Genomic DNA, 288,358 nt, shown 5'->3' with positions numbered 1-288,358 from the left:
ATCTTAAAAAAATAATAAAAATATTAACAATTTGAAATATTTCATACAATAAGAAACTTTAAATTTCTAATAATCGAATAGTATTCGTTTTTTGTTTATTTAAAGTATATTAGAGTAATAAAGAAGTCAATGTCACAATTTTTTCACTTAATACTATTCGCATTTTAAAACATAATAAACAAGTAATCAATAAATTGATTTTTTTTTAGTTTTTATTAATTAAATACCTCAAATCTTACAATTAAATTTTAGTTTCTTTAAAAACTTTAATAAAGTAAGAGAACTACTCATATTTTGTGAACAAGTTAAAATACTAGTCTCATAATAAAATGGAGTATTTTAAATAAACTAATGTAAAAATTGTTTATGCTTTTTATTATCACTTTAACTAGTTGTATTCCATGGGTAACATGTGTAATTAATAATTGCTTTAAATTAATATTTTTTTTACTAATTAGCAATATGTAATTTTATTTATTGTTTGAATTAGTAGTTTATTCTAGCCTTAAAAGAAAAAAAAAATCCCATCTTACAAGTTATGATATGTGTTATAATTGTCAATTTATAAATTATTTAGAAAAATAAAAAATAGAAAGAAAAAAAAGAAAAAGAAAACCCCTAGGTTTCGCTAGAAAAGAAACGATGTAACTGCAAAACCCCAATCTTCACTCTTTGTTTCTTCCTCTTCCCCACAAACCCTCTTTTTTCAAATCTAGGGTTTCCTCTGCATCTAGGGTTTCCGCTCTGCAATCACCAATGGCGGCAATCACAGTTCCCCAACACCGATCCTCCAAGACGGAGTCCTACGTCGACAACAAGCGCAAGGAAGACATCCGGCACGCCAACATCGTGGCCGCACGCGCCGTCGCCAACGCCGTGCGCACCAGTCTCGGCCCCAAGGGCATGGACAAGATGATCTCCACCTCCTCCGAGGAGGTTATCATCACCAATGACGGAGCCACCATCCTCAACAAGATGCAGGTCCTCCAGCCCGCAGCCAAGATGCTCGTCGAGCTCTCCAAGTCTCAGGACTCAGCCGCTGGAGACGGTACCACCACGGTCGTCGTTATTGCCGGCGCCCTGCTCGAGCAGTGCCTCCTCCTACTCTCCCATGGCATCCACCCCACCGTCGTCTCCGACTCCCTCCACAAGGCCGCCGTCAAGGCTGTGGACGTCCTCACTGCCATGGCTGTGCCCGTGGAGCTCTCCGACCGCGACTCGCTTGTGAAGTCCGCCAGCACCTCTCTCAACAGCAAGGTCGTGAGCCAGTACTCCACGCTCCTCGCGCCCCTCGCCGTCGACGCTGTTCTCTCCGTCGTTGATAACGCAAAGCCCGACATGGTTGACCTCCGCGACGTCAAGATCGTGAAGAAGCTTGGCGGCACCGTGGACGACACCGAACTCGTGAAAGGGCTCGTCTTCGACAAGAAGGTTAGCCACGCGGCTGGGGGGCCCACCCGCATGGAGAACGCCAAGATCGCCGTCATCCAGTTCCAGATATCGCCGCCGAAAACCGACATCGAACAGAGCATCGTGGTGAGTGATTACTCTCAGATGGATAGGATTTTGAAGGAAGAGCGTAGTTATATCCTTGGCATGATTAAGAAGATCAAGGCCACTGGTTGTAATGTGTTGTTGATTCAGAAGAGTATTTTGAGGGATGCTGTTACTGATTTGTCCTTGCATTATCTTGCAAAAGCTAAGATTTTAGTGATTAAGGACGTGGAAAGGGATGAGATTGAGTTCATTACCAAGACCTTGAACTGTTTGCCCATTGCTAACATTGAACATTTCCGCGCTGAGAAGTTGGGTTATGCTGATCTTGTGGAAGAGGTTTCTCTTGGGGATGGGAAGATTGTGAAGATTAATGGTATTAAGGAGATGGGGAAGACCACTACTGTGCTCGTTCGTGGGTCTAATCAGCTTGTGCTTGATGAGGCGGAGCGGAGTTTGCACGATGCTTTGTGTGTTGTTAGGTGTTTGGTTGCCAAGAGGTTTCTAATTGCTGGCGGTGGAGCACCGGAAATCGAGCTTTCCCGGCAGTTGGGTGCCTGGGCTAAGGTGTTGCACGGGATGGAGGGTTACTGTGTGAGGGCATTTGCTGAGGCACTAGAAGTTATTCCCTATACTCTTGCAGAGAATGCTGGTTTGAACCCCATTGCCATTGTTACTGAGCTGAGGAATCGGCATGCGCAGGGTGAGATAAATGCTGGGATCAATGTGAGGAAGGGTCAGATTACGAATATCTTGGAGGAGAATGTGGTGCAGCCCCTGCTTGTGAGCACAAGTGCGATTACCTTGGCAACTGAGTGTGTGCGGATGATTTTGAAGATTGATGATATTGTAACAGTGCGGTAGAGTTGATTGAACTATAGACATTTGGTTGGAGAGAAACTGAATCATCCATTATCTATTTTGTCTTTCGTGCTTCAATTTTACGTTGTTAGTTTATGTTCTTTCTAGCGACTTTGGTTCAGGTATTTTTACTTACATTAGCTGCTGCTGCTGTTATTTTACAATTTTGATTGTCCTTATGGATACTTGCTCGAGTCATCCGATTCAGAAGCCCTTCTTAATGTGTGTGGGTGTTTAGTTGATATTTTTTGTCTGAATGCCACTATCGATTGTGTTCGTGCATTTTCCTTACCTTAGCCAGACTTGTATATCTTGCGTCTGTATGTGGCTTTGAGAGAATGATTGCCTATTGAAATACATCATTTTAATATCTTGTAATTTTGTGGATTACGTATACTTAGGCTGTTATAGGAAGCATGGCATCGCAAAACTTGACATTGTTATGAATTGAATTGATGGAATATCATTAAGTTATATTTGAAATTTTAGTTATCTGATGATGCGGTGGAATCTGAATGTCAATGCCCTGCAGAATCCGTTAGTTGCTGAACTTTCTCCGGGTGAGATTTTGAATTTTTGGTGTTGATCTCACTGGAAATATTGTATTTAGCATGTTAATTTAGATATACTTGCTAGTGTGTAATGTTATGCATCATACCAAATAGATTTGTATCTTTAAACCTGGATTTATAACTTGTTTTCAGTAGCATTCATGTCAATGAGTATCGCAAGTCTTGTCACTGAAACTTTTCTTCCCTTGAGCCTTCGAGTCTAAATGTGATTATATTTAAATGAAATACGAAGAAAATTACTTAACCCTACGCAAAAATGCATCTGTGATTGTGCTGACACTTCTCGCAAGAAGTTTATGAGTTTCAGGAGTGCATCAACTTCGTTATTAATGATTCCTTCTGTTTTACGGAACTTTTTCTTCTTTGGTTTCGCCCCATGAGATGAGACTATGAGACTATGCAAGGATAAAACAAATAAAATTTTAAAAAGAAACGAGACATCGTAATGGGAAATACGTGGTTTACACTTATAGTTCATCGATAGTAATTAATACTTAAATATTATAATATATATCAAATTAAGTTGAGTAGTTTAAATTAATATAGAAAAAATGTGTTCTATAAGATATCAATTAGTTTATAAACTATGTTTTTATATCTTAAAAATGCTGTTTGATTAAATAATAATGTAAGGCTTGAACATGTTTTTAGAGAAAAAAAAAAAGATACCAATTCAAGCCAATCTTCTGGAATCTTTTTGTATCAGTTTAGGAATGGTTTGGGATCTTCCATTTATGGTTAACAAATTGTCTACATAATACATATTTTTGGAGAGATATGACAATGCAGATAGCCAAAATCCCTGGAAAATGGGTCATTGAAGAATGAATGCATTGAATTGATTTTATAATTGCGTGCTATTAATCAGATTTTGCATACAGGCAGCAGATAACTTGTCTTGCGGCTACCTTTTTAAAATTCAAGATTGAAAGAAAATGTTCTTTGATGGTGGAAAGTGATAGACAACATCCTTTGACCTTAACCTTTGGTCTTGAGGCTGATAAGTTTGTATACCAAACCTTTATATCTTTATTAAGTTGGTGAATTAATTGCAGGTGTCAAGCTATGTAACACAAGAACATTGGTATCAAGCTATGTAACACAAGAACATTGGTATGGTATGATAAGGATATTTTAACACATAATCTTCACGAAGATAGAAATCTATATATAAATTAACAATAAAGGTTTATATGCTAAAATATGTTTAAGGTTTTTTTTTTATGTAATAGAAAGATATTTTTTATTACTGGTTCAAAATGATTTGTTCTTTATTTTTATAATCATAATAAAATCTTATATAATAAATTTGAGTTTTTAGAAAATTATTGTATGTATCCTTTTAAAAATTGTGTTTGAATCATACTAGAATTATCATATATCCCTATTTTTTTTAATTGGACACTTCACCAATAAATGACCTACACGTGTCAGTGTCCGATATGTGTGTTCGTGGACACACCATTTTATAGATTTGTCGAGACTCATAGGTGTTAAGTCAAAGCTTCAAAATGGGGTTAAAAAAATTAAGATTATCATAAACCCTGTCAGCTTCGTGGTGTTTAAAAATTGAGCTCAAAGAATATAAAATCTTGTAAAGCTTTGACAGCTAAAACCCTTGCATGCTAGAAACAATCTGAAGTTGGCGATAATGCAGAAGAAGAGACCGGGTACCCCTCAACAAAACATTTCAGTTTTTCTATTTCACCAACCGCATCAAACCATTCAGTAAGAATCTCCATGGTCACATAATCAGGACTGCATGCATCTTCAATCATTCTGTCCATGAGTTCAAATGCTTTTTGCAACATTTTCTTATCCCGAACCCCCTTGAAAATAGCATTATAAGTTGTTGTATTAGGTCGAACTCCCTTTATTTTCATGTCATCCATCAAAGAAACAGCCCTTTCTACATTGCTATTCTTGCACAGAGCATCTATTAAGATGCTGTAAATCACAGTGTTCGGAGGAACCTTGGAATTAGAACACATTTGCTCAAATATTTTCATGGCCTCATCAACATTCTTCTTTAAACAATATGCATGTATAACTGCTCCATACGTCACAACAGAAGGCTCGAGTCCCTCTTTAATCATCCTTTTCATCACGTTGCTGGCAGTTTCAAAATCTCCAATTTTACCTAAGTAGGAAACCAAAGTGTTGTAGGTTACAATATCAGGCTTAACCCCAGTTACTTCCATTTCATTAAGCATTTCATAAACTCTTTCCAGCTTCTTCTTCTTACAGAATCCACTGATGAGGACATTATAACAGGTTAAATCGAGACCAAACCCAGCCTGCTTCAACCTTGACACAACTACACTGGCATCATCCATCCTTCCAGCAGTGCTTAAACCAGATATCAAACTATAGTAAACAATTGCATCTGGAGAGCATCCAGAACTCAACATATCATCGAAATATTGCATGGCTTTATCGATATTATTCACACCACAGAAGGCAGATATCAGCGCAGTATAAGTAACAGCATTTCCCTTCAACCCCTTTCCTTTCATCTCATTGAAAAACTCAACTGCGTTGTGGACCTTTCCATGTTTGCACAAACCATTAACCATTGTATTGAGGGTGACCACACTTGGCTGAACTCCTTCCTCAATCATCTGACTATATAGCTCGCGAGCCTTACCAATGTTACCAGCTTTGCAGAACCCGTCAATCAAGCAATTATATGTAATGGTATTTGGTCTACTTTGCTTCTTTGTTTTCATCTCTTCTAACAAACTCAAACCATGCTCCTCCCTCCCAACTTTACAAAGCCCATCAATCAAAGTATTAAACAAGACCACATCAGGCTCAACACCAACCCTATTATTACCTTCTCCTTTGCCTCTCAACTTATCAAACACCTGCAGTGCCTCATCAATCCTCCTGGCTTTGCACAAATGATTAACAAGAATCCCAAAGGTCACAACACTGGGCTTTATTCCCATCTCTTCCATCTCTGCCATCAGTTTGTTCATCCTCTGAATGTCCCTCTCCCTTCCCAACCCAGCTAACAAAGCATTGCAGGAAGCAGCTTCAACCGCAACTGCACCACCCAATCTCATCACAACATGCAAAACCTCCCACGCCACACCATTCTTCCGGTGCCGACACAGCTTCGTTATCATTTGAGTAAGCTTAAACGTATCAGGGAAAACCCCATGCTCACACAGCTTGGTAACCAACCCCATAATTTCTTCATCAGCAAAGCTTCTTCCACGGCGCTCCTGCTCCCCCAACACCCTAAAAACAACTTCACCCGTGAAATTATTTGGAGGAAAATCAGAATCCCGTTCAAGCATTTCGTCAAGCACGTGGAGAGCACCATCAATGCCACCCGATCTAAACAACCCCCTCAGCAACTCGTTGCAAATTTCAGAACTTTTTGAAGAAGAGTCGAGCTCCTTGAACAGAATAAGCGAATCTTCCACCATTTGGGCCTTCCCTAGGCACTTCAAAAGGAGGAAACCGGATCTGGAAGTGAGAGCAATGCGACCACCAATGGATTTTCGGTAACTATGAAGCAAGAGAAGCTCTTTCTGCGAATTGGGGTGCTGTGTAGCGAGTTCAAGAGCACCTTCAAACACACAAGAGAGGGCTTGGTGGTGCTCTGTTCTGTCTCCGAGGTAATTGATAAAATCGAGGGCTTTGGGAATGGAGTTTAAGCGAATAGTGATATGGAGGAGATGATGTGAGGCTTCGAAGAGAAAGGGACGAAGCTTATCGTAGTCCCAATGATTGGACGGGTTTTGAAGAAGTTCCACGACTTGGGTCACCGTCAATTCGGCGTCGTTTCGCAAAGGAGGGGATGAATAGCTGCGGCAGCGCCGCACAGAGGGAAACGTGGACGGCAGCAGCCGCTGGATGCGGCGGAGACGGAGGAGCTTGGATTGCACCAACATTGTTTGGAAATATTCCGGCGGCGCCGGTGGCTGAATGCGGAGGAGCTAGTTTAGTTTGAAAGGGTTGGGTCAGTGATTTTCTTTTTTATGTAATTTCAGTAACTACCAACAAAGTGTTATTTTTAAGAGAAATTAAATATAAAAAAGTAATATAATTAGTGATTTATTTACTGATGAAAAAATAGTCACTAAATTCATCCTCACTAATTTTTTTGTATAAATTAGGTAACTAATTCTTGTAATGAATATTGTATGTTTTTGTAAACAATTATTGATAAAATAATAATTTTTTTAGATTATTTTTGTGAGAACACTTATTCCTCTTTTTAAGTTCTTAATTTGAATTTCTTATAATGGAGTTGGTATGTTCTCTTATGCTTTTCCTTTTTGTTTTTTATTAAAAAAAAAATAGTCTCTATTTTTTTTTTATTTGGTTGAAATCTACACTCTATTTGCTTTAATTTCCTTGAGCTCAAACTTAAAGCACCTACATCAAGATCTTGTTGTACATATAAAAATAAATTATAATTATAATTTGTTAGTTAGGTGTAATTATAAAAAAAATCTATATAAACTCTTTATATATAGTGAAAAATTAATCTTTATATAATTTAGAAAAAAATATGACATGTGGGTGCATTTGCATGCACATTTTGTTTAAAAATAAATAAATTTTAAAATTAAGTAAGGATAATTTGTAAGATGGAATCTTATATGTATTTATAATTGTAGGGAAAATATAGAATAATATCACTTAATTTTGTATTGATTCAAAAAGAAAATTATTTTAAAATTTGTACAAGCTTAATCATGATACTAAGATATAAAAAAAAAGTTATTATCTCCATGTTCACATTTTTTTTCAAATAAATTTATATTTTGGTTTTTCTATTCATAGTAACAACACTTCATTGAATTTATAAGTGATAGTAACTTTTTTTTTTCTTTAAATGATATGTTTGTGCATTTTCATAGTTTATGAAAAAACGAATTTATATTAAATAATCTTAATTTATCACATGGATTCAGTTTTAAATAAACTTTAAAAAACTTTTATTATCTTTCACTTACTCACTTTCACTACACTCTCTTTTATATATATATATATATATATATATTCAATTTTAAACAAATAAATGAAAAAAGAGTAATCAATAGTGAAGATTGTTAAAAGAAGAAAAATATCTCAAAGTAATTGGTTTCTTTCCGAAGGATAATCATGCGACTACGATCTTTGAAAAGGTATATCTTCATCTTCACACATATTTTCTTATAGAAAAAACTAATTGAAGTATCAAACTTTCCATTGAATTTAGAATTGAAAAACCTAATTTGAAGATTTGAAAACCCTAATTTGAAAAATCGAAAACCCTAATTTCATATTGAAATTTGTAATTCTAAATTCAACCTTCGTATTACAAGAAAATGCTAACTCTTTCATGTGCAGGACTAGAGACATGTTGCTTAATAATGATTTTATCGATCACAAAAAATCGCCAACAATCAAGAATGATGATAGTAATATCAAAGACAACACTACAATAGAAGACTCTAGCTCTAACAAAGTAAAAGGAAGGTTGATGCAAAATCCAAACAAGAATCACAAGTCAGAGTCATACGATGATTTGAAATTGGATTTCTCTGCTGAACTTTTTAGCTCATTGGAGAATTACCTTCCAAAAGACATACTCAACACCTCTCGTGACAACAAGGTTAAGTACATGTACACCATTTTGCACGATTACCTACCACCAGAAACACAATACAGGGTATTATACCATTTCTCTTATTTTTTTTGTGAATTTTGTTGCATAGTGTTTGATAAGAGGATGGAGAATTTTTAGTTGAATTTAATCTCGATATTTCACATTGATAGATATATTTGCATTGACAATACCAAATTGCTGCTAAATGCTTGTATTTGTTCTTCATTATATTATACGTGGATTCAGTATATCAAACAATTTCATCAAATTTTTTTAATATTATTTTTATATTTTATTTTTTTATACCTTTTAGTGTATTGTTATGAAATATAATTTTTGTTATTATTGCAACACACACTTTTATTATGATTATGATGTTATTTTGATAGGACCAAAAGCAAAGAGAATACAAGCATATGATACTATCAAATTATAAGGTATGTGATCCACAAATATTAATTGTTATCATGATTTGCTAATTAAGAAATTCATGTAGAGCTATAAAGAAAAAAAGACCACAATATTAAGTTATTAAATTAAATAAGTTTAAAAACTCTTAATAGCTTCATCTAAAATGAATTGCATTTCTTGATTTGACAAATTTTAGTTTGCCAAGTATGAAATCATAATTTCAGTAAGTATAAATAAATGCATGTGTTTATATGAGCAGGGTAGAGGGTGGGATGAATAGTAATGTATAGGATTTTAATTTGATGAATACTAAGGTATATGATAATTCTAAAGTCAATTATCATGTACAAATTGGAGTTTATGAGACAATTTTTTCTCTTTTACAAAGTGGCTATTGTGGATCCGCCTTTTGAACCCTCCACTTTCTCTTTGGTACTTTTCCCTTTTTATCTTGCTTTCAGGAAAATCGTTCTCCCTCTTTTTACTCACCCCTCTCTTCCACTATTGCTTTACCTAGTCTTCCTTCATTTCACTACTGGGGTCACTATACTCTTTCCCTAAAATGCCCATCTTTTCGGGGATTATCTACTTACCCTCAACATGACATACTTTGGTCTTTGTTCTGAGTTGAATAATTATTTTCGTTTGATAATAGGTCGATCAATTGACTGACCTAGCCGAACAGTACACAAAGTTAGTTTGCATACTTTTCCTTACTTTTAAAAAAAAATGAATATATTCTTTAACATTTTATCATCTATTTGTTGTTATAAAATAACCATATTCCATTTCCAACATTAAATTCATAATTCATCGTCATGATTTTTATTTAATTAGACTAATATGAAAGTGATAATTTTGCAGCCTCGGTATCGAGAGATATATGTTATTGATCCTACAACATTCTTTGTCCCAACATTTCTGAAAGCAATTAATGATAACACAAAAGAAAGCTTTAGAAGTATAATGTGTGAGCCTGCTCCAGGAATTTTTACATTTGAGATGTTTCAACCACTCTTTTGTGAGTTGTTGTTATCTGAGGTATTTATCATTTCAAATTCCAGAGAATAAACAAAATAATGTATAATTGTTTCTTGAGATATAATGTCATATTTTTTGTTTTATTAGGTTGAACATTTTGAGAAATGGGTCAACACAACAAACTTTCAAGTTATACGTCCCACTACAATGAATAAATTTGGTGTTGTACTTGATGACTTTGGCTTTCAAACCATGTTTGACAAGCTTATGGAAGGTTTTATTTGTCCCTTATCAAAAGGTTAATTAAATTTATACTTGCTCTTTATCACATGATTTGACCAATTATTATATATGTATTTTTTTTTGTAAAAGATAGTAGTTAGTTTCTATCCTCCTTTAAAATTTCCATTTTATCCATATGTATTTTAGTTAACTCATTCTTTGTCATACAGTCTTATTTGCAGAAGTTGGTGGCTCAACTTTGGATTTTCATCATGGATTTGTTGTTGAATATGGTATAGATAAAGATGTTGACTTGGGTAAGAGTTATACTTTCTTCTCATTTCCTTCTAATAGTTCTAAGGTTATTTTACTTTTAAAATGAAATTTTATTAGAATGTATGTATAGTTTGGGTTAATAATGGTTGTTTTAGGGATTTTCTTTTGTTTTGTGTTTGTTCTGGATGAGCTAGAAAGAAGTTAGGGTCTCTTGAGAAATGATGTTTTAGTGTTTTGTTGTGGTTCTTCATGTATTTTTCCTACATGTACTTCTGATGCTTGGTTTGGTGATTATAGAGTCTGACGGAATTTTTGTTGGTAGAGTATTGAGTAGTTTGACTTTTGGCCAATTTCTATATAAAGATTGGAACACTCCTAAAATGTCTTTTTTTTTTATTCTTTGCTTATTAAAAAAACTAGGCATTCATGCTACAAAATTTTAGTATCTTTTTTTGTGAATTTGTTAAGACCTATGTAATTGCTACTAAATAACCTTTTGATTGCTTATAATTTTGAAAACTTTATTCTATGCATATTGTGATTTCAACCTATGATTTAGTAAGCACCTTAAAACTTTATTTGGTAATTAATAATTTACATGATACAATGTTCTTTTATTATTCATTACACTTACCTTGATTTAGAATGTGACTATTCATTTCATTATCTGTAATAAATGAATTAACAAATGGTGTAACATTGGTAGGTTTCCATGTTGATGACTCAGAGGTAACCTTAAACGTTTGTTTGGGTAAGCAATTTTCTGGAGGTGAATTGTTTTTTCGAGGCATACGATGTGAAAAACACATTCATACAAAAAGTCATCCAGAGGTAAGTAATTAACATGTACAAAAATAAAATTGCAGAGTTCTTTAGATTATAGAGATATATGAAAGCCTAGTGTGTGACGTAGACAAAAACACATTACATGAGTTGTTAAATTGTATTTGCAAAATAGGCTTAATACTTGAAATTGGTTGTACAATTGTTGTCGTGTCGGTATAAATTATAGGTTGTTTCTCCTTGCACCAAACAAATGACTTCCTGCACCCCATCATTCTCAAAAAAATACTATTTTACTCCTTTTAAAAATGACTTTTGGATTACTGTTTTTGGAATATTTCCAGAACATACTTTCTAGAACACATTTTATGAATTCTGGATTTACCATTATGAAAATTAAAAAAAAATGTGTTATAGAAAGGATATTTTAGAATGATTTTTTGCCTTCGAGATTTCCTATTCTATAAACATATTTTGCTTATGAAATCCTATTTCAGAAATACATTTTGCTTACAGAATTCTTATTCTGGAATCATCCAAAATTGATATGACATAAAATTTAGGGGTGTAGGAAGAAAAATGTAGGGGTGCAGGAAGAAATATCCTAAATTATATATACTTTTATTTTTTATTTTTATATGGAGTTTATTATTTGAAAACAGGAGAATTTTGACTATTTCCATATTCCTGGACAAGCTGTGCTTCATCATGGTCGTCATCGCCATGGTGCTAGAGCTACAACATGGGGTCATCGAGTCAATCTAATTTTGTGGTGCAAAAGGTAATTTCATTTTTTTAATTACTATTAGTTGTTTAATTCTCACATCCATACACTGATGTGTAAAAAAGTTGCATTTGATTTTATGCTCATGTGAAGAAATATCAATTAAAGTGATAAACATGAAATAATAAGGTGTCCTAACCCTAATATTTTTTCTTCTTTATTTGTTAAATATTTTTTCTAAATAAATTTGTGTAAGAATAATAATAAAGTTTCATATTGGAACTACATAACCATACCTTTGATTTTATTGAGGGATGTAGTTTTGTGATAACTTTTGAGTGGTAGAGTATTTTTGCTAGTGTTGTTTTGTAGGTAGTTGATGGTAAAATTGTGAACTTTGTTGTGTTTAGAGTTTGACGTGTATGTTCCTATGTTCTGTATAAGGGTTGAACCACTTTTTAAGTGAATCACATTTGTTTATTTTTTTGTCGATTAAAAAAATGTCCTTTATATTTTACCATTTATTCTTTCTTTACCTCTTTAAGTTGATTAATTTGAATTAATCTTCCTATTTTTCATATAGTGATGATGAGAGTTACATTATTTTCTATACAGTTCAATTTTCAGAGAGATTATGAAGTATAAAAAAGACTTTTCTAGCTGGTGTAGAGAGTGTTATGAAGAGAAGAGAACAAAATTGTTATTGGATGAGACTCAACTGGTAAGTAACATACATTTTTTTCTTTTGCTTGCATTATATTCAAGAAATTTGGAATGAGTGTTTCATGTAATACAAGCATATGTTTATCATTTTCTTCTCATTTCTATTGTTCTAGTAATATTAGTCCATTGTTGTTACTCAAAATAGGTTTGGTTTAATAGGTAAAGTTGATTTTGTGTGAAAACCTTAATCTGACTAAAAGTAACACTAGCTTTTGAAAAATTTACCCAAAATTTGTTAAACTCTCACAAATTCTTTAGAAAATAAAAAAATAAAAATTTTCATAAACTAAAATTAGTTTATACACAAGTTAACCTTTTCATAACAAATTTGCTTTCATGATAAAAACACCAAACATAACTAAAGTGTCAAAAACACACATGTAAGCATCTGGAGGTTATTGTTGTTTTTAAGACAAATGAACTTTAAATATTTGTTGAAAAAAAATCAATTTCTATGAATTTTGTGGCAAGTAGATGGATAAAGACTTGATGGTAATATGGTATCTACTTATATGTAATTGGTAGAATAAAACTTGATTGTTATTTTTTCTCATATCTACATCAAACAATGAAAAAAAAACACATAATTATTAGGATACATGCAAATAAAAGAAAAACATGATTTAAAAAAGTAACATAGTCATATATTTTAGTCTTGTAAGAAGGAGCTTTGTAACACAATTATTCAAGTTCCTACTTTTTAGGAGTTATAAAAAAACAAATGTAAGGATAGAACATTCTTAGTAAGTGATATTGTTACCTAAATTATTATAAACCTTAAATCCTAAACTCGTTATAACATGTTTATTGCAAAATACATATATATGATTTGAATAGTCTCTTAATTTAAGATTTAGTTTTTTTTAATAATTTATATTATTTATTATAAATATAATGAATTTATGCTTTACAGGAACTGTCCATGGAGGAAGAAGAAACAATGGTACAACCTACTCTTAACAAGTGGAAGTGGGGGCTTAAAAAGTAATGTAACTTTAACTATTTAGTTCAAAAGAATGTGTGTATGATTCTATCTCTAGTGTATGTAAAACTTAGAAAATTCAAGTAGGATAAATTTATTACTTGAAAATTACCTTGAAATTTTCACCAACAAATTATTACTTCTTGTATTGTATAATTTATGTGATGGAATCATGAATAGTAAAGAAATTCTTCTAGTTATGAATGAAAGTAAAAAAGAAAAAGTAAGCAAACAAAATTATGAAACTTTTAAAGAAAAGAAATAATAATTTTTATGTAATGAACCTTTTGTTTGAGTATAACATTAGTTAAGAAAAATTAAATAAAATTTGACATCATTCTCTCATACAAATACAATAATTTGAAATCACTTCTCTCAAGTTTGTAATAAGTAGAAAACTTCTTTAGTTAGGACTCTTATGTTGAGGTCTTAAGTGATGAATTATTATATTTTTTTTTTTATTTTCTTGAATTCGAGTGGTTTAATGTTTTTTTAGTTTCTAACATTTTTTTAATCATAATCTTGATTATCTTTCTTAAAAAAATTATCTTCATTAAAACTAATTTTTATTTCTTAATATTTTATTTGAATTTCATTTTTTCTTTACTTTATTTTTTTCTATAAACTTTAAAAAACTTTGAACCCTCAACCCAAATCCTAAACCTGAATCTAAACCCTAAATCAAACCAATTAGAATAAAAAATATTTCAAAAAACTTTTAATAATTACTTCTAACCATCAATTTTAATTCAATAATTATCTAATAATTGTGGTTAAGCATGTGTAAGTCATTACTCATGAATTTTCTTTCAAAGTTTGAAATAGACACATAAATCAACACATTAACAATAGTTGGTGAAATGCTTCTTCAATATCACAAAGCATTGATGAATTGGGTAAATGTCTATAAAGTATTATACACACTCTAGAATGGAGACAGTGATGTATTTGGCAATGTCTTAAGAAATAGCTGGCATGATCAAATAAAAGTCAAAATTATAACAATTTAAAAGAAAATAGTCAAATTTAATTTTTGTATGTCCATTAATTTAATATGGAGCATTAAAAATTATAGCGTAAAATTGATTCAAAATTCATTAAACTTAAATAATTATAATAATACTTAGAAAGATTAAAAATTATAAAATTTACCTGGTTTACAAATTTTTTTAAAAGTTGTATCGTGTTAAAATGAATATTTAAATTCAAATGAATGAACTTATTTATTCCAGATTTTGATGACTATTATTTTAATTTTTTTAAAAAAACTTACAAATTGCAAGTAGATGATGGAACAATATTATTTTCAAACAATGCATTGTGAAATAGAATATGATTATTTTTATACACATCTAGTGATACATTTATTTAAAAAAATAATGATTCATACTATTTTATCAGCTCCTTATCATATAAATATTTTTTTATAATTTAAATAAAAATAGAAAATAATTTCATTTTTAAACAATTAAAATTTGTTTTCACTCAAATAGATGTCAATTAATATTTGTATAAAATAATAATTAGTTACATGTGCAATTCCTCTTTTATATATCGATATTAGATTCATGGATTAAATCCAAAACAATTTTAAAGTAAATAATAATATTGCACTTAAATAATTTATTATAACACTTGTATTAGGCCTTTTTACTAATAAAAATAATAACAAATAGTATAGCTTATGATAACAAATTTCTCGTGTAATAATTTAATTAATATTAAATAATTTAGTAAAATAGTATATCTGAGGCATGGTCGATGCGGGCCCTACAAGCGCACGCGAATCATATGATCAGTGGAATTAACCTATTTTTTTAAACCAGATTATGTGATTAAATGATAAACAAATTCATAATTAATTTATCTTATTATTACATTAATTTATATAAGAGAAATCGATTCATAAATTTAAATGTTTATTAATCATGAAATTCAAATTTAATATTTTATTTAAGAGACTTGACTTTAATTGTTCTCACCAACCCCATATTGGAATAAGTTTAATTTAGAGTATAGCGGCGTGTTGAATTTAAAGTGCACCGACACACCAACAAAATAATAATAATAATAAATAATGTAAAATATTGTATTATATAATTATTTACTTATCTTTTTATATAGCTTTTTTTTATGTGGTTGTGTAATGAATATTATATAAAAACAATTCGTGAAAAAGGAAAAGAAAAAGTGAAGGTGTTGTGTGCAAGAGGCTTAAACACAGTTTTTAAATGTGTCGAATATGTATCAACACTGTCATAGTACAATACTTGTAAAATACGTATTAGTATTAGTAAAATGTTCAATTCAAAAAATATATTTCTGATAATTAGGATAATATTGACTAAAAGACGAAAACTGAAGATAGAAGCCGATTTGTTAGTCATGAATCTAATACAATTTAAAACTGAGAAATATATTAATTCTTTAAAAACTCAAAATTATTATATAAAATTTTATTAAAATTATAAAAATAAATAATAAATCATTTTAAATCAGTTATATTAAAAATATATTGTTGGAGATCGGTTTTATGGGGTTGACTTAGGCTTAAAGCTCACTTTGTAATATGGTATCAGAGCCATTGTCGAGTATATTCTAACGAGTATTTGTTGGGTTTATCATGTCACCACCCATAATATGTTATCCCATACACGAACTGTTGTCACTCTCGGTGTGAGGAGTGTATGGTATGAACCGATTTTATGAGGTTGAGTTATGCTTAAAGTTCACTTCTTAATATATATAATTCAAAATTACTATCTTATATATTTTAGAGATTATTCATATTATACAATTTTTTTTTTAATTATATTGGTGGAAGCTCTGATTTGCATGTGCATGCTATGTGAATTAATTTCAATCATCCTCTTGGAACCTACATAAGTACGTTCGTATTATATGTTGTTCGGTGACAACTGTAACCCAGCTGTCAAAACCCTAACACCCAAACAAACAAAACCTAACAATTAATAAAGCAGCGTTCTCATTTTCACTTTTCCTTTTAATCCAAACGTGCTTTTCCTTAGCGTTAAGCACATTTTGTTTTTCTTTATTTTCTTTAACAGACGCAACAATTATAAATAATAATAACGTAATTCAACAATCACTATCCCATTAATTCATATATGATTGTTGGGGCCTTTCATCACAAAAAACAGAGACACAGACAGAAAGACATCAACAAGAAACGTTGGTGAAGATGCATCATGCGAAGACAGACTCCGAGGTCACCAGCCTCGACGCCTCCTCCACCACGAGGTCTCCCCGTCGACCAGTCTACTACGTTCAGAGCCCTTCCCACGATGGAGAAAAAACCACCACGTCGCTGCATTCAACGCCGGTGCTCAGCCCAATGGGTTCTCCTCCTCACTCTCACTCCTCCTCCAGCCGTTTCTCCGGCTCCCGCAAGATCAACAACCACCCCCGCAGCCACAAGCTCCCGTGGAACAAGGACATCGACGTCATCGAAGAAGAGGGTCTTCTCCAAAACGAAGATCGCCACCGCGCGCTCTCTCGCCGGTACTATTTCCTCGCCTTCGTTCTCGGCTTCTTCCTCCTCTTCTCCCTCTTCTCTCTCATCCTCTGGGGCGCCAGCAGACCCATGAAGCCCAATGTCCTCATCAAGGTTCGCTTCCTTCGCAATTCTTGATCTTTTTTCCTCCCCTGAAATGGGTTTTCGTCAGTTCTCGATTTCACCTTCTGGGTCGTCGTTTCGCAGAGCATCAAATTCGACCATCTCAGAGTTCAAGCGGGTTCCGATTCCACCGGCGTCGCCACCGACATGATCACCATGAATTCCACCGTGAAATTCACCTACCGCAACACCGGAACATTCTTCGGGGTCCATGTGACATCCACTCCTCTGGATCTGTCCTATTCAGAAATTGTAATTGCCACCGGAAACGTAAGACCCACATGAATGAATCAACCCTTTAACTTTGTTACGCACATTAATTTCTTGAAAAATGAATTTGATCTGAATTGGTTGGTTGATGCAGTTGAAGAAGTTTTATCAGTCAAGGAAGAGTCAGAGATTGGTGAGTGTGGCAGTGATGGGGAACAAGATCCCTCTGTATGGAAGCGGTGCTAGCTTGAGCAGCTCAACGGGTGTGCCTACGGTGGCTGTGCCATTGAGATTGGGATTTGTGATTCGATCTAGAGCATACGTTCTTGGGAGATTGGTGAAGCCAAAGTACTACAGAAGGGTCGAATGTTCCATCAATTTGGATCCCAAGAAGATAAATGTTTCACTTTCCCTGAAGCATTCTTGCGTCTATGATTGATTGAGTGCGAAATGAGGAAGGAAGAAGCAGCACATGGCAAAGAGAGTACTTGTTTATGATTCGTTGGTTATTTTTGGTGAGGAAAGTAATGTGGATACAGCTCACAGGGCAGTATCAGAGAGACGTGTTCTTTTGGACTTTTTTTGGATGCTCCCAACACTGTACACTCCATGGATTCAAACACAAGATAATTAAAGACATGTTTTGGATTTGTTTTGTCCGGTTATGTTATATAGGAATATGTTGAAACAAATCTACTTATTATATAATCAAATAAATATTTATGTGCATGTTATTTTAAGTAGAAAAATGTTTTTTTTATGAATAATTCAAAAAAATTTGTTTCTCATATTAAAAATTCATATAATAAAAGAATTTTTAAAAAGTTATTTTTTTAAAAATTATGTTACAATCGTGTTAAAATTATTAATAAATATTTTTTAAATTAAATACTTTACTAATATATGTCATATAAATTTTATATAAATATAGGGTGTAGGTGTCCAAGAGTGTAGGAATTAGTTAATAATGTTTTACTTTCAATTTTTGGCAATTGCTTCTGCACCAAATTATAGGGGAAAAATCGAAAATACCCTTAAAAAGTGGGTACATATAAAATTACATTCAAGACTTTTTTTCGGAACACAATAATCTCTTCCCAATAAATTTTTCTAAAATGTATTGTTTTCAGTTCTTGATTATTTTATCTGGAATGGAATTTTGTTTTTTTTTTCTGGATTTTTATATCCGAAACACAAAAAAACCTCTTTTGAATTTATTTTTTCAGAATGTATTATTTTTAGTTCTAGATTTTTATTTCCAGAATAAATGATATTTTTGAAATTTTTGAAATTATGTTGGTGCAGGTTCAAAAGTGTTGGGTGAAAAAAAACATTTCCCTCAATTTTTTTAAGGTAATTATAGCGTAATTATAGCCGCCTATAATTTTGAACATTTTTTTACACATGATTAGTTTGAGATCTATTGGGTAAGCTCCACGTCATCAAAGTAAATTCCAAACATCTAGCGCCAATTATTAAACCAAACTTTGCTGATTCATTCAATAAAAACACATAAAATATTCTATAAATTATAATTTAGTAAAAAAAATCTTACAAAGCAAAAATTTGGATTTTATTACATATGTGTAGTGTACTAAAATTATACTCTGTACTTGACATCACACGTGTTAAATGTTTTTACTTAGTACTATGTAGCAAAAGTATTAATTAATAAATTTATTAGCAGTGATTTTGCATTCTACTTTTATGAACTGCTTTCACGTAGAGTAAAATTAGTAACAAAATTAATTTTAAAAACATTATTGAGTTTTTTAAAATGTAAAAAATTAAATTAAATTCTTTGAAAGACATGAAATCTATTGTAAATTAAAAAAATACATAATAATTTTGGCCATTTTGGAGTTTCATTTTTGAAATATGGTGGAGGGTGAAAACCTATGAAGTTCGAATAGTGCCTTAAATGGTGAATTTGTGTCGGATACATGTATTTTGAACACCGACACTTTGTAAGACACATCAGTGAAATGTCTAATTCAAAAAATATTTATTGAATTTCTAATAATTCTACACACAAAAAATACATTAATTTTTTAAAACTAAAATTTATTTTTTAAATTTTTATTATGATTATAAAAATAAAGAATAAATTCTTTTAAACCAGTTATCAGAAACATATTTTTACTAAAAAAAAACTGAAACATTCTTACACATAAATCTTTATTATCAATTCATAATTATACGATATAGATTCGCGTTCCAATATTCTAATTTTTAAAATTATATGTATTTTCGTGGTTAGTGTTCATGTCACAAGTGTCTATGCTGCATATGCATCTTGGAGACCAAAAGTCTCATTTCTATTTCTCACCACACTTTCTCTCTTAATATCTGAGTTGTGTTGACTTGTAATTGTGGTGGGAGTGGAAGATTTGACTGGTGCAACAATCAACCACGACTCTTCTCTGCTTCTAATTTCATCTTCATCATACCTTCTTCTGATTTTGTTGCTTAGGTTCTTGCTTCCAATTTCAATTTCAGAACCCCGCAGCAGCTTCTACTCCATTTTTCTACTGGTTTTTGTCTTTAATTATAGCTTTAAATTCCTCACCCCTATTTCTGCACAATCAACTACTGTCTGCACAATATGATATATTTTTTGCTTTTGCTTTTGTTATGCTTCTCGTTTTGTTGGGCAAAGAAACACTGTAAAATATTATTGAATAACTCTAAACTGTCACAGTTTCACCATCATTGAAAGAAAGTACTGTTATTGTGATCTTTATAAATAGAAAAAAATTGTATAGAAGCCTTGATGGGAAGCCACGGATTCAGCAATCACAATAATGGGCAGCAGCAACGGTTAGGCATAACAGAGCCTATCTCATTGGGTGGACCTACTGAATATGATGTGATCAAGACTCGTGAACTTGAGAAGGTTCCAATTTTCTTTAAATTTTTGAGCTTTTAAGTTGTTGTTACTGTGCTGAACATGGATTTCTGGATGTTCAGCACTTGCAAGATGCTGGCTTGTATGAGAATCAGGATGAGGCAGTTAGTAGGGAGGAAGTACTTGGAAGACTAGACCAGGTTGAATTTATTTTTGAATAGCACTTTTCAATCTGTGCTGTGTGATCCTATTAGATGATAAAAATCATCATAATATTTGATAAAATAGTTATAATTGATATGAAACAGTTCCTACCGAAAAGGTATTTATAACTGAAATCTAAAATATTATCTGAGATTATTTTTATATTTTTCATCATCTAATACCTATCAAGGAAACTGAACTGAGGATGTGCTGTTATAACGAGTTAGATTGTGAAAATTTGGGTCAAAACCATTAGTCGTGGGAAGGGACTAAATGAAGAACTGGTGCAAGAAGCAAATGCCAAGATTTTCACTTTTGGCTCATATCGACTTGGGGTATGAGGCTGCTTTATCTTTCAAATCTTTCCTTTTTTGCATGCACACTCATGCAGTGTACTTTAGGCATCTTTACACTCATCTTTGCACTATGTATCTATGTAACACACAAATACGAATACAAACATTAATACGACATGGATACAGATACGGACATTAATACGACATGGATACGGATATGCACTTCATGTAATATTTGAACATCTATAAACCAGGATTGTACTGTCATATATGACAAGAAGTTCCTGTAGATGAATTATGTTGTAATTATATCTTGTTTTATGTCGTTTTCAAAGAAAAATAATACTTTTACACTCTTTAAGAAATCTCACACACTTTACAGTCCACTTTCATAATATAGTAATACATATTAGATTTTAGTCAAAAAAGAAAGTAAATATTATTATTTTAAGCTTTCAATTCAAATGGGTGTTTTTTGGTGTATGTCAAAATATTGTTGAAAATTGTGAAAAAAAATGCAAATTTTAGTTACAGCTCTCAGTATATTTTACAGTTTTCATTCAACTTTTGTAGGTACATGGCCCTGGAGCAGATATAGACATTCTTTGTGTGGGGCCAAGATATGCATCCAGAGATGTATGATAATTTGTACCATTTTTTGGTTTAAGTATAGGTTTTTGAGGCTATATATTCCATCAGATAAACTGTTATTTGAGTTGGCCTTAGGAAGATTTCTTCGGCGAGCTGCATAAGATGCTATCTGAGATGACAGAAGTAACAGAGTTGCACCCTGTGCCTGATGCTCATGTACCAGTGATGAGGCTCAAGCTCAATGGCGTTTCAATAGATCTTCTATATGCAAAATTATCTTTGTGGGTCATTCCTGAAGTAAGTGATTTAAGCAAGATTAATAGGTTGAAGCTGTTTTTACATATTCTTTGGTTCTTAGTAATACTGGCTGCTGTTTGTGGGACAGAACTTGGATATATCACAGGAGTCAATATTACAAAATGCAGATGAGCAAACTGTCCGTAGTCTTAATGGTTGTAGAGTCACTGATCAGGTCTTGCGTTTGGTTCCAAATATTCAGGTGGTGCCTATAAATTTTAAAGAGTTTTTATGTTCAGCCTTTTTTGTCTTCCGTACTATGAGGTTCAAACACGTCTTTCATAGTCCGTGTTATAGATATGTATCGGACACCGACACTCGTAAGACACATATAAAACCAGTGAAGTGTCTAATTCAAAAAATATTTGTAAGATTTCTGATAATTCTAGCATGGTTCTAACACAATTTTAAAAATGAGAAATACATTAATTTTTTAAAAATTCAAATTTATTGTATAAACTTTTATTATGAATGTAAAAATAAGAACAAAGTCTTTTGAACCAGTCATGAAAAACATCTTTATGCTAAAAAAAACTAAAATATATTTGTACATATAAATCTTTATTATCAATTTATATAATTCATAATTTTATAATATATAGATCCGTGTTTCCGTATTCTATATTTTAGAGATTACATGTATCTTCGTGTTTGTACATATATCAGTGTCATGTTAGTATCTCTGATACATATTCCTTATCATTGTTTTTTTTTTTGAAGTGCAGAATTTTCGTACAACATTGAAGTGCATGAAGTTTTGGGCAAAGCATCGTGGTGTTTATTCGAATGTGTGACAGAGATCTTACTCTAGATTACTTGTTTGGTGTTCTTTCTCTGTTTTGGCTCCAACTTCTTCACTGTTATTTCAAAGACTCAATCAATACACTAATTGGTCTACTCTTGTTGGGTTGGTTTCAATTTGGTCCCATCTTTTGAGATCAACCCCATAACAATGGAAAGAATTAGTATATTATGCCTATTTCTAATGTTCTAATTACTCAGTTACTTAATGTGCAGGTTACAGGTTTTCTTGGTGGTATAAACTGGGCATTGCTTGTTGCACTAATATGTCAGCTATTTCCTAATGCAGTTCCCAATATGTTAGTGTCTCGATTCTTCAGAGTATATACCAAGTGGCGTTGGCCAAATCCAGTAATGCTTTGTGGCATTGAAGAGGGATCACTTGGCCTTCAAGTTTGGGATCCTAGAAGATATCCCAAGGATAGATCCCATCTAATGCCAATAATTACTCCTGCTTATCCTTGCATGAACTCTAGCTACAATGTGTCCTCAAGCACATTGCGTATTATCATGAAGGAATTTCATAGGGGAAATGAAATATGTGAGGTATGGTGCTATGAGTTGGCTTTATGTTCTTTTTGTTAAAAATCTGATGTCGATTAGAGATTATGAGATTTCATAGTATATAAATGTAGACAAACCTTATTTTATAAATTGGTTTTATGAGATTGAGTTAGACTTAAAGTTCACTTCTTAATATGGTATCAAAATCATTAAAATTGTTTGTTGGGATTATCAGGTCACCCGTTATCGTACCACCCATAATATATAATCACACATACGAGTTATTAGATTTTATGAGGTTGAGTTAAGCTTAATGGTGTAATCTTCATTAAGCTGTTCATTTTCTTGCATTTTGACAATCTCACCACTACTTTTTCTTAACAATGATTTTTCTTACTGTGATATTTGAGTGGCTTAATGCTATGCCTCTCATATTTGTAGGCTATGGAGGCTAACAAGGCTGATTTGGGACACTCTTTTTGAGCCTCATCCCTTTTTTGAAGCTTATAAGAATTATTTGCAGATAGACATATCAGCAGAGAATGCTCACGATCTCAGAAAATGGAAAGGGTGGGTTGAGTCTCGTCTGCGCCACTTGACATTGAAAGTATGCCATTGTTCATTGTTTTTTGTTTCACATATTTTTTCCGAAAAATGTTACTTTTGACATCTATAAATGGAAAGATACCCGTTTATAACTATGATTTGTTCAAGATACCAGTTGTACAACTGTGATTTGTCCGAGATACTCAGTTTAAAATTGTGATTTATCGAGTACAATTCTAAAATTGGTTCATTTCAGCAAAAGAATATTTCTTCATCCAGTTGTAATATGTTACAGGATTTTCAATGTATCAACACTCATTTAACTTAACTGTTGTCTAAACATTTAGATTGAGAGGCACACCTATGACATGCTTCAGTGTCATCCACATCCTGGTGACTTTCCTGACAAATCCAGACCTTACCACTGCTCCTACTTCATGGGACTGCAACGTAAGCAAGGTGTTCCTCTGAGTGGTGCTCAGAAGTTTGATATAAGAACAACTGTTGAAGAATTTAAGCATTCTGTGAACATGTACACTCTATGGAAACCTGGAATGGATGTGCATGTCTCCCATGTGAAACGTGATAGTATACCCTCCTTCGTTTTTCCTGGTGCTGTTAGACCTTCACACCCATCTAAAGTAACTTGGCACAGTAAGAGGAGTTCAGAATTAAGTACTTTTGGCCATGCTCATGCAGAAGAGTCTGAAGAAGGTAAAGTTTTTGTATTGGGAGGAAATGGTGATAGGAAGAGAAAAGTAGGTGAAGATAGTGTGGATAGCTTGAGAAGTTCGAAGTCCCTTGCATCTTTGTCTCCCTGCAGCAGGGAAGTTGATGAAGATGGAAATCCTGATAGCATTGGTAGTTGTTGGTATGAGAAATGTGATGACTCAGAAATGAATGGTAGTGGTGAAGAACAGGGTGAGAAACCTGATTTGGAAGATGGTGAAAAGGTAGCCATTGAGAAGATTAAGTGTGGTTCATGTGATTCACTTGCACAGCATGTCTTTTCAGAGGAACCTGATGAGCTCACACCACCATTATTAACTGGGATGCCTGCACCTGTGCCACAGAAGAAGCCCCTTATCAGGTAAACTGTAGCTTGATCAAATTATATATATATATATATATATATATATATATATATATATCATTAAAAAATCATTTAATAAAAACTAATTTTAGAGATAATAATAATTAGTCATTATATTAACTAGATTAAATATCATTTTATAAACTAAAAACATTATTGATATCTAAAATAGTTTCTATTATTAATAAAAATTGATAAAATAGTTTTTAAATTGGTTTCTAACTATTTGCTATCAAAGTTTTAGTTATTAACTACTTATATTCTAAAATAGATTTTTAGTGATTAATTTAAAATTTAAAATATTAGTAGAAAAAACTTTGATAACTAATTTAGATATCAATTTATAAGCCATTTTATAATATTTTATTAATAATAGAAATCATCAATAATTTTTTAATCTTTAAATTAATATGTAATTTAGTTAACATAGTGATTAATTATTTTAATATCTATATTTGATTATTATTTAATGATTTTTTTTAAGTATATATATATAATTTTAGTTTTAAATCTTTTAAAAGTAATAAATTATGTCTCTTTTTTAACTTTGATCTTGTAATGTGATTACAATTTTAAAAGTTAAATTAATTATTAATTAAATCTTGATAAAAATAATTAAATATTAATTAAATTAGATGATATTTTGATTTTATTGGTATAATTGATTAATTGAATTGGTTAGTTATGATAAGAATTCTTAAAAAGTTATGATAAAGATGAATTGTGTTATTATTGAATATTTAAATTGACATTTTCATTCTCATCTTCTTAAGTTTTCTTTTTCAATTATGTAGTGCTTTACATTTCCAATCGCTTAAACCCTCAAATGTAGAGTTTCTACATGAAAAGTATTAAAGATGAAATAATATGCATGTATAGTATAAGAATCGACTAATAAATTTTAGAGAAAACTTATAAGTTTTGGTTTCAAGAAAAATATTGAAAAATCATAATGTATAGATAGAGCTTCATTAACACTTCTTAGGGAGAAAAATAAAAATGAAAAGTAAAATTATTTCTGTATTAGTTAAAATGAATTTATGAAACTTATTTTATATTAACTTCTCCAAAAGTATAATTTTAAATTGTGTAAAAGCTAATTTTAATTACTTTATTTATTTATTTTTCTAAACCTAGGTTTTTCAAAAGAGTGCTTATTTTTCTTTGTGTGATCTGCGTGAAATTTAGGTGGTTAACTATTATTTTTTCTTATTTACAGGTTGAAGTTCACCTCTTTAGGGAAAGCTGGTGATTGAAGTCTACCTTCTTATAAAAAGTTGGTGATTGAAGTTCATTATACTACATAGAACAAACGGTTGGAGATCCCATATCGACTAGAGATTAAAGTCTTTCATTGTATATAAGTGAGTGCAAACCTCAACCCTATGAGTCGGTTTTATGGGGGTATCACACCGATACCAAAATAATTAGTTGCAATAGTAATGTTTAACTACCAATTATTTAGTTTCTAAATTTAGTAGCAAAAACTTTGGTTGCTAATTAAATACCAATTTATAAACTATTTAACAATTATAAAAATTAATTTAGAAACCATTTTTTTTTAAAATTATGATTTTCTTGTAGTGAAAGATTTATGTGCACAAGTATGTTTTAGTTTTTTTAACAGAAAATATTTCTCATGATTGATTCAAAAGGATTTATTCCTTATTTTCATAATCATATTATAAATTTATACAATAAATTTAATTTTTTAGAAAATTAATGTATTTTTTTAAAATTATGTTAGAACTAGAATTTTCAGAAATCCAACAAATATTTTTTGAATTTGACATTTCACTAATCCATGTCCTACGAAGTGTCATATGAGTGTCGATGTCTGATACGTGTGCTCGACACTCCAAGTCTCATAGGTTGTGACACGCTTCAAGACTTTTCTACTCTTGATAATACATATAGATATTAGTAAATAAATTGGTATAAAAAATAAAAAATTGTTTTTGTTCTTACAAGGTTGAGATCCTAATAGAGTGACTCCTTTTGTCTTCGTCTTTCAGGTGTGGTGGTCTCATGTTGGTTCTTCCTTTCTCCAAACCGAATGGGATACATGCTAAGACACTTCGATGATCAAGTCAGTCTGAGTACAATATGCAAGTGAGTTGAGAGTGAAAAATTACCTTTGGTATAGGAGTCTCCTCTAATATTTATTCTTTTTAAATGGGTGACTTGCATATGAGCCCAACTGTGCCTTCATCATAATTTACTATTAAGTATAATTTAATTACTATTAATTATAAATTTATAGGTTATGTTCGAATTAGAAAATTATTCGACCTTCTCAACTTAGAAGAGAGATTTGATTTCTGGACAATCCAATAGTCCAGTTTCTATTGTGACGGATATAATCACACTAAAATCAAATGTCTCATTAATTATTAGACGATAACTTCTAACATTAAACAAATTCTAAACTAAATTTAATATTTTGATGAATCATGATTTAATTATTCAATCAATAAAATTTATATTTTCTCCCATTTTATTTTATATGCTGTATTGTTAATATTTTTCACACTGTTTATTAACCCTGGTATTATTTAAATAGGCCCATTTCATAAAGTAATTTATTATAATTTATAAAAAATCTTTTAAAATTTTCTATTAAAACTACAGTTAGTTAATAATAAATAATTATTTAAATTAAGAATCATTTATCAAACTTTCCTAATAAATCTATTTTTTAATTATTCCTACTCATAGATAAATTTCACATTAATTTTTTATAGTAACAATTTTAAATTAAATAATAATAACAATTATTAATTAATTCATTTAATATTAATTCTTATTAAATATTTTTATTAGTTAACAACTTTGAATATGACTTTTATTTATTATTAAAAGTTAATTATTTATGAAGAACTTAATAATTTATACCAATAATACACTGTCAGGGTGTCCATTAGATCATGCATAGAGATAAAATTAATTTATTCCCTATGTCACTCACCACATTCATGTACTATTTAATTCAACATTAAAGTCAATGATGTGTTTGTTATATTGGTATAATTACCTAATTTTTTTAATTTTTATTAAATAGTTTTCTTAATAAAAAAATTATTATATTTAATTAATTTTTATAAAGACCATTCTTCTACAACTCAAAAAAGAAATAAAGACACTACAAGAAAATCATGAAATAGAAACTAATTTTTAGAGACCAAAATAATTAGTTACAATGGGAACTAAAATAGAGACCATTTTAGAAACTAAAAAGAAAATTGGTTTCTAAATTAGTTTCTATTATTTTCTATTATTGTTAAATAGTTTCTAAATTGGTATCTAATTAGCAACCAATGTTTTTGCTACCAAATTTAGAAACTAAATAATTGGTAGTTAAAATCTTAGTTGCTAATTAGATACTAATTTAGAAACTATTTAACAATAATATAAAATAATAGAAACTAATATAGAAACCAAATTTCTTTTTAGTTTCTAAAATGGTCTATAATTTAGTTACTATTACAACTAATTATTTTGGTTTCTACAAATTGGTTTCTATTTCATGATTTTCTTGTAGTGATAGGATGAATATTGGAATAACATCCACTTGCAAACAAAGGCACTAGAAGGTGTAGGATTCTCAAGATTTTGAATAACATTTTTGTATTAAAAATGTTTTAATTAAAAATAATAAAAAATCATCTAATTAATTGTACACATAAATAATTATTTTCTCCAAGTAATTTTTTTTAATTATATACTAGAAATAAAAGTCAAGAATGCTTATTTTATGTAAAATATATAATAAATAACAGACTGATTAAAAACTATAATTTTTTGTTATTATTGTTCAGTACTAATATAGTTTATATATTTCTTTTTTTCTCCAATCCACTAAAATTGTAACAAAACATCAACTCTTAAAACAGATAATATCTTAAATAACACAATTGATTTTATCAATGATTTCCCTAACAGTGATTGAGTTAGCGATATTATATTTCCAACTTGAGGTCGAAACATATATTATATATTTCACCCTAAATAATTTTAGTTTGCAACTTCTAACAAATTTTCTCCATTGGTGGATGCACCTATCAAGTGTGAAGCGTGAAGAGGTGTGAGTGGACACAGGTGTGTGAGGACAACAGCATCATGATTCATGTGGCCACACACTTTCTCACATTTGATCTCTTATGTTAGATTCAGACCCATCTGTGGCCATTCAATGAATCACTGTTACTTTTTTACTTCCATCCTTTTTGCTTGGTGAAAATTAATGAGTTTTGTAATGAGATGATCATGTGCACTTTCTTTCACCCTTTTGATTTCTGTTTAAGACCAGACATTTAGATATACTCACGATTCCTTCATTATCAGAAGCCTTTTCTGTTCCAAAAACCTCGTACCAAAGCAAGTGTTTGTCGGCGGCATGGAGAAGGAGCAGTTTGAGCTTGTGCTGGTGCCGTTGGGTCTGTTGGTGTTCCTCATGTACCATATATGGCTTGTCTATTCCATCGTACACAACCCTCTTCGAACTGTTATTGGCCTTAATGCTGAGTCTCGCCATCAGTGGGTTTTTGCCATGATGAGTGTGAGTGTTTTACATCATCACTTTTTCTCTCTCTCTTTCAATTCATAGCTGCTACTATAAGTTTATGCTTTGAATATGTGGTTGCAAAGTTTTGATTGCAAAGGATGACCACACCACACAGTTGGGTCATTGATGGTTTTTGGAAAAGTTGTTTCTTTTGGATAAAATCAGTGTTGTCCTTACTGTTCATTGATTACAAAGTACTTGTTTCTATCCATTTCATAACTGTGTGGTGTCTCTTTCAATTCATAACTGCTACTATAAGTTTATGCTTTGAACATGTGGTTACAGAGTTTTGATTACAAAGGATGACCACACCACACAGTTGGGTCAATCATAGTTTTTGGAAAAGATGTTTCTTTTGGATAAAATCAGTTTTTCCTTACTGTTCATCAACCATCCCTACTATGGAGAACTAAAGTTCAGATATTTACTGGAAAATATGTAAACAATTAAATGCTTGTCAACATTTAGGACAGGATTGTTTTTGAAGATGATGCGTTTAGAACAGAAAATCATCCAGTTATGTGCTTCAGAACTGATCATTTAAGTTGTGACTTACTCACTTGATTCTGTGATTTTCTTGTTTTATGAAATGTTGGGTGTTCAATTCTGAATAGAAGCCCAGGTGTTTGAATTAATGTCCTCCTTTGTGGTGAGGCTTTTGTCGTTTGATATGAAATTGGCAATCCAACTTGAAGTTTACTGTTTCATTGTTATTACTGAGGAATTCAAACTATTTTCTGGCCCATTGTGTAGTTTGTGTGAGTTGTTTGGTTTGGTGATTGAAAGGTATTGTGTTGGAGTATTTGTTTTTGGCTCTTGACTTATTAGAGGTTTTGAGCATTATGTAATTATATATAAGGGTTGGAATATTACTCGAGTATTACATTTTATTTTATTTATTTATTGATGAGAAAAAAAAAGAAAAACTGAGGAATCCAAACTAGTTATTTTTATGATGATTCTAGCAGGGGATTTTTCCTCTTTCTTGTTGAGTCAAGTGCAGCAGCATATTTCTTATTTCTCCTTCCACACTATTTTTCACTCCAACCAAGCATATCCTATGTTTCTTCCCATTTGGCTCTTTTTGTTCTTGTTTTTCTCTCAATTCTCTCTTGTTATCTTCAAGGTTAGAAAGCTTTCTTGTTTGACTCCACTACTGTTAATTTGAAATGGTCAAAGCATCAAGTTGTGAAACTGAAAGAGATGGCAGAAAGTTAATAATAATAAAATCATGAAACAACTGCTACCATTTGTTTTTATACACTTCCCTTACACGAGGCCATGCTTTTGGCATACATTTAATTGCATTGATAGTGTAAAAAAATCAGAAGAAGACTCAACTTAAGAATTCAACAGAGTTAAGCAATCCCTTGTTGTTGTGTTATTGTCCTTTCCTTACAACATAGTAAAGGGTTTGTCTTTGACAAAATATCCTTACTGCTTGTGCTGACAGATGATTGTTGTTATTTAAGATGTCAGTCTATCTGAAATGTCAAGTTGCATAGTGATGTCTAACATGAAAGTTTTTATAAAAAAATTACCTGCTAATGTATATTTGGTTGAGATAGCCTTTTGAGGCTCTAATTTCCTGAGACATTCACTGTCTTCTACTTCCATTCCTTTTCCCATAAAATATCAGTCTTAGAAGCTATGAAAATGAGTTATGGAATTGATTGTGTTGGTATATTTTCAGGAACCGATGAAGAATGGGGTTTTGGCAGTGCAAACTATTCGCAACAATATCATGGCATCTACTCTTCTATCTACAACAGCCATCACACTCAGTTCACTGATTGGTATTTTTGCTAGCAGTACCTGGACTGATGACACCTCTTCCACACCTTTCGGTCATAGTTCAATCAAACACATTTCTGTCACCATTTGCTTCCTCATTGCATTCTTATGCAATGTGCAGTCCATAAGATACTATTGCCATGTGAGTTTCTTGATCACTGCACCAACACTCAGAGACAAAAGGGAGTATATGGAATACATTGCTGTGACTTTGAATCGTGGGAGCCATGCTTGGTCTATTGGACTTCGAGCATTTTACCTGTCATTTGCATTCTTCCTCTGGATCTATGGGCCCATAGCCATGTTTGCATGCTGCTGCTTGACGTGTCTTGTTCTGTTCTTCTTGGATACAACAGCTAAAATCACAAGGAATATTATTCATAGTAACTCATTCAGGAAAGAGAGGGGAACCCATGATGTAGAGTCTTCTGTGGAACCTGATTATCATCCTTTACCTGCTAACAATTTGTATCAAAACTCAGATGTCAATCATGTATGATATGAGTACTTATAGATGTAACAAATTTGTATGTTCCAATTGAGATATATGAACATGTGCCAGAGTTGTGAGAATGATTGAATGAGTACTAGGTAGTCATTTTTGTTTACTGGTAGTAGAGTTCATTTTCGTGGTCTTTGTGTTAGTTACATTTCACTTCCTTGGGATGAACTTACACTCATGTACCTACTTACAATTGTCCCAATCATTTTTTTCTGTACAATTCAATCTCTCACTCGCCTACAACAAAATGTATAATGAAAAAGTATAGACAATTTGATTAGTTATTGTACCGGTTCGTACGGGAAATCCAGCGGTTGGTCAAGAACGACTAACACAACTAAATTCATTATGTCAAAGCATAAGATTAACAAAACTAATCAGTGGTCAAACATTAGATAATACACTCTTAATCATGATCCAAAATCCTAATCCGGCCCACTAATAAAGGGTATATGATAATCATATAAATAGGCACAAATTCCAAGTATTAGGCACGTCGTCATTCAGTACTAATAGCACTGATTGTCAAATACCGAAATCTCACTTGAACGTCAGAGTGCTTTTTACAGGTATCATCCGAGCTTGGTTTTCATGAAAACAAGGAGTAAAGAAGTGAAAGGAGAGCACAAAGACGGTTTTAAGAAGAGGTAAAGATAAAGCGACCGAGAAAGAAGACAATCGTTTTCTTGGTTCTAACTTTCTAGAATAGAATAGTTATGATTCATAAAAGGACCTTAGATAACTAGACTGTATTTTGTCAAGTTGTCGCCACATGGACCATATGACAGCAAACCAAAAGCTGCCATAAATTCTTGAGTTTCCTTTCTCATCAAACCATATGCTGCTAATAGAAAGAAGACCAAAAAAGAAGTAAAAGAACAATTGATGAAAAGATGTTAAAGTGTTTGTTTTAAAAGAGAAACAACAAGAACAGTCCATCTGCTTGTGTTGGAAACTTTGTTCAAACTAAGATGACCTACAGAGGACAGCTGTTAATACTTAATTGTAATTTGTAATATTATATTTATGATGATTCATGCATCACTGAGCACACTAAGACGTATTTTGGATAAATTAAAACACTACATGGACAGGAATGAATTAAACTAAAAGTTGAAATCAAAATTGATGGTAATCAATATTTTATATAAAATTTTATTTAAATTAATTTTTTTATATATTATTTAATTTATTAAACTATATTTGATATTTACTTTATTTTGTTGAATGTTAAAATTTTATTTCAATTTTATTATTTTTTATTATCCAAAAAGTGATATAATGACTATAATCAAATAAATAGATTTAAAATAAAAATTTATAAAAATTAAATTAAATTAAAAAATGATAAATTAGTATCAATCTATTCTATGATTAAAAGTTATCAATTTTAGCTCGTATAACTTTAACCAGTCAACCTGATCCGTCTTGATTTTTACGAACCAATAACATATCGAACTAAATCAACCCGTTTGACATCACTAATGATTGTTAGAAAAAGTTAATTTTTGAAATTATAAAAAACAAAGTGAAATAGAAGATGTCAAGTAGTTATATAAGGTGGTTGAATATTTCGTATATTATTATTCTACATTGGTAAATAAATTGACCTAATAGAATAGAACCATTAGACCAATATAAAAATATAGGTCAACATCACATAAGCTAAATTAAGTTTTAATGCAAGCTTAGACCAATATAAAAATATAGGTTAACATCATATAAAAATAAGTTATCTCAGAGAAAATGAATTTAATTTTGATGACGCACGCAGAGCTTTGATTTGCAGAATTAACAAAAAAATTGGTCGTCTCTTGACTCTTCATCTTCTTGTGGAAGCGAGGATTAGCTCATAGTTCATCCGAAGGCACTACAGAGAGTTGTGAAGAAGTTGATTTCTGGAATCGTTCTTGAAACTGTTTGATGAAATGTTTATTCGGAATTGGCACTTTAACGAAGCTCGAGTCTTTGAAACATCTTGATGTTGGAAACAATTAACTCATTTTTCTCTTCCTAGGCATTAGATAGCTTGAACTTTATTATATGAGTTTGAGTTTATTTTCGGCTACTGGACGTGGATCAACTTTCGATTTTTGGATATAAGATCACTCTCAGATGGATGTGTATATCTATAAGAGATACTGATTATAAAGTCAGAATCAATTTATTCAATTATCAGATAAAATTACTCTACTATTAAATCACTTATTTATAATGATTGTCGTTGAACTTTAACTTTATTAGACTTTTATTTTTCATACAACTATAATTGTAGTGTTTTGTACTTATTTATTAAACTTTGATATAGTGTTATTTTATTTTATTATTTATTTATATTCTTATAACTTTCAGTATTTTAACTGTCTTTTGATGTGGGGGTGGTGGTTATAGACAAAACCACTTCGTTTTCCTCTGTTTCAACTTTCTTGGAACCCATCTAAGATTACCTACACATGGCAACTTTCAATTACTTAATTGTAAGTAATTTGTAATGTTATGTTTACGATGATTCATGCATCACTGAGGGATTAGTGCCTTTGGCTACGTGTAATCCACACACTTTAAACTTTTTAGACAACTTAAAATACTACAAGGAAGTTATCTAAACCACCACATCATTCACTATGCTCATCAAATAAGTTATTTCTCTGGTTGTTCTATTTTTTTTTCTTATTATTACTATGGTTTTTTAATTTTAATCCATTATTAAGTCTCATTCTCATTAGTTTATGGAATAAAAATATGAATAACGGTATAATAAGTGTCTTTTAGGGTTGTTATAATAAATAAGAAAATAATCAAATTGTTAAACTATGTATTTTAATTATTACCAACTAATCTTATTTAAAGATGAGAAACTAATTTTGACAGACGGTGTTCTTCCTAAAAAGCACATAGAAACAGTTTTGAACAGTTTCCAGTGATAACAAAAGCAACAAAAGAGGATTTCTCCAATTGGACCTGACACCATGGAATGAATAGCATATTATCTCTATCTCAATTTCAGTTCTTTTTTAGTTTCTTTAGCTAAATTAGTCAAATCAAATCATTACAGATTTTACATCAAGATTAGTAATTTTATAGTATATATATAAATGGGTGCAAAATCTCATCTTCTAAACTGATTTTATGAGATTGAATTAAGTTTAAAATTTACTTCTAAATATGATATCAAAATTATTTTAAATCTATCTTAACGATCTCATCTTCTAAACTGATTTTATGAGATTGAATTAAGTTTAAAATTTACTTCTAAATATGATATCAAAATTATTTTAAATCTATCTTAACGATTATTTATTAATTTTATCAGATCACCAGCTATCGAACACAGCAGTCTCGTAATTAATCTTATAATCACCAGCTCACAACACCCTCATAATATATAGTGGGAAAACCTCACCGGTTGTATAAGGTATCACGAGTTGGTAACATCCGTAAGGGGGTTGAGTTACACTTGGTGGAGAGGTTATAACACTTTTTAGGTGGTTTGATTGAGAAAGAATTAATTATACAAATAGTGTTCTTTCCCAACTTTTATTCAGTCGAAATAAATGGATTTTATTTTAATTTTTGCAAACTTTATGAGTTAAAAGTGCAATGGGGATCTTTCTTTTTCTTGTAATGGAGGAAAAGAAGAGAAGGTTTTGTGGGTGGAAAGGTCAAGGTGGACCAATTTGAGTTCACTAAGCTTACAACTTTTGATTGGTTATGTTATGAGCTAAATTGGTGATTTGTGAAAAGGTAAAGTTTGCAGTTTGAAGAGGCAGCATGGAAGAACGTGAGGTAGACTACCTGTTGGTGCCTCTGGGTGTGTTGGTGTTGGGAATCTATCACGTTTGGCTTCTCTTCACTATAATCCGCCACCCATCTCACACTGTCATTGGCTTGAATGCTCAGTCTCGTTACCAATGGGTTCTTTCTATCATGGCAGTCAGTATTCTGTTTCTCTCATTTTCTCTATTTATCACTTCCCACATACTGAGATTTTCCATGGACTACTGATATTACTGAATAGTTTATATAAGTGGTGGATAACCTTGAGTTCTTCAACTAGTTTTAGGATTGAGTTAGACTTAAACTTAGATTCTAGTATGTAATCAGAAAACCTATCTTAATAGTTGTTATTATCAGAAAACCTATCTTAATAGTTGTTGTTAGACTTGTCTAGATACCTGCTATATCAGAGAGAGTATATCAGAGAGAGTGTATCTCATATTGATTAATATCATTTTGTGTTAAGATTTCAACCCAGAATCAGATAGAAAGCATATTGATTAGTAATATGACAAAAATAGTGTATATAAGTTAGGGGTAACTATTACCTCTTGAGTTAACATTTGGATTGAATTAGAGTCAAATCCAAATGCTAATATGTTGTCTCTCACTTTGATATGCAACTGGGCATGTGTTATTCTTTTTCATGAAGACCATTTTTTTTGTACAATGACCTTTTTGAATATTTGTCTCAGGGTAACTATCTGTTAATAGAATTTTTTACTAGCTTATGGTGTTGAATTAGACCCAAACACAAATATGAAGAGGTTGTTTCTCACTCTGAGTTGTGAAACTGTGCATTTGTTGTTCTTATTCATAAAGATAGTTTATCTTGTAAAAGAACAGTTTTGAATGTCTTTAGGAACTACCTGTTAATAGAGCTTTATGCTAACTTTTGGAATTGAGTTAGGTCCAAGCCTAAATGCTAAGCTGTTGTCTCTCTTACTGAGATGTGCTACTGCACATGTGTTGTTTCACAAAGAGTGTTTATTATCTTGAACAATAACAGTTTTGAACATTTGTCTTTAGGAAACTACCTGTTAATAGAACTTTAGCTAACTTTTGGAATCGAGTTAGGTCCAAGCCTAAATTCTGAGATGTTTCTTACTGAGATGTGCAACTGCACGTGTTGTTCTTACTCATATAGACTGTTTATCTTCTACAATAACAATTTTAAGTATTTGTCTTTAGGAAACTACCTGATAATAGAATTTGGGGTATCTACCTCTTGAGCTAACCTTCAGAGTAATGTTAAAATCCAACTACTAAGATGTTGTCTCTCACTCTGGTATGTGCAATTGTGCATGTGTTGTTCTTATTCATAAAGACAGTTTATCTTGTCGAAAATTACTGTGCAAATCCAGTAATAACACTTGTTTTCTAGATTTTGTGTGTTCTTGTGTCCTATGTAGCACAAACACTGATACGACACAGACACAGATATGAAAATACGTATAATGTAGGACACGTCATTTAAGAGGCGTGTCTGATCCTCATAGCTTGTGTCTACTCAGTTGTTTGCATTTTAGCAAGTATAGTATAATTTTACTTACTGAGACAGTAGTTTCCTGAACAAACTCCCTTTGCATTGTTTTCAGGATCCTTTGAAAAATGGGGTTTTGGGTGTTCAAACAATCCGCAACAATATCATGGCATCAACCCTTCTTGCTACAACAGCAATCACACTCAGTTCACTCATTGGTGTTTTTGCAAACTATGAATCAGATACCAAGTTAGTTTATGGCAACAAAAGTTCCCTCAATTCTTCAATCAAACGCCTCTGCATCTCACTATGCTTCCTTGTTGCTTTTCTATGTAATGTGCAATCTATCAGATACTATGCACAAGTGAGCTTCTTGATCACCACACATGCACTGAAAGGCCAAAGGGATTTCATTGAATATGCTGCAAGATCCTTAAACAGGGGGAGTTATGCTTGGTCTCTAGGCTTGCGTGCCTTCTACTTTTCATTTCCTCTTGTTCTTTGGATTTATGGGCCAATACCTATGTTTGCTTGTTCCTGCTTGACATCATTTATTTTGTACTTCTTGGACACAACCACTCAAATCACACGAGATCTTCACACCAAGTCATTCAATAAGAGGGAAACTGGGTGCACAGAAGGAGCCTAGTTTCATCATTCTAACTGTCCTTGAACTTAATAATCTTTTAGCTCATAGTAAAGTTCAATTGTAGGTTTTCTATGTTCATGTAATGATACTATTATTGGTTAACTATTGTACAGTGTTCATTGGAAAGTATTTGTAGCATATTGAAGTATTCTTTTCCCTGTTTTTGAAGGGAAACATTGTTTTTTGAGTGCTGGGGAAATTTACTACAAAGAGTGATATATGTATGATTGGAGGAAATGATAATAATTGGTTAGCAGGATCAAAGCCCATATATTTTATCCTGTTAGGTTGGCTTCTATATGAGGGCAAATTCTCTCTGCAACATATCAGTTCAATATCCAATCTGTCATTAAAAATGACGAAAATGTTCATGCGAAATGAAGAAAATAACCTTTTAAAATTCAAAATAAAAAGGTTGCATGTTGGAAATACTACATCGACTAGATATTAGAGTCTTTCATAGTATATAAATGGGTGCAAACCTCATCTCATTGAGCCGGTTTTATGGGGTTGAGTTAGGCTTAAAGCCCACTTCTTAACATTGCAGAAATTGAAATAGGGCAGGAAGAACTTGGCTTATATGAATCACTGAATTTGTCTGTAAGATGGGACATTCATAACAGAACAATGTTACATGATGAGGGCAACATGATGGCAAAAGATATCAGCTACCAATAGGCTAGCTAACCTATCAGATACTCTTATCAATTCTATAGTCTGCCATATCTTTCTTAACATAGTAATCCAAAATAAATTTGTGCATCCAAAGCTTTTACCTGTCCTTGGCAAATGCCTGCTTTCAGAATGACACTGTAAAGTTTGTTTGTGAATAAAATAACTACATAATAGCTACCATTTTATATATTAAGAAGGAAGATTGAGTAAATAGCTTCACTTTACAAGAATTATGAAACAGTAAATGCTTTTTAATTTTATTACACTAATATATCCACTAGTGTTAAATGATACTGTACTCGATATAGGTCGAAAGGTTGAAGGCCAATAATAAGACAAAAAAAATTAAACAAAAATGAATAAATAATTAAATAATAAAACAATGTAGCAAAGTCCATTAAATAGGTCTAAATATGTACAGTATATTTAATAAATGTAAGGTACGAAGAGTAAAAGTGTAATTGGATTTTAAGCCCAACAAGTGAATACTAATACTATAAATAGGTGATTAACTTAAGAGGTAAATAGAGTAAATTTTAGATTTCTTCTTCCTGCACCCCTACATTTTTCTTCCTGCACCCCCACAATTTTTTATATCCCGAAATTGTTCTTGACCTTTTATTTGAAAAAGGGCACCGTGGTTACCGGAAATCGGGATCTGGAAGTGTGCTATGGATTCATCAATCCAGAACTGAATCATTTTTTTTTTCGGATGAGGGGATGTTTTGGAAGCAAATTTTGCATAAATTATTGATTTCTGGATTGCTGAATCCGAAAGCCTAATTTTGTTACGGATTGGTGGATCCGAAATGTTTTTTTTTTTAATTATGGATTTTTGAATCCGGAATGCATATTTTTGTTACGGATTGATAGATTCAGAATGCTTTTTTTGAATGATGGATTTTTGAATGTGAAATGCATATTTTGAATTACGAATTGGTAGATCCGAAATTTTACCAGAAGTGCCAATCCAAAAATTTTCCGGATTCCATAATCCAGAATGCAAAAAAATAAATACAGCATTTTAGGGTTTTTAAAAAACAATAGGGATAATTTGGTCTTTGCATAACATTGTGAGGGTGTAAGAAGAAAAATGTAGGGGTGTAGGAAGAAACTGCCTAAATTTTATCTGATAATTAACTAAAAAATCGATTCAGACTTTCTCATCGGAACTTCTTACAGGTACACACTGTCCAAGACCTGACATTGAGCCCAACAATCGAGAGTTCAAGTTGATCGAGTCCAACCAGTGCGAATTCATAACCTACATCTAAACCTAAGCCCAAATCAAAAGGCCCGATCCCAAATTTAAAGACTGTGAAGCCGAGAAGTTTAGAGGAAGAGAAGTTAATTGCTTTTCTTGGCCTTGTAAGAACATATACCAACATCAATTTTTCAATGTACCCCTTATTTGGAAAAGTGATATTTTGAGAACTTAAATCTGGAAGAATGTGTTTTGCCTTAAAAGCACAAAGAGAAACAGTTCTCAAGGGTTTCCACATAGTGATAACAAAAGCAACAAACTGGACCTTAAAAGTATGAAGAGAACGACCCAATGGAATTGTAACTTTATCTCTAACTCCATTTCTTTTTTTGGTTCTTGAGCCAAATTCAGACACAATCAGATCATAATTGGGAACCTCTCTAGACAGGTGAAAAGGGAAACAGCTATTCTCTGGGACTCTGAGAATTAATTATACAATGAATAAATATCACTTATGAATCACAAACCATGATCTACAAAAAAGGCTAGAACTCAATTGGTTGAACACATATGTGAGAGTTGTTGTAAATCCCATTATAGTTGAATTTCTATTTGTATGACTATATATTAAGAAATGAACATTAAACTTAACTCAACCAAAATCAACTTATATGAGATAAGGTTTGCACCTACTTATATTATGAAATGTTACTTAACATTTCTAACTAGCCTATTTTATCTTTACTTTACAAGGTTTTTTGTGAATGGAAAAGTGGGTTGTAAAAGACCATTGTAGGATAACTAATTTGAATTCTAGACTATAATTTTGGAGGGGATTTGTTGGTTATGTTATGAAGTAGTGAATGGTGAAAGGTAAAGTTTGCAGATTGAAGAGGCAGCATGCAAGTACAGGAATTAGACTATGTAATGGTGCCACTGGGTTTGTTGGTGTTGGGAATGTATCATGTTTGGCTTCTGTACACTATAATCTGTTACCCTTCTCGCACTGTCATTGGCTTGAATGCCAACTCTCGTTACCAATGGGTTCTTTCCATCATGGCTGTCAGTATTCTCTCTCTACATTTATCTATTTTATCTTGTACAATATTTGTCTTGGCATCATATTCTGGTTATATCACTGGTCAACATGAGACATCTAACTTTTTGCTATTTGATTGGAAATAGATTGATGGGTTTTGTTTCCCAGGTTTTTCGAATTTGACAAGTGTTTAATTAGTACTTTAAGAACAACTATGGATTGCTTCTTAGTTGGTGTTCTAGAGTAGAAATTTGGAATCCAATGCACTTGTTATGTTAATTAGTTACACTTTGATAAGCTCATTATCAACTGCTTAAGTCCCTGCATATGGTGTTATACCTACTTGAAAGTTTTTGACAGGTATTTTACCTAGACTGTTTAAAATAACATTTTTTTATAGATATTGTAGTATATTTTGAAGTTACTTGTTAAAGTAGACAATGAACCATACACTTGTACATGTTGGAGTTAAAGTGTGGGTTGGACTGTTTCTTCCTGCACCTCCATATCTTTTTCTAGTACCTCCATACACAACATAAAATACATTTTTATCTTTCTTGTGTCACCCCATAGAATAACTTTTGGATTATGTAATCCGGAAACGCATTTGAAAAAAGACTTTCAGATTACATAATTCGGAAGTTAAAAAAGACTTCCGGATTATGTAATCCGTAAAGTAATCATGCATATAAAAAAAATTCCAGATTATATAATCTGGAAGCTAATTACAAATTTGAAAAATGACTTCCGGATTATGTAATCCAAAATATTACATAGAGGCATTTTTGGAAATACGAAAATCTATGGAGGTGAGAGAAGAAGGTATGGAGGTGCAGGAAGAAGCAGCCTGTGGGTTGATGTCCCATAGAAATGGAAAGTTGAGCAACATAGAAATGAAAAAGACCTACAAATCTTTGATCTTAAGGTTTTGGGTTGAGCTATGTTTTCTTATGTGATTAGCTTGTGGTCCATTGGTGAATATGTCCCTGATTTGTCTCCCTGCATAAAGTCATCAACAACCCAAATCTCATTCGTAAGTATTCAAATAGAATATGAATCAGACACGAGCTATGAAAAATTCTCCATAAATGTGGGGTTAATAATAGATTAATGAGTTGCTAGAAAAGTAGTGAAAGAAATATTGGTGAATTTCAGGTTGCAGTCATTTTGTAATTCACTTTATAGATGCTAATGTTTTGATTTTATTTACTAAGACAATTGTTTCTATTACAAAGTCCCTTGCATTGTTTTCAGGATCCATTGAAAACAATGTGAGCTTCCTCGTTGCTTTTCTGTGTAATATGCAGTCTATCAGATACTATGCACATGTGAGCTTCTTGATCACCACACATGCACTGAAAGGCAAAAAGGATTTCACTGAGTATGTTGCAAAAACCTTAAACCGAGGGAGTTATTCTTGGTCTCTTGGCTTGCGGATCTTCTACTTGTCATTTCCCCTTGTCCTTTGGATTTATGAGGCCATACCCATGTTTGTTTGTTGCTGCTTGACATCATTTACTTTGTACTTCTTTGGACACCACCACCCAAATCACACGAGATCTTCACACCAAGTCCTTCAATAAGAGGGAAACTGAGGACATGGAAGCACCATAGTTCCCTCATTCTTCAACTTGATAACTACTATCATGTACTAAAGTTCAATTGTATATGTTCTAAAACCATCTCTGTTTTCTTATTATTATTATTGGTGAATTATTTACAATATTGACCGGAAAGTATGTGTTGTATCTTGAAGTAATTTTCCCCTGTTCATTTTGTTTCAATCTAATGGTTTTTACAATGATTTAGTTCGGTTATGAACATATTATGAAATGGACTTTAAGCCTAACTCAATCTTATAAAATCGAATTATAAGATGAGGTTTGCACTTACCTATCTACAATAAAATATTCTAATTTTTAATCGATATGAGATCTCCAACACAACTTTCTCACGTTGAGAATGACAACTCGTGCGTGGGATAACATATTTATAGATGGTCTGATAATGATAATAACTCGATAGCGAGTGACCCGATAAGCTCACCAAACACTCACTAAAATAGGTTTGAAATGGCTCTGATACCATGTTAAGAAGTGAACTTTAAGCCTAACTCAACCTAGCCGATTTTATGAGGTCGAGTTAGGTTTAAAGTTCATTTCTTAACAAACCACATAATATCAATCTTATGCTTGGTGAGTCTGAAGATGAACTTTATTAGTGGCACTAGCATGTAATGGACGGTGCTGGTTTACCTTGGTATCTCTTGAATAATTCCAAACTTGTCCTTTCATTGCATGACCAAACATATATGAATGGATGGCATAGCTTTGAAAAACCAAATCAGATTTGATTGGAGTATGCAATTGGCTGTTTGCATAAGATGAAGGCATGGTATGTCATGTGAGGACAGTGGAATGAACATAACATGTTCTCAATAGCTTAATTGATTGTCCAAATGTGAAAAGAGTGATGATATATGTATACAAGGGATGTCAAAGATTGGAGAAATTGATAATAATTGAAGAAACAGGATCAAAACCATATATTTTATCTTGTTTGATTGACTTCTACAGAATCAGTTCATTTGTCAGTAGGATGGTACATGCATAACAGAAGCAGCAGCACCAAAAATATCTGCTATCAGTGTTGGTAGTGGGAATTTCAACATATCAGATACCCTTATCAGCACTATGGTATGCCAAATCTTTCTTACCATTCTAAGTCTGACCTGCTTTTGAAAGGTACTTTTTTTCATTCACTCTTAAAAAATCAACTCACTTTTCTTCATTCCCAAAAAGCTACTCCAATATACAACCTGTATATATAATATAAAGAAATGGTATTTTCATCATTTCATTCAAAAAATAAACATTTTAGACAAAAAATAAGGTTATAGATTGGTAGAAATTGTTAATATATCACTTCTCTTTCCAAAATTTGAAAATGTAAAAAGTTTCGAATTATTTTTTGGATGAAAGAAGAGTGTGAGTTAATTTTTTTAGCAGAAACTGCTACCTGAAACTTAATATACACAGCTGTTGCATGCCCACCAAAAAGTGAATGCTTTCAAAGTATTAAAAAAAGATGACTGTTTTCACAATGACCCGTCAAGTTGTTCGCCAATTGAATAACGACACAACGATTATACTTAAAATCGAATAACTTTAAGAATTTAATTAGAATGTGTGTTTCAACACGTATATGTTTTTTAGCATTTATCAAATAATATGTTATATATATATATATATATATATACTTATAAGATAAAATTAGATGATTTGATGTGATATACTTGAGTAGCTGGTAGAATATTATAGAAAAGGTAAAAATTTTAGAGCTGTATATTGAAAAATATCATATTATAATTGTGATTTCTTCATACAATTTTAAAATTGTTCTATTTCAATAATTTTTTTAATTATAATTTAGGGTAGAGTTCTCAACGTATCAACACTTTATAGCAAAATTACGAGTGATGAATGCATAAAAAAAAAGGACATATTCATTTATGGATATTTAAAACTTTGAGAATGATCGAATAGGTTGTTGATGTGAATGATCATAGTTAGCTCAACATCATATATCAATTAATATCATCTTCATTTGGCACCATTCAATGCATGCACATGACAATATGGACTAGCCAATCCATAGTCGAAAGCTTACAAATTCCACTATAAGATGCATGTATGTTTGTTTGTTTTGTACTTTTTAGTGACTTTCTACTCATAGCTTGCACATAGAAACGAATAAATCATGTTTTGTTCTTGTATAATTTTGCAAACGAATTTTCAAAATGATGCTTCACTATATGATTCTCTTTGCGAACGATAGTTGTTTTTCTTTTCTGCTCTTTTTCTTAACGATGGTTTATTCACATTAAATGACTGATTTTAATTGTTTTCATAAAAGTTATATGAAATTCATAAAATTAAGAAAAATTTGCATGTCAGTACTAAGGTTTTTACATTTTTTTAGTAATTTATTCTCATTGATGGACTATTACTTTTGTTCCTAAAATAGTTCTACATTTGTTCTTGTACAGATGTAGAAAGAGATGCCATTGAATTTGAATGTCACACATAACTAATATAGAATCCATATATCATTTTGTAAAGTTGAATTAAGCTAAAGTTCACTTCTTAATAGTCATTAATGTTGCATAATGTAGAAGAATTTATATTTCTTGTCTACTCCAAACTTCTTTACATTCTAATAAACTTGATAAGTCTATGTAAAGTTGTGCACTAATACATAACAACTCAAATATGTGATTTCTATAGTTCATCATCTATTGAACTATCTTGACCTGACCATGTGTGACTATTTTAATTTTCTATTTAAGATTTTAAACATGTTATAGATTATTAATATATTTTTTTCAAAAATAAATAAATTAAATAAATTTGAACAATTCAAGGGTATATCAAACCTTATACAAAAATGTTCAAGCTACTATACTTCACCTATTTAGCCAAAGTCAAACTGAATGGAACTATTAATATTATCATAGAAATTAATATCAAATCAAATTAAATTGTGATTAAAAAATATTATGAATGAATCTTATTAGATGTCTAGGCCAAACAAATCAGAAGGTCTAAGAATTATACAATTCAGAAATGAAAAAAAAAAACAAATCCTACCCCTTTTGTGCAAGGATAATTTTTTGAATTAAAATATTATGGAGATGTAAGAAGAAAATATGGAGGTAGAGGAAGAAACTGCCCTAACTTCTCCAATGAACACAGGGACTTGAACATTAATATCTTGAACCTCTTTTATCTACCATTCTAACTAAATTAATATGGTTGAACCCTTTTATGAATTATACAAATGGCCAACAAATGTATGCAACCCACACTAATCTAGCTAAGAAATGTGAAGGATCAACACTAGGATGAAGATAACACATGATAGTAAATTTTTCATTGATATTAGGTCAATTTTGTTGGAAAATTTAAAAATTAACTTCATCATGGTACTATTCAAACACAAGACCTGCATTTATCAAACTTCAGTCAAAAGGAATCTTCCTCTCTGTGTTATATTTTTTTGTTCCAAAGAAAAAGCATTGATCAGCCATTAGAAACTAAATATTCTTTAGACCATCACCATATTATAACATTTTATTTCTAGCTGATTACTTGCATGCAACAAAGTGAAAACGGTGTGATTTGATCTGAATAATAATAATTTATTTATTTTTTAATCGGCATAATAATAATAATAATAATATTGTTAATTTTCACCCTTTCCTTTTGAATTGTTGGTTTTATATTATATGATATGAAAGTGGTATTAAAATAGTAATGAGCATGTAAGTGACATCTAAATGAGTGTGCATCTACATATCTGGAAAGGGTCTTTCTCATCTCAAAATAACAAATTTATTCCTATTCAGCTATAGCTTTAAATTGGTAGCTCAAGAAAATGGGAGAATATATATTTTCATTAATTTCATGTTTCTTGCATTGCAGGCAAGAAGACAACAACTCATATTTCACTTTATCTTCTTCACATTGTTTACTAACAGTCATAATGGACTTCATCTTCATCACTCAAACCACATCAATGGCAAAAAAGCTGTTGTTAATATCACTCAAAACCACCCTTTTGTCTCCTCTAACTCAAAGTTCCTTAAATTTGCCTTTTTTTCATTCCCCATAATCAAATTAATTACACTATATAAAGTTATTATACATTTTTAAGGTTTAGGGTTTAAGGTTTTTTCATGTGATGATAGATAATTGTTGTTATTTAAAGTGTCAGTCTAGCTGAAATGTCAAATTACATATATAGATATGTCTAACATGAAAACTTTATAAAAAAAAAAGTTAGCTTACAAATTAGTGTAAATTCACATAAAAATCTGCTATGAAAAGCTTGGCCCTTTATTATTGGGAGCATTGGATAGAGATGAGCATGAAAATCATGGAACAAGAGTGTGGGGGTAGTGAGTTTGGAAGAATCGTGAGCAATTAAGTATATATGTTCCCTACAATATGTGATGGTGAGTTTGGAATTTGGACCCCATATATTTTCTTCGCAATCCCTTGCCACAAATTCCTATTGCATGTGGTCCTTCTTCAATAAAGCAAGATGAGTACATTCTTGTTAAAACCAAGCCATATGAAGAAGATCAAGCACAAAACACAGAATCAAAAGAAGCCATACTTTCTCATTCTTACTCTCCCTCATGTGCCATCAACAAACAGATAATAATCTTAGTGTCCAACACCCATACCAGTCTAACTGCAAAATATAAAGGTTAACACCAATCATATATTCTCCTAATTTACATATATATTATAATTTCATTTCATCATTTTATGATCTTGCCATTAATCATAGCCATAGACTGTTTTTTAAAACCCATGTATTGTATAATTGTAACAGCTGCAATTAGTAGAGAAAAGTAGCTAGGTAAATTCCAAGCTGAACATCCATTAAGAAGTTGATCTTAATTCAACATCATATAACTGGTTTATGAGGTAAGTTTTGCACCAACTTATATATTATGAAATTTCTTAACATATGTAGTGGATGTAGGATTTCCAACAACAGTAAATTATACATGATTTTTTGGTGAGTAAAATTCTAGTTCTTGTAGAGATAAATGAGGTATATATAGAGAGAGTGAGGGGGGAAATGAGAAATGGAGGGTGAAGGTGATGACAGAAATATAGAGAGCACAAAGGAGTAGGATGCACCATTGATCAATTCCTCCTCTCTATATATAGTAATATGCATACCATCATCTGTGCTCTCTATCTTCTGTCAACAACCTTACAAAAAACTAGTGCCTCCCTCTCACCTTTTCCACCCCCATAAACCTCCCCCTAAAAGAAAAAAGAGAGTAATAAAATCACATATGTAATAGTGAGAGAGAGTGAGAGAAAGAAAAGAGAAGAGAAGAAGAGAATCGTGTTTGGAACTTTGAGATGTTAGATTTCTTTGGAGCAAGGAGCAACTATTTATAGGAAAATTTCTAAAAGAATGGGTAAAAAGGCATCAAAATATTCCACTAGATTAGCTAGGTAGCAATACCAAAGCAATGACACTTTCTATGTACTCTCCCTTTTCTAACTTCTTCTCACGAGATAATTAAAACATCCTCAAAAGGAAACTGTAAAATCCTAACAACCATTCAAGTACTTCTTATAAAATCATGCATGCTAATATAATCCACTTTCTCAAAAAACACACACACAGATTTTAGTCTCACTACTTAATTTATAAACATAGATTTTAGTCTTAGTACTTAAGTTATAAACATGAGTGTTATATCACAAAATCGGAAGACCGACCACCTAGACGGCCTAACGGCCTTTCAGCAAAGACCAACATCCACGTCATATAAAGGGTTAAGGATGTTAATCCAATTAAAGACTATAAAGCAACGTTATGTTCATTAGACCTGGTTTAAGCCATTCTGACATAACAAGGTCTACTAGAATAATATAAAGAAGAAGAGACTCTCATGGTGAAAGGTAATGTGATTCTGAATTTTGAACTAGAAGATTTAAGTAACACCCAACTAAGTTGAGAGTCAGAGTGCCTTTACACTACAAGAAAATCATGAAATAGAAACCAATTTTTAGAGACCAAAATAATTAGTTACAATAGGAACTAAAATAGAGACCATTTTAGAAACTAAAAAAAAATTGGTTTCTAAATTATTTTCTATTATTGTTAAATAGTTTATAAATTGGTATCTAATTAGCAATTAAGGTTTTAACTACCAATTATTTAGTTTCTAAATTTGGTAGCAAAAACCTTGGTTGCTAATTAGATACCAATTTAGAAACTATTTAACAATTATAGAAAATAATAGAAACTAATTTAGAAACCAAATTTCTTTTTAGTTTCTAAAATGGTCTCTAATTTAGTTACTATTGCAACTAATTATTTTGGTTTCTACAAATTGGTTTCTATTTCATGATTTTCTTGTAGTGTTATAAGTACCCCCTTTCGTACACTCAGAAAAACATCCAGAATCGAAGAAAGACAGAAGGAATTCGATAAGGGATATTCTATTTCGGATAACTTGTAAGAACAATGGGATTTGAGACACTAACGGTGTGAATTAATTGATAACATGTAGTGCAGCTAGCATGCACTACAAGATCCCTCTCCTTGAAAGATTTATGCAACAGTTACTCAGTGATATGGTATTGCTTTGCTTGCACCCATGTGCAATGGGATTTGAGTAAATCGTGTGTGAGATCATCATATTATTTTCAAATGTTAATAGTCTTGTGATGCTACTACACATAGTTGTTGTGATTCTCATCTATCTTCTTCCATCACTTACCGTGAGTGTGAGTGGTATGTGAGGTCCATCACTCAAATACTAGCTCCATTGGAGTAGGGACCTTTAGTTTCATGGGTCCAATGTTAGTCAAGTGGTTCAAAAATTGTTAATACACCTTCTAATTTAGCAATATATACTCACACCAATTCATGTTAAGTCTATTTTCTGTTTCTTGAATTTAGAAGTTCAAGGCTACCAATTGTAGTGTGTGAGGATATGGTAGATATATATTGTTTTTCACGATGGTTTTGCGAAATTATTCGTGTTTGGATACACATGTTTGCACTAATATCACTAAACAAAATTAATAAATAATAACTAAATTTAAAGACAAAAAAAATTAGTTAATATATTAATTAAATTAGATATTAATTTAAAAACTAAAAAATGATTGATATTTAAAGTGATTTTTATTATTAATAAAAAATTATAAAATAGTTTATAAATTAGCTACCTAGATTTTAGTTATTAACATTTTATATTCTAAATTAGTTTTTAAAAGACTAATTTAAAATATAAAGTAGTAAGTAGCTAAAACCTAGGTAGTTAAGGATTAGATATCAATTTAAAAATTATTTTATAAATTTTTATTAATAATAAAAATTAATTTAGATACTAATAATTTTTTTCAATTTATAAAATGATCTCTAATTTATTTAAATAATAACTAATTATTTTAATATCTAAAATTAATTTAATTTAATATATTTTTTTTAGTGTATGAGAATGTGAAAAGACATAGAAGATGAAAAACTTGTCTTCTCGTCTACTTAAAAAAAATAAGGTGAAAGTAATGTAAATAGTATTATTTTTCAATTTTGCTCCAAAAATAATTTGTAAATAAGAGAGTTTTGGTACCTCTAATTAACACACATAATTGATTTTTATAAAATAAATAATCAATTTTAAAAATAAAAATAATTGATTAAATTGATAACATAATTAATTATAAATATATTTATTTTAAAATAATGGACTATATGGTGAGAGATGTGTGATCCGTATGTACACGAATGAATGGTTGGGAAGTCAGCATCAAAGAGACAGTGGAATCTGACGTCACTGTTTTTCTCTCTCTTCTGTTTATTTTTTCATTACTAAATTTATTTTAGTTAAGAACTGATATAGCTTCCTTGAAAAATAAAACATCAAAATCATCATATTCCTAACAATAAAACATAATTGTACTTTTCTTTAACCATATATATATATGATCAATTTAAAATTTTTATAATATTCTATTAATAATAAAAATTATATTAAATATCTATAATTTTGTAGTTTTTAAATTAGTATTTAATTTAGTTAATATAATAATTAATTATTTTTTTATTTTTAAATTTAATTACTGTTTAATAATTTTTTTGTAAAATTAACCATGCATTTTTTTAGTCTTTTAATGTGTATTTTGAGAAAAAGTTTTATATGGGAACCATTATCAATATGAGATATTTATTGAAGATTCATCAACAAAAGATTGAATTATTTTCAACTTGAATCTCTTAGGCACTTTTTGATTGAAATAATGAAATTTAAGGTTGTAAAATAATAAGATGTTTTAATTTTTTGTTTTCATAATAAATACTTTTTAAAATACAACTCTTAAAGATTGAAGTTTGAATTGAAATGTATGGTACATGCATCATATCAATCATATAATATAATTTTTGAAGTATAATTGGAAATAAATTTAAAAATAATTAATTTTAAATTATTATTAAAATAATATAATATATATCGTTCGTTATTAAGTTACCATTTTTTACAATATATATTAATTTTTATTTATCTCTCTTTTAATTAATTAATTAATTATTTGATTAAATACTTTTTTTCTTTCTCTTCAACTTTATTTGATACAAAACTATACAAACTTAAATTACACATATAAATTCTTATTCTGCTATGTAGAAGATTGTAAGAGATATGCAGAAAAAGTGTGAATAGGAAACAAACTTCAATTTTGGGTCCCTTTTCATTGCAATCACAAGACAACAAGTCAAATCAAATTAGTTATCTCTGCACACAAATCAGATTTACTGGTGACAATAGATTAAGAATTACATTAGTTGATAAAAAATAATTGAAAAAAAAAAAATTAGACAATATTGAGGCTACATTTAATTTTGTTGTATGTAATTTTTAATTGATTGTTATATGTTATATACTTTTACATTTCTTTGAAATCTTTTATATTTTAAATGAATTAAAAATATTTGTGGTAATATCTTTAGTTATACATAAACATTCTATTTTACTTTCTAAACTCTTATTTTGAGTTTTAATTATACATCACTCCCTCTTTCTTTTATAAGTAATAAAAAATTAAAATTAGTATTAGTCTTAATTATATATGCATATAATTTGGATTTCTAAAATATTATTTTTTTCCCTAATTAAAACAATATAATAAAAAGTGAGATATAGCTATGAGAGAGTGGACGAAAAGGATTTCACTTCGTATGAATTTTCATTATAAATTTAAAGTCAACTTTGGTTTCTAAACTTTAAAAAATGTCATTTTCTAAACAATTTTAGGATATTCTTCTTTTTAAAAAGTTAAACTTTCGAAATATACCCAACACTCCACCACATATACTAATTTAAATTTTTGCAATAGAAATATGTATAGTTTTGAGTTTCATGAATGATTTTCCTTTAAGTCGCATTTGTTTTATATATAATTTGAATTTGAAGTTATAGTTGTGCGGTTGTGGCAACGAGTCAAAAATAACAACATCTTGCCCCAAAGCATGAAAATTAGAGAACATCCCTAAACGACACACATTTCTTATCTAAATACCTTTTTGTCTTTCTTCTATTTCTTTCTCCTTTCCATAAAGAGTTTTTATTTTTATATAATTTATTTTTCTATTTGTCTTTCTAAAATTAAAAATTAGTGCTTTTTAAAAGTGAATTTTGCATAGAGTTCTTATATGTTGATAACCAGGTAATAAATGTTTTTATCTTTAGTTGGTGTATGATCTCTCTCACATACGAGATTTGTGTGTGAGACTATATATTTATAAATGGTCTGATAGTGACTCGAACGACCTAACAAACTGTCATTAGGATAGACTTTAAATGATTCTAACATTATGTTAAAGAGTGAATTTTAAGTTTAACTCAACTTTATAAAACAATGTTTATACCCACTTATATACTATAAAATGTCTTTATTTCTAGTTGATGTGAAATCTTTAACACAATGTTCCATCTTACAACTCCTGAAAATAAGAAGGTGAAATAACCTTTTACGGAAAGGTGAACTCATATAAGAAGATAAAGAAATCATAAAAGGTTGTAAAGCGGTGATTTTGACTATGTATTTTGACTATGTAGTTGCCGACAACCCAAGAGTGAATTATTTCATATTACAACTCCTAAAAGTAAAAAGAGAAACCATCTCTTACTTAAATGTGGTCCAAGTAATAAGATATGTGGATCCATGTAATGAGATGGAGAATTTTGAAAAGATTGTAAATTGATGAATTTCAAACAGTTGTCAAAATAACATTTTATATGGGTCGTGATATATTCACAAACAAATATTAAATTGTTTTATATTACAACTTGATAGAGATGAGAGAAATAATGTTATATGGGCCATGGAAGGGGAAGGAGAACCAAATATATGTTTGTGGAAAGAAGTAGAAAGGAATTGAGTGGTGATTAAAGGAAGAAGCAAAGGTAGGTTATGTTGAACACCTGTCAACACCCCATACCTTCTTTCCTCATTTGGCCTCAATAGGTTCAGATCACACATCCTACACTACCATAGAACATAGACACCTGCTCTCTGCCATTCCAACCTTTTTCACTTTCCCCTTTTGGGTTTAGAACCATTCTTCATGCCTTTGTGCTCACTGCTAAGTGGCTCATGGATTCTTACTTTCCATCTTCATTGACCGGTACTAATAAATTTGGAATACTTTGAAAGAAGCAGCAAAATGAATCCTAATCATATTCACAGTTATCTTGTTCCAGATTATGGTTGCTATAATGGTATCTTTTGAAAAGAATTCAAAAGGGTTAGCGTTTAGACCACGAAGACCCTTTGTTAGAGGGCATGGCATGCATGTCAGATTTCAATGATAGCAAGTATCAAAGTAGCAGATAACAGAACATATGCATATGCACTTGTAGAGTGTAGGGAAGGACAGAGAAAATGAGAAGATGGAGAGTGGGAACTGAATAAGTATAGTATTTATACATGTGGGATCAATTAATTCAAAAACAAAGCTAGCTAGCCACACTCTTATAGTATTGGACAACACAGATAAGGGAATCAATTCCAACTTGCTCTCAATATGAAACTTTCTGAACTAACTCGTAATGTTTGAATCGCGTTGTTTAACGAGATTTAGAACTATAAGAATAATTGTTTATTTAAATATTAGTGGTTGATATTGAAGTTTTTTTCTTGTTCCAGGTTAAGGTTTGGTCATAGATCTCTTCAAAGGTATCGTTACTGATTTTCTCGTTTTCTGACAGGTGCTTAAAACTTCTAGTATGTATGCATTTGATTTAATGTTACTATAAAGGTGATGAGATTGGTCATTGATCTTTCTGTTTCTTTTTAGTTGATAGTGTTGGATAGGAAGCAGGATGTTTCATGTTGGTTTTTGTTGTATATGCGAAAAGGTGTTCTTTGTCTATATTACTTTGAATAAGGATTGGACCACCCTTTAAGTATATTGTTTCTTGCTGATAAAAAAAAAACTCATAAGAAGTGAACTTTAAATCTGATTTAACCTTACAAAATCAGTTCATAAGGTTATAAGTTTAGTTTTGCACCTACTTATATACTATGAAATGTTTTTATCTTTACTCGATGGGAAATCTACAAAACTGATAGAAGAAGCAGAATGATGACGAGTTAGATGAAGTGGGTCACCCCACTTGCAAAATCCCACCACTGTCATGGCAAATCATAATGTAATGTAACTGAATCGCATCAGCAATTTGGGCCATGGGATTAGTTTCCATTCTGATTGCACATTACAGTGTGTGCATTGAATGGCAGGTAGAATATGGTTCCATTTATAAAACAACATGCAATGAATGAACCTTCTGCAAACATCTACTTCTGACTTTCAGCATGTTACCCTCACCACACAACACTAAATGAGGAAGAAAGAGATATGATTTTAGATTAGTTTAGCAGATTCTTCAATGGAATTTCCTTTCAACTGTTACTCTTCAGACAACTTTCACTGCTCATTCCTTCACAAAATTCTCCTTCGGATCTTGGTTTATATGGCTAACATTCAGCTACGTGGATTAAGACTATGCTGTTAACAAACTCTTTTTTTAATAGTTTCAAAACTAAATAAGCATTATTTATCTTTTCTTCATTTTCCAGATGTAATCTATAACTTTTTAATCTATAAATTTCGAAGAACTAAAAGTTTAAACCCATATAAAATAAAATAAGGACTAAAAAGTTAATTAATGGTTGTATTTGTGTATATGACTTTAAACCAAATATATTTATGATTTATAATACTATATGTTTGAATTAAAAACCAGAAAAGTTGATATGTGATGGTTAGAGTGGAGCAATAAGTGGTGGAGGACCCTCCAATGGTTGAGCTGATAGTAATGGAAATTCGAGGAGGAATTGTGGTAGTAGAACCAAGTAACCATCATAAAGAACAAACAAACATATTAAGGAATACCAGTATTTCATATTTTATTCTAAATTTTCTATGCTAATAACCAGACTAATTGTTTCAATGCTAATTTATGAAGCATCTAACATGAGATTGGTGCTTTTTGTTTGTGCAGATCAACATAACTTTTTAGTAACAGGTTCCTCAAACACCACAATGCTGAGTTTCTATATATAAAGCTCTTTTGGAGGGTCATGATGCTGATTCTTTTGGGGGTACCCTGTAAAAAATTTGAGTCTAACCTGCATCTCATCTCATGGCAATTGTCAGCAGCTTGAACCAGTGTTTTTTTTCTTCTGATTTTGAGATTCCTTTATTGTAAGTACAAGGGAGAAAATCCTCTGCTTTTTTGCAATATTTTTGGTAAATTTTCTGTTTCATTATGCACTTAAAAATAGACAGAGATTAGAAGGAAATTAACAGGATCATGATTATAGAGTCTTGTTTTCCAGAGGATGGACACACTAATCTCAACATTCTTTTATAAAGTTTTGGACATCCTTAAAATCCTTAAAATGTTCATTTTATTATATTCATTCTTTGCCAATTACACCAAACCAAACCTATTTGTAAAGCCAACTTAAAACTAACAACAACAACACTCAATTCCCTTGAACTTTTACCATTAAAATAGATAATGCAGTATATATAACCAATTTCAGTTATTACAGATGCAGATATACATCAATACCAGAAATCTTTTACTCATGATAGAGTAGGGAAAGTAAATGCAAGAAATAAGAAACAATGGACTCTAAATCTAATTCTATCTCATAAAATCAAATCAAGGTCAGATATAAAATGTTCTAATCTTTAATCAATGTAAATCCCCAACAAAATTAAAGAAAGAATTTGATGATATTCTCCATGCAAGCTAGTCAGCAAAAGGACAAGCATGAAGGATTTTTTCATATTGGTTTAGGTAACCAAATGCAAAATGGGTTAGGTTGCCAAGAACATTATTTTTGTGTTTCAACCAGTTTAAAAGGAAAACAGATGTAGCAGCCATTTGAGCTCATCACAAGAAGGAGCAGATAATGTCAGGAAGAATGATATTCTGTGTTGGAGTTTCCATAGCAACAATAGCAGTAATTGTTTTGGCTGTGCTATCACCTGTGTCCCACAACAAAAGCCATGCAAGGCCATGGTTGGATCTATCCTTGTACGTCCAACACCCTCAGACATCAACCTTAAACACTCACCTCGTACCTAGGGAACATGCTGGGGCTTTGATCTTTCCGCGTGTGCTGACAGAGGGGCCAGAGAAGAGTTCTCGTGTGGTTGGAAAAGCACAGAGCTTTGTGATCCTTGCTGACATGTTTGAGCAATCGGCATTGAATGTTATGTATCTGAGCTTTGACAGCCCAGATCATAAGGGTAGCCTCAGCGTGCAGACTGATGAAGACAAAGAAGAATTGAAGATCGTTGGAGGTACTGGTTCCTTTGCCTTTGCTCGTGGTGTTGCACTTTTTACCAAAACTCAAACTCAAGTTGCTGCAACTTACCATCTAAAACTTCAGCTTCAATTCCCAAACCATTCCCCCAACTTATTACGACCATGATTGTTGGAGATCCTACAAAAGATTAGAACATCCTTAACTTCACTTCTTAATAATGATCATTACAAATCTTCAGTAGGGTTCTTCTAATTTTGTTCTTTCTCATATTTTTAAGAATTTTTAAAATATTTATGAAATTTAAATAATATTTAATATCCTTGTACAAATTATCTCTCGTTACAAGAAAATCATTAAATAACAATTAAATTTAAAGACAAAAAATAATTAGTTATTCTATTGACTAAATTAGAAATATAACAAGGTTGCAATCTCAAACGCTTCATTAATCATAGTCATAGACTTTTTTTAAAACCTTGTGTTGTATAATTGTAACAGCTGCAATTAGTAGAGAAAAGTGGCTAGGTAAATTTTAGGGTGAATATCTATTAAGAAGTGGACTTTAAGTCTAACTCAACCTCATATAACCAGCTTATGAGGTGAGGTTTACACTCACTTATATATTATGAAATTTTCTAATATATCAAGTCGATGTGGTATCTCTAACAACATCAAATTATACATGAGTTTTTCATCAGTGAAACTCTAGTTCTTGTGATAAAGGAGGTATATATATATATAGAGAGAGAGAGGGGAAATGAGAAATGGAGGGTGAAGGTGATGACAGAAGTATAGAGAGCACAAAGGAGTAAGATGCACCATTGATCAGTTCCTGCTTTCTATATATAGTAATATGCATATCATCATCTGTGCTCTCTATCTTCTGTCAACAACCTTACCAAAATTAGTGCCTCCCTCTCACCTTTTCCACCCCCATAAACCTCCCCCTAAAAGAAAAAAGAAAGTAATAAAATCACATATGTAACACTGAGAAAGAGAGAGAGAAAGAAAAGAGAAGAAGAGAATCATGTTTGGAACTTTGGGATGTTAGATTTCTATGGAGCAAGGAGCACTTATATATAGGAAAATTTCTAAAAGAATGGGTAAAATGGCCTAAAAATATTCCACTAGATTAGCTAGATAGTAGTACCAAAGCAATGACACTTTTTGTGTACTCTCCATTTTCTAACTGCTTCTCACGAGATAATTAAAACATCCTCAAAAGGACACTATAACATCCTAACAACCATTCATGTACTTCCTATAAAACCATGCATGCTAATATAATCCACTTTCTCAAAGTATCACACACACAGATTTTAGACTCACTACTTAATTTATAAACATGGGTATTACACCACAAAACTGTAAGTCCAGATGACCGGCCACTTGGGCGGCCTTTCGGCAATGACCAGCATCCACGTCATATCGTGAGTTAAGGATGTTAATCCCAATTAGAGACTATAAAGCAAGGTTAACGTCCATTGGGTCAAGTTTAAGTCATTCTAACATAACAAGACCTACTAGAGCAGTATAAAAAAGAAATTATCATCATGATGAAAGGTAATGTGATACTGAATTTTGAACTAGACGATTTAAGTAACACCCAACTAAGTTGAGCATCGGAGTACTTTTATAAGTACCCTTCTCGGACACCCAGAAAAACAATTGGAATCGAAGGAAGACAATAGGGGATATTCGATTTCGGATAACTTGTAAAAACAATGGGATTTATCACTAGTGTGTGATATTTGAGACACTAACAATGTGAATTAATTGATAACATGTAGTGCAGCTAGCATGCACTACAAGATCCCTCTCCTTGAAAGATTTATGCAACAACCACCCAGTGATACGGTATTGCTTTGCTTGAACCCATGTGCAATGGGATTTGAGTAAATTGTGTGTGAGATCATCATATTATTTCCAAATGTTAATAGTCATGTGATGCTACTTCACATAGTTGTTGTGATTCTCATCTATCTTCTTCCATCACTTACATGAGTGTGAGTGGTACGTGGGGTCCATCACTCAAATACTATCTCCATTGGAGTAGGGACCTTTAGTTTCATGGGTCCAAGATTAGTTAAGTGGTTCAGAAATTTTTAATACACCTTTTAATTTACCAATATACACTCAAACCAATTCATGTTAAGTCTCTTTTTGTTTCTTGAATTTAGAAGTTCAAAGCTACCAATGAGAATTAGTTTACCATATTTATCGTTTGTTTGTTTCAATGATGGATATATATTGTTTTTCACGACAGTTTTGTGAAATTATTTACGTTTGGATACACATGTTTGTAAGGATGTGAGGGTGCATTATAAGAAAATTATTAAATATTATTATTATTATTAAGTTGAGAACATAATTAATAATTATTATTATTTTTTATTTTTATTTTTTATTTTTTTTAGATAATCCATGGTCACATGAGTATGTACACGCATACATGGTTGGGAAGTCACCATCAAGAGACAGTGTAGCAGTGGAAACTGACGACACTGTTTTTCTATCTCTTCTGTTTATCTCTTCATTTAGTTAAGAACTGATATAGCTTCCTTAAAAAATAAAACATCAAAATCATGATATTCCTAAGAATAAAACATAATTTTGCTTTGGATTTGTGTTAAGGTAAAGTTTTTATGACTGTTCTGAACTAATTTATAAAGGTCTAAATTGATTGATGAGGAAGAAGGCACAATAACAAATGAAGAAAGGGATTTCATATCTTTTTCTGCAAAACTTACTTGCCCACCAAACTTATTGCTGTAGTACTTTTAGGCACATCACAATTTACAATATAAACTCTTTTTTTTTAAATGATTAACGTTGTACTTTTCTTTAACCATACATATATATATATTAAAAAAAATATTAAATAAAAAATAATTTTAGAAACTATTTATGAATAAAAGAAACTAATTTAGAAATCGATAGTTTTTTTAGTATCTAAAATAATATCCAATTTAATCAATACAACAACTAATTATTTTTTGTCTCTAAAATTAATTTTTATTTAATAATTTTTTTTAGTGGTGATAATATTTTTAGTTATACATATACATTCTATTTTACTTTCAAAACTCTTATTTTGAGTTTTAATTATACATCAGCTCCGTCTTTCTTTTACAAGTATTTTAAATTAATAAAAAATTAAAATTAGTATTAGTCTTAATTATATATGTATATAATTTGGATTTCTAAATTATTTTTTTTTCTGATTAAAAAATATAATAAAAAGTGAGATATAGTTATGAGAGTGGACTGTAAGAATTTCACTAAATTTCATTATAAATTTAAAGTCAACTTTGGTTTCTAAACTTTAAAAAATGTCATTTTCTCAACAATTTTAAGATATTATTCTTTTAAAAAAGTTAAACTTTTGAAATATTCCCAACACTCCACCACATATATACTAATTTAAATTTTTGCAATAGAAATATGTATAGTTTTGAGTTTCATGAATGATTTTAGGATATAATTTGAAGTTATAGTTGTGCGGTTGTGGTCTATGAAAAAGACGCAAGTGCATGACAATGAGTAAAAAATGACAACATCTTGCCCCCAAAGCATGGAAACTAGAGAACATTTCTCAACGACACACATTTTTTATCTAAATACCTTTTTGTTTTTCTTCTATTTCTTTCTCTTTTCTATAAAGACTTATTATTTTTATATAATTTATTTTCCTATTTGTGTTTCTAAAATTAAAAATTAGTACTTTTCAAAAGTAAATTTTGAATAGAGTCATTATAGGTTGATAACAAAACAGTAAATGTCTTTATCTTTAATCTGTATAGAATTCTCTCACGTAAGATCTACAAACTCGTAGGTGGGAGTATATTTATGGATGGTTCAATATCGAGTGATCCGATAAGGTCAACAAACTCTCGTTAAAATAGACTTTAAATTATTTTAATTCTAGCTTATAAGGTTTGCACTCACACAGAAATGTCCTTATCTACAATCGATGTAGGATCTTTAACATACTGAATTGCTTCATATTACAACTCCTAAAAATAGAAAGTGAAATAATCTTTAATTGATTGTAAACCGTCACTATGTAGTTGTCAAAGTAACATTTGTCTGAGTCTGTGTATGTTGACACTCCTAAAAGTAGGAGGAAAAATCATCTTTTACTTTAGAGAATTTTGATGAAAGTAACATATATGGATTGTGATATATTCACAAACAAATATTAAATTGTTTTATATTACAACTTGATAGAGATGAGAGAAATAATGTTATATGGGCCATGGAAGGGGAAGGAGAACCAAATATATGTTTGTGGAAAGAAGTAGAAAGGAATTGAGTGGTGATTAAAGGAAGAAGCAAAGGTAGGTTATGTTGAACACCTGTCAACACCCCATACCTTCTTTCCTCATTTGGCCTCAATAGGTTCAGATCACACATCCTACACTACCATAGAACATAGACACCTGCTCTCTGCCATTCCAACCTTTTTCACTTTCCCCTTTTGGGTTTAGAACCATTCTTCATGCCTTTGTGCTCACTGCTAAGTGGCTCATGGATTCTTACTTTCCATCTTCATTGACCGGTACTAATAAATTTGGAATACTTTGAAAGAAGCAGCAAAATGAATCCTAATCATATTCACAGTTATCTTGTTCCAGATTATGGTTGCTATAATGGTATCTTTTGAAAAGAATTCAAAAGGGTTAGCGTTTAGACCACGAAGACCCTTTGTTAGAGGGCATGGCATGCATGTCAGATTTCAATGATAGCAAGTATCAAAGTAGCAGATAACAGAACATATGCATATGCACTTGTAGAGTGTAGGGAAGGACAGAGAAAATGAGAAGATGGAGAGTGGGAACTGAATAAGTATAGTATTTATACATGTGGGATCAATTAATTCACAAACAAAGCTAGCTAGCCACACTCTTATAGTATTGGACAACAAAGATAAGGGAATCAATTCCATCTTGCTCTCAATATGAAACTTTTTGAACTAATTTGGATCGAGTTGGTTAAAGAATATTTGGACTCATAGGAATATTTGTTTGTTTAAAAAATGAGTAGTTGATCATACTAAAGTTTTTTTTCTAGCACAGGTTAAGGTTTGGTGTTGGATCTCTTCAAAGATATTTTCAGTGAGTTTCTCGCTCTTTGACTAGTGCCTAAAATCTTTAATATGTATGCATTAGATTTAATGTTACTATAAAGGTGATGGGGTTGGTCTTTGACCTTTCTGTTTCTTTTTAGTTGGTAGTGTTGGAATAGGCAGTAAGAGGTTTCATTTTGGTTTTTGTTGTGTATGTGGAAAGGTGTTCTTTGTCTCTTTTGAGGGTTGGACAACCCCTTAAATGAACCTATTTAGTTTGATTGTTTTTTGTTGATAAAAAATAATTCATAAGAAGTGACATTTAAGTATAACTCCACCTTACAAAATCAGTTCTTAAGGTTATAAGTTGAGTTTTGCACCTAGTTATATACTATGAAATATTTTTATCGATGTGAAATCTACAACACTGAGAGAAGAACAAAAGAAGCATAATGATGAAGAGTTAGAAGAAGTGGGTCACCCCACTTGCAAAATCCCACCACTGTCATGGCAAATCATAATGTAATGTAACTGAATCGCATCAGCAATTTGGGCCATGGGATTAGTTTCCATTCTGATTGCAGATTGCAGTGTGTTGAATGAATGGCAGGTAGAATATGGTTCCATTTTTAAAACAACATGCAATGAATGAACCTTCTGCAAACATCTACTTCTGACTTTGAGCATGTTACCCTCACCACACAACACTAAATGAGGAAGAAAGAGATATGGTTTTAGATTAGTTTAGCAGATTCTTCAATGGAATTTCCTTTCTACTGTTACTTCAGATCAACTTTCACAGTTCATTCCTTCACAAAATTCTCCTTCGGATCTTAGTTTATATGGCTAAAATGGTTCGTGAAGTAATGGCTAACATTCAGCTACGTGGATTATTACTATGCTGTTATACAAACTCTTTTTTTTTTAATAGTTTCAAAACTAAATAAGCATTATTTATCTTTTCTTCATTTTCCAAATGTAATCTATAGCTTTTTACAATAAATCGTCTTGAAAGAAAAAGATACATAGTGGAATTAATTAGACTTTCAAACATCCTAACAATTTGAATTAAGTTGTATTTAAGAAGAAAAAAAATCATGAATATATGAGTGTAAGTTAATAATAATATAAATTATGTTAAAAAATCAATAATTAACTAGTTTTTTAAAATGATATAAGTTAATGAGAGAGAGTAAAAAACTACGAAGTCTAACTGTTTTGGTGTGACGTGTCACTAGTCCACCAAAACGGGTCGTCGGATTGAGCTGACTATTTAAGGTTATACAAGTTAAAATTAGTAATATGTTTTTCGTAAGCTGAGTTGACGAGTTGGTCGGTCACTTTTAAAAAAAATCAATTTTTTTCTTTTTTTTAATGTTTTTTTTTCTTTTGGATCTATTGACTTGATTGTAGTCATTCATATTACTTTCTAGACAATAAAAATGTAAGGAAAATCAATTAAAATGAATCAAACTTTAATATTTTAATAAAAAAATATTTAATATTTTACAAAATAAAGTAAAATATCAACAATACTTCAATTACTTATGGAATCTGGAAAAATTTCGGATAGACACTTCTGGTAAAATTTCGGATCAACCAATCCGTAATTCAAAATATGCATTTCACATTCAAAAATCCATCATTCAAAAAAAGCATTCCGGATCCACCAATCCGTAACAGAAATATGCATTCCGGATTCAGAAATCTGTAATTCAAAAAATAGTATTCTGGATCCACGAATCCGTAACAGAATTAGGCTTCCGGATTCAGCAATCTGGAAATCAATAATTTATGCAAAAATTGCTTCCAGAACACCCCTCATCCAGAAAAAAAAAATCAGTTCCGGATTGATGAATCCGTAGCACACTCCGAGATCCCTATTTCCAGTAACCACGGTGTCCTTTTCCAAATAAAATATTAAGGCCAGTGTCAGGATTTAGAAAATTGTGGGGGTGTAGGAAGAAAAATGTAGGGGTGCAGGAAGAAGAAGCCCCCACCTAAATAATTATAGGCTAGCAAGTCGGCTCATCAGGCCCAACCCACTTTGTCACCCCCTAACTAAAACAACAGAAAAAAAAATATTGAGAAACTAATATCAATAAAAAAAGTAAGAACTAAATTTATTAAAAAAATGAATATTTTATTTTTTAATTTATACCAAAACGGACAAATGTATTAAAAAAATTAAAAAAAATACAAAACTATTACATGGTTTTTTACAAATAAAGAATATATAAGTAAAAGAATGGGACTCCACTGTAAAAAAACATTAAAAAAAAAAAAAGGAGAGAGAGAGTGGATTTAAGTAACATAGTCTTGTAAATCTAGATCCCCTTTCCAAAAAAGCAAAGCTTGAAAACAAAGATATCGACCCTCCTAATAGAAAAAATATATGGTGCTAATAATAGTACTTTACATTACAAGTTATGTAAATATCATGTCATTATATATTGTGTGTGTGAGGAGGAATTGTGGTAGTAGAACGAAGTAACCAGCATAAAGAACAAAATTGTCTATTTTGCACACATGATGTGTCTGAGTTGCATAAGAAAATAACTTTTGTTAGTTCTCTTACATTCTACAACTTTGATGTTCCCACGCTGCTGGAAGAATGCTGGTTTTTTTGTTTCTGCAGGTACAGGGATCCTCACAGTGGAATGCTTGATCAAGATTTCTCTCTTTTGGAAGCTAATTGCTTTCAAAATTTTACCATTTTTGCCGCTGTAATGCAAAGGGCCAACAGAACTTTTTAGTGGTGGAAGTTTTTTTTTCAGATGGTGTAACAGGGTTACTCAATCACGACAATGCTGAGTTTCTATATAAAAAGCTTTTTTTGGGGTTCACGATTCTTTTGGAGTACTCTGTAAAAATTGACAGCAGTTTGATTTTGAGATTTCTTTATTATAAGTACAATGAGAATCCTCTGCTTTTTTTGCATTATCTTTCTGGGTAATATTTGGATTGTTCTATAGGAAAAATAGTAAAGTTTTTTTAAATCCTCTGATTTGGTAAATAGGGAGTGAGATGTACCAAACCAAACCTATTTGTAACGCCAACTTAAAAAGCTAACAACAACAACACTCACTTCCCTTGAACTTTTACAATTAAAATAGATAGTATAGTATATATAACCAATTTCAGGACAAGCATGAAGAATTTTTCATATTGGTTTAGGTAACAAAATGCAAAAATGGGTTAGGTTGCCAAGAACACTATTTTTTGTTTTTCAACCAGTTTAAAAGGAAAACAGATGTAGCAGCCATTTGAGCTCATCACAAGAAGGAGCACATAATGTCAGGAAGAATGATATTCTGTGTTGGAGTTTCCATAGCAACAATAGCAGTAATTGTTTTGGCTGTGCTATCACCTGTGTCCCACAACAAGAGCCATGCAAGGCCATGGTTGGATCTATCCTTGTACATCCAACAGCCTCAGACATCAACCTTAAACACTCACCTCGTACCTAGGGAAGATGCTGGGGCTTTGATCTTTCCGCGTGTGCTGACAGAGGGGCCAGAGAAGAGTTCTCGTGTGGTTGGAAGAGCACAGAGCTTTGTGATCCTCGCAGACATGTTTCAGCAATCGGCATTGAATGTTATGTATCTGAGCTTTGACAGCCCAGATCATAAGGGTAGCCTCAGCGTGCAGACTGAAGAAGACAAAGAAGAATTGAAGATCGTTGGAGGTACTGGTTCCTTTGCCTTTGCTCGTGGTGTTGCACTTTTTACCAAAACTCAAACTCAAGTTGCTGCTGCAACTTACCATCTAAAACTTCAGCTTCAATTTCCCAACCATTCCCCTAACTTATTATGACCATGATGGTTGAAAATCCTAAAATTAAAACATTTTATAATATATAAACGGTGTAAATTTTATTTTTATAAGTTGTTGAGATTGAATTAGATTTAAAGTTCACTTTTTAATATGGTATCATGGTTATTTCGAGTTTATCCTAACGATTATTTGTTGGATTTATCAAGTCACTGTTATCGGACTACCCATAATATATAATCTCACGTACGAGTTGGTACTCTTAACAGGTGTGTTGAAGACCTTATCTTATAAACTGGTTTTATAATATTTAGTTAAACTTAAAGTCAATTTGTTTCTTGTTCTTCTCTTCTTCGTAATTACAAATCTTCAACCACGCACCCTTCTTCTAATTTTGTTCTGTTCTCATATTTTTAAGAATTTTGAAAGGATTTATGAAATTTAAATAATATACAATATCCTTGTGAAAAATTGAAATTGTCTTCTTACCACTCTTTATCCCAACACATATATTTTTTTTCAATTCCACACAAAGTGTCACCCAATATCTTGTTTCATAAATTCACATTGATTTTTTAAAATAATATAGTTAAAGTAATAAATCCACATTGGAAACAACATAACTTGGCATAAAAATACTTTGTTTAAGTTAATAAATAATACTGAATTATATAAGTTTTTTTTTCTAACACGGGATGTGCCCTACATTTGGACAAGGTGGAGGAGGAGGTGTGGGTAGTTCCCCAAGCTTCCTTGAAATCTCTGCAGTTAAAAACAAACAATGAAAATTTAAATCATTACAAGAATTTCAACTAATTTTAAACATTAAAATAATTATTTATTATTGGATTAAATTATAAATTATTTTAGAGATTAAAAAAAAAATTATACTTAAATTAGTTTTAATTATTACAAAAATTTATAAAATAATTTTTAGATTGGTATTTAACCAGTATTTACTAAGATTTTATCTACTAATAGATTAATTTAGATCAATTTAAAATCTAAATATTAGTAGATAAAACCCTGATAGATAATTTAGATACCAATTTTAAAATTATTTTATAAATTTTTATTAATAATATAAATTACTTTAGATGCAAATATTTTTTTAGTATCTAAAATAACATCTAATTTAGTTAATATAGTTATTAATTATTTTTTATCTTTAATTTTTGTTGTTATTTAATAATAAATTGTAGTGAATATTGAGAATTAATTTGCATGATACATTACAAGAAAATCATGAAATAGAAACCAATTTTTAGAAACCAAAATAATTAGTTACAATAGAAACTAAAATAGATACCATTTTAGAAACTAAAAAAAAAAATTGGTTTCTAAATTAGTTTTTATTATTGTTAAATAATTTCTAAATTGGTATCTAATTAGCAACTAAGGTTTTAACTACCAATTATTTAGTTTCTAAATTTGGTAGCAAAAACCTTGGTTGCTAATTAGATACCAATTTAGAAACTATTTAACAATAATAGAAAATAATAGAAACTAATTTAGAAGCCAAATTTCTTTTTAGTTTCTAAAATGGTTTCTAACTTAGTTACTATTGTAACTAATTATTTTGATTTCTATAAATTGGTTTCTATTTCATGATTTTCTTGTAGTGATATATGAAAGAAATAGAAATGAAGACAAACCTGCACTAACTTGAGTGGAGAACATGAGTGAAAATAATAAAAGTAATAGAACCAGAATTAGGGTATGGAATAAGAAGAAGAACCTCATCTCCCAAGTCTCAAGTTTAAAGGCAATGTAAATGCAAATGCTGGGATCATTCATATTTATAGTCCCATTTTGGATCAAGGATTCAAAGTTAGAAAAAATTTCATCACACCCTTAAAATAAACAAATAATTGTTGAGTAGAAAAAATCTTCATCCTTTGAATATATATTTAAATTTGTTAATTTTCTTTAAAGTGTTGATAAAATATTAAATGAATTGAAATAATAAGTTAGTCAATGAAAGATGATGTAGGAAGTATTGTTTAATGTTTGTGAATTTGACTTGTGAGCACATGGAATGGGTCAGACACTCAAAACAAAACTATGTTTGTTTATTTAGTTAAATAATTTAAACTCTTTGAACTACTCAAGAAATATTTACTTGCTAAAGAATAACCATAGTTTTTTAAAATAACTATAAACATATTATTTATAAAATTATTGTACTGAAAATTTAATAAAAAATCTCTTGAACCCATATGTTATTTGAAAGCATGAAAATATCTAAATTACATAAGTATTTGAATTATCAAATAGGAATATGAGGTTTATAATGATGTAAAGTGAATGCAAAGATATTATCAACAAACCTAACCACACCAATAATTGAGCAATTAAAAAATGAACATGAAACACAAGTTCATAAATAATAAACGCAAAGCAGAAGAAGTAAACATGCACCTAACATTAATTACAGAAACATGAGTAGAATATAGACGAAAGCAAATGAATTATTTAGTATTAATTTGAGTTTTAGCCACAAATTTTGGAATGATACTTCAATAACTGTAAGAATAAATATGCATTGCAAATTAGTGGGAGGAATATCATCACTTCAAAAGAGAAATTGCTATCTTACAAGAAAAGTTCATAGAGTTTAATCATATTGTTATATGATGATAACTCTTTAAATTTAAAGGAAAATTTGATAAATGATTATCGATACTTAAATTTGAAGGAATGAAATTGTTAGGAAATATTACATATTTTATAGTACGATGATTAATTAAGAAAAAAAAATTAAATTTTATAAAATTAGTTTATAAGGTGAGGTTTGTATTATATATTATGAAATGTCTTAATCTCGAATTGAGGATCTTCAACACACTCCACGAAAGTTGTTAATTTGTGTGTGAGATTATACATTATGGATGATTTGATAGCGGGTAACATCATAAGTTTAATAAACTTTCGTTAAAATAAACTCAAAATAAATTTGATATATATTAGAAGTAGACTTTAAGCCTAACTCAGTCTTATAAAATCGATTTATAAAAATTTATACCAACTCTTATATTATAATCTCTAGTTAATATTATATTAAAGATTAGATTTATGTTTAACCTTGCATTACACCCTCATTACGTATTATTATTTGATTATATTTTGGCTTGATGTAAGATTTTTTATAATAACTTTAATAAAAATATTAAAATGAATATATATAATTATAAGAAAGAAATAAAATTTTAAAAAAATGTATATATAATGTTAATGTAGTACCAATTAAGATAATAATAATAAATTAGTTAATATTATATATATTATATATATTACATGTTCTATTGTAAAAAACTTTAAAAAATATTGATATGTATTTCTTTGCAATGCAATCATTACAGTCTTTATTTCAATATTTGTTTAAATAAATATTTACACTAATATATTTTTTATTAACCATAAAAGTGGTCAGGATATTAAAATTTATTAAATATTAATTTGAGTTCACATAATTTATTTCAAATAAACGTGTTTACACTCTTTCACGTATATAATAAAAAAAGTTTATTTACTTTGATGATGTTTTCGTTACAGTATCCCACCGTGCATCACGCACGCCGATTAATGAATTGACTAATGAAACCAATTATAAATAAACACGTGACCAAAAGAGTAAAGTATTAGAAATATAAAATGAATATTTTTATTCAATATGCATCATTTTCAACACCATATTAAAGAAATAATTATTTGACAATTATATTAATATTTTAATTTTTTAATTTTAAATTAAATTATTGTTATATTCTTAAAACAAAGTTTTCAAGATACTTATTTGATAGCGGTATAAAATAATCTTTTATAATAAATATGTGTTGTCCATATATATAAACATGTAACTAACTGTAAGTGTAACTACCACATCTTCCTAACATAAACACATGTAAGGTTTTTAAAGAATTGAATTAACAAAAATAACTTTTTCCTAATTATAAACATGTAATATTATATGAATTCAGACACGTCATTCACGTCATTTAAAAGAGATATCGAATATCGAACACATATTGAAACATCAACACTCATAGAATATATATATATGAATTGTCCAATTCAAAAAATATCTCTTGAATTATGATAATTCTATATTTTATCTTCATGTCCGTGTTAGTGTATTCTTTAAATAAGATTTGTATGTATTATAAAATAGAATAGAGATGAAAAAAAAAAGAACAGTGATGAACAAAAGAGTAAACTGAAAACAAAGGATATGAGAATGTATATATCTTTTTTCTTACTCTGATATAGTATTCTTTAATAGTGTGTATGATATAATAGTCTAATTAAAGTCCTAAACGAGTTAACATCCTTGATTATAAGTCTTAATTACACTATTCTAATCTTCACTCCACAACCATGAAAATAATGACTAGGTAGTTGAAACTTTTTCTTAAAAAAAAAGGTAGTTGAAACTTTCCTAGTACAAAGAGTTGAAACATGGTGGAATGGAGGTAGTGTCATCTTCAACTTGATCAAGCACATGCGTCAATGGCTGCCACCACCACCCTTTCCTTCTCCTTCTTCTTCTCCACACCCTTTCGCACCTTCCACTTCCAAACTCCACCATCGCCCCACCCCACAAGCCTTTCCATCTCATGTGCCACTCTTCCTCACCACCCTCTCCGCCTGGCCTTCGCCGGCGGCGGCACCGGCAGCAACGTCTACCCGGCGGTGGCCATCGCGGAGGAGCTCAAAGCCATGAACCCCACGTGCCAGTTCCTCTTCCTCGGCGCCCCCAACAGCGTGGAAAGTGCAGCAATCTCCTCCGCAGGCTACGACTTCGCCTCTGTCCCCGCACCACCCGACACCAACCCTCTGTTCTTCCCTCACCGTTTCCTCAACTCTCTCCTCCAATGCCTCCGCCACCTCCGCCACTTCCAACCCCACGTCCTCGTCAGCACCGGCGGCTACGTCTCTTTCCCCGCCTGCCTCGCCGCCAAGCTCAGCGGCACCAACGTTGTCATCCACGAGCCCAACTCCGTCCCCTGCTTCTCCAACACCCTTCTCGCCCCCCTAGCCGACGCCATCTTCGTTGCTTTCAACTCCACCCTCGAAAGTTTTCCCAGGAACAAGTGCTTCGTGTGTGGCAACCCCGTGAGGTTCTCTGTTAGGAACCTTGTCTCCAAGGAAACTGCAATCAGTAATTTTTTTCCTGGTTTGGATAGTGGGGGCAGGGTTTTGCTGGTGCTTGCTGGCTCCTATGGCGCCAATTCAGTGAACATTGCGATGCTGAATTTGTACTATCAGATGCTGAGAAGGGACAGTGGTTTGCGTATCATATGGCAAACTGGGTTTGAAGCCTTTGATGAAATGGATAGCCTTGTCAAGAGTCATCCACGCTTGTATATGACACCGTGAGTGCTTCTCAAAACTTGTAACTGCGTTTGCTTTTTCTGCAAGACTGCATGGAACTGTGCACATATATTTCCAAGAGAAAGATTTGATTGCATTGGATAGTTTTATTTTTCTGATACAGCATAGTAGCATTGTTTGATCGTGCAACAGATCCTGTTTGGTTGCAATAGGGGTGGATTTTATCAAATTACTAACTTGCTCCTTTCACTTTGGCGACATACTCGCCAATCTTTGAGTATGATCAACTTGTTTTTCCAAGTTCAGAACTCATTTCTTTTTCTTCTAGTCTTCACGGCCTCCACACACAATGGTCTCCCATTGGTTCTTACTTTTGCGAGATGAGTGAGGGTGAACCTGCAAAGTACTTCGACGATCAAGTTAGTCCGAGTATAATGTGCAGGTGAGTTGTCCGGCATTGGATCTCTTTTGGTATTTATACCTTTTGAATGGACTTCAGCGGTCATGGACATGCTCGAGGATCCAATTTAGTATTTATACCTTTTGGATGGACCTCAGTGATCATAGACATGCTTGTGGGTTCAAAAGAAGGTTCAATCATACCTTAATCACGATTTATCACTTAACAAACTAATTACCATTTAAGAGAATCATTCGACATTTTCAACCATTCAGTTATGTTGGCCTTCTCGACTATCCGATAGTACATTTCTTAGTGAGTTCCACTGAATTTCATGAATCTAACACAGTGCCAATTGATTCAATAAAAGATAACTCTTTAAAGATATTATTTATGATGAAATCTTACAACTTTCCCAATTATCCCTTTTGGTTTCTCTTCCCCTTTTCATAGGACTAACAACCATGTTGCAATTTACTTTGTTAACCAAATTTATGTCATCTTTGTCTCAATCACTACTTCACCTACATCTTCTCATATAGTACATTTGTTTCATACCTTATCCTTTCTTTTGTGACTACACATCTATTTTAGCCTTCTCAATTATATTGCTTCCTCCTTTTTCTCTTGTGTATGGACTTTTTAAAGCCCAACAAATTCAATAAAACTGTCATTAGACTTGGCAATTACTTTACTGTCCTAAGTAACCTTCATAAACAAACTCGGAATCAATCAACATTGTATTAGTACAAGAGCAATGAAAGGAGAGTCAACTGTAACAGTTGCAGCTAACTAATAATTGAATACAAAGAAAAGTAAAACCATCTTTCCTACAATCAAACTGATCATGATTACTTCCAATATAATCTCACATTACTTAGTATTGATATTGATGTGAAAGAGTTTATATATATTTTTCTCCTTTAGTCTTCTAAAAGACTAAAAAAATCGTAATAAAGTTTAGAACTGAAATCAAACAATAACTTAGGTTTAGGAAGAAAGGATTTTTTTGGACTTAAATGGTGTGAACATCGTTTCTTTACTTGAATGCTTGACAAAACTCAAACCCACTTGATGATCCAAAAGTCTAATCAACTATCTTTAGTGCGCTTCCTGGTGTGAGACCACTCTGCCCACTGCATAGTGCTTTTGGAAATTGGCGTGAATGGGATTCCTGTTTTAACGGGTTTGTGTAGGACCAGTTTAAAATTCCTTGATTCAATATAATGGATACTTTATCTAGGATTTCTTTTTCTTTAGAGTCTTTCATCCATAATCTATGTTATTTGCATCCACATATTTCTAAGTACCAATGAAAATCACTTAAAAGTAATCACTATTTTTTTCTGCATCCTTGTATATCTCACTTGCAATCTGAGGTTTAGTGATAACTCATCTGACACATCCCCTTTTATGAAGGTTCATGCATTGTATGGATTTGGCATATGCAGCCGCAGACTTGATTGTTTCTAGAGCAGGTGCAATGACTTGCTATGAAATATTGGCAACTGGGAAACCATCAATCCTGGTACTTCAATTTTGTTTTCCTCATTCCTTCTATTCATTCCAATTCTCAATTCAGCTCCTTTATGTGCTATGAAGCACGGACACGCCTCTTCAATTATGTGCTTATGTCTTAGTTCATGTCAGATATACGTATCAAACACCAACACGTGTCCAGTTTGATTTCTGATGATTATAACACGTTCTAACACAATTTTAAAAATAAGAAATACATTAATTTTTTAAAAATTCAAAGTTATTGTATAAATTTTTATTTTTATTATAAAAATAAGAAACAAATCATTTGAGAAATATCTTTCTGCTAAAAAAAAGTGAAACATATACACAAATCTTTATTGTCAATTTCACAATTATATAATATATAGATACGTGTCATACATTTTAAAGATTATACATGTATATGTAACGTATTAGTTTCAGTGTCTGTGTTACATAGGCTAAACATTTTTTTTTCTAACCTTTAAGCAGAATTTGTAATACCAGTCTGTGGATCATTCACCACTACATGAACTAAATGCTTAATCTATGGTACCATAATTTCTTTACGCCATGAACTAGAAAGGTTATATGATTGTGTGTAAAAGCATCTACTTACGTGCATGCTTGTTACAAAACTACATTCCCAGAGTAACAGCTTACCATAATGCTTTCTCATTACAATTCAAAGACAAAACATAAGATCCAACGTGTACATAATTCAATTACGTAGTTAACAACAATCGCTGCATTTTTGTTCAATTATTATTTGTAGATACCTTCGCCAAATTTCTCTGAGGGGAATCAGTTCAGAAATGCGTCTTTGATGGCAGACTTAGCTGGTGTGACGGTTATAACTGAGGATGAGCTAGACTCGAGTACACTAGCCATTGCAATTGAAAAGATTTTAAGTATGTGATCTTCATCTTCAAAATGTTTCTTGAAATTTTTCAGGTTTGAAAATTATTGCTTTAATAAAAAAGATCTAAATCACGAATTCACTTATTAAATCCTTTTGATGGGAAATCAGAATGATAAAGATGCATTGACATTACTTTTGGAGTACAAACAGAAGACTATTAAAGCTTGAACTGTTAGTATTTGTTGGTATCTTCAATAATGGCCTGTTATATTGCTCAGTGTTGAGCATATTCAAGGATAAACAAGCTGGTGTTTAATACTATTCCTTAAGACTTGTACTAATGTCCAAAAACAAACAATACTAATGGTAATAATTTTGTGAAACTTGTGCATAAGCTTCTAAATTGCAGACTCTGGCATAGTGCAGTAACTGGCTACCAGAATTGAAACTTGAAGTTTGGGAAAGGGTTAAAGTTTTAAAAGAGTAAATAATAATTTACTTTCAGAACAAGTTCAAGCATTCTTTGCCCCCAAGTCCCAACCTTCTTTCTCACCGTTTCTACCTGTAAAGTGAAACCTAACAATCTTCTGACATTCCTTGTTTCTTACTCAAAACCTAAAAAAGCTGCAATAGTATTTTCTTTTCTTATTGTCTTTATTTTTTACTCCACTTTCAGATCCCATCAGTAGTTAGCAATGACTACTACTGTACACCCTTAATTTTGAAATTATAAATTCTGTCACTGATTAACATTTTGACTGCTTTTGTTGTTGTATTTCCAAAATTCAGGACTAACCTGTTTGAGTTAAGCAACATGTATCTCTTTTTCTTTCTTTGTTTGTTTTCTCTTGCCTTATTTCTTGATTTGGATTTTGGACATTGAAAATATGCATGATAGGGGACCAGAAGAAGATGGAAGACATGTCTGAGAGGGCTCTGAAAGCTGCAAACCCCAATGCCTCAGCTGAGATTGCAAAGCGCATTCTCTCCATTGTAAATGAATCTACCAAAAAGAAAAGAGATGGCTACAAAGTAGAATCTTAGCATGGCGGTTGAAATTGAAATTGAAATGAATTCATCATGCTTACAATACAAGTGTAAGTTTTTCTTGTGGGCCAATAACACTGATAGACACTCCAACTCCAAGAAGAAGAATTCCACTGTTCTTGCAACTTGACAGCATAATGTTAGGAATGTGATATATGATAATGCTAACAAGTTTGTGTTTATATATCACTGGCACTTTGATGAGTAAGAGACCAAGCATGGAGGCTTTAATTGCTCATGCAGGTCTGTGATGTGACGTGGGAGTGGTCCAATTTTTGTTGTTTTATTTATTTGATTTTGTGAAGGGTGATTCATGGAGTGGTCTATTTTCTGTGGTTCACATGGAGACATCCCTATCACTAAGAAAAGAGTGAGTTTTCATTATGCTCTTGTCCTTGATGGTGAATAATGTAAAAGCAACTTAACATTCAATTCTCCAAGCATCTGAAAACTCTGAGATGAAAATGAAATAAATCTTTTCATAACATTTGTGGCTCACCTCCACACATTTTCTTTTTCATATTAAACAACTGCCATATTCCCATCATTAGATATAAAATGTCTATGGAGATTGAACACTATTTAAATTTTATAGAGATTAAAGATATAGCCACTACCAACAAAATCTATCATCAAGCAATGAAAATAGAAACACACTAATTTGTAACAGACACAACTCCATTGAAACCAAAAGAAAAGTGCATTCAGGCAATGCCACTCTTGCCTCTGATATGCAAAGGTCTTAACTCTCAATCCAATTAAAAACCCTTTACTCAATAACATATAATTGCCGCCTCCCCATAGAGGATAGGATATGCTTAGTTTTGAAAGATGAAATGATAAATGACAGCAAAGAATGAAAATTCTTGCTTGTATTGGATATGAAAAACTATACACAAATCTATAGATGGAAGCTGTCCAAAAAAACAGTAGGATTGTGTCACTCAGTGTCGTGCTGCAACTTGCTGCTTACATACTGGGCAGAAATTTTTCTGTGAAAGCCATTGTTTTATACACTGAAAGTGATAACTGTGTTCACAATTTAGCCTCCCCAGCTCATCACCAGCTTCATACTCCTCCTGAACAAGAATGCACACTTAGTGTAAAATATCTTATTTATCAACTAATCAGAAATCATTGTTGGTATGATTAATAAAATAATTGTTATAAAGATCAACAACTTTATCATACATGACAATTTGTTGTGATTGGACAATAGTAAAATATTCAATCCATTAGTCAGACTACAAAAAAAAGATATCTATCTTGCATACAATACCTGGATGAAAAGCAATGTAAGAAACTCCTATAATCATAAATTTAATTCAATTTTGAAAAGTTACCTGGCAAATGCTGCACTCTTTATCTATTTGATGCTTTGATGTATCATCCCAAATTTGAAGTCTAGCCTTCCTTATGTTCCGTCCCATCTCATCTTCCTTGAGTCCGGTGTTCACGTGACCAATTCTCTCACCAAGCTCAAGCAATTGCTATCAAAACACAAACCACATGTATTGACCAACATCAAACAATGTCCATGGATAATATACTAATAGCTTGAAAATAAATTATTGCAGAAGTAAGTACATAGCTATGCTTGAGAAATAACTAACCTCATATGACATGTTATCAACATCAAGTCTCCAGTCTCTAAATTGATCATGTGAATTAAGTTGTCCACCCATTAGTAGACTCCCTTGAAGCATCATTATCTTCACATTGCCAGCAAAAATCAAGATATGAAAGATTAGCTCGACTGCAGAAAATTCTATGCAAAAACGTTAACACAAGGCTCGTATACACATGAATTATTTATAAAATAATAACTTCTACTAAATAGATTATATCTGATAATCCAAACATAAAAGAGTGATAGACATTAAAACACTTGTTAACATATGCAAATATAATCATTTATCTTTCAATTTGAGTGAAATGTGCTGTCTTAACATAAGCCCAATACAAAGCAGTCACAATGCACATGGCATTGAACAAAACAGTCATGGCAGAATTATATCAAACTATGTGCTTCATAATACATTTATTAAAATCAAGATTTGTGAGGTGCCTATTCTACACAACTTGTGTAGACCACATAGACATCCACACAAGAGAATGTCAACCCAAGTTGATGACTAAATCTGTCCCCCAAACAAAGAAACATATCACGAAATTCCAGAATATAACTGCTAATCTGCTATTAATCTTAAGGAAATAAGGGATATGGAAAGAAATGTAAAAGACTCAAACACCGAAAGAAACTCTAAGACCCGACAGATGGAAAACACAAGTTCTTGAATCTAAAAGACACATCCATAGGAACAATACTATGAATCTAAAAATGCATGAACTAAATAACTAATTATGTTTAATTAAATGCTCCACTAAACTCCATTTAACAAAATTGTTCCACTAAAGTTCCCTATTTTTTTTTATTCACGTGATGGTGTAAATGAACTATAAATTCAACTTCATTTTCCTGATACAACAGGCAGACACCAGTGCAGCTATTGCAGTTCTAAAGTTCCAACTTTGCTGGGAAACCACAAAACTGAATGACTAACAAAGCACCATTTACAATACACAAAACACCAATTTTCATCATCTCACAGTGCTAGAAATAATCATGCAGCCTAAGACCAAAAATGCGATCAGATTCTGTGTTCCGGGATTAAATACCGAAAACCTTTCATTCTTGTCAACAAGAACAACAAGTTTATTTATTTACAATTAAAAACATGATACATTCACTTCAAGGTAAGTCAAAATTCAGTTTTGTAACTTTGCAGCGAGCCAGCACATGCAAGTCCTATAGACAGTAAACAATTTGAATTAATAATTCTACATTTAAACACATTCAACCGTACTAAACATGCACTTATGATTAGTCACGAGAAAGATAGGGAAAAGGGTATATGTATATTAGAGGCAACCTCAGCAAAACCATCAGAGGAAGGATCTCTAACATGACGATAGTATGTTGCAGTGCCATAAGAATCAGAGGCAGAGCGTGGCGTGAAAATGTCAGAATCAGTGTCCAGAAAAGTGAAGGTTTCTGTGCGCCTTCCCGCATAGGATGATCGCTGCAAATATATATTTAATGATGTTTGAAATCACGTTAAGGCATTGTGAAACAAAAATTATGATGAAACAGAACTCAAACGAAGATCCCAACTAATCATTCACGTGCCTATCTAAAAGCATAAATAACGGATCACTGTTTCCCACTTAACACCAATCCAATAATCAACGACTCCTCCTTCTTCCATCTGTAACTTAACTAACACGCGTTCTCAAAGGGTACTAACACCTATTAATAACCAAAATAATTCTTTGTAAAATCAACAAGCCATTTTGTTGGTTACGAATAATCATTATTTCTTGCTATATCCGCATGAAAAATGAAACGTAAGAAACATTAATGGACTAATAATAAAAGCATTAAATGAGTTAGTTTGTACTATAAAGAATTGTTTTAGTATTGAAGGAATAAAAGTGTAGATAAGATGATCAGAGATCACATGCACTGCAAAAAAGAAAGCAAAAAACAGCGGCACATGAAAACGATCAAAGACTTAAGGCCCATACAGAAAATAATTTTCTATACTTTGTCTTGTGTATATTTCATGGGAATTTAAACATGACCAAAAAAAGTGGCACGGGGTTTTGAAGTGCTGATAGAAAGATGTTCATCAATGAACAAACCAGTCATATTTTTCTACTTTCTTGCTATTATTTGATTGATAAACAGAACCTAAGAAATTACCAATCAAGAAAGGAATTGTTAATGCTTGCAAAAGATTATTTTGTTGGGGTTAAAAACGGAAAAATAGACATTAATGCAGCTTGTCCATAGAAAGCAAGCATTGTTCTGAGATGAAAAACAACACCAAGAAGGGGTAGATGAAAGAAAAGGCTAAAGTTTTTCAACAGATTTAGAGACCAAAAAAATGAAAAAAGATAAAACATTGCAGAAATGAGAATACCTCCCTGTGAGTGATCTTATCCACATCAATTTTCCCTCTTGCAGATACATTCTTTCTGGCCACAACACAATCAACAGAGGCAGCAGTGTCTGCTGAGAACCCAATTCCAGGGCCACACCAAACATCTTGAAAATCCACACACCCAGGATTGGAACCCTCTAGAATCCCACCATGGAAAGTCTTGTTCTTGCCACCGCTGGTGGCCCTCTTGTGCTTCTTCTTTCTTGTTTTCTTCCCTTGCCAATCGGCGGAGGAGCGAATCACCGCCGGCACCGACACCTGCTGCGACGCGCCGGCGGTGCACCCCAACCCTCTTAAGGTTGCTGCAGAAAAGTTGCTTTTTTTCTTGCTTTGGGCGGTGCCATTGATGGTGGGGGTGTCATTACTGGAGGAGGAAGTGTTGTTGGAGAAAGTGGAGAGGAGCAAGGAGGATATGGTGGACTTTCCCCTAGCTGATTGGATTATGGAAGGGATTTGAGGGTTTGGATCTGATTCTAGAATGGGGTGGTGGTGGTGGTGGTGGCTGAATTGGTTTCTGGGTCTTCTCCATTTGATGTGTTCTGCCACTGTAGGTGTTGTTGTGTTTGTCACAACAGGCATGGTTCAGAGAGAGAGAGAGAAAGAATAGAATGTGACTTTGGGGGGTTTGTGTGAGGATTGTGTTTTGAATGATTATTATTTATTGGTTTGAAATAATGAATTTTAATTTGTGGGGTGCCCTTTTCTTCTTGGGTTGTTAGGTGGGGCTCTGCCTTGTCTTGCTGCAAGTGTGGGCATATGCTATATTGTTCAATCACTAGCCTCAGCCCTCATGCCACACACTGGAATCTGTGACTTGCTTTTGTTTCTTTTTGTGCTTTTCAAGCTAAACTGATGCTACTTATCAAAACAAAAGTTCAAAATCCTTTCCTCTCTCTCACTCTATTTGGAGTCTAGTGGAGGTGCTTTGGCCCTCAATGGAAAAAGGAAAATATCAATTTGACAACTGCAAAAACAAATGCATCAGTTTATACTTTGATTTGTTCAATATAATCTTAAAATTCATCCATTTCAATGAAAAGTTGTATTTTTTAAGTTATAATCTGTTACATAGTTATCTGCATTAATGGGAAAATGAGAAAATGTTGATTACTAGATTAGCATGCTTTAGTTTGATCTATGAAATATCTTCTTCCATGCTCAGAAAGTCAGACTAGTCTACAGTGCTGACACAAAAGTTAAACTTGTTTTATTAATAAATTGAAAATTCAAAAACTGTTTCTGTCTAATAATATGCCCTCCATTAAAGACTGGACAGCATTAAAAAGGTTCACACTCCCCCACACAAAAGCCACCAGGTCCAAAACCATAGGTGCATTGGGATTATAGCATGCATATATATTGGCCTTGCATATAAATGTAGGTACAGTGATGATCATGTGAGGAGCCTTGAATTTTGACTCAAGGAATGTCTTCCTTGTAAAGGATCTTAGCTGTAAGCCTAATGCAGATCCCTACTGCATTCTTTGTTTGTATAGTTTCAATTCTCAAAAAAGTCAAATACATGGTCAGAGAAATTGTTTGTTTGTATCAAGAAAAACTTCTGGAAGAAAAATTAGTATCAATAATTTTAGTTAAATATCTTTCTTATTTTCTATTATGCAGAATTAGTAAAATGACAGCAAATGAGTCTGTCTATAGTATGTTTGAAGGAAACTAAAACTTGGTATCTATGATAGATTTCATTTGTGGTGCAAACAACAAGATATTACAACCATCTTTTCTTTGGTATTTTTTTCCCTTTCATGAGTGTATTAGACTAAACCTCTTTGTCTTACAATAAAATGACCCATGTTAGTTCCAAAAAAATGACCCTTGACCCATATGATGGTGTGTTCTCCTTCAAAATAAAGAATTTGTCACCAAAATTTTATTACTTTATAACCATATATCTGTGAAAAGTTTCCAAAAGGCCACTTATAGAGTAAGAATGACCTTGAAATATGCAAAATACATGAGAAAATGGGATTTGAAAGAGGTAATGAACAAAAGCTAGGAGACAGATTAAAATGATTCTTAAACTTTTCTTTCACTCTCTGCCTGTTTTGGACCACATCTTGGTACAAAACAAAAGAATAAATTTTCCTGAATAAGTAATTTTTGTTATTAATGCTTAATCTCAGCTTGCTATTTCTATGTGGTTGATTGGCTTATGAAAGCAATAAAAACACATTTTCACATGACCATTAATTGTCAGCACTGCACATTAAGCATTTTTTCACCAACAACATTCAACCTCTCTCTTACATAATACTACAGTGTCTTGTTTCTCATCAACCAAATAGTTTCAGAATCAATTCAATCTACCTCTAAGAATATCATTTCAGAATCAATTTCCATTTTGGACGAATCAGAAAGAGATACCACACAAAAATCAAGGGCTTAGAACAGAAATAATTAGCTTTTATGTCATGCTGTAGCTTGGTTAGAGGTTTCTAATCAGTATTTATTTGACAAAGAATTTGTACTATCCTTCATCATGTCTAAGAATCACGTGATGGTTCCTGTTAATGCTGAACTGTACTCACTAATCAACTCATTAAATTATTAAACTATGATAAATTGTCTTCACCTTGAAAACTAAGATCAGAAAATGTTCTGTCATATCAGATAAAACACTGTGTCTTATACTCTCTGTGCTTACTATTTTAGGTCCCTGTTATATCACAAGTTTACTGAAATTTTAAGGTTTTTATATGTTTTTACCCTTTTAAATTTCAAATGCAAGATCAAATCTAGGTGATGATTATTGATAAGGTGGAATAAGATTATGGTGGGTTTGTGCCGAAAGTTAAAGAATGATGTTCATATCTTTTATGATGGAAACTATTAAGGACACAACAATATCATTAGGTTACAAATAATTCACTGTAGCTGTAAACCATAATACTTACATATAGCCCCAAATTGAATACAGATATCAATGCACTTTTTTCCTTTTTTTTTCCTTTATCAACATGTCATCATCTACTATTACATTATTTTTTTAATGAAAATTTTCATGTTAGGCATCACTATGCAACTTGACATCTCAGCTAGGCTGACATCTCAAGTAACAACAATCATCTGCCATCACATGAAAAAAGTATTATTAAAAAAAGGAAAAAGAAAGAAAATACAAAAATATGGGGGGACTAGACCAAAACTCACATGTTAACAAAAACGATACATAGGTAGACTATACCTATTCATAAAGAATTCTAAGAACAGACTAGATGGAAGTCTATTATACCAATGAAATGATTGTCTATGAATGAACCCTAAATTAGCCAACTTATCAGCACATGCATTTCCCTCACGAAAAATATGAGTAACCCTAAACCTGATTGTCCTACAGAAATTAAGACAAGTATTCCATCGATTACGAAGCATCCACGGAACAGTAGTCCTAGCAGTAAACGCAGCACAAACCAAGACAGAATCACATTCAAGCCAAACATTAGTAAGTCCCATCTTTTGAGCTTCCTCCATAGCATGTATAACTCCATAAAACTCAGCAACCAAAGCAGTTTGAACTTCAAGAAACCCTGAAAAAGCACCAATAAATTCTCCCATACTCCCACGAAAAATACCTCCACAAGTAGCAAGACCAGGATACCCCCTAGCAGCCCCATCAGTGTTAATTTTAACCCAGCCTGGTGAAGGAAATTCCCATCTAACTGGAAGAGGATGAAGAACTTTCCCACTACGAGTCTTAATACCAAAAAACTTAATCACGTTGAAATCCAACATATCATTCTTCATTGAAGCTTTAGACGAATTTCCCACTAGACGAGTTAAATCTTTAATTACCGAAATAGCCTTAGAAACCTCAATCTTATCCTGAAATCTAGCATACATTATTACCACTAACAAAATTATCAAATTTTAACTAATTTTAAAAATATAAATAATTAATTATAATTGAACTAAATTAAAAACTATTTTAAAAATTAAAATAAATTATTAAAGTCTAAAATAATTTTTATTATTAATAAAAATTTACAAAGTAGTTTTTAAATTGGAATCTACCAGGTTTAACTACTAATATTTTATATTCTAAATCAATCTTTAAAATATTAATTGAGATCAATTTAAGATTAAAAATATTAGTAGATAAATATTAATAAATAAAATATTAGTAGTTAATTTATATATTAATTTAAAAATTATTTTATAAATTTTTGTTAATAATAAAAATCACTTTAGGTACAAAATAATTTTCTAGTTTCTAAAATAATATAGTAATTAATTATTTTTATCTTTAAATTTAGTTTTTAGTTTTTATTTAATAAATTTCGTAGTGTATGTATGTTATACCACATAATTATTATAAAAATATAGAATTTATAGAGATTTCTTTTACAGAAAATTTAAAATATTTTATTTAGATGGAATTTTTTAAAATAGATTAACATTCTATAAATTTATAAAATGTTACATTTCACTTAAGAAATTTTGAAATATGACATTTTTAAAAATTATTATCTTTTTTTTATATTTTGTTCTCAACTATGTTTTGATTTAGAAGTTGATTTGACTTAGTACTATGTGGATCTAACATTATTTAATTAATGTTGGCAATAAAGTCTTTTTTATATATAGAGTAGTATTACTTTTAATTCACGTTTTTTAAGATGTCTTCTAGTAACATCAGCAACACTTTTTGATTTATGTAAAACACGATTTTTTATTGACATTAACTTAAATGTTTCTTACTTTGTGTTAGTTTATATTATTTTTTAACCTATGTTAATTAAGGTTTTCTCAACTAATATAGAGAAAGATATTACTTTCTCAACTCATGTAAGTTAAGATTTGTTTATTAATATAAATAAGATTATGTTTATACTGATATAAGTCATGCTTTTTAGTCAATATTTGTAGAAGTTATTTTTTATATTTATTCACAAAAATAGGTAAGGATTGTTTTTTAATTATCTGAATTTTCTTGACCAATAACGATAACTATCTTTTTTTTTTAAGTTTGTAGTGGTTATTTTTCAATTAATGATGCTACTATTATCTTTTGGTCTTTTGTACTGTGACTGATTATCCAAAATAAATTCTATAAATTTGGATTCTCTTATATAAACAAAACATTATGAACTAAAGTAATTAAAATAGAATGAATTGGAAATTGTCAAATTTTTTATTGAAACGATGGGACCTAAATAACTATTGAAGTCTTCTTCTCCTTTTTTCGGTCGGTCAGGTTACTGGGTGATGAGATTCTTCTCGTCCTCTTACTTCTCATTCGGCACTCGGTCTCGGGTGAACACCGGATGGTGGAGGTACCTGCGAAGGCACTCCGACGCTTAAGTCAGTAAAGCGGATGGTCAACTCTCAAGTAGGTGAACACTAATAAATGACATACCTTACTCCTTGGGATGCGTGCTATTTATATTATTCTAATGAGCTTACCTTGTTGGGCCCGCTTATCGGAGTGAATACCGCTTATGGTTGTATTACCTAATTCTTAATGATGGATTAACTTCACTGATCTTGGTTTGAGCGTTAACGGTAATAGGGGTTGGCCGTCGGCCAAGTTCCCTTGGTATGGGTCGATCAGATTTCTCTGGTCTCAGTCGTCTCGACCAGGTCTTCTAAGGTCTCGCCCAGGTAGGTCGTCGGCCTCATCGTCTCGGCCAAGTCTCTCAGGTCTCGGACAGCCTTCCTTTGGTCTTGGTCAAGTTGACCAGGTGTCGGGCAGGGAGATCGAGGAGTCGGCCTCGCCCATACCGGTACAAAACACAAGTTAATAGTCTATTTAGATATACACATTTTAGAAGATAATATATTTTATAAAAAAAAAATGTTCTATAACAAAATAAATTGTTTGGATGACAAATTTTTAAAGAAAAAAAAGTTATGTAAACTTAAAAGATAAATTTGATCACTTAAAATTATATAGAATTTCAAATTTCATATTAAAGAAATAAGATTACAATGTTATCAACTTTTTTTAGAAAAAATAGAATTTCAAATTTTATTAATGTTATCAACTTTTTTACTTATGCGATACGAGTTATTACGATGTACATTTATCAAAATAATTTACTTGATATTTGATAAGATTTTTTTTCCAATCCATGTCAGTAATGTTTGTTTTTATTTTTCAAATTTAGTTAAGATTTTATTTCTAATGCTGACTAAAACAACTTTCATCAATGGTGACTAGAAGTTTGTTTTTATTGTTAGCTTAGCTCACCAAAATTTTCAATCAATATCAATAAAAAAAAAACCATGAATAATAACGTTAAAAATAATATATTTTTTTAAATATTACAATCTTGTTTTTACAAAATTTGATAAAAAAAACTCAAAAAACTGATATTGACTTTAAAATATGTCTCTATTGTTTAATATTATATTTTATTTTGATGTAACTAAATATTTTATGGTGGATAATAGAGAAAATGGTTGTTAACAATATATTATCTTTTAGTTACATGGAGATAGAAAAAAACTAATAAAATATTAATTTATAAAAAAATTATTCAATTTTGTTTTTATTTTTTATAAACTTATAAAATATAAAAAAATATAATTGTTATTATTTAATCCATTGTGATATTATTTTAAAGATAAAATATATACAAACTAACATTACAATTCAGAAAATTTTAGAGAACTAACCATATTAAAACTAAATAGTTGTTAAATAGGATTTGTCTCAAACTTTAGAAAAAATAATGTTTTCTTTTTTATTTTTATGGAGAAATTTCTTATATTTGGTATAGCTCCTTAAATAATATCCTCTCTATCCATATCTATAATTAGTTTTTCAAAAGATTTGTCATTTATTTTTACAAGATGCAGTTGAATAATGCATTAATAATTTTTTGTAAAACATTTTTAATTAATTGACACAATTTTGTTAACAAATATAATAATTATGTGAAAAAAGAACAAATAAAATAAGAATGTATCTCCCTTAATCTTATTTAAGAATATTAAAAATCTCACTTGAATATTTTAACTCAACAAATATTACAGTGACAATACAATTTAATGCTATATTTATTATTTTCAATTAATTTAGTTAACTTTCTTAAATTGTTTTTTATCAACAAAATAAAATAAAATATATAAAGCAAAAGAGTGACAATCCAAATAAGTTTATAATTATGTAAATGATATTATTTTAGCTAATATTTAAAAATACTATAATATATTTAATATTATTTTATCTGAATTGTTCATTGTTTTCAATTTATTTTAAACAGTTGTCTCTCATATTATACTTGTCTTATATTTTAATATGTATTATTAAATAAACTTGGAAGTTATTGGGCCTTAGTTTAGGAGGTGAGGAAGAAACCGCCATCAATGAATTCACCAACATTAATTGGGTATTTTCTCCAGCACCTTTTCATTTTTCTTCCTGCACCCCTACATACTTTTGAAATACCAGAATTATCCTAATAATTTTGGGTGTTTCTTGAATAGGGGTTCTATAAGAAAATATGTTTCCAGAATAGGGTTAAGTAAGTAAATGTGTGTTTCCAGAATAGGAAATCCAAAGAAAAAAACCATTATGAAATATTATTTACAGAATTTTTTTTTTAATTTCCATAATGATGAATTTGAAATGGAAAAGTTTTTCCGAAAATATTCTGAAATGTGTAATTCAGAAGTCATTTTTAGAAGGGGTAAAATAGTCTTTTCATAGAATGATGGGTGCAGGAAGCCATTTGTTGGAGGTGTAGGGAGAAACACCCACATTAATTTTGGACTACCTTGCCCTTGGGCCTATGCAACACAGACACCATTGATTTGTACTGTTTCTTACGTGAGTACTTGATTCAATTTCATCACAAACCTTAAATATTGGTCTTTCTTCAAATTGGGCTTGCGATTGAATCTGCAAGCTTCTGAATCCGTGCCCTAGCTTCTTCTTCCTCTTCCTCTGCTATTGCAGGGCACAGACCTCAGACTCCAACCTTCGCCACAGACCCAATTCTCGAGTGATCATGGGGAAGAAGAAGAAGAGGGTTTCCTCCAAGGTGTGGTGTTACTACTGCGATCGTGAATTCGACGACGAGAAGATCTTGGTGCAGCATCAGAAAGCGAAGCACTTCAAATGCCACGTCTGCCACAAGAAGCTCTCAACCGCCAGCGGCATGGCCATCCACGTCCTCCAGGTCCACAAGGAATCCGTCACCAAGTACAACCCTGTTTTCCTCTCTTTTTTTTTTTTGTTCCTTGTTTAGGGTTTTGTTTCCCGTTTTGCATTTTTTGTTATAATTGGGTAAATCACATTTAAAGGAAGCAAAAGAGTTCATGTAATTTGTGCCCCTAAGAATCGCCTTATTATTGTTGTTATTATTAACACATCGTATGCGGTGCTAGAAATCTAGTAGATGTTATGGTTGTGATTACTTTAAGGAATGTGAGGGATTGATAGGCTGTGTGATTTGATTTCGACTGAATGCTGATGATCTATCCCTGAATAGCTTTTTGGTGGTGTGAGGGGGTACTTAGCCAAGTGAATTTGCTTCTTGAAATCTGGTTCTTGGTAAATTTTATGCGTTTTCACAACAAATTGCTATTCTGCTTACTTTTATTTGTTGTTGAGGTTTTTCCTTTTCTATTTTATCTCAGGGTGCCCAATGCAAAACCTGGCAGAGAGAGTACGGATATTGAAATATATGGAATGCAAGGGATTCCACCAGATATCTTGGCTGCACATTATGGTGAAGAAGGTAATATTGTCTGATGGCTTCTGACATAACTTCATAAGCATAAGATTGTTTTTGCTTTTTGTTTTTCATTCATAACTGGCTTACGATACAACTTGTTAGCTACTAATTATCTCAAGTCCTTGTGTGTTTGCGGGAGGAGTTGGGTGTTATTTTTCCACTTTAATCCTTTTTGTATGATAGGACGCTTTGCTTAGTTTGCTGTATGATCACACTAGATATGTATTGTGACTGCTGTATGTATCTCTGTTTCTTGATGGTGTTTGCTGTCATAAGAGTATTTTTCCGAGACTCAAGCCACAACATTCTATGAATACTGTTAGTGTTGGCAAGATGAAACATTAAAGTTTAGTTTCCTTTCTCACCATTGTGTGTATTTTGTTTTTATTGCAGATGATGATGTTCCATCAAAGGCAGCCAAGGTTGATATTTCACAAAGTCAGCTTGTAGGTGGAATGAGGCCACCTCCTTTGGGTACAGGATATCCTCCGCGATCAGTCTTACCTACACTTCCACCCGTGTATGTTACTACTTTATGTTAATGCCTCTATTTGTTTTCAGCCTCTTTAATGCAAGGAGGAAGTTGTAAATCTTACATATTTTACTTCAAATTTTGAGTGGCTCAAAAATTGCTGACATGCTTTACTTCTTGCTATAGTTATAATCCAGCTGTACCCTTGCCACCGAATGCTTGGGTGGTTCCACCTCGACAGCCATGGTTTTCACAACCTCCAGCTGTTTCAGTTCCTCCTCCTGCCCCATACACTCAGCAGCCATTATTTCCTTTGCAGAATGTCAGGCCTCCAATGCCAGCAACTGCTCCGGCAGCAATGCAAACACAGATTGCTCCTCCTGGATTGCTTACATCTGCACCTGTCCCAGTTTCACAACCTTTATTCCCTGTTGTTGGAAACAACCATACAACGACTCAAAGTTCATATTCTGCCCCACCTCTTCCCTCAAGTGTTCCATCAGTTACTCCAGTGATGTCTGCCAATGTCCCTGTTGATACACATTTGAGTACCCACTCTTCAGTAACAAACAGTTACCAGGCTATAGGAGTTCCAGGTAACCTTTATATTTTCTCTCCTTTGAACAGTTATGACGGATACCATGATTCAGAACTGCAGGAGTGTTTTTTATAAGATCGGCACACCAATCACTGAATTTTAGTTTTTCTCTCTTGAGATTAATCCATTCTAGTGATTTTCATTTCCTTCTCACTCTTTGTTCTTATATGTGTAGCAGCAAGTAATTCACACTCTTATGCTTCTGGTCCAAATACTGGTGGTCCTTCAATTGGGCCTCCCCCAGTAATTGCAAACAAAGCTCCTGCTTCTCAACCTGCCACCAACGAAGTCTACTTAGTTTGGGATGACGAGGCAATGTCCATGGTGAGCTTTGTACTTGATAAAATCTGTTGTGTTTTATTTTCATATTGTGTCTTGGTTGGTAATTTTGTGATGTTGGGTTACTGTAGGAGGAAAGAAGAATGTCTTTGCCAAAATATCAGGTGCATGATGAAAGTAGCCAGGTAAGTCATACTACCTCTGTAATAGATGGAGTTGCTTTCGCATCTAACCAGATGAGTAGGCTTTATGCTTCCTGTTTTCAGATTCAGTTGTTTACACATTGTTTCCTATTTAAAAAGGTACATTCTGAATAAATTTATAAATCCTTTTTAAAAGTAAAATAAATGGCAAAGTAAATAGGATCATTTTAACACTCCTTGCTTGTTTCCAAACTAAATGGGTAGTGCATGCTATTTTATTTTGAATGGCCTCTATGGCTGCAATGCAAGCTATGCTCCAATTTTTGTGGGCATCTAAAGATTCAAATAGGTACTGTATTATTTTCTTTTGGTAGTCAATTATAATTACCACAACATAATTTGTGAAGCTTGCTGCAAACAACCAACTTCGTGATCTTTCATCCCAGCATTTGTACACCATAAAAGAGTATGTATATATGATTTATTGGGTTTGGTTTCGCCAATGTTATTCTTTCTCCTCCCTGCTTGATTCTTAAGTTTGGGGTTTTGGGTGGAAAATGGTCTTACCCATCAGATTTTTGCCCATTCGTAGCATCATTACAATTTATTTTATGGAACAAGTGAATTCAGACTTGGCACAGGTCAGCTTCTTTCGCAGAGTTTGGATCTCTTGCATAGGACCATGCTATAGAATATTCGGTTTATTGTTGTATTTGGGGTCTATGATTACATGCTGATCATCATTATCATTTTTTTTTCAGATGAGCTCCATTGACGCAGCCATAGATAAGAGGATACTTGAAAGCAGGCTGGCTGGTCGGATGGCATTTTAGGTCAATCCTGATGCGTAAATTCTTGTCAAATTTCTTCAGTGATATGGGCTCAAAACGACATTTTAACAAGCTCGAAAGCGTGTGTTCAAGATTCCTTTACTTAAGGTCCAGCAACTTATACTGTTATTGGTGCGATTCTTTTGCCAAAAAGGGGAATGGGCCCTACTGCATGGTGGAATCAAAGGAAAAAAGATTGAAATTGTTGTGATTTCCAACTTCTTAGGAAGTTGCTAAACTTTTGTTTGTTTCTTATTTCACACCCTTTTCTCCCTTTGATATTTGTAGTCAACCTTTAGGACGTGATACTTAAAAGAGTACTACATATTTGGTGTAATCTAGATTACATGTATGTGTCGGGTGGAAAATTGACGGTAATTATTGGTTATTGGTTATATGCTTCGAAATTAGTTTTTCTCTCTGCATTTGTGTTTAAAAGAAACAATCACGAAGTAGAGAAAAACCCATTTCTTATACAAATCATATGAATTCAACAAAACGCGTTCTTTAGTGGAAAAAAAAAGACAGATTTCCATGTATTTGACTTCATTTGGTGCTCAAACAAGGTAGACCATGTTCCTGATATTTTAGCATACGGTATTTTCATATCCAAATTTACTCTTATAAAACTATCTAGCTCAGTATTTTATTCTTGTAATCAATTCTCGAAACCACTGGCTATTGTTGAACTCTTGTTAATCTATAAAATCTTGTTGTATGAAGTGACTCTGTTCTTAGTTGAGAATAGTTTTGATCAGCATGGAACGATTTAAAAATAGTTGTATTGAAATCAATGTCACTGACTTAAAAAAGAGGTCTTGCAAAAACTGTGCCTACTATTCTCTTTCCATCTAAATTAAATTAAAGTTACATAGCATGGCCAGTAGTCTCAACTTCCCTGGTTCAGAGTAGATGGAATTGATTTCTGAAATGGTCCCATAGGTGGGGGCTCTTCCTCTGCACAAAATAGCCATAGGAAAGACAAATAAAATTAAAAAGTCAAATTTGAGAATTTTGGATGCTACTGAAACATAAGCTGCCGAGTCACGATTTTCCGTTGTGTGCCTGTTGGTGCAGGTCAATGCACCCATAAGGAGGAGACTTGTTTGGGTTTCTTTTAAATGGTGTATCCATATCCGACACATGTATCAGATATACATTTGTAGGATATTATCAGTAAAGTGTTCAATTCAAAAAATATTTATTGAATTTTTGACAATTCTAACATAATTTTAAAAAAGAAAAATACATTAATTTTCTAAAAATTCAAATTTATTGTATAAATTTTGATTATGATTACAAACATAAGAAACAAATTATTTTAAACCAGCCATGAGAAATATCTTTCTGCTAAAAAAAATTGAAATATACTTATGCACATAAATCTTTATTCTCAATTTATATAATTTATAATATATAGATTTGTGTCCACATGCCCTACATTTTAAAAATTATACATATCTCTATGTCCGTGTCTTATCACTATCAGAGTTGTATCCGTTTCAATATCTGGTACAATAATTCAAACTTTACTATAGTACACTTTTCAATGTATAATGTTTGAAATTCTGAAGATGCTGTCATGAATCATGATGCATCAAATACCACTAATATTGTGACTCAGTGTATCATAAGTCTAATACAAGGAAAAGGAAAAAGACTGCTGATAATGACGATTCTTAAACCATCTTACACATCATTGGAGAAAAATATGCAAAAAAGGAATGTCGGTTTTTGTCTTTGCCACAGATTTCTTTGACGAAAGTTTTCAGGGTTTCACAACAATCAAAAGAAAGTCCTTAATCAAGATTTCAGAATGTGGGGAGTTTTGTGGTGAGGCAAACAAACTAACCAATGGGAAAACAAACCATGGTTTACTTTCAAACAATGTTGTATATGACATAAAATAGAAAATTGTACTGTGCATATCAGAAAGCTAGAGCAACTGGTCCATTTTTTGCCTAATAGCCAAAGCTAAAATGAAAGGATACAACTTTGTATAGATATTTAGAACAAATACAGCTGTGTAAAAGCTGATTGAGTATAAAATATAAAAATCCAAAAAAAAAGTGAGGGGTTAGATTTGATTACATAGAATTTGAAGTAGTCCCAATGGGCATAACAATTGGTGGTGATAAGGGGTCACGACAGAATCTATTGCTTTCATGCACAGTTGTCTATCCTCTTGTAAAAACGACACACCGAAGTCACAGTTATGAACTTAATGCCACTTTTCTTTGGTTTTTATTACCTTTTTTTTCAGTTGAAAGTAGCTTTTGTGAACCTATGAACCTATAATATGCCTTAACTTTGGAATTTCCCCTTCACTCTATCACATCCAAATAAAATACTTTATATATATTACCACCACAAGGGGAAAAGTCTTATATGTTCACAACTTCAACAAGTTTCTCTTTTAGTATCTACACATTACTCCTAAATCCTAACCATCACTTTCATCCTCATCCTTAATAGTAGGGTAATTATTCAATTAGGAATATATATGCAGTGAGTGATTCATCACGAATACCTAGCTAGATGTTGCTTACAATATATCTCAGTAATGTAGATTAGCTACATAGAGTCCTTGCAAAGCTTTTCCTGATAAAACTTTTATCAGAATGTACAAGTAAGATCCCATTTACAGTAGCAATGGCTCTGACTTTCATAATTGAGTTTAGTATGATTACACTCAAATTTTCTTTTTCATTATGGGCAAGTAATTATCTGATTAATTAAATAAAAAAGCTCAAACTTTCTATGTAAAAATTATAAGGGACGTGACTGTGCTTGTGATGTTAGTTTTTGTCAGAAGAGAAATTCATATTCACAACTCATGTGATGAATGGTTACCAAAAAAACAAGTGTTGTAAAAGTACAAAAAATTCTCCCATGATATGGCAATGGCATCCAATCTTGGTGCTCTGCCACACTGTTACCATTTTTTATTGAAGCTGTTTGGGATGGTTTGCAAGCACTGTTGAAACCAAAAGGGTGAAGTCTTGGGATTTGAAATTGGTTGGGTTTTGGCTACAGTGCTTAGTCTCTACCCTTGCCTTCTAATGGTGCTTGTCACTTGTCTCTATTGGGACAGACATGTTTTTCTCCTTTCTGTGAGAGAAGGCAGAAATACAATAAATAGATATAAAAAACTGTGTACAAAAAAAAAAATAGAAGGGAATCGAAAGTGAAAATATCTGTACACAATTCACCACCAACAATCTTAACTATCCCATCTTTTATGTGCTGTTGTTTCGTACCAAAGGGGAAGTACAAAAGAATGAGAAAAATAAAAAAGTAGAAGCACGATTTGCTCGACTCAAAATAAGAGAAAAAAATTAATATTTCACAACCTTCTCCAATATACAATAATACAGTATGAAGAAAGATTATTTTTGTTATGAAATTTCATAAATTGGTGTGAGTTTTAGGTAAAAAAAATAAGGTAGAAAGAAATAGAAAGCAAGTTGCAGCTGAATAGAACATGGTTATGTTGTGTTTTTGTAATTGTTCTACATTTCATGGTACACTGTTACTGAGGTTGTTTTTTGTATTTAGTGATATCACATGAATTATGAGAAGTGAATGAGAATTTGAGAAGTAAATGAAGAGTGCATTATATAAGAGAGATATAGAGAAGAGAAAGAGGAAGAAGCATGAGCAGTGGAAAGAGAAGAGTCCCTGAAGTGAAGGTCATAAATATGTTCACATGCAGTGATCCTATCTCTCTCAAGCAGACAGAGACGTGGTTGGTGCTTTCGTGATCCACCGCACTCTCAATAAATACCAGTAGTTGAATCCCTTCACTCCATTCATTACCCCTTATTTATTGTTTTCTTACCTTCTTCTCATGGACCACCACACCACACCCTCTTCACCTTAGCATCCCCACACTCACTCACTTCCCTCACATCTCTCACCAACTCTCATGGCTTCCTCCTCCAAATCCCCTCAATTCACTCCTGTTTGTGCCTTCTTCTTCTTCTCTCTTCTTCATCATTCTTCTTCATTCTTCTCATTTTTCTGAACTCCTTTTTCTTGTTGCAGATTCAAGAGGAGCGTGAATTGGACGACTATAGTGAAGAAAACACCATAAGGCACACCAGAAGCACCCCCTCTCACCACCACCACCACCCTCCCACACCTATTCTCATCAAGCACAACACTAAATCCAACAACACCCACAAGAAAAAAAGATCCGAATCCGAGGAAGATGCCTCTGTCTCCTGCAACAAGTGCAGGCCACACTCCAGAGACAAAATCTTCATCCTTCCCTTCGATCACACTGCCAACCACAATGCCTCACACACCAAGCAATCCTCCTCTCTCCTCGCTAGCCCCAATGGCATTTTCAGGTCCCTCGTCTCCAAACTCACCCGCAAGAGCCCCATGTCCTCGTCCCACGACCCTCTTCCGGGTTCAAGAGAGGAGCAGTGGAAAATGGCAGTGGCGGAACTCTCTCACAAGCTGCTCCACGCCACGAGGAAACGAGACGAAGCCCTTCTCGAAGCTTCCAGACTCATGCACTCCATGGGGGAGCTCGAGAAGAAGCTCAACAAGCTCGAACTCTATTGCCACAGCCTGAAATCGGGCCTCGAAGAATGCACCAACGCCAACACCAACACCGTCTCTTCTCCGACACCCTTCAAACAGAGTCAAACCCTCCACCAAGACGCGGTGATTCAGCACTTCTTGGTGTCGGTGTCCGAAGCAAGATCCTCCGTTAAGCTTCTCTCCCGTTCCTTGACAATGCAATTGAGGCACATGGGTAGCAAAGTATACGAGAAAGTTTCGTTTTTGCTCCAACCTTACGACGTCAAAATCTCCTTCTCCAAGAGCCCCAGAAGCCTGCTCTTCTACCTGGAGGCCCTCTTGAACAGAACGTTCTTCGAGGACTTCGAAACCATCGGGTTCCAGAAGAACGCGTGCAACGCGGTGCTGAACCCGGTGGAACGGTGCGAGGGGAGTTTCCGGTGCTTCAACATGCTTCAGGGGTTGACATGGGAGGAGGTGCTGAGCAAGGGAACGAGGCACTTCAGCGAAGAGTTCAGCAGGTTCTGCGACAGGAAAATGAGTGAGATTGTTGCGATGTTGGGGTGGAACCGGGCCTGGCCCGAACCCCTCTTGCAAGCCTTCTTTGGAGCCTCGAAGAGCGTGTGGATGGTGCACTTGCTGGCAAACTCTGTGCACCCTAGTTTGCCACTCTTCAGAGTGGACAAAGGTATTAACTTTGATTCGGTTTACATGGAGGATATGGGTGGGGACAAGGCCTCAAAGTTGGTCCCTAGTGTAGTGAGGATAATGGTTGCGCCAGGGTTTTATGTCTATGGCAGTGCAGTGAAATGTAAGGTACTCTGCAGGTACTTGAGTAGTAGTAACAACAACAACACCAACCACAGTAACAATAACAAGGAAGACAAACCTTTAACCCCAACCTCTTCACTCTGAGACACACAACAGAGTCAATGGTTTGTTCTGTTTTGTAACTCTGCAATTTGGATGAAATCAGTTTTCCTTTTTTTTGTGTTAGCAGCCAATACTGTTAAAGATTATGTATATTATCATCATTATCATTGAATTAGTATTATTAGTGAGTTTTTGGTGTTTGGTGTTTGGGTTTGATGATGGAGATTTTTGGGTCAAAGTGAAGAATTTGGCAGTTTCTGGTTTCCCTTTGTTTTATGTTGTGTCTGGTCCATTCGGAGTTTTTTATCAGTTTGTGTTTGTTTTGGTAACACATGTGTCTGAAAAATTAACCTTTTGGGAACTTTATAGTTTGATGGGATTGGGATAGAGAAGTGTGTTGATTTTCACAGTGTAATGGGTCCTGGCCATGTGGATTCTGCTCACAGATAATTATCAACTTCTTCAAAAGAAGTGATCCATTTTCACAATCATCGGATCCATTCAATCACGTGTGCTTCTGTCATCACACATCAATACTCCTAACAAATGCACACGATTACTTCTTTTTTCTTTCATTCAAGCTTTTTATAGGGAGAACATGATGCATTCCTCACTTTCAAGGACCCTGCTTTTGGATCAACTCAAAACCCTAATAGGTATGTCATTATTTGAATTCAAAAACCAATTCACAATACTTTTTCTAAATAGATGGAACTCTTGTTGGTGCTGAAATGTTAGGCTTTGAAAGAATATTTTGTTAAAAAAGAAAGTGTGTTCTATATGGGTTAAATGCATCCATCAAAACCATAATGTTTTAATGATTTGAATGACTAAAACTCTCATGTTTCACCTGTTTATTTGGTCTTGGTCGGAAATTTTGAAATTCTATTTATGCATGTTAATTGCTTTTAATTTTGACTTTTCCAATGATATATTTACGCATTAATTAAAAACATCAATGCCAACAATAGCACTGTTAATTGTTTAAGGCATCCTTTGCAGTCACAAACAAAACGAATGGCATTTGAACAAACACACGAAAGTGAATAAAATTAATTCCTAACAAAAGTTATTGTTAATGATAACTCATAAGAAAACCACTGTCTTGATACTACCAAATTTACCTCAATTCTCCCTCCACCTCCATTGCTATTTCTTGCACCTTCATCTAATTTTGAAAAGTTAAATATACCCTTAATATTATATTGGATTAATCCAAAACATTTTTATTTTATTTTAAATATCAACTTGTACAATTCAGTAGTTTATACAATCCATTATACAACCTAAATCCGGTTTCAACTACCGAATTGTACAAATTGGTATTTAATAAAAAAAAAATTGAATTCCGGAATGGTATGAAGGAATGACTTTTTTTAAATTATATGGAGGTGGAGAAAGCATGAATGGAGGTGCAGGAAGCATGAATGGAGGTACAGGGAGAATTTTCCCAAATTTACTCCATATTAGACTAAGATTGATAGAATTTGTACTTTTACTTCATGCACCCCCATTTGTTAACCTACACCCTCATAATTGGGTGAAATAACTGAACTGTTTCGTGCTTCTCCTTCGCTACACCCTACCACCACTGTCGCTGCAGCTGCACCATCATCACTGCAGAAGAAGAGTAGAAGAAGAGCAAAAAAATCTCATTCCAGAAAGCTTGTTCTGGAAAATTCATTCCTGTTTTAGAAAACTTATTCCAGTTTTTTTTAATCAACAATAAATAATAATATAATGGGAATACTTGGGTACTCCAATACGTCTAGTTCTTAGTCAAAATTTGTACATATCCAGCTTACTATAATACAAAAAATAAGACAACAACATAACCAGGTCAAGGATAGAAGGTATGACATCTCCACAAAGTTATGTTGGTTCCTTGCTCCTTCCCAGCATCTGAGGTTGAATCACACTCAGCAACATGTGGTCTCATCCAAAATAGAACCCACCATAAAAGAGGAGGAAAATCGTTAACCATCAATGCAGTGATTTCAAATATTCATATACATCAAAGCACCAATCAGTTTCATGTGTTCCAAAAAATCTATTTTGAAAATTTTGTTCAGATCTTATCTAGTTCTGAAAACGTGTTCCAAAATATATTTCATAAATTTCAAAAAGTGTGTTAAAAAAATTAGTTAATAAATAATTCAAAAGTCACTTTAAAGAAGAGTAAAATAATCATTTTAAAAATTATGGGATACACCTAGAATTTGGTATTGAATAACTATGAATGGGTTTTCTCATAGGAAAGGGTATTGGGCCCAATGCATGTACCAAAAGGAATCCATAAGTGCTTCTTGTAACCAATTGGACTCTATAATTTAGTTCTCATTCTTTTTTCTATTTCTTTCTTCCTCCACCCCTATACTTTTTCTTTCTTTACCTCCGTATTTTTTAATTTCAATTTTACCTTTTCTTTTTTTAATATACAGGATTTCATATTCCAAAACTCATTATTTTCCTGCTATCCAAAATCACACAGATTGTGCTTATTTTATAATTTATATTTCAAAATACTGTTACCATTATTCTAAAATGGTCGTTTAAAAAATGTTTTATCTTTTTTAAAAATATAAAATTTAAGTATAATTCAATCTTATAAAATAAGTTTTAATATTTTATAAATATAATTATTGGTGTAAAAAGGAAAGAGTAGAAAGTATGGGGTGCAGATTAAAATTGAGATGTTGCAAGAAGAAATTGCCAATAAAAAAATCGAAGCACTTTTTGTGAGGATAAGCCTTTTGAGTATGGTTCACTTCTCATCTTTCAAATTTCGTTTTCATCAATCATCTTCTTCATTTCTCAGTCAATTTTTGTTCCACGCATGCTTCACCTTCACTCACTTGTAAATATTAAAAAAAATGTTTAATAAAGTTTTAGGTTAAACCTTTTCCCTCCTAATAGCACCAGTTTGGTTAATTTTGTGAGATTGGAATAATTAAATATAATCAGTTGCAATTACTTTTAAAATGTAATTAATAATTATAACTAATTACTTATTTATTAACTTGTAAAGACAGTTAAAGCTCATAACTTTGGGTGCCGAACTCTGTCTTTAATTATGAAACAAAAAGTGTTTGTTTAAGGAGTTAAAAAAGTTAGGGGCATAACTTAATTTTCCTGAGGATCTTTTCAAGATCAACCATTGAGTTTTGTTTGTTTCTCACTAATCTAAAGTGATTTTATTTTTGTTGTTGTTAGGGAATATAAGTAACTTTTGGTGTGAGATTGATCTATTAAACACAACACTGTAGTTAAATCATTATTCCAAACAACACCACTTTAAACTTTTGTCATCTCTTCCAAGTAAAGATTATTTAATGTCATGGTTCAACCTATACTTTAAGTATAATGTACTTTTTATTTATATCGTTCTTTACTTTGACTCTTTTTTTAAAATTGATGATAGGGATTTCACGTCGACTAAAGATCATAACATTTTATAATATATAAGTGGGTGTAAATTTCATCTTATAAGTCGGTTTTATAAAGTTGAGTATAGTATTAAAGTCATTTCGAATTTATTCTAACGAAAATTTGTTGACCTTATCAAGTCACCCGCTATCGAGTTGTTATCAGATCATCCATTATATGTTGTCCCACGCACGAGTTGTCACTCTCGGCGTGAGGAGAATGTGTTGGAGATCTCATATCGACTAGAGATTATAACATTTCATAATATATAAATTGGTAGAAACTTAACTCAACTATGTGTTGGAGATCTCATATCGACTAGAGATTATAGCATTTCATAATATATATAACTGATACAAACTTAACTCAACTTTATAAAATTGATTTATAAAGAAAGTTTATATCTATTTATATACTATGAAACGATTTTATCTCTAATCGAATGTGAGATCTCCAATATTATCTCTATAAAAATATTCTCATTGTTGACAAAAAAAAAATTACAATGCTTTTTATGAAGTATTCATGAAAAAAGATTATGCCTAGAATGGTTTTGTTTGGCGACAAATTTGGTATGTTATGGAATCTTTCAATCTATCTTGGTACCTTGTTGGAATTAAGAATAATTTGTTGGCATATAATCTCTATTGCAAAGTCTCAAACCATAATTCGGATTCTCACACTTTATCTTTTTGTTCTCTACGACTCTCTATTCTTTTCATCTCACTTCTGTCTTACATATATTATGCCAAAACGCTACTTATAAAAGCTCAAAGTTAAAGCCGCGTTTGGATGATAGTCTTCAATAAAGTTATTACATGAATTTCTTATTCTATCTTGGTTACATATTTTTCCTAATCTATTAATCACCAAAATTTCATTCACTCCTTTTCGTTTTATATTTACAATGGTAAATTAAATTGATCAAATTTAATTACGATAAAATTATTTTAAAAACTAATAAAATTTTATTTTAAAAATGAAAAATATTATATATGGGAAGAAATAAACAGCTAAGTGTTTCTTTTGTTCTGACCTTAAATCCGAGAGATACTCGAGAGATAGCATCGTTAGAGTCAATCATTGCATCTAAGATATTGTCAGCTTTGAAGGTCGTGCTCCATCACGGTTTATCTTTAAAAGACGTATCGATGAATTAGAAAATAAATGTGTATTTAAATTGTCTTAACCTCGAAGCAATGTAAGATTATATTGACCGTATCGAAACATGTTCAATATCAATAGGTTTATTTATCTATAAGGATATGAATTATCTTTAAAAACGTGTATTAAATTAAGTACAATTATTGTAATAATATGTTTGTGTTTCACATAATTCCTATTTTGTAATCAAAATTTATTTATGTCCATTTTTCTTTGATTCTGTTATGCCGACACTTTTTACTGTTTAAACACTATATAATTAACATCATACCTAATAACATTAACTAAAATTATCTTTAATTTCTTTTTAGTAAGTAGGGTCGTGTAAATATATATATATATACTCTATAATTAAATTTTTTATTTATTTACAAGTGATTTTTTTTTATATTTGGATTGAACGTTGAAAAGTGAAAAGTAGAAGAGTGGTCTCAAAACTTGTCAATTGCAAGAATGGGCCCACTGCCTTTTAGCTCAAAGAGTCATTTTGATACCATCTTCACAACTCACAAAACCTCTATCAATATTTATATCTTAATATTAAATATATATTTTTGCTTCTTAATTTTTTTTAATATTTAATATTATTATTTAATTAAATATATTTTTCTTCAATAACATGGAATTAATTTTTTTTTTTAAAAAAATAGATCTCTTGAATGCTTATAATAAAAAATTATTGAAATTATCATTATTAGTTTTTTTTTATATAAAAAAAAAGTTCAGTGTAAACTGTATTATATACTATAACATTTATATGAGTGATAAGTTAATATATAGTATGAGATATTTTAATTATAACTAAAAATTTAACAAATACCCATTTTAATAATTTTTCAGTAAATATAAAGTTTGGATTAAGTACCAAAATTAAATTCAAAATAAATCCGTGTGATTCACAGAAGTTTGTATTTTGGAGGAAAAAAAAATATGTAATGAGGTATTTTACTATATGAATACAAAACAGAAGTGGGTCTATATTTATAATGATATAATAATATAGATGAACTTACTTACAATCATTTTGAAACATGATTTATCATATAATTACATTTATAGTATTAGATTAATTTTGATGTCTTGTGCTATTTTAATTAGAGTTTTGTATTTATTTTTAACTATCATGAACTCTAAATCCTAAATTTTAATTTTATTTTATAGTATTTTTTTTCTCTAATAATTTTTCCAACCTCGATAACATTGTATACACTTTTTCGTTGTCAAAACATATATTTATATCTTTGTTGTAGTTGAGAGAAAAAAAATTATAATATATAAAATAATAAAATCAATCATGGAAGTCTTATTATATATATTTTTTAAGAGTTATTCTTGTTGTCTTTTTTATCCTTAGAAGTAACAATTTTGAATACTCAAAGTGTTTATTCTCCTTTACAAAATAACTTAAAAAGTGAGATTAAGACAAAATAATTAGGAGTAATTTTGTATATTCATTTTAATCCAAAGTGATAATGAGAATAAGAATTATGAATATTGTGAAATGTGAATATTTAGGAGAAATTTAATATCTGCACATGCTAGAATGTTCCTTTAATAATATAAAATGAAGATAGACAATTATCCATAATTTTTTTATAAAAAATTGTTGATAAAAATAGTATATTTTATTTGGACATGTTGACAAAGTTACAAGATATATTGTGAATATTAAGATGAACTAAAAATATAATATATTTGTTTAAAGTTATAAACATTTGGTGTATTGAAAGAAATAAGAAGTAAAGTGGGTGGCATGGGTATGAGTAGTCGACATAATGTAAATGTCCTTTTACATAAGCATCACCATTTAGACTTTTGCTTTTTTTTATGATAACATATTCTAAACAACTCTCCTTTTTTCTAAACAACTCTACTTTTTCATCGTAATTATTACTCTTATAAACTCCTCTAATTCAAATTCATTATTTTTTTTTAAATTATCGCTTCGTATATTTCTTACATCTTCATCTTAATTGTGAAGGTTCGAACCCTAAATAATTTAAGTTGCACCTCGCATCTCATATCTCTCTTCTAGTCGCAACACTTTCATATTTTTTCAGTCTCAACATTTAAGACAACAACTTCATCATTTGAGTGTGTGAGAGGGTTGGTGAAAAAATTCATTGTATTTGACGTTTCCAGTGCAATTTTTTTATTTTTTAGTTTTATATTTCATATTTGTACCTCGTTGATTTCTTTTTCTGCATTGTGTGGCTTCCAGGAAAAAAAAAAAACAAACAAACAAAAACACACCACAAAATTTATCTCAATCATCAACATTCACCATTAACTATCACAAGAAAATACAACACTCTCCATCGATGTATAAATGTGTAGGGAGATTTTTTTTTCTTAATTTTTAAACATTTATAAACTCCTCTAATTCAAACCCATTATTTTTTAAGCATTAAGCCTCTCTAACTCCAATGGAAGGTCCACTATTCTCAAAATTTGAGTTTCAAGCTTCTAATCACTTTTTTAATTTGATAATTACATGAATAAAAGTGGTGTTGAAAGTTAATTTGAGAGATTTAGGCATGATTAATCTGAGGAAATAAAGTGAAAAAGAGGGAAGATGTTTGTTTGGAAAATAATATATTAAAATGTAAGTATGTGATTGCTTTTTGGTGAGTGTGAGAAGATATGTTGGAAGAGATAGAGTTGGAATGAATCTTGACTAAGCCATTACAGAATATGACCCAATTCGAACTTGGAAGGTCACATTTTTCTCTTTCATCTAATCATTACCACTCCAATTATTTCTTTCTCAACGTTATATACGTATATTTATACTTTCTAAATCTCACCAATACAATATTAGGGTTTTCTCTCAATACTAAATTATTCGTGAAAACTTTTAATTAATGTATTTCTTTTATTTTCATTCATTAAAAAAAATTATTAAGTAATAACTAATTTTAGAGATTAAAATAATTAATTATTATTTAATTAAATTAGAAAACAAAATTATCAGTATCTAAAGTAATTTACATTATTGTTAAAAATTTATAAAATATTATTTAACCACTAGTTACCTAAATTTTAGCTATTTACTACTTTATATTATAAATAAATTAGTTTTTATTAGTCTTTTAAAGACTAATTTAAAATCTAAAATATTGATAATTAAGATCTTTGTAGTTAATTTATATATCAATTTAAAAATTCTTTTATAAATTTTTGTTAATATTAGAGATCATTTTAGATATTAATAATTGTTTTAGATTAAAAATTTAGTTTTTATTTAATTATTCTTAATGTTTTTTTTAAAAGGACAATTTTATCTTTTATATGTAATAGATATTTCATCTCCTTAAAATTAAGATAATTGTTTTGTTTTAAAGTGTAAGAAGTGTGACATATGTCACACGTACGTTAAACAAGGGAAATTATACAGGCAAATTTTGACGAAGGAAAAACAAATAATCAAATTAGGTATTAAAATGATTAATTAAATTAAAAATATATTATATAATTTTAGGTATATATAGTGTAATTCGTTGAGTAATTGAGCTCACTCTTTTTTTTAAAGGTTGAAGGGTCCAACTTTATTAAATACACTTATAGTCAAAGCAAACCTAATTTAGGATAAAATACATGTTTGGAAAAAATTAGAAGCGTTTAAAGGAAAAGAAAATTAAATAATATAAAGATGTTTTTTCTATAATTTAAAATTTTCTCATTCGTAAATTAAAAATAATCTATTGAAAAAATAATGAAAAGTTGAATTAATTTTAGTTTTAGAATTTCTTTCATTTTTTTCTTCTCCTAATAAATACTTATATACAGAAATTTTTATCTAAGTAAACTCTAATTTACCTTTTCAAAATAGTTTTTTTTTTAATAAGAGATACAAGAGGGGAAAACAACAGAAGAAGGTGAAAAACAATTAAGAAACTACTGCTAATGGAATGAAACACTGTATATTACTTTTATACAATTGAGACATGTATTTAAGGAAATAAGATGTACTCCTAAATAAACCAAGAGTTATAAAACTAAATATATATAACAAGATAAAACCAACTATAATTTTTTTTGTTAAATATATTATTCGTATTTGTATTGTGAAATTAATTTTTTTTATAGTTGAAATTTTAAACCTTTAAATACTTGTAATAAGAAAACTATTAATTATTAAAATATGTCTTCATTAGTATTTTTTATTTACGTGTTGTTGGGTAATAACAGTTGTTTATTTTCTCTATAATTTAAATATAATTTAAATAGACGGTGATTCTTCTTATCTGTTTAAACAATATTTGATAGTGAAACATTATATATTAATTGTGGTAAATAAATATTTTTACACCAACGTAACAAATAAAATTCTAATGTGAACATATTATAATATTCATATCCTAATTCACCTTAAAAATCTATTCGTCACTTAATTTTTTATTTTTTTTACAATGACCAATTTTATTGGTTTCTTTTTTACAAGTACATATAAAATATAAAGTTTGAATTGGGAGCGAATTTTTTTTATTGTAAAAATAAATGGAAAAAAACATATTTAATCCAATTTTATTATTAATAATTCATTCATTTATCTCGTTTTTTTAAAAAAAGTTATTAATCTTTGATGGTAAAAATTCCCATAAAATTATTTCTGATACTATCTAAATCCTAAACTCAAAACACATAAAAACAGATACTCCTGCAAATTTGGTGTGGATAAAGGCCATTGAATGGAAGTGAAGATCTTCTTGCAGACAAATGGAATACATCAGAACCTGATTCCTATATATAAATTCAGTGCATCAATCATTGGAATAATTATTTTACATAATTAAAATTGCAATATTAAAACACTGGATTTAGATTACATTGAAGATATGATTAGGACTTAATTAGTTGAAACTTCTATATGAACCCTAAAAAATCCTTCTTCTATACCATGTAATCCATAACCATCGTCACGGATTTTATAAAAATTAAAATAAAATAAAATTGTTAGCTACATGATTTGCCTACCTTCTCTTTCAAACACTTTAAAAATAAACATTTTGCATGTCTCTCTAATTATATATATACAAATTCAAAATGAAATATCCACTTGAGTTACGATACGTGTACTATGTTTTAATCTCTTGCAAATTATTTGATTTCCCAGAAGAATGTTTTGCCCCATATGATGGTCTTGATGATTATGTTTTATTTTTTTATACAATTAAAATAATTTCAAAATAATTTTTTTACTATTTTTAAAAATATGAAATTGTTATCGAACGAGCATGTTGGAATCAAGAGAATGATTGTCTTCCTTCTCGGTCGGTCAGTCAACCTTCTCCTCTTTCCTCTTTTCTCTTGAGACTATCTTTGTACTCTCCTTTCACTTATTTACTTATCGTTTTCGTGAACTCCAAGTTAGGATGATACTTGCATAAAAAACACGACGCTCAAGTGAAATTCGGTGTTTGACACTTGGTGCTATTAGTACTGAATGATGACATACTTGATTCATGAAATCTGTACCTATATATATGATTACCATGAACTATTTGTTATTGGACTGAATTAGAGTTTTTGATCACAATTAAAAGTGTATTATTTAATGTTAGACTACTTATTAGTCTTATTAATCTTCTATTTAAGTATATTGATTTTAGTCGTGTCAGTCAATCTTAACCAAGTACTCAACCTCCAAGTATCGTAAAGACTCGACCGCGGCTACCGAAATAAAATTATATTATTTAGGAAAAAATGATAAAAGGATGAGATGGGTGAAGGAGAGAGGAGGGTTATGGGACCACAGGGTTAGGAGGGCATCACGCATGCAAATGCAAGGGCAGTGCCCTTTTTACGGAGGGAACCTAATCTAGGAGCTAGAAAGAAGTCCTAAGTGATGAATAATAAGGTCATAGAAATAAACATGAACAGAGTGTGGGGAAGCATAGGAAGAGAGACACCTGCCCCACAAAACATGATCATTTTTCATTTATTAAGTCACAAAACATAGACTTTTGTTTGGGAAAGTGTCCCTAAGTTTTCCTATTTTAATAGCACACCACATGGCCGACAGCCCCACAATAGACACACTTTGAGTGGCACCATTTTTACTACAGGACAACAATCCAAATACACTTCTCTTCTACCTTCCTTTTCCTTTTCAGATACCTTATGCTCTCTTTTTCATTACACAATGCAAAACTAAACCACTTCAGTTTTTAAGCAATGGTGGACATGTCTATGCACCCAACAAACAAAATATAAAAAGACAATACTCTGTACCTCAAGAACTCACCTTCTTTTCAATCAATCAAACATAACATCAATAATTTTCCCTTCTTTCTTTCTTAGACACACAATTTTTTCTAAGGCTCGATCTCACCACTATATTTGTCCTTTTCAAGGCCATACAATAATTTACGTAAGATTACCCTAATCTCATTATTATATATCAGATGAATATCAGATGGTCAGTCGGTTTGCCATTCCTTCTTCTTGAATATATATTTCTTTACTTCTCACCTATACGATCTTTGGATTCGGATGATGTCTACAAAAGACATTTCGACGCTTAAGTAAGACTTCAACACTCGTGTAATTAGTACTAGATGATAACGTACATTATTATTGAAATATGTACTTATTTATATAATTATTATAGATAATTTGTTATTGAATCAGATTAAAGATTTAACTCATGATTACGAATGTACTACTTAGTACTTGATTTTTTATTAATCTTATTAATTTTTTATTTAGATGTAATTGTTTCAGTCGGACTTAATTGAATGCTGAATTTTGAATCGATCCTATGGATTCGACCGATATAATCTCCAACCTCTCTATCATTTATTCTGATACTTTTGCATGTCAATCTAGGTATAGTCGTCAATAATGTTGTACCTTTTTTTCATAATTTATTATGAAATATAAAAATTAAGATTGTTATCATGCAAAACATTAAAATCCAATTTATTTGCATGCAATGTAATAAATGGTGGTGTTTGAAGAAGGAAATGTGACAGAGAAAGTACAGTGAATTGAAGAAGATGAAGAGATCAGAGTCTGTATATGTATGATAAATAAACAGGATCTGTTTGGTAACAAATATTGGCTGTATGTACTACTTCTGCTGTATGTACTACTTATTATGACTTGTTTTAAAGAGTGCAATAGATATAACTATATCTAAAACTAAGTTTGGAAAAAAAAAATTGTGTGCCCAATTAATCTATAATTATAATTGATCGTTGACTTCAAAATATCTATTTTTTTTAATACCAATGAAGAAATATTTTTACGTGGATCTCATCACAAATTATTATTATTTTATTTAATTAAGGGTTATCAAACAAAAAAAATTATTAAATAAAAATTAATTTTAAAAATAATAAATAATTATTTATTATATTAATTAAATTAAATATTATCTCAAAGTCTAAAATATAATTATTAATATCTAAAATAATATTTATTATTAACAAAATTTATAAAATAGTTTTTAAATTTACACAAGTTATAAGCGTTCGTTGTTAACATTTTTTTCTTTCATATTAAAATTAATTTTACATTTTTATATACCATCGGTAATTTCTGTTATGCATTATTTTCTCATGTTTCTTTCTACAATGGTGTTATAGTTAACATGTTTTTATACTTATATTTATTTATGCATGTGAGTGGTCAATTTTAAAACTTATATCATGATTCGTATATATAATTTTAATGTTAATTAGCGCTTAAATTTATATTTTAATCAAATCTTAATAATTAATCTTTTAATCTTTTTTTTACATACAAATTATCTTAATCTTTTAAATTATTGAAAGGTGTAAAGTGGGTTTTTTTTAGAACTGGTTTTAAATGTAACGTACATATGATTACTGAATTTTAAATTTATGATACTGGGATTTTTTATTTTTTTTCAAAAAGGAAAACTAAAGCTAGGTTTTCTGTGTGTTTACGCCACAATGCATCTAAACATTTAAACATAAGCGATTATAACATACACAAATATTAAATTTTAAACTATAAATTTATTAAAAAAATCGTAATTAAACTACATTGTCAAAATTGATCGTAAATTTGTCTAATAAAACCAATCAATGTAAGAATAATGATATTTATTATTATTATTATTATTATTATTATTATGTCAAATCAGTTTGTTGCCAGCTAGTGTCTTAATTTAGAAAGGGATTTAACATGTTAATTGGGTCCTATTAGAGCCACATGCAAGAGGAGACTTGAACAATAAAAAAACTACAAACTTATGTAAAGTAATATGTAACCAAGCTTCTATTAAGGAGATGACAACATAAAAAAAACCTAATTAACAACGTTATAATTATCATTATTAGTCATATGAATCATTTGTTTTGGTGTGAGACATGATTTGTTTGAGTCACTTAAGTTTGTTGAAATTTTATATCTTTGGAATACTTATAAAAAGAAAACTATTAAAATGAGTTATTGGAAAAAAATAAAAATTACATGACAAACAATTTTTAATATAAATTATATTATAATATTATAACACTGTAAATTTGTTTTTTACTCAAGGAAAAGACTGGTAAGTATTTTCTATAATTATTTTAATATATATATATATATATATATATATATATATATATATACTCATTCTTAAATAATATATGCAATTTTAGAAAAACCATATACCTTAAAAAGTTAATTTTAAAAGGAGACAATATATATATATATATATATATATATATAACATATAAATCATGACGAATAAGCTTATATGTTATAATGTTTTCTTTTATCAAAATTAATCAATAATAACCAACATTATAAGGTAATTTAATACCCTAAATTCTTATATCATGTACTTTTATTTTATAAAATAATTTGAAGGAATCTCCATAGTTTTTTACCATATAATACATTTATTTACTTGATTAAGGTGATCAACAAAAAATAAATATACTATTTTCAATGACAATTACATAACTTAATTTCACAATGTATATCTCTTGATAACCACCAATTTATTACATAATAAGAACTAATCTACTCAGTAAATTCAATATAACCTACCTATCAAACACAAATTTTTTTACAGACTAGATTATACGATTTTCTTTCGACTATCACCACCTAATATTTTTTCAATATGAGTCCAATATTAGTATGATTAGGATAATCTCTTTCAGGTTCCAAAATTAATACACAACTTAAACATCTCAATTCATTATTCTCTCATGATAAAATAATTATGCCTACAACATACAAGATATTATATCACAACCAAACCATCATATACTTACACATACATCTAACTCAATTTAAATGTTAATAAATTTAAATTTAGTAACCATTACATCATAATAATGTTCAAATATAATATATTAGTCAAATAATATAAGATATCCCAATTTTAACATTTAAAAATATTTAAAAAACATATTACTTCAAAGTTAATAAAATACCGCACAAAACTATCGAATTTTTAATTAAATGAAATTTACCCGATAAACATACTCATCTGCATAAAAATTATGTTTTCCACACATAAATCTAATATAGTCAATATGTGATTTTTAATTCATTTTCTACTTGTCATTTAATAAAGCACCTTCAACTAAACAGAACTTAAACTTGTTGTTCCTGTTATTTCAAACTCAATGGTAATTTTGAAATAAAGTTTAAATAACAAATATTTCCGGTTGATAAGTTTTTATATTAATATTAAAATATTCATGCTTCATTTCCCTTATACCATTTTGATTCATAAACAATTTTTTGGGTCCTTACATTCAACATAATTAAATATATAATAATATTTACATTTTTATTATAATATAAATAAATAAAATAAGAAATAAAAATATTAATAATTAATATATATATATATATTTAACTTGTTATTTTCTTAATACAAATACTTTATTTTTTACTTTCTACTTTTTTTAATTTCCGTCCTCTCATCCAAATAAAAAAACTTGAGTATTTCATAATTTTATTAAAGAATGAATTTAAGTAAAAGTGATTGTTTATATTCCAGCCCAATTGAGACTCAAATAACAACAACAATATTAGTTGACTTTGACAAAGTTGATAGTGGAGCACATAGTGGAAAAAGTACATATTGTACCAACCAATTAAGCCTATGTTCACGGGTAAAGACTCTTTTATTTTGATCATTAGTTTTACAAAATTCAAAATAATATTTAAATCAAAATAATATTTAAATCAAAATAAATACATTTTTCAAATATTACTCTTATTTATTTATTTTTTCAAGAATGACACTCTATTTTAACATAGACAATCACCATCCAGACACTAATATAACACGAACATAAATACAGAAGTACGTATAATTTTTAAAATGTTAGACACGAAGACACAAATTTATATATAATATAATTATAAATTATATAAATTGACAATAAAGATTTATTTGTATAAATATGTTTCAATTATTTTAGCAGAAAAATGTTTTTCATAACTGATTCAAAAGACTTGTTCCTTATTTTTATAATCACAATAAAATTTTATAAAATAAATTTAAATTTTATAAAATATAATATTCTTTTTTAAATTGTGTTAAAATTGTCATAAATCTAACAAATATTTTTTGAATTAAACATTCAACCGATACATGTGTTACAAAGTGTCGATCGGACATGACGCGTCTTAGACAAAAATAAACGTGTTTGAAGCTAATAGATGACATTTAAGAAAAAAAAAGTACAACAAGTCTTGCACAAAGTGTGAATTTAGCATCAACATTTCTATAATGATAGGTTATTTTATAATTAAACATTAACTAATGTCTTGTTAGTTTGACAAAGAAAAGCTAAAAAAATAACTAAAATAACTGCTTGTACTGTGTGAAGGTAACATTGGGTTATTGGTGTTGAAAGTCACAAGAAGAGCAAAGACAAACCAACTAATTAATTAATTAAGTAATTAATATTATGAGGGCATTTCCGGTAATTCAGTTGGGAATAAGATCCGCGCCTTGTCGCCATGTCATTATCGCTCAGATTTGTGATTGCGATTTCCAGTTTCTGGTTTTTCTCTCTCCTTCTTTTTCTTTTCTCTCTCTTCGCCCTTTCAATTCCTAACGTTGGAACGCAACAAAAGTACAAGAAAATGGTGAACTGAGAAAGACCCAGGTGAGTGAAACAATAAAAATGATTCGGGTTGCATGAAAGTGTCGTGCTTGAAGTGAATAGAGTGGAAAGTTTCAATCTTTTCAGACATACAGATCCCGAAGTTGGAAAAACACCAAAAAGGTAATTAGTTAACACTTCATTCACTCACTCACTGGTCCATGATGCATGCTAGTCCATACCAAACCAACCAAAAGCTTCTTCATGCTTTCGCAGTTCTTTGAATTGGGAGATTGAGTTTCTTCTGAAGCTGTTGAAAAAGATTACCAACTTGGGGAGGAGACAGTGAGACACAGTTGGCGTGAAAGGAAATTCATTAGCATTGTTGCAAAGAATGAGTGAGTGTGTGTGTGTGTGAGAGAGAGAGAGGTATTGACTTGACTGTGTACTATATTTTTGTGTTGTGTGTGTGTGAACTGTGAAGTGGAAGGGGGACAACAGCGTATCTGGGAAAATCGGGAAAATTCGATTTAGTTTTGTTAGGTGCTTAAATTAAGTCAAGAAAAAAAGTAAATAAGAGAGAAGAATAATAAAGGGTATAAGAAATAAACAAGTACATGGTGTGAGAGAGAGAAGGGGGGCACACTCAGATCAAGACCAAACCAAATTGGTTCCAATTGTTCATTGTACAGCCACCTTCTTCTCTTTCCTGTACAGACAGGTAAACATGGTTTTTTGTTTTCTTTCTTGCTCTCAAGTCTCAACAACCCTCTTTTCCATCTCTATCCCTTTCTCATTGGGTTGTGTGCTTCGCTGTGTGTGTATGGTGTTTTTGGGGTCAATCTCTGGCTTTGATTATTATATGGAGGAAAGAGGGCGAACGTGCTCTTCTTTGTCCTTAAGCAAACACTAGTTTCACGCCTACTCAGCATGATTGTTGATTAGAGTTCTCTTTCATTTTTTTATTCTGATCCTTAAATTCCAAAACTCTGTTGAAACACACAAATATTGGCTGTTGGGGGAGGGGAAGGTGGTACTTTGGAATATGAGCTTTTTTTTTTTCTTTTTAACATCTTTTGAAAGTTGTGCTTGTTTCTCAAATTTTTTCCCTTTAAATTCTGGGTCTGTGTGAGTGAGATGTTTTTCTTTTCTTTTTCTTTTTCCTTTTTTGGGTGGTGGATTTTGAAATAGACTTGGTTTCTTTTAATAGGAGATCAAATAAAAAAAAATAATTTGTTTGTCCAATTGGTCAATCATTCATTGTGCTTAGTTTGCTTTTGCTTCTTCTTTCTGAGTTTTGAATCGCGCAAAACAATGCTGCAGTGATGTCCGTACATGGAGTTTTGATCTGTGACTTTTTCTTCCAACCATCAGAGAAAAGTGTCTTAGTTTTTGCGAGTACTTTCAGCTTTAATCAAAGTGAAGTCCTCCTATATAAAGCACTAACCACAGTTATTTTTGGGCTTCTTCCAACTTTTATAGATAATGAATAGGGAAGAGAGATAGGCGCAGAGAGAAATTGTTGGTGGTAGGTCTTGGTTTGAAGATGAAGAGTGAGCAAGCAGGCAGCAATGGAAAGAACACTTTCATTCAGGCACATAGGGCATGGCTTCCCAAGCTTTTGATGCTGTGGATCCTTCTCATGGCTCTAATTGGTTGGTGCATCTATACTCAAATGGATGCTGACACTAAAGTCAGAAGAAAAGAGGTGCTGGGTAGCCTCTGTGATCAAAGGGCAAGAATGCTGCAAGATCAATTCAGTGTCAGTGTCAACCATGTCCATGCCCTTGCCATCCTTGTTTCAACCTTCCATTACTACAGAACCCCCTCTGCAATTGACCAGGTCTGTGCTTGATCTTCCATTGTGCTTTGTATTTGGAACTAGTTATGACATGTTGGATTTATTTTTTTCTCATTTCTAATTTCTTCATCATGTTCTTCTGATATAATCTTTGTGGTTTTTCTACTCAGATTTTTGTATATCTTGACTATTGTTTGTTGCTCACCAGGAAACGTTTGCAGAGTATACAGCCAGGACAGCATTTGAACGGCCATTGCTCAGTGGGGTGGCCTATGCACAAAGAGTGGTTAACTTGGAGAGAGAAGCATTTGAGAAGCAACATGGATGGGTTATAAAGACAATGGAAAGAAAGTCTTCTCTGGTTAGAGATGAGTATGCCCCGGTGATATTTGCGCAAGAAACTGTTTCTTACCTTGAATCTATTGATATGATGTCCGGGGAGGTAAATTACAAACCTTTTCAACTTTGTTTCTGCCTGTGTTATCAGTCCATAGCTTTTTAACTTTAATTTATCTCTGTGTGATTCAGGAGGACCGAGAGAATATTTTGAGGGCTAGGGCCACTGGGAATGCTGTTCTTACTAGCCCTTTCAAGCTGTTGGGTTCTCATCATCTTGGTGTGGTTTTGACATTTCCTGTTTATAAATCTAAGCTCCCTCAAAAGCCAACAATGGAAGAGCGCATTAAAGCAACAGCTGGGTATGTCCTTGTGAATTCTTTTTGGCTTGTGGCAAGTTTGCTTTCACAACATTTTGGTGTTTGTCTTGTGGCTCATATGGGTTGTAAGAGGATGAGGAGGGATGGTTAAAATCTTAGTTGCATTAATGCAAAAATGATGCATTTTAAAGAGCGTTAGTGGGTAAGTGCAATATTCTTTTTATTTAATCCAAAATAATGATGATAGTAATAATAATAATTATAATTCTACTGAAGACTTCACCTCTTCTGAAGTTCAAGACTCAGTTTGTAACCCTGATAATTCCTCTAAATGCCATAACTACTTCTGTTTCATATCCATTGTAACAGTTACTTTTGTTCTACCAGTCGTTTTTTTTCTTTTCCTTTCTGGCTTGTTGTTGGATTTCCGGAATTCCTCTCTATAGAAAACCTGTAGGATAAGTTTGTTAATTTTGGTTCAATGTGATGCCTTTATGTTATCCCTGAGCTTCTAAATTCCATGGTGTCAACGAACTTTTTAATTGGATGCAGATATGTTGGAGGATCCTTTGATGTAGAGTCCCTTGTGGAGAATCTACTTGGTCAACTTGCTGGTAACCAAGCAATTTTGGTGAACGTATATGACATCACAAACTTTACTGATCCCTTAATCATGTATGGCAAGCAAGATGAAGAAGGTGATATGTCTCTTGTCCATGAAAGTAAGCTTGATTTTGGAGATCCATACAGGAAACATAAAATGATATGTAGGTAGGTGTCTCTGGCTGCTCTACATTTTGTAAAGAAGTTTCAATGTTTGGTGTGCAGATGCTTACCATCAAGTTGTTAAACAGGTATCATCAGAAGGCACCAACAAATTGGATAGCACTTACCACAGCATTCTTATTTTTTGTGATTCTTTTGTTAGTGGGTTATATTTTGTATAGTGCTGGAAATCGTATAGTCAAAGTAGAGGATGATTTTCATAAAATGGCGGAATTAAAAGTCCGTGCAGAATCAGCTGATATTGCCAAGTCACAGGTACTTTTCCTGGCTTATTGTCATCACAGTTCATTAGTTCCTTTTATCACTTCCTTTTATCACTTCCTGACCACTAAAACTGTTTCTTTTATAATATCAGTTTCTAGCTACTGTCTCTCATGAAATTAGAACACCAATGAATGGCATTTTAGGTAACATCAGATATTTCTCTACCTTAAAAAGTAACATTCTTTCATACCTACTTTCTCATTACTAATAATGATGCTATCTTGAAACTCCATGTTACTGTAGGAATGCTTGGTCTGCTTCTAGGCACAGAATTGAGTTCGACTCAACTAGATTATGCTCAGACTGCTCAGGCATGTGGGATGGCTCTGATAGCATTGATAAATGAGGTGCTTGACCGAGCCAAAATTGAAGCTGGCAAGTTAGACCTGGAAACAGTTCCATTTGACATTCGATCCATACTTGATGATGTCCTTTCTCTTTCTTCTGAGAAGTCTCGGCACAAAGGTTTAGAGGTATGTCTAGCTGCTAAATTGGTTGTGAAGGTTTGAAGATCATTAGCTTTATGATTTGCAGAATTTCATAATTCTATTTTGTATTTCTTGAACTAATGATCTTTTTCCTTTTTCATCTCTGTTTCACCTTTCTGGATTCGTATGTCTTTTGGTGACAATGTCCTTACTGGGCTTCCTATTCACAATTCTTCTGGCGTGGACTCAATATGGTTTTGGGAACTACAGCTGGCAGTATTTGTTTCCGATAAAGTTCCGGATATTGTCATGGGAGATCCTGGAAGATTCAGACAAATAGTAACAAACCTTGTTGGCAATTCTGTTAAAGTATGTGAAAATTTCAAGTTAACTTGTCTAATGTTGTGTGCATATTCATTCATGTGTGTGTGTTTGAAATGTCTTTCTAATCTAACTTTGTTCATTTTCTTAACTATTGAAAGCATGTTTGAATCCTTATCAGTAATTTATCAGCAAAATAGTAACATTACTGATTATAATCTTGCAGTTCACTGAGCGAGGACATATATTTGTGAAAGTCCATCTAGCTGAAAATAGGGTGCCCACAGTGAATGGAAAAATTGACACTTTTCTGAATGGAAGATCAGAAGAAGTTGTGCATATGTCTAGTGGTGGTTATAATTTCAAAACTTTAAGTGGGTATGAAGCAGCTGATGAGAGGAACAGCTGGGACAATTTTAAGCATCTGATCGCGGATGAAGAATTTTTCTTCGATGATTCGGTTAAAAAGGTGGCCTGTGAATCTTATGAGCAAGTCACCTTGATGGTGAGTGTGGAGGACACAGGAAATGGAATTCCTTTCTTAGCTCAAGATAAGATTTTCATGCCTTTTGTTCAGGCAGACAGCTCAACCTCAAGACATTATGGTGGTACTGGGATTGGTTTGAGTATAAGCAAGTGCTTGGTTGAACTGATGGGTGGTGAGATAAGTTTTATAAGCAGACCCCAGGTTGGGAGCACCTTTTCATTCAGTGCAGATTTTGGAACTACTAAGAAAAATTCAATAATTGACATGAAGAAACATAACTTGGAAGACCTGCGTTCCAGTTTTAGAGGGTTTAAAGCCATTGTGGTTGATGCAAAACCTGTTAGAGCAGCTGTTACTAGATACCATCTGAAGAGACTTGGGATTCAGGCCAAAGTTGCAAATAGCATCAATAAGGCTATTTCTTTATGTGGGAAAAATTGGTCTTTGACTTCAGGGTAAGATTTTAGTTTCTCTTGTTGTAGTTTTCAATCATGAAGAAACTGAATGTGATAACAAACAGCAGTGTCAACATTTTAGTAATTGTCATTAGCATATGCTTATGAATTATGTTATAATTCTTAAGCTCTTTAAATTGAATTTGAAATATTCATCAAGATGCATTTTCTGCAGATTTCCATGATTTTCCTTATATAAACTGGCATAGTCTTGTATTATTAAAATTCTAAGCACTACAAGAAAATCATTAAATAGAAATCAATTTTAGAGACAAAAAATAATTAGTTGCTATATTGATAAAATTAGATACTATTTTAGAGACTAAAAATATTATTGGTATCTAAATTGGTTTCTATTATTGATAAATAATTTCTAAACCGGTATCTAATTAGATATCAAAGTTTTAGATATCAACTTTAAAATCTAAGTAATTGATAGCTAAAACTTAGGTAGTTAATTAGATATCAATTTAGAAATTATTTATCAATAATAGAAACTAATTTAGATACCAATAATTATTTTAATAGTATTTAATTTAGTCACTATAAAAACTAATAATTTGTTGTCTTAATTTAGTCACTATAAAAACTAATAATTTGTTGTCTCTAGAATTGGTTTTTATTTAATGATGTTCTAGTAATAGTGAAGCTGACAAATGTTCCCCGTGAGTTTTCATATGTTGTTTCTGGTTGTTATGGATGGATTTTAGAATTTCAAACATTCTATTTCAAGTTTCATATGGACCTGTTATGTATTGTTTAAGCTCAAATTTCATAAAGGAAATAAGATAGTGAAGTTGTTTTCTCTGGTTAATAAATATTGTTCTAGTGTTGTATAGTGATGCCGAACATGAAAGTTTTATATAAAAAAAAAACTAGGATACCATTTTTGTTTGAGATATTAATGTGGTTCAGTTCATTCACCGTGTAAGCTTGTTGGATATGGCAGAATATTTCAGCCTGACATGATCTTTGTTGAGAAAGACTCGTGGATTTGCGGAGAGGATGGGATCTTCAATGTGTGGCAACTGGACTGGAAACAGAACGGGCATGTGTTTAAGATACCTCAAATGATCCTTCTTGCAACCAACATTACTAATACTGAGTTTGATAAAGCTAAAGCAGCAGGGTTCAGTGATACTGTGATCATGAAGCCTCTGAGAGCCAGCATGGTGGCTGCATGTCTTCAACAAGTTATGGGAACGGGGAAGAAGAGGCAGCTAGGAAAAGACACAGGTTCCACTTTTGCACGAAGCCTTCTTTGTGGGAAAAAGATATTAGTGGTGGATGACAATAGGGTAAATAGGAGGGTTGCTGCAGGTGCATTACAAAATTTTGGAGCCAATGTGACTTGTGCAGAAAGTGGTAAAATTGCTCTTGAAATGCTTCAATTGCCCCACAATTTTGATGCTTGCTTCATGGATATTCAAATGCCAGAAATGGACGGGTACGTTTTTATTATATCTCTTGTTCTTATCCATGATCTCTTGTTATTATCTATGAGGTTCAACCTTTTGTCTTAAAGGGCGTGTACATGTCGGATACACGGAGGACATATATCGAACACCAACACTTATAGGACACGTATCGATAAAGTGTCTAATTCAAAAATATTTGTTGGATTTCTGACAATTTTAACACAATTTTAAAATAGAGAAATACATTAATTTTCTAAATCTCAAATTATAAATTTTTATTATAACTATAAAAATAAGAAACAAATCATTTGAATTAACTATGAGAAATATTTTTCTGCTAAAAAAAATTGAAACTTGTATACATAAATCTTTATTGTCTATTTTATATAATTTACAATTATATAATATATAGATCCGTGTCTTCGTGTGTGTTTTACATTTTAGAGATTATACGTATATCAAAAATACACATTTTAGATATTATACGTATCTCATGTCGGTGACCTGTCAGTTTCCATATCACTACCATTGTCTATGCTACATAGCTTGTTATTGACTCTTCCATCACCACCTCTTCATATTGAGATGAGATGGATTCTAAATAAATATATCATCAAACTATTTGTAGGTTTCAAGCAACTGGAAAAATTCGGGATATGGAGAGAAAGGCAAATGAGCGTCTGATGAATGGTGAATGTGGTGAAGGAAATGGCTGGAAAAATGAGTACCATTTACCTATATTGGCCATGACAGCAGATGTAATTCAAGCAACATACGAGAAGTGCGTGGAATGTGGAATGGATGGTTATGTAACAAAGCCTTTTGAGGAAGAGAATCTGTATCAAGCAGTTGCAAAGTTTTTCAACCCCAAGCCTACCTCAGACAACTCATTACAGAATGGCAACAGAACTGGGAAAACACCTTAATTGAATTCAACACTCTCATTACTGGCATTTTTCATGGTTTGCTAGTGATCTGAATGTGCTTCAACATACAGAAGAAGAGCATCACTTTCAAGATATCTGAGGTTATGCATGCATGCGACACTATACACGCATATGCAGTGATCAGTTCTAATGATCAGCTGAACATGGTTTGAATCCAAGTAAAATGTATACCACTACCACCCCAACCAGTGTACAGATCTCCCAAGGGATGAGGAAAATCATGTAAATTCAACATTTTTCTCTGGCATCTCGATACTCCTATCAGAAGGGGTTCTATAGTCTCTATTTTTTAGTTTTGAAATCCATTTTCTGTAAAATTGTCTTGTATAAGATTTGGTTAGTTACTACTATTATTGTTCAGAAGAAAAAAGGTTGGTTGGTGCTAACAGTGCCATGACCATACTTGTACCATGGTTGATCTCAACATGCATTTGCCATATGCTTTTGGCTACATCCACCCAATTCCTTCCCATGGCCTTTTAAAAAATCACTTCACAAAATGAAATATTACTGTCAAATGAAAGTATTCATCTCCTATTTTATGTCATCAATATTACTGTCAAATGAAAGTATTCATAGGATAATAGATGATTATTATTGTTACTTGATATTATTACTTAATATATCAGCTTTGATATCTCAAATTTATAGTGATTTCTAACATATAAAAAAAAGTATTTATCTCATACCAGACTAGAAACTTTGAGAAGAAAACTCAAGAAAAAGTTATATGAATTATTTTTGAGGAAAGAAGGAAAAATGCACACGTACAGCATGGTGGTGGATCCACGTGGCAAACACAAGCAATGTGAAGCAACATTTGTCAAGAGATGGTAGCAAGCATAGTGAGGTGGCAGCCTCTCTACATAGCATGACTTGTATATAGTATGAATGAATAAATGTGTATTAAGTGCATACATATATAAAGTGGTAGAAGAAGTTTGAAGAAAAACATAAAAAAAATAAGAATTATGGCACAATATCAGAACCAGTATGGTGCTGTTCCTATCAGTAAGGATCCTGTTCAGAAGGAAATGGAGACCACCGGAGACACCACTGGTGTTGGGGTTGCTGCTGGTGGTGGTGGTGGCAGTACACAAGTGATAGCAGAAGATTATGATAGCAGCAAAAGCAACAGCAGTGGAGAGAAGCAGAAGAAAGGAATAATAGAGAAAATAAAGGAGAAGCTTCCTGGGACAGGAACACATCAAGACAAGTAGCTCTCTTCAATCATCAACACAGTGTAAAGTCATGTCATGTTATGTGATAAATGCTACCATGTTGCTTCCTGCATAATACTAAATATGTCTATGTTCTTCCTTCTGTCACCAAATTAATAAAACTACTTCTGTTTTATGTTATGTTCTGTTATGGTTCCTTATTAATTTTGTTTGATGACTTTTTATAATATCTGAATTAAGAAAGTATACGTCAAAGTTTAAGGTATTTTGTTCAGATGTAATAACAAATGCAAGGGAGAACTCTCATATAACATTTCCTTATCCTTATTTTCCAATTTGAGAAAACTGAAAAAAAAAGTGCAAAAGAAATTTAAATTGTAGATGATTGTAGAATATTATTCACTAAATAATATATAAAATAGATAAATAATATATTTTATTATATAAATGAATAAAATTATTTAAATTAAAATTTATTAAAATTATATTATTCTTATATTGTTGAAAAAATACATCTGCATAAATATCTCTTTATTTTAGCATAACAACAAAGCAAATTGAGAGGAAGGTTTGTTTATTCCTTTTTATCCTTGCAGAGGATTGAAAATACTAAACTTCCAAAATAGATTATTTTCTATTATTGAAGTATCTCGATTAGACTTTATTGAATTAACATGAATTCTGTATATTTTTTTATAATTTTAATTTGCCTGAAATATTAATTTTAATTTTAACAATGAATAAAGAATGTGAGACTTGTTATGAATCTTCCATCACATGCTAGGATAAGATTGTCTCGTGTGTTGTTCAAATCATAACACGTGTTATTTCATACTCAGAAATTCTGTTGTTCAATAACGCTGTAACAAAACAGTGAAGTGAGATATAGAATTGTTGTGGCAATTCTAAGTTGCATTTACAAGGTCATATTTGTCAATTCACATTAATGAATACCATAGATTAATTAGTGGTATTTCTTCATGCACCCTCATATTTTTAAATACACCCCTATATTTTTAGATTCAGCCCTATATTTTTCGAAATATCTCTATTACATTGAAATTTTTGGATAATTTTAAAATAAAGTGTTGTAGTTATAGAAAGTTTTGAATAATTCTAGAATAAAGTATTGTAATATAGAAAGTTTTGGATGATTTTAGAATAAAGTGTTTTACAGAGTTTATGAAATAGAAAACCAGATTTCAAAAAAACATTTTATATTTCAAAATAGTTATAAACTATCCATTAATTTTGTAATTAGAGGTGCGGGAAAAAAATGTAAAAGCGCAGGAAGAAATATCCCTTATTTGGGCCTTTTATATAGTAGTCCACCACCATCTAAATCAAGATTGTTTCTTCATGCACCTTAACAAATGTCTTCGTGCATTATCCTTTTTAAAAATAACTTTTGGATTGTTCTTTTCAAAATATTTTCTGAACATATTTTTTAGAATACATTTTATTAATTCCAGATTTACTAATCCGAAAATTAAAAAAAAAATGTATTTTCCGAAATGAATTTTTTGTCTTTCAGATTTCAGATTTTCTATTTCGGAAACAACCATTGCTTATGGAACTCCTATTTGGAAAACATTTTTGCTTATGCAACCCCTTTTTCAAAAAAACCCAAAACTGTGAAAAGATAATTTTGGTATTTCAAAGAATATAGGGGGTGCAGGAAGAAAAATGTAGGGGTGTATGAAGAAAACCTAATTCCTTGTGTATTCTCACATCTATGGAGTACAGTTAAGAAGCGATAAGAGAACTTAAACCCATTTTCAGAAATTCACAATGTGGTGTTCTTAATAATAGTGAAACAGAAAGAGTGTTACTAGTCTAAAAATAGAAAGCTTGGCCACCCCATTTGGTTACCAGAAATTGGAGTTCTTAGAAAACAAATCGGAAACGATAGAAAACAAATTAACACATCAGGTTGCTTCTGCGCCCCACTTTAGTATGAATTGGTTCACATATTAATATATTGGAGCAAATAACACAGTATAGTGCATTCAGGAAAAATGAAATTCGAAGCCCCAGAACTTAAAATAGGCAACAGAGCAGTTGAGCTGAACCATTCAGGTAGCTCCTCTCCTCGGAAGAACCAATTTATCATAGGCACCATGATGAATATTTGAACTTGGCGAATCAGGACCAAACTCATGAGCTGTATTCAAATGGTTGAGGAGGTTGGGGTTCCTCATCCACAGCCATGGCTGATGAAGAACTCTGCAATCCAGTTGCTGACCCACCAGCAGCTGAAGTGGTGGTTGATGAGGGCGTATCAGTAAGAGCAAGCACTTCTGGCTCAGTAGGACGCAAGTCTTTGAGAAGCACAAATCCAGAAGGTGCCAACTTAACTGGAACATATCTGCTATCCTGCAAAAATTTAATAACCTTCTCCTGCGCAGGAACCACCCTTGCAGGATTAGTCAGAATCTCAAAAGATGACTCAGGTTCTGATTTCTTCTCCGTTGTTGGGCTGTCGACCTACAGAGAAAAGTGAAATTTTAAAAGGTCATCAAGAAACAAATACATGTGATATGATAAGTCATGGATCTAACATTTTCAAATCAACATTTCAACAACACTTTCGAGTATTTTAAAATATAGATTTAAGTTTAGCTAAATCTCACAAAAAAACTTCTAAGACTTAAGGTCATATTTGTATATTATAATTTAGTAATATCTTTAGTCTGACAAGTATAATATCACCTTAGCAATGAAAAAAAATTTAGTGCAAAACTCTGCCTACACACAAAAAAAAGACTCCAGCCAAGAGATTCTAGGGACCATTGGATCTCCAGACCAATCACAGTCCAACCATTCTCTGCTAGCAATTTAGCTACATTCCCCCTCCTTACTTCATAACCACCAAATAAATAAATAAAGGCAGTTTTAGAACTACAATCCCTATTCCCTTTACTCAAAAGTGTTAACTTGCTAGTTAAGAAAATTTCTACTCATCCCGAACACAACAAAAAATAAGTAACAAATAGTCAAATAATGCTTTGAATTCAGAAACATGAAAGGAATGCCTTCAATAATTAACTAAAAAATTAATTACCTGCATTGAATCTCCATCCTTTTCACCAGATGACTTTCCTTTTCCACCACTCGGTGCAGATGAAGAGTCAGGAGCAGATGAAATTTCAGCATTAGCCTTCTGCTCTTCAGCTTTCTTAGCCCTAGCTTTAGCCTTAGCTGATGTTGACAGAACAGCAGTGGGAAGCTTCACAGTTGAAGTAGTGGTAGGAACGGTAGTAGGCTTAGGATATTCAAAAAGTGAAGGCTTTGCATGTGACAAGAACTCAAACTTTGGAGATTTGAGGTCATAGTTCAGACCAATAAAAGCTGTCGGGGAAAAGGCCAAGCTTACAAAATAGATAAGAGGGTACCAATACCAAAACTGGCTGAAAACTGCAAGACCAACCACTGCAGTAATTTTATCATGTTTTGTCTTAGAAAGTAGTCTTATGGTCACATTTCTGCCACCAGCATCAAGGATTCCTGAGGCCAAAATTGCTCCCATCTTGCTCATGGTATCCTCATGCTTGTCCAGTATAATTTTCTCCAACTGTCGCCTACAGTGCAGGGTATGTCAGAAAAGAACAAAAGTATTGTCTTGCAGTCCAAAATAAATAGGATGGACTTACCTAAAAGTTCCAACACGTGAGTCACTAGCTTCACTGATCTGAACCATGACCATAGCCATTGCTATAAGGGCACCTTGACGAACAAAATCAACAACATCCGAAGTCAAAGGCTCCAATAAAGAGATAGCCTCACTGAGACCTGTACCAGCACAGGAAATACCCACAGCAAGTGCTGCCCCATATCGAACATGTGGATTGTAAGACTCTGATAGGAGGGAAACAATTCGTGGAGTCTGAAGTAGATAAACATTGCAAATATCAAACGAATATCCAAACAACAATAAAACCACAAAAAGGCAATTCAGAACAAGGGAAAATCCAAAGATATAGAACAAACCTGCTCTGGATCGGAGTACAACACAAAACCTAAGGCTAAAACTGCAGTCCTCCTAACATCATCACTCACATCAGATACAGCAAAGTGCAGTAACTGGCGAATTGCCTTGTTGTTTGCCGTTCCCCTGTACGCCAAGGCCAATGCATACATGCCACCATAACGCAATATTGGATCTTGATCACGAGTCATCTGCTCAATCAAAGTGTCTGCTTCCTCTTCTCTCCCATAAACAGTAAGAGCTATTCCCAAAGCTAGCCCCCTGAAATTATTGAACAGTCATAAGCAAGAGAAGCCACAGTTTCACACCTTGTCAAGCAAAACACATTTACCTAATAATTTTTTCATGTTGTGTCTCATGTGCATAAGTGAGCATCTCATTTGCCTTGTCACTACCAGTTCCAACCATGAGTAAACCCATACTGATACCAGCAGCCTCACCAGCAACAGCACTATCAGTGTAGAGAACGTTCTTTATTTCCTCATAAATATCCTCATCAGCAGTTCCTAGGGATGCCAATCCAAGACCTAAACATGCACCATGTTGTATAACCTGCCCATGAAGCTTGTGTTAAATATAACCACGGGTTATTTCTTGTTCTACCAAAAAGAATATCATAAGCATTATTTATGAGCACCTCAACAGTGGTACTGTGAAGGCTATCACGAAGAAATTGTTTTATGCCCTCTCCATGGTTAGCATGAATAAGACCAAGGGCATAGAGAGCACCGCCTTCTGAATATGGACTACCACCACCTCCAGTCCCACCCTGAGGTAAGTAGGGTGCCATCAGTGACCTTCCCTGCTGCAAATGGCCTCTATGGATAACACCGAGACCAGCAGTTGCACTAAATTTGGCCCAGTTCGTAGCTCTGCTCAACCAATCCTAAGAATTTCAAGGGGACAATATTCTTAAGGATGGGAAGCAATCAAAATGTAAGGGAAAACACAAGGAGAGGAGATAAGGAGAAAATTAGCTATAATAACCAACCAAATTTTCCCTGAGGAAAGTATCCACAGTTGTTCCAGCATGCATAATTGCATTGGCATAAATTGTAGCACTGTGACAGACACTATTCCTCATCTCCACAGACTGCTTTATTGTCTTTAGAATAAGCAGGTCAGATCTGAATACGGGTTTAGAGAAAAAAACGGAATAAGAACAAACAACAATAATTCAGTGAGACTAAAACCAACCACAAAATGAAGATATACTATAATGTGACCACAGAAATTGCCTCACTTGTTATGACTGTAAAGGAACTGCAGAGTCAACTGTATTGAAGTTTCCCCAGACAAAATTCCCTTTATTTTGGTTAACCTCTCAGCATACATGGTTTCAATTGGATCCTCCGGCACATCAACAGTAGGAGCAGAATCACCATCTGTCATTTGAACATCATCCTGTCCATCCGCACTAGCATTTTGAGTAGAATCTGCTTCACTGGGTTTTGGCTGTGCAGATTCTGAAGGCTGAGACTTAGGTGGTGATAGGCGATCTCTAACATTTAGAAGAAAAGCTTGGTGCTCATTCTCTACCAAATCAAAAGCAATTTGAAATGCCAAAAGAGCATCATCTTTGTTTTCAGAACGTAAAAGCTTCTCTAATATGCTTGCAACACCCTCTGGCTCATCCAAGAACATAAGACATTGACAAATGCTCAGATAATCTGGTGATGGAAGCTTTTGAAACACTTTAACAAGGAGACGAAGAACCTGAACAACAAGAACAAGGATCAATGTCACCCTTCTGTCAGAAAAACTATGGTTAAAAGTTATTATTCAAATTTTTATAAGTTGCAAGTCATGCCACAAACCAACTAGTTATCAAAGAACAAATTTGATCCACTCAACAATTTTTTCAGTTCAGTTTCATGTACTATTCATCAGATCTTCCTCTTACTTGACCATATAAATTCATGCAGCAGCGAAATATTTATCCCATTTGATTACAAAATTCATAAAGATGTAAAATTCCAATTAAGAATCAAAGCACATAGATATTTCAAACATAACTAAAACCATAACCCATCTCAATGAAAGACAACCCTCCAACTTCCCAGATACAGACAGTGCATAGGACTTAACACAAGCAGAAAATTTTCAATTCCCTTACCTCCTGTCTGTATTCCCTGAGGTTAACAAAGGAATGAGAGACATAAATGCAATATGATAGAGTTCCTTGAACGTTGTCACTCCTTGTAATTGCCTCCTCTAGTTTATCTAATCTCCTGCATTCAATAGCAGTTCCCATAGCTTGCTGGTATTTTCCATCCACGATACACCTAAATTAGATAAAGCAGCAAAAAGTGAGGGATTCCCAAGAGTAAAGATACATTTGGTTACAGAAACCAGAAGAATGATTATGGCTCACATACTTATCCAATAATCTCTCCACAATGGCTTCCAACCTTGGGTCCATATTGATAGATTCATCACTTGACTCTGCTGCCTTCGACTTTAGACTAGCATATTCATCTATGGCCTTAGCTGAAGATAGACAACATCCATTGGAACTTAGCATGGCATGATTAATTGTTAGTTATATTCACAGACGACAATTCATATGTTGCCTGCCGAGGGCCATACAGTTGTCTTATAGAAACAAAACAGATAATAACTCTCACCAAGAAGCGTGTGAACGTAGTCAGAATCCTCTGAAACATCAAAAAGAGGACCAGCTCCAAGGGCATAAGATAGCGAGTCATTAAGTTCACCCAAGTAATAAAAGACCTGAATATTAGGGAGTGATGCATACTTAGATCATTAAAATAGGTCATGAAACTGCTTCAGTATCTAGGAATGAAATTTTCAAGAACAGAGAAAGCATGTCCTTTGGCGACTGCTTTAAAAATCGAGTAAGATAAAAAGAGATGAAAGGCAATACTTATTATTTACATCTCAAATATTTTGAAAAATTAACCGTTTCCATGAAAACGATTATGCAAGAAAAAATGGTATGCCAGTAATTTTCAATAAGAAGCTGGTTCAAATTGTTAACGGATCACAAATACCTTTGACACCAGAAGAGCAGCAAGTTGCCTCTGATGTTGGTCAAACTCCTCATCTTCATGCAAACTCTCTCTGTTCAGCACGCATAGCAAAACAAACAGTTAAATCCTCCACATTCCCACTTCTAACCAAGCACACCAAATATTTAATTCAAGCAAACAACAGCAAACCAGACAATCAGATCATCGAGCAAAACAAGGACCACAACCACCAATAACAAAGTCTACAAATTGCAGCACCAAGAAGATGCAGCTAAAACCATTCCACTTCATAGAGAAACCACGCTTTCAGGACCACATTGAATTATAGATTTTCTCACTAAATATGGAAAGTGTGACCAATAAAATTTACCCCTTTGGCTACTAAACCGCAATTAAAATGTAATACAACTGAATCACTACAATTAAACAGTTCTTTCTTCTTCTTTATTGGTCAATACACTCCGAGAAACTAAACCCGCACAGCAATTGAAACCATATTACTTTCGTGTAAACAAAAATCACACGCAAAACCCAAATCCAAATTCGCAAAAACGCAGAGATCGGAGGAGAAAAGGAGAATGCACACATCTTCGGGAGACTAGTGGAGATCTCTGGCCAGAAGGTGTCAACCAAGTTGTTGAGGTTGGAGAGCGCGTGAAGCTTGAGCGAGAGATGGGGCTCGTTGAGCATCGCCAGCATCCCACCTGCGGAACTCACCAAAGTCGTAGCCATGGTTGGGCGAAGAGAAACGGAATTGACCAAGAATTGAACCAGCTAGGGTTAGGGTTAGGGTTTGAATATGGTACTTGACGAAGGAGCGATCTGAGAGGGTTGCAGAAGCAATTGAGAAAGGGTTTGGGTTTTTTTGAGAGTGAAATTTAAAACATGTATATTAGGAGCATCTTCAATTCTTATTCAACACGAAAGGGATCAATTTCTCAATTTCTCAATTTCTTTAAAATTTCATTTCCTTTTTCTTTTTATCTTTTTATTCAAACACACCTAATTAGTTACAAATTTGAAAAGTGGGTACAAATAGTTTTATTCTAGATCGTAATATAAATATTTTAAAATTCATTGTTTACATATCTTATTATCTTAAAGCATAAAAATTTATGACAACAAAATTGAGAAATAAGATATGCTATAAAGTTTAAACTAGTATATAAAAATAGTGTATACCCAACACATATAATATCATTTAACAGACATTTTTATTATTTTTTTATAATATGGATATATATATTTATAAAACAAAAAACATAAATTTAGAAATATGTAATCAAAAGTAAAAATTATAATATAAAATATGTAAAGTATTTTTAAAACATTTTTTTTTTTCAAATATTCTATATAACCATCAAATATTTTTAATGAAAAAATAATACAATAAAACTAACTCCACTAAAAAAAATCATTAAATAAAAAATAATTAATTATTATATTATCTAAATTAAATATTATTTTAGAAATTAAAAAATTATTAATATTTAAATCATTTCAATTTAAACTGAAAAACTAATTTACTCGTCTATGAATTTCATATTCAAAGTTTAGAAAAAAAATATATTAACTTTAATTATAAATACCTGAAAAATTCAACTCAGGCATAAACAGTGCCTGTTATCACAACAGAAAATAGATTAAGCATAATTAATAATTATTTTCTTGTAATTGGTTAACAAAATTAAGCATTTAACACCTCAACTAATCAATTTAATAAAACAAATTAAGTTAAAACAAAATAATAAATTGAAATTATAAGAATAAAAATGTTTGAGAAAAAGATGAGTAGAAACACTGCATGCACATGCAGCGTGAATGCAAACCATTGAATTTGAGAGCTGCAAAGAATAAGGTCCACACATGCATTTGTCTTCCACCATTTTCTCCCTTACAACCCAAACAAAACATTCCTCTGAAATTTTCTTCTTCCTTCTTCATTTCGCTTCTTTCCTTGGAGGACTCCTCCTCCATGTCCTCCTGAATCCTGAATGCAATGCATGAACTCCCCCAAAAACCCTTTTGGGATTCTCCATTGCCATCCCCACCCAACTTTCTTTTTCTTCATATGATCTGAAAAAGAGATTCAACATGGGGAAACATGACTTGGGTGGTTTTGGAGCTCCTTTCTTTTATGATTTTCTATTTCTTCTCTCTTTTCTTGTTATCTCAACTAGGTGCCAAGATGCAGAGATTATAGGAATTCTGAAGAACACAATCAATGTTCCTGTTAGCTTCGAATGGACAGGTCAAGATATATGCAAATGGAAACACATTGTGTGTGATGTATCAAAACGTGTGAAAGCCATTCAAATTGGGAATCAAAACCTTCAGGGAACTCTCCCCAAAGAGCTTGTGATGTTGACAGCATTGACACGTTTTGAGTGTCAGGGCAATAGTCTCACAGGGTCATTCCCCTACCTCTCAAAATCCTTGCAGAAGTTCATCATCCATGACAACAACTTCAACTTGTTCCCCCAAGATTTCTTCAAGGGCATGAGCAGTTTGCAAGAGGTGAGAATTGATGACAACCCCTTCTCTCAATGGAACATTCCCAGCAGTCTCAAAGACTGTGTAGCACTCCAAATTTTCAGTGCTCAAAGTGCTGGTATTTCTGGGACAATCCCTGACTTTTTTGGTAGAGATGGTCCCTTTGCAGGTTTGGTTTTCTTAGCTTTATCTGATAATTTTCTAGAAGGTCCATTGCCTGCAAGCCTCTCAGATAGTTCAATAGAGAATCTTTTGGTGAATGGACAGAATAGCAACTCTAAACTCAATGGCACTCTTTGGGTGCTACGCAGAATGAGATCATTGAAACAAATTTGGGCTAATGGGAATGCCTTCACTGGTCCTATACCAAATTTGCAACAACATGATCAACTTTATGATGTGAACTTAAGGGATAACCAATTAACTGGTGTTGTTCCACCCTCCTTGGTTGCTCTACCAAATTTAAAGTTTGTGAATTTAACCAATAATCTTCTCCAAGGGTCCCCTCCTAGGTTCAAAATTGGGGTAGGAGTTGACAATAACATGGATAAAGGGAGGAACCAATACTGCACAAATGTGGCAGGACAACCATGTAGTCCCCTTGTAAATCTTTTACTATCTATTGTTGAACCTTTAGGGTATCCTCTGAAACTTGCTCAAAGTTGGCAGGGGAATGATCCATGTGCTAATAGGTGGACAGGTATAGTTTGCTCAGGGGGAAATGTTTCAGTTATCAACTTTCAAAACATGGGTTTGTCTGGCACTATTTGTCCATGTTTTGCAAGCCTTACTTCAGTAACAAAAATATTTCTTGCTAACAATGATATCACAGGTACTGTGCCAAATGAACTTGCTAGTTTGCCTAATTTGCAAGAGTTAGATGTTTCAAATAACCATTTATATGGCAAAGTGCCATCGTTTCCTAAAGATGTGGTTTTTAGATATGAAGGGAATCCAGATATTGGAAAGAAAGTGCAACAAACTCAGACAAGTTCTAAAGGCAATGGAAATAATAGCAGCATTGCAGTGATTATTGGAGTTATAGTGATTGTTGCTATTTTACTTGTTGTTGTTGTTGGGGTTCTATTACTTGTTAAGTTTAGGAGAAAGGGGAAGTATGCTGGTAAGCTTCAAAACTTGACCACAGCTTTGGTACCTCCTCATTATGGGGATGGAAATGCTGCAAAGATAAGTGGTGGAGGTCATGGAGAAGGAAATGTTAGCTCATTGTTAAGTCCTACACACAGTGTTTACCAAGGAGAAGCTAGTAACATGTTGATTTCAATTCAGATTTTGAGAGAAGTAACCAACAATTTTAGTGAGGAAAACATATTGGGAAAAGGGGGATTTGGCACTGTGTACAAAGGGGAATTGCATGATGGGACAAAGATTGCAGTGAAAAGGATGCAATCAGCAGGATTAGTGGATCAAAAAGGGTTGAGTGAGTTCACAGCTGAGATTGCTGTGCTCACCAAGGTTAGACACAAAAATTTGGTTGCTCTATTGGGGTTTTGCTTAGATGGTAATGAGAGACTTCTTGTGTATGAATGCATGCCCCAGGGTGCTCTTAGTAAGCATTTGGTTGATTGGAAAGAAGCAGGGTTGAAACCACTTGAATGGAAAACAAGACTTAGTATAGCCCTGGATGTTGCTAGAGGTGTTGAGTATCTTCATGGTTTGGCACAACAAATTTTTATTCATAGGGATCTCAAACCATCCAATATTTTGCTTGGAGATGATATGCATGCCAAGGTATCAGACTTTGGATTAGTTAGACTTGCTCCTGAAGGGAAAACCTCGTTTCAAACTAGATTGGCAGGAACTTTTGGGTACATGGCACCAGAGTATGCAGGTACATTGTCATCATTACAACTTTTTCTTAGAAAAATAGTCAATCAATTTGGATAATATTCTTTTATATGCTTGTTAAATCTAACTTTGTGTTATCTATATACTCGACACGCTTCTTAAATGGTGTGTCCGTGTAGAACATATGTATCGGACATTGACACTTCTACGATACTCATAAGACATGTATCGGTGAAGTGTACAATTAAAAAAAAAATATTGGAGTTCTGACAGTTCTATAACGATTTTAACACAATTTCAAAAAGGGAAAATACATTAATTTTTAAAAAACTTAAACTTATTGTACAAATTTTATTTATGATTAAAAAAATAAAAAACAAATCATTTTGAACCAGTCATAAAAAACATATTACATGTTTCTGCTAAAAAGTAAAACCGAAAGATACTTGTGCACATAAATCTTTACTGTCAATTTATATAATTCATACTGTCTCATACATTTTAGAGATTATACGTATCTCTGTATCCGTATCAGTGTTTGTGTTAGTGTTTATGCTACATAGATTCTCATGCATCAAAATACAATTAACAATACTTAAAAACAACCAAAATAGACTTTTTGTAATCATCTCTAGCTAATATGCTTTAAATGTAAAATATTTAGAACTTCTGAAGTTTTAGTTTACAATAAAACAATCATACTAAAAGCACCATTTGTCAATATGACTGCCATTGTTTAACTGCATTACTCACAGATGATTGTTGCATGAAAGAAAAAATCAACTGTTCTGAGAGTTTGTTTTTGTTCTTCATTGTGTAAACATTCAATGCATGCACTAACATGGGAGTATGATACACAATTGGGCAGCTACTGGGAGACTTACAACAAAGGTTGATGTGTATAGTTTTGGAGTGATTCTGATGGAGATGGTAACAGGAAGAAAAGCACTTGATGACAGCCTACCAGAAGAGAACATCCACCTTGTTACATGGTTCAGAAAGATGCTGACAAACAAAGATTCATTCCCAACAATCATTGACCCAACAATCAAACTTGATGAGGAAACATTAGTTAGTGTGAACACTGTTGCAGGGTTAGCAGGGCATTGTTGTGCAAGAGATCCTTACCAACGGCCTGATATGAGTCATGTAGTGAATGTGCTGTCACCTCTTGTGCAAGTGTGGAAGCCATTAGAACCAACTGTTGATGAAATTTATGGAATTGACTTTGATATGTCATTGCCTGAAGCACTCCAAATGTGGAGACATTTTGAGGGAAGTGACAACACCTTTGACTTAACTTCTTCATCAACACATGTTAATGGAAACAATGCAAAATCTTCTGTAAGTGCAACTCTTTCACATGCACAGTGATGACAGATAAACCTTAATATCAATTTTAACTTCAATATAATTAGTTACTCTCTCTAACTGTTGTTTCTCTTCCCACTCTCTCTTCTTGTTACATTCCTTAAATAACTTGGAAAAAGAGAACTCCAAATATTTTTTACAAAATTAGATGCAATGTAGAAATTATGGAAATAGAGTTTATTTTTTCACAACAACTTCATATGATCTAGGCCATTTCTTTTTAGACCATTTTTTGAAAATTTCAAAATTACCTTTATTTTGGATTTGAAAATCCGGAATAATAAATATAACTCAAAACTAAAAAAACACATTTTGGGAAAAAAATTCAGGAATACAAAATTGAAAATGCATTCTAGATAAAAAAATTCAGAATTCAAAATGTGTTATGAAAATTTAAATCTGTAATATTTTCAGATAAAAGGTTATGAAAGTGATTTTTATCTACACCCTAATTTTATTTATGGTTATTATTTTCTTTATTTTTTAGGACATTTTATCATTTTCAATAGAGACTTAGTGCATGTTCGAATTAAAAATATGATTATGATTTAATATGCCATTTTATAGTTTGTTTTTTAAAAAATGTTATAATAATAACAATGCTTATGAATTGTATCCCATATTACAATTACTCATAATTATTTGTTAATTAATTATACTTCATATTAGAATTATTTAGTAAACAAATATTCTGTGGTATGCTATCATGTTTATTTACTTTTCTACTTGTTAATATTTTGATTGTTCAATTTTTTTCTTAGTAAAAACACATTGAATTCATTGTATATAATTTAACTATATTTATATTACTAAAACTCTATAGTTTTAAGGAGTTAATAATTGCTAAGAATAAAATTCCACTGTTTGATAAATGCGTAATAAATGCAAAGGAAAAAGTAATGGGTGACACCTACTGCAACTAAAATAGCCTTTATTGGTTTAGGGTTTTTTAATTTTCAATAAAAAAACAACAATTTACTTATTACTCAACATTAAAAATACACGAAATAATTATTTAAACACAATTTAACAAAATTTTTATTTATTTTACTGTGTTTTTTCAATAAGTTAAAATTCAATGCCTATAATAAAAATATTTTATAATAATACAAGAAAATCATTAAATAAAAACTAAATTTAGATATCAAAATAATTAATTATTATTTAACTAAATTAAATATATTTTATAAATTAACAAAATTATTAATATTTAAACTAATTTTTATTATTAATATAAATTTATAAAAGTTTATAAATTGGTATTTAACCATTAACTACTAAAATAATTTAGATATCAATTTATAAAATATTTTATAAATTTTTATTAAAAATAAAAATTATTTTAAATACGAATAATTTTTTAGTCTTTAAATTAGTATTTAATTTAGTTAATATATTATGTTTTGTCTCTAAATTTGGTTTATATTTAATGAATTTTTTTAATAAATATAAAAAACTAATTATATTATTTACTTATTTGAGTAAAATTCTTTTGTTTTGGGTAATGAAAAAAGAGATCCATAGAATTATAAATATATAATTTTGGCATCTATTAATGGCAGATTTGGTCATCATTTGTTTCAAAATTAAGTAATTTTTGTCGAATATTAATAAGTGACTTAATTGCTTACAACATATAGTACATGTATGTAATGGTCAATAATTCATTTATTTTAATGCATGTTATTGTGACATATATGTTAGCATTTTTTTTTTATAACAATTGAATAATATATTAACTGTGAACAAAAATTGTGTGATTTTAATAAGTTAGATAATTAAATATACAACTAACATGTTACATAAATAAAATACATATTTGCAAAACCATAAAGACTAAAAGTGAATTCAAGCCTAACAAATATTATTATATTATTTTTTTAAATAAAAATATAATTAGAATTTGAGATTTTATGATAAATAAACATAATATAAAATAAACAAAAATATTTCTCAATTATTTAATGAAAACCCACTGAAATAAACAAAAATGGTAAATAATGAGAATAATCGTATTTTAAGGTGTAACAGATAAAAGGTTACGTGAAACGTGTTTTTTTTTATCATCAACTTGAAACGTTTATCTAACTTTGTCCTCATATGAGAATATAGGAGGGAATAAATTGAAACATGCTTACTTTATATATAAGTTAATTTTTTATTCTTTATTTATATTTTTTTTATTAAATAGTCTATCTAGGTAATTATTTCAAACCATTAAAAAAAAACAAGAAAACTACATAAAATAAATTATGCATATAACTATTTTTGTTATGAGTTGAAACAAACTTAATTGAAATATAACCAAATAAAAATAAATGTATCGGTTTCATATATCACTCCTAAAAATTATTAAATAAAATTTAATTGTTATATTGATTAAATTAAATGTTATTTTAAAATTTATTAAATAAAATATTGATATTTAAATTGGTACGTGTTTTACTATAAATTGAGAGATCGAATGATCGTTTATCTTATACGTCTAATGACCTTTCCGTAAAAGTGACGGTTACGTCAAATTACACGTTAAAAACATAAATTCTTCTTAAGAGTTACAAAGCGCAATTAAATTATCATCAGGTCTACAATAACTCTTCTAATAGCATAAGGCCTAATATAAAAATATAAATAAGAGGGGACCATCATGATAAGAGGTCATGATTCTTAAAACTATGAACTGAACTAGTTAAATTTATCATATCTGACTTTAGCGTTGAAGTATCTTTGCAGGTACCCAAAATCTGACAGTTAGAATTGAAGAGAAGACTCAAATAAATGGATAGGGGATATGCGGATAAGTTGACTCAAATAATATGTTTTTAGATTCAAACCAAAATAATTAACTTTAATTATGTGTTTTAAATACATCAATGAAATTATATTTTGAGTAACATTTATTAAGACATGTAATTATTAAAAACATATATTTAAGGACATCATTAATTAAAGTTGGAAGTCGATAAAAGATAATAAATTTTAAATATGTTAATAAATAAGATGTAATAAATATTAGAAAATGGATCACAAATTTAGATTCAATCAATGATACAAGTATTTAAATAAAAGAATTGAGTATCGTAAGAGGATACAATTCATAATATACTAATAATTTTCAATCTAAAATATTAAAATAATAAGTTTGTGAGTTTTATTTTATATGTTGATCAATTTTATTATTTTTATGTAACACGACTTAAACTCTTACTTTGATGAAACTCGTGTTAGGAAAACTTTTATTACAATCACACTAAGACCTCAAATTTGTAGGTAAGATTATATATTTATGAGTGATCCAACAACGAGTGACCTAATAAACCTAACAAACTATTGTTATAATAAACTCTAAATGACTTTGATACAATAGTAAGAATTCAACTTTAAGTATGACTCAACTTTATAAAATCAATATAGTATGAAATATTCTTATATTTAGTCGATGTGAAATATTAAACACTCGTATGAACAAATTACTAAAATTAATAATCGACTCTAATACCACATTTGAGTATTTCGATGGAATAACTAAGAAAATTTAGTACTAATAAATACGAGATAACCCATATTAAAAAAGAGTATGAAAATCACCTTCAACAAAAAATGTTAAGGTAGTGAGTTTATGATTTTTTTTTTTTTTACTTCAACAAAATTTCTTAAAGTAGTAAGTATATGAATTTTTTTTTACACGTTACTTGACTTTCTAGTTTATATTTAATGTAAGATTCAAGCTCTCATAGTAATGTTTTTTACCAATTAAGAGACTAATTATTATCATAAACAGATTCAAAATCCATACAAGTTATTTACTTATATAAATACCTATTTAAATAATATTTTATTTGATAAAAATAAACTTTAAATATTAATAATATTCCGGATAGACTAAAAATAGTGAAATAACATAATTTTATCACTATATAACTGAAAGATATTATATGTGTGAAATTTTATAAAAAACATAATCAAATTTTTGTTGTTATTGTTATTACACCAACATAACTACAAATCAAATTGTAAGCAATATTTTAAATTTCTCCAGCATTTTATTAATTAAAATTGAATATGGAATATCACATTAAACCATTATGAAACTAACAAGTAAGTTGTCATAAACAATTAAAGTAAAATAATAATTACTATAATAAAAAAATAATTAACATTCCTTGTAAGAAACAATAATTGTTTTTTATAACTTAACATAGGATATTCCAGTAATTTACAATTATATTCTCTCTACTTTTATTTGTCCTGTGCAACCATACATTGTTAATTAACATATTATACTTTTAGATTTTTTTTATTGCTTAAATTTTGAAAATTTGTTTTAATTTGATTTATAAGATTTGAGAATTTTGTTCTTCAAATATTTGGAAAGTTCCTCTAATCTTCAACAGCTTCTACATTATACTCATATCCACACTGCACCACTATCAAAGTAATAAAATAGATGATTAATGTAATGATTTCAACTTCAACTTCAAATATATATTTATTACATTGAAATAATAAATAATAGTACATTTTTGTTAATACTTATGCATCGAAATGAAATAATATTTTAATTTATTAGCATGGACACTGAAATTCAGAATAAGGAGGAGGGATGAGGAAGCTGTTGTTAGAATTTTCTGATATAAAAAAATTATTTAAAAAAAGAGAGTAAGTTTAACTAATTAAATATTTATCTTAATTATAAATCTTAATAAATAACACAACTAAGTTTATAGTTTTATAATTTTTTTTGTAGTTTTTGAATTTTATAGACAACTATTACAAAATATATTGTTAGAATTTTCTTATTTTCTGACATAAACTTTTTTTTAAAGTAAGTTCAACAACTTAAATATTTATCCTTAATTATAAATTTTAATAAGTAACAAAACTAAGTTTATAATTCCTATAACTTTTATTTTTTTATTTTTTAAACTTTATAGACAAATATTAAAAATTATATTTATATCAATTAATTATAATTTCATTTTATTTTTAGGAATATTTCACATTGTTAAGCTCATACACTATTCTTAAATGACATGTCTGTCTCAGACACACCGACACTCATAAATACGTATTAGTAAAGTGTCTAATTTAAAAAATATTTATTGAATTTCTGAAAATTCTAACATAATTTAAAAAAAAATATTTATTGTATAAACATTTATTAAAATTATAAAAATAAAGAAGAAATATTTTAAACCCGTAATAAAAAATATATTTTGACAAAAAAACTGAAAGATAATTAATTTTCTACGTAGTGTTCGAGGTACATATGCGCTAGGTAAAGTAGTTTAAATAATAACGGTTGAAAAAAAAAAAAAAAGGCGAAAGTTTAATCGGAATGAAATGATATAAAAGAGGGGTTTTTTGTTGTTCAGTAAAATTAAAATTCAATCACAATCCACATTGTTGTCCCAAACGCTAACCCCTTCTTTCTTCTTTCTTTCTCTCTTCTCTCTTCTCTGAAAACCCTAAATTTGTCTCAATTTGCATTTGGTCCATGGAAGCGTGATTCTCTCTTAAACCCTCCCTCGCGATTCATCACCGCACCTCGAATCTCACGCTTCCACCTTCCTCCAAATGTCTCTTCCACCCATAGAGTGTCTGTACGTAACAGAGGAGTGTGTTCGCGAATGGAGGACTGCCAACCCTGCCCTCAAGGTCTCCCAAGCTGTCCCCATGCTTCGCTTCCTCTACGAGCTCTGTTGGACTATGGTACTAATTAATCATAACTTTCGTTCTTTCTTTATTTTCTTGTTTTGGGTTTAAATTGAAAATCTCGGTGCCCACTTGGATGCTCCGATTGCTTCATTTTGGGATACTGGACTCATTTCTTGTTCTGGGTTGCTATCAGGTTAGGGGTGAACTGCCGTTTCCCAAGTGTAAAGTTGCGTTGGATTCTGTCATATTTTCAGAACAAGCTTCCAATGACCAAATAGCTTCGAATTTTGCTGATATAGTGACCCAGATGGCTCAAGATGTGAGTTCTGCTGCTGCTTTGCTCTTGTGTTATTGTTGATTGTTAGTCTTCATTTCTTTTATCTTTCCTTTTTTCCCCTTATAGCTTCTATTGTCTCTCTCTCTCACTCACACCCACCCACCCTTTTCTTTCCCGTATCAATCAACTAAGAGTATAGTACCAAAGAAACATGGGAACATCTGAATAGTAGCTGTGTCATGAGCAACAAGAAATCTGCAGGGGCACTTCCAATGTTTTATAATTATGTACGTTTACATTGTAAACTTTTATACTTATAAGATTGAATGCCGTAATAACTAAGAAACATAGACCCTTTTAAACAGTAGCAGTTTTCGTTCACAACTATGTTTCACACTTGTATTGCTTATATGTTGTTTGGATACGTCAAAAACTCGTCAGTTGCATTTTATAAGCGTTTTCTTAGTTACGAAGCATATATTTTTACTAAGAAAATATATTTTTACTTTTCTGTCAATAAGATGGAATGACATAATAGCTACGAAGCATGGACCCAAGGTTTCATTGTGATCCTTGATATTGTGGGATATTGTGGACAGATGTGACGGTAGTCTGCTGGTCACCAAGATCCCCAAAATGTGATTGAATTTTTTTAACTTCGGTAATAGACATCTCCAAAACCTTGATGTTTTGGCCACCGTTTTCAGTCACATACTTTTTTAAAACGAACCCTTTCAGATAGTAGCTGTGTTGTGTTGGACTTGTCAAATGCTTTAGTTGGATTTTTATATGTTTTTTTTCCTTTTATTTATATTTAAACTTTTGTGTCAGTAACACTAAATAAATGCTATATTAATTAGATAAATGTTAGCATTTTATTATGTTTACTATGTCTGTTTCTATTTTAAAATATAAATTCTCTCGTGATTAACGATATACTTTTTTTAACGTTAAATTTAATTGGTTAATAGACTGTATTATACTTGCACTGTACCCTATAGTTTTTAAATTTGCCCCATTATTTGGTCCATGTTGCATCTGTGTCATGTGTTGTATTTGTGCCTCCTGTAGAAGTTAGGTGGTTATAACAAAAAGAGTGTGTAAAGGGTTATTTGTAACGCCAAATTACCTATCAAATTCATAGTGAACTTTATAGTATTTCTATACAACCAATTAAATTGTGATAGTAAATGATCGACTTTAAAGGAACAATACGAGAAAGGTAAGAGTTGTAGAAATTAAAATGTTAAATGGATTTGTGGCTACTAAAAAAGGGGCATGATGTTGAATGACTCTATATAAAGAGATATTGGTATGACATGTATTTTTGGAAAGCTGATAGGAATTTGATTAAGATGGTTTGACCATATGCAAAGGAGGTCACTGGTTAGGAGTGTAGAGTGCTTGGTTTCTGGCTTTTTTGAAATGGCCTAGAAGGAGACTAGGAATAACAATGGAAGAATTATTGTTCTGGGGATCTCATGGTGAATACTATTTGTAGGAATTTGGTTTTCATCCGTGTCCAATGATGTAGTATGATTTGTGTAGCTGACTTCCCTTAATGAGATCAGTCTAATTGTTGTAGTCTTATGTTTACTATGGCTTATTTTCATTTTAAAACCTTAATTCACAACTCTATCCAGGAAGTAACAAACTTGCAATGAAAAAAATTCCTTGAAAATACCAATTCTGATTATGAAATCACTGTTGTCAAATGTCTAAGATAATTTGAGATTTTGAATGTTTAGTTGTGACAATGAAATTTCTTAATTTTGATTAATGCCTTTGATTTTGAATGTTTGCAAATATATGAGCTCTTTATATGTATTATTGGTGTGACATTTGTCACTGGGGGGAGACATTAAATACTGTTTCAATTCCTAGTGACGAAAGATTTATGACTGTATTGTTTGTAGTAAGCCCACTTACTGTAATTATATGCTCCTGTCTCCTTGGTTACAGCATACAATGCCTGGAGATTCCCGTTCTCGTCTCATCAAGCTGGTCAGTATTTGATCTTGCATACATACTTTATTTGATGGAAACCTTAATTTGTAAATCTTCATATTTTTCGGGTAATCATTATGGTTCTCTTTCCTTTATAATTTATTATTGATTTTAAAATTTTCATTTTTTCAGGCAAGATGGCTTGTGGAATCTGAAATGGTTCCAGTCAGGCTACTTCAAGAACGTTGTGAGGTTGGCTCCACCCATCATATGTTTTTCCTATTAAATTTAATTACTTCTGTTTAGTTTGTGAGAAAGCTGAGCATAGGCAGAATATTTAATGCATTAGTAACTTAAGTTTCTTGCATTTTGCAAAAATATTTTTTATATATTGTGTATTTGTAGGAAGAATTCTTGGGGGAGGCTGAATTGATCAAAATTAAGGCTCAGGAGTTGAAGGGTAAAGAGGTGAGCTATTAACTTCTTTATATGAATGCTATAATACCAGGGACTTCTGTTTCTTCTGTTTCCTTCTATTATTCCTATTTCTTCTGCTATCTTTTTATTCTTAGACACTCCTAGAAATTTAGTTTTAAAAGATGGGAAAAATTGATACTTTTTTTGGCCAAAGGAAAAGGTGTAAGCTGTTAATCATCACAAAAAGGAGAGGAGGTTAGCAATCTAATATGTATGTGATAGAAAAAAGTGTTAAAACTAATGAAGCATCCTTTAAAAAACATCAAAGAAAAAATTGATAGCAAAAAAGAAAGGACTAACTCTCTGCATGACAAAGCAGCTATATTTGTAGTCACACACTCTTGAACAATCATGGGCAGAAAGCATGAGAGATGCTAAAAATGTGATCCTACCTGAAAATAGATTTAAAATCATGGCAACAGTTCCAGATGTATTTTTTCAAATACTACCCATGATATACATGGAATATTATCAACGGTATGTTGTCTTGGAAATTTGCCATCTTTCTTTTCATTAAAGCAAATAACAACCCAACAAGAACTTCTATGTAGTAGGACTAACCCATTATTAAGAACCCCAAAAGATTATTCTAATCGAATTTAGTTGATTTGTATTTCATAAGTAAGTTTTTATGGAGTGCTATATGAAGTCCTCAGTCTGTATCAGTGTAACTAACATGTCAATTATCTGTACATCTATGAATTATCATAAAACAACTGAGTAGAGCATCTAGGAAAAGCCATAAACACAACTTATATATACAGGTGCAAGTAGGGCATCTAATTGCATAAAATGCACCGGCATAGTTGATCTCTCAAGTTTAGAAGGAATAATATTTTCTTCTATTTAAATTATGAGGTCATTAGACCTATATATACATGAGTTTGCTAGTTATTTTAGGAAATATGGACAACTAATTCTAGAGAAACAAATCCCTATGATTGTGGGATTGTTTCTAAATACATAATCCTAATATTAATAGTAAGATACAGCTGTGATACAAAATAAAAATATAATAAGGATAAAATATAAAACTTCCTAAACAGTTTTGACATGATCTTAAGCTTATTTGTATTTGGTACTTTATGTTGCTTGCATCAGACATCAGTAATATGTATCAGCTTGAATTTAAATACAATTCTTATATGTATTTGGTTCATTTGTGCTGTTTTTCAGGTCAGAGTTAATACCCGACTTCTCTATCAGCAAACCAAATTCAACCTTCTCAGAGAAGAGAGTGAGGGCTATGCAAAGCTGGTATAATCATAGTCACCTATGTCTGGAATTGTTAGGATATGCTCTATGAATTATTGATCACTTGTTACAGCCATAATGATTTGGACTGAAGATCATCCATCTTCAACAATTGTTTTTTATTTGTCGCATTGATCCAATTAGATGCTTTTGTATGTTTGATTGAATTTAGTTAATTTTGTAGGTGACTCTTCTTTGCCGGGACTCCGAAGCACCTACACAAAAATCATCCACAGCAACCATTGGCATTATTAAGGTTTTGATGATTTTAAGTACTATGACTACTCCAATATTGTTTTTTCTCCATAATGATGATCATGGTACTGATTTAGATTACTTCTGCAGTCATTAATTGGCCATTTTGATTTGGATCCAAATCGTGTTTTTGATATTGTAAGTTGGATGTTTTTAGTTGATTTCTTTTTATTAATTCACATTCCTATCTATGTTTCATTTCATGTTTTATCTAGGGACTGATGTATATTTTGCTCAGGTCCTAGAGTGTTTTGAACTGCAGCCTGATGATGATGTGTTTATAGAGTTGATTCCTATATTTCCAAAGGTGGACAATTTAAAATCCTATGTGATTCCTATGTTTAGTTTGTGAAATTTAAGGGACAATTTTTTGAATGACGGTCTTTTTCTCTTTTATGCAGTCTCATGCGTCACAGATTCTTGGGTTTAAATTTCAATATTATCAACGCATGGAAGTTGGCAGTTCTGTTCCATTTGGGCTATATAGACTCACAGCCTTGCTGGTGAAGCAAGATTTTATTGATCTTGATAGCATGTAAGATGTGTTACTGCACTGCTTAAAAATCACATATAGCATTCTTGTATAAAAGTAAACACTAACAGTAATTCAATACTGAATCAATTTTTAACTCCATGACTTTTAAGAAGTGGTGACTGCATTCAAGTTTGTATGCAGTTCCAGTCTTGTGATCTTGTAATTGATAAACGATCATTACTTCTGCTTAATGTGTGTTGTGCTATTAATTTTTCTTCAAAAATGGTGATTTATAGAATGGATGCACCATATAATCATGCCAAAGTCTAAGTAAGTGGTAAGTTGTAGTTGGTTCGTTGGAATGTCAAGGCTACCTCTCAAACTGCTAATATTGGTTGGTTGGGATCTTTTGGAGCATTAAGTTTTTTTTAGAGTTTTTAAGTTTATTTGGTTATTTTCTCTATCTCAAGAATGAAGAATACATTTGCTCACCTAGCTGTTGTGATTGTTTGATACTTTCTCTGTTCATGCATACTGTTACAGTTTATAATTCAGGTTCGTATTTCTTTTGTTTAGGAATGGAGATGTTAGTATTTGGATATTTAGGAATGGGAGAACTAAGCTTGTTGTTTTGGAACTAACTCATGCTTTAATTAAGCTTATTTGTTTGAATTACCTTTAATCTACTGTGATTATGCAACTGGCATCTGGAGCAGAGTTACATCATGCAATGTTGTAGAATTTTTCTAACTCTCATTTTGATTACAGTTACGCTCATCTACTTCCCAGAGATGATGAGGCATTTGAGCATTACAATACTTTCTCTTCCAAGCGACTTGATGAGGTATTCACGCCTTTATTGAATAGACGGTTACCTTTATTTACTTGAATTTTATTGGATGCAAAATGTTTCTTCTTAGGTAGGAAGAAAGAAAATAAAGTATATCTGGCTCAAGAGTAAGAAATTTGTTCTATAAGGAAAAATGGAAGGGAAATGAGCCAAAATGTCTCAAGATTTAAACAAGGCTGTCTAGTTTCCTATATGCTTCTGATTCAGAACACTATTTTTCTGTGTTGCTTCATCTTAATTAAACTACTTGGGTTGGTATGTGAAGAAAATTAGTTTCACAAGCATGTTTCAACCTCTAGCTCAAGTTTTAATTTCGTAGCTTGAATTGAAACATGTCAGTGTTAGTGTCGTTCTTGCATAATATCAAAATATACATGGGTTTTTTTCTTATCCTATCATCTGTTGTTTTCTTATTTAGTTTCAACTAGCTTGATTTTTATAAGGTTGTCAATGTTAACCACAGGCTAATAAGATTGGAAGAATAAACCTTGCTGCAACTGGAAAAGATCTAATGGATGATGAGAAACAGGGGGATGTCAGTATAGATCTCTTTGCTGCCTTAGACCTTGAAACAGAAGCAACTGAAGAGCGAACAACTGAGCTTCAAAGCAGTCAGACTCTGGGCTTGCTTACTGGCTTTCTTTCGGTGGATGACTGGTATGCTTGATTTATACATCTACTATAGCGTGTGATGGCAAAGACTCTTGTTATTACAAGTTATCTTGTTTTTTCTCCTTTAATTTGCTTTGTTTATTGGTGTCTTCATAATGGATCAACTTCCACATTCTATCATAGTGATTAATGATAAAACTGCTTTGTATGGAATGCAACAGCATGCTGAATATATTAGTCTATAGTTGGACAACGAAAACAATGGAATTTCTTATTGATGAAATTTGGTTCCATTGTGTGGTTGAGATATTTATCATTCTTCCATAGAATCACCTATTTATCAGTATGTTTTCTTACATGGTGACTTGGTCAACATCAGGTACAGTTATTGAGATATATGACAGCTCTCAGATTATATATGACAGCTCTCAGATTTTATGGCTTTTGCTGAATTTTTTATTCCTCTAGTCCAAATATATTGATTTATGGATCAATTACTTCATTATTTTTTGTACAGTATACTTGTGTTCACAGGATTGCTTTCTGACATATATGTTTTTGAAATTTTCTGCTTTTCCCCTCCCTAGGTATCATGCACATCTATTATTTGAACGTCTTTCAGCACTCAATGCTGTGGAACATATTCAAATATGTGACAGTTTGTTTAGGTAAAGCTGATACTATTTCTCTCTCCCTTTCACTTGACATTAGCACAAAAAACTTATATTTTGGTACATTTTTGGGTTTGTGTTTCCCATTTTCGTTGAAGATATTTCTTAGAAAGTAAACTTTAAGTCTAACTCAAAAACCTCACAAAAACGGCTTGTAAGGTGAGATTTGCACTCACTTATATATTACAATTGAACCTTATTTGTAGTTAATGTAAGATCTTTGCCATCCCCCATCATGCCTAGGACTGGACATCTTGAGCGTGAAACTAGCTATTTGTCGGTTATCTGATAGCTGTCCAACCTTTGATAGGATAGGTTTTGATACCATCTCATTAATGGATTTTAAGCCTAATTCAACCTCCAAAACCGGATTGTAAGGTCAGGTTTGCACCCATTATATACTATAATTTGGTCTTATGTCTAGTCAATATCGGATTTCCAACAATACTGGTAATAAAGTGTTCTTTTGGGATATTGCATTTTCTAAAACATGTGAACCCAGATTAGGATGTTATTTTTAATAGAGATTGGAAGTCTATAAGAGGGTCTGAAAGAACAAAGCTATATATCCCAAAAATCTCACCCTTGCTGTCTGCCTCTGTATATTAGAAACTTAAACTACATTGTCGAAATTGTGATCCTACTTAGGATCAGAAGTGTAGAAGAAACAAAATTATTGGGATGATAACATGAATAGTAATCTGATACTAAGTACAAAATTATACTTAGAACACACATGGATATAAAGTAACATACTACAAATTAATCATTAAATTTCAATCAACACTTAAAGCGTAAAAGATGATTGATTCAAACTCCAAGCGAATTGGGTACCAAGTGTCACAAACAACTTCCCATTTTTCGGATAGAAATTAATCAAGTTTCAATGGTAAGTGAGAGAGTACGGGATAATTACATGACTTTGGAGTAGGAAAAGAACCACAACTTAGGTATGGCCTTGTGTGAAGTCCACAATCTAAACCCAAGAAAGGACACAAAAATGTTAGGAGAGAAAAGATAGAAGTCTGGTACAAGTTGAGTGAGGGCAAATTAGAATTGTGTAATGTGCTGAAAGAGGAATTTTAGGGGAGACCTTTTTGTTTTTTTTTTCCTGCAGTGAGTCATGCGATCCAGATCTGACTTGCCAAACAGCATGAACCCAGTCAGAGAAGATTAGCAATCCTGTGTTTTAGCTAGTGAAATCAACAATCCTACTCTGATCTTGCTCCCACTTTATCCTGCTTAAACTTGTTGAACCGTTTGTATGATCCTATGAGTAAATGCTCAATCTTTACAACCTTGGCAAAACTTACTTGAACCTGCTATAAATACACTGCACCTAAGGGAAGCCACAAAATCTATCTTATCCTGGAGTGAGGTCAAATGGGATGGGATGCCCTTTCAGATGTTATATTGCACAAATTATACCATAGAGCTACATCGCACTGCCAACAAAATTTGTCATTACTTCCTTCCAAAGCTTTTTGAATCAGACCATGAGACAGCATGTTTGGAACTGTGTTTAAACCTATATCATTGAGTGTTGGATGTGAAATCTGTCAAGAGTAGCTTCAAGATGGATCCATGTTGAAAACTGACTGGACATTAACCCAAACAGTGTCAAACACACATGACCTGTTCCAAATTTATGTTCAATTTTCATGGGATGGCTAGGTGTTTATGGCATGTGTATGCATTTAGTATGCTGTATTATTAGGCCATACGGGTTTGAATTTTATTGTGGTTTACAATTTTTCTGAATGCTTGTATTTTCTCTTATTTATTATATTGGGATCTTCATCCAGGCTTATTGAGAAGTCCATTTCTTCAAGATGGATCCATGTTGAAAACTGACTGGACATTAACCCAAACAGTGTCAAACACACATGACCTGTTCCAAATTTATGTTCAATTTTCATGGGATGGCTAGGTGTTTATGGCATGTGTATGCATTTAGTATGCTGTATTATTAGGCCATACGGGTTTGAATTTTATTGTGGTTTACAATTTTTCTGAATGCTTGTATTTTCTCTTATTTATTATATTGGGATCTTCATCCAGGCTTATTGAGAAGTCCATTTCTTCAGCATATGATGTTGTCCGTCAGTCACATCTTCAAAATCCTGGATCATCATCAGGAGGCGCTGATGTTATGGATGTTGATAACTCTTCAGGATGCAATTCTTTCATAGATCTTCCTAAGGAACTTTTTCAGATGCTTTCTTGTACTGGACCTTATCTCTACCGTGATACTGTATTGTTGCAGAAGGTGTATTAAGTTGTTTTGTTAGTTTGTTAACTTAGTTCTCCTTGCTATGTTTTTAATGCTGAAATAACTTCTCCTTCTCCATTTTTTCTTGCAAATATGAGTAGGTTTGTAGGGTCTTGAGAGGTTATTACCTTTCTGCTCTTGAGCTTGTAAGTCGTGGCAATGGTGCCTTGAATCCTCAATTACATGTTCCTGGAAACCCTAACCTACATCTTAAGGAGGCAAAGCTAAGGGTAGAGGATGCTTTAGGGGCATGTGTACTACCTTCTCTGCAGTTAATTCCTGCCAATCCAGCTGTTGGCCAGGAAATATGGGAACTAATGAGTCTTCTTCCTTACGAGGTTCTTTTAATTAATGTTTACCCTTTTATGTGTTTTGGTGTTAGCTAAGTTCAGTTGATAAATGCTATGTATTTAGGTGCGATATCGATTGTATGGTGAATGGGAAAAAGATGAAGAGCGCATTCCTATGCTTTTAGCTGCAAGACAAACTGCCAAGGTGTGCAGATCTATACATGTTTGGTACCATCTGCACTAAATGTTGCAAGCTTGATTCTTCATTATTCCTGTTTTCCTTATTCTTTATTTTCAGTTGGACACTAGACGTATTTTGAAACGGCTGGCAAAGGAAAATTTGAAGCAGCTGGGTCGGATGGTTGCAAAATTAGCTCATGCCAGCCCTATGACTGTCCTTCGAACAATTGTTCATCAGGTGCTAATTTATTAGTGCTTTATACTTAGAGATACTAAAAATACCTGACTGCTTTTATTGATTTCCATTATCTCATTTTTAATTTTTTCAAATTATGTGATGTGCAGATTGAGGCTTACAGAGACATGATTACTCCTGTAGTGGATGCATTTAAGTACTTGACTCAGGTGTGCTCCGTCTGTTTTTCTTTTCTTTGTGTTTGCTGAATCCTTTAATTATGCCTTAATCTGTGACCTCATAATAAGCTGTTAGACATGAAACCTATATTCTATTTGTGGTAACTATGTTCCATTTGTGCGTATTTAGAATGTCATGGTGCCCGACTGATGAATTAAATCTTTGAAAATTGATTATGATTCAATTAATTGCATTGTGTTTTTGTACACTCTCATCCAATGTAGATTCAGATTTTTTTTACATGGTCTTACTATCATTTTAAGCCTAGATGCTAAGAAGGTTAGTAGTTTCTTAGGTCATGAAACGGTCTTTGGGAGCATGGTTAGTTGTAGTTTGTTCTTTTTAGAATGTTATTTTTCTAAATAAAATATTTTTTTATTAGGAAACAGGAAAAATTACAATGATCAAAACTGACTGACAGAAGTGACTAAAATGCTCAAAAAACCAACACTCTTATCCTTTTCTGTCACATTCGTTAGAAAATTTCTCAATAACTAGTCACTAGAGTGGCGTATCCATTCTGGTGCAAATTATATTTAGTGACACTTCGCTAGAGGGAATCAGTATCTTACTAGTGTGTTGGGATGGAGGAATCTGGAATCTAGAAGAATAAATTGAGGGATTAGCTTGTAATGTTTTTTATTCATCTTTATTAACATTTTATAAATCGTAATTCTTTCTATTTATAAATAGATGTTAACCCCTCACCTATAAACTGTTATTTCCAAATTTTCATAAGTTGGGACTTTTGTTGTTGTTTGGATGAGTGAAAAAGTGAGTGGAAATAAATAAGTTGAATATTTTTTTTATACAAATTTTAAAAAAATCTAACTGAAAATTTAAGCATTATACTTGTATTTTTTCCTTGACAAATTAAAAAATTATTTCTTGCAACCTCTCATCCATTAAAAAATTATATCTTCATTAACATTTTATAAATCGTAATTCTTTCTATTTATAAATAGATGTTAACCCCTCACCTATAAACTGTTATTTCCAAATTTTCATAAGTTGGGACTTTTGTTGTTGTTGTTTGGATGAGTGAAAAAGTGAGTGGAAATAAATAAGTTGAATATTTTTTTTATACAAATTTTAAAAAAATCTAACTGAAAATTTAAGCATTATACTTGTATTTTTTCCTTGACAAATTAAAAAAATTATTTCCTGCAACCTCTCATCCATGGTAGTCAAAATTGAGACCTCTCATGCATGGATTGTAAGCAGGGAGACCATAACACGAATTAGAATATCCATGAAATTCATATATATGCATGTACACATTATCATATATATGCATCTAAAGTAACATAAATCATTAGATCACTCGAAAGACATAATTGAACTTCGATTCAACATGATAAGAAAAAGGCAACATAATAAAGATATAAATTAGTAAGCCAATAGATGAAATTATATAGTAAGCAGCCCATATTGGTTACAAACACAATAAGCCGATAGCTCCATCCTTGGTACCAAATAGGAATTTCATTCTAGTTACAAAATAGGAAGCCATCTAAAGCAAATAATCGCTCATGAGATCTTCAGTCCCATCAATTTCGATTCAATTTCCTTCATTCAAATCAGTAATGTCCAAATCATCCAGATGTGTAGTTTCTTCCTCTTTAACTTGGATTTGAACCATGTTTTTATCTAAATCCAAGTTGTCTATATCCAACCCTATTCCTTCATTCTTTGCATGCTTACCTTCTGTAATCTACTCATCATCAGATGAATGATCATCAAGATTAATTTGAGCTGGTTTTCTTGTTTAAGCCTATTCCTTCTCTGTGTGGACCTAAACAAATGCAAAGGCAAACATGATAAACAAGTAGTAGACTAGTAATTCTATTCTGTAGATATATTTTAATTTATATTAGCTGACTATCTCAAAGGAACTCCAATTACATTCACATCTGGAGGAGCTACATGTTAAGCTGAATACATGAATGACACTATTTTGTAGTTTTGGATGATCATCATCATAAGACTCCCACCAATCTGCTGGAGTCTTTAAATTAACTGAAAATGGGACAATAAACTATTTATCTTGTTTTTTGAAATCTTGAATTTGAACATCAATCAAAGTTTGTTCATCTTGATCCTTCATCATCCTTGTTGGATTTTCCATTAGACCTCATTTCACTTCCACATCAGCTTTAAATCCAGGAGAGCATGCAAAAAGCCTATGTAGATGAGTTAGTTTTCTGTTTTAAGTTTCAAAACCATTAACTGAATAAATAAATATATAGATAGTTAGATGCCTTTTGTTGACAGCATTAACAACCTTTTGTATCTTCTGCTTAGCTTGGTCCATTGCTTCATAATTGAATCCCATGAATTTTTTTGATCTGAATCGACCAACCGAAGCACTTTACTTAAAGGCAATGAACCCTTAAAACAAATTATGATATTCCTCAAAAAATTATCCAAAACTGCATCCTCAACCATTTTTCCATCTTTTCTTTATGCAAACCTACTAGACTTCCATTCATTACTAGTAAACAGTGTAATTAAAGGCACCCTAATGTGTGAAGGCTTGTTGTAGAGAAATTAGAGAAGGTTTCAAATAGATATAGGTTGTAATTCTTCTATGTTTTGGAATTGTCTCGTCATGAATTGTGATCTTGTTGCATGCTAGTAAGTATTGTACGATTCATGATGCAAATCGTACGGTAGAATTCTTCTCCCTCGCGATATGAATTGCTGAAACACTTGTTTTTACTCTCGTATCGTATCGCTCTTGTGTAATGCAAAGCCTTCTCAGAATTGCATGAATCGCGATTCTGGTTTGTATCGCTCTCTGATTTGCAATAAATTTGCATTTGGGTTTTACTGTGAACCGGGTCTAGTCATGCAACCCAGTTTGGTAAAAATCCTAAATTTAGTTTCTTTTTGACCACAAACTGAACAAGAATAAGTTGTAGGAGCAGGACCTGCAGAACAGAGGGAAGAAAAACCAATAGCACAAACTGAGTGAAACCGCGAATAAAAAATACCATAAACCTCTGTGCTTCTCCAACCATTAGCACAAACTAATTGAAATGAAAGAGCAGACTTGCGAAACAGTGGACATATGTCCTGGAAACTTAAATGCCAAGACCAATATAAAAGGAAGTTCCATAGTATGAGATGAGGAAGAAGGTGAAGAACTTTTAAAAGAAGATGAAGATGTGGATCTTGGAGTGGAAGAGGATGAAATATAATTTTTGTTTTTGTTTTTGATGTTGTTTAGTATGTATTAGCAACTACCGTAGTCTGCAGTAATTATGCAGTAGCAGCAGCAACAACACATTTTTTCAATGGCTATAATGCAAAATTTGTTTAGTGGCATAAGACCATTGTTATAAGAATCTTATGCAGCAACCATGCTGTTTTTTTGAAGGTTGTGTTGCTGAAATTGTGTAGTAGATACACATAGATACAATACAACCACTCTTTTTGACTAGGTTGATTTGTTATTAATTGTATCTCTGCATGTTTTTATATCTTATAAATAAGTATATGCTACATTTTTTAATTTGTATCACAATTCAACTACTATGCTTGGTTAGATAAGGTTTTTGTGCATTCAGTATTTTCTACAGTCTGAAGTTGTTTTGACATTGGAAGATAGTTTTCAACATCGAACCTTATTTACTTTTTTCTTTTAACAGCTCGAGTATGATATATTGGAATATGTTGTGATTGAACGATTAGCACTTGGTGGACGTGATAAGTTAAAGGACGACGGCCTTAATTTGTCAGATTGGCTTCAATCTCTAGCCTCGTTTTGGGGCCATCTGTAAGTTATTTGTTTCCTGGCCACTTTGATTATAGAATATTGAAATTTGTGGTTTGGTTTATCGTTTTCTTCACATATTGTCCTGTGTATCTGGATAATTAAAGGAAATACATATGATCCTTCTCGAGTTGGCTATGTTGTTGCCTTGTGCATATTATTCTGCTGATTAGATCATCTTTTAATACCAACGTGTTGTCTTTGCAACAAATTTAGGCTGTCTACAATCTGTAGGTGATTGTTTCTTTCCCTTCCGGTTTATGCAAACTCTTATTTCATTAGAATTATGTATGTTGCTTAAGTAATAATGTTGATAATAACATTTATTAGTCATATTTATACATTTATGTCTTCCTATAGAATTTAGATATATGCGGGATGCCTTGTATCAAATTCCAGGTTGCAGATCAACCTTAGCAAATGCCGGATTACTGGACATAGCAGCATTTTTATGTCCCTGAGTGGTAATGTCAGATCAAATTCAAACCATTTGGCTTGCTAGTTGGTGGGCATGCACAGACAGCTGTATGGTTCAATTTCTGGTATCTGCTGACAGATTTTTTCAGAATTGTTATCTGTTGGTTGAAAGGGGTGGACATTCTGTGTTGTGGTTCATCTGTCACGTATAATTTTGTAAAGGAGATTGAAAAGATTAAGAAGGGTCATTTAGGATATAGAGGTGACATGTGAGCTGCTGTCACTGTACCATGATTGATGGAGAATTATTTCATTTGAATGAAGTAGTTCATTAAGTTGGATATCTTGGAATGGTCCGAACTGTTGCCATGTACAATTAGTTGATGGAGATGAAGCAATGGGTACTTACAAAATGCAAGGACATCAGTTGGAAGTGTTCGAGTTTTTATTATGTGAAGGATGGGGTGTGGTGTATGTATGATGTGTGGTGCTCAATGGTTTTTTTTATCACTTCTAATGTCAAATGACGGGATGATCAGTTTAGTTGCATTTAAGGGGTATTATGTGAAGGAGAGGGCTGGTGTTTGTAACTATACAAATTCATAAGTTGTTTGCCATGTATGTAACTGTTTACTGTGCGGTTGCTATGTGATGACTGGTCATTCTTGCTAACATCCTACTATTGGACATGAATGGTTGGTCTTGGGGCTGATAACATGTAGGTTTGGATCCTTCTGTTATGATGAGACTTCGGTTGTATTAGCATTCTTCTAAGTTGTCCTCTCTATTTGTTTACTTTCCTCTTGTGATGCAAATGGTGATGACAAGATATCAAGGAAACCATTTACTCTTGTGGAAACTGTTCACTGCATATCTACAAATGAACCTAATGGACGACTAATATTGATAGATAGTGTATTCTTTCTTCAAATAAGAGGATGACGGAAATACACCAGTAGTTTACTTGATTGGTCAACAATAGTCCATTACGTCATGGTTTCATTATTGTGTTGTCTGTATAGCACTGAGATGCCAATCTTCTGATGAACGGGTAGCATAACATTTCTAATATCTGGTGTCACTTTGCCATATACCTCAATAATGAAGAAAAATATGCTTGTGGCTGCACTTTTTTTGCTGAGCATACCTGTTAAATCCTGACGAACTTTGGGTGCCAATATTCTGCTAAGAATTTGTTTTTGCCTTGGAGGGATGGGTATTGAAATACCTGGAGCAGTTTGGTTTGGTTGTCTTCTTTCTCTCTCTACAGTGTTCTCTTTTGTTGTATATAATATTGAGTGTGTAATAACATAACAAAGAATTTGTGTGGTTATTTTCTGTATTCTTCTGTTTGGTAATATTAAAGTAAAAGAGAGAGTAGGGTAAATCTCTTGTGTATATTGAACACATAAGGTTATGTTTATATAGGAAAAGAAACATATGGGCAAAGCCCATTACATAAATATGAAATATGTAACAATATCTATAATATCTAATAATATCTAACAGGTAAATTTAAGTATTTATGTAATGGGCCTTTAAAAGGTGCCTTGATTATATAATTGGTTTGCCTCTGAGCTGTTTCTGTTACCTACTGAGAACGAACAACACTTGGAAATTGGAGGAGTGGTCTCCTAAGTAAATAACTTGGCAACATATGTTTCAATTTAAAATAATAATTAAATTATTTAATTAGTAGCATACAAAAAACAAGAAAACATATAAATCTATCGGTTGTTAAATAATGTGAACAAGTGTTGGATCTAATTATGATAATGTCTTGAGTGAATGTCATAGGTTATGTCGTTGAGTCCATTCCTTTTTTGTGGGTGATATGAAAACCTGATTTCCTTGCTACAGGGTTCAGCAATGTCATCGGATAATTTTGTGAATTGTCTGGACATGTGTGGAATTTAATATATACCGAGTTGCGAGGGTTTTCACTAAACATTCAAATTTATGAAATTGTGCATTCATTTTCTTGCCATTTTGCTTTAAATTATTTTCAGTTGATGTTCGTGTTAACTTTTAATAGTTAGTTTGGCTTTGATTGCTCTTGTTTTTATTATTGCCTGCTTATGTTCTATATTGAGTTGTATCTATGTGATTACTGCTTGAACAATTTTCTATGAATGCTTTCATATGCTCAATTCATCTGTTCCTTATAGGTGTAAGAAGTACCCATCAATGGAATTACGGGGCCTTTTCCAGTATCTTGTGAATCAGTTAAAAAAGGGGCAAGGAATTGAGCTTGTTCTACTGCAGGTGTTTCTTCTTTGTCTGTTTTTATAGTAATGATAATCTGTGTTATGGCTCTCACGAAAAATCAAATGTTGCTACTAGTAAATACTTTTGTTGGTTTTGATAGGAGCTTATTCAACAAATGGCAAATGTCCAGTACACAGAGAACTTGACCGAGGAACAGCTTGATGCAATGGCAGGGAGTGACACTCTCAGATATCAAGCAACTTCTTTTGGTGTAACTCGGAATAATAAGGTACAGAAAACTATGTCTTGGAAGATTAGCAAGACATTAATGATAGTGCTGTTTGGATGGATTGAAATTCTACTCCAGGTGTGATAAGTGTGGTAAATGTAAATTTCCTCTGTTGATTTGCATTGGCCTAGTTGTTTGCTGTACTGATCAGACTGGTTAATTAACCCTCATCAGATTTTGTTTTGGTTTTTGGAAAATTTTCACACATTTACTGAATGAAAATTATTTGATTTGTCCATGATAATTGGGATTATAGATTTAACTACCTGAAGTAGGTAAGTAGAACTAGTTGGAGGATCTCTTTTCATTATTTTGCTGTAAAGAAAGCAAAGTAGTGCACTATTTTATTTAAAAGCATGCTTATCATCTCTTTTCATTATTTTGCTGTAATGAAAGCTAAACCAGTGCAACTACTCTTGTTTGAATATTTTTTCTGTTGCATTGTTTTTGCTTTCATTGCAACAAAATATTGAAAAGTCAACTAATAAGTGCTTTATTTTGCTGCAAACTAAAGAAATTTCTATTGTTAATTAATTTTAGTTACTAATGATTTATAAGCTTCCACATCTGACTTGGGGTTGTCGTGGTAAGTTACTTGAGTTATCTGCTAATAAGTGCAGGCATTGATAAAGTCAACTAGCAGACTTAGGGACGCATTACTTCCAAAAGATGAACCAAAGTTGGCAATCCCCCTGTTACTTCTTCTTGCTCAGCATCGTTCTCTGTAAGCTTGTAAACTTAAAAATGTTATAATTGTCTTATGAAGATTCTATTCTCAAAATTTAATGTTTTTGCAGAGCTGTTGTAAATGCAGATGCACCCTACATTAAGATGGTTAGTGAGCAGTTCGATAGATGTCATGGAACTCTCCTTCAATATGTGGAATTTCTTGGCAGTGCAATCACACCATCATCAAATTATGGCATCCTTATTCCCTCGCTCAATGACCTGGTCCACCTTTACCACCTGGACCCTGAGGTTTTTGTTTCCCCTCTACCTCTATTTTATTATGAACTTCCTAAATGTTCTAATGATAGTTGCTACACTTTTATCTGTTGTTTTCTCCTGGTTTTCTCTTTATCTGCATCACTTATGCTACATCATTCTTCGCTTGAATTTGTATTTAATGCCATTCTTTCCCCCTGGACTAGGTTGCTTTCTTGATATATCGTCCTGTAATGAGGCTTTTCAAGTCTCAGAGAAATCCTGATGTTTGCTGGCCCTTGGATGATAAACATGCTGCAAGTGATGCATCTTCTAACTTTGAATCTGATCCTCTGGATGATTCTGGTAGTATGGTTCTAAATTTTGGCTCTGCTCAAAATCCTATAAGGTTATTATAACCCTAACCTTTTTCACCAGAACAGGTTTTAGATGCCATTCCAGTTGATAGACTTAAATATGAAAATGTAAATTATTCTCTGTTTCTGATATGCGATAACATGTGCAAAGTTTATTTCCTTTATGTTGTGGATTAATATTTACCATTTTATTACTGTATCCAGTTGGTCGTATCTTCTTGATACTGTTAAAACCATGTTGCCTCCAAAAGCATGGAATAGCTTATCTCCCGATCTTTATGCAACATTTTGGGGTCTTACATTATATGATCTGTATGTCCCAAAAAATCGATATGAGTCAGAAATAGCCAAGCTGCATGCAAATCTTAAATCTTTGGAGGAGCTTTCTGATAATTCAAGCTCAGCAATTACAAAGAGGAAGAAAGAAAAGGAAAGAATTCAAGAATCACTTGATCGTCTGATTAGTGAACTGCATAAACATGAGGAGAATGTTGCATCTGTTCATAGTCGTCTTTCTCGTGAAAAAGACAGATGGTTAAGTTCCTGTCCTGACACCTTGAAGATCAACATGGAGTTTCTTCAGCGCTGTATTTTTCCACGCTGTACTTTCAGTATGCCAGATGCTGTTTATTGTGCTATGTTTGTCCACACACTTCATTCCCTTGGAACCCCCTTTTTCAACACAGTCAATCACATAGATGTTTTGATTTGTAAGACCCTACAACCTATGATATGCTGCTGCACTGAATATGAGGCAGGCAGGCTTGGTAGGTTTCTGTATGAGACTTTGAAGATTGCTTACTATTGGAAGGTAATGTGTTTTTATTTGCAAATTTATTTTTATAATATATTTTTAAGGAGTTCATCTTTTTTAATGTTCACTATTTTTAATTCCTTCTTTTCCAGAGTGATGAATCTATTTATGAACGTGAGTGTGGAAACATGCCAGGCTTTGCCGTTTACTATAGATATCCAAATAGCCAACGAGTTACATACGGGCAGTTCATTAAGGTAGGTTCTAGTCTGTACCGGTTTTAACTGCTGGGAATCTCTTTGGCTATGTTAAGTACATCTAATTGCTTTTGCTATCAATTTCAACTTGCTTATCACCTGCTCATTACAAGGTAGAAATAATTAAAAATATAAAATATAATTAGAAAGTCATTTTAATTGTGACACTCTGAGCCCACTTTAGTTGCAACCTCGAGCAATGATTTAATCCTACCTCAATTACAGACATGACTTAAATGGAGCTTATTTATAAAGCTTGGACAGTCCTCACCTTGTGAGGTTGAGTAATGTCCTAAGACAATTTTTCTAAGAAATGTTAAATTATATAATTTTTAAAATTTAATGCTGTAGATGTTATAATAAAAAAAATGCAATATGAACCATTATATATAAGTAACAAACAAAAACTATGAAATTACCTTTAATACAACTAACAAACAAGACTATAAGTATTGATTACTCTGAAATGAATACTATATGAATATATAGCTTCATTACCTTTAATTATTCAAATTTTGATGTTTTTAGTTGTGTATTGAAATCATTTTCATCCTGTGAAAGAGTTCAGCCTCAATTAATTATATACAATCCAAAAATTACCTTGTCATTGATATGCTATATAATATTTCTGTTTAACGTATTACCTTGCTGATATTTATATAAGCTTTTGACATAAAAAATGTAATTATATTATTAATTAAACACCTTTATATAAAATTAAGTACTATCCAAATATTCTTTCATTTTAAAGTTGGAATAATGAAATTGACGATAATTAGAGTATTAATAACAGATCATATCATGTATTTGAAGAATGTTATGTCATGATATTTTTGTAAAACATTCATCATTTATGCATATAATATTTATTATTTTATTTAATTTTTTTTTTCTCAAAGCATTGCTAAAAGGACTCCAGAAAACGAATTCAGATAATTTATATTTATGTTTCACAAATGTAAAAATTGTATTAGTAATTTTTACAAGACATTCTTAAATTGTCTTTACACTTTTGCTATACAAATAAAACAATAAATTATGAATTCTCACTTCTCATGTTTTGAATTGTATTTTGTGAAAAAAAATAAAATAAATTCTGACAGGTAAGTATGTAGTAAAAGAATGAAAGAGATTAAATGTAACTACTATACTTGTCATGATAATACAAGAGGCATTAATGATATTCTAAGAAAACATTAATGATGCAATTCATTTATCAAAATAAGAGCCATTTTTATTATAATTCTATCAAAATTAAAAGTGAAATTGCAATAGAATATGTATAAAAAGCAATTAAAAAAAGGTTGTTTGTTTACGATGGGTTTAAGATCATGGGAATTAAAAGGTTGGTGAATGAAGGGTAAAAGAGGTAAAAAAAATGTGTACACGAAAAACAGTAACAAAATTCAATCCCCGATATTAATTGTTGTAGATCATATAGATTATTTTTTCTTTGGCTTTACTTTATTTATTCCTGATCTATTGTTAGTCTACGGAATGTTAAAGGATCCATTTTGTATTTGCTTTTTGGCTGATAGGTACACTGGAAGTGGAGTCAGAGAATCACACGTTTACTAATTCAGTGTCTGGAATCTAGCGAGTACATGGAAATTAGGAATGCTCTCATAATGTTGACAAAAATTTCTAGTGTTTTCCCTGTTACCCGGAAGAGTGGGATAAACCTTGAGAAGCGAGTAAGTTATCCTTATTGTAAGCTTTGCTTCTACTAGTAATTTAAAATATTACATTCAAGTCATTTCATCTTCCATGCAGGTAGCTAAGATTAAAAGTGATGAAAGAGAGGATCTTAAGGTGTTGGCAACTGGTGTTGCAGCAGCATTGGCTGCTAGGAAGGTATGTGTGTCACTAAAGGTTTACCTGTATTTTGTTTCAACATACTAATTCTAACTCATTTTTCAGCCTTCTTGGGTTACTGATGAAGAATTTGGTATGGGTTATCTTGAGTTGAAACCTGCACCATCTGGGACTAAATCTTCAGCTGGAAATCCCTCAACTGTACATAGTGGGATGAATCTCAATGTTTCACAAACTGAATCTGCCAGTGGAAAACATGTGGACTCTGGAAACACAGTCAAAGATCAGGTAATAAGAACAAAAACTACCGATGGCAAGTCTGAAAGAACGGAAAGCATGACTGCGACAAAATCTGATTCTGGCCATACAAAAGTCAAGACCGGCGCAATGGTAAATGGATTTGATGGCCAAACATCCTCGATCTCATCTTCTATACAATCTGGGATGTCAAAATCTATGGAAAACTCAAAGCAAGTGGAAGAATTGATAAATAGAGCATCAGATGATCATGGAACAAGAACTGCTGAGGTAGCATTTAATATTTCGGCTTTAATAGTTAGTGGCAAGGTTTCGTGAATGGATTTTGGGTATAAAAGTATAATACTGTTGGGTTGAAGAATAAGAATTAGAACCGAAGTTGAATGTTAGGATTGATTGGTTCTAGGGCAAAATCGTGCAATAGTCAATGAGAATATTGTTTTGCATGAAAATCAGGCCTGAAAGTGATAAGAAACCCTATGGTCATAAAGACTTGATCGATATAGCCCCATTTTTTATTATGATAAGAAATTAAGAACTGAAGATTATTGTTCAATAAAGTAGTCAATCATTTGCTGTGCCTAATTGTTTTAAAAAATCAGTTTCTGAAATTATATATGATAATACAGGATACCAATGTATCTTTTCTCTTAAATTATTAAGTTTACCATTTTTATATTTTATCCAGAATAATTTGGCTCTCATGTTTTCAGTCAAGAGCTTCAGCAAAGCGTTCAGTGCCTACTGGTTCACTTTCAAAACTATCAAAACAAGACCCTTTAAAAGAAGATAGTAGGTCTGGAAAACCTGTTGCTAGAACTTCAGGTTCCTTGAGTAGTGACAAGGATCTACACAGTGGAACTACCAATGTAACTTCTTCAGTCAGTGCTAATGGTAACACCATTACTGGTTCTACTAAAGGTTCAAATGCACCAGTAAGGATTTCATTGGATGGTCCTGGTAACGAGTCAAAGGCCGAGGTTGTAGTTTCCAAGTCTTCTGATATTAGGGCATCTGTGGTGAAGGATGATGGAAATGATACTGCTGATTTAACTAGAGGATCCTCTTCACGCGTAGTTCATTCCCCCAGGCATGAAAACACAGGAGTTACTTCAAAATCTAATGAAAAAGTTCAGAAGAGAGCCAGTTCTGCTGAAGAACCAGACAGACTAGGTAAACGACGGAAAGGAGATGTTGAGCTAAGAGATTTTGAAAGTGAAGTTCGATTCTCTGATAGAGATAAGTTGATGGATCCTCGCTTTGCTGATGACAAATTGGGACCAGAGGAACATGGTCTGTACAGAGCAGGTGATAAGTCACTGGAACGTCCAAAAGACAAGGGCAATGAAAGATATGAGAGGGACCACAGGGAAAGATTAGACCGCGTAGACAAGTCTCGGGGTGATGACTCTGTAGTTGAAAAACCTAGGGATAGGTCAATTGAAAGATATGGAAGAGAACGATCTGTTGAGAGAATGCAAGAGAGGGGTAGTGAGAGGAGTTTTAATAGACCCCCTGAGAAAGCTAAGGATGAAAGAAGCAAGGATGATAGGAACAAATTACGTTACAGTGATGCATCAGTAGAAAAATCTCATGCTGATGATCGCTTCCATGGTCAAAGCTTGCCTCCACCGCCCCCTTTACCTCCTAATATGGTTCCTCAATCCGTAGGAGCTGGTAGGCGTGATGAAGATGCTGATAGGAGGTATGGAGCAACGAGGCACTCTCAAAGACTTTCTCCAAGGCATGAAGAAAAGGAACGGAGACGATCGGAAGAGACTGTGGTTTCTCAGGATGATGCCAAACGCAGAAAAGAAGATGATTTTCGAGAACGAAAACGTGAAGAGATTAAGGTATGAATAAATATTGGGTATCAATTCTCACTCTACATTATCTGCTACTAAAGAAGTACGAATATGTACTTTGTGACTTATACATATTATAGCCCTATGGATTAGTGTAAACGTTATAATAGTTGTTAGTCAATTTGATAACAAATGACTAACTGCTGTATTTTTAACAATCGCGGGTTTCTATGAAGAACTTCCGATTTCTCTGTTGAAGACGGAATGGGTAATATATTAATTATCACTTGTAGCTGAAAATGAGTGAAACATATGAAAAAATTACTCATTTTGAAAGAAATTATGATGGTTTTATTGTTACAGTTTTAACAGGGCTAATTATTGCAGAAAAATAGAATATCAGAATGTAAGATTTCTTCCAATTGTTTGTTTTTCTTTTTATACTATTTCAGTATTCCACTTAAATTTCTTGCAATTGCAGGTTTTTGCCTTTTCCATTTGGCTTGATATTTTACTAGGTGGTACTAGATTGTGCTTTTCAACATCTATTAGCCTCTTTTGGTGTTTGGATAGACTGGATAAATGACACAGATGGTTAGCCGATTTATTTTCTTATGATGTTAAATAGTCTTTCTGATCTCTAATGCAGGTTGAAGAGAGGGAGAGAGAAAGAGAGAAAGCAAATGTTCTGAAGGAAGATTTGGATTTAAATGCCGCATCCAAGAGGCGGAAACTTAAGAGGGAGCATCTATCAACTGGTGAACCTGGGGAGTACTCACCTGTAGCTCCTCCACCTCCTCCCACTGGTATTGGTATGCCATTGGGGTATGATGGAAGGGACAGGGGAGACAGAAAGGGACCCGTCATCCAGCATCCAAACTACATAGATGAACCAAATATCAGGATTCACGGTAAAGAGGTGGCCAGCAAGTTGAATCGCCGTGATTCAGATCCGTATCCTTCACCTCACGATATACGCACTTATTATTTTAAGTCATGATTACTTGTCTATCAATATGTCTTTTGGTGGGGGGCAACACTAGACTGTTTACTTATGTGCGCTTCATTTGCATGTATTTTGTCCACTACGTTTTACATCCTTCACTTAAGGAATCGTTTTTAAACTTGCATGATATTTTATTATTTATGCATGTTTGAATTGCTTGATGTTCATTCACATTTTCTTAGAAAAGGAGAGCTAATTTGAAATCTTAGAAAAGGATGTCGTGTTTCCATTATATTTGTTCAGTGCTGTGACCTTAATTGAGTATTAGCTTGTATGATCGTGAATGGGATGATGAGAAGAGACAAAGAGCTGATCAAAAGCGAAGGCACCGGAAGTAGAAAATCAAAACTAAACTTTTTTGAGAGTTGTTTCATTTCATGCACGTGCTATAATGCTAACTTTGTGCGTCAGTTGAGGTGGTGGTTTACAACACTTTTAACTGTCAGCCCTCTAACTTTTATGGTAACTTTTGCCAGATTTCAGCAGAGTTGGAATTATTTAGTCTTTCAAAAGTGAGCATGAAGAAGTTATGAATTCTCTTATAGACTTGTATATAGTGTTTGTATATTCTGGATAGCCGGTGGTCAAATGTACTTCTGAAGATGTGATTATTTCTTTTGAACCTTCATTTACATCAATAGACAAACCTAGGAAACATAGATGTTGTAGACTTGGTGCAACTGTTTGGTGGTCGTTCATGAAGAGGGTTCGTCTGCATTTCAATTGTTGGACCCCAATACTGGAAGTTATACTTGCGGATGGGATCAAGCTCGTGTACTTGTTTGGTTATTAAAACCAACCTTCGGAAATTTAGCCTCTTAACATAATTATTCTGTGAGCAAGTTCTATTGATTTGTTAATATATATTATCTATATTTATGCATTCATATTTGTCAGTAAACCTTATTATCAAATTAAAACTCTCATCAACATTAACCCAACTTGTTTTAATCAATGCCTTAGGCATAATGAATTCATAAATACTACATCTCTACTCAAATTAAAGTTTCCTACGTCAAAGTTATTTTTCGCCCTAATTTCTATAAGTAAATACATGATTATTTCTAGTTATAGACTTTATTCTCTTTACACTTAAATACTACTTTATTTCTAGTTATATACTACAATTAAATACGTGATTTTAGTAGGTTTGCTTGTTGTTCTGACTTAAGGGTCAATCATCGTATCATATCAGAAGTATTATCTCTTTTGGAGTTTAGAATTACATTACAATCTTGTCAGTTTAGAACAATTTTGTCTTTAAAAGGTCTCGGATGATTTTTTAAAATGCTGCATGACAAATCTAAACAAAAGGCAAATCAAAAAATGTAACTGTTATTTTTAATTTCAATGAATACAGACACGAAATACATTGTGGACTTCATGTATTTCCAGGAACAATAATGGTCACTAGAGGGATCAATTATATGGGTCGGAGAATGGGTTGTGAGTAGCAGTAGCAGACTTGTAAACTGCGATATTCCATCTGTCATCTGCATTAAAGCTATGTTGCTCTGTACCAAATCCACCTTCCCATCCCAGCTGATAGATGAAGCTGTACAAATCCCTCTGATAACCATGGTTAAAACTAATAGAGGTTTCCAGAAGTGTCTCCCAGCTAACCTCCTCGTCATCTTCTATTTCTGGTTCAATCAAAGGCTTCTCTTCTTCTGCCTCCAACACTTTTTCTTTGATGTCAACAATATCTCTTCTTTTCTCTACTTGTCTTTCAGTGAAATCCGAAGCAGATTCCACAGATGACGAAGGGCTAGTAACTGAGGACGAAGACTCTGTTAACTGCCACATTCCACTCAGAAAACTCTCCAAAGCCTTGATTTGTATGTATGGAATTGGCTCCACCAAAGGGTACTCGTACAATCCACACACACCCTTTACCTTGCACCATTCATAGAACTCATAAAGCTCATGAGTTTGAACAGCTGCTTTCTTGTACACATTGAAAGCGGCTATGCAGTTCCTATACGGCATCTCAAGTAGATTGTCCAAAACCCCAACTATTTCTTTTCTGAACTTTCTGTAACAGACGAAGCTGTCACGAACTATGAGTTTCATGGCACACTGCACAATAAAACTTCGTGATGCCACCCCTACTGGATAACACTGCATAACCCTATCCATAATGCTCTGTAGCTGCGGTAGCACTTCAAGCACTTCACCCAGTTCCTTCATTTTCTCTTGAAAACTTTCAGTTTCAAACTTGAGTTCCTCTTTCTCATCTTCTTCCTCTCCTTCCATTTTGGTGTCATCCAAAGCAACACAGTTAAGGGCCTCATCCAGAAGGTGTGCATAGGATGCCACAAAGTTTGTGTAAGAAACAGGACAAGAGGAGGAATGATCCTTGAAATGGCAAGGGTGAAGAGAAATCAAGGCATTGGAACGTGTCCACAAGAGTTCACTCCAGAGGGTGCTTTTTCCAGGGACTGAACGAAGCAAACGGTGAAGAAGAATGAGACACTTGAGTGCAACACGCCAGCTGCGAGTGGTTCCAAATCTACGAGTGAAGCTAACTGCGAAGGAGTGGCACGTAGTTGGAGAAGTGGAGAAGAGTTTCAGAAGAAGCTGTATGTAGTTTTCATGCAGAGGCAAGTCATCTGGGGCTGTTGCTTTGATGATGATGATGTTCATGTCAGAGAAGCCACTCACTGCAGCAATCTTTGCATATCTTATGAAGCTGCGTTCTCTTAAAGAAGTGCAAACTTGCCGGAACCGCCTCTGCATTTTATTTTTCTTTATATGCTTTTTGGTGAATGAGATGATGAGAGGTGATGTGGGGTGGAAGAAGAGAAGAGTAAAAGATGATTATGGTGGGATTTGTCTGCAAGGGTGAACCTTAAAAATGGTGTCTCATATGTGCAAAATTAACCTTTTTTGAGTGGGGTTTTGTTCTTTGGTTCTGTCGGGGGCTACAACTACGAGGGAAGTTGTTGTAAACTAATACCTCTGGAAAGAGACAGAAAGCCTGCAAAAATTGCATTACAATTACAACATTTTAAATAAAAAAATGTTTTTTTCACACCCTCAACCTACCCCTAATAAATTTTAATATTTTAATTATTTATAATTTTAAAAATTATTTTAACATTTATATTTTGCTTATTAAAAAGATTTTTTTTTTAAATTATTATAAATATTAATATTTTGTTATGAGTATAATGTGGAGTTGAATGTCAAAATATCATCCCTCTTTTAAATAACATTTTAAGAAAATCAAAGACATTTAAATGTTTAAGTATTTGATATTGTGATTCAATAATATTTTTGATGATTAACACAATTTCCATTTATAATACCATGCAATGAAATTGAGGCTTCTATAATCTAATATGCTAATTGTTATTCCTAAACATTATGGACTTATGTTATTTGTAGATGGTATTTTTTTTATGGTTAAATGACTTTCTTAACATTGTTGAAGTGAAAAAAAAAAATTATAAGGACTTATGTTATTCTTAAACATAGTTTAGCCATTGTTTAGTTAGGATAATTATTTTTTTAGTTAGGATAATTATGTTGATGTGTTCTCGGTCTTGTTGAGTATCTTTCGACAAGATTAGTATTATCGATCTTATTTGATAAATGATACTTTTTAACTATTGGTACTTTTCGACTTGGTCTAGGACTTCTGAACAAGACTAATACTTTTGAATAAGATTCACACTTCTTAGCTTATTCAGTAATTATTGGCAAGATGAGTACTTATTGACAAAAATGATATGTTTCTAGTTATTAATTCTTTTACATTCAATCTAAACCTTCTTCGATTGTGAATTGTGTAGTGAATTGACCCTTGTTTTTTAGTGTATTGCGATGAGTCATGAAAGGAAATTTAATTTTTTTTGTTTAATGCCGTCAAAAACTGTACAATGTATTGGCCTCCAAACTTGAGTAAGTGAAATCTTATGAATAGTATAAAATGATATCAAAGCATCAATTTGCATAATAAATGTTGGTGACATTATGGATGAGAGGTGATGCATGACTGTAATTGTCATATTTATTGCAAAAGTTAAGGAACAAGTCGATAATGATTTTTCCTTGATGGATGGTTATGACTAGGTGGATCCTTAGGTTCATGAGTACTTTTTCAAGTATCACTAATCATTTATGCTTTGTTTGTTTAACAATGTTGGTGTTGTTTGCTTTTGTGACAAAGCACAAAATAGTCCGCTAAGATTTTTTAGGGGTGAGTTACGTCAAGTGGGTGTTCTCAAGCATAGTGGTAGAGTTCATAGTAATTATCATACTGATGTGCATAAATGCTAATGGCATCCTGGACCAAGATGTTGCTTCCTTATATTTTTTTATAAGGTTCACATAGAGTGAATTGTCCTAGACCGAGTTGTCGCATAGGGTGTTGCTTTGTGAAACTTCTTGATATGGTTCACCTAGAGTTAATCATCTTGCAACAAAGTATTAAAATAGTTAATTTGGTGAGGTAGGGGATAAACCAACTTAGTGCGTCTCCCTTCAAAGATGTTGGGAAGATTCGACCTAAAATAACATATCCAAAGGTGTATAAACAAATTTATTTATGTATATCGACGTGTTCATCCGGGTTATTGGTGTCATCATACCTCTCCAAAGTGGTGCTATGCGGATTTCTCAACTCTCAACACATCCATTTCTTCTCTGTTTTTTCTCTTAAAAGTTTATAATTCCTTTCAAAGTTTCAATAATAAAGTTGTTTTTGTCTGTGTGGTTTTCTTATAATTCTTCATGGGAAGGTCTTTCATTACTCATGATATTACACGTGGTAATCATGTGCACTTAAACAAAGCCATTTTCATCCCTATGGTAGGGGGGTCAAAATGTTTTTACAAGGTCGAGATGACCTTTACAAGACCACAAATTCTTTACTCATTAATCTTTGTCTCTATAAGTTTTTGGTTCAAGATTACTTATCGATCTTGGGATATTGATCTCAATCTCAAAGGTGGGGGTGCTTACAAAGATACTCTAATGTGTCAAGTCACTGTATGTAGATGTGGATAATAGTTAATGCAATCATATGATTAATATTAGTATCAATAGTAAATATGTTGAGGTAGTTGTTTATTTATATTATTCTAAGAGTCTTTATTTGAATGAATTTTAGAGACGAGTCAATGTCATTCTTAATATTGGTTAATCATGATAATTAATTTTAGATTGTTGTTATCGTTTAATTAGTCAAATAAATACTATGTATTATTGTGTTTAAGTGTTTTCGATTTTGTTAAGTACTTTTTGAAAAGACTAATACTTTTTAACTTTGTTTGGTACTTAATACTGAGCCACATTGGGTGATACTTTTCAACAAGACTATCACTTATAAACAATTCATTGTCTGGTAGTTTTTGGAAAAACAAGGACTCTTACACTTTTACTTATCATGAAAACTAATATTTCTCAATCTATGGGCAATAATAATATATTTATACTTTATTAATTGATTTAACATTTAGTCTAAATAGTATTAATTTACAAACTAGGTACTAAAATCTTCATTTACAAACTTAATCATCAAGCTATAATATTTGTAAGTTAATTACATTTTTTTTATGGTTTAAATATGCAAGTTGTGAATGTTTTATAAATATAATTAACCATCTTTTTGGTTTGTTAAAATGGATTATTGTTATGCTTACCATGACAAATTTTAAAGAGAAGTTTGGTAGACATTTAAGGAAAAGTTTACTTCAATAAAAAGAAACTATTGACAACCTATTATAATAATATAATAATATTTTAAATTAAATATAATCAAATTATTAATTATTTGAGATGTTAAGTGAATTTTTTTTACGGAAGTGAACCTATATATGTACACCGGAAATCTAATTAACATATAAAGTATAATAATAATAACATTTGTTAATTAGGGGAACAAGTGTTTCTGTATTCACATTTTTATTTTTATTATTATTATATTTATATTTTAAAAAAAAAATGATAAGAAGGATAACTAAATCAAAAAGATAAAAACTATAAAGACGAAAATATGTAAAAAATTGTCAATTCTAAGTTTAATAAACTATTCCACGTTTAAAATTTAAAATTGATAATTGTTTAAAAAAAATAACAATATATTAGTATTAAAAATAAAAAAATATTTTTTAATTAATCATAAGAATAATGAATTATAAGAATAATTAATTATTTAATAAATATTTAAAAAATAAAAAATATTAAAATATTTAAAATAAAATATTAATAAGGATAAAATAGAAATAAATTTCTGTAAAAAGGGGAATTTTTTTTATATATGGATATATATTACATTCTTAGTCTCTTTTTATCAATTTATTTTATAATAAAAAATATATATTTAATTTTTTTATCGAGGGTAAAGTTAAACCAATATGTAAAATATATTAATATCTTTGCACCATTAATGCATATACTATATGATCTATTAATATGTTTTTATTTTATTTTATACTGAGATAAAGCGGAGGGGGGTAATTAGGGTATTTCAACAGCCTCAAAAACCCTAATTGGTGGGTGAATATATAAAGCCCCAAACATTAGAGAATCGTAGTTAGGTTTGCAGAGTGAGGCGCAGTGAGAGAAACCCAAACCCTAATTGCAAACATGGCGCAGGCAGCACCCGCACTTGAGCAAGTCCAATGCTTCGGCCGTAAGAAGACGGCGGTGGCCGTCACCTACTGCAAGCGCGGCCGCGGCCTCATCAAGATCAACGGCTGTCCGATCGAGCTCGTCGAGCCGGAGATCCTCCGCTTCAAGGCCTTCGAGCCCATCCTCCTCCTCGGCCGCCACCGTTTTGCCGGCGTCGACATGCGCATCCGTGTCAAGGGCGGTGGACACACCTCCCAGATTTACGCCATCCGTCAGAGCATCGCCAAGGCCCTCGTCGCTTACTACCAGAAGTACGTCGACGAGCAGTCCAAGAAGGAGATCAAAGACATCCTCGTCAGGTACGACCGCACACTCCTCGTTGCCGATCCCCGTCGCTGCGAGCCCAAGAAGTTCGGTGGTCGCGGTGCTCGCGCAAGATTCCAGAAATCTTATCGTTGAGTTCAACCCCTTTTCCATTTTATTTTTATGTTATCGAAACGTCTTGATAGAACTATCTCTGTTTTATTTGTGTTTTGCTGAGTTTCTTAATCGGATTTTGGATACTCTTATTATATAATGTTTTAGTTAAGTTTAAGTTCTCTTGGTAATTTAAATGTCATTGTTTGAATGCTCTCCTTTATCTTATTATTTTTTCGGATTGAATATATCTTGTTTGCTTATATTTCTGTTTCTATTGCGATGAAGCTCTTCGCTATACGATTTTATTTGGTTCAATCGGTAACGAGGGATTGTGGCTTTGATTTAGGGTTTTGCGTTTTCTCTAATGTTGTTTTCTGTTTTGATTGTTTTGGATTGGGAACGATTTGCGTGCATCGTTGCTTCCGTTATGAACATGCATTATTGTGGTTTGTGATTAACATTTGATATAATTTGGAGCCAATACATAATGCTCCGGTTGGGGATTTTGACAGTGGCATGTTTGTGTTATTTTTTTTGTCATGTTATGGTTTATAAACGTGGGTACTACAAAATGAACGATGAGGTTTTTTTGCTCGAGTTTCTCAAGGAACATGTTTTTCAGTAGCAACATGTTCGCCTCATACCATACCATACCAATCCCACACTTTGTTCATGTGTTGGGAGCTATTTATGCTGTCAATTTTATCTTCTGCATTCAATGGTTTTGATTTTATTTTGGTTTGAAACAAATTGGGTTATAAATTATTTCGGTTTTATTGCAATTTTGGTTTTTAGAATTTGAATTATGGTCACACCATTTCACTTCAAATTTAAAGTTTCTCTACTCATTTTTATTAAACTTTAGTTATTTCATTTCTTTATAATGTGTTCCAAAATTAATTCGTGGGTTCATGTCTCCATTTGTTCCATTCAATTAGATTTAAATTAAATCTTTTGAGTTTGTACAGATGATTGTTTATCTCACCTTTTGGTATTATAATGCTGAAAGTGTTGACAATATTGATTCTAATAATTAATATGAAAATACTATTTTTTGTATTGGAATTCTTCCCTTAAATTAATGAGTTTCGAATTCTGATATCCAATAATGTCATTTTTCTGTAAACCTCTTGTTACTACCTATAAATCCGTTGTGCTGAATTTCAAATTTTTTAATCATCTGCTCCTACAAATTATTCAATATCAATAGTGCTTTAATAATTTAATTGATGGTAGAATTTTGGTATTTACTGTTAGAACCGAATGTAACAATGATTGTGATTTTTTATATTTTGTTAAAAAAACGTGAGCTTTAAAGTAATTGTGTGACCAATCTTGAGAAAAATCTATATTTGAATATAGTTACAAAATTTATGCAAGAGAAATTTAAAATTATAAAAATTCTAAATACAATTTTCAAAACAAAGGTGGTTAGTAAAAATTGAACCTAAAGATGATAGCATTGCAGTCAATTTTAACTATACTATTTTATCAAAAAAAAATTATGGTTGCATTTTAAGTTATTATTAATAATCTGCTTCTGAAAATAAGAAAAATAATGAAAAGAACAAAATGCGTGCATAGACATCATACCAAATGTTGGTACACAACAGTGAAATTACAGAAATTTGTGGACTTTGAATAAGAAATGGAACACCAACTTTTAGTAAAGAAGATTCAAAAGTCATATTTATCACACATAAAAAAATGTATATAATACAAAATATCAAAAGTCATAACGTTGAAAAGAGGAAGGAACTGTTATGAGATGATTAAGATTTATGAAACTGCTAATATGAATGATCTGATAAATTAGTATCGTCTAAGGAGTCATAAAAAAAAGACGAAAAAAACGTGAGAAACTAAAGAAGAACTTGATATACAGATAATGGAAGAACTTGTGGAATTTAAAGAAAAATGGCAAAAAACTAGAAAACGTGTGAAAGGTGAAAAGATGTTAGAATTGATAAAGATAAACTACTAGTTCTTTTATAATTTTAATTTTTTCTGTGATACACAGATCAATGCATTGGTGATATTGAAAAAAAAATACATTAACGATGAAATTATAATTTTTTTTAAAATTATTAAAGTTTATATAGAGAATTTAAATTATTATTATAATATTTCCATTACATCAACAAGGCAGAAATAATAATTTTATATTACCAAGTTAACTGAGTGTGTTAACTTACTGAAAAAATATAAAAATAAAAACTCTTTATTACAGGACGAAAGAGTTAATTAAGAAAAAGAAATTAGTTATTTGGTGGTAATTTGAAAATGGGTAGCGATTCGGGTCAACCGTGAATAGTGGTGCATTGGGAAGAAGGAAATTGGATAGGTATTACTTGAAAATGGGTCGGGTCGGATCGAATGGGTCGGGTCGGGTGGAGTGAAGTTTGTGATGGGTCATGATCTAGTGTGTGTATAAGCTTCTCTTACTCGGAAAGTGAATTAGGGTTTTAGCAGTGGTGGAAGGTTTGTTGAGGACTGAGGAGGGTTTTACAACAGATTCGTCTCTCTCTCTCTCTCTTTTCTGATCCCAATGGCGACCACCGTTCTTCCTCCTCCTCCTCCTCCTCCTGCCGCCGTCGAAACCGTCGTCGATTACTTCAACCTTCCATGTCCAATTCCCTTCGAGGAGCTCCATCGCGAAGCCATGAGTAAGTTCCTTTCTCCGTAATCTTCCGCCACAGTTTTATCTGTACCAGTTTGTAACGTTTTAATGTTTCTTCGTTTTCGACAGTGTCGTTGAAGCCAGATCTTTTTGAGGGCATGCGTTTTGATTTCACCAAGATGCTCAATCAGAAGTTCACTCTCAATCACAGGTTCCTTTACGTGTTTCTTTCTTTCTATTTTTATTTATCTTTTTATGAAATTTAGCTTTGTAAAGGCTATTTTGTTGTTGTGTGATCAGCGTGTTGATGGGACCTACTGAGATTCCCTCTCAGTCTACGGAAACCATTAAGATTCCAACTGCTCAATATGAGTTTGGCTCAACCTTCATTGATCATCCTAGGGTAATTTGGGTTTCTTTCAAATGATCTTTCGTTTTTTTTGTATGGTGCTTTTTCATCGATGATAGTGTTCTGCAGTTGTTGCTCTGGGGGAGGATTTTGACCGATGGGAGGCTTAATGCTAGAGTTAAGTGTGATTTGTCTGAGAATCTCACTTTTAAAGCCAATGCTCAGGTACGCATGTGATCGTTTCAGTTATGAGTAATGCAGCCTGTAATTTTCCTGTGTTTTGCGTCCTTTGTGTTTTGCTACTTCTTTGATTAGTTACCAAATATTCTTTTCAACTCTATTGTGAAAACAAGAGCTTGTACTATTTTCTGATTTCTACTTTCGAGCCGTGGCGCTTGTGACTTATTGGTGCCAGGAAAAGTAAGTAGAAGTGCCTTGGAATTTCCTTTCTATTTATTTGTGAAGTATTTGGTTTATGGGACCCCTTACTCCTCCCCATTCCCATATTTTTTTCTTTTCTTTTTGCCTTCCTTTGTCGCGTTTTCTCACCATAATCTTCTTTCTTGTTTCCATGTACAGCTTACGAATGAGCCACATATGTCTCATGGGATGTTCAACTTTGATTACAAGGTCAACTAGTTTACCATTTCTTGACTAAGTTATTCATTGCTTCCCTTCTCTCCTAGTCATGTTTTTGCATGTTCTTTTCGTTAAATTTTTTCTGTTGATAGACGTTCATTGTGACTGAGTTTCTCAGTAGATGTTCCATATTTTATAACTTCATTATATTACATTTTTCAGGGAAAAGACTATAGGTCACAGTTTCAACTCGGGAATGGAGCCTTACTAGGAGCAAGTTATATTCAGGTATGGGATCTCCATACATTTTGCAGTTTTTTTCAAACAAATAAATTGTGAAGGATTTATTTATACTGGGTAAATACACTGATATGGTTGTTGCTCTATTCTCTTGTTTAAATGAGTATGCAGGTGATATGCCTGCTGGGATAATAAAATTTCAAGTTGCTTAATGAGTTTATTTTTGGGCTTCTCAATTATGTCTTTGTTATCTGTTTCTCTGAATATTAACAACCTTTTGCAAGAAAAATGGCTGGTTCTTTTTTCTTGTGGGAGAGGGGTTGATGAGTGAATCAAGAAAGAGGCTAGGGATGCTTTACTTTATTGAGTGACCCAAGGGTCACTCTCTATCCTAAACAATCCTACAACGAGGAGGTTTATTTTATTAGAAATATTATCATATATTTTGTCATTAAAGTACTCTACAATAGTGAAGAAATATTGGAAATATACTAATGTGCAATTATTATATTATATAACAAGCCCAATATCACATAATACGTAAAAATTTATAAACACGATATTACAAATAAAAAAATTATTAAGTCAATTAATGTTTGTATGTGTATTAAAATTTATGATTAGTGACATCTTCATGCTTCCTTAGTTTTAAATTGCTATTAATATCATCTGAGTTTTAAATGGCACCACAATAGCAGCAGAGCAATCCCTGTCTCCTATTTGGTGTTGCTGTAGTGGGAATTGTGAGATGATAGCTCCACTCCCATGAGTGCTGTTCCTCTTCTCTTGTGCTATTTTATTTGCCATAATTTTGCTTTCTCTTTTTGTTTGTTTTTAGGTTAAATCTTAGTATAATAAAAAATTTCAGAGTAACTATTATCTTGCTAACTAGTTTTTTTGTCTGACGACTCCACACTGCTATTCCAGATTTAAAAACTGATCCCTATTTAATATTTGACAGTTGTGGAAGTTTTTTCCTCTATTTCTTTATTTTAATTGACACGATTGTTGTGTGAGATGCATTTGTTATTGTTATCAGTTTTCTTCCTTGTGGTTTGCATTTATGCAATATTATTGTGTTAGTTTGCTACACTAGGTCTGCTTTAGAGCACTATTCTTCTAACAAATTGCTGAGCCTTACTCTTGTAATTTCCTCAACTGCTTTCTACTTGATGACTGCTACAATTTACTGAAAATATCATCTTTGTGCAGAGTGTGACGCAGCACTTATCATTGGGAGGGGAGGTATTTTGGGCTGGTCAGCATAGGAAGTCTGGTATTGGTTATGCTGCTCGCTACAACACTGAAAAAATGGTATGCTGGTGTAAGACGTAGCCCTGTGTACATTATTGGCTGAGTGCCCCTTGATTTTCCTATTTAAAATTTTCATATTTGTTTACTGGTCCTTATATTTCTATATTGTTATTGGCAAAAATTTCTGCTTGGAACTTTACCCACCCACCACTTTAATTTTAATAGCTAAGCAGCCTGGGTAAAACACTTGTACACATGCACAAAATATTAAGAGTTTATGCTATGTTTTTATTTCTCTACTTGACAACCGTTGGTTATATTAAGTTGTATCTTATTCTATTTTCAGTGGTTCCTTTTCCCTTTTTTATTACTACTGATTCTTTCATTTGCTTACCTACATTTAGGTTGCTACGGGGCAAGTTGCTAGCACTGGAATGGTTCTTCTAAGCTATGTTCAGAAGGTATCTGAGAAGGTGAGTTGATAATCACATTGTATATTTGTGTTGTTTTCAATTCAAAATTCTTATTTTTTATACAAAAATGTTCCTCCCAGGTTTCTCTAGCATCTGAGTTTATGTGTAACTACTTGTCAAGAGATGTCACGGCTAGCTTTGGTTATGACTACATCCTTAGACAGGTAGTTTTCTCTTTCATGAATTCAATCATAAATAGCAATTTCAACGAAATACAGCATGAATGTGATTCCGTGAACATGTGAACCAGTTGGACATTATATTTCAAATTGTTTATAATAGAGTTTTCTTGTTCATCTGTATCCATGCATTGGGAGTAAAACTTGCAGGAATGGAAGGGGTGGAGGAAAAATTGACAATTGACAATTACATCACATCTAGCTACCTTTTTCAACTTTCACTCTCCCTTGCTGTTCACTTCAATTTAACTGCAGACATAATAACATCATCAAAACTTGCAATCTTTATATATGCCTCACATCATTCTCCAATGGTCAGGAGACAAAATTACCACTGGAACAAGTGGCCAGTAGCACTAGGTAGTGCACTAAATGTGAAACTTGGCATATTATAAGTTTACTTTTGATACTATCATTAGTCCATACAATTTTGCATCTTTAAATATTTACTATAGAGTCTAGGCCTAACATTTTTTACATTGTTTTATCATTCCTTGTATATTGTGTTGAGAATTAGTTTTCTGGCTTTGTACTTGTCAACAATTTTGCATCATGAATTTTTATCTGGCAAGACCTGCATACTTGGGCATCTGCTAATTTGACATGTAGCTTGTCTTGAATTATTAGTGTCTTGTACTAGTTCACTTATGGTATTCAGAACATGGCTAATGTTTCATGTTTTAATCACTACAACTATTTGGACTATGTGAAACGCCATTTTCTTTGGCACAAGCAAGGAGGAACGGCATGTTTGTCTTCCTTGGCCAATTTTAATGAGCCCAAAGTTTGTGTATTTTAAGAATTTTAATGGGAGTTTATTGCTATTCTATTTCAAGTTTCAAGAAAAGGAAAAAAGTTTGCAGATGCTTCCCCGCATGAAAGGTGATTAGGATTATACTGACAAAAAAAAGTGTTTCTTACAAGAAATTGTGTGGTTACTAGTGGTTGATTTTGGATTGGTGAGGTCATTACTAGGCTGTCAAGCCATTTAAAGTTCTACTTTTGAACTTCTATAAGGATGATGCATTGGTGAATGATATTATCCACTTTTAAGGTAATCGGGTTTCTTATCTACTTTGCGTTGGTTATTGTAGTGCCGCCTTAGGGGAAAGGTAGATTCGAATGGATGTGTTGCTGCTTTTTTGGAGGAGCGATTAAATATGGGTCTGAATTTTATTCTTTCTGCAGAGGTCAGGGCTTTTTCTGTACTCTTTATTCCACTGCTCTTTATTCATATTTCTGCTTAGGGATGTATGTAGTATGTATGTAATCTAGTTTGGAGGTGATGTTTTATTTAGTTAGTTTCAGATTTTGCATTTTGTCTTGACATGGTTTTCATATGTATTCATTTCAGCTTGACCACAGGAAAAAAGACTACAAATTTGGGTTTGGTTTGACCGTTGGAGAATGAATAAGCGGGACTAGAACTTTGTTTTCATTGTTTTAGCCAGCTTAGCAAGGTTCCTTGCATCTTTTTCCTTGTTGGAGATTTTTCTTTCCAAAAAAGAAAAGAGGAAATATCGTTTGTGTCGGGAAACACTGTTTACAATCCACAAGTAGCTGCAGAATTTTCAGTAGTCATCAATTTATTTGGAACTTGGGCTGAAACAACATTTATTTGGAACTATTGCCCTGTTTTCCCTTGAGGGGGGTTGTAGAGTGAATCAGATTAATGCATATTATGAGATTCAATTTCAATAATGATTCTAGTGCTCGTTTATTATTTATCCATTTCTTATACTTTAGTTTAAATGGCCCGTGCCTTTATGGGCCACTTTTAGGCTAAAGTCATTGCATAATTAAATGATGCATTAAAGATTTAGATCTCTACTACTCCCAAAAAATAGAGTCTTTTTGCTAGGATAAATTATTTGGATAACTGACCATTTTTTTAAGCAAGGTTGATCGACCAAAGTGGTTTGTAAGCAAGGTTGGCCTACAAAAAACATGCTATAATAAAAGTTTATTATTATCCTTTTCCAAAATTTGTTTTAGAAGATTAGAATCCTCATATTGTGTGTCATACCTTATAAGATGCTTAAATATGATACTATTTTAAAGATTTTAACAGTAGCCTATTCTTTAAACAATTTAGTAATAAAATATTATATTTAATTTAAGATAATAGAAATAAATAAAATTTTAAAATAAAATAATAAGGTACATGATTTTTGGACTTATCTTATTGTGTCTCACTATTTTTTATGTCATTCATCCTTGGTAAAGTTATTATACTTTTAAACAACTTTCACAGCTGTGATACTAATATCTTAATTAGGTAAAACGCTAAAAATGTTCTATCTAATTCGTCATTAGAAGTTATTTTTAAAATGGATAAAACAGATTTTTTTTTAAATTGATGGGGTGCAGGAAGAAACACTTTCACCCTCTTTCATTTGTTAATTTTTGACCACTACAAGTAAATTTGGTCATAGAAAGGCTTAATTTTTTATTGTTATGGAATAAAGTCTAATTTTTTCCTGTGATCAATTGTAATCTGCATCCAACAGCCGATTTAGGGTTTTAAAGAAAATGATAAATTTAGAATTTAGGGTTTAGGATGAGTTTGGAATAACATTATATATTTATTATATATTTATTAGTTGTTTGAAGATATGACTTTTAGATTTGAATGATTCTTTATATGAAAGTTGTTATGAATATGGTTGATATTTTTGTTTGTATTTCGGAGAAAAATCTTACAAGATATTTTATCTTACTTTTTAAAAAAAATAAATAAATAACGTGTGTTTATTGAACTATATTTTGAACAATTTTAAATGTTTTCTTTCACATTATACTTATTTGCAATTCATTCAGGGTTTTTGCACTTGTTTTATCCGAATTATTTTGAATGACTATAATAAATTTAGTTCATCCATTTCTATTATGTTTATTCTGTTTTGCATAGTTTCTATAACATACCATTTTTCCTTCCAATTCTTAACCAAATATGAGTTTCTAGAGCCATCATTTTTAGGCTAAATCTAAAAAACGATTTATTCACTTTTTAAATTCTTGTAATTTAGGTGATTGATTTTTATAGAGAAGAGTGGAAGAAGTAACTTTCATTGTCAGTTTAAAATATAACCTAAAGGAGAATTTAAAAATTTGTCAATAGTTTTGAAAAATAGTCAAAAAATAGAAATTAACAATAGATATTGTCGGTGTTTATATTTCAATTTAGTTAAATTCTATTAAAAATATTTAAATAAAATATAAAACTTAAATATAGTCCAATTTGGTTCAACTTTAATTTAATATAGAATTCAAATGTTTATGATTTGATTTGGATTAGCTTTTGAAGTTTTTTCACTATAAAACTGATAAGTATTTAAAATATTCTTATTATGATAATTACAAATATAATGTAATAAAATCTTTAATATTTTTAATTGTGACACTTAGTATGTTATTTATTAATTACTAATTAACTAGAATTATACAGTAAGCCTTTTAGTTGGGATTTGTTGTGATTTTTTATTCTCAATTCGAAATTCTAACTAAATAGGTTATTAAAAAAAAAAACTAACTTCATTTTATCCATTTTTGGTCATTGCTTTGTTGGTTCTAATTTGAAGTAGACTGTTTCTTCCTGCACCTCCATATCTTCTTTTGGCACCTCCATACAGAACATGAAAATACAATTTTATCCTTCTTCTTCCACCCCCATAGAATAGTTTTCGGATTATGTAATCCGGAAACGCATTTGAAAAAAGACTTCCGGATTACATAATCTGGAAGTTAAAAAAGACTTCCAGATTATGTAATCCGGAAAGTAATCATGCATATTAAAAAAGACTTTCGGATTATATAATCCGGAAGCTAATTATAAATTTGAAAAATGACTTCCAAATTATGTAATTCGCAATATTACAGAGGGGTACTTTTGGAAACATGAAAATCTATGGAGGTGAGAGAAGAAGGTATGGAGGTGCAGGAAGAAGCAGCCTTTGAAGTATAATAGATATAGAACAAATATAAGGTTACTTCATCATTTGAAGGTTGTTTCTTTCTACACCCGTCAAAGTTCTTCCTGCACCCCCATCAATATCTAAAAAGATAATTTCACCCTTTTTTAAATGACTTTTAGATTATTTTTTCTGAAATATTCTCGAACACCCCATTCCAAATTTATAAATGTATTATGGAAATCGCTTTCCAAAATTTCTGAAAAGCATTTTTGAAAGGATTTTCATAATAGATTTCCATAAGGTGTATAATAAGTTATGGAATTTGTTTTCTGAAATAACTTTTGAGAATGTATTCTAAAAAAACAAATTATATGGAGCATTTTTGTCATTTTATGATGGGTGCAGGAAGAAACACCTTATTTAAAAATATAAATAAAAACTTACTTTATTGTTTAAAAATAGAAATAAAAAAAATAGTTATAAGAAACACAAATAAAATATGATAGAATATGTGAGTAGTTTGAAATGCAAAGAACTTTAAGGTATAAACTAAAAACAAGTGTCTTAAAAGCATGGGTAGGTGGAGAGTGATGGTATTCTCCGACAAAGCTTTCAATTCATCATTCACAACCCATACCATTTTGACCCATCCATCGTGCAAAAAGTTGCTCAAAACTCTTCTTATTCAATTTTAATACAAAAACCATTCTCTCTGTTCTTCTCTTGTCTTCTTCACCATCTCTTCAATTTATCAATTAATTTAACTTTTTTTTCAATACCCTTTTTGTAAAGTTTTTTCCTTCTTTGGAGAGATCTCCATAGATCTAATTGCTCATAAAGGGTTGATTTCGAAAATAGAAAAAAGTCTGAGACCCATCTAACAAAACCAAAAGCAGAAACATAATGAATGTGTCACTGCTTCTGAGTATTTCAGATAGCACCCCATTCTCATCAAACATTTTTTCCTTTTCCCATCTACCCAATTTAAAGCTACATTCAAATTAATCAATGTGTGAAAACAACAGCTTTGTGTTCCAAATCTAGGTGTCCTCACACAATATGCAAAATGTATACTGTTAAACAAATATGCCAAACACTAACAAGACAAACTAAGCATTTCCCAACTCAACTTTTCAACTGTGTTAAATTTTCATTAATTGATGATTAGATATAGTTGTAAGATTTGATTGATTGTTTTTTATAAATTCTTCTCATCCAGATAATCTTTTTCTTCTGCAAAATTTGAATTTGAAAAGGAATCTTGATTATATGTTCTAAGAAGACTTTCATTCACTTCTCACCTTATGTGAATGTAATTTTTTTTTACAGTTCATCAAACTAGAATCTTTTGATTCGCTGAACTTTATTCCCATTTTTTTAAGATTTGAGTTTGCAATTCATTGTGTCGTGGGGACACCAAATCTTTGCCACCCTATTTGATTAACAACAACCTTCTTGCCTGCCACAATGTACAGGAAATAATATGAACACAAGTTTTTGCTTGTCCATTCTGGGGACATGCCTCATTATAAAGATATAAAGGGTCTAAAGCATATTTGCATGCCTATAATAATTTTTACTTTATTCTATTAAATTTATGTTAAATAAATTAATAATACACATATTGACACATCACAACATTCCATTACTTCTCTGGGATTATTACTGCAGGGGAAAACAGTGTCACTGTTAAAATAATACACAAATTATCATAATGAAGGCTTTGTTAAGAGAGTCAATTATCATAAGACCAACCAGCCAAAAAGCATTGAATGAGAAATAAACAAGGTGAACTACTTGTTATCTACTGATTTTGAATGAATACCGAAATTATTTGTTTCAACAAAAAAATACAAAACGGTTTGAATCTTTTCAACTACAAACATAAAGAGGATTGGTGTTGTATTAATGACATTGATTTTTACAGGATTAGTGGAGTGGAATATTTATGGCTATTCAAAGGGGTCAAATTCTAGAAATGAACACCACCCCCATCATAGCAAGCATGACCTTGAGATCTGTAATGCAGAGGAGTTTAATTGGTATGAATGGTCAGTAATAGTATGAAACATTTTATGCTGTCCGACAGAAACAGTTCTTAAGAACATTTTTTTATCAATATATATAATACTTCATTATTAACATTTACATTAAACTAACAGTACCCTTAAATTAAATTTATTTTTGAACATTTACATTAAACTTAAACATTAGTGGTAATATGCAAGTGACATGGAGCCAAGGGAGTAGAATAAGATGCTGAAAACTATACAGAAAGTAGTATCCCGAAGTGTGTTAGTAGCATATTACCCTTGTGCTGTACAAGCTCAGCTAGTTACTTTGCTAATGGCAACAGAACCTCAAACTCCTATGTTATATACTTAAATCCCAATATGGGGCACAACGGGGTTGAGCTTCCCTCAGATGTTCAAGAAATATTATTCTTCAAAAATGGAAAATTAAAAACAAATAGGAGAAGAAAATGAAGAAATCCATAAGAGTAGTGATATCTTCTACGAAGTAAAAACAAAGACAGGCCTCTGAGGGGTGCTTTTCCTTGGGCGCTTTCTGAAATTCACAACTTCAACCCATCCATATGGCTCAACTTCAGAGATAGATGACTCTGGTTCTGAATTATGGTTATCATTCATTGTGAAGTCAATGCCTTCAGATTTTGGAGAGATCATGCCTCTAGCACTTTGGTTTTCAGTCTCCACTGGAAGCACTGCGATCTAATAGATTGCACATAACTGGAGTCAACAAATGATACAGAAGTAAATAACAAAAATTTTAACATTACACCACAACACGGTTGTTACCTTGCATGTAATGGAGCAGAAGCGGTTGCGTTCATCTTGCAAGTGTTTTCCACATTCTTCACACTTTCCTCCAGACTTCGGTCTTATGCTGGGTTCTTTGGATTTAGAATCAGGGCTTAGATCAGAAGATTTAGATTTGTTGATTGAAGGGCGAGGTTTGAGGTGCACAATCCTTTCATTATTGGATATATAAGTCTGTAGAATCACATCACCATTGTAAGCAGAAAATTACATTCATTAATAAGTTTTCAGATGAGAAAACAATGCTTGGAGATTTACTATTAAAGAGGATAATTAGATTCAAGGAGTCAGATATACACATAAGCGATGATGATCAGATATCTTCAACAAAGTTCAATAAAAAAAGTGCAGTCATCATTATAAAATCAATGACATCATTGGACAAAGCTGATAGAGGATTTCAGGACCCGAAATCAATGATAGAATACTTCCTTCATTGGTTAAAAATCAATGATAGACTACTTCATTCATTGATTAACCCATATGGAGAACTAAGTCATTGTAAATCAAACTAGTTCTCACTTCATTAATGCTAACATCCACTAAAGAACAGCTACATCATTTGAAAAATTAAAATCTGCATATAACTTTCATCAGATCATTAAAGATTGTGTTTTCCTATGCAAGGCAAACAAGTCAAGCACAATATAGGAAAAATGAACAAAGCCGACAGAAAATCAATCATTTAATCAACCCTCAGTGAATTCATTACTATCTTGTGACAAAGAGGCGAGGACCTGAATTTTTGAGCAATCAAAATACTTCTGCAGTTCGGCATGGCGGAAGACATCCTGGTAGGAATATTTGTAAATCTGAAACCTTCTATGTAGGGAATGAGCTTCCTTACAGTGCCTACACATCCTAAGAGCACAGTCTACGCAGAAGACATTCTTCTCATTAGATCGAAGGTCATGGTGGTAATCACAATAACCAAAGCTGCTGTTCATAAGAACTCCAACCCAATCTCTACTCTTTTCCTTGGGTGAAAGATTCTCGCCCCCCTGAAAAAAATCCATTGCAAAAGGAATTCAAGAACCCTTCAATTCAAAAGCAAAAGACAGTTCAACAATCAAGGATCAAAATGGTAATCTTTCCTCAACAAGTTTGCAGCATATCACTCTCCAAGAAATCCAACCCCACCACAGGAAAATGGCACTCAAACGACAATATTCAAGATGCAACAACAAACTAACCTAATCAAAAGACACAATTTGCAAACTTGATGCAGACTGACACCAAATTTATGATAGGAAGATTAAGCAAATGATCAAAGTGAGTTATACTAAAAGGAAACAGCAAGAATCATACTCATCCAAAATGCAAGGAAAATTAGCTGGCTTCAATGATCACAAGACTAATTGCAAACAAATCACAAGGAATCAAAGAGAAAAATCAAAACTTTACGAAAACCCACAACAATCAGAGTCCAAAGACACAGAATTGATGATTCTTACCATCTCTTCGGCTTGAGATTGAGTACACTGTAGCAGTTGCGGCTTGTGAGCAAAGTGAAGAATGTGAACTCTTTCTCTCACTGTGAATATGAAGGGATTGAAATAAAAAGGAAAAAGGGTATTGTGGCTTTTATAATTTCAAAAAGTGAGATAATTCAATTAAAAAAATTAAAATTTTAAATTAAATTAAATTAAAAGGGAAAATTGAAGCCAAATGGTTTATCTTTATTTCCTGCAAAGAACTGTTTCCGTACGATCGGCGGGAAGTGAGCGCGGTGGTGCCGTTGGATTGGAATGTGATCGTGCGGTCAGAAATTACTCAGAGTGAATGTGACGTGGGGCCCACATAGTAGAAAAGAGTGGAAAACCCAAAAAAGTCGCTAGCTGCCCCCCACCCATTTCCCGCCAATTTAACCGAAATTCTCGGAATCCCTAAATTCCTTATTTATTTATTTTCACAATTATTTATTTAAAATTTTCAAATATAATTATGTGGTGGCCCACTGAACACGATATTTTAATTATTGTTTCTCGCTCTGTGATATTATCCGTAAGTGGTTGTTCGAACTGATAAAAGCCTTCACGGGAAGCGAGTTTTCACATTCAATTGTCAGAACATCAACACTGTTTTGGAACCGGATTTTATTTATTTATTAACTTTTGTCTTTGATGTGTAAATTATAATGTTTTACACTTTTTTTTAAATGATGAATTTATATCATGTATCTCGATACATATGAATATCACTATTAATGAATACGTATCAATGAATTATTTAATTTTAAAAAAAAATATTTGTTAAAATTTTCATATTCTAACATAATTTTAAAAATAAAAAATATATTAATTTTTTAAAAACTCAAATTTATTTTATAAATCTTTATTTTAGTTATAAAAATAATAAAAAAACTTTTGATCTAGTCATCAAAAACATTTTTTCATTAAAAAAATTAAAATATACTTATATATAAATTTTTATATCTTATATCCTATATTTTAAAAATTGTAAATATTTTATCAATGTAAAAATCAATAAATATATATACAGATATATATTATATATTATACATAATGTATATTGTAAAATTAATGTTTAGGTATATATAAAGTTTCCACATAATCATAATTTCAACGGTCAAACTCTTGTCCTTCTTGCCATCTTACTCATCAAAATCTCACTCTTTCTACTACTTTAATATATATCTAATGTCAATTTCGTTAGGGAAAAAACTATTATGTTTTTATGTCATATTCACATACAGTAACTAATTTACTAATTTTTACTTAATTTCTGTAACTTAATAAATATTGATATTTTATTATTTTATTCGTAATGTTTATGATTAGTGAAAATTCTAAATGTTTATCTAAGATCACTTTTATTTTACAGTATCAATATTTGATTTCTCAAGAAATTTTTCAAATTTCGAAAATGAATATTACTTATTTACCATAAATTAATTTCAGGAACCAGAATTAGTAATTTTATATTATAGAGAAATTGAAATCAAGAAACATATTTTACCTTAACCAAATAAAATATTTCTAATTTCATAAGAACTAAAGCGTTAATTAAAAATAATATATATAGAAACCAAATTAAAATATGTTGCTTTTATGGAAACTAAAAATATATAGTTTCACACAATTTTGCTTTAATTATATAGAATTATAACAAACAATAATTACTTTCTTTTATATTTAATATAATTATACAGTGGAAATTTAATTTTAATACAAACAATTAAGCTAAGATAATAAGCTAATCTGATATCTCCACAAACATTTAGATCGGATAAAAGTAAAAAAAAAAAGTTCTTCTTAAATTAAATTTAACTTAGCATAAATTAAAAAAATGAGTTTAAATAAATCATATAAATATATTTTTTATAAATTAATTTATGTTTAACTAATTTTGACTTATAAATAAATAATTCAAATTTTATTTATTTTCATTGTAGTGTTTAATATTCAAAGTTAATCTATCGGCTTAATTCTAATTATTTTGCTAAATTACTATCAAATATTTAATAGGATGTGTGGATTTTCATATCTGTTTTCCTTAACGTGAATTAATATTTAATATAAAATGTTTTTATTTTATATTTGTTGAGTTGAATATAAGTAAAAAGAGTGGTGCCAGCAGATAAAAGATAAAAAAAGTTTGTTTCTTTGTTTGTTAAAACTACTCTCTTGGAAAACACTTTGAATTATCTTATACTCATGAGTATTAATACTCTTTTATTTAAAAAAATATTTGAAAATTACCTTTTAAAACACAAACTTAAATATAAAAATTAACATTGAATAGAATTCAAATAAAAATTCATAATTCAAAAAAATTGTACCATAAAATGTAAATTTAAATAAAAAATTACATTTTTAAATAATTTTAATTTCATAAATTTAAATAAAAGATATAAATCCATAAAATCAAATCATAAACAATTATTTAGCTAATAATATTGTTTACCATTAATTTTACTTTCATTACTTGATTTTAAAAATAATACTTAAATAACAAATACTAAAGCTAGTGGTGAACATGTTTATAAATTGAATACCATAATAGTTTATATATTTCATAAATAAACATAAAATAGTGACTTGAACAAATGTAGTCATGAATGAAAATATATATATCATATAAGGATAAAAAAAATTAAGATAAAAATTTGTTTTATTTTACATATTAACCATAATCTTCACTAGTGTGGGATTTAAGTATTAAGAAAGTAACATGAAAAAATCATAATCTAACTGACTTACAAATTTTAAATTAAAAATTGTGCTCTTATCTTTTTTATATAAGATTCTTCATGACTCATTTAGTTTCCTTTCATATAATAATGAACACGAATTTATGTTGATATAATTATATTAAAAACATGTATTAAATAATATATATATATATATATATATATATATATATATATATATATTCAATTAAATTAAAAGGCATTTGTGAGGATTGAGTTCGGCAACTTTTCTAAAATCATGATTTTTGTTTTTCATCAAAATCATCACCAAATCATAAAATCGAGCCAAAAAAACAAAATCATGAAATTTCGCTATGCACCAACCATGTCGAGATCAACTGCCGAATCTCAGTCATTACTATGTTACTAATATGCATATTTGAAATAATAATTCTATTTTTTCTTTTTTATATGTCTTCATTTAAAAACACACGTGATCTCTAAGACAATATTTTAAATTTACAGAATAATTCAATGTATAAGAAATATTTGAAATATAATAGAAATAAGTATTTTGAAAGCAATAATAGAACTAAGATAAGAAGAAAAAAAAATGAAATAAGTATTTGTGCCATTAATGTATCTTCTAATGTAATATGAAGTTATGTAAAATTAGTGTTTTAATTAATTGAATAATTATGGTTTGTGAAATAATTAAGTATGGTTTATTTTGTAAGTAAAAGCAATATGCAAAATCCTTGAAACTAACCCTAGGAAGAAATGTCAATAAATTTGTTAAGAAGTCATTGTTAAAAGCCCTTTTGGAATAATCTTGGAATTCAAAAAGTAGTTAAAATATATTTGTATACCTTGACTTTATAACACTCTTTCTTTAATATATATATATATTGGATTTGCAAACATTTTAGTTGAATATGGAAAATTCGGTGTGATAAAATAATAACATGGTTTTTCTATCTATATACTAAATCACACTTTGAATGTGGTGGGAACGGCGTCGTCTAGCTTAAGAAAAAAGGGAGGGTGCTTTAGTATAAAAGAAAGTGTAAATAGTAATAGCCTAAAACACTTATCCAGTTAGAGCGGGCCGGGCCGAAAGAACATGGGCCTGTCCAACTATGTTTGGTTTTGAACTTAAACCTTCAAAAAATTCGAGGGAATAAAATTAGGGTTTTCAGTATAAAAAACCACTGAGTCTGCTCCTTCAGTCTCCATTTTCACATTCAGATCTTCTTCGTCCTCTGAATCATAATCAAGGTATGCTGCTTTTGCATCTCTTCGTGGTTTCTTTTAGATTCGTGCTTTTGTGTTTGAATTCGTTATACTATGTGTAATTTTGAAAATGATTCTGGATATGCTTTTTTCTTTGTTGAGGGTCTTATTCATCTGAGATTATCGTTTTTCTATCCGTTAGTGTTTCGTTATTTGTATTTGTTTTGCATTCGATTTCACACTAAAAAAACTTTGCTCCTTCAGCTTCTTCTAATTCGGCAGCCTGAGATTTTAGGGTTTTGAGACATTTATCTGATGTAGCTTCTTAGGCTTTTGAAAAATCTAATGTGTGTGCATTGAATGTTGAAATAATGTAATTGGCCTCTGAGGATGATGAAAAGTATAACTTTCGTTCTACTGACTTTTCTATGAGGAAAATGTATGGAGACCTGAACTGAAGAGGCTTTCTAAAGTTTGTTTTGATATTCCCAATCAGATCCTTTGAGGGTGAACTGTCCTTTGTGCACATTGTTCAATTGTTTTTAGTTAAACTAGGTAACATAGGACATACTGTTTTGCTCCCAAGTTCCTTTATGAACCGTCAATTTTCTTGTATATCCATTCCATTTCCTGGAATTTTTGAGTCGTTTGTCCCATATTTTGAAAACAATCAATTAGCCTTTTTAGGATGATGAGAAATATATCTTTCGTTCTTCTGAAATTTTTACGTCTTCTAATATAATCTCTCAATATTCATGCTTTTCAATTATGTTGTAGAGACTATATTTTTGTTTGCTCCCTTCGTGTAAAATTGCCTCTGAGGATGATGAAAAATATTACTTTCGTTCTTCTGAGTTTTCTATGCGGAAAATATATGGAAACCTGAACTGAAGAGGCTTTCTAATGTTTGTTTTCTAGCATCTGTTCTCAATATTCGTTCTTCTGAGTTTTTTTTATGTGGAAAATATATGGAGACCTGAACTGAAGAGGCTTTCTTAAGTTTGTCTTCTAATATAAGCTCTCAATATTCATGCTTTTCAATTATGTTGTAGAGAATATATTTTTGTTTGCTCCCTTCGTTTAAAATTGCCTCTGGGGATGATGAAAAATATTACTTTCGTTCTTCTGAGTTTTCTATGCGGAAAATATATGGAGACCTGAACTGAAGAGGCGTTCTAATGTTTGTGTTCTAATATATGTTCTCAATATTCGTTCTTCTCAAATTTTAATGTGGAAAATATATGGAGTCTTGAACTGAAGAGGCTTTCTTAAGGTTGTCTTCTAATATAAGTTCAAAATATTCGTACTTTTCAATTATGTTGTAGAGAATATATTTTTGTTTGCTCCCTTTGCGTAAAACTGTCTCTGAGGATGATGAAAAATATTACTTTCGTTCTTCCTAGTTTTCTATGCGGAAAATATATGGAGACCTGAACTGAAGAGGCTTTCTAATGTTTGTTTTCTAATATATGTTCTCAATATTCGTTCTTCTAATTTTTTTTATGTGGAAAATACGTGGAGACCTGAACTGAAAAGGCTTTCTAAAGTTTGTCTTCTAATATAAGTTCTCAATATTCATACTTTTCAATTATGTTGTAGAGTATATATTTTTGTTTGTTCCCTTCATGAAAAATTGCCTCTGGGGATGATGAAAAATATTACTTTCGTTCTTCTGAGTTTTCTATGCGGAAAATATATGGAGACCTGAACTGAAGAGGCTTTCTAATGTTTGTTTTCTAATATATGTTCTCAATAATTGTTTGTTTCAATTATGTTGTAGGGAATAGTTTTTTGTTTGCTCACTTCATGTATAATTGCACCTTTTACTTATGAAGTCTATCCCTGGTTTGATTGTTGAAATTAATCAAATTAGTCTCTGCTGATGATCATAAAATATACTTTCTGAGTTGTCCATGAGGAAAGTAAATGGAGACCTGAACTGAAGAGGCTTGCTAATCTTTTTTATTGTTATTCCGTTACAGTATTTCTTATTCTCTGCTTCTATTTCAGGTTTATGTTACTGTTTTATTCGTTTCAGTTTTAATTTAACATTTGATTTATTTATTTTTCTCTTGTTTCAGTTTTGACTTCATTGAAGAGCTTCTGATCTGCCATTCCTTCCAAAATGAGGTACTGGTGAATTATAATGGCATCATTATTATTACTATGATTTTTTCACATTTTTTCTCAATTACTAACAATTTTTGTTTTCTTTTCCTTTTTTATCTCTTCTGAAGCCGTCCAATGGAGGAAGATGTAAGTCCTTTTAACTGTCATGCATGTTTGGCTATATGCTTGTATGAAGCTTGAACTTTAAAGCTGTTATGTTCTCTATATTTCTGTGCTGGGAAATGTTTTTCTTTGGTTTTATATATTTGACTAATTATCTGTTCATGGAAATTGAATCTCTATTATGTCATGATAACGTCAAATTTGTTTGATAAGTTGGATGTCTTGTTGCCGATTAGTAAAATGCTAATCTACTACATTTTGAAGCTTTAAATTTAATAGGCATCTTTTGCTTGCTATTTATTCCTTGTAAACTTGGATCAAACAATGTCTTCTGTAATAAAATTATTGCACGTTTCTTCTCATTTTTGTATGAAATTGGCTTTCATTATGTATCTTTTATTGTTTTTATTAATTGTTTCTAGGGGCTCTAGACTAGCCATGTGTTACTATCTTTTTGCCAAGCTAAGATACCTTCTTTTACAGACTGCGGTTAAGAATGAGGAAGAGGAATTCAACACTGGACCACTATCTGTACTAATGATGAGTGTTAAAAATAATACCCAGGTATATGCCAATTTTAGATATTATGTGCTATTTTCTGAGGCAGCCCTAGAGGTATATTCTTTCTAACCCCCCACCTTTACTTAGGTATTGATAAATTGTCGGAACAACAAAAAGCTTCTGGGTCGTGTAAGAGCATTTGATAGACATTGCAACATGGTTCTTGAAAATGTTAGGGAGATGTGGACTGAGGTATGGTTTTTCTTTTAAATGAACAGCCCTTGCATTTGTTACACCGGCTAATGATCTGTGCTTGCAATCAGGTGCCCAAGACTGGTAAAGGAAAGAAAAAGGCACAGCCAGTGAACAAGGATAGATTCATCAGCAAAATGTTCCTACGTGGAGATTCTGTCATCATTGTTCTTAGGAACCCCAAATGAGATTTTGCAATCATCTTGTAGAAGGAAATGGCTATGTAGTATTTGCCTTTTCTCATATTTTGAAATTCCTGACAACCTTATATATTTACATTCTGCTGGCCTTTGAAATTTATTTGTTTAGACATTGGCGGAGGATGTAGTCGGTAGTTTGATGAGGACGCCCCAACAATTACCAATTTCCGGATCTATTATGTACCTGTTAACATGTACATCTAATGGTTTGTATGGAATCATTTTAAAATGTATAGTTCTTTTTCTTTTCCTTCTTTTCTCCTAATCAGCACCTTGCTTCACTACTTTATTGATGATCGAATGATATCATCCCAGTATGTTTTCTTTTAGAATTTCTTACTATAAAAAATGGTATATTTTATTTATTATTAGAGAAAATTTAAAATATTTAATACGATTTTCACTATCAAGATTACAGTATAATTTTTTTTCCATCTTAAAACTTATTTCGTGGAGTAGAAATTATGCTCTAAGGGTTGTATTTTGTTTTTCTCAAGGGATCAATTTATTGGAATTATGCGCAATCATAAATTATTCTTGTATAAAAAATGTTCCTTTTTTACCATTGCATCATGTTATCAAAATAACTGTGTTTGTCAAAACTTTTAATGTTATTTATTCTTATTTCATTATTGAAAATGTTTAATTTATTTTTGTGTTAAGTGAGTTGAAAAAAAATAAAAGAAGTTGAAATTATTGAGTGCAGAATTTTTTATATATTCTTATTCTTGATTTTTTTTAACTTTCTAATTAATGAGAAATTTAAACATTTTTTTATTATATTCTATATTATGGTTTAAAATTAAATTAGTATCAAACTGTTTAATTTATTACCGCACTTTCACAACAAATTAAAATAAAATTATTTTCTCCATAAACTAAAAATAAATTTTGAAATAAATTTCAAAAAATTATATTAAAATACTTATTAACTTGACATATGATAACTAATTTTATTATTGTTATTTTTTTTTAACTTAGTGCGTCTATCTTAAAGCTGTCACCAAAGCAAGATACGGTACTGTAGCTTTCAACTTCTTAATAGCAATTTCTTAAAAATAGAGCATCCTTAAAAAAATGATTTACTTAAAGGAGTACCTAAATTAGCTAACTAAATAGAAATTATAGTTTTGGATTTGGATATTTTGATTAGGTGGCAGGTGGTGTCTTTACAAGTGAGAAATAAAGTAACACTAAATAAAACTGGTCATCAAATTCTTTATTCAAAAGATCAAACATTAGATGATTGTCATAACCCATGCTTGTTGCCTGAAAAGGATTACATAAATTACGCACGAAGACCTTAAGAAATTTGTTTCCAGCTACATTGTTGAAATATCCTTGGACTAGTTAAATCTCGAAAAAGAAATTAATAAGCTCATAAAACTAGCAGATACAAAACTGTTTGACGAAGTAGAAGTCAAAGCAACATCTCAGCAATCTGGATTGCGTTAAGTGCAGCTCCCTTGCGAATTTGATCCCCACATATAAATATGTCCAACCTGCGAGTATATGCACCATTTATGTAAAATGCTACTGACAAATAACAGTGCCAATTGAAATTTGATCATTTCCATGCAAGAGATTTACCCTTGATTCCCATCCTGAGACAGGTCCTGCCGAATCCTACCAACAGCAACATCATCCTTATTTGACACTTCCAATGGAGTAGGAAAACTATTGGCCTCACGATCATCAATAACCACCACACCTGGAGCATTCTTCAGGATATCTCTTGCAGTGTTCTGAAGAAATTAAAAAACAAATGAACTCATGCATGAAAGATTGACTTTTGGGGAAGTTTTCTCACTCAATTCAAAGTGCATTTCAATTTGTTCCCAATATAACCATGATTTTGTGCATGCTAAGAAAGACAAGACCTTGCATGTTCCAACACTGAATATTATATAGCTGTGAAAAAACAGAAACAAAGATCCTCCAGATATACAAAATGCAAAAGCCAACACATTGAAGTCACGCTAATGACTACAAAAAGAATGATCATCTCTAGTAAATGACTTTTGCTGTAAGATCATAATAATGCTAAGAAAGACAAGACCTTGCATGTTCCAACACTGAATATTATATAGCTGTGAAAAAACAGAAACAAAGATCCTCCAGATATACAAAATGCAAAAGCCAACACATTGAAGTCAAGCTAATGACTACAAAAAGAATGATCATCTCTAGTAAATGACTTTTGCTGTAAGATCATAATAATGCTTAGCATGATATTTTTCTTTATCCAGCATCAGAAAGCCCACATGCAGTTTGTAATCTATCAATTGCAAACCAAAAGACAAACAAAATTAGATGCTTCAAGACGACCAATAACATGAGAGCTTTATAGGAAGTTGGGCTATACACTTTCCTATCTTCTATTTAATCCTGGCTTTGCTTATATTATCCTATACATATGTGATATTGACAAATGATAATCCTATATTTAATAGAGATAAAATTTTAGCCCTCCTGAATCATTTTTTATATTGTAAAAAAGTCAATAATGTTATAATTATAAAACTAATTCTAGCAATCCCCAGTATATTAACATACAATTCAGGTTTCAAAATGCTAATCACTTTGATATCTGAAAAATTAACTTAAGTCATGTCAACTGTGGGCTAGTTCTGAAGCCTGATCTTAGCGTCCTATCCTAGGTCAATTGTACAGGCAACTAAATTCAATAAAAGAGGGGAACAGAATATTGCTACTCATTGGTGTGCAAAACTTCAATGAAGTATATAAAAGATTTTAGCTAAAAATTATTAAATGAAATAATAATATGCAAGAACTTTTACATGCAAAAGGCACCAATGAGGTTTGAAACAACACCCCATGCAAACTATTAGAACCTCCCACCACTAAGCCGACCTTAGTGGATTGCTTAATGTGCATGTAATGCCATATCAATTCAAATCCAGCAAATTAAACAACAAAGAATGCAAATTTCATTCCACTAAATTTTTGAGGTGGTGGGGGTAGAGGGATTATAGAGCTTTAATCCGATATATTTAATAACGACACAGCATAGCAACACGAAGTACCTCATCAAGTGGATTTTCAAATTGAAGATTCACACTCTCAGCATGAGCCCGCATGACAGGAACTCGTATGCATGTGGCAGTTACTTTAACATCCTTGTCATTCTGCAAAAGTGTAAGAAAAATATAAGGAAGTATTACATAATGTGAAATAAAAATCAACAAACAATTTAAAAAGATTCAATTTCAGCTTACCCATATTTTCCTTGTCTCCTTAACCATTTTCATTTCTTCTTCGTTATATCCATTTGAAAGAACAGGCGCATTATGCGAGAATATGTTAAAAGCATACTGCAAAACAACAACACCTTCAAGAAGTAATTCTGAAAGCATCAATCACAAGAAATGCATATCAGAATTGTGCTAACCTGTCGATTAAATATTTTACAAGTGGGTGGTTTTCCTTCCAACACCTTTCAGTCAAAAAGGCCAAAAGAAAATCACGATTAGAGACCCTAAAAAAACCACTTTCTCCTTCACACAATCCCAGAGGTAGAGTTCAAACCAAGCTAACAAACTATACCGACAAAGCTTAATCCAAACCTCACGAGTTTGCAGCTCGAGCTCTTCCATTGCAGCAGCACCAGCACCACTCGCAGCCTGATAGGTACTTACAACCATTCGTAACACCTGTAGTATTCAAGCAGAGAAGCATCCCAAGACAAAGCACACGATTACAAAACATACAAATCTGCATTTTATATAAACTGGTATTCTCTGTAAATCAATAACAAATGTTCAAAATTCATAATAAATAAATATTTTCAATCAGAAAATCACTTTTAACCACCAACAATATCAATTCAAAAAATGATTGAAATTGAAGAATATTCTAATTTATAAAATAAGTTGAAGAATATTCTGATATATAATATAAGAGTAGATTGAAAAGGCAAAAATTGACCTTAGCTCGTCGATGAAGAGGGGTAGCGGCCATCAAGCAAATAATGGTGGAGCAATTAGGGTTCGCAATGAGAGCGCCTTTTCCCGTTCCGGCTTTGATGTGTTGCATCGCTTCGGGGTTCACTTCGGGAATAACCAGCGGCACCTTCTCGTCCATCCGAAACGCGGAGCTATTGTCTACCACCACCGTACCCCGATCCACCGCGGCGGGGCCGAACTTCTTGCTGATGGAGCCGCCGGCACTGAAGAGCGCGATGTCGACGCCGTCGAAGCTATCCGCTGTGAGCTCCTCCACGACGTAGTCCCTGTCCTCGAAGACGATGCGGCGGCCGGCGGAGCGCTGCGAGGCCAGCATTTTGATGGAACGGTAGGGGAAGTCGCGGTCGGAGAGGACGGAGAGGAACTCCTGGCCAACGGCGCCGGTGACGCCGACGACGGCGATGGCGGGGCCGTCATCGCGGAGGGACATTCGGACCCTGGTGGGCCCCGAGGTGGGCTTGGGCCGGGCCGGAAGGAAGCCCGATAAGAGGTGGCTGTGGCGCGAAACGGAGAGTGAAGCCATGACGGTGGTGGCGTTGGTAGGGTTGTTATTTGGCGGCTGTGATGAGTGGTAAGTAACTAAGGAACACACTCAACTAAGTGTTGTGTTTTAAATATGAAATTAAAAAATATTTTATAAATATTAAAATCAAAATGTAATGTTTTGTAAAATCTAAAAATTTAATTTTTAAATGTTAGAGAAATAAGCTACCCAGAAAAACATCATTAGATATTTATAATATATTAATTTATAAATAGACAGTGGGTGTAAAATTTATTAAGAAACATATTGATATTAATATATTGTTATTTGTAGTAATGTTATTCCTGTTATTCTTACACTATCTTTATTCATTTAGTCATATTAACCTAGTTTTATGTTTAGTGGTTATTTTCTAAAATATATTAAAGAAATACGATTCTTTATTTGTAAAAGGTGTGAAAAAAAAGAATTAAAAATAAATAAATTGAGTAAAAGTATTAAAGAAACTACTCGTATTAATGCTGTATAAAGCTAGACACCATAATACTCTGCGAATCGTTAGACTCTTTCATTGACTCAATATTTTAATTTAATAAATGGCGCAAGAACCCAGAAGTTTCTTTGAGATTCAAAATCAATTTCAGATTTTTGAGTTTTTCATAATATAATTGATATAAATATAAATTTTTTATAAGATTAAGTATGCAGTATAGGAGAAAAGAAAAGCAGATTACAAAGGCCAATACAAGCCCAATTAAAACAAATAAGGATTTTATCTAAGAAGGCATAGCTATCTTTCCACGCGTGATAATGATATAAACCTAGATTCCATAATTATTTTGCAAATTGTTGACTATTCTTAAGACTGACCAGAACACATGGCAGTGGAAGATATTTTTGAGAAAATTCAAAGACTTTTCCAAAAGTTCATTTAGTCATATTAACCTAGTTTTATGTTTAGTGGTTATTTTCTAAAATATATTAAAGAAATTCGATTCTTTATTTGTAAAAGGTGTGAAAAAAAGAATTAAAAATAAATAAATTGAGTAAAAGTATTAAAGAAACTACTCGTATTAATGCTGTATAAAGCTAGACACCATAATAATCTCTGAATCGTTAGACTCTTCCATTGACTCAATATTTTAATTTAATAAATGGCGCAAGAACCAAGAAGTTTCTTTGAGATTCAAAATCAATTTCAGATTTTATATATAACAGTACTGGAGAAAAGAAAAGCATATTAAATAAGGATTTTATCTAAGAAGACCTAGCTATTTTTCCACGCGTGATAATGATATAAACTTAGATTCCATAATTATTTTGTAAATTGTTGACTATTCTATTAACTCCATATTTTTCTTTTTCTTTAGTTTCTGCTGACTACGATGTCTCACCAGAACACATGGCTGTGAAAGATATTTTGAGAAAATTGAAAGACTTTTCCAAAACTTGATTTGTGGTTATAATGTGGTAGAAATGGTAGAAACAAAGGCACTGAGAGTTGCAGAGAAAGGAGAGAAAATTGATTCCAATGTCAGCAAGTTCTTCATCATTCCCCGTGTCTACTTCTCTAACAAAGCATGATGTGTTTCTCAGCTTCAGAGGGGAAGACACACGTGACAACTTCATTAGCCACCTTCGTGCAGCGCTGCAAAGGAAGAACCTTCAAGCATATATTGATGACAGATTAGTCAGGGGCCAAGAAATCTCAGATGCACTTCTCTCTGCAATAGAGGAATCAAAGATTTTTGTCGTCGTTTTCTCCAAAAACTACGCATCTTCCACATGGTGCTTGAATGAACTCACTAAGATACTTGAATGCAAGAAGAGTTATGGAAGGGATGTCATACCTGTTTTCTACAAGGTGGATCCATCAACTATTAGGAAGCAGGAAGAAAGATACAAAGAAGCATTCGATGAGCATGAGCAGCACTTTAAGCACGACATGGACAAAGTGCAAGGATGGAAGGATGCTCTAACCGAAGCTGCTGGACTTTCAGGCTGGGATTCAAAAGTTACCAGGTCATTATATTTGTTACACGCACTTTCGAGATAATCAGGATCTCTTTTCATTTACTAAAATTGTGTTCATCTCACCATAAATCAAGTGTTTCGTTTTTCATTTCTCTTAGTCGGTCATGGATCTGAACCATATCACATGTTATAGCTTAACTTTGTACCTACAAGTCTGCTTCCTAGTATCAGAAGTCACAACCGGTTACTGTAGAATTTCTGCGATCTTGATTTGCAATTTCTAAACCAACCACACTAATATACGAAGATAACGTCCTACACTTACCTTCAGCTTTTTAATTTATTTATTTTATCCAGAACTCGAAACTACAATCAATATGTGAATCTATTCAATGATGTTCACTCTTCTTGACTCTGAATTTTTCTTTAGTTTTGTTTTAGCTTTTGTGCATGAATACTTATACTTTATTTTCTAAATCATCTGCCAGGCCAGAACACACACTTGTTGAAGAAATTGTGGAAGATATTTTGAGAAAATTGAATCGTTATTCCATCAGTTATGATCAAGGAATCATCGGCATTGAAAACAATATTGAAGGAATTCAGTCCTTGTTGCACCTTGAATCACCGGATATTCGGATCATAGGCATTTGTGGCATGGGAGGAATAGGAAAAACTACAATTTGTGATCAAATATATCACATATTGGCATTGCAGTTTGATTCCAGCAGCCTTGTTTTAGACGTTCAAGAAAAAATACAAAGAGATGGAATCGACAGTATCAGAACAAAATATCTTTCTGAGCTTCTAAAGGAAGAGAAAGAGAAATCCGCTTATTTATCATATCACCATGAAAGGCTCAAACGGACAAAGGTTCTCCTCATTCTTGATGATGTTACCGATTCAGCTCTACTTAAAAAATTAACAGGAGGAAGTGATAGTTTTGGGCAGGGTAGTAGAATCATTATGACCAGTAGAGACAGACAAGTGCTTAGGAATGCTGGAGCTGATGATATCTACGAAGTTAAGGAGTTGAATTTTTATGATTCTCATAAACTTTTTAGTTTACATGCTTTTAAACAAAAATCTTCAGAAGAAATTGCTTACATGGACCTGTCAGTAAAGGTGTTGAGATTTGCAAAAGGGATTCCGTTAGCTCTCCAGATTTTGGGGTCATTGTTTTATGGCAGAACAAGAGAAGCATGGGAGAGTCAGTTGCAAAAGTTGGAAAAGGGCCAACATCTTGATATTTTCAATGTATTAAAATTAAGTTATGATGGGCTCGAGGAGGAGGAGAAGAATATATTTCTTGACATAGCTTGCTTTTATAGAGGAGACAAGGAGATTATGGTAGCAGAAAGACTTGATGAGTGTGGTTTCTCTTCTACGATTGGAATGGATATTTTGAAAGATAGGGGCCTAATATCTGTCTTTGATGGTAGAATTGTGATGCACGATCTAATACAAGAAATGGGTCAAGAAATTGTTCGTAAAGAGTGTTCTCAGCATCCTGGAAAACGCAGCCGATTGTTTAATGCTGAGGAAATTTGTGAGGTTTTAAGAAAGAACAAGGTATATTCTGTTGTTACTTTGTGAAAAATAGGAAACTACTGATCTGTCATTAAGCATCCTGAAATGCAACATTTCATGCTTTTTTTTCTAATTACAGTGATTTACTTTCAGGGGTCAGATGCAATACAGTGTATATCACTAAATACGAGCGAAGTAGTAAAAGAAGTTGTAGTACATGCACAAAGTTTCGAAAAGATGGACAATCTTAGGATGCTTAGGCTCTACACGTTTGGATTGAAATCAAATGTGTCTCTTGAATCATCTCTTGTAGGTCTGCCAGACACTCTAAAGATTATTTATTGGAAACATTTCCCTCAAAGATCTTTGCCTCCAAACTTTTGCCCGCAAAATCTAGTGACCCTCGAAATGCCATACTGCCATCTTGAGCAACTCTGGGAAGGAGATCAGGTTTTTCAAGCTATTTATGTTCCTTTGTGTTCTAAACTTTCAAAGATAAAAATAAATTAGACAAGCATGTTTTCTGTATTATACATCTACAGGTTTTCATTTGCAGTTCCTTTGTGCCTTCTCCACATTATTCGATTTGAAATTTCTTTTATTTGAACCACACAGTTATACATATATCATAAGAGTCATACTCAGCATGTTTCTAATTAAAGATAATTATAAATTTAATAGTTTGCATATTTTTTCTAGGCATATCGTCTAATGGCCCATGAATGTATTATCTACTCATATTATTGATGATAGATATCTCCCCATGTTGTCTGTGATGCATTACATGATCTTCTTGAGTAAAGGTTTTTTTGTTTTTGTTATGTCTGAGGTCTCTCTATAGAGTGTTTGTTTTCTTACTTTATAAGAGATATTTGTGTGTGCGTAGTCTCATCTAATGTATGAAAGATTTGTTTTTTTATATTGTTTGAAAAGCGGCCACTTAATATAATCATACTTGCTTACTACATGATACATTTCCAAAAAAGTTACACACATATATATATATATATATATATATATATATATATATATATATATATATATATATATATATATGATATAACACATTGTAACTCTAAATTTTCAAAATTATTTATATATAAATATACATCACAAAAATACTAATATTTGATGTAATTATTTTTTTGTCCCTATATTAATGAACAAAAACAATTTTTTTTTAAACAATTCAATACATATAACTCATCAACATTAGTGACACAGAATCAAGGAAGGTAAAAATATTTTAATAAGGGCAATATACTAAAAGGAATAATCACATTGAATTGTTTTTAAAAAAATTGGATCATATTGAACTTTTTAAAATTCTCGTAACTGAATTATCTTTTAGTCATTAATATAAAGACTAAAAAAAGTAATTAAACCTAAATAAAATATAATTTTTTAAACCTGTTTCATCTTTGTTGTCATATACAATATTATTTGTTTTCGTATTAAGTACGATATTTACAGTTAACACATTCACTCACTAAGGATTAACTAATAATTTAAATGCAATACAGTACATATATAAGTCTAATTATACTCCCACACCAAATTACATTATAGTAAATTACACCTAAGTCATTAAGAACACATGAATCTTCAACTATAATTCAAAACAATCTATCATACTCAACTTTTCATACTTTAATTGTTGTGATCATGTAATAACTTATGCACAAAATATCTCTTTTCCATAATGAGTTTTAGTTTTGTGTTTGATACTTCAACTCATTAAGGTCATAATACCATCTCAGATATTTCTCGTCACATACTCGTAAAAGGGCCAAAATATACCTATAAATGACATAAAAACAAAGGATCATCAATTAAATCACATATAATGTATAACACCAAGTATATCATACACTTGTGTATACATATTCATGCATCTTATCATCGTCATCATCATCATTAGCCTCATAGATACAAACACTTGGCTAAATCACCACAACAACATTTCACTACTAGAGTTAAATTCTTTGGACGAGTTTATCTCGCTTGAACAACCTTGTTTCCTAACAAAAAAAAAAACTTCTTTGCTTGAATGATTCCACATTGTTTGAGTGACAACAATTGCATAGAAGAGAAAATTAATACGATCTCTCTCTTGTTCAATCAACCTCTTGTCGCTTGAGCGAATATCTCTAAAGGAGAGAGACTTCGACTTCTCCCTCACTCAAACATTTTACCAACGGTACATGTTGTAATATCCAACAAGTCCTAAAAGCATAAAGTACACCACTTCATCGGTTAGAGTTGAAAGTCTAGCACTGAGTAGAAATTGGTAAGATGAAAAACATATAAAAAAAAAATCCATAAACCTATTAGTTTAAGATTTTGGATTGAAAGTGATATCTTGATATCTTATATGAATTTGTTTAGAACTTATTAATGTCAAATATTTCTTAAGATTAAGTGATATTATCCCAAAATCAAGATTTCACCAACAAAAACTAAGGATGAGTAGAAATAATTATTACTATTTAAAATTTTAAGATATTAATTATAGTTTCAAGATCTTATATAGTTTTTTAATATGAAAAGTAGTTATGTAAATAAAATGGAATTTTATATAATTTAGTTAATTTAATTATAATTTTCATCATTTCTGAAAAATAAAAATTATATTTAATTTAATTACCCTATCTTCATATTTTATCTTTAATAATATTTATAAAAATAAATAAATCACAAGCCATGTAAAAAATATTAAAGAAACAAAGAAAACTTATAAGAAAGAGGAAAGAAATTCCCAACGCGAATAAATTTATGTTTAAACATTCTACTTATGAAACTTATGTGGTAAATCTTTATAATATTTAATTCCATATAATGAAAATTTGTAGGTAATTAATTTTTAAGTATCTTCTAAATTTGGTTATTTTCAAATTGAGTTTTTATTAATTTTCTTTATGTTGTTTAATATTTTTCATTAGATGAGTGATCTGATTATTATATTGTTCTACGTGTTAAGTGAAGAAATGTAATGTTTTATGATTAATAATGTTGTTTTTAATGTATAACTACAAGAGTATTTGAGAGAGATTGTTGATAATGACAACTATCCCTTGTTATTTGTTACTAGCATGTTTTTAATGAAATAACAAAATCATCTACCAATTATATTATTAACTGTAATATCATTTTATATTAATCATAAAATTTCATATTTTTTAATACATAAAGATAAGGAAGATCATATGACAAAGATAATTTCTGTATCACCCAATTAACTCAAAAATTAAAAATGGCATATATTCTATTGAAAATATAAATTTTTGAGTACTTAAATAATTAAATTTTTTAATAAAAAATTAATTAAAAATGTCTTACTAGATACTCAAAACCTGATTAAGTATTTTATTATTATTATAACATAAACTTCAATATAATATACAACAAATTATGTATTTAATAAAATAAATTATGGAAAGATGGACTTATTTTAACTAAGGTTTAATTTTAACTCTGAGACAACACCATTTTATTTTGTGAGTTGATACATGCATAATATAAAGTATTTCGACATTGTCATCGATTATAAATTACTATCATAAGTTTCTCAATGCATAATAAGTTTAGGTTCAAATTATTAGGATGTAATTTTAGGTAGGGAACAAAAATACGTTAAATTTTGTGATTTTTTATAATAACTAAAAAATTTATAGCCAGAGTTTTGTTATTTCACAGTGTGATTGTTTTAACAGTGGTTTTTAAGTAATGTAGAATATAAAGTGAATAGATTAGATGATGTAGCTAATAGTTTACCGAAGAAAAATAGATAAAGTAGCTTTTATTTGTTACCTGATTCATTTACTATTTGTGGCAGATTTTACCCAACTTGAAAAGGCTCGACCTGAGTGGTTCTCGGAAACTTACTAGAATACCAGACCTTTCTATGTCACCAAATATTGAAGAAATAATTTTGAGTTATTGTGAAAAGTTGATTAAAGTTCACTCTTCGATATTCCTCACCAAGCTCAGTTATTTATGTTTAGATAATTGTTATGATCTGAATAGTGTAAATATTCCCAGCAACATTTTATCCACATCACCAGGATGGATTACTCTTTTGCTTTGTAGGAAGCTTAATATGTTTTCAACCAGTGAATCCAGATTCCCTCATGTCATACTGGAGCGTCAACGTCAAATTTTCTCAAGATTCCCTCGTCAGGAACCGGATATGATGAAAGAGATAAATTTCTTAGGACGGCGTGGTAAACGTCGACACCCTGGTCCTTTTCTCCCAAGTTCCAGTGAAATTTTCTCAATTACTTTTGACAGATATAATGAAGAAGAAGAAGAAGTGGCTAATAATACTATAGACTTAGAAATGTTGACAGAACTCCAGAAAGGTGTGTCTTTAAAGTCTTGTCTCAAGAAGCTCTGTCACTTAGATCTCTCTAACTGTTCTTCTCTTACAATCTTTCCATTTGACCTTTCTGATATGAAATTCCTAAAGCAACTTTCTCTCCGTGGTTGCTCAAAATTGGAAAATTTACCTGAGATTGAGGACACGTTGGCAGATCTAGCGGTGCTCATCTTAGACGACACAGCCATACAGGCACTACCTTCATCCTTGTGCCGTTTGGTAGGGCTTCAAGAACTGAGTTTGCACAATTGCTTCAATCTTGAGATTATTCCATCTTCCATTGGAAGCCTCACTAAACTATGCAAGTTACACCTTACCCAGTGTAGTTCACTTCAAACTTTTCCAAGCACCATTTTCAATTTGAAATTGAGGAAGCTTGATTTGGGTGGTTGCTCAAGGCTGAGGACCTTCCCAGATATCACGGAGCCGGCTCCTACTTTTGATCACATTAACTTGACATGTACGGCTGTTAAAGAACTGCCTTCCTCATTTGGCAATTTGGTTAATCTTCGATCCCTGGAGCTCCACAAATGCACTGATCTCGAGTCACTTCCAAACTCCATTGTTAATCTGAAGCTTCTCTCTAAACTTGATTGTTCGGGGTGTGCCAAATTAACAGAAATCCCAAGACACATCGGTCGCTTGAAGTCATTAATGGAACTGTCATTGCGTGATAGCGGAATCGTGAACCTTCCACAGAGTATTGCTTATCTTTCGAGGTTGAAATCGTTTGATTTAAGCGACTGCAAAAAGCTTGAATGCATCCCACAGATTCCACCATTTCTAAAACAACTCGTGGCATTGGATTGCCCGTCCATTAGAAGAGTGATGCCAAATTCTCTTGTTCGAAACCTCTCAAATTCCGAAGAGGGTGTCTTCAAATTTCATTTCACCAATGCTCAACAGCTGGATTCAGGTGGTCGTGCTAACATTGAGGAGGATGCAAGGCTTAGGATGACCGACGATGCATATAGGTGTGTGTTCTTCTGTTTTCCAGGGAGTGCAGTTCCTGGTTGGTTCCATTTTCGTGGGAAGGGACATTCACTGACTATAAATGAAGATTTAAGTTTCTGCAGCGATGATAGGCTCACTGGTTTCGCTTTGTGTGTGGTTCTTGGAGTGTTAGATACGAATGCTGTTGAACGTAGATTTCGTTCTTTTCGTTACAGCCTAAAATTTGAATCTGATGATTATGGCCCACAGATCATTCCAAATAATGATGTGTTAAACAGCTATTTCAAATGGGATGACGAAGACAGAGGTGTTGATCAAGATCACACATTCGTGTGGAAATTTAACTTGGAGTCCTTAAGGGCTAGCGGCATGAACCTTAGGCTCTGTGATGCTCAAAGCTTCACTTTTGAGATCAGTCTGTATGGTTCTCACTTGCCAGGTTACGAATCACTTATCAGAGAGTTGAAATCAGGTATCATAATAAAAGAATGCGGCATATGCCCTCTTTATTCCAAAATTACATGATACGACGTGGACACAGATAGGTAAAATATCTAAAATGTAAGACACGAGAGGACACAAATCTATATATTATATAATTATGAATTATATAAATTGACAATGAAGATTTATTTATATGAATAAGCATGTTTCAAATTAATTTTTGGAGAAAAATATATTTTTTATGACTAATTTACAAGGATTAGTTTCTTATTTTTATAATCATAATAACAATTTATACAATAAAATTTGATTTTTTTAAAAATTAATGTATTTTCTTTTTTTAAATTGTGTTAGAATCATAACAAAATTGTCAGAAATCTAATAAATATTTTTGAATTGGATATTTCACATGTCCTACCGGTGTTATACGAGTGTCGTGTGACTTCATTTATGAGTGAAGAGGAGGCAAACCCAAAAGACATATCACAAAGCCTAAGAATTTTGATGATTATGACTGCACTCTTAAACACTCTTAAAGGCAAAAGGAAGTAATGACCGAGCATAGAATAAAAAGCAGAATAGTACTTTTCCAAGTTGTTAGGATCTCATTTAATCTGTTTTGCAGTTTTGCTATATATATATGTATGGGAAACTTTTGTCAGATATCATAGAATTATTAACCTGAAAAATATAGACATTGCAGAAAGCTACCCAGTCAACTAGTCTCTTCCTCTTCTGCTAATTAGTCTTTCATTGGTCAGGATCTAAAATGTATTATTTTTATTTTCGAAATAAAAGGTATTTTCAGAAATTTAAAAGTTGTGTTGGGTGCAAGGAGAATTAGCTATTCCAAGTTTATCATATAATTTTATTGCTTTCAAATATTGTCAAAAGTTTCAGTGTAATTTTTTTTTTTCTTGTTTGTTACATTCCCATCTTCATCAAGAATTAGAATTTTCAAATCTTTTTCCGTTCAAACTTTATAATTAGCTACATACAACTGTGGATAATATAAACCAACTTTTGTCAATGATTGACCTTGGTTTTATTAATTGTCAAACATAAAGCTATTGGAAATTGTCTTATCTAGAATTTGAATGGCATACCTACATATGAAGGAATCAAATTCATTCTTGAAATGAAGATTTTATCACCAATATTTGTTCCTGTTAGAACTATTGCACAGATAACATTTTTCTTCAAATCAATAACTTGCAACGTTGTTCCATTACAAAGACCATTGGTTTTATCAATATTTCTCAAAAACATAATAGGCATGCCAATTTTCAAATGAAGGCGATGATTTGATATCCCTGAACATTTTATCTCATTTAAGAACTCAGATGTGAACCATATCTTCGTCTGATTGGCAAGGTGTATCCAAGCTAAGATAAGTTATTTATTTACCACTTAACAGAGATAAAATAAAATCATTCACTTGCTCTACTGATTCAGTTGTCCAACAAAGTATTGCTCCATCCTCAAAGTACCTAGGACATGTCATGTTAGTCAACAAATTAGGATAAAGAAAATTCACCAATGACAATAAAGGTGTTTCTTTGGGCTCAATCAATAGATCTTGTTGGATTTCCACTACACACTCACCATTTTCATTCAAACCAATTTGGCCATCTCCAATTTTTGAAGATCCAATCAGTAAAGTCTTTGACATTGTTTGCACTTACATTAGATTTTGCATTGTTTAATCTCATGTTTTGAGAAAGTTTTAGGACTCAGACAACTTAACCATAAATGACAAGAGTTGATTGTTGACTTCACAACATCATATCTTGATCGTTTTTTACCACTAACAATATCTTTCTAAAATCACCTCCCAAAATCACAACCTTCCCCCCAAAAGGTTTTTGACAATTTTCGTCATTAACCGTTCTCATAACATCTCTCAAAGTTCTGTCAAAGGCTTTAAAACACATTCGATTCATCATGGTTCTTCATCCCAAATAAAAAATATTTAATAAATATTAAAATCAAAATGTAATGTTTTGTAAAATCTAAAAATTTAATTTAAAATGTTAGAGAAATAAGCTACCTAGAAAAACATCATTAGATATTTATAATATATTAATTTATAAATAGACAGTGGGTGTAAAATTTATTAAGAAACATATTGATATTAATATATTGTTATTTGTAGTGTGGGGTTCAACATGTGAAGAAATAGCCAAAGTAAAATTCAAATGCTTGTCAGATAGGAAATCATATGTCAAAACAGAAGATATAGGATATTTGATTTTGAAATTAGAATTAGAATCTTTGTGCAGATTCGCAATTTGATGTTGATAATCAGCAAGATAGGAAGAAATTTTCTTTATTCTTCTAGATCGTCTCAGATCACTACCAAGGCCATCTTGAATAACAGTGTCAGGATCAGAATCAGCATTGTGAGCAATTTCTGGTGTGTTATAAGAATTTTGAATATGAACAATATTACCTGAATCAGCCATGGCACTTTCAGTACAACTATTAAGATCAAGTAAGAGATCAGCTTGGTTAACATGGAACCTCATTTCTTATTGATCTTGGTTTATTCACATTGGCACCTTGTTTCATGTGAGTGATGACTTATAAATGCTGTTGGCCTGTGATTGTTAATTCTTTATAATTGTAGTTTCAGTAAAATTGAAGACAACTTGTAAACTGTTTGAAGGAATATAGGTTTAAAGACTCCTATCTTATATGTTATGTTATTAACAGAGGATGTTTATTAATTATCATCTTATGGATTTCAGCAGTTTTTAGGAGCTTTTCTAAGTTTCTGATTTCTTTAAAAACATAAAACCATAAATGCATAATATAATTTAAATTTTGAATAAATATCACAAACCTCATTTTATAACTCATTTTATAAGTAATAGATTTGAGTTGAAACTTCAATTCTTAATATACAACTTTAAATATTCATAATTTTTATTACTTAAATTAAGGATGTTATATTGTACTTATATGTATGAGATTTTTTTTTTCTAAGTGTTATACAAAATATTTAACAATAAAATTATATGAAATCCATTATTCTTTTACCAAAAAGTGTGAATTAAGATTTCAATCTCAATTAAATGTCTTTATAGTAAAAAAAATCTAAAAAGTTGTAAATAAATTATTAATAATTAATACCATTGGCTGCGGGAGATTTTTAATTTTTTTATGGAAATGTTATTTATTATATATGACCTAAACAAATGCTAATTTTTTACAATTTAAGATACAGTTTGTGGTAGTTAAAAATTGTTACGAATATTATTTTCAGCTATTAAAATAATTGCCAAAAGTACTTATGTCAAAACTTGTTTGTTATTACGATCCTACAATCTGTTTTTTATTAGAAAAGAATAATCAGGTGCTAACAGTTAAAAATAATCATATTCCCATCCTACAATCTGTTTTTTTATTTATTTAAAAATTTAATTTATATTTTAATTAAATAATATAATTTAATATTTTATTATTATTTAGAGTTGTTAAAAGGTTATTATAATATGAAAAACGGTCGTCAAAATAGTCATTTTTTTTTCCAGATTTACATAACTAGAATAAAAAAAATATTCACGTAGCTGCATGTAATAAAACATCACAGTATCATAGCCCAAGAAAACAACATGTTTACCCAAAACAATTCAGCTAGCAAATAATTATAATACACAAAAAATCTTCAAAAAAACAATTAATATTTGAATCTGTAAATGAAAACTATCATTTTAATATCAAAAAAAGGAATTGTATAATTATAATTTCAACATTAAAAATAAAAAAATGAAATACTAGAGCGATAATTGTCCCTAGACTGCATTAATTAAATTCATCAGAAACGCACCCAATTATCAGTTTCAACAAGAAAACATTTATATGGTATTGGAATAAAATTCCATATTATTTATTATTATTAATTTCTCAATGTGAGAATGATTTGAGTGTGGAAATGGAATGAGATGAATGAAATCTAAGGTGAGAATAATTAATTGTGCACTGAACCATCTTATGTGTCATTAAGAAAGGAAAATTAAATAGAAAAACATTTAAAATATCAATTGTACTTTAGAAAAGAAAAATCACAAAGGATCCATTAAGTATTCTATATGCTAGAAAGTGCAAATTGAAGGTTTATTATAAACGCAGAATAATTTGTTAATATTTTTTCAATCATCCTCTGAATTAATTATTTTGAAATTAAAAAAATTGTTAAAGAAATTTTTTTATAACTTAATTTTTTTATTTTAATTTTATAGATTTTTAAATTTGAAATAAATAAATTTTATTTATATTTTTTATCCAATATCTATGTTTTAAAAAAAAGTACTCATGAATATAAAAAATAAAATAAGTAAATCAAAATATAATTATCAAGATTGTTCTATGTTCCTTTTCAATGGTAGAATTTAAAAAAAAAAGCTTGTTTCTTTCTATACGTCATTCTTTAAATTTCAAAATAACATTACTTCTTTCCTTTTAATGATAAATTTTACGTAATGCACCTAGATATACAATAAAATAAAAGAAATTAAATACACCAAAATATACAATAAAATGAGATAAAATAAAATAAATATTGAATAATCCTTAACTACTTATCAAATTTTAAATTGTTATGTCATGATGTTTAAGTATATAAATAACATTTACATTATGATATTATATCATAAAGCATTACCCATTTATATAGGGATTAAATAAATACGATTCTGTATATGTAAAAGGTGTGAAAAAAATTAAAAAATAAATAAATTGAGTAAAGATATTGAAGAAACTACACGCATTAATGCGTAAGGTTGGTATAAAGCTAGACACCACCATATTCTGCGAATTGATGACACTTCCACTGACTCAATATTTTAACTTAACAAATGGCACGATAACCAAGAAGTTTCTTTGAGATTCCAAATCATTTTCAGATTTTTTAGCTTTTCATAATATAATTGATATAAATATAAAAATTTTATAAGATTAAGTATGCAGGAGAAAAGAAAAGCAGATTACAAAGCCCAAATCAAGGCCCAATTAAAACTTAAATAAGGATTTTAACACATAGCTATGTTTCCACGCGTGATACTATGAAAGATACTTTTGAGAAAATTCAAAGACTTTTCCAAAAGTTGATTTGTGTTTATAATATGGTAGAAACAAAGGCACTGAGAGTTGCAGAGAAAGGAGAGAAAATTGATTCCAATGTCAGCAAGTTCTTCATCATTGGCCATGTCTGCTTCTCTAACAAAGCATGATGTGTTTCTCAGCTTCAGAGGGGAAGACACACGTGACAACTTCATTAGTCACCTTTATGCAGCACTGCAAAGGAAGAACATTCAAGCATATATTGATTACAGATTACTCAGGGGCCAAGAAATTTCACCTGCACTCCTCTCTGCAATAGAAGAATCAAAGATTTATGTCATCGTTTTCTCCAAAAACTACGCATCTTCCACATGGTGCTTGAATGAACTCACTAAGATACTTGAATGCAAGAAGAGATTTGGAAGGGATGTGATACCTGTTTTCTACAAGGTGGATCCATCAACTATTAGGAAGCAGGAAGAAAGATACAAAGAAGCATTCGATGAGCATGAGCAGCACTTTAAGCACGACAAAGTGCAAGGATGGAAGGATGCTCTCACCGAAGTTGCTGGACTTTCAGGCTGGGATTCAAAAGTCACAAGGTCATTATATTTATTACATGCATCGAGATAATCAGGATCTCTTTTCATTTACTAAAATTGTGTTCATCTCACCATAAATCAAGTGCTTCTTTTTTCATTTCTATTAGTCGGTCATAGATCTGAACCATATCACATGTTATAGCTAAACTTTGTACCTACAAGGCTGCTTCCTAGTATCAGAAGTCACTACCGGTTACTGTAGAATTTCTGCGATCTTGATTTGCAATTTCTAAACCAACCACACTAATATACGAAGATAACGTCCTATACTTACCTTCAACTTTTTAATTTATTTATTTTATCCAGAACTCGAAACTACAATCAATATGTGAATCTATTCAATGATGTTCACTCTTCTTGACTCTGAATTTTTCTTTAGTTTTGTTTTAGCTTTTGTGCATGAATACTTATACTTTATTTTCTAAATCATCTGCCAGGCCAGAACACACACTTGTTGAAGAAATTGTGGAAGATATTTTGAGAAAATTGAATCGTTATTCCATCAGTTATGATCAAGGAATCATTGGCATTGAACAAAATATTGAAGGAATTCAGTCCTTGTTGCATCTTGAGTCACCGGATGTTCGGATCATAGGAATTTGTGGCATGGGAGGAATAGGAAAAAGTACAATTTGTGATCAAATATATCACAAATTGGCATTGCAGTTTGATTCCAGGAGCCTTGTTTTAGACGTTCAAGAAAAAATACAAAGAGATGGAATAGACAATATCATAACAAAATCTCTATCTGAGCTTCTAAAGGAAGAGATAAAGAAATCCTCTGATTTATCATATTGCAATGAAAGGCTCAAACGGACAAAGGTTCTCCTCATTCTTGATGATGTTACCGATTCAGCTCTACTTAAAAAATTAATAGGTGGGAGTGATAGATTTGGGCTGGGCAGTAGAATCATTATCACCAGTAGAGACAGACAAGTGCTTAGGAATGCTAGAGCTGGTGATATCTACGAAGTTAAGGAGTTGAATGTTTATTATTCTCAGAAACTTTTTAGTTTACATGCTTTTAAACAAAAATCTTCAGAAGAAAAATCTTACAGGGAACTGCCAGAAAAGGTGTTGAGATATGCAAAAGGGATTCCTTTAGCTCTCCAGATTTTGGGGTCATTGCTTTATGGAAGAACAAGAGAAGCATGGGAGAGTCAGTTGCAAAAGTTGGAAAAGGGCCAACATCTTGGTATTTTCAATGTATTAAAATTAAGTTATGATGGGCTGGAGGAGGAGGAGAAGAATATATTTCTTGACATAGCTTGCTTTTATAGAGGAGACAAGGAGATTGTGGTAGCAGAAAGACTTGATGACTATGGTTTCTCTTCTAAGATTGGAATGGATATTCTCAAAGATAGGGGCCTAATATCTGTCTTTCGTGGTAGAATTGTGATGCACGATCTAATACAAGAAATGGGTAAAGAAATTGTTCGTAAAGAGTGTCCTCAGCATCCTGGAAAACGTAGCCGATTGTTTAATGATGAGGAAATTTGTGAGGTTTTAAGAAAGAACAAGGTATATTCTGTTGTTACTTTGTGAAAAATAGCAAACTACTGAGCTGTCATTAAACATCCTGAAATGCAGCATTTCATGCTTTTTTTTTTCTAATTACATTGATTTACTTTCAGGGGTCAGATGCAATACAGTCTATATTACTATATAATTTGAGAGTAAAAGAAGTTGTAGTACTTGCACAAAGTTTCGAAAAGATGGACAATCTTAGGATGCTTATGCTCTACACGTGGGGAATGGAATCAAAAGTGTCTCTTGAATCATCTATTGTAGGTCTGCCGGACACTCTAAAGATTCTATATTGGGACTATTTCCCTCGAAGATTTTGGCCTCTAAAGTTTTGCCCACAAAATCTAGTGACCCTCGAAATGCCATACTGCCATCTTGAACAACTGTGGGAAGGAGATCAGGTTTTTGAAGCTATCTATGTTCCTTTGTGTTCTAAACTTTCAAAGATAAAAATAAATTATAGAAGCATGTTTTCTGTATTATGCATATACAGGTTTTCATTTGCAATTCCTTTGTGCCTTCTCCACATTATTCGATTTGAAATTTCTCTCATACTCAGCATGTTTCTAATTAAAGATAATTATAAATTTAATAGTTTGCATTTTTTTTTAGGCATATCGTCTAATGGCCCATGAATGTATTATCTACTTTGGAAGATCTTATATAGTTTTTTAATATGAAAAGGAGTTATGTAAATAAAATGGAATTTTATATAATTTAGTTAATTTAATTATAATTTTCATCGTTTCTGAAAAATAAAAATTATATTTAATTTAATTACCCTGTCTTCGTATTTTATCTTTAATAATATTTTAAAACCAAAAAAAAATTACATTGACAGAGGCCATATAAAAAACATAATAAGTTTAGGTTCAAATGATTAGGATGTAATTTTAGGTAGGGAACAAAAAGACGTTAAATTTTGTGATTTTTTATAATAAGTATAAAATTTATAGGCAGAGTTTTGTTAGTCCACAGTGTGGTTTTTTTAATAGTGGTTTTTAAGTAATGTAAAATATAAACTCAATAGATAGTAGCTAATAGTTTAAATAGGAAGAAAAATAGATAAAGTAGTTTTTATTTGTTACCTCATTCATTTACTATTTCTGGCAGATTTTACCCAAGTTGAAAAGGCTCGACCTGAGTAGTTCTCGGAAACTTACTAGAATACCAGACCTTTCTACGTCACCGAATATTGAAGAAATAAAGCTGAGTTGTTGTTGCAAGTTGATTGAAGTTCACTCTTCGATATTCCTCAGCAAGCTCAGTTATTTATGTTTAGATTTTTGTTATGATCTCGAAAGTGTAAATATTCCCAGCAACATTTTATGCACATCACCAGGATGGATTACTCTTTCCCATTGTCGGAAGCTTAATATGTTTTCATTGAGTGAACATCAAGAGATAAATGCTAATAATGCTACAGACTCAGAAGACTCAGAAGACTCGGGCTTAGATCTCTCTGACTGTTCTTCTCTTACAATCTTTTCAATTGACCTTTCTGATATGAAATTCATAAATGAACTTTGTCTCAGTGGTTGCTCAAAATTGGAAAATTTACCCGAGATTCAGGACACGTTGGAAGATCTAAAGAAGCTCAACTTAGACGGCACAGCCATACAGGCACTACCTTCATCATTGTGCCGTTTGGTAGGACTTGAAGAACTGAGTTTGCGCCGTTGCTGCAATCTTGAGATTATTCCATCTTCCATTGGAACTCTCACCAGACTATGCAAGTTAGACCTTACCTACTGTAATTCACTTCAAACTTTTCCAAGCACCATTTTCAATTTGAAGTTGAAGAAGCTTGATTTGTGTGGTTGCTCAAGGCTGAGGACCTTCCCAGAGATCACGGAGCCGGCTCATACTTTTGCTCACATTAACTTAACATCTACGGCTGTTAAAGAACTGCCTTCCTCATTTGGCAATTTGGTTAATCTTCGATCCCTGGAGCTCCCCAAATGCACTGATCTCGAGTCACTTCCAAACTCCATTGTTAATCTGAAGCTTCTCTCTAAACTTGATTGTTCGGGGTGTGCCAAATTAACAGAAATCCCAACACACATCGGTCGCTTGACGTCATTAGTGGAATTGTCATTGCATCATAGCGGAATCGTGAGCCTTCCTGAGAGCATTGCTCATCTTTCAAGCTTGAAATTGCTTGATTTAAGCGACTGCAAAAAGCTTGAATGCATCCCACCGATTCCACCATTTCTACTACAACTCGTGGCATTGGATTGCCCATCCATTAGAAGAGTGATGCCAAATTCTCTTGTTCTAAACTTGTCAAATTCCAAAGAGGGTGTCTTCAAATTTCATTTCACCAATGCTCAACAACTGGATTCAGGTGGTCGTGCTAACATTGAGGAGGATGCAAGGCTTAGGATGACCGACGATACATATAGGTCTGTGTTCTTCTGTTTTCCAGGGAGTACAGTTCCTGGTTGGTTCCATTTTCGTGGGAAGGGAGATTCAGTGACTATAAATGAAGATTTAAGTTTCTGTAGCAATGATAGGCTCACTGGTTTCGCTTTGTGTGTAGCTTTTGGAGTGTTAGATACGAATTCTGTTTATGGTAGATATGATTCTTTTCGTTACAGCCTAAAATTTGAATGTGATGATGATGGCACACATATCATTCCAAATAATGATAGGTTAAACAGACATTTCAAATGGAATGGTGAATACAGAGTTGTTGATAAAGATCACACATTCGTCTGGAACTTTAACTTGGAATCCCTAAGCCCTAGGCTCTGTGATGCTCGCAGCTTCACTTTTGAGATCAGTCCGTATGATTATCATGGGTGGGCAGATAAAACAATAAAAGAATGCGGCATATGCCCTCTTTATTCCAAAAAGAAAGATGATGAATATGATGGTGCTGTTGAGATTGAAGAATCCAGTTGAAGCAATGTCGCACAGTCTTCAAGAGACACAAGCTAGCCAGTCAACTAGTCTGTTCCTCTTCTGCTAATTAGACTTTCATTGGTGAGGATCAAAACTGGCTCTTCTGCTAATTACAAGTGTTGAAATTTTATCATGAATTTCTCATTTTTAATTTATTTTGTTTTATTTACATTTTCAATGGCATTTTACGGTTGGATTCGTTCAATTGTTGACAAAGATTTCTAAGTTATTGTTAGATATAGTTTGATGTTTGTGTTGAGCATGAGATGGGGTGCTCTGTTGTCCCAGAGTTGCATTCTCTTCAAATTCTTTATATTTCGGTTTCCTTAACTTCTTTAGCATATTTGGGTTGCATTTGCAGTGAACTCATTATGGAATCTCATATTCCCAGTTTTACGACAAGGTACCTGTTTATGCCAATTAATGCTGATTGAATATCATATCATTGTATTAGGTTTGTGCATGGAGCTGTAAAACCAGAAAATTCTCAGCTTGGTTATTTGAACCTCATATTTCTTACTGATCTTGGTTTGTTCACATTGAGGCACCTTATTTCATGTGGGTGATGATAACTTATTAATGCTGTTGCCGTGTCATTCTTAATTCTTTATAATTGTAGTTTCACAGTAAAGTTAAGAAAGCTTGTTTATTAATTATCATCTTATGGATTTTTTTAGTTCCATTCTGTCTTTCTTTTATGATTTTTATTACTTACATTTTGGATGTTATATTGTACTTCCATATTGATTATATATGCATATCAGTTTTTTTTTTTCTTAGCACTGTACAAAATATTTAATAAAAAAATTATATGAAATATATTATTCTTTGACCAAACGGTGACAATTAAAATTTCAATCTCAATTAAATGGCTTTATAGTAAAAAAATTATCTAAAAAATGGTAAATAAATTATTAATAATTAATACCATTGGCTGCAGAGGATTTTTTTAAAATTTATTTATGGAAATATTATTATATATGAACAAAAAAAAATGCTATTTTTTATGACTTAAGAAGCAGTTTGTGGTAATTAAAAATTGTTACAAATATTATTTTCAGCTACTAAAACAATTGCCAAACCTACGTGTGTCAAAACTTGTTTGTTATTACGATTTTCAACACCTACTCGTGTTTTTTTTTATTAGAAAAGAATAATCAGGAGCTAACAGTTAAAAATAATCATATTCCCATTCTACAATCTGTTTTTTATTTATTTAACAATTTAATTTATATTTTAATTAAATAATTTGATTTAATACTTTTTTATTATTTAGAGTTGCTAAACGGTTATTATAATATTAGAAATGGTCGTCAAAATAGTCTTTTTTTTCTTATTTATATAACTAGAATAAAAAAAATACTCACGTGCCTGCATGTAATAAAACCTCACCCAATTTCTTCAAGCAACATATCACTTTTAACCTCCACCCTATATTTTTTAAAATTTCTAATTTTTTTTATTTGAAAATATGAAATAATAAATATAATTCAAAAATAGAAAAATATATTCTAGTCAAAAAAATTCGGAACGCAAAATTAAAAATGTATTATAAATAAAATTGTATTTTGGAAATTAAAAATCCGAAATATTTTCAGATTAAATGTTGTAGAATTAATTTATATTTACACTCTTCTTTTATATAAGATTATTTTTATCAATTAGAAAGGATATTTTTATCATTTTCAATAACAGATTAAGTACATGTTGGAATTGAAAGTAGTCTTTATATAAGGAAGTTTGAGCTTGATTGAAAGTGCAAGGAGAAATTGGCAACCTCACAATATTCATAGCCCAAGAAAACAACATGTTAACCCAAAACAATTCAGCAAACAAATAACTATAATACAAACAAAATCTTAAAAGAAACAAGTAATATTTTAATCAGTAAAATGAAATAAAAGAAATTAAAAAAAAGATTGTAACATCCTTAATACCTTATTAAATTTCAATTTACTATGTCATGATATGTAGTATATAAATAACATTTACATTATTATATTATTTACATTATTATATTATTATATTATTTACATTATTATATTGTTATATCATAAAGCATTATCCATTCATATAGGGATTCTCAAATACATACATCAACATAAAATATCAAAAGAACTAAAAGAAAAAATTCTACCATTTTCAATTTTGAGGCCTTACATGCAACTGATAATAATAACCAATAAAAAAAACATACTTACAAGATAAGTTAATGATTTTTAAATTTATATTTAAATTATTCAGTCATAATCATATAAATAATCACATTTCATTCATTTCAAATATATTAAACAATTAAGTATCTCTAAATGTCTTATGTTCTACCTCACTTGTACCAGAAATCCAATTACATCCACACACATTTGTTTGCACCTGTCATAATACCCTAATGTGAAATTCACACATCTATGCAAATAAGAATATCGATACAGAATCATCTCATATGACAAGATTAATTCATATGACATGCTAGACAATTATTTTTTTATATTGTAGACCAAATCATGTAAACCTCATTCAACTATCACTACCTTAATATTTTCATTTATGTGATTTCAATATATCAAAGTCAGATATTTTATTCTAAATGTATTATTAATTAATGCACATCCTAACCATTCTCAACACGATATTTATTTTCTTGAAAATAATATGTATTGATCACATTCCTACATGATTCAATTTCATCTCACTCATCAATATATCATTCAATCATATAGTAGTTGATATTACTGCTGCAAAATATCAACAATAATCCCATAACATTTAAAATTTCACATATCAATTGAATATATAACGAGTATTTCTTTTATATTTTTCTATAAATGTTAGATTTACTTATTTTAAACACATATGTTGCATGAATTGATTAAAATATTGACATTAGAAAGTTGTAATTACTTACAATTTACAAAATGACAAAATTTGAAAAGATTTAATTCAATTTCATAGCCCGTAGAAAACAAACCAAAAGATAGCCAAGCAAAGAAGACAAATCGTAAGGCAAGAAATGATACCCAGAGAAATCTCCTTAACACAGGAAATTTTCGTTGAGTGAAACTAAGGCAGAGAACATCCAAACAATAATAGTTTAAATTTGCTTACCATAGGAAAATTTCTTTAAGCAAATTTGAGTCCGAAAGTACTCCAAAATCTGCATATTTGAAAATTATTTTGTATATTTAAAAATAAGTTAAAATCAGCCTTAATACAAAAACACAAGTGAAATGCATTTAAAAGAAAAGCGAGAACATTAAAAAAAGTTCAATAGAGTTTAAAATCAAAGTATAGTTTATTATAATTTATAAGTTTAATTGTACATTTTATAAGTTTAATTGTACATTTTATAAGTTTAATCATCCATGACCCATAGTTAAAATATTTTTTATTTTAGTTTTTATACCAAAAGACATCTCCTTTAAGTCTTATACTAAAAGGGGATATGTTTTAAATATAAAACTGAAAAAAATTATAATATAAAAGTTTAGTATGGATGCTTCTCTATTAAATTTATAATTTCAAAGACTAAATTTTATAATTACAAATTTTCAAATAATTCATAAAACAGGCCAGAACATATTCCAAAGAGTAGAATATAATTGCTTTTAAATTAGACAAAATTTGCTAGTATTAGATTTCTACATAAGAACAATATAAATACCAAATCTAAGTACCGATTTTGTATAAGATATTTTCCAGAGAACAAAAATGATATAACCATTAAACTGCTAGTAACAAAGAACTTGAATTCTAAATTCTTATAAAAAATATCTCAACCACTGAAGAATAGAGGCTATCAAAACTAGGATTAAAATATTGTATTTTTATACCAACAACAGAAAGTTGCAGTGATTTGAGATAGACAATGCTACGACAGAAAGAAATAATTATGAATGTGTAATCCTTATATATATATTATGAATAAAAATGTTTCTATATTTCATCAAGATATGTTCCCAACCTGCAGTTAAAGAAGTTTAGCACCGATCTTAGTTTAGCATCGATCTTGGTGTTTTGACAGTCTCTCCATTTTTATCCCCTAAATAAAAAATCATGTCTCATAAGGAAGACACCAGTAACGAGTCCGATAGAAACTCGTACAACGCTTCATTGCCGAGCAAATTCAGCAATTGGCAAGGGCTATTTACTCGCTCAACATGGTAAAAGTGACACGTTTGTTAGCTATGCAGGTCTGCTTGTCCATAACTCCTCTTCTAATTCTGCTTTTACGAAACTATGGATTTTGGATAGCGGAGCAACCCATCACATTGCATCTGATATCACTCTCAAAGATATTCTTTGTGTTCCTTCTTTCAATTTAAATCTCATGTCCATTAGTAACCAGTTCACTAAATTGTTGTGTCGTTTTTACTCCACATGGTTGCGTTTTACCGGACTTGGCTACGGGGAGGATGATTGGCTCGGGTAAACAACACGCAGGTTTATACTACATGTCCCCTCTTCCAAACCAAGCCCACGCATCTCAAATATCGACCGATCCTGATTTATGGCACAAGCGCCTTGGACATCCTTCTCCGGCGTGTCTACAACTTGTATCTTCCTTACTACCTATCCCTATCAGTAAAAATCTCATTCCCTTTCCTTTAAGCACAATAAAATCTCATTCTCCATTTAATCTATTGCATTGTGACATTTGGGGTCCTATACTAGATGTACTTGGCTATTTCTTATGAGTCACAAATCTGAAACCCAACATCTCTTAGAGTCATTCATTACATTTGCACAAAATCAATTTCAGGTATCTATTAAAACCATCCGCGTTGACAACGTACTGGAATTTATTGCAATGTATGATTTTTTTATCAAAAAAGGTATTGAATGTCAACGCACTTGCGTTTACACTCCTCAACAAAATGGAGTAGTAGAACGCAAACATAGACATGTTTTAAACACAGCACGAGCCCTCCTATTTCAGTCCAATTTACCATTAGAATTTTGGGGAGAATGCGTTTTAACCGCCACATATATCATTAATCGCTTGCCATCACCTTTACTAAAAAATAAATCACCTTTTGAGCTACTATATAATCAACCACCTTCACTTTCTCACCTAAAAACTTTTGGTTGCCTCTGTTACGCAACTGTTGTTTCACCTAAGCAAAAATTTGATCCGCGCGCCCGACAATGCATCTTCATTGGTTATCCTCACAGTCAAAAAGCATACAAATTATTTGATATAGATGCAGGCACCCTTTTTACAAGTCGGGATGTCATCTTCCATGAAAGTGTTTTCCCATTCTGCCAACGGTCACAGACACAATCCTCACCTCCATTACAAGGTATTTTGCCCACTATTGACATTGACTTACCCACTCCTGTCCAACATTCACTCGATCAACCTTCTTCTCTTACTCATCACAATGAACCTGAACCTCCATCAAACCAACATTCTTCTCCTACTCGTCACAATACACCTGAACCTCCATCAAACCAACTCTCTTCTCCTACTCGTCACAATGCACCTGAACCTCCATCAAACCAACTTTCTTCTCCTACTCGTCATAATACACCTGAACCTCTAGTAGACCAACCTTTTTCTCTCATGCCAAGAAGTTTAGCACCCATTACCAAACCTTCTCCAATCGACCTTCCCGTTCGACGATCCAATCGCACATCAACCCAACCTTCCTGGCTTCAAGACTACGTAACAGAATCTCAAGCCAATCATTCGACCACTGCCCAAGACCGACCGAATGGAACCAGGTATCCTATGCATCATTTTCTTTCTAATTCCCGATTTTCTTCTACACATAGTGCATATCTTGCTAACATCACAACCACCAAAGAACCTCACACTTATGCTCAAGCTATCCTTGATCCAAATTGGCAAAAAGCAATGGACGAAGAGCTTTCCGCCTTGCAGCTAAATCAAACGTGGACCTTGACACCATTACCCGCTGGGCAGAAACCCATCGGATGCAAATGGGTCTATAAAATAAAGTACAACCCAGATGGTAGCGTCGACAGATATAAGGCGCGCCTTGTCGCAAAGGGGTACACTCAGATTGAAGGTGTCGACTATTCTGAAACTTTTTCACCAACAGCAAAATTAACAACTTTGAGGTGTCTCCTCACCATTGCAGCAGCCAGAAATTGGTTTACTCACCAGCTAGATGTGCAAAATGCCTTCTTACATGGCACATTGCATGAAATTATTTTCAACATTTTCTCATGTGATTAAATCTGTAGGATTTCAACAGTCCAAGACAGATTACTCTCTATTCACAAGACAGAATAACTCATCATTTACTGTCTTTTTGATTTATGTGGATGATATTCTTTTGACAGGAAATGATTTGATAGAAATTCAGCGTGTTAAAGATTGTTTATTACAATAATTTCGCATTAAAGATCTTGGAGACCTAAAATATTTTCTAGGGATTGAATTTTCCCGTTCCAAAGCTGGTATTTACATGTCCCAAAGAAAATATGCGCTTGATATTTTGCAGGATACGGGACTCACAGGTGCTCGTCCAGACAAATTTCCAATGGAACAATACCTAAAACTCACACCAGACGATGGAGAGTTATTAAAGGATCCAGTCAAATACAGGCGACTCGTGGGACGACTTATATACCTCACGGTTACTCGGCCTGACATAGCATTTTCGGTTCAGACCCTAAGTCAATATATACAGGATCAGTATCTGGATATTGCATTTTTCTTGGTTTCTCTATTATCTCATGGAAGTAAAAAAAAACAGACAAACGTATCAAGATCATCAGCGGAGATAGTTTGGTTGAGATATCTGTTGCAGGATTTAAAGGTGTCATGTAACTTGCCAGCTCAACTTTTCTGTGACAATCAAGCGGCATTACATATAGCAGCAACCCCAGTATTTCATGAACGCACAAAACACATTGACATAGACTGCCACATTGTGCGAGAAAAATTACAAGCTGGATAATCAGTCCTTCATATGTACCGACACAGTATCAGCTCGCATATATTTTTACGAAGGCATTGGGCAAGGAACGATTTTTGACGCTACGACACAAGTTGGGGGTTCTTGATCTTCACCTACCAACTTGAGGGGAGTATTAAGGAAATAATAATTATAAAATTATATGCAATTATTGTATGCAATATTTGACGATATTGTACCCAATTATATAATTAATTTAATAATTATAGAATTATATGCAATTATTGTATGCAATATTTGACGATATTGTATCCAATTATATGCAATTAATTTAATAATTATAGAATCTCATGATTAGTATCCTACCTAATTAGATTGTAATTTTGGAGAGAGAAACTCCCTATATATATTTACTATACATGCAGCAGTGATGTAATATACACATAAGAATAAGAAACATTTCTTCTTCTTACCATTTTGTATATTTTCTTATAAACATTGAAACTAAAAACAAAGTATTGCATTATTTTACATCTACATCACGAAATACATAAAAAATTATTTATACACACCTCAAACCTAGGTATATTTCTTCTAGTTCCTCCTTCAAATGCAAGCACCGGTAAAAATGCTATAGCTGGTTCTTTTATGTCCACAAGAAAGTTCTGCACAGAAATAAATCGAGATTTTATCATAGGAAAAAACCCAGAACCAAATTTTAATTAATTTCAAGCAACTAAAAAAAGTACAACAGTTGACACAACCAAGCAATCCATTCATTTTGTGTTACACTGGTGAATTCCTTTTTAACCATTCAAATGACATTTACATGTTATAAGTTAAGATGAAGCCACCTTTGATTATCAACACGACTTTCATGTACATGCTATATTTGAACTATATCACTGGTTAATGTTGGACTACACCACCACTCTTGAGGCTGCAATTATGACAACCCCAAAGGGATTGAAACTACTGCAGGTTAGGTGTGAATGCAATTAAGACAATTGTCCAACAAAAAGAAAGCAAGTAAACAAGAGAGAAAGCAATCATAAACAATGTTATTAGTCTCTTTCTTTTTCTGTTATTCCATTACTTTTGTTCCTGGTTTGCTTTCTTGACATGTGTCTTTGTAGGAAAAAAAACTAATGGTTTTGAAGAAGGATAATGCCACCATGTCATGGCTAATTCTCTTTTTCAGTCCTTAGTCCTCATTAACAACTTAAGACAGTTAAATACTTACAGAAAACTTTAAGCAAACAAGAAAGCTTGAAAAAAAAAAAATTAGAAAATTCCTTACATCTGATCTGCATGCGGCACATACTGAAAAAAATTGAACAAAATCAGAATATGGACGAAAAAAGATAGCACTGTTCAGTAGAAACATTAAAATCCTACTCTGTATAATACAAAGGAAAAATTACATAACATAATCCAATGCTGAAAATAGAAAATGAAATTTATATGCATTAGAAAATAGTTTTCTGCAAGAATACAAACTGTTATTCACCTTAAAAGCAAGAACTTAATTCCCACATGATATTGAATATGTATGAAACTACGAATTGAAATGGAAGAAAGAAAGTGCTCAAAACTACACATATTTAGCCTAATTTCATGATGGCAATTAAAAATTTACTTAATTCAAGAGGGCGTAAAACAGACCCAAAGCAAACATAGGTAAAGGTCTTCCACAAATTTCATGACAGATACTACCTTCCAATGTGATTTTTTTTTTTATCAACAAAGAATAAATAAAATAAAATGAGACACTTCAGGGGTGTCTCAACCCTTATACAAAACTCCAAAACAGGTTTCCTAGAACCCTAACAACTAAGGATCCAACAAACATTGTACTACCTATCAAGCTAAAATCCCATACAAAGGTAAATAAACTCAACAAATACAGTTATATCACCCCACCAGAGAGGTCACACCCTCAAACAAGAACATACATCCAACAACTAAACAAGGTCTTTGCCATCAAGCTGGAGGGCCTTACCCAAGAGACAAACACAACAAACCAATACAATACACACCATTCAACACCTAAGTCATAACTATGAACCGACTAAGTTGTACCAAAAACTCAATTGCTAACAATGACAGACCGATCCTTATAAGAAAGAAACATAGGCCAAAAAGCTTTTACCACATTCAAACACCGTAAAAAATCCAGCACCAAACCAAAAAACATACAACAGAAACACTTTCTTTACTGTAGCACAGAACAAAGTCATCAATCCGACCCTGTCAAAAAGGAATGACCAAGACACCTGCACATCCACGCAATACCTTCCAAGCCTCAGTCCAACCTTGCCAGATAGGAGTTACCGATGAAACCTGCACAAACCTCATCACGACTACCAAGACTGAAAAAACGTTAGTTAAAACCGCAAGGAATCAGACTTTCAAATACCTCATACAACAAAGAAGTTCCAGACACCAGTCCGAGTAAGAGAAAACAACAGATTTTTCTTTTACTGTGACCCAAGACCAAGTCTTCCTTTGTACCACGGTAAAAACCTCCACAAGATCCACCCGCCCATTCTCAAACACAACCCTATTCCTGTGATTCCAAATTTGACTCACAATACCTATCCAAATACCCCCCAACACCTGGTAACTGCGTGGTTCAGACCAAAAGGTTTGAACATCCTAAAATGCTTTTGTGCGTCACAATGAAGCACCAAAGGGAGCCCCAACCAAGTGAGACACAAACCCCAAATTCTCCAAGATATCTTACATTCAAAAAATAAGTGTCTTACCGACTTTTCTTCCACACCACACCAGGGGCACCGATCACTCGTCAAAGGAATGCCACGTCTCGAAAGATTGTCCTTAGTAGGAATAGCATTACGTAACACCCTCCAAGCCATAAATTGTGCCGAAGGTAAGGTTTTTAGAGTCCAAAAAATCGCAAACAAGTCCTCCCCCACTACGGGCTCCTCCCCCATGAGACACTTATAGGCTGCCTTCACAGAGAAATCCGTATAATCCACGTCCCTCCAGAGCCATCTATCAGATTTAGCTCCACCCTCTCTTGTTAACCTTTTGTTATCCAACAACTGCATTAATTAGGAGATCAACCAGACTGGATTCCACGATCAAATATTATTATTCCAACCCCCAACTTGTGAGAGAGTACAACCAATATCTAAGGAAATTGAAAATAGCCTCGGGAATTTGTGTAGTAGAGGGATGTTTTCCAACCATTTATCCTCCCATAATCTGATTTCTTTCCCATCTCCTACTTCCCACCGACCTCTGTCTTCAAAATCATTTCCCCACCCCTCTAAGTGCCTTACCTTCCTAAGATCCCTCCACCACATCGACTCCTTACAAGACTGATATTGAGATCTTAATCCCCTCCACCCACCAACCTTCCAATGTGATAACAAACAAATTTTGATACTTACAAATGACATTACACTGAAAACCAAAACAATTGATTTGAGGATATTATTCCCACCATCTTTGGGTTTAGCCATTTTGTTCTAGATTAAAATCATATTAGCCCCTTCCACTAAAAATGCTGCATTAGTCCATGTATGATAAACACATGCTTTATTTGAAGTCTTTTATTTACTGCTATTTGACAGCAAATTCATATAGCAGTAAGAAAGAAACATATTAACTAGTAGCAATGAAAAAACAGTATTGTCCTGTCAACCAAACCCATGCCTTTACACTTTAATACATAGATCATGACCGCAGCATCATACTCACCCTCTTCTCAGAATTTTCAACCACTTAGTCTGCCAGCCTTCATTGCAGAAATTGCATCACAGTCCTAAATATTATAATCAAAATGTAATGTTTTGTAAAATCTAAAAAATTAATCTAAAATGTTACTGAAATAAGCTACCCATAAAAAATCAATAGATATTTATAATATATTAATTTATAAATAGACAGTGGGTGTAAAATTTATTAAGAAACATATTAATATTAATATATTGTTATTTGTAGTAATGTTATTCCTGTTATTCTTACACTATCTTTATTCATTTAGTCATATTAACCTAGTTTTATGTTTACTGGTTATTTTCTAAAATATGTTAAAGAAATACGGTTCTTTATTTGTAAAAGGTGTGAAAAAAAAGAATTAAAAATAAATAAATTGAGTAAAAGTATTAAAGAAACTACTCGTATTAATGCTGTATAAAGCTAGACACCATAATACTGTGCGAATAGTTAGATTCTTCCATTGACTCAATATTTTAATTTAATAAATGGCGCAAGAACCAAGAAGTTTCTTTGAGATTCAAAATCAATTTCAGATTTTTGAGTTTTTCATAATATAACTGATATAAATATAAATTTTTTATAAGATTAAGTATGCAGTATAGGAGAAAAGAAAAGCAGATTACAAAGGCCAATACAAGCCCAATTAAAACAAATAAGGATTTTATCTAAGAAGGCATAGCTATCTTTCCACGCGTGATAATGATATAAACCTAGATTCCATAATTATTTTGCAAATTGTTGACTATTCTTAAGACTGACCAGAACACATGGCTGTGGAAGATATTTTTAAGAAAATTCAAAGACTTTTCCAAAAGTTGATTTGTGTTTATAATGTGGTACAAACAAAGGCACTGAGAGTTGCAGAGAAAGGAGAGAAAATTGATTCCAATGTCAGGAAGTACTTCATCATTGGCCATGTCTACTTCTCTAACAAAGCATGATGTGTTTCTCAGCTTCAGAGGGGAAGACACACGTGACAACTTCATTAGCCACCTTTATGCAGCGCTGCAAAGGAAGAACATTCAAGCATATATTGATTACAGATTACTCAGGGGCCAAGAAATTTCACCTGCACTCCTCTCTGCAATAGAACAATCAAAGATTTATGTCATCGTTTTCTCCCAAGACTATGCATCTTCCACTTGGTGCTTGAATGAACTCACTAAGATACTTGAATGCAAGAAGAGATATGGAAGGGATGTCATACCTGTTTTCTACAAGGTGGATCCATCAACTATTAGGAAGCAAGAAGAAAGATACAAAGAAGCATTCGATGAGCATGAGCAGCACTTCAAGCACGACAAAGTGCAAGGATGGAAGGATGCTCTAACCGAAGCTGCTGGACTTTCAGGCTTGGATTCAAAAGTCATCAGGTCATTATATTTGTTACACGCACTTTCCAGATAATCAGGATCTCTTTTCCATTACTAAAATTGTGTTCATCTCTTTATTCAAAAGTGTTTCTTTTTTTTTCATTTCTCTTAGTCGGTCATGGATCTGAACCATATCACATGTTATAGCTTAACTTCGAACCTGCAAGTCTGCTCCCTAGTATCAGAGGTCAGCAACGGTTACTGTAGAATTCCTGCGATCATGATTTGCAATTACTAAACCAACCATACTAATGTAGGAAGATAACGTCCTAAACTTACCTTCAACTTTTTAATTTATTTATTTTATCCAGAACTCGAAACTAGAATCGATATGTGAATCTATTCAATGATGTTCACTCCTCTTGACTCTGAATTTTTCTTTAGTTTAGTTTAGCTTTTGTGCTTGAATACTTATACTTTATTTTCTAAATCATCTGCCAGGCCAGAACACACACTTGTTGAAGAAATTGTGGAAGATATTTTGAGAAAATTGAATCGTTATTCCATCAGTTATGATCAAGGAATCATCGGCATTGAAAAAAATATTGAAGGAATTCAGTCCTTGTTGCATCTTGAGTCACCGGATGTTCGAATCATAGGAATTTGTGGCATGGGAGGAATAGGAAAAACTACAATTTGTGATCAAATATATCACAAATTGACATTGCAGTTTGATTCCAGCAGCCTCGTTTTAGACGTTAAAGAAAAAATACAAAGAGATGGAATAGACAGTATCAGAACAAAATATCTGTGTGAGATTCTAAAGGAAGAGATAAAGAAATCCTCTTCTTTACCATATTACAATGAAAGGCTCAAACGGACAAAGGTTCTCCTCATTCTTGATGATGTTACCGATTCAGCTCTACTTAAAAGATTAATTGGAGGGAGTGATAGTTTTGGGCAGGGCAGTAGAATCATTATGACCAGTAGAGACAAACAAGTGCTTAAGAATGCTAGAGCTGATGATATCTACGAAGTTAAGGAGTTGAATTTTTATGATTCTCTGAGACTTTTTAGTTTACATGCTTTTAAACAAAAATCTTCAGCAGAAAAATTTTACATAGACCTGTCAGAAGAGGTGTTGAGATATGCAAAAGGGATTCCGTTAGCTCTCCAGATTTTAGGGTCATTGCTTTATGGCAGAACAAGAGAAGCATGGGAGAGTCAGTTGCAAAAGTTGAAAAAGGGCCAACATCTTGGTATTTTCAATGTATTGAAATTAAGTTATGATGGGCTGGAGGAGGAGGAGAAGAATATATTTCTTGACATAGCTTGCTTTTATAGAGGACGCCATGAGATTGTGGTAGCAGAAACACTTGCTGACTGTGGTTTCTCTTCTAAGATTGGAATGGATATTCTCAAAGATAGGGGCCTAATATCTGTCTTTGATGGTAGAATTGTGATGCACGATCTAATACAAGAAATGGGTCAAGAAATTGTTCGTAAAGAGTGTCCTCAGCATCCTGAAAAACGCAGCCGATTGTTTAATGCTGAGGAAATTTGTGAGGTTTTAAGAAAGAACAAGGTATATTCTGTTGTTACTTTGTGAAAAATTGCAAACTACTGAGCTGTCATTAAACATCCAGCAATGCAACATTTCATGTTTTTTTTCTTCTAATTACATTGATTTACTTTCAGGGGTCAGATGCAATACAATGTATATTACTAGATCTGATAGTATATGATGTTGTAGTACATGCACCACATTTCGAAAACATGGACACTCTTAGGATGCTTGTGCTCAGGCATCATTTCAAATCAAATCAGTCGCTTGAATCATCTCTTTTAGATCTTCCAGACACTCTAAAGTTTCTTTATTGGAACGGTTTCCCTCAAAGATTCTGGCCTCCAAACTTTTGCCCACAAAATCTAGTAACCCTCAAAATGCCAGGCTGCCATCTTGAACAACTCTGGGAAGGAGATCAGGTTTTTCAAGCTATCTATGTTCCTTTGTGTTTTAAACTTTCAAAGATAAAAGTGAATTATAAAAGCATGTTTTGTGTATTATACATCTACAGGTTTTCTTTTGCGATTCCTTTGTGCCTTCTCCACATTATTCGATTTCAAATTTCTTTTATTTGAACCACATATATCATAAGAATCATACTCAGCATCTTTCTAATTAAAGATAATTATAAATTTAATAGTATTTAGAACAGTTTGCATCTTTTTTTTAGGCATATCTTCTAATTGCCCATGAATGTATTGTCTACTCATATTCTTGATGATAGATATCTCCCCATATTATCTGTCATGCATTACATGATCTTCTTGAGTAACGAATTTTTTGTTTTTGGTATGTCTGAGGTCTCTCTCTAGAGGGGAAATTTACAAATTAGAGTGTTTGTTTTCTTTTGTCTGTGTGTAGTCTCCTCTATTGTATGAAAGATTTGTTTTTTTTTATGTTGTTTGAAACGCCCCCACTTAATATAATCATACTTGCTTACAACTACAGGATACTTTACCAAAAAGAATTATATATATATATATAACACATTGTAACTCTACATTCTCAAAATTATTTATATATAAATATACATCACAAAAATAGTAATATTTGATTCAATTATTATTTTAGTCTCTCTATATTAGTAGACAAAAATTAATTTCATTCTGCATATTTTCAAAAGTTCAATTTAGTCTCAACTTTTTAAAACAATTTAATGTGGTGGTTCCAACTTTTTTTTAAAACAATTCAATACGATAACAACACATATAACAAAGCAGTGGCAGAACCAACCAGTAAGGTAAAAATATTTTAATAAGGACAATATACTAAAAGGAATCACATTGAATTGTTTTAAAAAAATTAGATCATATTGAACTTTTAAAAATCTGAATTGACTTTTGGTCATTAATATAAAGACTAAAAAGATAATTAAATTTAAATAAAATATAATTTTCTAAACCTATTTGGCATCTCTATTGTCACATACAATATTATATTTGTTTTCGTATTAAGTATGATATTAACTGTTCACACATTCACACTAAGATTAACTAATAATTTAAATGTAATATAGTACATATATAATAAGTCCAATTATACTCACATGCCAAATCACACTATAGTAAATTACACCTAAGTCATTTCAATCCAAGAATATATGAATCTTCAACTATAATTCAAAACAATCTATCATACTCAATTTCTCAACCTTTCATGCTTTAATTGTTGTGATCATATCATAACTGATGCACAAAATATCTTTTTTTTCTGTCATGAGTTTTGTGTTTGATACTTCGACTCATTAGGGTCATAATACAATATCAAGTATCTCTCGTCACATGCTCATAAAAGGGCCAAAATATACCTATAATTGGCCTAAAAATAAATGGTTATCAATTTAATCACATACAATGTATAACATGAAGTATATCATAGACTTATATATACATATTCATGCATCTTATCATCGTCATCATCATCATTAGCTTCATAGATACAAACACTTAAATCATCACAACAACATTTCACTACTAGTGTTAAATTCTTTGGACGAGTTTATCTCGCTTGAACAACCTTATTTCCTAACCCAAAAGAAGACTTCTTTGCTTGAATGAGTCCACATTGTTTGAGCGACAACAATTGCATGGAAGAGAGAATTAATACGATCTCTCTCTTGCTCAATCAACCTCTTATTGCTTGAGCGAATATCTCTAAAGGAGAGAGACTTCGACTTCTCCTTCATTCAAACATTTTAGCAATGGTACATGTTGTAATATCCAACAAGTCCTAGAAGCATAAAGTACACCACTTCATCTCTTAGAGTTGAAAGTCTCGCATTGGGTAGAAATTGGTAAGATGAATAACATATAAAAAAAATCTATAAACCTATTAGTTTAAGATTTTGGATTGAAAGTGATATCTTGATATCTTATATGAATTTGTTTAGAGTTCATTAATGCCAAATATTTCTTAAGTTTAAGTGATATTATCCCCAAATCAAGATTTCACCAACAAAAACTAAGGATGAGTAGAAATAATAATAATTATTTAAATTTTTAAGATATTAATTATAGTTTGAAGATCTTATATAGTTTTTTAATATGAAAAAGTTATGTAAATAAAATGGAATTTTATATAATTTAGTTAATTTAATTATAATTTTCATCATTTCTGAAAAATAAAAATTAAATTTAATTTAATTACCCTATCTTCTTATTTTATATTTAATAATACTTAAAAAAAAATAAAAATCACATTGATAGAAGGCATGTAAAAAATATTAAAGAAACAAAGAAAACTTATAAGATAGAGGAAAGAAACTCCCAACGTGAAGAAATTTATGTTTAAACATTCTACTTATGAAACTTATGTGGCAAATTTTTATAATATTTAATTCCATATAATGAAAACTTGTAGGTTTAATTAAATTTTAAATATCTTATAAAATTGGTTATTTTCAAATTGAGTTTGTATTAATTTTCTTATTCCATCGAGTACTAAAATTTTTGTATTATTTAATTAAGTTGATGTTGTTTAATTTTTTTATTAGTTAAGTGACCTGATTATTATATTGTCCTACTTGTTAAGTAAAGAAATGTAATGTTTTATGGTTAATATAATGATATTGTTGTTATTGTATAACTATAAGTGTATTTGAGAGGGATTGTTGATAATGACAACTATCCTTTGTTATTTGTTACCAACATGAAAGTAACAAAAATTATCTAGCAATGTTATTAACGTAATATCGTTTTATATTAATTATAAAATTTTATATTTCTTAATATATAAAGATAGTAAGATCATATGACAAGATAATTTCTGTATCAATCAATTAACTGAGAAATTAAAAATGACATATATTCTATTGGAAATATAAAATTTTTGAGTACTTAAATAATTAAAAATGTCTTAAAACCTAATTAAGTCATTTTTTATTATAACATAAACTTGAATATAATATACAACAAATTACACATTATGTATTTAATTTTAACTCTCAGACAACACCATTTTATTTTGTCAGTTGATACATGCAGAATATAAAGTATTTCCACATTGTGATCGATTATAAATTACTATCATAAGTTTTTCAATACATTATAAGTTTAGGTTTAAATTATTAGGATGCAATTTTAGGTAGGGAATAAAAACACGTTAAATGTTGTGATTTTTTATAATAACTATAAAATTTATAGGCAGAGTTTTGTTAGTCCACAGTGTGGTTTTTTTAACAGTGGTTTTTAAGTAATGTAAAATATAAACTCAATAGATAGTAGCTAATAGTTTAAATAGGAAGAAAAATAGATAAAGTAGTTTTTATTTGTTACCTCATTCATTTACTATTTCTGGCAGATTTTACCCAACTTGAAAAGGCTCAACATGCTTAGATCTCGGAAACTTACTAGAATACCAGACCTTTCTGTGGCACCGAATATTGAAGAAATAATTCTGAGTTCTTGTTACAAGTTGATTCAAGTTCACTCTTCGATATTCCTCAGCAAGCTCAGTTATTTATGTTTAGATCATTGTCATGATCTGAATAGTGTAAATATTCCCAGCAACATTTTTTCCACATCACCAGGATGGATTAGTGTTTCCTGTTGTGGGAAGCTTAATATGTTTTCAATGAGTGAACCCAGATTCCCTCAACGTCAAACTTTCTCAAGATTCCCTCGTCAGGAACCGGATATGATCAAAGAGATTAATTTCCGAACTTCCAGTGAAATTTTCTCAATTACTGTTGACAGATATAAAGAAGAAGAAGGTGTGCCCTTAAACCTTCATCACAAGAAGCTCTGTCACTTAGATCTCTCTTACTGTTCTTCCCTTACAATCTTTCCGTTTGACCTTTCTGATATGAAATTCCTAAAGAAACTTTGTCTCCGTGGTTGCTCAAAATTGAAAAATTTACCCGAGATTGAGGACACGTTGGAAGATCTAGCGGTGCTCATCTTAGACGACACAGCCATACAGGCACTACCTTCATCCTTGTGCCGTTTGGTAGGGCTTCAACAACTGAGTTTGCACAGTTGCTTCAATCTTGAGATTATTCCATCTTCCATTGGAACCCTCACCAGACTATGCAAGTTACGCCTTACCCACTGTACTTCACTTCAAACTTTTCCAAGCAGCATTTTCAATTTGAAATTGAGGAAGCTTGATTTGGGTGGTTGCTCAAGGCTGAGGACCTTCCCAGAGATCATGAAGCCGGCTCATACTTTTGCTCATATTGACTTGACATGTACGGCTGTTAAAGAACTGCCTTCCTCATTTGCCAATTTGGTTAATCTTCGATCCCTGGAACTCCAAGAGTGCACTTATCTCGAGTCACTTCCAAACTCCATCGTTAATCTCAAGCTTCTCTCTAAACTTGATTGTTCGGGGTGTGCCAAATTAACAGAAATCCCAAGACACATCGGTCGCTTGACGTCATTAATGGAACTGTCACTGCGTGATAGCGGAATCGTGAACCTTCCTGAGAGCATTGCTCATCTTTCAAGCCTGAAATCGCTTGATTTAAGCGACTGCAAAAAGCTTGAATGCATTCCACCGATTCCACCATTTCTAGAACAACTCGAGGCATTGGATTGCCCATCCATTAGAAGAGTGATGTCAAATTCTCTTGTTCCAAACTTGTCAAATTCCAAAGAGGGTGTATTCAAATTTCATTTCACCAATGCTCAACAACTGGATTCAGGTGCTCGTGCTAACATTGAGGAGGATGCAAGGCTTAGGATGATCGACGATACATATAGGTGTGTGTTCTTCTGTTTTCCAGGGAGTGCAGTTCCTGGTTGGTTCCATTTTCGTGGGAAGGGAGATTCAGTGACTATAAATGAAGATTTAAGTTTCTGCAGCGATGATAGGCTCACTGGTTTCGCTTTGTGTGTAGCTTTTGGAGTGTTAGATATTAAAGGTGGATATAGTTCTTTTCGTTACAGCCTAAAATTTGAATATGATGATGGCACACAGATCATTCCATATAAGGGTGTGTTAAATAGCTATTTCAAATGGGATGATGAAGACAGAGGTGTTTATAAAGATCACACATTCGTGTGGAAATTTAACTTGGAGTCCCTAATGGCGAGCGGCATGAGCCTTAGGCTGTGTGATGCTCGCAGCTTCACTTTTGAGATCAGTCCATGTTATTATGACTTTGGGTGGCCAGATTACGAATCAGTTGAGAGAGAGTTGAAATCAGGTATCAGAATAAAAGAATGCGGCATATGCCCTCTTTATACGAAAAAGAAAGATGATAAATATGGTGGTGCTGTTGACTATTCTGCATCAGAAAATGACATTGAAGAATTCAGTGGAAGCAATGTTGCACACTCTTCAGGAGAAACAGGGGAAGATAGGAAGAGGAACGCCGAAAGCTACCCAGTCAACTAGTCTCTTCCTCTTCTGGCTTATCGTAATACTTCTAGATTACAAGTGTTGAAATTTTATCATGAATTTCTCATTTATAAGTTATTGTTAGATAGAGTTCAATAGCTTTTAAAGAAAAGCGAGAACATTAAAAAAAGTTCAATAGAGTTTAAAATTAAAGTATCGTTTATTATAATTTATAAGTTTAATTGTACATTTTATAAGTTTAATCATCCATTTGACCCTTATAGTTAAAAGATTTTTTATTTCAGTTTTTATACCAGAAGACATCTCCTTTAAGTCTTATACTAAAGGGGATATGTTATCAATATAAAACTGACAATTTATAATATAAAAGTTTAGTATGGATGCTTCTCTATTAAATTTATAATTTCAAAGACTAAATTTTATAATTACAAATTTTCAAATAATTCATAAAAGCAGGCCAGAACATATTCCAAAGAGTAGAATGTAATTGCTTTTAAATTAGACAAAATTTGCTATAGTATTAGATTTCTACATATGAACAATATAAATACCAAATCTAAGTACCGATTTTGTATCAGATATTTTCCAGAGAACAAAAATGATATAACCATTAAACTGCTAGTAACAAAGAACTTGAATTCTTATCATAAATATCTCAGAACTTCTAAATTCTTATAAAAAATATCTCAACCACTGAAGAATAGAGGCTATCAAAACTGGGATTAAAATATTGTATTTTTATACCAACAACAGAAAGTTGCAGTGATTTGAGGTAGACAATGCTACGACAGAAAGAAATAATTATGAATGTGTAATCCTTATATATATTATGAATAAAAATTCTCTTCATATATAGTTTCATTAACTTCTTTAGCATATTTGGGTTGCATTTGTAGTGTAGGCATCATGATTGGTAAATGGTGATTGGTAATTCCTCTTCATACTTTTCTCCATCCTATGGAATCTCATATTCCCAGTTTTACAACAAGGTGCCTGTTTATGCTAATTAATGCTGATTGAATATCATATCATTGTATTAAAAGAGATATGGTAACATCTTCTACCTTATCAAATTTTAAATTACTATGTCATTTTTTTTTTTATCAGCAAATTACTATGTCATTTTATTTAGTATATAAATAACATTCACATCATCCTATACTATTGTATCATAAAACATTATCCTTTATATAGAGAATTTTAAATATATAAATCAAAAGTTGTTTGACTTTTGTTATGTGTAAAATTTCTTTTTTTTAAGCTCTTTTTATTTTGTTTATTTTTTAATTTATTTTGTTTTTAATTCTTGTAATATTTTGTCCATTGGAATTCATCTTTAAAAAAGATAGTAAATATATCAGAAAGAGTAAAATGAAATAATAAAGATGAAAAGTAGAAATGAAGAGTTTACCAAAATATTATTTGGAACTAAACATAAAATAGAGATAAACTTGGAGGTGCCAAACAGAAGTGATAGCTAATAAAAATCAAGTACATCAATTCATAACATTGATTAGTATTTATTTCTCACATTTTACCAATAATTTTAAAATTGTTTGTGTTGGGTTAGAAAAATGATATTTGACATGATCTAATTTAAAGAGAAACTTAAAAAATGTAAAAGAAACATTTGAAGGAACAGAAATTGAACTAAATGAATATATAAAACTTGAACACCAATTGTCACAAGATTCTCTCACATAGCTTCTCATATTTTTACCCTCACTCCTCTTCTCATTTACATTATTATAGAATTTGTAAACCTTTATTCAAAAAACAATTATTTTTTTTTGAAAATAATATTACAAATATGTATAAACTATTTAAACAAAAATGAAATATTAATAGAATTTGTTTATGGATAAAATATATTTGGAGTTATATAAAAAAAATTCAAATTTAGTTTTTGTAATCTATTTTTTTTTCTTATTTTTGCTTGTTTAAATTAGAAATGTTTCTGTCTAAAGGTAAGTATAATTAATATTTAAGGGAAATTTTTTTTGAGAGAATCATAACTAAATTTAGAAAGTTGTAGAGAGATTAAAATTATAATTTACTAGTCTTTTAAATAATTGGTAATTAATTAATTATATGTAGAGTGAAGATCTAAATTGTAATTAAATAATTTTGACAGCACCATGTCAATTAGGAACAGTAACTTTTTTTTGTGGCGAATCCTATTTTTTTTTTAAATCATATTACCACTTGAAATATATTTGTAAAAGTCTAGTTGGAATAATTTTCCCTCTGAATCATAGAAAAGTAATTATTACATATTTCACATTGATACTACAAGTCAAGATCGACACAATATAATTACCAAAAATTATTTTGTATATTTGAGAATAAAGTTAAAATCAGCCTGAATACAAAACACACAAGTGAAATGCATTTAAAAGAAAAGCGAGAACATTAAAAAAAGTTCAATAGAGTTTAAAATTAAAGTATCGTTTATTATAATTTATAAGTTTAATTGTACATTTTATAAGTTTAATCATCCATTTGACCCATATAGTTAAAATATTTTTTATTTTAGTTTTTATACCAAAAGACATCTCCTTTAAGTCTTATACTAAAGGGATATGTTTTCAATATAAAACTGAAAAAATTTATAATATAAAAGTTTAATTAGTATGGATGTTTGGTAATCTCCTCTATTAAATTTATAATTTCAAAGACTAAATTTTATAATTACAATCATAAAAGCAGGCCAGAACATATTCCAAAGAGTAGAATATAATTGCTTCTAAATTAGATAAAATTTGCTATAGTATTAGATTTCTACATATGAACAATATAAATACCAAATCTAAGTACCAATTTTGTATCAGATATTTTCCAGAGAACAAAAATGATATAACCATTAAACTGCTAGTAACAAAGAACTTGAATTCTTATCATAAATATCTCAGAACTTCTAAATTCTCCTGAGTCCTTTTACAATCTCAAAGGAAATTTTCTTCCCTAAAGCATCAAGAACGGGACACGTAGGTGAGCTTAGAAGCCTACAAACACAATCTCTCATGTCAATATTTGTTAATGTTATGCATGAACAGAAAAAATAAAATAACACTGCCAAACCTCCTTGAGAAAAAATAAAGTACCTATCTGCAACTGATGCATTAGGCAAAATAGATTACAACCTACATAAATGTGATAGACCAACCAGACAAAACATGGCTTAACACCCAGATGAGAACAAAGTCAAGTTGCTAGTTTGACATCCAAATCAAAAGAGGAAAAGAAAAATGTACATGAATTTTACACTTCATGTTTTACAAGAATTAATTACAAAATACACTTCAGAAGACTTAATTGTAAGGATCTAGAAAATAATCTTAGAGGAGAAGTGATATATTTTAAATGATACCTGAATATTTTATTATTAAAATGAAAAATGACATATAAATAGAAAAATCAGTTATTCAGTTTCATTTAAGAAAAACCACCATCTTTCTAAAAGTTTCCTTTTCCTTTCTCTCCCTTCACTTTAAGATTCTGATCTTTTATCATCAGTTTGACGATTAGAGTATACCGTTAGACTCCTGGTAGCGAAGACTACAAGACTGCCCGATCAGAATCTCTTATAGAGTAAGTTCAGTTTTGTTCCTCTTTTTTCTTTTCTCCCTTTTATGTAAGATTCTGACTTCCTCGCTTATCAGGATCGGGGTTTGCCATTGGACTCCTGTTAGAGTTTGCCGGATCAAAATCTCAGAGGTCCCTTTTTCTTTTGAGTTAAATTTGATCTTATTAGATTTTGTACTGGTTAATCTTAAATTTTGTACGGTTAATCTCTGTTAACTCAAGGTCTAGTTATATAGTTAGATTTTGATTAGGACTCTGTGGTGCAGGTTAATTTCCCTTAGGTTTTTAGTAGATTTGGAGTGAGCATCAGGTAAAGTTCAGGTAAGGGAAGCTAGTCTTATTATTTTCAATGAAACCCTAGGTTAGAAGATTCTGGATTTGGAGGTGACGTGGCCACCAATTTCAATTGTTTTTGCTTGCAGGATTGTCTCTTTTGAAGAGTAAAGTAATATATTGACTGAAATGGTTGATTTTGAATCTTTTATATTGATTTTAAAGTGAATAATTTGTTGAAACTGTTTGTGATTGAAAATTGAAAGTGTTTGAAGGATAATATAAATGAGTTGAACTGTTCTTTTTGAATATTTTGTTGAATTACTTTGATGAGAAATGGTTGTGTGATTTCAGATGATGATTGACTTAAAGAGCATATATTTTGAATATTTCTTGATGATTCAGTTTATGAACTAAAATTGTCTGTGACAATTTTTAAAGTAAATTATGAGTTGATTATTTTGAGAGCTATGTTGATTGTAATATGAATTCTGGTGTTTTTGAGATGAGTGATCAAACTTTAATTTTCATGTTGTGGCTTCCTCATCCTTTTTATTAAATACTGTTGGATATAGTTGTAGTTGGAAGATAATTTTATTTCATTCTCCTTTTATTGTCTCTCTTTTTGGATAGTAAAACTTGATGTTATTTAGATACACTTTGGAATCCTTTTGATTCAAGACATTTATATGATTAGTGAATGAATTGTTGGGTGTTTTGGAAATTCTAAATTGTGGAATGATTTGATTGTTTGATGTGGGAGATTTTAATGTTTAGAATATATTTTTAATCAAAACATAGTATTTTCAGGAAAGAAAATACCGTGTTAAGATTGTTTAGGATGTGCATTGACTAGGGATTCGTCTAGAAGGAAATATCCTGACTCTCCTGAGATAATGAAATCATATATATGAAGTTATTCAGGTGGTGAGAGTCGAAGGAGGTTCATATGAATGTGTAAGTTGTTTAAAAGATAACTAACTTGACCTGTCATACTAGGAGAGATATGATATTGAGATTCTTTATGCGCATAACTGTGTGGATTTCACAGTGAGATAGTATGACAGGTGCAGATCTCTGAGTCTAAGTAACGCACGAGTCTTCCAGAAGTAGAGTCAAGAGTCTATGTGTTATGAGTCCGTAGAAGTCCGACATATGAAATATGAATTTTATGAATGTAATAGACACTTGATGGTTTGAGAAATCGTATGAAAATTGATTAATTATGCTTATTAATTTAAAATTTGAATTATATCAAAACTTTTTATATAGATAGCTTATCCTGTTATTTGTTTGTGTTTGTTTCTTTATCTATGATGATCGTGTTTTACACGGGAGCAGATGAGATTGCAGGTAATAGAGCTCCTTAATGAGCAACTGGAGAATGAGATAGTTTTATTTGAATGCTTTGTTTTGTAGTTAAAACTTTTGATGTATATATTAAATCCCTATGAAGAGGGATATTTCTTTTGAGATACACATATGAGAAAGTAGTAAATATATTATTCGTAATTAGATATTACTAGTTTTACTTTTATTTCATTATATATGTGGGTAAAATTTAGGATGCTACACTAATCACACCCTAAAAGATAAATAGAAACAGAAAAACTGTTTTTTAGGACTTAAGCATAAGGGGAGAGAACCTAACCCAAAATAGTAGTCCATTAGGTGAGAGAGAGTCCCAAAGTACTAAATCAAGTAGTTCATCCATTTCAATGTAGAACTCCTACCATTGCTACCTGAGCCTGGACACCCTGAAATCACATTTTTTTTCTAGGAAACACTCCCTTTCGAGCATCCAGAATGCACTCTTTTCTTTCTTAAATGATAATGTCTCAATCGTCTGAGCAATCTTATCTATAGAAGGGTGAGAATTTTAGTTTAAAAATTATAACTATGAAATCTTTTAACCTATAAAGGCATATGGGTGCTGACAAATGGGAAAAAGTATCTTGGACAAGGATGAGATATATAGAGAGAGAAGAAATATGCCAAAATATTCAACTATTCATTTTCTTTTTCAAAACAAGGATATTGAGGCTGATCAAGGATGAAAACTTTAATTAAAGCTCCATAGCTAAGAATAATCCAGCTTGTAACAATTTGACACTTCAAGCATTGATATAAAAAGAAAATTACCCAAGATTATGCATAGAAAATGAAAAATTAATATTATTAAAATGGAGGAAAAAGTACAGCTATAAGGTGAATTAGATTTCCACAAGATCAGACAAAACAGATACATAGAAAGAACATGAAAGTAAAAATAAATATAAAATGCAACTTTGGCCCCGAGATACAACCAATTTATGATGAATGGAGTTCAAATTTATAAAGAAGACACGATCACACCCCACAATTTTTAAAGCACACTAGTTAAGTGACTTAAAAGTGTAAAATCCAGCATCAAGACCAAGGCTTTGTAAAAATGGACTTTGGTTTTAGTTTTACTAGCCAAAGTTACCAATGCCTCCAATTGGTGACCCTAGTCTTCTAATGGTCCATGGTACAATGCATAATACTGATCTCCTTCACCTATATCTATTTACATTAATAATTTATGATGACCAAAAAATGAACCTTCTATTTTACTTCTGGTACACAACAGCAAACTCCTAAATTTCTCAATAACCATCGTGATATGCAAATACCAACAACAGAAAGTTGCAGTGATTTGAGGTAGACAATGCTACGACAGAAAGAAATAATTATGAATGTGTAATCCTTATATATATTATGAATAAAAATGTTTCTATATTTCATCAAGATATGTTCCCAACCTGCAGATAAAGAGTAACATTGAAACTAAAAACAAAGTATTGCATTATTTTACATCTACATCACGAAATACATCAAAAATTATTTATACACACCTCAAACCCAGGTATATTTCTTCTAGTTCCTCCTTCAAATGCAAGCACCGGTAAAAATGCTATAGCTGGTCCTTTTATGTCCACAAGAAAGTTCTGCACAGAAATAAATCGAGATTTTATCATAGGAAAAAACCAAGATCTAGATGAAAACAAATTTTAATTATTTTCAAGCAATTCAAAAAAAGTACAACAGTTGACACATAACCAAGCAATCCATTCATTTTGTGTTACACTGGTGAATTCCTTTTTAACCATTCAAATGACATTTACATGTTATTAGTTAAGATGAAGCAACCTTTGATTATCAACACGACTTTCATATATCTATATATATAACAATATAACAATTGAGGGAGCACAAATAGACCTATTTTGACACGTGTTGCAACCTCATTAAGCTTTTTTAAGTTTCTCTGATTCCTCTAAAAGCATAAAACCATTAATGCATAATATAATTGAAATTTTGAATAAATATATATAATTAATGTATTTTATCGTCAAAATTTAAACTGATAATGTGAGTTCTTTTAAAAATCACTTGATTCTTTTGCGTAATTACACGACTTTGAGGTCACCGTTGTTGTTATTCTCTGGCTGATTGGATTCTAAATCCCCTTATCTGTATCAGAAGCTTTAAGTGATGGATGCTGGAAGGTGTTCTTGAGGAGAGGATTTTGAGGCTGCAGGACATTCGGTCGTTCGTCCAAGTCCACGAAGGTCTTGACTTTTTGGTCGTCCGCCCAAGTCCTCGAAGGTCTCGATATCTCTGTCGTTCGGCCAAGTCCCCGAGGGTCTCCACATCTCTGTCGTTCGGCCAACTCTCCGAAGATTTCGACCATTCGGTCGTTCGGCCTCGCCCAGTACCGGTACACTATCCAAATTTAAGTCGAGACCAACATCGTCAACCACCAGTATTCTGGCCATGTTACTGCAAAAGCCAAAATAGTTACCCCAGGTTAATCACAAAAACGCAATGATGTACCCTAGCTTTAAGTTTTTGAGTTAAGTGGTGAGCCGCTTAACTTTGTTTTAATTGTTAAATGCTTAATTAGGAGGTCTATGTATAAGGGTTGGAACACTCCTAAAGTGTTTCTTTTAATTCTATTAATTCGTTGCTGATAAAAAAAAAAAAAAAAAAAAAACACTAAGGATGTTATATTGTACTTGTAGCACATAGGGATTATATATATGAGATTTTTTTTGTCTCAGCGCTATACAAAATATTTAATAAAAAAAATTAAGTGAAATATATTATTCTTTGACCAAAAAGTATTAATTACAATTTCAATCTCAAATAAATGTCATTATAGTAATAAAATTATCTAAAAAATGGTAAATACATTATTAATAATTAATACAATTGGCTGTTTTATGGAAATGTTACTATATATGAACTAAAAAAATGCTAATTTTTTATGATTTAAGATGCAGTTTGTGGCTCAATTCCTTATCTAACACCATTTACACTTTTATTTTCCTATCTATCACTAGTTTTTATTTCCCTATTTAGCACCCTTTTATTTTTTATTTCTCTATCTAACACCATTTCAAAAATAAATAAATAATATATTAATTTTTTTTTTATAATTTTAATTTTGAATATATTAAAAAATAAGTATTTTTAATGTTTAAAATAGTTAGAAATATATTAATGAATAAAGAAATGAGTTTTTACAAAATAAAAATAAAAAAATAATAAATTAAAAATGTTTAATTTTTTTTTAAGATTGAAGAAAATAAAAAATTAAACTCTACAACAACATAAAAGTTGAATCTATAAACATAAATTAGTATTTTTATGATTATTGATGATGTAATCATGTTAATTTCAAGTAAAAAATACAGGACATAATTATAAAAAAAATCAAAGTCAATTAATATTAATTAATATTGAACGCACAAATAATATTGAAGTGTGTATCTACCCTAAATGCAAAATCCTAAAAAAAACTAATGCAATTGCTACACTTAATGCTTAAACATGAGAATAAGAAAAATGTAAAAATAAATAAATATAGAAAATAAAAATAGCAACATTGCAACATATCTTTCATGTTACTAAAGACTATTTGATGGAACTAAAAAATGAAGAGTATTGGTCTGCATACACTGGTCAAATACTATGTCCAAGTCCCGACATGAAAATAACCTCAAAGGAGAGACCTGAGTCAAGTCGAATAAGGGTTGATATGAACATAAACAACAACATGATCGAACAAAAAAATGTTCATATTGTCAAACACCAGGACACACAAAAAGAACATGTCCCAACATTATTGGATGGTGCACTTCTCGTTATTAATTATGTTATGTTTCATTTCGCACAAACTATTTAATGTACACTTGAAGAAAATATTAAATGAATGATCATCTTTCATTTATTTTTCTTTTTATGATCAACATCTACTTATTTAATATCGTCTTATATCTCTATCTTTATCTTGTTTGGATTTTTATTATTTTTTATATCTTGTATATTTATCTTATTTTGTTTTGCCTTCATTTTATATCTTATATGTTTTTAGTTATTATTTTTTTCTGCCATTGTTTTTTATTATTATTATTGTTGTTTTTATTTTCTATACTTATTTATTTTTGCATTTTTTTTCTCATTTTTAAGCATTAAGTGTAGCATTTGCATTAGTTTCTTTTTTAGGATTTTGCATTTAGGGTAGACACTTCAATATTATTTGTGTGTCCACTATTAATTAAGACTAATTGACTTTGGTTTTTTTTATAATTATGTCCTGTATTTTTTACTTAAATTAACATGATTACATCATCAATAATAATAAACATAAATACTAATTTATGTTTATAGATTCAACTTTTATGTTGTTGTAGGATTTAATTTCTTATTTTCTCCATTCTTAAAAAAATAATTTTAAACTAAACATTTTTAAGTTAATTTATTACTTTTTTATTTTTATTTTTATTCATTAATTATATTTTAAACTATTTTAAAAATACTTATTTATTAATGCATTCAAAATTAAAATTATCAAAAAAATAATAATTTATTATTATTTTTATTTATTTTTTAAATGGTGCTAGTTAGATAAATAAAAAATAAAAAGGTACTAGATAGCGAAATAAAAACAAAAAGGTGTTAAATAGAAAAATAAAAATAAAAGAGTACTAGTTAGAAAAATAAAAATGTAAATAATGTTAGATTGAAAATTTACCCGCAGTTTGTGGTAATTAAAAATTATTACAAATACTATTTTCAGCTATTAAAACAATTGCCAAACCTACGTGTGTCAAAACTTGTTTGTTATTACGATTTTCAACAGTTACTAGTGTGTTTTTTATTAGAAACGAATAATGAGGAGCTAAGAGTTAAAAATAATCATATTCCCATCCTACAATCAGTTTTACTACTTTTTTTTATTTAATAATTTAATTTATATTTTAATTAAAGAATATGAGTTAATATTTTATTATTATTTAGAGTTGTTGAACGGTTATTATAATGTGAAAAAGGTCGTTAAAATAGTTTTTTTTTCCTGATTTATATAACTAGAATAAAAAAATATTCACGTACCTGCATCAAAATCACAAAAGGATCCATTAAGTATTCTAAATGCTAGAAAGTACAAATATTATTGAAGCTTTATTATAAACGCAGAAATGATTTGTTAATATTTTTTCAATCGTCCTCTGAATTAATTATTTTGAAATTTTAAAAAAAAATTGTTAAATATTTAGTTTATTACTTTTATCTTTTATTTCTAAAAAAGTTGTTTGACTTTTGTTATGCGTAAAATTTCTTTTTTTTAAGCTCTTTTTATTTTGCTTATTTTTTAATTTATTTTGTTTTTAATTCTTGTAATATTTTGTCCATTGGAATCCGTCTTTTTAAAAAAGAGAGTAAATATATTAGAAAGAGTAAAATTAAATAATAAAGATGAAAACTAGAAATCAAGAGTTTACCAAAATCTTATTTGGAACTAAACATAAAATACAGATAAACTTGGATTTTATATTTAAATTGTTTAGTTGTATAATTGCACGTGGCAGCATGTAAAAAATCAGGTGAAAAGAGGTGACAAACAGAAGTGATACCTAATCAAGTACATCAATTCATAACATTGATTAGTATTTATTTCTCATATTTTATCAATAATTTTTAAATTGTTTGTGTTGGGTTAGAAAAATCATATTTGACATTATCTAATTTAAAGAGAGACTTAAAAAATTATAACTAAATTTAGAAAGTTGTAGAGAGATTAAAAATATAATTTACTAGTCTTTTGAATAATTGATAATTAATTAATTATATGCAGAGTGAAGATCTAAATTGTAATTAAATAATTCTGACAGCACCATGTCAATTAGGAACAGTAACTTTTTTTTGTGGCGAATCCTATTTTTTTTTAAATCATATTACCACTTGAAATATATTTGTAAAAGTCTAGTTGGAATAATTTTCCCTCTTAATCATAGAAAAGTAATCATTACATATTTCACATTGATACTACAAGTCAAGATCGACACAAGATAATTACCAAAAATTATTTTGTATATTTGAAAATAAAGTTAAAATCAGCCTGAATACAAAAACACAAGTGAAATGCATTTAAAAGAAAAGCGAGAACATTAAAAAAAGTTCAATAGAGTTTAAAATTAAAGTATCGTTTATTATAATTTATAAGTTTAATTGTACATTTTATAAGTTTAATCATCCATTTGACCCATATAGTTAAAATATTTTTTATTTCAGTTTTTATACCAAAAGACATCTCCTTTAAGTCTTATACTAAAGGGGATATGTTTTCAATATAAAACTGAAAAAATTTATAATATAAAAGTTTAGTATGGATGTTTGGTAATCTCCTCTATTAAATTTATAATTTCAAAGACTGAATTTTATAATTACAAATTTTCAAATAATTCATAAAAGCAGGCCAGAACATATTCCAAAGAGTAGAATATAATTGCTTTTAAATTAGACAAAATTTGCTATAGTATTAGATTTCTACATATGAACAATATAAATACCAAATCTAAGTACCGATTTTGTATCAGATATTTTCCACAGAACAAAAATGATATAACCATTAAACTGCTAGTAACAAAGAACTTGAATTCTTATCATAAATAAGAATTGGTGACCCTAGTCTTCTAATGGTCCATGGTACAATGCATAATACTGATCTCCTTCACCTATATCTATTTACATTAATAATTGATGATGACCAAAAAATGAACCTTCTATTTTACTTCTGGTACACAACAGCAAACTCCTAAATTTCTCAATAACCATCGTGATATGCAAATACCAAATTGCAGAAAGTTACAGTGATTTGAGGTAGACAATGCTACGACAGAAAGAAATAATTATGAATGTGTAATCCTTATATATATTATGAATAAAAATGTTTCTACATTTCATCAAGATATGTTCCCAACCTGCAGATAAAGAGTAACATTGAAACTAAAAACAAAGTATTGCATTATTTTACATCTACATCACGAAATACATCAAAAATAATTTATACACACCTCAAACCTAGGTATATTTCTTCTAGTTCCTCCTTCAAATGCAAGCACCGGTAAAAATGCTATAGCTGGTCCTTTTATGTCCACAAGAAAGTTCTGCACAGAAATAAATCGAGATTTTATCATAGGAAAAAACCAAGATCTAGATGAAAACAAATTTTAATTATTTTCAAGCAACTCAAAAAAAGTACAACAGTTGACACATAACCAAGCAATCCATTCATTTTGTGTTACACTGGGTAAATTCCTTTTTAACCATTCAAATGACATTTACATGTTATTAGTTAAGATGAAGCAACCTTTGATTATCAACACGACTTTCATGTATCTATATATATAACAATTGAGGGAGCACAAATAGGCCTATTTTGACACGTGTCGCAACCTCAATTTTTTGAAAAAAAAAATTGAAATAGAAATTTACCCAAAGAGGAAAATTGACCAAAGCTTCACCAATTATCACATGACACCTGGACCAACCAGAGCTTGCCACGTACCAATTCTTAAAACTCACTTTTTTTTCTCTCTCTCTCTCATTCTGATTTCCCATTCTCTCTGAAACCCTAATCTCTCTCAAAGCCATTCTCTCATTCCTTCTCTCCTTTTTCTCTTTACTGATATTCACCAATTCGGCAACTGCCTACATGCCTTATTGAAAGGCATCTTTAATCTGCACCAACGTATTTCCCTTTTTCGTGATGGCTGAACCCTTCTCTCCTCAACTTTCACCGATTTGGCCACTGCACACACTCTGGTCATTGCCTTACCAACAACTCAGATATCTTCTTTTAGGGTTGTTTCTTATGGCGCGATTTTTGAATTTGAAAATCACTTTTTAAGGTTATATAAGTTCTCATAAACTGGAAAACCTTCATTTCTTATTTTGTCTTCCATTCTTCTGAATAAAAGGTTAGTCTTTTATCATTCCTTTTCATTTTTGCAGTTATTTTGATGTTTTTGGTTTTCTGTTTGTTATATTCTTCTTTGTTCTTCGTGTTTCTCAGGAAAGGTCTCAACCTTTGGGTTCTCTTATGTTAGGTTCTCTTACCAAAGTTGCTTGCTTTTGATGTTTATTCTCTTCATCTTTTTTGCATTTCCTTTGCTCCACTGGTATTAATATTGTTACTTTTCTGTTTGTTTCGTTTTCCAATATTCTATATCATTTTTGCAGAAGATTTTGCATCAGAATCACAAAGCACCTATAGAAGGTAATGCAAGCAAAAACCTAGGGATTTTCCAGTATTCTCATCGTGTCCAGTTTTGTTTGCATTTATAGGGTTTCAATTGACAATGTTTTGGAGTTTTTTTGCAACTGTTTTGCTGAAGATTTTACATCAGAATTACATAGCAAAATCTGAGCAAATTTGAATTGAATTTTGATAAAGTTTGGAGCTTTATTTTTAGTATTTTAAGGTGATAGATGTTCTTCATCATGGAATATTGTTCTCTTTTCTTGGACTACTCTTTCTCTTCATCTACTTTCTGAAGTATAAAGTATAATAACTGAAAACTTATTTTTATTTATCCTGTGCAGGCACGATTTGAAGTATTGTATCATCTGAATTTGTAGCATGGATTGTAATTTGTGGTGATAATAATATCATAATTGTTGTGAGTGCATAAAAGTTGTTGTATTAGTATCATGAAGAGTTGTAGGCAATTATTAGCAAATGTTGTAATTTTAATCTCACCTCTTCTATATTGATGTTATGAAAATCTATAAAAATTGAAAGATTTATCATAGATCTTTCTTAATGCAATTGTTTTTTATTCTCATTAAAATAGACTACTATAAAATTGAGAACTAATATACGGATAAATACAAAATATTAAATTATTTTATTTCCTACTTAAATAAAAATTTAAAATAAATAAAAGTTATGAGTATTTAAAATCCTAAATAAATATATGTCCCAAAAAATTTAATGTCATTCTTAAATAAGAATCCAAATTAACTAAATTTATATGTTTTTCAAAAGTTATAAATAAATTATTTATTTTTCAAATAAATTATTTATTTTTCCGGCGATGTGCTTCTTGCGGCGATGCCAGACCACCTGATCTTCCGTTATCTAACACGGCGATGACACCAACCTGGCGTCAACCGATTATGTACACTGCAGAACGCCACTTCCACAAACGGCGACCATGTACACTGCAGAACGCCACTTCCACAAACGACGACTATTGATAATTAAATGGAAACTTAGCATGAGCTATACAATAAATTACTAATTTAAAAAAGGTATTTATAAATTTTTATTAATGACAATTGAATTCTTAAAAACTTTGTCTTTCTTTTTAAGATTTTCAAAATCCTAAATAAATACAAATTCTTATGATTTTTAAACCAAAATTTGATTCAAAATTCTAAATATATCCATATCCTAAAATATTTAATGTCATTCTTGAATAAAAATCTAAAATTAATAAAATTTCTAAGTTTTTTCAAAATCATAAATAAATACAAATCCTAAATATTTTTATTTCCTACTTAAATAAAAATCTAAAAAAAATATATCCATTTTTACTCCCACAAACGGCGACTATGTACACTGCAGAACGCCACTTCCACAAACGGCGACCATGTACACTGCAGAACGCCACTTTTACCATGTTTATCTTCTTCATTTTCTTCGTAAAAATTTTTGGTAACTAATTCATAGTATTTTTTTAAAACCATAAACTAAATCACAAAAAAAAAAATAATGACAAATTTATTGGCTTTGATTTTCATTTCACATGATTTTATGAACAAAATATAAATTATAATGTTGAAAAATTAATGAATAAAATGATATAATATTGATAATTAAATGGAAACTTAACATGAGCTATACAATAAATTACTAATTTAAAAAAGGTATTTATATATTTTTATTAATGGCAATTGAATTCTTAAAAACTTTGTCTTTCTTTCTAAGATTTTCAAAATCCTAAATAAATAAAAATTCTTATGATTTTTAAACCAAAATTTGATTCAAAATTCTGAATATATCGATATCCTAAATTATTTAATGTCATTCTTGAATAAAAATCTAAAATTAATAAAATTTCTAAGTTTTTCAAAATCATAAATAAATACAAATCCTAAATATTTTTATTTCCTACTTAAATAAAAATCTAAAAAAAATATATCCATTTTTACTTCCACAAACGGCGACTATGTACACTGCAGAACGCCACTTCCACAAACGGCGACCATGTACACTGCAGAACGCCACTCTTACAAACGGCGACAATGTACATTGCAGAACGCCACTTCCACAAACGACGATTATGTACACTGCAGAACGCCACTTTTACAATGTTTACCTTCTTTATTTTTTCGTAAAATTTTTTGGTAACTAATTCATAGTATTTTTTTAAAACCATAAATTAAGTCACAAAAAAAAATAATGACAAATTTATTGACTTTGATTTTCATTTCACATGATTTTAGGAACAAAATATAAATTATAATGTTGAAAAATTAATGAATAAAATGATATAATATTGATAATTAAATGGAAACTTAACATGAGCTATACAATAAATTACTAATTTAAAAAAGGTATTTATATATTTTTATTAATGGCAATTGAATTCTTAAAAACTTTGTCTCTCTTTCTAATATTTTCAAAATCCTAAATAAATAAAAATTCTTATGATTTTTAAACCAAAATTTGATTCAAAATTCTAAATATATCGATAACCTAAAATATTTAATGTCATTCTTGAATAAAAATATAAAATTAATAAAATTTCCAAGTTTTTCAAAATCATAAATAAATACAAATCCTAAATATTTTTATTTCCTACTTAAATAAAAATCTAAAAAAAATATATCCATTTTTACTTCCACAAACGGGGACTATGTACACTGCAAAACGCCACTTGCACAAACGGCGACCATGTACACTGCAGAACGCCACTCTTACAAACGACGACAATGTACATTGCAGAACGCCACTTCCACAAACGGCGATTATGTACACTGCAGAACGCCACTTTTACAATGTTTACCTTCTTTATTTTTTCGTAAAAATTTTTGGTAACTAATTCATAGTATTTTTTTAAACCATAAATTAAGTCACAAAAAAAAAAAAAAATGACAAATTTATTGGCTTTGATTTTCATTTCACATGATTTTATGAACAAAATATAAATTATAATATTGAAAAATTAATGAATAAAATGATATAATATTGATAATTAAATGGAAACTTAACCTAAGTTATACAATAAATTACTAATTTAAAAAAGGTATTTATATATTTTTATTAATGGCAATTGAATTCTTACAAACTTTGTCTTTCTTTCTAAGATTTTCAAAATCCGAAATAAATAAAAATTCTTATGATTTTTAAACCAAAATTTGATTGAAAATTCTAAATATATCGATATCCTAAAATATTTAATGTCATTCTTGAATAAAAATATAAAATTAATAAAATTTCTAAGTTTTTCAAAATCATAAATAAATACAAATCCTAAATATTTTTATTTCCTACTTAAATAAAAATCTAAAAAAAATATATCCATTTTTACTTTCACAAACGGGGACTATGTACACTGCAAAACGCCACTTGCACAAACGGCGACCATGTACACTGCAGAACGCCACTTCCACAAACGGCGACCATGTACACTGCAGAATGCCACTCTTACAAATGGCAACCATGTACAGTGCAGAACGCCACTTCCACAAACGACGACTATGTACACTGCACAACGCCACTTTTACAATGTTTACCTTCTTTATTTTCTTTGTAAAAAATTTTGGTAACTAATTCATAGTATTTTTTTTAAACCATAAATTAAATAACAAAAAAAAAAGAATGACAAATTTATTGGCTTTGATTTTCATTTCACATGATTTTATGAACAAAATATAAATTATAATATTGAAAAATTAATGAATAAAATGATATAATATTGATAATTAAATGGAAACTTAACATGAGCTATACAATAAATTACTAATTTAAAAAAGTTATTTATATATATTTTTATTAATGACAATTGAATTCTTAAAAACTTTGTCTTTCTTTCTAAGATTTTCAAAATCCTAAATAAATAAAAATTCTTATGATTTTTAAACCAAAATTTGATTCAAAATTCTAAATATATCCATATCCTAAAATATTTAATGTCATTCTTGAATAAAAATCTAAAATTAATAAAATTTCTAAGTTTTTCAAAATCATTAATAAATACATATCCTAAATATTTTTATTTCCTACTTAAATAAAAATCTAAAAAAAATATATCGATTTTTACTTCCACAAACGGCGACTATGTACACTGCAGAACGCCGCTTGCACAAACGGCGACCATGTACACTGCAGAACGCCACTTCCACAAACGACGACCATGTACACTGCAGAACGCCACTTCCACAAATGGCGACCATGTACATTGCAGAACGTCACTTCCACAAACGGCGACTATGTACACTACAGAACGCCACTTCCACAAATGACGACTATGTACACTTCAGAACGCATTTTTTAAACCATAAATTAAATCACAAAAAAAAAATAATGACAAATTTATTGGCTTTGATTTTCATTTAACATGATTTTATGAACAAAATATAAATTATAATATTGAAAAATTAATTAATAAAATGATATAATATTGATAATTAAATGGAAACTTAACATGAGCTATACAATAAACGTAACAGGGAGAAATGTAACAAGGACATTGTTAATAACAGTTCATTTGTAAGTTATGCTTTCCTCTACCATGTCTGTAATATGAAATATTTCTTCACTACTAATTTGTTTAAATGCTCATTTTTTGGACAAGGAATTGTATGATCAAGATGGAAAAAAATTGTATAAAGGTTCTGCCACAGGAATGTTGTAGAGGTGAACTAGAATGTTGGAAGACTAAGGTTTTGGACTGAAGAGTGTTGAAATTTAATAATTTGACAGAGTGCCTCATGTATTTGATGTATAATGTGAATGCATTAGATTTCAACATGTATAATGCATTGACATTTCATTATTAATGTGAAGGAATCAATACAGTGCCTTACACTAGTCCACATTTTGATACCGTTCTTTTCATTTTATAGTTTTCTTTTACTGTTTTCTTTATGGTATTTTTACTTCTAATGATTTGTAATATGCACCCTCATAAATAAATAACTTTTTTAGTGGTTAAATATCCATTCACCTTTATGCAGTATCTAAATAAAATAAACAAAATCTAATTAAAGAGTATGGTGCATATGTGAACATATATGTGCATATTATTATTATAACATTTTTCTTCCAATGATATAGTAATAATAGTAAAAAAAGTATAAAAAATTATTAATATAGTAATAATACTTTATAAATAATTATACATGTATTTGTCAATATATATATATGTTTTTTTTATATATTTATATTTATGTGTATATAAATATTTATCCAATAATTATCTACATATAAATCTTTATATATATATATATATATTAATATATTATATATTATATATTATAAATTAATACTAATCAATGTATTAATATATTATATATTATATTATGAGTTTATTTTATATATAACTTATACTTATATATATTATTATATTAAAATTTAAAAATGCCAAATATATGAAATATAATTATAATATTAATTAATTTTTAAATGCATTGAGGGAGCTCAACGTCTCACATTTTACATATTAATATGCTATTTATTATATATCCATAATCCTATTTCAATATTTGTGCGGTAAGTCTTTTCATATTCTTCTGTTCATTTCTTCCTTTCATTTACTAGGAAGACATTGATGGCAACTACTGACAATTATAATATTAATTAATATTTTAATATATTAATATTTACAAATCTAAAAATATGAAATGAAATGAAATATTATATTAATATTAATTAATTTCGAAATGTTTAGAATGAAACGTCAGAATGGATGGTGGCAAATTGAAAAACTCAAAAGTCTCACGTATTGGATATTAATATGTTATTTATAGGTGTGGTTTCTGAGATTATTGTATACACATAATCCTCTTTCATTGTTTGTGTTATAAGTCCTTTCATATTTCATATTCTTCTCTTGATTTCTTCATTTCATTTACGATGAAGATGATAACAACAACTGCTAAGAAAATTGTCGGACTGGATACCAAAGGCATGTTCTGGACAATGAGTGTTAAGGGTGATGTATGTGTTTTCTTGGTTATGTTATTATATTTGATTTTCCAAACTTCAATGATTTGCTTACAGTTTTTATTTTGATTTTTAAATAACAGTATGGTATTGTGGATCGCACTTTTGCTATTGAATTTCAAAATGAACTTGATGACCACTAGCTGCTGGCAGATAATAACGGGAACACCCATGTTGTGATGTACAACATGGATTTGCTGAATCCTGAAATAACCTATGCATGGGGGAACTTACGTCATTTTTATGATCTTAAAGGAGAACATCGCGTATATTTCCGATACGTTAGTGATAACTGCTTTCATATTAATGTTTACATGAATGTTTTTTATTTTTTATTTTTAATTTATTATGTTTATATTTATTACACTCTTTATTGATGGTTTTCTTTGTGCTATTTGTTCTGACCATAAAATGTCATATACATAAAATAACTGTTTTATGATTTCACTTTTATTTATTTTTCAGATTTCACTTACAACATTAATTTTTTATTTTACTTTTATAATATAGTTTAAATCTTAAGTTATTTTTTATATCAATAGAAACATCAAAAGCAATCAATTTTTTATAAGAAAATCAAAAAAGAAATCATTTTTATGTTGCAACGAACACACAAACAACAATATGAAAAACAATAGAAGAAACAAACCGAGAAAAAGATGAAAAGAATCGACATAAATGATAAAAGTAAGAAACTTTAATAAAAAAAACCCCAAAAAATACCATAAAAAAAGTCAAAAATATAATATAAAATATTATTAATATAATAATAATAATAATAATACTTCATCAATCATTTTACCTAATAATTATATCTGGTGGTTGATGTTGGAGTACACCACCACTCTTGAGGCTGCAATTATGACAACCCCAAAGGGATTGAAACTACTGCAGGTTAGGTGTGAATGCAATTAAGACAATTGTCCAACAAAAAGAAAGCAAGTAAACAAGAGAGAAAGCAATCATAAACATCACTTTTGTTCCTGGTTTGCTTTCTTGACATGTATCTTTGTAGGAAAAAAAAACTAATGATTTTGAAGAAGGATAATGCCACCATGTCATGGCTAATTCTCTTTTTCAGTCCTTAGTCCTCATTAACAACTTAAGACAGTTAAATACTTACAGAAAACTTTAAGCAAACAAGAAAGTTTGAAAAAAAAAATTAGAAAATTCCTTACATCTGATCTGCATGTGGCACATACTGAAAAAAATTGAACAAAATCAGAATATGGACGAAAACAGATAGCACTGTTCAGTAGAAACATTAAAATCCTACTCTGTATAATACAAAGGAAAATTACATAACATAATCCAATGCTGAAAATAGAAAATGAAATTTATATGCATTAGAAAATAGTTTTCTGCAAGAATACAAACTGTTATTCACCTTAAAAGCAAGAACTTAATTCCCACATGATATTGAATATGTATGAAACTATGAATTGAAATGGAAGAAAGAAAGTGCTCAAAACTACACATATTTAGCCTAATTTCATGATGGCAATTAAAAATTTACTTAATTCAAGAGGGCGTAAAACAGACCCAAAGCAAACATAGGTAAAGGTCTTCCACAAATTTCATGACAGATACTAGTCTGAGAATTTTCAACCAGTATTTATTGGGCTTTGAGAAACTTAGTCTGCCAGCCTTCATTGCAGAAGTTGCATCACAGTCCTAAATATTATAATCAAAATGTAATGTTTTGTAAAATCTAAAAAATTAATTTCATCAAGATATGTTCCCAACCTGCAGATAAAGAGTAACATTGAAACTAAAAACAGACCCAAAACAAACATAGGTAAAGGTCTTTCACAAATTTCATGACAGATACTACCTTCCAATGAAATTTATATGCATTAGAAAATAGTTTTCTGCAAATTTTGATACTTACAAATGACATTACACTGAAAACCAAAACAATTGATTTGAGGATATTATTCCCACCATCTTTGGGTTTAGCCATCTTGTTCTAGATTAAAATCATATTAGCCCCTTCTACTAAAAATGCTGCATTAGTCCATGTATGATAAACACATGCTTTATTTGAAGTCTTTTATTTACTGCTATTTGACAGCAAATTCATATAGCAGTAAGAAAGAATCATATTAAGTAGTAGCAATGAAAAACCAGTATTGTCCTGTCAACCAAACCCATGCCTTTACACTTTAATACATAGATCATGACCGCAGCATCATACTCACCCTCTTCTCAGAATTTTCAACCACTTAGTCTGCCAGCCTTCATTGCAGAAATTGCATCACAGTCCTAAATATTATAATCAAAATGTAATGTTTTGTAAAATCTAAAAAATTAATCTAAAATGTTACTGAAATAAGCTACCCATAAAAAATCAATAGATATTTATAATATATTAATTTATAAATAGACAGTGGGTGTAAAATTTATTAAGAAACATATTGATGTTAATATATTGTTATTTGTAGTAATGTTATTCCTGTTATTCTTACACTATCTTTATTCGTTTAGTCATATTAACCTAGTTTTATGTTTAGTGGTTATTTTCTAAAATATATTAAAGAAATACGATTCTTTATTTGTAAAAGGTGTGAAAAAAAAGAATTAAAAATAAATAAATTGAGTAAAAGTATTAAAGAAACTACTCGTATTAATGCTGTATAAAGCTAGACACCATAATACTGTGCGAATAGTTAGACTCTTCCATTGACTCAATATTTTAATTTAATAAATGGCGCAAGAACCAAGAAGTTTCTTTGAGATTCAAAATCAATTTCAGATTTTTGAGTTTTTCATAATATAATTGATATATTGATATAAATATAAATTTTTTATAAGATTAAGTATGCAGTATAGGAGAAAAGAAAAGCAGATTACAAAGGCCAATACAAGCCCAATTAAAACAAATAAGAATTTTATCTAAGAAGGCATAGCTATCTTTCCACGCGTGATAATGATATAAACCTAGATTCCATAATTATTTTGCAAATTGTTGACTATTCTTAAGACTGACCAGAACACATGGCAGTGGAAGATATTTTTGAGAAAATTCAAAGACTTTTCCAAAACTTGATTTGTGTTTATAATGTGGTACAAACAAAGGCACTGAGAGTTGCAGAGAAAGGAGAGAAAATTGATTCCAATGTCAGGAAGTACTTCATCATTGGCCATGTCTACTTCTCTAACAAAGCATGATGTGTTTCTCAGCTTCAGAGGGGAAGACACACGTGACAACTTCATTAGCCACCTTCATCCAGCACTGCAAACGAAGAACATAGAAGCATATATTGATGAGACACTACCCCGGGGCGAAGAAATTTCATCTGCACTGCTCTCTGCAATAGAAGAATCGAAGATTTATATCGTCGTTTTCTCCCAAAACTATGCATCTTCCACTTGGTGCTTGAATGAACTCACTAAGATACTTGAATGCAAGAAGAGATATGGAAGGGATGTCATACCTGTTTTCTACAAGGTGGATCCGTCAACTATTAGGAAGCAGGAAGAAAGATACAAAGAAGCATTCGATAAGCATGAGCAGCACTTTAAGCACGACAAAGTGCAAGGATGGAAGGATGCTCTCACCGAAGTTGCTGGACTTTCAGGCTGGTCATTATATTTATTACATGCATCGAGATAATCAGAAACTTACTAGAATACCAGACCTTTCTACGTCACCGAATATTGAAGAAATAAACCTGAGTTTTTGTAGAAAGTTGATTCAAGTTCACTCTTCGATATTCCTCAGCAAGCTCAGTTATTTATGTTTAGATCATTGTCATGATCTGAATAGTGTAAATATTCCGAGCAACATTTTATCCACATCACCAGGATGGATTAGTCTTTTCCATTGTGGGAAGCTTAATATGTTTTCATTGAGTGAACATCAAGATAAATTTCTCCCTCATGTCATACTGGAGCGTCAGGAACCGGATATGATGAAAGAGATAAATGCTAATAATGCTACAGACTCAGAATGCACTGATCTCGAGTCACTTCCAAACTCCATTGTTAATCTGAAGCTTCTCTCTGAACTTGATTGTTCGGGGTGTGCCAAATTAACAGAAATCCCAACACACATCGGTCGCTTGACGTCATTAGTGGAACTGTCACTGTGTGATAGCGGAATCGTGAACCTTCCTGAGAGCATTGGTCATCTTTCAAGCTTGAAATTGCTTGATTTAAGCGACTGCAAAAAGCTTGAATGCATCCCACCGATTCCACCATTTCTAGAACTACTCAAGGCATGGGATTGCCCATCCATTAGAAGAGTGATGTCAAATTCTCTTGTTCCAAACTTGTCAAATTCCAAAGAGGGTGTCTTCAAATTTCTTTTCACCAATGCTCAACAACTGGATTCAGGTGGTCGTGCTAACATTGAGGAGGATGCAAGGCTTAGGATGACCGACGATAGATATAGGTCTGTGTTCTTCTGTTTTCCAGGGAGTACAGTTCCTGGTTGGTTCCATTTTCGTGGGAAGGGAGATTCAGTGACTATAAATGAAGATTTAAGTTTCTGCAGCAATGATAGGCTCACTGGTTTCGCTTTGTGTGTAGCTTTTGGAGTGTTAGATACCTCTGTTAGAGGTAGATGTGGTTCTTTTCTTTACAGCCTAAAATTTGAATCTGATGATGATGGCACACATATCATTACAAATAATGATATGTTAAACAGACATTTCAAATGGAATGGTGAAAAGAGAGGTGTTGATGAAGATTACACATTCGTCTGGAAATTTAACTTGGAATCCCTAAGCCCTAGGCTGTGTGATGCTCGCAGCTTCACTTTTGAGATCAGTCCGTATGACTTTTGGTGGTCAGTTGTGACAATAAAAGGATGCGGCATATGCCCTCTTTATTCCAAAAAGAAAGATGATAAATATGGTGGTGCTGTTGACTTTGAACAATCCAGTGGAAGCAATGTTGCTTCTCGTTAATACTTCTAAATTACAAGGTTCAACACGTTGAATTTTTATTAAGAATTTCTCGTTTTTAATGTATTTTGTTTTATTTACATTCTCAATGGCATTTTAGGAGTGGGTTCGCTCAATTGTTGATTAAGATTTCTGAATTATTGTTAGATGTAGTTTGATGTTTGTGTTCAGCATGAGATGAGATGGGTTGCTCTGTTGTCCCAGAGTTGCATCTTCTTGAAACTCTTCATATATAGTTTCATTAACTTCTTTAGCATATTTGGGTTGCATTTGTAGTGAAGGCATTATGAAATCCTGAGGAGCTCCATTTGAAATGGTGATTGGTAATTCCTCTTCATACTTTTCTCCATCCTATGGAATATCATATCATTGTATTAGGTTTGTGCATGGAGCTGTAAAATCAGAAAGTTCTCAGCTTGGTTAACATGGAACCTCATTTCTTATTGATCTTGGTTTATTCACATCGAGGCACCTTGTTCATGTGAGTGATGACTTATAAATGCTGTTGGCCTGTGATTGTTAATTCTTTATAATTGTAGTTTCAGTAAAATTGAAGACAACTTGTAAACTGTTTGAAGGAATATAGGTTTAAAGACTCCTATCTTATATGTTATGTTATTAACAGAGGATGTTTATTAATTATCATCTTATGGATTTCAGCAGTTTTTAGGAGCTTTTCTAAGTTTCTAATTTCTTTAAAAACATAAAACCATAAATACATAATATAATTTAAATTTTGAATAAATATCACAAACCTCATTTTATAAGTAATAGATTTGAGTTAAGCTGAAACTTCAATTCTTAATATACAACTTTAAATATTCATAATTTTTATTACTTAAATTAAGGATGTTATATGTACTTATATGTATGAGCTTTTTTTTTCTAAGTGTTATACAAAATATTTAACAATAAAATTATATGAAATCCATTATTCTTTTACCAAAAAGTGTGAATTAAGATTTCAATCTCAATTAAATGTCTTTATAGTAAAAAAAAATCTAAAAAATGGTAAGTAAATTATTAATAATTAATACCATTGGCTGCGGGAGATTTTTAATTTTTTTATGGAAATGTTATTTATTATATATGACCTAAACAAATGCTAATTTTTTACGATTTAAGATACAGTTTGTGGTAGTTAAAAATTGTTACGAATATTATTTTCAGCTATTAAAATAATTGCCAAAAGTACTTATGTCAAAACTTGTTTGTTATTACGATCCTATAAATCTGTTTTTTATTAGAAAAGAATAATCAGGTGCTAACAGTTAAAAGTAATCATATTCCCATCCTACAATCTGTTTTCTTTTATTTAACAATTTAATTTATATTTTAATTAAATAATATAATTTAATATTTTATTATTATTTAGAGTTGTTAAAAGGTTATTATAATATGAAAAACGGTCGTCAAAATAGACCTTTTTTTCCTGATTTATATAACTAGAATAAAAAAAATATTCACGTAGCTGCATGTAATAAAACATCACAGTATCATAGCCCAAGAAACACATGTTAACCCAAAACAATTCAGCTAGCAAATAATTATAGTACACAAAAAATCTTCAAAAAACACAATTAATATTTTAATCTGTAAATGAAAACTATCATTTTAATATCTAAAAAAGGAATTGTATAATTATAATTTCAACATTAAAAATAAAAAAATCAAATACTAGAGCGATAATTGTCCCTAGACTGCATTAATTAAATTCATCAGAAACGAACCCAATTATCAGTTTCAACAAGAAAACATTTATATGGTATTCCAATAGAATTCCATATTATTTATTATTATTAATTCATCAATGTGAGAATGATTTGAGTGTGGAAATGGAATGAGATGAATGAAATCTAAGGTGAGAATAATTAATTGTGCACTGAACCATTTTATGTGTCATTAAGAAATGAAAATTAAATAGAAAAACATTTAAAATATCAATTGTACTTTAGAAAAGAAAAATCACAAAAGGATCCATTAAGTATTCTATATGCTAGAAAGTGCAAATGTTATTGAAGGTTTATTATAAACGCAGAATAATTTGTTAATATTTTTTCAATCATCCTCTGAATTAATTATTTTGAAATTAAAAAAATTGTTAAATAATTTTTTTTATAACTTAATTAAAAATATTATTTTATTTTAATTTTATAGATTTTTAAATTTGAAATAAATAAATTTTATTTATATTTTTTATCCAATATCTATGTTTTAAAAAAAGTACTCATGAATATGAAAAATAAAATAAGTAAATCAAAGTATAATTGTCAGATTGTTCTATGTTCCTTTTTAATGGTAGAATTTAAAAAAAAAAACTTGTTTCTTTCTATACGTCATTCTTTAAATTTCAAAATAACATTACTTCTTTCCTTTTAATGATAAATTTTACGTAATGCACCTAGATATACAATAAAATAAAAGAAATTAAATACACCAAAATATACAATAAAATGAGATAAAATAAAATAAATATTGAATAATCCTTAACTAGTTATCAAATTTTAAATTGTTATGTCATGATGTTTAAGTATATAAATAACATTTACATTATGATATTATATCATAAAGCATTACCCATTTATATAGGGATTAAATAAATACGATTCTGTATATGTAAAAGGTGTGAAAAAAATTAAAAAATAAATAAATTGAGTAAAGATATTGAAGAAACTACACGCATTAATGCGTAAGGTTGGTATAAAGCTAGACACCACCATATTCTGCGAATTGATGACACTTCCACTGACTCAATATTTTAACTTAACAAATGGCACGATAACCAAGAAGTTTCTTTGAGATTCCAAATCATTTTCAGATTTTTTAGCTTTTCATAATATAATTGATATAAATATAAAAATTTTATAAGATTAAGTATGCAGAAGAAAAGAAAAGCAGATTACAAAGCCCAATACAAGGCCCAATTAAAACTTAAATAAGGATTTTAACACATAGCTATGTTTCCACGCGTGATACTATGAAAGATACTTTTGAGAAAATTCAAAGACTTTTCCAAAAGTTGATTTGTGTTTATAATATGGTAGAAACAAAGGCACTGAGAGTTGCAGAGAAAGGAGAGAAAATTGATTCCAATGTCAGCAAGTTCTTCATCATTCGCCATGTCTGCTTCTCTAACAAAGCATGATGTGTTTCTCAGCTTCAGAGGGGAAGACACACGTGACAACTTCATTAGCCACCTTCGTGCAGAGCTGAAAAGGAAGAACATTGAAGCATATATTGATGACAGATTAGTCAGGGGCCAAGAAATTTCACCTGCACTCCTCTCTGCAATAGAAGAATCAAAGATTTATGTCATCGTTTTCTCCCAAGACTATGCATCTTCCACTTGGTGCTTGAATGAACTCACTAAGATACTTGAATGCAAGAAGAGATTTGGAAGGGATGTCATACCTGTTTTCTACAAGGTGGATCCATCAACTATTAGGAAGCAGGAAGAAAGATACAAAGAAGCATTCGATGAGCATGAGCAGCACTTTAAGCACGACATGGACAAAGTACAAGGATGGAAGCATGCTCTAAGCGAAGCTGCTGGACTTGCAGGCTGGGATTCAAAAGTCACCAGGTCATTATATTTATTACATGCATCGAGATAATCAGGATCTCTTTTCATTTACTAAAATTGTGTTCATCTCACCATAAATCAAGTGCTTCTTTTTTCATTTCCCTTAGTCGGTCATGGATCTGAACCATATCACATGTTATAGCTTAACTTTGTACCTACAAATCTGCTCCCTATTATCAGAAGTCACAAACGGTTACTGTAGAATTTTTCTTTAGTTTACTTTAGCTTTTGTGCTTGAATACTTATACTTTATTTTCTAAATCATCTGCCAGGCCAGAACACGCACTTGTTGAAGAAATTGTGGAAGATATTTTGAGAAAATTGAATCGTCATTCCACCAGTTATGATCAAGGAATCATCGGCATTCAAAAAAATATTGAAGGAATTCAGTCCTTGTTGCATCTTGAGTCACCGGATGTTCGGATCATAGGAATTTGTGGCATGGGAGGAATAGGAAAAACTACAATTTGTGATCAAATATATCACACATTGGCATTGCAGTTTGGTTCCAGCAGCCTTGTTTTAGACGTTCAAGAAAAAATACAAAGAGATGGAATAGACAGTATCAGAACAAAATATCTGTCTGAGCTTCTAAAGGAACAGAAATCCTCTTATTTACCATATTACAATGAAAGGCTCAAACGGACAAAGGTTCTCCTCATTCTTGATGATGTTACCGATTCAGCTCTACTTAAAAAATTAATAGGAGGAAGTGATAGTTTTGGGCAGGGCAGTAGAATCATTATGACCAGTAGAGACAGACAAGTGCTTAGGAATGCTGGAGCTGATGATATCTACGAAGTTAAGGAGTTGAATTTTTATGATTCCCTGAGACTTTTTAGTTTACATGCTTTTAAACAAAAATCTTCAGAAGAAATTGCTTACAGGGAACTTTCAGAAAAGGTGTTGAGATATGCAAAAGGGATTCCCTTAGCTCTCCAGATTTTGGGGTCATTGCTTTATGGCAGAACAAGAGAAGCATGGGAGAGTCAGTTGCAAAAGTTGAAAAAGGGCCAACATCTTGATATTTTCAATGTATTAAAATTAAGTTATGATGGGCTCGGGGACGAGGAGAAGAATATATTTCTTGACATTGCTTGCTTTTATAGAGGAGACAAGGAGATTGTGGTAGCAGAAAGACTTGATGACTTTGGTTTCTCTTCTAAGATTGGAATGGATATTCTCAAAGATAGGGGCCTAATATCTGTCTCTAATGGTAGAATTGTGATGCACGATCTAATACAAGAAATGGGTCAAGACATTGTTCGTAAAGAGTGTTCTCAGCATCCTGGAAAACGCAGCCGATTGTTTAATGCTAAGGAAATTTGTGAGGTTTTAAGAATGAACAAGGTATATTCTGTTGTTACTTTGTGAAAAATTGCAAACTACTGTGATGGCATTAAACATCCTGCAATGCGACATTTCATGTTTTTTTTCTTCTAATTACATTGATTTACTTTCAGGGGTCAGATGCAATACAGTGTATATTACTAGATACGAGCAAAGTAAAAGATGTTGTAGTACATGCACAAAGTTTTGAAAAGATGGACAATCTTAGGATCCTTATGCTCTACACGCATGAATACATATCACATGTGTCTCTTGAATCATCTCTTGTAGGTCTGCCAGACACTCTAAAGATTCTTTATTGGAAACATTTCCCTCAAAGATTTTGGCCTCCAAACTTTTGCCCACAAAATCTAGTGACCCTCGAAATGCCAGGCTGCCATCTTGAACAACTCTGGGAAGGAGATCAGGTTTTTCAAGTTATTTATGTTCCTTTGTGTTCTAAACTTTCAAAGATAAAAATAAATTATATAAGCATGTTTTCTGTATTATACATCTACAGGTTTTCATTTGCAATTCCTTTGTGCCTTCTCCACATTATTCGATTTGAAATTTCTTTTATTTGAACCACACAGTTATGCATATATCATAAGAATCATACTCACCATCGTTCTAATTATAGATAATTATAAATTTAATGGTATGTAGAAGAGTTCGCGTCCTTTTTTTAGGCATATCGTCTAGTGGTCAATGAATGTATTGTCTACTATTGATGATATAAATATATGATATAACACATTGTAACTCTAAATTCTCAAATTTGTTTATATAAAAATTTACAACACATAAATACTAACATTTGATTTAATTATTTTTTTAGTCCCTATGTTAATGGACAAAAATTAATTTCATCCTAGATTTAAAAAAATTCAATGTAGTCTCAATTTTTTAAAACAATTTAATGTGGTGGTTCCACCCTTTTTTTTTTTAAACAATTCAATGTGATAACAGCAGATATAATTCATCAGCATCAGTGAAAGAATCAGTAAGGTAAAAATATTTTAATGAATCAGTAAGGTAAAAATATTTTAATAAGTGTAATATACTAGAAGGAATCACATTGAATTGTTTTTTAAATAAATTGATCATATTGAACTTTTTAAAAATCTCATGACTGAATTAATTTTTAGTCATTAATATAAAGACTAAAAAGGTAATTAAACCTAAATAAAATATAATTTTCTAAATCTATTTGGCATCTATGCTGTCACATACAATATTATTTGTTTTCGTACTAACTAGGATATTAACCTTTCACACATTCACTCACTAAGGATTAACTAATAATTTAAATGCAATATAGTACATGTATAAGTCCAATTATACTCCCACGCCAAATCACACTAAAGTAAATTACACGTAAGTCATTTCAATCCAAGAACACATAAATCTTCAACTGTAATTCAAAACAATCTATCACACTCAACTTCTCAACCTTTCATGCTTTAATTGTTGTGATCATATCATAACTGATCTACAAAATCTCTTTTCCGTAATGAGTTTTGTGTTTGATACTTCGCCTCATTAGGATCATAATACCATCTTAGGTATAATGGTCATCAATTGAATCACATACAATGTATAACACCAAATATATCATACACTTGTGTATAACATATTCATGCATCTTATCATCGTCATCATAATTGAGTTCATGTTTAATTTTTTTTATTAGCTGAGTGACTTGATAATTATATTGTCCTACAGGTTAAGTGAAGAAATGTAATGTTTTATGGTTAATATAATGATGTTGTTGTTAATGTATAACTACAAGTGTATTTGAGAGGGATTGTTGCTAATGACAACTATCCTTTGTTATTTGTTATCAACATGTTTTTCAATGAAAGTAACAAAATCATCTACCAACTTATGTTATTAACTGTAATATCGTTTTATGTTAATCATAAAACTTCATATTTCTTAATACATAAAAGACAACTAAGTAAGATCATATGACAAGATAATTTCTGTATCACCCAATTAACTCAGAAATTAAAAATGACATATATTCTATTGGAAATATAAATTTTTTGAGTACTTAAATAATTAAAAATGTCTTACTAGATACTTACAACCTAATTAAGTCATTTTTTTTATTATGACATAAACTTCAATATAATATACAACAAATTACAAATTATGTATTTAATAAAATAAATTATGGGAGGATGGACTTATTTTAACTAAGGTTTAATTTTAACTCTCAGACAACATTTTATTTTGTCAGTTGGTACATGTATAATACAGAATATTTCCACATTGTCATCGATTATAAATTACTATCATAAGTTTTCCAATACATAAGTTTAGGTTCAAATTATTAGGATGTAATTTTAGGTAGGGAACAAAAACACGTTAAATTTTGTGATTTTTTATATAAAATTTATAGCAACAGTTTTGTTAGTTCAGAGTGTGATTTTTTTAACAGTGGTTTTTAAGTAATGTAAAATATAAACTCAATAGATGATGTAGCTAATAGTTTACCGAAGAAAAATAGATAAAGTAGTTTTTATTTGTTACCTGATTCATCTACTATTTGTGGCAGAATTTACCCAAGTTGAAAAGGCTCGACCTGAGTCATTCTCTGAAACTTACTAGAATACCAGACCTTTCTCTGTCACCAAATATTGAAGAAATAATTCTGCGTTATTGTGAAAAGTTGATTGAAGTTCACTCTTCGATATTCCTCACCAAGCTCAGTTATTTATGTTTAGATCATTGTTATGATCTCAATATTGTAAATATTCCCAGCAAGATTTTATCCACATCACCAGGATTGATTATTCTTTCCTGTTGTCTGAAGCTTAATATGTTTTCAACCAGTCAACCCAGATTCCCTCATGTGAAACTGGAGCATCGACGTCCAACTTTCTCAAGATTCCCTCTTGTGAAACTGGAGCATCGACGTCCAACTTTCTCAAGATTCCCTCTTGTGAAACTGGAGCATCGACGTCCAACTTTCTCAAGATTCCCTCTTGTGAAACTGGAGCTTCAACGTCCAACATTCTCAAAATTTCCTCTTGAGGGACGGATGGCTGAATTTTCCTGTACTGAAGGTACTATTTTCCCAACTTCCAGTGAAATTTTCTCAATTAGTTTTGACAGATATAACGAAGAAGAAGTGGGTAATAATACTATATACTCACAATGTGAAGTGTCGACAATACTCGAAGAAGGTGAGCCCTCAAACTTTCAAAGTCTCAAGAAGCTCTGTTACTTAGATCTCTCTCACTGTTCTTCCCTTACAATCTTTCCATTTGACCTTTCTGTTATGAAATTCATAAAGCAACTTTCTCTCCGTGGTTGCTCAAAATTGGAAAATATACCCGAGATTGAGGACACGTTGGAAGATCTAGCGGTGCTCATCTTAGAGGACACAGCCATACAGGCACTACCTTCATCCTTGTGCCGTTTGGTAGGGCTTCAAGAACTGAGTTTGCGCAGTTGCTTGAATCTTGAGATTATTCCATCTTCCATTGGAAGCCTCACCAGACTATGCAAGTTAGACCTTACCCATTGTAATTCACTTCAAACTTTTCCAAGCACCATTTTCAATTTGAAGTTGAGGAAGCTTAATTTGTATGGTTGCTCAAGGCTGAGGACCTTCCCAGAGATCACGGAGCCGGCTCATACTTTTGCTCACATTAACTTAACATCTACGGCTGTTAAAGAGCTGCCTTCCTCATTTGGCAATTTGGTTAATCTTCTATCCCTGGAGCTCCAAGGGTGCATTGATCTCGAGTCACTTCCAAACTCCATTGTTAATCTGAAGCTTCTCTCTAAACTTGATTGTTCGTGGTGTGCCAAATTAACAAAAATTCCAAGACACATTGGTAGCTTGACGTCATTAATGGAACTGTCACTGCGTGGTAGTGGAATCGTGAGCCTTCCTGAGAGCATTGCTCATCTTTCAAGCTTGAAATCGCTTGATTTAAGCGACTGCAAAAAGCTTGAATGCATCCCACAGATTCCACCATTTCTAAAACAACTCGTGGCATTGGATTGCCCATCCATTAGAAGAGTGATGCCAAATTCTCTTGTTCGGAACCTCTCAAATTCCAAAGAGGGTGTATTCAAATTTCATTTGACCAATGCTCAACAGCTGGATTCAGGTGGTCGTGCTAACATTGAGGAGGATGCAAGGCTTAGGATGACCGACGATAGATATAGGTGTGTGTTCTTCTGTTTTCCAGGGAGTGCAGTTCCTGGTTGGTTCCATTTTCGTGGGAAGGGACATTCAGTGACTATAAATGAAGATTTAAGTTTCTTCCGAGATGATAGACTCACTGGTTTCGCTTTGTGTGTGGTTCTTGGAGTGTTAGATACGAATGGTGGTAGATATGGTTGTTTTGGTTACAGCCTAAAATTTGAATCTGATGATGATGGCACGCAGATCATTCCAAATAATGATGTGTTAAAAAGCTATTTCGAATGGGATGATGTATACAGATGTGTTGATGAAGATCACATATTCTTATGGAATTTTAACATGGTGTCCCTAAGGGCGAGAGGCATGAGCCTTAGGCTGTGTGATGCTCGCAGCTTCACTTTTGAGATCAGTCCGTATAATTATCATATGTGGGCAGATATGACAATAAAAGAATGCGGCATATGCCCTCTTTATTCCAAAAAGAAAGATGATGAATATGGTGGTGCTGTTGAGATTGAAGAATCCAGTCCAAGCAATGTTGCACAGTCTTCAAGAGACACAGGGAAAATGAGGAAGGCCAAAAGTAAAATGCCCAAGAGGAGGCAACAAAAGATCATGATAAAGCACAAATGAGCAGCCCAATAACAAAGAGCAAGCCCAAAAGACATATCACAAAGCCTAAGTATTTTGATGATTATGACTGAACTCTTGAAGGCAAAAGGAAGTAATGGTTGAGCATAGAATAGAAGGCAAAACAGTACTTTCCCAACAAGTTGTTAGGATCTCATTCCATTTCTGTTGAGACATATCTTTTGGATTGTTTAATCTCTTTTGCGGTTTGCTATATGTATGAGAAACTTTGACATGAGAACAGTCTTTTATTATCTTTTTGCCGGAAGCCTAACCTTAAAATAGGCATTGCAGAAAGCTACCCAGTCACCTAGTCATTGGTGAGGATCTAAACTGGCTTATCGTAATACTTCTAAATTACAAGTTTCAACTCGTTGAAATTTTATTATGAATATCTCATTTTTAATTTATTTTGTTTTATTTACATTTTCAATGGCATTTTAGGAGTGGGTTCGTTTAATTGTTGACAAAGATTTCTAAGTTGTTGTTAGATATTGTTTGATGTCTCTTTTCAGCATGAGATGGGTTGCTCTGTTGTCCCATAGTTGCATTTTCTTGAAACTCTTCATATATAGTTTCATTAACTTTTATTGGGTTGTATTTGTAGTGAAGGCATTGTGAAATCCCGAGGAGCTGCATTTGAAAGGGTAATTGATAAATCCTCTTCATACTTTTTCTCCATCCTCTTGATATTGAATATCATATCACTGTAAAACCAGAAAATTCTCAGCTTGGTTAACGTGGAACCTCATTTCTTTTGATCTTGGTTTATTCACACTGAAGCACCCTGTTTCATGTCAGTGATGACTTATAAATTGTTAATTCTTTATAATTGTAGTTTGACAGTAAAGTTGAAGACAGCTTATAATTGTTTGAAGGAATATACGTTTAAAGACTCTTATCTTATATGTTATGTTATTAAGACATGGTGTTTATTAATTATCATCTTATGGATTTCTCATTTCCATTTTCTCTTTCTTTTATCACTCCTCCTTTATTCATGGGATTTCAGTAGCTTTTAGGAGCTTTTCTAAGTTTCTGATTTCTCTAAAAGCATAATGTTAACTATTTATAAATAATTCCCAAGAAAACAACATGTTAACCCAAAACAATTCAGCTAACAAATAATTATAATACAAAAAATCCTAAAAGAAACAAGTAATATTTTAATCTGTAAATGAAAACTATCATTTTAATATCTAAAAACGGAATTTTATAATTATTTAAACAATTAATTCCATCAGAAACGCACCCAATTATCAGTTTCAACAAGAAAACATTTGTATAGTTTGGAATACAATTCCATATTATTTATTATTATTAATTCATCAATGAGTTTAGAGTTTAAATAACCTTTGAAAAAAATGCATATTCTTTTTCTTTCTAAAACCATCTTTATCCATCTAAGTATGAATGACTAAACTACATTTTAATTTTTACATAAAAATAACATTATTAAGAAATATTCATTTGCATACTAATATTTTAAATTTTTTAATATTAATATATAAGTAGGGTTCTTGAACTTTATTTTCCATATTTTAATTAAAGTTTTGTGAAATAAGAAGAAAAAAAAGGTGAAAATGATTTGAGTGTGGAAATGGAAAGAGAAGAACAAAATCTAAGGTGAGTAATTAATTGTACTTTAGAAAAGAAAATCCATAAAAGGATCCATTAAGTATTTCATAGCTGTCATTTTGCTGTTAAATTAATATGATTCTAGTGTAGATTTGTCTAACACTAGAGAGATGATAATATAGTTGTGGTCAGATGACCCCAAGTCGTCTCCCAACGAATCCAATAGTAATTTCAGTGAATAGAATTCAAAACCTATCTGCAAACAATGAAAATTAGCAATAATGGTAAAGAAACAGGGGTTGCGATCGTTTAACAAGAAAATATAAATGATGATTTGAATCAGTAAAGAATGCAGATTGACTCTCAAGTTCTTCCACCAATGAATTCTTCACATGCTCTCTAAAGATTATTCTTTTCTCAATCCTCAGCAGAGCTAAACTAGATTGAACATGCGCCAAACCTAATTCAACTGAAGTTCACCAGTAAAGCATGCGTCTACCGGTTTAATCAATACCCACTTTGTTCCATGCGTATACTCCATGGGAATGCTTACCTCCTCTCCCTTGAATCATGCGCCCAAGAAATTAATTAGAACAATGCGAACTAACTAAGAAACCAAAGTTCAAGTACAACCTCTCACAAAAACCAGTTTTCTAGGAGATTAGACAATAAAAACAACTGCTATAGAGAATTAAAAATCGAAACTTTTATTGGAACAAAACCTCAGAACTCAATGGGGAATTACAAAAGAATCAACCAAAAAGGTTTAGCTTTCCATGCGGAGGCAAAACAAAAAAATTACTAAGAAGAAAATAAACTAAGAAAACCCTATGAAGCTCCTTCTTTTCTCCTTTATGCTTGTGTCCTTTTATAGGCTTTTCTACTCCAAGGATCTTGAGAGAATATTGTAGTTTATATTTTGTTAACCGTTTCCAAGTTTCTATCTTTCCAGAATTCTTGTATTTTGCAGAAGATTTGCTTCCAATTCTGTTTCTGAGATATTGTAGATTTTATTTTCTCTTTCTTCTCCTCAAAATTTGTTTTCTGTTTTGGTTCAAGAAGCAACTTGGACTTTTCATATTTGGCCCATTCAGATGCTTCCTCTGGATAATTTACTCTAAAAACACAAAATTAACAATAATAATAGTTAAGGCCCAAATAAACCCAATTATAAGAATATTAATTAAAACAATGGATTTATTTATTATTATAGTCCAATAATATATGAATAAGGCTAGTGAGTGTGAATAAATATATCCTCATCAGTATTCTATAGGCTAGAAAGTACAAATATTATTGAAGGTTCATAATAAACGCAATAAATTGTTAATATTTTTTCAATCATCCTCTGAATTAATTATTTTGAAATTAAAATAATTTGTTAAAGAATATTTTTTTATATCTTAATTAAAAAATTATTTTATTTTAATTTAAAATATTTTTAAATTTGAAGTAAATAATGTAGAATCAAGTGTGTTCAAGCTTTGAAGAATCCAAATCCTTTGAGGTTGATGGAAGGCTGAATGTGCTTGTTGTTGCTGAGGTGTTTTAGAATAGAATCTGGGGTAGTTTATCTGTGTTAATCCACTCTTGATTGAATCCAAAGCTTAAGTATTCTCAAACCTTTTTAATTAAAAGTGTTTCTCAAACTAAGTGGAAAACAACCTGTTGTTTTGTCGAAACAACCGATTGTTTTATACTTAGGTGTTTTTGAGAAAGGTTGAAACTGTTTTTGGTGGTTGACTTGCTGTCAAACCAAAACAACTGATTGATTCGAACATTCAACCGATTGTTTGTTTTGGGACCATAACAGAAAACTGTTTTGTGTTTTGGATGAGCTTTAAATGTTTTTATAACTGAATACGCTCCAGTTTTAAATGCTTTGACCAGTCTTTGAAAGCAATAAATAGTTTGTTCATATTATGTAACAAACAAGAACTGAGTTTTAATTATAGAAAAACATATTTGAGTTTTTCACTGATTTTGCTTTTGAAGAGAAAAAGATTGCTTTGAGATTGCTTTGATCAAGAGAGTGTGGAATATGATTTTCATCTTGTATTGATTTCAGATCATTTTGTAACAAGTGTAATCCTTCTGTACTTTGTGTAAACTCTGTTGTGTGAGGCTGAGAAGTGATGTGTGCTCTTGAGGTTGTCAAGATCAGCATTTTTGGTGGTGTATGTGCTGAGCCAAAAGAAGTGTGTGTCTTGAGGGGATCAAGGTCACTTCTTTGGTGGTGTGTGTAAGTAATCTAGGTTCGATTGCTTAGTGGATTCCCCAGTGGTTTCTGGGAAGACTGGATGTAACTCATGGTTTAAGAGAGAACCAGTATAAACCTGTGTGTGCAATCTTTCTATCCCTTAAACTCTTTAATTTCAGTTTATATTTGTTAACTGGTATAAACAACCGATTGTTTTTCTGGTACTGTGCAAAATTGCTTTGTGTTTTTGGCAAACTGAATTCTGATTCAAGTTTTCTCCAAGGGATTTCATTCTAGACTAAAAAGATTGCGAAAACTCTCTTTAAACCATTCATCCCTCTAGTTTAAAGCCATACATTCTAACAAATAAATGTTATTTATATTTTAAGAAAAAATAATACTCATAAATATAATAAATTAAAATAAGTCAAAGTATAATTGTCAAGATTGTTCTATGTTCCTTTTCATTGGTGGAATTTTAACAAAAGCTTGTTTCTTTCTACATGTCATTCTTTAAATTTCAAAATAACATTATTCTTCTTTCTTTTTAATTATATATTTTACGTAATACACCTAAATACACAATGAAATAAAAGAAATTAAATACACCTAAATATATAATGAAATAATAAATTAAAAGAGATATGGTAACATCTTCTACCTTATCAAATTTTAAATTACTATCTCATGATATTTAGTATATAAATAACATTCACATCATCCTATACTATTGTATCATGAAACATTATCCTTTTATATAGAGAATTTTAAATATATAAATCAAAAGTTGTTTGACTTTTGTTATGTGTAATTTTTTTTTTTAAAGCTCTTTTTATTTTGTTTTTTTTTTTAATTTATTTTGTTTTTAATTCTTGTAATATTTTTGTCCATTTGAATTCGTCTCTTTAAAAAAGAGAGTAAATATATTAGAAAGAGTAAAATGAAATAATAAAGATGAAAACTAGAAATGAAGAGTTTACCAAAATATTATTTGGAACTAAACATAAAATAAAGATAAACTTGGATTTTATATTATTGCTTAGTTGTATAATTACACGTGACAGCATGTAAAAAAATCAGGTGAAAAGAGGTGCCAAACAGAAGTGATAGCTAATAAAAATCAAGTACATCAATTCATAACATTGATTAGTATTTATTTCTCACATTTTACCAATAATTTTAAAATTGTTTGTGTTGGGTTAGAAAAATGATATTTGACATGATCTAATTTAAAGAGAGACTTAAAAAATGTAAAAGAAACATTTGAAGGAACAGAAATTGAACTAAATGAATATATAAAACTTGAAAACCAAGTTGAAAGACTTCTTACAAGTTGAACACCAGCTAAATTGTCACAAGATTCTCTCACATAGCTTCTCATATTTTTACCCTCACTCCTCTTCTCATTTACATTATTATAGAATTTGTAAACCATTAAACTGCTAGTAACAAAGAACTTGAATTCTTATCATAAATATCTCAGAACTTCTAAATTCTCCTGAGTCCTTTAGCTAGTGGTGGAGAGTTTTCGCCCTTAAGAAGCATTGGTATTTTCAACCACTGAAGAATAGACTATAAAACTAGGAATAATGGTCAACCATATGTTTCATACGAGCCATGTCGGTTTAAAGAAACAAAGATAAAGAACATCATATGTTGCATATATTTATTCACACTCACTAGTCTTATTCATAGATTATTGGACTATAATAATAAATAAATCCATTGTTTTAATTAATATTCTTATAATTGGGTTTATTTGGGCCTTAACTATTATTATTTTTAATTTTGTGTTTTTAGAGTAAATTATCCGGAGGAAGCATCTATCTTTGTGAATGGGCCAAATATGCAAAAGTCCAAGTTGCTTCTTGAACCAAAATAGAAAAGCCTATAAACTACAATATTCTCTCAAGATCCTTGGAGCAGAAAAGCCTATAAAAGGACACAAGCATCAAGGAGAAAAAGAAGGAGGAGCTTCATAGGGTTTTCTTAGTTTATTTTCTTCTTAGTAATTCTTTTGTTTTGCCTCCGCATGGAAGGCTAAACCTTTTTGGTTGATTCCTTTGTAATTTCCCATTGAGGTCTGAGGTTTTGTTCAATAAAAGTTTCGATTTTTAATACTCTATAGCAGTTGTTTTTATTGTCTAATCTCTTGGAAAACTAGTTTTTGTGAGAGGTTGTACTTGAACGCATGATTGAGAGTCTTCCTTATCTTAAATTTTGGTTTCTTACTTAGTTTGCATTGTTCTAATTAATTTCTTGAACGCATGATTCAAGAGAGGGGAGATAAGCATGCCCACATGGAACAAAGTGGGTATTGATTAAACTAGTAGACGCATGTTTTACTGGTGAGTTTCAGTTGAATTAGATCGACGCATGTTCAATCTGGTTTAGCTCTGTTGGAGAATTGAGAAATGATTAATCTTTAGAGAACCTATGAAGAATTCAATGGTGGAAGAACTTGGGATCAACCGCTTTTTATTTGTTATTTTAATCTCTTTTATATTTTTTGCACAACTATCTCAAACCCCCTTTTCATCTTTATTGTTATTGCTAACTTTTATTGTTTGCAGATAGATTTTAAACCCTATCAACTGATTTTACTATTGGATTCGTTGGGAGACGACTTGAGGACATTTGTCCACAATTATACTATCAGCTCTCTAGTGTTAGACAAATCTACACTAGAATCATATTAATTTGACAGCAAAACGACAGCTATCAGTCACACTAAAAATAGTGAGTGTCTGCATGCCCAAACACGTCCATTTAAGCCAACTGCAATCTCAAAGGAAATTTTCTTCCCTAAAGCATCAAGAACAAACACAATCTCTCATGTCAATATTTGTTAATGTTATGCCAAACCTCCTTGAGAGACCAGTTGTACACTCAAACATATAGCTGAACAAACTCCAAAACAAAATAAAAGGCAGAGTTAAGTCTGAAAAACTAATACAGAAATAAATTTAAAACTTATGTAACAAAAAAATCCACAATGTAAGAGGCACAAGGAAAAAACAAAGTCGAAATAAAACACCAACCATCAGTGCATGACAACTCTGGATTCATTCCAGGGTTTGCTTTTACAACCCGCACATAAAGCAAAGTACCTATCTGCAACTGATGCATTAGGCAAAATAAATTACAACCTACATAAATGTGATAGACCAACCAGACAAAACATGGCTTAACACCCAGCTGAGAACAAGTCAAGTTGCTAATTTGACATCCAAATCAAAAGAGGAAAAGAAAAATGTACATGAATTTTACACTTCATGTTTTACAAGAATTAATTACAAAATACACTTCCAGAAGACTTAATTAGGTTAACCAAGGTGATCTGTGGCAGTGGCAAAGTTCATTAATGGAAAAAACACCCACTGCTTCATGGTCCTAATCACACCCTAAAAGATAAATAGAAACAGAAAAACTGTTTTTTAGGACTTAAGCATAAGGGGAGAGAACCTAACCCAAAATACTAGTCCATTAGGTGAGAGAGTCCCAAAGTACTAAATCAAGTAGTTCATCCATTTCAATGTGGAACTCCTACCATTGCTACCTGAGCCTGGACACCCTGAAATCACATTTTTTTTCTGGGAAACACTCCCTTTCAGGCATCCAGAATGCACTCTTTTCTTTCTTAAATGATAATGTCTCAATCGTCTGAGCAATCTTATCTATAGAAGGGTGAGAATTTTAGTTTAAAAATTATAACTATGAAATCTTTTAACCTATAAAGGCATATGGGTGCTGACAAATGGGAAAAAGTATCTTGGACAAGGATGAGATATATAGAGAGAGAAGAAATATGCCAAAATATTCAACTATTCATTTTCTTTTTCAAAACAAGGATATTGAGGCTGATCAAGGATGAAAACTTTAATTAAAGCTCCATAGCTAAGAATAATCCAGCTTGTAACAATTTGACACTTCAAGCATTGATATAAAAAGAAAATTACCCAAGATTATGCATAGAAAATGAAAACTTAATATTATTAAAATGGAGGAAAAAGTACAGCTATAAGGTGAATTAGATTTCCACAAGATCAGACAAAACAGATACATAGAAAGAACATGAAAGTAAAAATAAATATAAAATGCAACTTTGGCCCCGAGATACAACCAATTTATGATGAATGGAGTTAAAATTTATAAAGAAGACACGATCACACCCCACAATTTTTAAAGCACACTAGTTAAGTGACTTAAAAGTGTAAAATCCAGCATCAAGACCAAGGCTTTGTAAAAATGGACTTTGGTTTTAGTTTTACTAGCCAAAGTTACCAATGCCTCCAATTGGTGTGACCCTAGTCTTCTAATGGTCCACGATACAATGCATAATACTGATCTCCTTCACCTATATCTATTTACATTAATAATTGATGATGACCAAAAAATGAACCTTCTATTTTACTTCTGGTACACAACAGCAAACTCCTAAATTTCTCAATAACCATCGTGATATGCAAATACCAACAACAGAAAGTTGCAGTGATTTGAGGTAGACAATGCTACGACAGAAAGAAATAATTATGAATGTGTAATCCTTATATATATTATGAATAAAAATGTTTCTATATTTCATCAAGATATGTTCCCAACCTGCAGATAAAGAGTAACATTGAAACTAAAAACAGACCCAAAGCAAACATAGGTAAAGGTCTTCCACAAATTTCATGACAGATACTACCTTCCAATGTGATAACAAACAAATTTTGACACTTACAAATGACATTACACTGAAAACCAAAACAATTGATTTGAGGATATTATTCCCACCATCTTTAGATTTAGCCATCTTGTTCTAGATTAAAATCATATTAAAACCAGTATTGTCCTGTCTACCAAACCCATGCCTTTACACTTTAATACATAGATCATGACCGCAGCATCATACTCACCCTCTTCTCAGAATTTTCAACCACTATTTTCAACCACTTAGTCTGCCAGCCTTCATTGCAGAAATTGCATCACAGTCCTAAATATTATAATCAAAATGTAATGTTTTGTAAAATCTAAAAAATGAATTTAAAATGTTACAAAAATAAACTACCCATAAAAACATCATTAGATATTTATAATATATTAATTTATTAAATATTGACACCATAATATAATATTCTACGAATTGTTGACTCTTCCATTGACTCAATGTTTCGTATCTGACAGAACACAGGTGTGAAAGATATTTTGAGAAAATTGAAAGGCTTTTCAAAAACAAAATGGTAAAAACAAAGGGACTGAGAGTTGCAGAGAAGTCCTTCATCATTGCCCGTGCCTACTTTTCTAACAAGGCATGTGATACCTGTCTGCTTTATCAGGGAAAAGAGAAAAGTTAAAACAATTTATAGGAAGTTCATAAATATCCTGAATCTTTGCAGAGGAAAACGTGTTCAACATTTCAATCCAACTCACTATGTGTACTATGTACATTCTACACCATGATTACATTCCTTCAAGAATCCATACTCACTGTTAAAATATTTAATTCAATAAATAAATTATTAATCAGCAAATAAATGTGTAAATCTTTACATTCTATAACTGAGATTGAAAATGCTAGCACTGATCACTCACTCACCCAACAAAACTTGATGACTTGAAAATGCTTTACCCGAATTTTCATTTCGAAACAGCCTCATATTCAAGACCTTTCGGCATCTGTTAAAATATCAATTGTACTTTAGAAAAGAAAAATCACAGAAGAATCCATTAAGTATTCTATTTATGCTAGAAAGTACAAATATTATTGAAGGAAATATTTTTTATAAATGTTGACAGTATAAAAGATTATTGAGATTTTATTATGTCTAGCTGATGAAGTATGAAATCAATACACTTGATATAAACGTTGAAGAGTGATAATGATGATTAATGGAAAGATATTATAGGAATAAAACTATAAAAGGACAGACATGGTTTCCGTTGATAAGAAAGTGTATAATAGGGTGCCTAGGGAATTATCGTGGGATACGGAAAAGAAAAAAGTTCATTAGTCATATTGTATATATTCAAGCAATCAAATATTGTAAGAATGGTATAAAGCTACACACCATAATATTCTGCCAATTGTTGACTCTTCCATTGACTCAATGTTTCGTATCTGACATAACACGGCTGTGAAAGATATTTTGAGAAAATTGAAAGGCTTTTCCAATTTGTGTAGATTTGTGGTAGAAATATATATTTTCCTTCCTAATAGAATATATGGAAGTTGCTTACAAACAAAGGGATCTGAGAGTTGCAGAGAAAATTGAAACCCTTCATCATTGGCCATGTCTGCTTCTCTAACAAAGCATGATGTGTTTCTCAGCTTCAGAGGGGAAGACACACGTGACAACTTCATTAGTCACCTTTATGCAGCGCTGCAAAGGAAGAACATTGAAGCGTATATTGATTACAGATTAAACAGGGGCGAAGAAATTTCACCTGCACTCCTCTCTGCAATAGAAGAATCAAAGATTTATGTCATCGTTTTCTCCCAAGACTATGCATCTTCCACTTGGTGCTTGAATGAACTCACTAAGATACTTGATTGCAAGAAGAGATTTGGAAGGGATGTCATACCTGTTTTCTACAAGGTGGATCCATCAAATATTAGGAAGCAGGAAGAAAGATACAAAGAAGCATTCGATGAGCATGAGCAGCACTTTAAGCACGACATGGACAAAGTGCAAGGATGGAAGGATGCTCTCACCGAAGCGGCTGGACTTTCAGGCTGGGATTCAAAAGTCACCAGGTCATTATATTTATTAGATAATCAGGATCTCTTTTCATTTACTAAAATTGTGTTCATCTCACCATAAATCAAGTGCTTCTTTTTTCATTTCTCTTATTCGGTCATGGATCTGAACCATATCACATGTTATAGCTTAACTTTGTACCTACAAATCTGCTCCCTATTATCAGAAGTCACAAACGGATACTGTAGAATTTTTCTTTAGTTTACTTTAGCTTTTGTGCTTGAATACTTATACTTTATTTTCCAAATCATCTGCCAGGCCAGAACACACACTTGTTGAAGAAATTGTGGAAGATATTTTGAGAAAATTGAATCGTTATTCCACCAGTTATGATCAAGGAATCATCGGCATTCAAAAACATATTGAAGGAATTCAGTCCTTGTTGCATCCTGAGTCACCGGATGTTCGGATCATAGGAATTTGTGGCATGGGAGGAATAGGAAAAACTACAATTTGTAATCAAATATATCACAAATTGGCATTGCAGTTTGATTCCAGCAGCCTTGTTTTAGACGTTCAAGAAAAAATACAAAGAGATGGAATAGACAGTATCAGAAGAAAATATCAGTCTGAGCTTCTAAAGGAAAAGAAATCCTCTTATTTACCATATTACAATGAAAGGCTCAAACGGACAAAGGTTCTCCTCATTCTTGATGATGTTATCGATTCAGCTCAACTTAAAAAATTAATAGGTGGGAGTGATAGTTTTGGGCAGGGCAGTAGAATCATTATGACCAGTAGAGATAGACAAGTGCTTAAGAATGCTGTTGCTGATGATATCTACGAAGTTAAGGAGTTGAATTTTTATGATTCTCTGAAACTTTTTAGTTTACATGCTTTTAAACAAAAGTCTTCAGAAGAGTTTGCTTACATGGACCTGTCAGTAAAGGTGTTGAGATATGCAAAAGGGATTCCATTAGCTCTCCAGATTTTGGGGTCATTGCTTTATGGCAGAACAAGAGAAGCATGGGAGAGTCAGTTGCAAAAGTTGGAAAAGGGCCAACATGTTGATATTTTAAATGTATTAAAATTAAGTTATGATGGGCTGGAGGAGGAGGAGAAGAATATATTTCTTGACATAGCTTGCTTTTTCAGAGGACACGAGGAGATTGTGGTAGCAGAAACACTTGCTGACTGTGGTTTCTCTTCTAAGATTGGAATGGATATTCTCAAAGATAGGGGCCTAATATTTGTCTTTGATGGTAGAATAGTGATGCATGATCTAATACAAGAAATGGGTCAAGAAATTGTTCGTAAAGAGTGTCCTCAGCATCCTGGAAAACGCAGCCGATTGTTGAAAGCTGAGGAAATTTGTGAGGTTTTAAGAAAGAACAAGGTATATTCTGTTGTTACTTTGTGAAAAGCTGCAAACTACTGATTTGTCACTGAACATCCTGAAATGCAACATTTCATGTTTTTTTTTCTTCTAATTACATTGATTTACTTTCAGGGGTCAGATGCAATAGAGTGTATATTACTAGATACGAGCGAGGTAGTAAAAGAAGTTGTAGTACATGCACAAAGTTTCGAAAAGATGGACAATCTTAGGATGCTTATGCTCTACACTTATTACAAACCAAATGTGTCTCTTGAATCATCTCTTGTAGGTCTGCCGGACACTCTAAAGATTCTTTATTGGAAGAATTTCCCTCAAAGATTTTGGCCTCCAAACTTTTGCCCACAAAATCTAGTGACTCTCGAAATGCCAGGCAGCCATCTTGAACAACTCTGGGAAGGAGATCAGGTTTTTGAAGCTATCTATGTTCCTTTGTGTTCTAAACTTTCAAAGATAAAAGTGAATTATAAAAGCATGTTTTGTGTATTATACATCTACAGGTTTTCATTTGCAATTCCTTTGTGCCTTCTCTACATTATTCGATTAATTAAGTAATTTTTTATTATAACTTAAACTTCAATATAATATACATCAAATTATAAAATATGGAAAGATGGACTTATTTTAACTAAGGTTTAATTTGAACTCTCAGAAAACACCATTTTATTTTGTGAGTTTATACATGCATAATATAAAGTATTTCGACATTGTCATCAATTATAAATTACTATCATAAGTTTCTCAATACATAATAAGTTTAGGTTCAAATTATTAGGATGTAATTTTAGGTAGGGAACAAAAATACGTTAAATTTTGTGAATTTTTATAATAACTACAAAATTTATAGACATCATAATTTTGTTAGTTCATTGTGATTTTTTTAACAAAAGTTTTTATGTAAAATAAAAACTCAGTAGATGATGTAACTAACAGTTTACTGAAGAAAAATAGATAAAATTCCATAGACTTTATTTTAGTTTTTATTTGTTACCTGATTCATTTACTTTTTTGTGGCAGAATTTACCCAAGTTGAAAAGGCTCAACATGTTTGGATCTGTGAAACTTACTAGAATACCAGACCTTTCTGTGTCACCAAATATTGAAGAAATAATTCTGAGTTATTGTGAAAAGTTGATTAAAGTTGACTCTTCGATATTCCTCAGCAAGCTCAGTTATTTATATTTAAATGATTGTTCTAATCTCGAAAATGTAAATATTCCGAGCAACATTTTATCCACATCACCAGGATGTATTACTCTTTACGGTTGTGGGAAGCTTAATATGTTTTCAACCAGTCAACCCAGATTCCCTCAACGTCAACGTCCAACTTCCTCAATATTCCCTTTTGTGAAACTGGACCGTCAACGTCCAACTTTTTTTTCAAGAGTCCCAACTGAGGGACCGCCATTTTCTCTATCATGCTTCACTAATTTCCGAACATCCAGTGAAATTTTCTCAATTAGTTTTGACAGATATAACGAAGAAGAAGTGGGTAATAATACTATATACTCACAATGTGAAGTGTCGACAATACTCGAAGGTGTACCCTCAAACTTTCAAAATCTCAAGAGGCTCTGTCACTTAGATCTCTCTCACTGTTCTTCCCTTACAATCTTTCCATTTGACCTTTCTGATATGAAGTTCCTAAAGCAACTTTGTCTCCGTGGTTGCTCAAAATTGAAAAATTTACCCGAGATTCAGGACACGTTGGAAGATCTAGCGGTGCTCATCTTAGACGACACAGCCATACAGGGACTTCCTTCATCCTTGTGCCGTTTGGTAGGGCTTGAAGAACTGAGTTTGCGCAGTTGCTTCAATCTTCAGATTATTCCATCTTCCATTGGAACCCTCACCAGACTATGCAAGTTATACCTTACCCACTGTAATTCACTTCAAACTTTTCCAAGCACCATTTTCAATTTGAAGTTGAGGAACCTTGATTTGTGTGGTTGCTCAAGCCTGAGTACCTTCCCAGATATCAGGGAGCCGGCACATACTTTTGCTCACGTTAACTTAACATCTACGGCTGTTAAAGAACTGCCTTCCTCATTTGGCAATTTGGTTAATCTTCGATCCCTGGAGCTCCGCAAATGCACTGATCTGGAGTCACTTCCAAACTCCATTGTTAATCTCAAGCTTCTCTCTAAACTTGATTGTTCGGGGTGTACAAGATTAACAGAAATCCCTAGAGACATCGGTTGCTTGACGTCATTAATGGAACTGTCACTGCGTGATAGCGAAATAGTGAACCTTCCTGAGAGCATTGCTCATCTTTCAAGCTTGAAATCGCTTGATTTAAGCAACTGCAAAAAGCTTGAATGCATCCCACAGATTCCACCATTTCTAAAACAACTCGTGGCATTGGATTGCCCATCCATTAGAAGAGTGATGTCAAATTCTCTTGTTCGAAACTTGTCAAATTCCAAAGAGGGTGTCTTCAAATTTCATTTCACCAATGCTCAACAACTGGATTCAGGTGGTCGTGCTAACATTGAGGAGGATGCCAAGCTTAGGATGACCGACGATACATATAGGTCTGTGTTCTTCTGTTTTCCAGGGAGTGCAGTTCCTCGTTGGTTCCAATTTCGTGGCAGGGGAGATTCAGTAACTATAAATGAAGATTTAAGTTTTTTAAGCGATGATAGGCTCACTGGTTTCGCTTTGTGTGTGGTTTTTGAAGTGTTAGATACGAATGCTGTTAAAGGTAGATATGGTTCTTTTCGTTACAACCTAACATTTGAATCTGATGATGATGGCACACAGATCATTCCAAATAATGATGCGTTAAACAGCTATTTCGAATGGAATGGTGAAAACAGAGGTGTTGAACAAGATCACACATTCGTGTGGAAATTTAACTTGGAATCCCTAAGGGCAAGTGGCATGAGCCTTAGGCTGTGTGATGCTCGCAGCTTCACTTTTGAGATCAGTCCGTATGATCCCTTTCTGCGGCCAAATCGGCCAAATTACAAATCAGTTGTGGGAGAGTTGAAATCAGTTATGACAATAAAAGAATGCGGCATATGCCCTCTTTATACGAAAAAGAAAGATGATAAATATGGTGGTGCTGTTGACTATTCTGCATCAGAAAATGACATTGAAGCAATGTTGCACACTCTTCCTCAGGAGAAACAGGGGAAGATAGGAAAGGGAACGCCGAAAGCTACCGAGTCAGCTAGTCTCTTCCTCTTCTGCTAATTAGTCTTTCATTTGTGAGGATCTAAACTGCCATATCGTCAATACTTCTAAATTACAAGTTTCAATACGTTGAAATTTTATTATGAATATCTCATTTTTAATTTATTTTGTTTTATTTACATTTTCAATGGCATTTTAGGAGTGGGTTCGTTTAATTGTTGACAAAGATTTCTAAGTTGTTGTTAGATATTTTTGATGTTTCTTTTCAGCATGAGATGGGTTGCTCTGTTGTCCCATAGTTGCATTTTCTTGAAACTCTTCATATATAGTTTCATTAACTTCTATTGGGTTGTATTTGCAGTGAAGGCATAATGAAATCCCTAGGAGCTGCATTTGAAAGGGTAATTGATAAATCCTCTTCATACTTTTTCTCCATTCTCTTGATATTGAATATCATATCATTGTATTAGGTTTGTCCATGGAGCTGTAAAACCAGAAAATTCTCAGCTTGTTTCATGTGAGTGATGACTCATAAATTGTTAATTCTTTATAATTGTAGTTTGACAGTAAAGTTGAAGACAGCTTATAATTGTTTGAAGGAGTATAGGTTTAAAGACTCCTATCTTATCTTATGTTATGTTATGTTATTAAGAGAGGGTGTTTATTAATTATCATGGGATTTCAGTAGCTTTTAGGAGCTTTTCTAAGTTTCTGATTTCTCTAAAAGCATAATTTATGCATAATATAATTGATATTTTAAAGAAATATATATAACTATTATTGTCAAAATTTATATCAATCACTTCACCTTAATATTAATCAAACCTTAGCTTAAAAGATTTTATGAAATTTAGTTAGATTTATAATTTACTTTTTAATACAGAACTTTTAATATTTATAATTTTTATTGCCTATGTTAAGGATGTTGTATTGTGCTTGTACGACATAAAGATTATATATATAAAAGATATTTTTTTTTCTCAGTGCTGTACAAAATATTTAATAATAAAAATTTAAAATAAATAAAAGTTATGAGTATTTAAAATCCTAAATAAATATATGTCCCAAAAAATTTAATGTCATTCTTAAATAAGAATCCAAATTAACTAAATTTATATGTTTTTTAAAAGTTATAAATAAATTATTTATTTTTCCGGCGATGTGCTTCTTGCGGCGATGCCAGACCACCTGATCTTCCGTTATCTAACACGGCGATGACACCAACCTGGCGTCAATCGATTATGTACACTGCAGAACGCCACTTCCATAAACGGCGACCATGTACACTGCAGAACGCCACTTCCACAAACGACGACTATTGATAATTAAATGGAAACTTAACATGAGCTATACAATAAATTACTAATTTAAAAAAGGTATTTATAAATTTTTATTAATGACAATTAAATTCTTAAAAACTTTGTCTAACTTTTTAAGATTTTCAAAATCCTAAATAAATACAAATTCTTATGATTTTTAAACCAAAATTTGATTCAAAATTCTAAATATATTCATATCCTAAAATATTTAATGTCATTCTTGAATAAAAATCTAAAATTAATAAAATTTCTAAGTTTTTTCAAAATCATAAATAAATACAAATCCTAAATATTTTTATTTCCTACTTAAATAAAAATCTAAAAAAAATATATCCATTTTTACTTCCACAAACGGCGACTATGTACAGTGCAGAACGCCACTTCCACAAACGGCGACCATGTACACTGCAGAACGCCACTTTTACCATGTTTACCTTCTTCATTTTCTTCGTAAAAAATTTTGGTAACTAATTCATAGTATTTTTTTAAAACCATAAACTAAATCACAAAAAAAAATAATGACAAATTTATTGGCTTTGATTTTCATTTCACATGATTTTATGAACAAAATATAAATTATAATGTTGAAAAATTAATGAATAAAATGATATAATATTGATAATTAAATAGAAACTTAACATGAGCTATACAATAAATTACTAATTTAAAAAAGGTATTTATATATTTTTATTAATGGCAATTGAATTATTAAAAACTTTGTCTTTCTTTCTAAGATTTTCAAAATCCTAAATAAATAAAATTTCTTATGATTTTTAAACCAAAATTTGATTCAAAATTCTAAATATATCCATATCCTAAAATATTTAATGTCATTCTTGAATAAAAATCTAAAATTAATAAAATTTCTAAGTTTTTCAAAATCATAAATAAATACAAATCCTAAATATTTTTATTTCCTACTTAAATAAAAATCTAAAAAAAATATATCCATTTTTACTTCCACAAACGGCGACTATGTACACTGCAGAACGCCGCTTGCACAAACGGCGACCATGTACACTGCAGAACGCCACTCTTACAAACGGCGACAATGTACATTGCAGAACGTCACTTCCACAAACGGCGATTATGTACACTGCAGAACGCCACTTTTACAATGTTTACCTTCTTTATTTTTTCGTAAAAATTTTTGGTAACTAATTCATAGTATTTTTTTAAACCATAAATTAAATAACAAAAAAAAATAATGACAAATTTATTGGCTTTGATTTTCATTTCACATTATTTTATGAACAAAATATAAATTATAATATTGAAAAATTAATGAATAAAATGATATAATATTGATAATTAAATGGAAACTTAACATGAACTATATAATAAATTACTAATTTAAAAAAGGTATTTATATATTTTTATTAATGGCAATTGAATTCTTAAAAACTTTGTCTTTCTTTCTAAGATTTTCAAAATCCTAAATAAATAAAAATTCTTATGATTTTTAAACCAAAATTTGATTCAAAATTCTAAATATATCCATATCCTAAAATAATTAATGTCATTCTTGAATAAAAATCTAAAATTAATAAAATTTCTAAGTTTTTCAAAATCATAAATAAATACATATCCTAAATATTTTTATTTCCTACTTAAATAAAAATCTAAAAAATATATATCCATTTTTACTTCCACAAACGGCGACTATGTACACTGCAGAACGCCATTTCCACAAACGGCGACCATGTACACTGCAGAACGCCACTTTTACCATGTTTACCTTCTTCATTTTTTTTGTAAAAATTTTTGGTAACTAATTCATAGTATTTTTTTTAAACCATAAATTAAGTCACAAAAAAAAATAATGACAAATTTATTGGCTTTGATTTTTATTTCACATGATTTTATGAACAAAATATAAATTATAATATTGAAAAATTAATGAATAAAATGATATAATATTGATAATTAAATGGAAACTTAACATGAGCTATACAATAAATTACTAATTTAAAAAAGGTATTTATATATTTTTATTAATGGCAATTGAATTCTTAAAAACTTTGTCTTTCTTTCTAAGATTTTCAAAATCCTAAATAAATAAAAATTCTTATGATTTTTAAACCAAAATTTGATTCAAAATTCTAAATATATCCATATCCTAAAATATTTAATGTCATTCTTGAATAAAAATATAAAATTAATAAAATTTCTAAGTTTTTCAAAATCATAAATAAATACAAATCCTAAATATTTTTATTTCCTACTTAAATAAAAATCTAAAAAAAATATATCCATTTTTACTTCCACAAACGGGGACTATGTACACTGCAGAACGCCGCTTGCACAAACGGCGACCATGTACACTGTAGAACGCCACTTCCACAAACGGCGACCATGTACACTGCAGAACGCCACTCTTACAAATGGCGACTATGTACACTGCAGAACGCCACTTTTACAATGTTTACCTTCTTTATTTTCTTCGTAAAAATTTTTGGTAACTAATTCATAGTATTTTTTTTAAACCATAAATTAAATAACAAAAAAAAAATAATGACAAATTTATTGGCTTTGATTTTCATTTCACATGATTTTATGAACAAAATATAAATTATAATATTGAAAAATTAATGAATAAAATGATATAATATTGATAATTAAATGGAAACTTAACATGAGCTATACAATAAATTACTAATTTAAAAAAGTTATTTATATATTTTTATTAATGACAATTGAATTCTTAAAAACTTTGTCTTTCTTTCTAAGATTTTCAAAATCCTAAATAAATAAAAAATCTTATGATTTTTAAACCAAAATTTGATTCAAAATTCTAAATATATCCATATCCTAAAATATTTAATGTCATTCTTGAATAAAAATCTAAAATTAATAAAATTTCTAAGTTTTTCAAAATCATTAATAAATACATATCCTAAATATTTTTATTTCCTACTTAAATAAAAATCTAAAAAAAATATATCGATTTTTACTTCCACAAACGGTGACTATGTACACTGCAGAACGCCGCTTGCACAAACGGCGACCATGTACACTGCAGAACGCAACTTCCACAAACGACGACCATGTACACTGCAGAACGCCACTTCCACAAATGGCGACCATGTACATTGCAGAACGTCACTTCCACAAACGGCGACTATGTACACTGCAGAACGCCACTTCCACAAATGACGACTATGTACACTTCAAAACGCATTTTTTAAACCATAAATTAAATCACAAAAAAAAAATAATGACAAATTTATTGTCTTTGATTTTCATTTAACATGATTTTATGAACAAAATATAAATTATAATATTGAAAAATTAATTAATAAAATGATATAATATTGATAATTAAATGGAAACTTAACATGAGCTATACAATAAATGTAACAGGGAGAAATGTAACAAGGACATTGTTAATAACAGTTCATTTGTAAGTTATGCTTTCCTCTACCATGTCTGTAATATGAAATATTTCTTCACTACTAATTTGTTTAAATGCTCATTTTTTGGACAAGGAATTGTATGATCAAGATGGAAAAAAATTGTATAGAGGTTCTGCTACAGGAATGTTGTAGAGGTGAACTAGAATGTTGGAAGACTAAGGTTTTGGACTGAAGAGTGTTGAAATTTAATAATTTGACAGAGTGCCTCATGTATTTGATGTATAATGTGAATGCATTAGATTTCAACATGTATAATGCATTAGACATTTCATTATTAATGTGAAGGAATCAATACAGTGCCTTACACCAGTCCACATTTTGATACTGTTCTTTTCATTTTATAGTTTTCTTTTACTGTTTTCTTTATGGTATTTTTACTTCTAATGATTTGTAATATGCACCCTCATAAATAAATAACTTTTTTAGTGGTTAAATATCCATTCACCTTTATGCAGTATCTAAATAAAATAAACAAAATCTAATTAAAGAGTATGGTGCATATGTGAACATATATGTGCATATTATTATTATAACATTTTTCTTCCAATGATATAGTAATAATAGTAAAAAAGTATAAAAAATTATTAATATAGTAATAATACTTTATAAATAATTATACATGTATTTGTTAATATATATATATATATATATATATATATATATATGTTTTTTTTATATATTTATATTTATGTGTATATAAATATTTATTCAATAATTCAATAATTATCTACATATAAATCTTTATATATATATATATATATATATATTATATTATATATATATATTATATATATTATATATTATAAATTAATACTAATCAATGTATTAATATATTATATATTATATTATGAGTTTATTTTATATATAACTTATACTTATATATATTATTATATTAAAATTTAAAAATGCCAAATATATGAAATATAATTATAATATTAATTAATTTTTAAATGCATTGAGGGAGCTCAACGTCTCACATTTTACATATTAATATGCTATTTATTATATATCCATAATCCTATTTCAATATTTGTGCGGTAAGTCTTTTCATATTCTTCTGGTCATTTCTTCCTTTCATTTACTAGGAAGACATTGATGGCAACTACTGACAATTATAATATTAATTAATATTTTAATATATTAATATTTACAAATCTAAAAATATGAAATGAAATGAAATATTATATTAATATTAATTAATTTCGAAATGTTTAGAATGAAACGTCAGAATGGATGGTGGCAAATTGAAAAACCCAAAAGTCTCACGTATTGGATATTAATATGTTATTTATAGGTGTGGTTTCTGAGATTATTGTATACACATAATCCTCTTTCATTGTTTGTGTTATAAGTCCTTTCATATTTCATATTCTTCTCTTGATTTCTTCCTTTCATTTACGATGAAGATGATAACAACAACTGCTAAGAAAATTGTCGGACTGGATACCAAAGGCATGTTCTGGACAATGAGTGTTAAGGGTGATGTATGTGTTTTCTTGGTTATGTTATTATATTTGATTTTCCAAACTTCAATGATTTGCTTGCAGTTTTTATTTTGATTTTTAAATAACAGTATGGTATTGTGGATCGCACTTTTGCTATTGAATTTCAAAATGAACTTGATGACCACTAGCTGCTGGCAGATAATAACGGGAACACCCATGTTGTGATGTACAACATGGATTTGCTGAATCCTGAAATAACCTATGCATGGGGGAACTTACGTCATTTTTATGATCTTAAAGGAGAACATCGCGTATATTTCCGATACGTTGGTGATAACTGCTTTCATATTAATGTTTACATGAATGTTTTTTATTTTTTATTTTTTATTTATTATGTTTATATTTATTACACTCTTTATTGATGGTTTTCTTTGTGCTATTTGTTCTGACCATAAAATGTCATATACATAAAATAACTGTTTTATGATTTCACTTTTATTTATTTTTTAGATTTCACTTACAACATTAATTTTTTATTTTACTTTTATAATATAGTTTAAATCTTAAGTTATTTTTTATATCAATAGAAACATCAAAAGCAATCAATTTTTTATAAGAAAATCAAAAAAGAAATCATTTTTATGTTGCAACGAACACACAAACAACAATATGAAAAACAATAGAAGAAACAAACCGAAAAAGAGATGAAAAGAATCGACATAAATGATAAAAGTAAGAAACTTTAATAAAAAAACCCCAAAAAATATCATAAAAAAGTCAAAAATATAATATAAAATATTATTAATATAATAATAATAATACTTCGTCAATCTACCTAATAATTATATCTGGTTGATGTTGGACTACACAACCACTCTTGAGGCTTCAATTATGACAACCCCAAAGGGATTGAAACTACTGCAGGTTAGGTGTGAATGTTATTACACTTTAATACATAGATCATGACCGCAGCATCATACTCACCCTCTTCTCAGAATTTTCAACCACTATTTTCAACCACTTAGTCTGCCAGCCTTCATTGCAGAAATTGCATCACAGTCCTAAATATTATAATCAAAATGTAATGTTTTGTAAAATCTAAAAATTTAATTTAAAATGTTACAGAAATAAGCTACCCACAAAAAACAATAGATATTTATAATATATTAATTTATAAATAGACAGTGGGTGTAAAATTTATTAAGAAACATATTGATATTAATATATTGTTATTTGTAGTAATGTTATTCCTGTTATTCTT

General features: G+C 31.4%; 29 protein-coding genes, 2 long non-coding RNA genes, 7 other non-coding genes and 2 pseudogenes across 60 annotated transcripts; 32 read left to right on the top strand and 8 right to left on the bottom strand.

Annotated features, from left to right (window-relative positions):
- The first annotated feature begins 599 nt into the window (after positions 1-599).
- Positions 600-2,646, top strand: LOC137813003 (TCP-1/cpn60 chaperonin family protein). Its single transcript, XM_068615280.2, has one exon. It carries the CDS (start codon positions 757-759, stop codon positions 2,356-2,358), a length of 1,602 nt encoding a protein of 533 aa, XP_068471381.1. The 5' UTR covers positions 600-756; the 3' UTR covers positions 2,359-2,646.
- A 1,813-nt stretch (positions 2,647-4,459) lies between these two features.
- On the bottom strand, positions 4,460-6,930 carry LOC137813002 (uncharacterized). The gene has a single exon (XM_068615279.2). The coding sequence runs from the start codon at positions 6,830-6,832 to the stop codon at positions 4,553-4,555; it is 2,280 nt and encodes a 759-aa protein (XP_068471380.2). The 5' UTR covers positions 6,833-6,930; the 3' UTR covers positions 4,460-4,552.
- A 1,573-nt stretch (positions 6,931-8,503) lies between these two features.
- Positions 8,504-13,646, top strand: LOC137809558 (2-oxoglutarate and iron-dependent oxygenase domain-containing protein CP2). The gene is made up of 9 exons (XM_068610662.2): positions 8,504-8,601; positions 8,928-8,975; positions 9,814-9,990; positions 10,078-10,228; positions 10,383-10,469; positions 11,135-11,259; positions 11,874-11,992; positions 12,551-12,656; positions 13,572-13,646. The coding sequence occupies exons 1-9, from the start codon at positions 8,554-8,556 to the stop codon at positions 13,644-13,646; spliced, it is 936 nt and encodes a 311-aa protein (XP_068466763.2). The 5' UTR covers positions 8,504-8,553.
- Positions 13,647-16,628: 2,982 nt separating this feature from the next.
- On the top strand, positions 16,629-18,137 carry LOC137813001 (uncharacterized). Its single transcript, XM_068615278.2, has 3 exons — positions 16,629-17,268; positions 17,362-17,547; positions 17,642-18,137. Exons 1-3 carry the CDS (start codon positions 16,843-16,845, stop codon positions 17,924-17,926), a joined length of 897 nt encoding a protein of 298 aa, XP_068471379.1. The 5' UTR covers positions 16,629-16,842; the 3' UTR covers positions 17,927-18,137.
- A 1,620-nt stretch (positions 18,138-19,757) lies between these two features.
- LOC137813000 (nuclear poly(A) polymerase 1) lies at positions 19,758-26,140 on the top strand. The gene is given in 12 exon segments (XM_090299308.1): positions 19,758-20,383; positions 20,458-20,535; positions 20,767-20,874; positions 21,409-21,471; positions 21,562-21,723; positions 21,812-21,925; positions 22,449-22,511; positions 22,741-23,070; positions 23,470-23,493; positions 23,495-23,635; positions 23,922-24,664; positions 25,887-26,140. Coding segments are annotated over 12 exon segments (1,986 nt in total). The 5' UTR covers positions 19,758-20,260; the 3' UTR covers positions 25,924-26,140.
- Positions 25,894-31,598, top strand: LOC137812999 (uncharacterized). Of its 3 annotated transcripts, XM_090299309.1 has the most exons (4): positions 25,894-26,031; positions 26,683-26,779; positions 29,012-29,225; positions 30,925-31,598. In XM_090299309.1, exons 2-4 carry the CDS (start codon positions 26,724-26,726, stop codon positions 31,522-31,524), a joined length of 870 nt encoding a protein of 289 aa, XP_090155435.1. In that variant the 5' UTR covers positions 25,894-26,031; positions 26,683-26,723; the 3' UTR covers positions 31,525-31,598. The 3 variants fall into 3 exon arrangements, with proteins under 3 accessions (XP_090155435.1, XP_068471374.2, XP_090155436.1); XM_068615273.2 differs by lacking the exons at positions 25,894-26,031; positions 26,683-26,779 and adding an exon at positions 28,678-28,765; XM_090299310.1 differs by lacking the exons at positions 25,894-26,031; positions 26,683-26,779 and adding an exon at positions 28,700-28,765 and having other exon boundaries at positions 29,015-29,225.
- A 3,309-nt stretch (positions 31,599-34,907) lies between these two features.
- Positions 34,908-37,610, top strand: LOC137812997 (transmembrane protein, putative (Protein of unknown function, DUF599)). Of its 2 annotated transcripts, XM_068615271.2 has the most exons (3): positions 34,943-35,460; positions 36,903-37,036; positions 37,139-37,610. In XM_068615271.2, the coding sequence occupies exons 1-3, from the start codon at positions 35,299-35,301 to the stop codon at positions 37,434-37,436; spliced, it is 594 nt and encodes a 197-aa protein (XP_068471372.1). In that variant the 5' UTR covers positions 34,943-35,298; the 3' UTR covers positions 37,437-37,610. The 2 variants fall into 2 exon arrangements, with proteins under 2 accessions (XP_068471371.1, XP_068471372.1); XM_068615270.2 differs by having other exon boundaries at positions 34,908-35,460; positions 36,903-37,610.
- A 2,605-nt stretch (positions 37,611-40,215) lies between these two features.
- LOC137809557 (uncharacterized) lies at positions 40,216-41,968 on the top strand. Its single transcript, XR_016518305.1, has 2 exons — positions 40,216-40,444; positions 41,540-41,968. It is a non-coding gene; the product is annotated as an uncharacterized LOC137809557 (transcript).
- A 4,194-nt stretch (positions 41,969-46,162) lies between these two features.
- LOC137812996 (uncharacterized) lies at positions 46,163-47,306 on the bottom strand. Its single transcript, XR_011081314.2, has 2 exons — positions 46,535-47,306; positions 46,163-46,444 (listed from the first exon to the last, which is right to left on the bottom strand). It is a non-coding gene; the product is annotated as an uncharacterized LOC137812996 (long non-coding RNA).
- Positions 47,307-54,979: 7,673 nt separating this feature from the next.
- Positions 54,980-55,995, top strand: LOC150029271 (dirigent protein 11-like). Its single transcript, XM_090299307.1, has one exon. It carries the CDS (start codon positions 55,387-55,389, stop codon positions 55,909-55,911), a length of 525 nt encoding a protein of 174 aa, XP_090155433.1. The 5' UTR covers positions 54,980-55,386; the 3' UTR covers positions 55,912-55,995.
- Positions 55,996-63,911: 7,916 nt separating this feature from the next.
- LOC150029270 (dirigent protein 11-like) lies at positions 63,912-64,737 on the top strand. Its single transcript, XM_090299302.1, has one exon. The coding sequence runs from the start codon at positions 64,109-64,111 to the stop codon at positions 64,628-64,630; it is 522 nt and encodes a 173-aa protein (XP_090155428.1). The 5' UTR covers positions 63,912-64,108; the 3' UTR covers positions 64,631-64,737.
- A 4,174-nt stretch (positions 64,738-68,911) lies between these two features.
- Positions 68,912-74,228, top strand: LOC137812992 (UDP-Glycosyltransferase superfamily protein). 3 transcript variants are annotated; one of them, XM_068615267.2, is made up of 4 exons: positions 68,912-69,963; positions 71,742-71,850; positions 72,598-72,733; positions 73,583-74,228. In XM_068615267.2, the coding sequence occupies exons 1-4, from the start codon at positions 69,098-69,100 to the stop codon at positions 73,726-73,728; spliced, it is 1,257 nt and encodes a 418-aa protein (XP_068471368.2). In that variant the 5' UTR covers positions 68,912-69,097; the 3' UTR covers positions 73,729-74,228. The 3 variants fall into 3 exon arrangements, with proteins under 3 accessions (XP_068471368.2, XP_068471369.2, XP_090155427.1); XM_090299301.1 differs by having other exon boundaries at positions 68,974-70,364; XM_068615268.2 differs by lacking the exon at positions 72,598-72,733 and having other exon boundaries at positions 68,955-69,963; positions 73,583-73,913.
- Positions 74,229-74,391: 163 nt separating this feature from the next.
- On the bottom strand, positions 74,392-79,066 carry LOC137812993 (uncharacterized). Its single transcript, XM_068615269.2, has 5 exons — positions 77,718-79,066; positions 76,665-76,814; positions 75,345-75,443; positions 75,075-75,221; positions 74,392-74,810 (listed from the first exon to the last, which is right to left on the bottom strand). Exons 1-5 carry the CDS (start codon positions 78,315-78,317, stop codon positions 74,676-74,678), a joined length of 1,131 nt encoding a protein of 376 aa, XP_068471370.2. The 5' UTR covers positions 78,318-79,066; the 3' UTR covers positions 74,392-74,675.
- A 6,474-nt stretch (positions 79,067-85,540) lies between these two features.
- SUF4 (zinc finger (C2H2 type) family protein) lies at positions 85,541-89,169 on the top strand. 5 transcript variants are annotated; one of them, XM_068615264.2, is made up of 7 exons: positions 85,541-85,905; positions 86,343-86,443; positions 86,834-86,960; positions 87,099-87,508; positions 87,689-87,834; positions 87,921-87,974; positions 88,694-89,169. In XM_068615264.2, the coding sequence occupies exons 1-7, from the start codon at positions 85,712-85,714 to the stop codon at positions 88,763-88,765; spliced, it is 1,104 nt and encodes a 367-aa protein (XP_068471365.1). In that variant the 5' UTR covers positions 85,541-85,711; the 3' UTR covers positions 88,766-89,169. The 5 variants fall into 5 exon arrangements, 3 of the variants coding, with proteins under 3 accessions (XP_068471365.1, XP_068471364.1, XP_090155426.1); XR_016518967.1 differs by having other exon boundaries at positions 85,573-85,905; positions 87,921-88,573; XR_016518966.1 differs by having other exon boundaries at positions 85,573-85,905; positions 87,686-87,834; positions 87,921-88,573.
- A 3,240-nt stretch (positions 89,170-92,409) lies between these two features.
- On the top strand, positions 92,410-94,356 carry LOC137812989 (cyclin-dependent kinase-like protein). Its single transcript, XM_068615260.2, has 2 exons — positions 92,410-92,726; positions 92,810-94,356. The coding sequence occupies exons 1-2, from the start codon at positions 92,691-92,693 to the stop codon at positions 94,208-94,210; spliced, it is 1,437 nt and encodes a 478-aa protein (XP_068471361.2). The 5' UTR covers positions 92,410-92,690; the 3' UTR covers positions 94,211-94,356.
- Positions 94,357-109,716: 15,360 nt separating this feature from the next.
- Positions 109,717-117,808, top strand: LOC137812987 (histidine kinase CRE1). Of its 5 annotated transcripts, none has more exons than XM_068615256.2 (13): positions 109,717-109,977; positions 110,071-110,192; positions 111,277-111,637; positions 111,804-112,037; positions 112,124-112,293; positions 112,804-113,022; positions 113,106-113,292; positions 113,393-113,444; positions 113,545-113,774; positions 114,000-114,098; positions 114,277-114,992; positions 115,942-116,439; positions 117,039-117,808. In XM_068615256.2, exons 3-13 carry the CDS (start codon positions 111,341-111,343, stop codon positions 117,334-117,336), a joined length of 3,000 nt encoding a protein of 999 aa, XP_068471357.2. In that variant the 5' UTR covers positions 109,717-109,977; positions 110,071-110,192; positions 111,277-111,340; the 3' UTR covers positions 117,337-117,808. The 5 variants fall into 5 exon arrangements, with proteins under 5 accessions (XP_068471357.2, XP_068471355.2, XP_068471358.2 ...); XM_068615254.2 differs by having other exon boundaries at positions 110,071-110,515; XM_068615255.2 differs by having other exon boundaries at positions 109,730-109,977; positions 110,071-110,223.
- Positions 117,809-120,449: 2,641 nt separating this feature from the next.
- On the bottom strand, positions 120,450-126,533 carry LOC137812986 (26S proteasome non-ATPase regulatory subunit 1 homolog A). The gene is made up of 13 exons (XM_068615253.2): positions 126,106-126,533; positions 125,541-125,610; positions 125,154-125,259; positions 124,905-125,016; positions 124,643-124,811; positions 123,770-124,242; positions 123,518-123,653; positions 123,164-123,412; positions 122,858-123,078; positions 122,529-122,787; positions 122,192-122,424; positions 121,603-122,119; positions 120,450-121,025 (listed from the first exon to the last, which is right to left on the bottom strand). Exons 1-13 carry the CDS (start codon positions 126,249-126,251, stop codon positions 120,696-120,698), a joined length of 3,021 nt encoding a protein of 1,006 aa, XP_068471354.2. The 5' UTR covers positions 126,252-126,533; the 3' UTR covers positions 120,450-120,695.
- A 921-nt stretch (positions 126,534-127,454) lies between these two features.
- LOC137812988 (receptor protein kinase TMK1) lies at positions 127,455-131,250 on the top strand. Its single transcript, XM_068615259.2, has 2 exons — positions 127,455-129,864; positions 130,690-131,250. Exons 1-2 carry the CDS (start codon positions 127,614-127,616, stop codon positions 131,193-131,195), a joined length of 2,757 nt encoding a protein of 918 aa, XP_068471360.1. The 5' UTR covers positions 127,455-127,613; the 3' UTR covers positions 131,196-131,250.
- A 5,318-nt stretch (positions 131,251-136,568) lies between these two features.
- THO2 lies at positions 136,569-161,596 on the top strand. Of its 5 annotated transcripts, XM_068615252.2 has the most exons (32): positions 136,569-136,904; positions 137,044-137,169; positions 139,090-139,131; positions 139,267-139,326; positions 139,480-139,542; positions 140,728-140,808; positions 140,990-141,061; positions 141,151-141,198; positions 141,299-141,367; positions 141,462-141,595; positions 142,304-142,379; positions 142,849-143,042; positions 143,585-143,665; positions 145,730-145,937; positions 146,042-146,278; positions 146,355-146,435; positions 146,529-146,648; positions 146,756-146,815; positions 150,479-150,606; positions 153,189-153,285; positions 153,389-153,517; positions 154,138-154,241; positions 154,315-154,495; positions 154,669-154,850; positions 155,023-155,629; positions 155,725-155,829; positions 157,368-157,523; positions 157,603-157,683; positions 157,750-158,172; positions 158,616-159,755; positions 160,357-160,661; positions 160,982-161,596. In XM_068615252.2, the coding sequence occupies exons 1-32, from the start codon at positions 136,770-136,772 to the stop codon at positions 161,049-161,051; spliced, it is 5,595 nt and encodes a 1,864-aa protein (XP_068471353.2). In that variant the 5' UTR covers positions 136,569-136,769; the 3' UTR covers positions 161,052-161,596. The 5 variants fall into 5 exon arrangements, with proteins under 5 accessions (XP_068471353.2, XP_090155430.1, XP_090155431.1 ...); XM_090299304.1 differs by lacking the exons at positions 136,569-136,904; positions 137,044-137,169; positions 139,090-139,131; ... (13 more) ...; positions 146,529-146,648; positions 146,756-146,815 and adding an exon at positions 151,003-151,128; XM_090299305.1 differs by lacking the exons at positions 136,569-136,904; positions 137,044-137,169; positions 139,090-139,131; ... (14 more) ...; positions 146,756-146,815; positions 150,479-150,606 and adding an exon at positions 151,003-152,266.
- Positions 161,597-162,010: 414 nt separating this feature from the next.
- On the bottom strand, positions 162,011-163,542 carry LOC137809555 (putative clathrin assembly protein At4g32285). Its single transcript, XM_068610658.2, has one exon. The coding sequence runs from the start codon at positions 163,450-163,452 to the stop codon at positions 162,133-162,135; it is 1,320 nt and encodes a 439-aa protein (XP_068466759.2). The 5' UTR covers positions 163,453-163,542; the 3' UTR covers positions 162,011-162,132.
- Positions 163,543-167,243: 3,701 nt separating this feature from the next.
- On the top strand, positions 167,244-167,923 carry LOC137812984 (small ribosomal subunit protein uS9). The gene has a single exon (XM_068615251.2). It carries the CDS (start codon positions 167,308-167,310, stop codon positions 167,749-167,751), a length of 444 nt encoding a protein of 147 aa, XP_068471352.1. The 5' UTR covers positions 167,244-167,307; the 3' UTR covers positions 167,752-167,923.
- Positions 167,924-170,144: 2,221 nt separating this feature from the next.
- LOC137812982 (mitochondrial import receptor subunit TOM40-1) lies at positions 170,145-175,107 on the top strand. Its single transcript, XM_068615249.2, has 11 exons — positions 170,145-170,378; positions 170,462-170,543; positions 170,633-170,735; positions 170,811-170,906; positions 171,261-171,311; positions 171,483-171,548; positions 172,713-172,814; positions 173,159-173,227; positions 173,308-173,391; positions 174,501-174,596; positions 174,761-175,107. The coding sequence occupies exons 1-11, from the start codon at positions 170,261-170,263 to the stop codon at positions 174,815-174,817; spliced, it is 924 nt and encodes a 307-aa protein (XP_068471350.2). The 5' UTR covers positions 170,145-170,260; the 3' UTR covers positions 174,818-175,107.
- Positions 175,108-179,553: 4,446 nt separating this feature from the next.
- LOC137812983 (protein RGF1 INDUCIBLE TRANSCRIPTION FACTOR 1) lies at positions 179,554-181,715 on the bottom strand. The gene is made up of 4 exons (XM_068615250.2): positions 181,615-181,715; positions 180,898-181,161; positions 180,140-180,334; positions 179,554-180,052 (listed from the first exon to the last, which is right to left on the bottom strand). Exons 1-4 carry the CDS (start codon positions 181,615-181,617, stop codon positions 179,834-179,836), a joined length of 681 nt encoding a protein of 226 aa, XP_068471351.2. The 5' UTR covers positions 181,618-181,715; the 3' UTR covers positions 179,554-179,833.
- A 3,772-nt stretch (positions 181,716-185,487) lies between these two features.
- LOC137812981 (uncharacterized) lies at positions 185,488-188,981 on the top strand. The gene is made up of 6 exons (XM_068615248.2): positions 185,488-185,591; positions 187,628-187,676; positions 187,784-187,802; positions 188,262-188,342; positions 188,427-188,531; positions 188,603-188,981. The coding sequence occupies exons 2-6, from the start codon at positions 187,672-187,674 to the stop codon at positions 188,717-188,719; spliced, it is 327 nt and encodes a 108-aa protein (XP_068471349.2). The 5' UTR covers positions 185,488-185,591; positions 187,628-187,671; the 3' UTR covers positions 188,720-188,981.
- LOC137813096 (small nucleolar RNA Z159/U59) lies at positions 185,927-186,010 on the top strand. The gene has a single exon (XR_011081337.1). It is a non-coding gene; the product is annotated as a small nucleolar RNA Z159/U59 (small nucleolar RNA).
- On the top strand, positions 186,360-186,443 carry LOC150029269 (small nucleolar RNA Z159/U59). Its single transcript, XR_016519076.1, has one exon. It is a non-coding gene; the product is annotated as a small nucleolar RNA Z159/U59 (small nucleolar RNA).
- On the top strand, positions 186,457-186,537 carry LOC150029268 (small nucleolar RNA Z159/U59). The gene has a single exon (XR_016519077.1). It is a non-coding gene; the product is annotated as a small nucleolar RNA Z159/U59 (small nucleolar RNA).
- On the top strand, positions 186,635-186,718 carry LOC137813094 (small nucleolar RNA Z159/U59). The gene has a single exon (XR_011081335.1). It is a non-coding gene; the product is annotated as a small nucleolar RNA Z159/U59 (small nucleolar RNA).
- Positions 186,732-186,810, top strand: LOC137813098 (small nucleolar RNA Z159/U59; annotated as a pseudogene).
- On the top strand, positions 186,908-186,991 carry LOC137813095 (small nucleolar RNA Z159/U59). The gene has a single exon (XR_011081336.2). It is a non-coding gene; the product is annotated as a small nucleolar RNA Z159/U59 (small nucleolar RNA).
- Positions 187,182-187,265, top strand: LOC137813093 (small nucleolar RNA Z159/U59). Its single transcript, XR_011081334.1, has one exon. It is a non-coding gene; the product is annotated as a small nucleolar RNA Z159/U59 (small nucleolar RNA).
- Positions 187,419-187,495, top strand: LOC137813097 (small nucleolar RNA Z159/U59; annotated as a pseudogene).
- Positions 188,982-189,919: 938 nt separating the features above from the next.
- Positions 189,920-193,336, bottom strand: LOC137812977 (semialdehyde dehydrogenase family protein). Its single transcript, XM_068615242.2, has 7 exons — positions 192,680-193,336; positions 192,319-192,405; positions 192,144-192,188; positions 191,971-192,066; positions 191,779-191,880; positions 190,322-190,476; positions 189,920-190,233 (listed from the first exon to the last, which is right to left on the bottom strand). The coding sequence occupies exons 1-7, from the start codon at positions 193,238-193,240 to the stop codon at positions 190,152-190,154; spliced, it is 1,128 nt and encodes a 375-aa protein (XP_068471343.2). The 5' UTR covers positions 193,241-193,336; the 3' UTR covers positions 189,920-190,151.
- A 1,340-nt stretch (positions 193,337-194,676) lies between these two features.
- LOC150029267 (TMV resistance protein N-like) lies at positions 194,677-202,696 on the top strand. Its single transcript, XM_090299286.1, has 4 exons — positions 194,677-195,223; positions 195,664-196,747; positions 196,859-197,155; positions 200,541-202,696. The coding sequence occupies exons 1-4, from the start codon at positions 194,733-194,735 to the stop codon at positions 202,560-202,562; spliced, it is 3,894 nt and encodes a 1,297-aa protein (XP_090155412.1). The 5' UTR covers positions 194,677-194,732; the 3' UTR covers positions 202,563-202,696.
- Positions 202,697-203,188: 492 nt separating this feature from the next.
- Positions 203,189-256,735, top strand: LOC150029264 (uncharacterized). Its single transcript, XR_016518965.1, has 2 exons — positions 203,189-203,237; positions 256,591-256,735. It is a non-coding gene; the product is annotated as an uncharacterized LOC150029264 (long non-coding RNA).
- LOC150029266 (disease resistance protein RML1A-like) lies at positions 207,450-213,263 on the top strand. 3 transcript variants are annotated; one of them, XR_016518959.1, is made up of 5 exons: positions 207,504-208,147; positions 208,585-209,668; positions 209,782-210,075; positions 210,788-212,662; positions 213,036-213,263. XR_016518959.1 is itself a non-coding variant. In XM_090299287.1 (4 exons), exons 1-4 carry the CDS (start codon positions 207,663-207,665, stop codon positions 212,579-212,581), a joined length of 3,657 nt encoding a protein of 1,218 aa, XP_090155413.1. In that variant the 5' UTR covers positions 207,450-207,662; the 3' UTR covers positions 212,582-213,263. The 3 variants fall into 3 exon arrangements, 1 of the variants encoding a protein (XP_090155413.1); XR_016518958.1 differs by having other exon boundaries at positions 212,943-213,263; XM_090299287.1 differs by having other exon boundaries at positions 207,450-208,147; positions 210,788-213,263.
- Positions 224,045-232,095, top strand: LOC150029265 (TMV resistance protein N-like). The gene is made up of 4 exons (XM_090299299.1): positions 224,045-224,591; positions 225,033-226,116; positions 226,230-226,517; positions 229,897-232,095. Exons 1-4 carry the CDS (start codon positions 224,107-224,109, stop codon positions 231,934-231,936), a joined length of 3,897 nt encoding a protein of 1,298 aa, XP_090155425.1. The 5' UTR covers positions 224,045-224,106; the 3' UTR covers positions 231,937-232,095.
- Positions 256,736-259,177: 2,442 nt separating the features above from the next.
- Positions 259,178-266,884, top strand: LOC150029263 (disease resistance protein RML1A-like). Of its 3 annotated transcripts, none has more exons than XR_016518952.1 (5): positions 259,178-259,795; positions 260,068-261,145; positions 261,259-261,552; positions 263,688-266,242; positions 266,535-266,884. XR_016518952.1 is itself a non-coding variant. In XM_090299283.1 (4 exons), exons 1-4 carry the CDS (start codon positions 259,305-259,307, stop codon positions 265,923-265,925), a joined length of 4,101 nt encoding a protein of 1,366 aa, XP_090155409.1. In that variant the 5' UTR covers positions 259,178-259,304; the 3' UTR covers positions 265,926-266,332. The 3 variants fall into 3 exon arrangements, 1 of the variants encoding a protein (XP_090155409.1); XR_016518951.1 differs by having other exon boundaries at positions 266,530-266,884; XM_090299283.1 differs by lacking the exon at positions 266,535-266,884 and having other exon boundaries at positions 263,688-266,332.
- A 5,541-nt stretch (positions 266,885-272,425) lies between these two features.
- LOC150029262 (uncharacterized) lies at positions 272,426-272,829 on the bottom strand. Its single transcript, XM_090297974.1, has 2 exons — positions 272,742-272,829; positions 272,426-272,532 (listed from the first exon to the last, which is right to left on the bottom strand). The coding sequence occupies exons 1-2, from the start codon at positions 272,827-272,829 to the stop codon at positions 272,426-272,428; spliced, it is 195 nt and encodes a 64-aa protein (XP_090154100.1).
- A 2,837-nt stretch (positions 272,830-275,666) lies between these two features.
- LOC150029261 (TMV resistance protein N-like) lies at positions 275,667-281,585 on the top strand. 2 transcript variants are annotated; one of them, XR_016518953.1, is made up of 6 exons: positions 275,667-276,439; positions 276,702-277,779; positions 277,894-278,187; positions 278,797-280,991; positions 281,279-281,318; positions 281,388-281,585. XR_016518953.1 is itself a non-coding variant. In XM_090299284.1 (5 exons), the coding sequence occupies exons 1-4, from the start codon at positions 275,976-275,978 to the stop codon at positions 280,975-280,977; spliced, it is 4,017 nt and encodes a 1,338-aa protein (XP_090155410.1). In that variant the 5' UTR covers positions 275,673-275,975; the 3' UTR covers positions 280,978-280,991; positions 281,279-281,585. The 2 variants fall into 2 exon arrangements, 1 of the variants encoding a protein (XP_090155410.1); XM_090299284.1 differs by having other exon boundaries at positions 275,673-276,439; positions 281,279-281,585.
- Positions 281,586-288,358: the final 6,773 nt, after the last annotated feature.

This window comes from Phaseolus vulgaris, chromosome 2, assembly GCF_051622355.1.
Source record: "Phaseolus vulgaris cultivar YP4 chromosome 2, ASM5162235v1, whole genome shotgun sequence".
NCBI classification, from domain to species: Eukaryota; Viridiplantae; Streptophyta; class Magnoliopsida; order Fabales; family Fabaceae; genus Phaseolus; species Phaseolus vulgaris.
Note: the sequence above shows the minus strand (reverse complement) of the source record. Positions and strands in the feature narration are given on the sequence as shown.

Coding starts and splice junctions, on each gene's coding strand:
- LOC137813003 (XM_068615280.2), top strand. CDS start 757: ATGGCGGCAATCACAGTTCCCCAACACCGATCCTCCAAGACGGAGTCC.
- LOC137813002 (XM_068615279.2), bottom strand. CDS start 6,832: ATGTTGGTGCAATCCAAGCTCCTCCGTCTCCGCCGCATCCAGCGGCTG.
- LOC137809558 (XM_068610662.2), top strand. CDS start 8,554: ATGTACACCATTTTGCACGATTACCTACCACCAGAAACACAATACAGG. Junction 8,976..9,813: donor TGATACTATCAAATTATAAG/GTATGTGATCCA, acceptor ATAATTTTGCAG/CCTCGGTATCGAGAGATATA. Junction 9,991..10,077: donor GTGAGTTGTTGTTATCTGAG/GTATTTATCATT, acceptor TTGTTTTATTAG/GTTGAACATTTTGAGAAATG.
- LOC137813001 (XM_068615278.2), top strand. CDS start 16,843: ATGCATCATGCGAAGACAGACTCCGAGGTCACCAGCCTCGACGCCTCC. Junction 17,269..17,361: donor AGCCCAATGTCCTCATCAAG/GTTCGCTTCCTT, acceptor GTCGTTTCGCAG/AGCATCAAATTCGACCATCT. Junction 17,548..17,641: donor TTGTAATTGCCACCGGAAAC/GTAAGACCCACA, acceptor TGGTTGATGCAG/TTGAAGAAGTTTTATCAGTC.
- LOC137812999 (XM_090299309.1), top strand. CDS start 26,724: ATGGGATACATGCTAAGACACTTCGATGATCAAGTCAGTCTGAGTACA. Junction 26,780..29,011: donor AGTCTGAGTACAATATGCAA/GTGAGTTGAGAG, acceptor CTTCATTATCAG/AAGCCTTTTCTGTTCCAAAA. Junction 29,226..30,924: donor GGGTTTTTGCCATGATGAGT/GTGAGTGTTTTA, acceptor GTATATTTTCAG/GAACCGATGAAGAATGGGGT.
- LOC137812997 (XM_068615270.2), top strand. CDS start 35,299: ATGGAAGAACGTGAGGTAGACTACCTGTTGGTGCCTCTGGGTGTGTTG. Junction 35,461..36,902: donor GGGTTCTTTCTATCATGGCA/GTCAGTATTCTG, acceptor CATTGTTTTCAG/GATCCTTTGAAAAATGGGGT.
- LOC150029271 (XM_090299307.1), top strand. CDS start 55,387: ATGTCAGGAAGAATGATATTCTGTGTTGGAGTTTCCATAGCAACAATA.
- LOC150029270 (XM_090299302.1), top strand. CDS start 64,109: ATGTCAGGAAGAATGATATTCTGTGTTGGAGTTTCCATAGCAACAATA.
- LOC137812992 (XM_068615267.2), top strand. CDS start 69,098: ATGGCTGCCACCACCACCCTTTCCTTCTCCTTCTTCTTCTCCACACCC. Junction 69,964..71,741: donor CCACGCTTGTATATGACACC/GTGAGTGCTTCT, acceptor CCTTTTATGAAG/GTTCATGCATTGTATGGATT. Junction 71,851..72,597: donor CTGGGAAACCATCAATCCTG/GTACTTCAATTT, acceptor TATTATTTGTAG/ATACCTTCGCCAAATTTCTC.
- LOC137812993 (XM_068615269.2), bottom strand. CDS start 78,317: ATGCCTGTTGTGACAAACACAACAACACCTACAGTGGCAGAACACATC. Junction 76,815..77,717: donor ATAAGATCACTCACAGGGAG/GTATTCTCATTT, acceptor ATATATTTGCAG/CGATCATCCTATGCGGGAAG. Junction 75,444..76,664: donor CCTCTGATGGTTTTGCTGAG/GTTGCCTCTAAT, acceptor GGCAATGTGAAG/ATAATGATGCTTCAAGGGAG.
- SUF4 (XM_090299300.1), top strand. CDS start 85,712: ATGGGGAAGAAGAAGAAGAGGGTTTCCTCCAAGGTGTGGTGTTACTAC. Junction 85,906..86,342: donor CACAAGGAATCCGTCACCAA/GTACAACCCTGT, acceptor ATTTTATCTCAG/GGTGCCCAATGCAAAACCTG. Junction 87,509..87,688: donor CCAGGCTATAGGAGTTCCAG/GTAACCTTTATA, acceptor TATGTGTAGCAG/CAAGTAATTCACACTCTTAT.
- LOC137812989 (XM_068615260.2), top strand. CDS start 92,691: ATGGCTTCCTCCTCCAAATCCCCTCAATTCACTCCT. Junction 92,727..92,809: donor AATCCCCTCAATTCACTCCT/GTTTGTGCCTTC, acceptor TTCTTGTTGCAG/ATTCAAGAGGAGCGTGAATT.
- LOC137812987 (XM_068615256.2), top strand. CDS start 111,341: ATGAAGAGTGAGCAAGCAGGCAGCAATGGAAAGAACACTTTCATTCAG. Junction 113,293..113,392: donor CTGATATTGCCAAGTCACAG/GTACTTTTCCTG, acceptor TTATAATATCAG/TTTCTAGCTACTGTCTCTCA. Junction 116,440..117,038: donor CAAATGCCAGAAATGGACGG/GTACGTTTTTAT, acceptor AACTATTTGTAG/GTTTCAAGCAACTGGAAAAA.
- LOC137812986 (XM_068615253.2), bottom strand. CDS start 126,251: ATGGCTACGACTTTGGTGAGTTCCGCAGGTGGGATGCTGGCGATGCTC. Junction 125,611..126,105: donor TCCACTAGTCTCCCGAAGAT/GTGTGCATTCTC, acceptor CGTGCTGAACAG/AGAGAGTTTGCATGAAGATG. Junction 123,413..123,517: donor CTTTCCTCAGGGAAAATTTG/GTTGGTTATTAT, acceptor TGAAATTCTTAG/GATTGGTTGAGCAGAGCTAC.
- LOC137812988 (XM_068615259.2), top strand. CDS start 127,614: ATGGGGAAACATGACTTGGGTGGTTTTGGAGCTCCTTTCTTTTATGAT. Junction 129,865..130,689: donor CATGGCACCAGAGTATGCAG/GTACATTGTCAT, acceptor ACAATTGGGCAG/CTACTGGGAGACTTACAACA.
- THO2 (XM_068615252.2), top strand. CDS start 136,770: ATGTCTCTTCCACCCATAGAGTGTCTGTACGTAACAGAGGAGTGTGTT. Junction 146,436..146,528: donor CTGCAAGACAAACTGCCAAG/GTGTGCAGATCT, acceptor CTTTATTTTCAG/TTGGACACTAGACGTATTTT. Junction 158,173..158,615: donor ATGGAACAAGAACTGCTGAG/GTAGCATTTAAT, acceptor TCATGTTTTCAG/TCAAGAGCTTCAGCAAAGCG.
- LOC137809555 (XM_068610658.2), bottom strand. CDS start 163,452: ATGCAGAGGCGGTTCCGGCAAGTTTGCACTTCTTTAAGAGAACGCAGC.
- LOC137812984 (XM_068615251.2), top strand. CDS start 167,308: ATGGCGCAGGCAGCACCCGCACTTGAGCAAGTCCAATGCTTCGGCCGT.
- LOC137812982 (XM_068615249.2), top strand. CDS start 170,261: ATGGCGACCACCGTTCTTCCTCCTCCTCCTCCTCCTCCTGCCGCCGTC. Junction 170,379..170,461: donor GCTCCATCGCGAAGCCATGA/GTAAGTTCCTTT, acceptor CGTTTTCGACAG/TGTCGTTGAAGCCAGATCTT. Junction 173,228..173,307: donor TTCAGAAGGTATCTGAGAAG/GTGAGTTGATAA, acceptor TGTTCCTCCCAG/GTTTCTCTAGCATCTGAGTT.
- LOC137812983 (XM_068615250.2), bottom strand. Junction 180,335..180,897: donor TTGATTGCTCAAAAATTCAG/GTCCTCGCCTCT, acceptor GTGATTCTACAG/ACTTATATATCCAATAATGA. Junction 180,053..180,139: donor TCTGCTCCATTACATGCAAG/GTAACAACCGTG, acceptor GCAATCTATTAG/ATCGCAGTGCTTCCAGTGGA.
- LOC137812981 (XM_068615248.2), top strand. Junction 188,343..188,426: donor GTGTTAAAAATAATACCCAG/GTATATGCCAAT, acceptor ACCTTTACTTAG/GTATTGATAAATTGTCGGAA. Junction 188,532..188,602: donor TTAGGGAGATGTGGACTGAG/GTATGGTTTTTC, acceptor GCTTGCAATCAG/GTGCCCAAGACTGGTAAAGG.
- LOC137812977 (XM_068615242.2), bottom strand. CDS start 193,240: ATGGCTTCACTCTCCGTTTCGCGCCACAGCCACCTCTTATCGGGCTTC. Junction 191,881..191,970: donor AGGAGACAAGGAAAATATGG/GTAAGCTGAAAT, acceptor ACACTTTTGCAG/AATGACAAGGATGTTAAAGT. Junction 190,234..190,321: donor TCTCAGGATGGGAATCAAGG/GTAAATCTCTTG, acceptor ATATACTCGCAG/GTTGGACATATTTATATGTG.
- LOC150029267 (XM_090299286.1), top strand. CDS start 194,733: ATGTCAGCAAGTTCTTCATCATTCCCCGTGTCTACTTCTCTAACAAAG. Junction 195,224..195,663: donor TGGGATTCAAAAGTTACCAG/GTCATTATATTT, acceptor ATCATCTGCCAG/GCCAGAACACACACTTGTTG. Junction 196,748..196,858: donor AGGTTTTAAGAAAGAACAAG/GTATATTCTGTT, acceptor ATTTACTTTCAG/GGGTCAGATGCAATACAGTG.
- LOC150029266 (XM_090299287.1), top strand. CDS start 207,663: ATGTCAGCAAGTTCTTCATCATTGGCCATGTCTGCTTCTCTAACAAAG. Junction 208,148..208,584: donor TGGGATTCAAAAGTCACAAG/GTCATTATATTT, acceptor ATCATCTGCCAG/GCCAGAACACACACTTGTTG. Junction 210,076..210,787: donor AACTGTGGGAAGGAGATCAG/GTTTTTGAAGCT, acceptor TATTTCTGGCAG/ATTTTACCCAAGTTGAAAAG.
- LOC150029265 (XM_090299299.1), top strand. CDS start 224,107: ATGTCAGGAAGTACTTCATCATTGGCCATGTCTACTTCTCTAACAAAG. Junction 226,117..226,229: donor AGGTTTTAAGAAAGAACAAG/GTATATTCTGTT, acceptor ATTTACTTTCAG/GGGTCAGATGCAATACAATG. Junction 226,518..229,896: donor AACTCTGGGAAGGAGATCAG/GTTTTTCAAGCT, acceptor TATTTCTGGCAG/ATTTTACCCAACTTGAAAAG.
- LOC150029263 (XM_090299283.1), top strand. CDS start 259,305: ATGTCAGCAAGTTCTTCATCATTCGCCATGTCTGCTTCTCTAACAAAG. Junction 259,796..260,067: donor TGGGATTCAAAAGTCACCAG/GTCATTATATTT, acceptor ATCATCTGCCAG/GCCAGAACACGCACTTGTTG. Junction 261,553..263,687: donor AACTCTGGGAAGGAGATCAG/GTTTTTCAAGTT, acceptor TATTTGTGGCAG/AATTTACCCAAGTTGAAAAG.
- LOC150029262 (XM_090297974.1), bottom strand. CDS start 272,829: ATGCATCAGTTGCAGATAGGTACTTTGCTTTATGTGCGGGTTGTAAAA. Junction 272,533..272,741: donor AGAGTTGTCATGCACTGATG/GTTGGTGTTTTA, acceptor TATTGACATGAG/AGATTGTGTTTGTTCTTGAT.
- LOC150029261 (XM_090299284.1), top strand. CDS start 275,976: ATGTCTGCTTCTCTAACAAAGCATGATGTGTTTCTCAGCTTCAGAGGG. Junction 277,780..277,893: donor AGGTTTTAAGAAAGAACAAG/GTATATTCTGTT, acceptor ATTTACTTTCAG/GGGTCAGATGCAATAGAGTG. Junction 278,188..278,796: donor AACTCTGGGAAGGAGATCAG/GTTTTTGAAGCT, acceptor TTTTTGTGGCAG/AATTTACCCAAGTTGAAAAG.